Genomic DNA, 288358 nt, shown 5'->3' on the forward strand with positions numbered 1-288358 from the left:
GGACACGACAGGGAGAAGGGTTCATATGCTCCCAACACGCCTGTGTTCAGTAACCATCAGCACTCATTATTTGAGTCCTCCCTGCAGCAGGACTGGGTTCGATTGCATCCTGAAACGAGATTCACCCATTCCTGCTTCCTGTTCTTGTATCATCCACCGCATCACCCAAACCCTCAGAGGTCCACGATCCCTTGCACAGCCAAATCGCAATTGAATTAATAAAATATTGCACTTTATTAGTTGCAAGACTCCTTGTTATTTTTCCACACACAGTCTGTTTCCCATTAAAAAAAAGTGTTTTTTGTCATCTAGGGAGGAAATAATGTTGTTTCAAAATGCTGTTCAAAGGAAACCTATTCAGAAACATCTAATTTAACATATGAGAAGAGTGAATGCACAGGATATTAGGAAGATGCACATGCTCTGTATTTCTGATCTCCTATATGACAGTTAAAGCAAATGGTTAAAACTTTTATTGGAGTTGCAGTGAATATCTGGGGCACATATTTTGGTTACCTAAGCAACACAGGGTAGTTTCATGGCATGAAATGTAGGGGAAATGTGGTATGAAATACATGGTAGGAAATACAGGGGACAGCTGGTAGCGTAGTGGTTGGTGTTACTGCCTTTGGACAAGAAGGTTGCAGATTTCATCCCCACCTCTGGCTGTAGTACCCTTGAGCAAGGCACTTACCCTAAATTGCTCCAGTAAAATAACCCACCTGTATAAAGTAGTAAATAATTGTAACCTTAATGCTGTAAGTCACTTTGGAGAAAAGCATCAGCTAAATTAATAAATGTAAATATTTGCAGATGGGGGGTGCGGTGGCGCAGTGGGTTGGACCGCAGTCCTACTCTCCGGTGGGTCTGGGGTTCGAGTCCCGCTTGGGGTGCCTTGTGACGGACTGGCGTCCCGTCCTGGGTGCGTCCCCTTCCCCCTCCGGCCTTACGCCCTGTGTTGCCGGGTAGGCTCCGGTTCCCCGTGACCCCGTAAGGGACAAGCGGTTCTGAAAATGTGTGTGTGTGTGTGTATTTGCAGATGAGAGAAATCAAACACCTGTCAGTATTGTGAGATGGCCCATGCTGCTCCTTACCATATTTACTATGGCCAGGTGCTTTACCTTCTTTCAAAACATTTTTGTGTTTTTCAAATGCAATTAAAGACCAAAGCCTGCACTGTGTATTGCAGATATCCCCTAAAAGCCTTTAAATGACTTTTTTCCAGTTACCAAATTAACCACACCACAAGTTAACATACAAATTAACATAAATTTTATTGCCCTAGATAAAAGAATACAGGGTGCAAAACAGAGCAACACATAAGGCATCTTTTTAAAATCTTTTACCCACATTTTTTTCTTTTTTTTTTGTCGTATATCCCTATCCACATACCACTGATTGTTCAACAGTGAATGATTGAAAATTAACCCAATGCAGCTCTTATGGGACGTGATCAGTTCACTATTTTGGTTTATACTTGCTGTTTCTGCATTGCTTGACAGCTGTGCTGGAACTGAGTTCTGGCCAAAAGAATCCCTTACCAGCTGCGCCATACGAGTCCGGGTACTTCAACAGCTCCAACGTGTTGGACCTGCACTATCGAAGGTGAATGTTTTGCTGTCGAAAAGCAACAATTTTCTTCTTTTGATAAAATTTGCTGAAAACTCTCCTACTCTCCATGACCCCTTGACACCCCAGCTGTTGAAGCCCCCTTTGGCTACACTTGTTGCAGGTTCCAGCCATGTAGTTGGGTGCAGGACCGACCTCAGAGTCAACAAATCACTCAAGGTAAACTTCCACTGTGTATCTGACAGGTCTCCAGGTCAAGGCAAAGAGAAATATCAGTCTCCTCTCTTGCCTACTTTTCAAAATGTGCCCATGAGCCGGTGCTGCGCTTTTAAAAACCACATTTTATTTGACACTTTAAGGCAAACCAAGGTTTAAACAAAAATGAAGATTTGAAAAGAAATGAAAAAGAAATAAAAGCGATAAAAACAGAGAAAGTAATTGGATCCAGTCCTTCACAATCTGAGCAGGTCAACGCTCACGTCAGAATTGTCCCGTTTCCCCTATAATGCCCACCATTATATTCCAACTTTGGAATTTCAATGCACGTGTAGATGAAGGGGTTTGAAAGGACAGGAGAAGATGAGCTTCGACAAGTCTATTACACGAAGCCGTTCCACATGTAAAGACACCATATGTCTTGTCGAAGTGCCATCGAGGACCAGTGACATCAAAAAGGTCCCATTGCCACCTGCCATCCACCATAAGATCTTGAAAGGCAGTCTTGGGATTCGCTCAAGCGTCTCTGTTCACAGTCCTCCTGTTCAGCCCCTTACGTCCTTCCCTTGAATGTGTTCATGCAGGAATATATCCCTGAGAACTTGTAAATTTCTTCAAGTGCATATTGTGGCAAGATGCTAATGTAGAAAATGGGGAAAATAACATGAATGGGGTAAAATTAACAGAAAATATTGAGCATGATTATTTAACTGAACCAAAAATATTACGTTCTTATATAACAGTAGAAGATTCAGTCACTGTACCTCAGTGACAACACATCCCATCTCCTTTGTTTCTTTTACCCAGTCATACCTCTTTAGGATGACAAGCACACGCATGGTCCAGGGTAAGAAGACGAAGGCTGTGTTGGTCCGAACGGCATCCACAGTCCTCTGAGCCACCAGCTCTGGTTTCAGAGGAGGGAAGAGCTGGGGAAACCTGAAAGACGCATAACACATAGTCAAAGTTCACCACCATGGATCTGTCAAGCAACCACTCACCATTTAGTCTGAAACAAACCTTGAAGTTTTCTATATGTTTGTAATGTTGAGACTGGGGTCACAGCTTAATAAAACTGTCATCATCATTATCTATGGGCTCTAAGTTGCACCTTTTCTCAAAACCTAAAAGTCCAGCAGTAGGGTAAAAACTGGAGGCTCAGAACTGGAACACATTAACTTTCATATATGCATTACAAAACACTTTTCAATCTGAAATGAAGTTAATTGGTACCCAAGTTGACTGTGTTCCAGCACCAGTGTGATCCATCAATATCTTGTGAGGTGACGTGTATGTACAGGTGAGAGAACATGTCTCTGGCATTGGTGTGACACTCTGCATCTCCTCACCGCACTCTCATGCCCTGGAACATCTCTGTGTTGGTGTGGAAGGGTAGCACAGTTGTGCAGGAGACCCCAGGGCAGTCCAACAGTCCCAGTGTCAGGCTCTCCATAAAGGCCAGAGAAGATGCTTTGGAGGTGCAGTAGTCGATAGCCCCAGGGATGGAGGAGAGTGACAGGATGGAGTTGATGCAGACCACATGGCCCCAGCGTAGCTCCAGCATCCGAGGCAAGAAGGCTTTTGTTGTCTGAGGGCAGAATCCAGAGAGGGAATGCGATTAGGGGACGACCATGGCAAATTAGAGGTTTTCCCTTAATTTCACAGAAATTTCAATCTGGCCTTCTACACGCAAGCTCCAAGGTAAGTGTTTGATCTGGAAACAAACTTTAAAAGGCAAGACCCCAAGAATGTGAAAACCCCCATCTAGTTACTGAAATGTTCTAAATACTTCAGAATTAAAGTCATCATCTGGCATTCCTCCTGCTTTTTCATCAAATGAAGCTGAGAATCGTACAACCATTCCTAGGGCCAGCTGTGGATTAGAACGTTTGCCGAGTTTGAGTACTTTCTGTAATGGCGACGCCTCTCTTTCTGGCTGCAGATCATCACAATAAACAGGTTTGTCTGGGGTAGAACTGAGTTGGCTCTGTTCATTTTGGAGTCTGGGAACGCCCTTCAGCGCTGATGGCATTGCTCTTGACACAGTCACGTTGCTCAAAGCACAAATGTCATGTGACTCGCATACCACACACAACCTGTGTTGTTGAAGTTTTAAGGTGAGAAGTTTGCTGGCGGTGAAAGGTTTTCCTGTCTTTTGTGCAAACAAAAACTCACCCAGAATTGTCCAAGAGTATTAATATGCTGTGATTTCAGCAAGGCATCATCATCGCTGTCAATTAAGGTCCTCCCGTGCACCACAGCAGCGTTGTTCACAAGAATAGTAATATCTCCCACCTGCAAAAAAAAGTCAGCACTCAAAAACATGTATTTTTACAAAGTCCTTGTTCTAATTTTAATGAAGCTTCAGAGGTAAAAAAGAAAAAGGCAGCTGGTAGTATAGTGGCTTGAGCTGCTGCATTTAGACCCAAAGGTTGCTGGTTTGAATCTCACCTCCAGCTACAATGCTCTTAAGCAAGCTACTGACCCTAAATTGCTTGAGTAAAATTACCCAGCTGTACAAATGAGTAAATAATGGTCAATAGCTTGAAATTGTAAACTGCTTTGAAGAAAAGTGTCAGCTAAATGGCTACATGGAATGGTGGGGTTTCAGATTTATTAGGTTGTATAAGGTAGTTGTTCTGCACTTGAGGACACCAGGAATCTGATGAACTGTCTCTTCAAGTCAATATCGTTGACTCTGTTGATTTAGAATAAGCAGTGCCCTTTTGCCCTTCGTCTCAAATGGTGAACTAACCCCAGCCATGCTTCATACCTTCTCCCGCACCACCATAGCCTGTCTGTACACCTCCTCCCGGTTGGCCACATCACACAAGAAGTAGTGGCACTCAGTTCCCCCGAGGGAGATCTCCTCAGAGGTCTCCTTCAGGCACTTTTCAGTGCGGCCCCACAGGATCACCTGAATCAAAGAAGAGGAGTCGTTATTGGCAGTGTCATAGTCGCGGCGTCATAGTCATTGTGGGATACAAGTGGGATACAAGAGAGCACCGGTATTCATTTTTCTTGTTTAGTTTCACTCCCGTCCTACACCTCACTGTCATGTACATCATGAACTAGTTGTAATTCATGAGCTTGGCAATATTCTTTGCCTTCTCATTCAGGCGTATGCGTAAGAGCCACAGTATACGAGACGGTCTGTCCATTTCCATCCCTCAGCACAGCTCTGACACGATCCCTCGACTGAAAAATTGTCCAACCTTGCAGCAATTCAAGTGCCCGACACCGAGTACAGACACACGAAGGAGCAAGTGCGTGTGACAGCGGATCATTGTCTTATTAATATCCATCATGTTAGCTTGCTTTTCTTCCCGTAAACGCAACGTATACCTGTGCCACGTCTATGAAGTAAATATTATGCCATCATCAAACGTTCAAAGGCACGTCGCCGCTCTAGAGCTACGAACACTGTGATCAACAAATGATACTTTGGACAACAGAACGAGACTGCAGTGTGAAAGCAGATGCAAATACTCAAGTGACTGACATATGGTTTGAGGTATGTCTTTTCCTAGCCAAGTCAATGACAATGACAAAAAGCACATGGCTGTCCCACAGAATACATATCATGGAATTCATTTGAAAGCGCCATAAAACTTTTCGCTCCAACCCCCTATTTGTCAGCACCCCATGAGACACACTTATGGGTTCATCACAGAAAATGAATGTGACATGAAGCATACAGTGCATCCTATAAAATATATTTAAAACCTGCTGGGAGGACCTGGGGTGGGGCAAAGAACCTGTTAGTGTTAAACAACCCAGATTTTGTTCCGCCGCGCACACAACAGAAGAATAATGACCCCATAGACTGTGAGACGGGAGGTTCACATGCGAGGAGACTTGCCCAGAGGGGGGTGCAGAAGTGGGGGTGAAAAGGGCACGGCCCTGCTGGGTGGGCCAGAGGGGACAGGGCCAGCCACTGGACAAGCAGATCTGCCAGTGCTTGGGGTCAGAGAGAGGTAACGAAGACAGGAGCGGGCGGTCCCCTGGCAGTCTCTCTCAGACACATTCCCAAAGAGATTACACGGCTCGGTGGGCACATGAGGCCCACCATTGTGTGGTCAGCGAGTCCACTGCAGCGCATGTGAGAAGACCACTAGGGGGTAGAGGACTTGGGGGGGTACTCCCGAGCTTGGCCCGGGGCCAGTAGCATAAGGTTGTCTTCGGTCAGCAATACGCATGGAAAGTGATCCACCTTTCTTTCCTCTGTCCCGCTCTCACCTGTGGGTGTGCACGTTCACGCCCCAACATGAGTTCACAAGGGTGCAAGCAGAAGGTGAGTCTTGTACCTTTTTTAGTTACTCCTTTCCCGCCATTCCTTTGTCTTAATTCACACAGCTTTGTCTTAATTCACACAGACCTTCTTAATTGCTGCTAGATCCCATGAAATCAAACACACTATATTCATAGACACCGATCATATATAAGCACTGAGCCGATGACAGTTTTCCATCGTTATTTCAGCAAGTTTTTCCCTCCGGTTTGGAATTGACGTGCATTAGTATATCTTTAAACTTGACTTACCAGCTCTCCTATCTGAGGGCTAAGGTGTGAGGTTTCAATCCCAACCAGGTTCTGAACCACTCAATTCAGTGTTGACAGAATCCAATTAACTGCCTTTTGAGCACTTATTACATTATGGAACACTGGAAATCCTGCTGGACCAGACCCTCCATGTAAGTTGCTATGTAATCAAAAAACTTCTGTAAAAAAAATTATTTAACAATAATGTAGCATGTCCTTTTTAACAGGGAAACTGTATGAATGCTGAAACACCATATCTATGCTGTAGTGAAATATACATATATTTTTTTTCTTTTTTCTATATATATATATATATATATATATATATATGTATACAGTATATATATCAATTAAACATTACCATAAGACAGCAATTTGGTTCTCTGGCAACAATGTTTGATATTAAGTTAATCATTACACTCTACATTCATTTATTTAGCTGATGCTTTTCTCCAAATCAGCTTACAATTGTTTACCCATTTATACAGCAGGGTAATTTTACTGGAACAATTTAAGGTAAGTACCTTGTTCAAGGGTACTGCAATTGGAGGTGGGATTCAAACCCGGGGCCTTTGGGTCCATAGACAACAGCTCTAACCAGAGTACCAACCATCGTTACAGGCTTTCTGTTCTCATTCATGAAATAAAATTAATGTGCATCTGCAAGCTTGTATGCAGAACACCCTTAAGTCCTTCAAGGGGTAATATAATGAACTTAAATTATTTAGTTAGCATTTTGTCTCTGGAGAGAGCCAAGCCAACCTTATTAAGCAACACAAAACAGTGTAAACAGCATTACACAAAGCACTCAAACAAATCCGTCCCGCTCTATATAATCCAGTCCCACAAGCCTGTCGATACGGGGGCACTCCGAGTGCTGCACGTCCTATTAACGCACCGGCAGGGCACAGCGGACGAACCTACGTGTAAACAAGCCGTTTTCTACCGACCACTTCTCCAAACAGCCCCCTGTAGTGACAGACGACCAGTTGTTTCAACAGTGCAGTTAAACAGATAAATCAGCTGCCCATCAATTGCCCTTTCTCTTTCCTTGCTTTGCTCTTGCCATGTGCTTCAGTAGAAATGCAAGGGTTTTACCCGTTCAAATCTTGGGAGATGTATTTTCATTTAGGACAAGTGCTGCTTGAAAGTATATGAACTCCTTGGGTATTTAATGAGAATCAGTGTTTCTCGTGTGACATAATAAGTGTGTAATGACCAATTCCATATGTTACTTTAGAGGAAATCGTGTGTGTAGTTGAAACACACAAGCGGTGCAGGTGAAAAAATAAGTGAAGCCCAAGTTGCATTGGTTACACCAGGTAGGTAAGTAGAATCAGGGGCGTAAATCATAGTCATTCATTCCTTTTACAAGTTTATTTTAATTTTTTACACAGTAATAATGGCCACCCATATAGGGTTCATGCAGCACTGTACATAGGAGGTAAAGCCACGTCAATCATAAGAAAGCTGAGTGAAAATACTATACTTGTGTTTAGTTAAGCATGAGAATAATAAGAGGACTGAATGAGTTTCAGGTAGGGTGTCGCTGGTACCCTGTAGTGTCAGCACGACTCAGCGAGAGGTCGTATCCCCTCCTCCCTTTGCCCCCACCGAGGGGGGTCGGGGTGGGGGTGGGGGAGCAAGCCCGCTCTCAGAGAGAAAAAGAGAAATAAAGGGCACTGAGAGTTCACGAGGCAGTCGCTTGCCGCCTGTCCTGTTAGCGTGGAGACAATGGGGTCAGTCTCGGGTCAGTTCCCAGCTGGGAGCTGCAAGCCACCCCCCCCCAACTCCTCATCCTTCTCCCTCGTCCCACCCCTCCACCTACAGGAACCGGCATTTTTATACAAAGTTCACTTCCTTGTCAAATCACTATAAAGTTGAGCAGCGAAACCTGTTCTCAGCTTTAAATGACCGTGGGAAATGTTGGGCCACCTTTAAACGGTGCGTCTAGAAGGCATCAATATTAATTTTTCCTTTAATGAAGTCTTATCCTTTTTCATGTGAGTCTGCTCCATTTTTTCCAAATCGCCTCGCATGGGACCCTAAATGAGATGTAGCAAGGGTAAGAATTCTAAGAAAATGGATGCGGTCGTCAGGCAGCTGGGGCAACGGAGCGTTCCGGAAACTACGGCGTCAGCGTGAAAGGTCCTGAATCACCTCGTCCAGCAACCGAGCCTGGTCTTCATGAGACACAACCTAACTGACAGGCGTGTAAGAGTCAAGGAGAAAGACTATCCAGTGGAGAGCCTCGCTTGATTTCACGTCCCCCGACTCCTTCCGGCACCCGGGTCCTCTTGTCGCCCTGGCCGACCGCCGCTCTGCCTTGTGGCTCACCTCTGCGGGCTCCCCGTGTGTGAACTTCCTCTGCAATAACAATGATGACATCACCCCGGTCCCGGTGGCCGGCTGGCTGACCTGCCGGTGAACCCGAATGTGGTGAGCGATCCGTGCAGCGCCGCCCGCCCACCATGCCTCCAGCCAGCCATCCACACACAAGAAAAAGGAGGTGGGGCTGAGCAAGGCTGGAGTAACCTATTTCCTCCTATACGGACAGACCATGACGTGTGTGTGTTGTCTGTGTTTGTGTGCATTTCTCTCTTTTTACTGTTATTTACGCAGGAGTTCACCGAGGTCAGAAACATCACGGATCCAGTAAGACTTCAGTAGGTTGGCTGCAGTGATGAGAAACTCCTCAATTTCCTCAGCGTGATGCCTACATTAAATGTAATACGTTACAAAGTATTTCCCAAAAACATATCAAATAAACATTTCAGTCGGGACTCCACTAGCAACTAGAGAAACTGGTCGCACAGTAGTTAGAGCTGTTGCCTTTTGACCCAAAAGTTGCAGGTTTGAATCCCCTCTTTAATTGTTATACCCTTAGACAAATCAGTAAAACCGCCCAGCTGTATAAATGTATAAGTTGCTTTGGAGAAATGCATTAGCTAAGTGAACAAATGTAAAAAATTAATGAAAACAACCGTGCAGAGCTGAAACCACACACACAGTCAAAAACCACTTGACCCAAGCAGGGTCGCGGTGAACCGGAGCCTAACCCGGCAACACAGGGTGCAAGGCTGGAGGGGGAGGGGACACACCCAGGACAGGACACCAGTCTGTCGCAAGGCACCCCGAGCGGGACTTGAACCCATGACCCCCAGGAGACCAGGACCCACCGCACCACCACGCCCCCAAGCTGAAACCATCTATGGTACAAATGAATATTTTTCAAAAACACATGGCAGTAAAATACTCATCTGCACGATGCGATCGGGTCCCGTGTTTTGTCCCCTGTAACGGGACCGCCTTTCCCGATTTCCAAGTGAAACACTGCCTCCTCCCCTTCACCTTCCGCTGACCCCATGGGGGACAGAAGGAAACCTGATGCCAGGAGACCCTCTTATCTGTCTGCAGGCCCTTGTTAGCCTTTCACAGAGGTGTAAACTCTCGGGAAATTGTGACGCAGATGCAGCCCAGGCCTGTATGAGCATTTCCAAATGTAATTTGAATAATAGGCTTACTACAGTTATGCAACAGGTCATAATTAAATGCCAGTTTGGGGACTGTTTTGCCTTTGCATACAGAGATTAATCAATTGTATTTATTTATTTTCATTAATTCTCGCCATTCTGGTTCTGCCCTTTAGTGGCCAGCTGGTACTGTAGTGGTTTGAGCTGTTGCCTTCGGAACCAAAAGTTGAAGATTTAGACCCTATCTTCACCTATAGGACCCTTGAACAAGCTCCTTAGCTTCAGTTGCGCCAGTAAAATGACCCAGCTGCATAAACGGATAAATAATTGCAAGTTGCTTTGGAGAAAAGCATCAGCTCAATGAATAAATGCAAATATGCTCTTTGTCACATAAACATTGTTGCCACACATTTCACCAAGAGGTTTCACTTTGAACCAGCAACATGACCGAACTAAACACCCAAGATTCTCCGTCTTCCAAATATAGAACCGATGAGTATCGCACATCACGCAACCACGTTCGTTCAACAGACCTGTTCCTGCAGGTGTGCTTTTCACGTCTGAAAGAGCGGAGAACACGGAAATGTGCCAAATCTTTGTACCGTACCGACACTGCAAGGTGGCCGATCATATTCAAAAGAGTGAGTATCCTCCAGGGCTAAATGGCAAAGTACTACATCTTCTAAAATGGAACTGTTCACACTCCGCAAGAGGACACACACACACACATCCATGCGGTTGCAAAAGGAGTCTGGCGAAACTACTTCTTCATCTCGTAGAAAAACTATTTCAGATTTGAGCAAGAGTCCTGAAGGACCCAGTATCCGTCTTTCAGCAATAAGTGATACCAGATGTTTTTTTTTTTCCTTTTTGGTAACAGGCGCAGATCAATGTCCTTCAGCTGGATAAAATAAATTCATACAAGACGGGGGTTTTACTTCTCCCTTCTAAGAGCCAGCAGGTCCAAAGAACACATCCGGGCCTTCGGCTAGAGAGATTTGCACGGGGTTTGGTGGCGCGTGCCAGACCGGAGCAAAGGGCCGCGATGCTCGGCTCAGAGCACCACACTCACTCTTTGAGAGCGATGAACAAATGCTTTGTTACTGCAGTAGACCACGTCATCACACAGTTGGGAGACCATGGTGAAACGTGCCAAGATCTGGCAAACCTTTCGAGGCGTGTCAGACCTAGGTCATTTCGACAAGCTAATTTGCCCACTTTGTCAAGACTGTTTGCACGTGCCATGCTCATTCCTACTTTCTCCCAGAACAAAACCTTGTGACTAATACAGATGCTCCTCAATTTATGATGGTTCGACTTACGATTTTTCGACTTTACGATGGTGAGCTGGCGATAGACATTCAGTAGAAACCATACTTTGAATTTAGATTTTTTTTCCCGGGCAAGCGATATGCGGTGCGATACTCTCTCGTGATGCTGGGCAGTGGCAGCGATCTGCATCTCCCAGTCTGTCACATGGTCACTATACAGGTACCCCCCTGTATCTACATTGTTTTATGCATCCATCATGTCTATGAAACGCCCATCTGTGTCTCCTGCTACTGGTGGGAAGAAGAAGAGGAGGGCAATTACTCTTGAGGAGAAACTCAAGATAACTGCCCAGCATGAAGGCAGCAAGCCCATAATGGCCATCGCACGTATGACGTTCGGTAAGTTATGTGTATTAAATGCATTTTCGACTTACGATATTTTCGACTTACGATGGGTTTCGCGGAACATAACCCCATCGTAAGTCGGGGACCACCTGAACTCGACAACCCTGTTCCGGCACCAAGAAAAAAGTCTGAAAGAGCTTGTGTTCAAGGCTGACTCTGCACTAGAGTACACAACATATTTGAGAAAAAGTAGCTGTTTACTGGTAGTTATAAGAATTAGGTTACGTCTATATTATCCATATCCAGTTTACACTCACTTTTTCAGTTTAACAGAGACTTTAATTTTGTTAAACTGAGCGCAAGCTGAAACTCCTACAGCACTGCTGTATAAAGAGCGTACCAAACCTGTCTGGGTAAAAGCAGGCAACGACTTGAAGCTGTCACGTCCACGCCCACAACACAAGCAACAACACCCGACTCCGCACTAGCTCATGAGTAATCGCTCACCCTATAAAGACCCTCTTCAGCTCCCGTACCGTTGCGGAATCTCGTTTGGGACAACCGCCCTTCCTCGTGTTACTACACTCTTGCTCTGTCCACGATCTCCGGTTTTTTTTGACTCCTTGCTTCGTTCTCCGACCGCGTCCATGGATCCTCGTTCCTGTCCTGTTCGCCGATCGACCGACCCTTCGCCTGTCCCTGGTTTTGAGACCTTGCCTCTTCCCTCAACGTCTAACGAACAACGCTGCACTTGGGTTCAGCCATCTCGGCTCCCCTGTGTTCCGCGTGACAGAAGCGTTGATACTTCTCAAATGGAAAATGCTGATTACGACTACTGTATTTTATCTAATGAAAATGCTAAGTGGGGCAAACACCACAAACAACCCCTCTATGGCAACAGCTTATCTAAATACATAGGAAAGTTAGTTCTCCCTTTTAAACTGGTAGAACAGTAAACTTCAGAACCGGTAAAACAGCCTCGCGTCATAGTTTTCAGCACCCTTCTTCGCAGAGGATGACGTCAATGGGAGAATAAAAATAAAACGTGAATACTTGTCAGCATGTTTTGTCTTGTCAGCTGAATGCTCATTCACATTTGACTTTGCAAGACTCTCAGGCCTTTTCACAGGAGCTAGGCCAGAATGTAAGATAGTCGACTTTATCGCTTCGGCGATCAGACAACCAGAAAGGGCCCTTTCTTCGCCAAGACCTGCCCGCTGCTTGACCTGTTCCATCGTGCAACGTGAACTAGAAATAGGAGAAGCACACCACAACCTTATTAGCTCAACCCCTCACTGCCCCAAAAAGGTTACATCCCTATCACCCATATTCACAAAAGAGTGTATAAAAAGAAACAGGGTCGATTGAGAAGCCTAAAACGTGCCTTACCGTCTAGGGTCTTTCTGACTATATCAAAGGTATGAGTTGGTATGACAGAACACTGAGGGAAGAAAGTTTGAAGGATGGGACCGCAGGTTAGTACTAACTGAAGATGGCGCTCAGGTTAAGTACACAACTCGGTCATGCTGAGATCTGGTGTTAACCACAGTGAAGTGACAAGAGAAGGTAACATTGCTGTCCCAGCTGCTGCAAATGTGGGGGCCTTTCACAAAAGGACCGTATCCAGAAGTGAGTCGACCGCACACTGGGGATTTCATACTTCTTGCAGGTAGCGCCGCTCTTCTGCCCAGCAGTCGGTGCTCAGTGCACCCTGTGGAATTTTAATCCAAGTTCATACTCCAGAATATACAAAAAAAGTGGTGACTATCCAGGCACTCCTCCAACAATGAGGACGCAGCACTGCCGAGGTAAAACAGACGTAATCCCACATTGAGGCTGAGCTTCCCCAAGGTCTACAAGTAAAGCGCAACAGCTAGGATCCAAGTCAGCACCCTGGACACTTTAAAAGTGCTGCACATTGCAAAACCCCAAGTAAGTAAGCCTGGAAGTGCCTTATCGCTCTACTGAGTTAGCTTATTAGTACATTTTAAGAGGAGCCTGTACTGCATCGTACTGATGGCTACTAGCATAATTTTCTGTTAAATTTCTATGAGCTCCCTGCCCCTCATCTCTTGTGTTATTATTCAAGCAATGACATAGTGAAAACACATTGAAATGTTAAATAATAATAATAATAATAATAATAATAATAATAATAATAATAATAATAATAATAAAGGGACATCATTTGCACCTTGACAATGAAGGGATATAATTATTATTACAAAAATCCCTGCCTGTGTGTCCAGTGAGTGTGAAGGAAGAGAGTGAAGCGAGCGCTCGAGTACTTGGGGACCTGCTGCAGGGAATCAATCAGTGTGAGCCACTAACGGGAAAGGACGGCAATTCCCGCGGACTCGAAAAGTATAAAATGTTTGTTTGTTTGTTTGTTTGTTTGGTGGGCGTGTCTACCTTTTTTGCCCCTTGCTTCGCAAACTCTTTGGCCAGGTGGCGGCCGATGCCCCGTCCCCCGCCGGTGATGAGCACCACGTCGCCGCTCAGGTCCTTCCTGGCGCGGGGCAGCAGGCGGCGGACCGCCTCCCTCACGACGCTCACGGCCATGTGGAGGCAGAGCAGCAGCAGGGCGCTCAGCTGCTTCGCCAGCATGTCGTCGGGATCTCGCAGCGCCGTTTGTATCCCCTGGCAGCAGCACTTCTCGGTTCCGTCCAGGCACTCACTTGTGTTGCGACTTGGCACCTTGCGCGTCCCCCCCTCCCCTGCCCCCGCAGCCCACCGCAGCCCACCGCCCGGGCTCCTCCGACGAGTGAGTTCGCTCCTTGCAGCAGTGCGACGGTGCTGTTAGAGCGGGACTGCAGCTCTGCGCGCGCTGCTCGGACCGCCGACGCGAGCGGAGGGCGCGCGGACCGGTGCCATGAACTGGCGCGGGTCGGGTCGGGTCGGGACACGTTCACACGCGCCTCATGTACAGTATGTTGTGCGTTACGGCCGATGCGAAGCGCGCGGTGCAGCGCGGCGGGACGTTGCTCTCGAGCCGAACGCCACGCGCGTCGCCGCTCCTCACTTCGCTGCGCTGCGCTGCTATGCTATGCGATGCTATGCGATGCGATGCGGTGCGATGCGATGCGATCGAGTCCCCCTCGCTGTCTGCGAGACGCCGATCTCATTGGGAGCTTTTAAAGGCCATTAATCCTGATTGACAGCTTAAGTGTGTGTGTGTGTGTGGAGGGGGGGATGTTGCACTACCGTGTGGTGTGTGGGTGGCTGTTTTCGCCCCCCCGTTCCACCCTCCCACAGCAGCTCCGCAACAGGCAGCAGCATAAATAGTGACCTTCCTTCTGCTGAGATCATTTCCCCACTGTAGCTCCCCTGCAAAGTACCTGCCATACCCTAGTGTGCTCCCCCACCCCCCACGCTGTGTTCAAGCAATCCTCCCTCCCCTGTGTGGGTATAGCTGCACTAGTAACTGCTGATGATTATTTTTGGTACCCCCAGTAATGGAACTGCTTATTACCACGGTGTGAAGAGCAGTTTTCTTGACCCCTTTTACTGAATACACTCCTGTTAAGACTGCTGGATCTGATGCTCCACAAACACAAAGGCTCATAAGAGTTTATATGTCATTTACACTCAGTGAGAAAACGTCTCTTTTTAAGAACAAAGAAGACAGATGAGGACGGTGCTGTTTGACCTTGAGATGGTCTTTATAACCAATCGTGAGAAGACGTGTGACAAGGCACAGCTGTACCTGGCCTGTTGAAAGGGTATTGGTTCAAGTCCTAGGAAGAGCCCTGTGGATGCAATCTTGGAGAAGGTGCTTAAGATGAATTTTGCTCAAAAAAGTCATATCCATTAAAATTCTGGTCCCATGGTGTAAATCAAATAACATGACATGTGCTTTAACCTGGTGCATGAGTACACAAAAATATCTATATTATAAACATGCTGTGTCTTATGCCATCAAGTGACAGTTAAACCTGTGTCCAAATACATCCACACATCCACACAGTGAAGTCTTAAATCCAAAATTCCGTAAATTGTAATGCACGTTCAGACAGTTCAGTGCAGTGCCCTCCAGATTTCCATCTCAGATTAAAGGGGTTTATCACACTTTTATCACACTATCTCAGTTTTCCTGTGGATTGTCAATAATAATCTTTGACTGTACAAGGAAATGTTCCACCCTACAAACATGAAATTGATTAACTTATCATTCTACAGGTCAACTGGTAGTGTAGTAGTTAGAACTGCTGCCTTTAGACCGGAAGGCTGTAGGTTTAAATCCCACCTCCTGCTGTAGTACCCTTGAGTAAGGTACTTACCCTAAAGTGCTTCAGTGAAATTACCCAGCTGTATAAATGGGTAAAGACTGGACTGTAAGTCACTTTGGAGAAAAACATTGGATAAATGTGTGTCTCTCCTTAAGGTTGAAGTTCCAACCATTGTTTCAGGAAGGATTCATCTGAGTTGAGGTGTTTGGTTGTTCGCCGAGCTTGCAACCTAAATGCCAAGCTCGGTGAACAACCAAACACCTCAACCGGCTACCTGAGCTACGAAGACCAATATTCTCTATGATTCTCAATTCATCTTAGTGCCCCAATCCCAGAACTGAGGTGTGGAAACAATGATTTGCTGTTCCAGGTATCTGCTGCCTTATCACGTGCTTCACCCAGGTTCTCCAAGATGTGAGCACTATGTGGGGATTCCAACGGCTTAATTAAGACACAGAAACTGAGACAAAGGCAGCTGTGTGTGTGAATCGACAATATCTTTCACCACTAGAAAAATTAACCTCCACGTAAAATGACTCCTCTACACTTGAAGAATAAAAATAATATGTGGATGGAATTATGAACATCGACACACACGGCAAATTGATCAGACCTTCCATTTCATGCCTGAAATTGAGGGTCACGGTCAATCTATCTAAAGGGACCAAACTGAACAAATACTTCGACAGGCAGGTGCAGAGATGATGCTTATAACTGCCGAAGTGTCGAAGAAACATCCGGAAAAGAGAGGGTGGCTATAAAAACATTTCCACAATGATGGTTTTGTGGAGCCATCAGGTGCACAGCAGAGTTTGAAAGCCATCGGAGAGGAACTGCCGCCACTTAACCGTGAATAAATGTTGCTGTATGGCAGGTGCAATGTACCACGTTTCAGAGGGCGGAAGCCTGTAAATGGAGATTTTGCGATGCAATCAAATACTCATTTACCCTTCATAAGAAAAAAAAAAAAATAAAAAAAACAGGGTAAGACTATGTGCTCAATAGTTTTGGTGAATTTCAGTTCAACAAGACAAATCCGAAGAAAGTAAGGCATTTTGACAGTTTTGATAATCGAAACTGCACAGTTTTCAATAATCAAAGACGCACAGTATTTCATTTTGATGGAAATCATGTGCTGCATATTACAGTAACAAAATATATATGGATTCATGCTGTTGTAACGTACAGCACCAGCACCGAAGAGTCAGGGTGTTTTGTTTAAGCTGTCACTGCCATCTACAGATCATTAGTAAAAGTTCAGATGGCTCTAAAGCAAAGTATTTGCATGAGCATTTGTTCATTTAGCTGATGCTTTCCTTGCACTGATAATGTACCTTCAGTTATTTACCCATTTATAGCACTGGGTAGAGTGATTACATTTATATTTACTTTCATTCATTTAGCAGATGTTTCTTTCCAAGGCGATGCACTTCTCATAGAAAATACAGTGTTCATTACATTAGGAGGAAGAGACAGTTGCAGATGTGATTTTTAAGTACAGTTAGTTTCCTTCACCATATGCACCAACATTCATCACACGAGTTGCTGCATAAAACGTTACCAGAATATCGCCGATTCCTAATCATCTTCTTAATTTTTTTTTTGAGATACAAATAAACATTCACATTACAATTATTTATAATTAGAGGGTAAGTATCATGCTGAAGGGTAGTACAGCTGGATGTGGGATTCAACCCTGCAACCTTTGGGTTGAAAGGGAGGGGCTCTAACCACTACACTATCACCTGCCCTTACACCCTTAAACACAGAAGTGAGAATTTAACTTTTTTATTTATACAGAACATTACGCTCAGGGTATTATTTGTAATTCTTTTCAATCCGAGCTCTTTTTGTACTTTTTATGGTTGTAAGGACTCAACTAGGGGCAAAACAGCTTGTCACATATCTGTCTGGACCTAAAATATTAGCAATAGAAATTAGTTGAGTTCTATACAAAGACTGGGGGGGTCATTAAGGTGGTGTGAGGACTGGGAGACACTCCCTCTTGGCTACACCACTGGGTCGTAGTAATTCTCGCCGAATGGTTCACACACACGTCAGTCAAAGGAGGCTGAATGCAGAGTACTGTGTAACATGAATCTTTGGGAGGGGGGGTTACACAACAGCTCTATTTGGGTTTTGTACACAACACATCGTGCCGAGGACAAAATGGACATTGGTGTTGCAATTCTTATAATAGGTTTTGCTGCTATTTTTGCAGCCTTTCTCTTGTTGTTAAATGGACTTATTTACGCCGAGTTCACGAACTCCGAAATCCCTCCGGCAGTGAAAAATCGGGGAAAACTGCACGTAGTCCACATGGTGATGGTCGGTGCAGCAGTCATCGTGAGTACTAGTGCCACAAGTGTGTAAAGTGCATGAGTGTTTATGCATTGCTTGTTACAGATTCTGTATGATTTTTCATTGGAAAAAGGAAAATGCAAGAAACTTTGCTGGGTGCTGTGTGTAAAGATTTGCCCTTCCTTTGTCCCCTATAGGTTTGACTTAAAAGATAAGCACAAAGGCATTTACTTAACACACACCCTAGGCCGCTCTGATCTTTTCACACTTCTGTAAGCTCTACAAAGTCCAGCAGGCATTTTTTTAATCCATTAAAGGTAGTCAATGATTACCTCTGCACAAAGAACAGTGCTGTTTACATGCACAGTACAGGCTCTGTTCTGTTCAACTCACAGGCAACACTACCAAGGGCAATTTTTTACATTCATTTTTACATTCACATTTGTCCATTTAGCAGACGCTTTTCTCCAAAGCGAGGAACATCTCAGCAAAAATATAAATTTGTGCATTACATTAAGAGAAAGAGACATAGCTGCAGACATGTGATTCTTAAGTAAACCTAGTTTCTTTCCACTTGATGAACTTTTTACCCTGTTGCTATTATATTTTTAATTTTCCATAAACCAATACATACTATAGAGTTTATATATGCATATAAAATGTATATATATATGGGGAGAAGCTCTAACCACTACACTACCAGCTGCCCCTACACCCTTAAAGACAGTGGCATGGTGGCACTGCATGTAGTGCTGCTGTCTCACAGCACCTGGGTGGTGCAAGAGAATGTGGGTTTGATCCCTGCTCAATCTGCATGGAGTTTGCATGTTCTCCCCATGTCTGTGTGGGTTTCCTCTGGGTGCTCTGGTTTCCTCCACAGTCCAATGACATGCTGTTCAGGTTCACCCACAGTGTGTGAGTGACAGAGAGTGTGTGTTCCACTCATGTATGGATGAATGACCCATTGTAAGTAGTGTATCTAGCAGTGTAAGTCACCATGGTGAATAAGGTGTGTGGGCTGATAACACTACAGAATTCATTGGAAGTTGATTTGGACAAAAGCATCTGCTAAATATGTAAATGTACTATATATAGAGAGAATTTGTTTGATAGACTTCATTTTAATGTCTCTTGGTATAGGTTAGGAATCATTTATTATAATAAAGTGTACTAAAGATCATGAAAAGTAGCTCTGTGTGTGTCTATGTGTGAGGAACAAAGAGAGAAAGCAACAGTCTACCTAGAACTGGGACAAAACAAGCAAAGTCACAGCTTCATTTCTGGAGTTGGTTGCTCAGAGAGAGAGAAAAAACTGAATTCCATCAAATTTCTGAATCAGGTTATCCAACCTGGGTAACTAGTCCAGATTCAGTTCCAGGATGAGATGGCCGTCCTTCGCAGGACAATCTCACACAACTGAAACAGATGTCTTTGACTGCAGGAGGACACCAGAGCACCAGAAGAAAGCTAACATCAACGTGGGGAAAACTTGAAAATTCCACACAGACTGAGCCAGTTTCAAACCTAGGCCCTAACCCAAAGCTCAGGTAGTGGAAGCACTAGTGCTGCTTGCCATTTGCAGTGATAGGGTTTTGTTTTGTTGAATACCGAGGTTGGGAATCAGGACCGTGTCTCCTTCTTCTGCACCTTTGCCTTCCGCCTCTTGAGAACCTGAGTTTCTCTTCATTTACTTCTGCAAAGGCCTTGCAAAGAGCCTTAACTCAATTTCCCCTGTCTCAACAGGGCCGGATTTTGGAACGACTGGGTCTCTGCCATCAGGTCGTGTTCACCCGGGTGGTAATAAGCTGGTTCATGGTACGTAAAAGGCCAGCTCCCCCTGGGTTACGAATCAAAGACCTCATGTTTGGAGATGTGCCTGTTCGCACATACGAGCCTACAGCACCCTCCACTGGTAGGAGAAGAGGCCTAGTGTACTTCCACGGTGGAGGCTGGGTAATGGGAAGCATTGGTGAGAGACTCGTTTTGTCGGACATGCCTGCTCTCGAAGGAAAAGTTGGGTTTGCTGCAAGCTGTCGTATATTTACTCAACGTGTAACTCCTATCCTACAGGCACGTCAGATGAAATGTGCAGATACATTGCCAAAGAATCAGAAACCGTTGTTGTCTCGGTTGGGTAAGTCCTTCCCGTAAAAAAGGGTCCCACATTTGCCCACTATAGAGTGCACAGCAAGCTTAATTGCTGTGAAGTCCTACGACTATTAGAGCAGCTTTAGTTAGTTCACATGGACCTTATGTAAGTAGTGTATTCTTCACAGCATTTTTTTTTTTTTCAGTCAATCAGCTTGCAATACCACATGGCAGGCTTGGTAGACAAATTTAAAATTCAGCTTTTTTTCATAACACCTGTTATGATTAAAAACAGGCCGACATCACATTGAGTTGATATTTTTGTGTGTAGCTACCGGCTTGCTCCCGAGCACCGATACCCTGCCCAGCTGGACGACTGTGAGGCTGCCACCTGCCACTTTTTGTCTGTGGCTGAGGCCGAATTTGGAGTAAATCCGCACCGGGTGGCTGTGGGTGGGGACAGCGCCGGTGGGAACCTTGCAGCAGCCCTGTGCCTGCGACTAGTGCAGGGGGGTCGAGGCCACCTGCCTCTGCCGTGCGCGCAGATTCTCATCTATCCGGCTCTGCAGATGGCTGACTTCAACCTGCCTTCGTACCTGCAGAACCACGCCGTGCCCATTGTGTTCCGGCCCCGCGTGGCATTCTATTTCCTTCAGTACCTCAATGGGGACGCGTCCCTGTGCAAGGCTTTGCTGGAGGGGGCCCACGTCCCTGCAGACCTGAAGGTGCTTTATAGGCGTTGGCTCTCTCCAGATAACCTCCCACCTGAGTTTAGGGAGCCAAGCCGGAATGTTACGGATCCAGAGCCATCCTCCCACGACGGAGAGGTGTATCACCTCACTTGTGTGGGTTTGGAACCCTTTGTCTCCCCGTTGCTGGCAGAAGATGATGCACTGCGTCGCACACCACCCACCTTTATCCTCACCTGTGAGTACGACGTGCTAAGAGATGACGGGCTCCTGTTCCGCAAACGACTGTTGGATCTCGGTGTGGATGTCTCCTGGCACCATGTCCCTGATGGGTTCCACGGAATCATCAATTTCTTCAACGTGGGCTGGTTGACCTTCCCAAGCTCCAGGGGGGTCATGAACAGCATTGTGGACTATGTGAAGACACTTTAAATGGGAAGGGGGCAAGTTCCAGGAATCAAGCAGGTTGACACATGCTTTGATGTGGAATTTCTGCCATTTTAATGTTCCTTCTTCTGGCAGATTGGGGTATACTGGGGTTTTAATTATACCTAAACACTAACACACTCAAATAACTCAGTTATTTTCCTAACAGAGCTAACAGGAAGTCTTCTCTCTTGGCATGGAGGTTGTCAGTTTTCAAAAAAAGCTGGAAAAACAAATTGCCCACATACATACACTTCTCTCCTGTTAACCTGTCCTAATTCATTTCTTAAAGCCAATCAGTACTGAAAGACCAGATAGCCCATCCATTCAAGTTCAATAACTGCTTGTCCTGAGCAGGGTTGCAGTGATCTGGAGCCTATCCCTGAACAGGGCACCAGTCCATCACTGGAAGGCCAGAAGATGAAAATATTATTCCATTATTTTTATCTGGAAAGTTACAGCTTGTTCTAATTCACTTTTGAGTAATGTGTGTGTCAGCAAAGTTTTATCAAACCACGCAAATGTCCAAAAAATGTTTTTACATGGTGGGTGGGTGACTGAGTACACAGTTAGTCTAACATTCCCAAAATACAGCTGGTTTAACAGTCACTCTCACACAGCTTGCACCAGCTTTTAACACTGGTTTCAGCTTGTCCTGCTGGACCAAGTGTTGCAGTTCGGAACGAATGCAACATACCATATAACATTAATCTGGACCAATTAACAAGAATCGGTACTGGAAATCTCAGACTAGATAATAAGAAAAACCAGAAATTGGGAAACCGGATAATGAGGGGTGAGTGTACAAATTAAAAGGCTCCCAGGCTGTAATTGTGCTGCAAGAAAGACAGTGATTTATAGTGATTTGTTCTGGATATATTACCAGTCATTAATATTACTTCAGACTAGTAATCAGTTCTGCTGCGAGGTGGGTTTTACATGTATTCATTTAGCAGATGCTTTTTTCCAAAGCGACACACAACTCAGAGTGAACAAAAGTGCATTGCACCAACAGACATATGATGCAGAAAACAGTTAACTAACTCAACAACTCTTTTTCTTGGTTGCAGTATCAAGGTGCTTACAATTATTTACCCAGCTGTGTGATTTTGCAAGAGCAACTTAGGGTAAGTACCTTGCATAAGGGTACGACAGCTGACAGTGAGAATCAAACCTGTAACCTTTAGAGCCAAAGGCGGTAGCGCTAACCACTATGATACCACCTATTCCACAGCTTTCAGATATGGTTTGGATAAAATTTTGCTAACAAGAACTCTTCCTGTTTGTAAATAACCATCAAAGTAGCACAATGTGTATTTTGCATCCGGTGCTTAATTTCTACCTACTATATTACAGTTAAACATGTTTGGCCAAAGTGATGACTGTAGAGGTGTGTTCTGGCGCCCCCAGAGGACACTGAAATAAAGGCACATTGTCAGTACTCTACAGGAGAAGATGGATATTATAAAAAGATTTAAAAGAAATCAAACTGTCTAAACTGCTTTTATCATTATTATCACGTGCTTTCTCTTCAAACTTAGTTCTGAGTATGCCATGAGTTTCAGAAGGCTGCACCACAACCGTTTCCCCCAGCAAAAGCGCTATTTTCATTATGTGACCTGGTGTAACACGACACTCCATAGGAACAAAAGTGTTCCATTACGGTGGAACTGACTGTGTTATATTCCTCGATAACACTGTACGAAGCATAAGAAGGAGCACAGTAGTATCTATCTAGAATGTTTATGTTTGCTCTTCTGGGTTTCAGTATGTGCTGGTGGTATTACCTTCAGCTGAGACGTACGTCACTTTGGAGAAAAGCGTTTACTAAATGAATAAATGCAAATGTCAATTGAACTTCCTCCGCAAGTATCGAATGTTTGTTGTGCTCATGGCAACGAAACAGACCCATGTGCCAACCCCTCCCCCACAGTGTGTGTCTCAATGGCAACAGAGCTGCAGCACACAACCGTAGAAAATTCAGCATTACCAACACGTAGCAAGGGTCAGAAATGCCCAACCTAGTGGGACACAGCACTGGGAAAGCAGACAAGAAATATGATAAATGTATGAAACCTGGATGGAGGATAGAGCAAAAGTACAGTAATAAAGTTCTCATTGGTAACTGGGTGGAAGACAGACTTCAGGTATGCCTATAAATCTTCCTCACTCTTTAGTGACATAATAAAATATAACTTTTATTTTATTCTTAGTTTTCATGCACAGTGTATCTGACAGTGAGGAAATAATTTTAAACTGCTGTTCCGCTTTCATTCTACATATTCAATGACCACCTGAGACCATTGAACTTTTCCCCTCTTCTTTCCCTTTTCAGAAAGTCCGGCTTTCTGAAATGTGTCCTTTGCATATTCAATGTAATTGATTAGTTATTCTCATGTGGTCTGGAGCGGTTGTTTATGCTTGATATCACTGATCAGTCAATGATACATGACAATGAAAAGATGGAGGTGTATTAACTCCTTGTCAACGAACATGCTCTTTGGAACTTAAATAAAAACTAGTCTAAAAAAATATATTGTTGGTTCTCCATGCAATGCTTTGAAAATTCCCACATTCTTGGTTATATGCATTAACAAAATAATTATTTGGTTACCAAAGGAGAGGTTTTGTTTGTAAATTTTAATATGCTTTGTTCAGTGATTCCATTGCAAAACATTTAATATGACTTGTTTTCAGGAGTGTATTTGCAGTCTTCGTCAGCTTTTCCAGAACTATAGCAATGGTGCCATGCAGTTGCATATTCCATGAACATCATATTAAAATATTCATTGTAGAAAACAATTTCACAGTGGGAAATTTATACACACAGAAACTGCAAACAGTCCACAAACACTGAGGAAATTTTAAATTTTGAAGAGCACGACATATCAATGACATTGTTTTAACCCCGAAGGACAAGCTGATGTAAAAAAAAGACGTTTTGTATGACTGCTTTTTTGCAACATAGTCCCGGTTGAAGGCCGTGGCTTTGTGAGGCCTCCGGCTGCCATTTCCCCCAGTCTGCCCAGCATCACTGTCCCTTTGTTACTAACAGTTCAGCCGGGAGTGCGGGGCACCCAGGAGCATTCATCGGCAGGACTACCGTCCACACAAAGACCACCAGCCCAACGTCATCGTGCAAAGAGCCTCGCTGCGTCGAGCGGAGGTGGGACACCCTTCTTCTCCAAGAAGCGTGGACCTGTCATGCTAAGTGCTAATGCTATAGCGTTGTCTTGTCCCACACTCCACTGCGTAAAACACAGACACCTCCCCGGAGTCAGTCAATGGGGGACGAAGAGCTGTCATGGGGACAAACGTTCCAGAATCAAACAGTCTGCTCCTCAGAATGTGGTGCAGTTGAGGAAATTCACAGTATATCTTCTAGCCTGAGTGTGGCTCCCACCCAGGGCAGCAGAGACTGTATCTTGGACCATCGGTACTGATGCCAGCCACCTGTCTTAAAAGACACTTTTGGTACAACTGTGAAAAACAGGTGCCAGTCGATTGACTGGATAGCTCATGAGTAAATATCAACATTGCTGATTTGAGGGAGCTGATTTTTTGACATTTAATTAGAATTTTGAACAGTTCTGAGAAATATTAACATATGACAGTTGTGTGCTTAGTGTATATACACACACACATTTGCAGAACCGCTTGTCCCATACAGGGTCACAGGGAACCGGAGCCTATCCGGCAACACAGGGCGTAAGGCCGGAGGGGGAGGGGACACACCCAGGATGGGACACCAGTCTGTCACAAGGCACCCCAAGCGGGACTCGAACCCCAGACCCACTAGAGAGCAGGACTGTGGTCCAACCCACTGTGCCACCGCACCCCCTAGTGTATATATATTTACCTAAATCTTCTTTCCAATGACACGTAGAATAATTTACCCAGTTTGGCAGCGGGGAGGTTTCTTCTGGAACAAATCAATGAAAGTATCTTGCTCAAGGGTACTACAGGAGGAAATGGCTATTCAGTGTAGGACTTGTAAATCCAGAGGCAGCACGACACTGCCTGCTGGTCCGATACAATTTTAACATTTACTTTTTAACATTTTATCGGAGAAAGTCACCTAAAAGACATTTTTATTTGACTTAAGGATATGCCATTAGGATTCATTCAGGTTACAAGTGCAGGTCCTCACCCACGCTGCAGCACAGCCAACCCTAAGGCTGTGAATATATGCGTAAGCATACAAAGCACAAGCCGCCTGAGAGTGTATGTACCCTGCAGGGCCTGCCTGGCAAGCTGCTCCTGGGCCATCACGGTGCTCCTCACTCTCACTACCTGGTCAGTGTCTATGGTGAGACGTACGGGCGGCAGACCTGCGGCACCCTGCCCACCCTGCAGTCGTGGTACCCCATCCAGCCCGAGAAACGGGAGCGCCCTGCTCTGAGTACGTGAGAGTGCGCAGCCACGGAGACGCTACCTGTTGCGTGCCCGTGAAGTGACTGCGGAGTACAGGAGAAATGGGCTCCGTGACTGCACACTTTTCAGGCTCGATGACTCTTCCTGTTCTTTTTTAGCTCAGAGAAAAGCAGTGATTTAATGGTGATTCGATGGAAGTGTGAGGTGTTTGTTCCTCTGGTAATGAACTGAAGATCCTCTCATTGTCTGTCATTCACTAAACACGATCTTAGTTGTGTTTTGAATCCAGGGACAACAAAAGAATGCATGTCGGAAAACAAAAGCTAACAAGCTGCCTTTGATAAAAGCCGAATGCGTGATTGAGCCGCCCACTCCTGCAGCTCGGACATCTGTCACAGCGACGCTGAGTTGCTGCGCACGTGTGTGTGCAAGCGCCTCTGGCAAACCCAGCCAGTCCATGCTCTTGTCTCCTCAGCCCCTCCGATGACCTTCAGGCCGACGGCGTCGTGGTGCCCCCCATGGCCAAAGCGAAGAAGCGACGTGCCTGCGCTGACCACATACCGTGCTTCATACCCACTGTGGCACCCCCTGCCAACACCTGTCAGTCAGCCAAAGGTCTGCAGGGATGCTCCAGTAGTCCACCGCCCGCAATGTGAATGAGAGCAGAGACTGGGACCATAGTGCCGCCTGTGTCTGTCAGCGTGTGATGGACCACCTGGGCTGCCCCCCCATCCCCCATCCCTGCAGTGTAGGTGCACTGTTCTTCCTTCATGTAGCCCATGGTTTCCAAGAACCCCTGAGGAAAGTGTACCACTACAGGAGGCTGATGTGCTGCTATGACAGCAAGATGTAAATGAAGCAGTATATTATTAGGAAATTGACCGAACTGGGTATTAAATAGCATCCACCTGGAATTCCTCATGATGCCCCAGAAGTTCCCTTTGAGGAAGAGAAAGAGGAGCTGGAACCCCCATGCCTTTATTTTTACCCAAATGTAAGACAATAAAGGTGCAACACGAAGTTGTGGACAATGCTGTCTTGCTGTCACTGCTGTTCAGCTGCCTACTTAAGCATTCATGGAGTTTTGAGGGCTTTCAGGAGAAGTCTGAGGGCACTGGTGTGGCTCCCTTTCCATTAGGTGTTTAATTACAGGGATTCAAAGTGTTTAATTGCTGGGAAAAATGATCCTTCTGTTTGATGGTCAGTCATCTGTCTCTCCCTCCTCCTGCTGCTTCCCCATGCAACCGAACACCCGCATGTGTCCTCATAATCATTTCAGCATCTAAACTGCATTCATGAATGTCTGTACACATGTGTTTGTGTTCTCCTGCAACACTGCATGGGTGCATCAGTGCACATGTTGAGGTCATTAATACATCTTCCAGGAGCCATCAGGTGGCAGTACAGTCATGGTACAAAAGTTCCAAGACAACACTCTTCTTGCACTGTTCATTTATATTTTCTCTGAAACCCTTGTTTGTGCAATTAAAAAAGCAAGCTATTCTGCATTTCATTTGTACACCTATAAGCACTCAGTTTACAGATTTGTGTATTCATTGGAATCCAAGATATCAACTGGATTGAAATGTTATCATTTGTTACAAATACATCACATATAGTCAAATGTAACATTTACAGCTTTCTTCAGCCATTTCTTCAGCAAAAACTTAACAAATTACATATTTAGCATACAAAATAAAAATAATATAGAATAACCAAAAAAAACTATAAATTTATATGCATTACTTCTGACTGCAGCTAAATTGGGATTTTTACCATCAAATAATATTGAAAAAAAGAACTGTCCTCAATGCAATGAATTTGAAACTAACATAAATGTTTTACTAGAATAAAACAAATACATGTACTTATCCTTTCAGATTTAAAACTGGAGCAATAATAGTCACACAAAATACTTTTTCAGAAATTAATGGAGCATTGTACTCTACCTACAAGATTACATATTTTGGTGTTTATTTGTTGACTCTGCTTGCCTTTGGTAAGAAAGTACAAACAAATCACTGAAACAAAAGAAATGCTATAAAAAGCAAATGTTAAGAAATGTGAGTTAAATGTTCAGTGCAATAGAGAAAGGGGAAATTATAAACGGCAACATGCTTTGTTTACTGAACCCATAAACCACATACTACTATAAGCCATACAAGCCACAAATATTTGCATCTTGCTAAATTTGCAAGTTCAAAGTTAATAATTCTCTTGTACCCTATCTGCGCAAAATAGGTACCATCTTTGATTATCACATTATTCAAACCTTGTCTACAAAACATGTCACTGAATTACCTGTGATAAAGTCATAGTCACTTAGAATTTATGAAGTCCTCAGGATTTTAGCTCCACTGTTGGAAGAAACTAGAAGAGCTAGGCATTTTTTGGAAACATTCACTGGTGGCGAATAATTTCTGTATTCGGAGACATCAGCGTGTTCAGACTAAAATTAAAAAACAGTCTTTGCATCTTCACCCTTGCACTGCACATCTTGTATTACAATTCAGTGAACTTCCACTACTTACACTCTGGTCTGAAGAGTGTCCTTGTCAGGAAGTGCAAGGACAAAAGGAAACAGCATGCCTTTTGCCACTGAGAGAATGTTCAGATCTTCTGCCACAAACTGTGGTGAAACGTCATCAGCCAGAAACCTCATGTTGAACTGCCGGTTGATGCAGTAGATGATATTGTCCAGGGTGGTACACTGGAAGGCAAGACAGTCTGGGAGACGCCTGGAACAGCACTCGTACCACAGTCGAGCCACGGTGTGGTAGCGGTAAACAGATAAACCCAGTGAAGGGCTGATGTCGAAGCGGTACAGGAAGTTTCTTACGGATACCATATCTGTGGTCCTCTCCTTGCTGCCCACGATGAGGCTCTGCCGCCACGTGTTGGTCAAGGGGCTGTAGCGCAACAGTACGTACCTCAGAGTACCCCCGAGTACGAAAAGTTCTCCCTGGCATGCAGTGGCTCGATGAGCCACTGCAAAAGTGTCATTGGGTAGTGGTGCTACAAAGGCCCACTGGTCTACCCGTGGGTCATATCGCTCCACTGTGCTCAGGCACTCACCCCCAATTGCATAGATATAGCCTTGCAGGGCCACCAGCTTGCACTGAGGTCGAGCTTCGTTCATTGGGCAGATTTCCTTCCAGATGGATGTCATTGGATTGTAGCAGAACACTCTCCTGGATGGTTTGATATCTCTATCACTACCCTCACAGCCTATGGCTACAAAGAGGTAATTGTCCATTGTGCACATAGCACAGCCTTTGGAAACAACCTCTCTAGGGAGTTTGCTCAGCGTGTGCCAGGTATCCTTGTAGTCATTGTAATAGTACAGCCTACTAGATGTCTGGGAAGAATCCGAATTGGACGTCTGAGATCGAGTCCTTGCCCAGTCTTGGGGATCAATATCAGCCACAAGTAGGTATTGCTTGCCCCTCATTCGTAGCTTCTGGATGTGAGCCCTGTCACCAGCTCTCAGCTTCCCATACAGCTCTGGATCTCTGAGTACCTGAAGGTAGTTGTCTGACATGACTTTAAGAGAAGCTTCCTCAAGTGTGGCATGCCTGTACTTCCTGGCCAGACTAAGTGCTTGCATACAGTTGCCCAAATCTAGTTTTCCCTTGAGACTTTCCAGCTCAGAGATACCAATTCCTTCCAGAGGCATTTGCAAAAACTTTATTCCAGCAACTGTTTCTAAACTGGGCTCTGCTGATTCACTTGGAAGTCTGGACTCTGTGATGCAATTTGCCTGGTTGGAGAACGCATTCTCTGATGAAGAGGTTCTAGACCAGGACGTACCATTCGCAGGTGTTGAGGTTCCTGGGCTCCAGAAAGGAATCTGAAGGTCATCATTTTCTGTGATATGCATGTAACTGTCCTTCCGAAGGAGCCCTGGTTTGCTAAGAGGAGAAGGACTTCTGTTTGTGGGGGGTGAAAAATCCTCGTGGGAGTCAGATGGGAACACCAAGTCCTGTATGATGAGAGGTGAAGTAAAAGGGCTTGAAGCTGAGGCAGACTCATTGCCACTACTGCTCCTACTCCCATTTCTGCTCACCTGTGTCAGCTGCAAGTTCTGCGAATCCCTGCTGTCATGGGTCACTCTGTAGGGTCTTGGACTGGGGATCCTTTCGCTGGCTGAAATCGACTCTGATGAGGATTCCACAAAGTAGTCATAGATCTTCCCTCGAACCTCCACAAGCCTGTCCCCAGGACACTCTAGCAGAAGGTCTCCGTCTTCCACTATCACTGCTGCTTTGGACTGGAAACTGGAGAAGCCTAAGTCCTGCCTGAGTTCTCGACTCACTTCAGTGCTAGGTTCCAACTTCCTCAGCAAACACGGTGACCTGGGCCGTTCTGTTGGGCTTTGCTGACTGCAGTCAGGTGACAACAGAATGCAATCGGTTGCATGAGACGAAAGAGTAAATCCAATTTCACAGTTATCAATCCCTTCTTCAGCCGCCTCCTCAATCAAAGCCTTCTGCTCTTGCTGTTCCAAATTTGTTTCTTTGGAGAGTGTCAGCTCCTCCACAGCGGAATCTTGACATACGTCATTGTTCTCCATTTCTAGCTTTGCATGGAGGCCTAGGTATTCTGTAAGACGTTCTGTCTGTATCACATTCTTTGTACTTGGTCGCTTGTGCAACAGAACCTCCCCTTGTGTATTCTCAGGTGATGAATCATGCTCTCCTGGTAGCTTGTTCTCACTTATACCTTCAGGTGCGGCTTTACTCTGTGGCTGTACCTCTGCCAGGCGGCTCCTGCACAAGCCCGGCGATGTGGCACAGTTGCTCGGTTGGGAAGCCTGGCCAGCAGATCCACTCGGTGGACCCGTTTGAGCAGCACGACCCCGGGAGCTGTAGAAACGGTACACCCAGGACACAAACAGCACAGTGGCCACTGATAGGGTCAGTTTCCCTAGCATCTGCATGTCTAGCTGCACCCCTAGGAGGTCTGCTATGGGCATCTTGAGGTCCTGAGATTCCTCAGCACAAAGCTTGTCATCGGAGTTTCTCTGCATGTGACCTTCTCTCTACGTCTCATCCCGGTATCAGTCTATCCTTCATCTGGTTTATGTAACAACTCCTCCCTTGTGGATTCTTTAACCTGACACCTGACAGGTTGGCCTTTTCTTTCTTAATTTGCATCTCTCAGCCAGCTGGGTGGAGCCATGTTCAACTTCCACCTGCAAAAAGTCTTTCATATTTTACTTGAACCCCTTGGATGGAAAGCAACGGGGGAAAAAAGGAAAAAAAAAAAAAACCTTTTATAGCTAAGGTGGGGAGTTGCCCTTCTGATGTAATTGGTCAAGCTTGCTGTGTTTAATAACTTGAAATGAAATTAAATGAAGGCAGCCGTATAGCATTGCAGTTACTTTTGGCGTGTTGTGCTGTTTGACAGCAGGGAGGTGTGACTTTTTTCCTCATATTTATTTAATCTCTATGAAGACGATGGAGCAAACACATGACTTTTACATGGAAGCTGTAGTTTGTTTAAAGGGTGGAAAACATTACAGAGGCTGTTTAACAACAACCTAATGACCAGGATATAGCTGTTTGCTTAGGCACAGAATGTGTTTCATGGTTTAACTTGTTTAAGCTGTTTTCTTTGATTGCACCTTTATCTTAATATTTCTATGTCACCCGAAGTAAAGAGCAAGTCCAGCTTTTAGAATTTCTGTAAAAATCTTTGTATTTTTGTATCTTTACAAGCATGTAAAATCCACAATGTATTTCACATGTCATTGTAAGATTTTTTGTTTTGAAATTTGCCTGTAATAGAGGTTAAAATGCTGTTTAACAAGAATTCGAGGCATCGGAGTTTCCTTGACAACAAGGTTCTGACCCTTTGGAAGAGCGGTCACAATCAGACATCTGAGTAGAACCTTTTCACATGCAGGCACTACTTGGTCACCTGATAGCAGTGTCTTTATACCATATAAAAGGAATATGAACCTGAAGGCCAAATTCACTCTGAATTATTTACCAGTCCTGCAGTGAAAAGGTCCTTTGCTATGAAAAGGCTTTAGGAACATTCTGAACAATGGAGTTTATAATGTTTTGTTGCATACCAGGTGCATTTTTTCCTAAAATTAACTAAGCGCTTAAAAGGCTCTAGACATTGTTCTGTAACTGTCAGTCCTTTTCCTGAGCTGTAGAGGACCAGTTGTCCAGGAGCCACTGAAGTAAGAGCATTCAGATGGTGATACTATGGAGAAGAATCAAGAGAAGTCCATTTAGAGCTTTCGTAAGGCAAAAAAAAAAAAAAAAAAAAAAAAGATGTCTATATCAAACCAAGATCAGTGTATTACGGTAGAGATGGGCAGGTATGCTTACCTGGCCATGGGCTCATCAGGGGTAATTTAAATTCAGAAACACAGCAAGGATAAATGTCTCAACCAAGCCAGTGGAGAGATTGAGTGATTTAGTATTTTGCGTTGTAGTTGTTTAGCAGGTACACTCCTTAAAGCACCCCAGCTTTAAGGAGAGATTAGGCATGAGGCAGTAAGGGGTGGAATTTTTTATTAAAAGTTGCAGCTTTTATTACAACATGAAGCAAATAACAAAATCAAACACAAAAAGACACTTTCGTTTAGAGTGGTCCATTGAAATAGTATGGTTGAACCTGACCCTTGTGTCTCTTTGTCAGGTGCAATTGAGACAGGTAATCCGGGAGCTGGGGGTGGCTGCACTGCTGCGTGCCAAAGACTGTTTATAAATTAATACCTTTAATTTAAAGAAATCATGCCAGATCTGGTGTTCAAATGGGCAGCTTTTTGGTGAGGTGATTGGCCATTAATTGCAACTGCTCTGTGCCATTCTCAGGGATATAGTATCACCTTGACAGCACAGAAAGCATTTCTGATTTACTCAGTGTAGCTGCTGTTTTGATGGGAGCAGCTCTTTATGATGTTGATCAGCACCTGATTTGCAGATACCTATGGTCAGATTTCGTGAAAAGGCACTGATTTGAGAGTCCAGGTGTCTATACAGGACCTGGACATGCATAACCAAACTGTAATTTGAACTATGAAAGCATTTCCTTTTTTTAAGGTACCTTACAATTTCTCGGATTTGTGGGATTTTCGTGGTCTTTCATTCCTGTTCATTTCCGTGTGTTTGGTGGAGTATGCTGACACTGATGACTGTTTGACAGATGAGCTGTTGCACATACTTTAATTTCATTTTTTAAAAATGTCTTCTTTAGTTTTCTATCTCAGATCTTGCGAGTTGTGTGACAAGGTGTGACCTTGTGAGTTACTGTTTTTGACATTTCTACCCTGTAAAAGTGGTGTAGTGCAACATTAAAGAAATAAAGATGGCAGGACAGTACTGGTTATGAAAAATGATATTTTGACACCACTCCTGTTCCCTCCAGAGCCGGACATGTTCCAGTTGTAACAACATGTTTTTTTGTAAGGCATTGCAAGCAGATCCTTTGGGAAGGTGTACAAGTTAGATAAGAGCAGAAAACAAGCAAAGTCTGGGAAAGCAAAGTGAGATCAGAGCTGTCCCGTATATGACGGGGGCTAGGCACAATGGGCTGTTCATTGGCAGCAGCGCTGTGGAAATACGAGGAGTACGACTGAGAATCGGGCTTGGGGGTTCCCACAATATAGCCCGGCGCGGGTCCTGAGAGTGTCACCCCGAGCCATGTCAGGTCTCAACTGGGGTCCCATCCACCCAGAGATATAAGATAAATTTAGCACTGCAGAACCCCACACACAGGTTTATAATCGAGATTCTCCAGATGATGCACATTTAAAATCCAGATGTTGCACCTTTATGCTGAAAGCACTAAACCATGTGCACACACAATGAATGCCATGCACAAAAGGTCCCACATGCACTGATACCAGATTAAAAACGAGCACACACACTCTACACAGCAGATAACTGGAAGCTTCCTCAAACCCACACACACTGAAACCCTGACAGCTCATGCACATATTCATGCTGCAGTAGATTGAACACTACCCCATCCCCCACTCTCAAACACACTTTGTTGCATGGAGCCACACTTCCCACACAATAGCATTAAGATTTCACATCTAAGCCTGCCTGTTCTGAGAGCCAAAAGGGGGATGGATTAAAAAAAGAAATGGGACACTTGACCGGAGGGGACGTGTTGAAATCCGTGATGGTTTTATTTTCCATCATCACTATCCTCCAGCATTCCAGCGTGCTATCTAAGGACATCAGCAAATCCAGTAATCTTGCACCAAGCTGTGATTTGGCTTTATAGTTTCTGTTAAGTTATTGAAACTTAGGCATTTCTTAATTTGTAATAACTTTGTTATCTGCTCATACGCGCAAAGTTTTACACTATGAAGGCTGACAAATGCAAAAGAAGAAGTGAGTGTTCTATGGCAGTGCTAATGTCAACTTTTTTCCATGGGAAAAGTAAATAGAGACTTTGTTCTCGAACTTGTTCCCTTTATGTGTTTTACTGTTATAAAAGTGGTCATGTGATTTGGTTAAAGGTAGACACCTTAACTGAAATAAATAGCCTCTAAAATGTTTTTGAAGTCAATTGCAGTTGTGTTTCAGAATTCCTATTAGGTCCGGCGAACCCATTTGCTTGTGCAAGGGTGAGGCTCTTCTGCCTCGTATTTTTCTCAATTGCTAAAATAAGCATTTTAAGAAATAATGCCAGGGAAATGTAATTTCTTGTTGTTAACAGCTTCACACAGTTGGAAGCAGCTAACGAAGCAGTTAAAAAATTGAATCAAAGTATATACAAGTCACATCTCATAGACCTCTATGAGATTCATAAAATTAAACTGAGCAATGAAAAGGTTTATTCTAATTACAGAAACAGAAGAAGCACCACAAATAGATTTCACAATTATTTCTGCAAGTGTTTCGTCAGGCTCTCTTTCCCGAGCAGGATATTCGTGGTTCTTGTTTCTACACAGGCACAATTTTTGTGGAATATTTTTGGGCCTGACAGCTCAAATTTAGGCCCCATCCTCCCCCCTCCCCCACAGTGTATAATGACTTTTGCTCCAGCTGAGATGTACATTTAGTTGCCTTGATGGTGCTGTTAATTTAATAAATTGCACAAATCAAATCACATTGAACTCAACATGCTAGTGGAGGGATAGTGCAGAAATTGTTATAAGAAAAACCCATTATAGCAGAAAATATTATAAAACTGTTGTAGGTTCATTTATGTTAATAAAACATTTTTTTGACGATTTATTAAACTTTATTAAACTTTTAACATAATAAATTAGAATGAATCTTAAAAAGGCAGAGAATAATCAAATCAGGATTGATTAATCGTTATATAATTTTTCAAGGCCACAGAATTACGATACTCTTCATAATCACTGATTAATTTTAAATCACGGACAGTATTTTTTTGTAATTTTATTAACAAGGAAATGTCCTCTTTCATCACTGCAGGAACGTGGGTAGCCTATTTTACAACTATGCAAATTAGAGGTAGTTGTCCACTAAATGTTTGCCTAATATCAAATCCAGGTGAAAGTCTTCCTCTGGGGAGGGTAGAGCAAGGTGAGCATGAAGGTTTTGAAGGAAACTCAAGTGTACTGAACCAATGTCTTACCCATGAGAGGCAACAACGAAGGATAATATAGGTAAATCAAAATACGTATTGAACCGAAGCATATACTACATTTACTTGACGCTTTTATCCAAAGTAGCTTACAACGTTAAAGCTACTTACAATTATTTACCCATTTATAGAGTTGGGCAATTATTTTCTGGAGTAATGCAGGATAAGTACCTTGCTCAAAGGTACTACAGCTAGGATTCAAACCTGCAACCTTTGGGTTCAAAGGCAGCAGAGCTAAACACTACACTACCAGCAACCCTTCAACACCATTAACAGTGAAAAATGCTTTGAGTAGAGAAAAGACGAACCAGCAGGATCCCTTTAAGGCAGTATGGAGTGAAATGTAAAAGTATTAAATGTGTGTTTTTGAACGCAGGTATTTTTCTTGATTTAAAGTACGGCTGACATTTCACACAAAACACACAATTTCAAACAAAAGGAAATCTTTTTTTTATTTCAGGTAACTGAAAAATTATTTGATATACATATTGTTGGATACTGCAAATCCAGATCATAAGCTTAGCTTTCAAAAATTTTTAATAGTGAAATATAATGGTTTGCAGGTAGAGAGCTTGGGTGTGATTAATATTTCCAGCTGTACAGTATGTGCACGTTTGGCATAGTTTTCAAAGTACCAGCAGAGGGTTGGTCGGGGGGACGTTATGAACATGTTCACACGTTGTACGGCTCTTACTAAACACAAGTACTGAACAGAAACAGACCTGAATGTCAGTGCAACCAACAGACAGGTGTATAATTTACCTGCTTTGTCAATATTTGCAGTTTTACTCCACCTTTTGTTCTTTGTCTTGTGCCTGTTACACTTTATAAATAAAATGCATATTTATAAATGCATATTCAGTTATTGCTGCGCGACTGTCACCCTCTTCTAGTTAGGGATGTGTACGCGTCTGGGAGAGTGGCGGTGCTGTGTATGGTCATCTTGTCACATGCATGTCAAAGGTTCGAAGACAAATAATGTGCATCTGATAATTACAGAAGCACATTTGTGACAGAATTACTGGCAGCAATAAGCTGTGTGTTAGTTACAGAAATATTCATAAACAAACACTGAGAAACACTTGTTTTATGTGATTATAGGATAAATGGTGGTTGTTAAAACCCTGGATTGTAATTAGGGAATTACAGCATGAATATGACGTGAACCACTGAACATGTGTCATGTGTCATTGACAGCAGCCTTGGGAAGATAAACAAAAAACAATTCAAATTTTATTCAGCAATCACCTCATGGACAGAGAACCAACAGTAAGGTGAAGCAGCCTACAGCAGGACGTGTCCACAAATCTTCACTGCTGCCTACAGTTTCGGGCCTAATCCTTTAATACATGGTGTGTGTAGAACAGCTTTACTTGCAATTTTCTGTGAATACCAAAAAAGATGGAATGTGTCTGAATGGAATAAGTGACAGTGGGACTGGGAAAACATGCAGAGGATTATGGAACCAAGTATTCCTGAATTACTGGATATCGGTGCCGGATAAATGGCCAAAAGGGTGGATTTCTTCACATGTAATAAGTCTGAGAATCTGATTTGATTTAAAAAAAAAAAAAAAGAAGGAAGACTCCAAAGCCTTTTTCCAGGGATCATTCGGAACTTCCGCCTCTACCATGGAGAAAACACCCAACACATTCTGCCAGTGTTTGGCTGCTCCAGACAACTCTTAACCTTCTCTTCTTCATTCGTGTTTTTTTTTTTTTTTAACTTGTGTCTGTTCCCTCTTGAAGTAATACAGAATGAGACAGTTGAAATATGGTTAAGACTTTATTAGGGGCAAACCTACAAGGCACTTATGCAGTGTTACGAATTTAAACCCAATATGTACAGAATTTTTTTAAGCATCGATTACCATCTATAAGTTAATTTTTGAGGGTACTTATTAAAACAGGGATTGGCCTTAAATGTAATCCTCGAGTATGTCTGTGCTCCTTTACTTTGTAGTTGGAGAACAAGATGTGAGGAGAATAAGCCTTAACCAAAAAAAAACAACAATTTACTTTTTTGGTGATAGTATGCAATGAACTACATGACATTAGACATACAGAAAAATGGAATAACACAAAATTTAATAAATCATTTTCGTCAGCGTTATTTTCTAATAAGACATTCAAATAAATGTGAACAGTCACAAATGCTTGGTTGCATGATTGTGCATAACTTTACATACACTGCAATTAAATTTCTAGTCCTAAAAAAAAAAAGAGACTTTTCCTTTTGGGGTTTCCCTCATGATGTGACAGTTTGCTCAGAATATTTCATTCATCTCCAAGTGCTTTTTTTTTCATCTATTTTCCCCCCAGAACCACTAGTTTTAGAAGCAGACTCCAATCATGCCATCTGATTATCTCAGTTTTAATACAGGCGAAAAAAAAGTGTAAAGTCTCTTATATGCTCTGCGAATGTGGACCCCCTTTCAGGTACAAAATCTAATGTGAACCTACTGATGTTATCTTGCCGAAGGGTTATGTACTGTACACAGCAGTGGTCACATTAATATCAGATAAGAACAGGTAAAATATTAAGATTACAAGAGGGTGCTAATGAATTGCACCATGGAAATACATGAAAATAAGTATTTATCAAACACCTCATGCACCACCACCCCAAATCTGTTCAAAAACATTTTATTTTCTTCAGTTAAACCTGCCGTTACAGACATGACATGAGTCGAACACATGAAATTATAAGAATGACGTCTGTTTGAAGGGCTTTTTCTTCACCATTACTGGTTCTCTTCAAGATTATGGGGATGGTAAAGTTCAAGCAAAGCTGTCAGCTGTGACAAACACTCCATAATTCCTGTTTGCACCCCAACCGGAACTTTTAATTTAGATTATTTTTTTTTGTTTATTTACAGGGATGTACACAAAATACAGTTAAAAAGGGGAGAGTTCTGCGCCTCTATCTGGAAGATTACACCGATTCAAAGGACTTTGGAGCAAAGTCTTCTTGATCATTCCAACTTCAAGCGTAAATTTTTTTTAGAAAACCAAATGACAAGAGTATACGATCAGAACAATATTGTCAAAGTATGCCTACGATTTCTGCATAGAATACACAAGAGACAAGATGGGACTGTATTTTGGGGGGACAATATGGTGGGCCTGCCCACACTCCACTTCAGGTTTTCTTTAAGGATGACTGTACAAGACAAACGTCATTATGTCTGAATAAATTAAGCCGAGGTGAAGTCATTTTTTTCTTTTCCTTTTTATAAACAACTGATTGTTATTGATAGACAGGCAGAGGTGGGACAAGAAGACATGAACAAGGGGTGGGTCATTAACTGAAGTAATTTTTAGCTTTGTTCCATATGTCATTTCATATTCTGTTTTTTTTTTTCTCTTTTTTTTTTTTTTTTACAAAAAAGGAAGTGTAACGCCGTCTGGTGAAGGTGCTGCTTCCTGGCAGACGGATGGGCGGTCAGGTGATAAGGGCTGGCTGTGTTTACCGGAGGGGGATGGGCATCTGATGACGGCTGGAGGGGGTTGGGAAGTGGCCTTGGACTGGGGACTCACGTCAGCTCCACCGTCACTGTGAAGATCAGCGCCATCACTGTCAGTCCCAGCACGTCTGCACAAGAGGCTGCATCTGTGGAGGGTCAGGTGGGGTCACGGTCACGGTAACCACATATCACGAACGTGTCACATACAGCTATATATGTCAAACATTATTTGCAGAGATGCAGCTAAACAAGGGCTCAATGACGAGCTTTCTTACTCTGTATCTTATCACAAATTTAAGACATCCCAAAAACACACACACACACATTTTCTGAACCGCTTGTCCCATAGGGGGTCGCGGGGAACCGGAGCCTACCCGGCAACACAGGGCGTAAGGCCGGAGGGGGAAGGGACACACCCAGGACGGGACGCCAGTCCGCCACAATGCACCCCAAGCGGGACTCGAACCCCAGACCCACCAGAGAGGAGGACCCGGTATCCCAAAAACATCCAATGAAAAAATCTTAGCTACCTTGGTAATCAGTGCTGTGCAATTTGTGATGCAAATCAATTCAGTGATGTTTTTAATGAACCGATTGAAAACAATTTCTTTTGGAAGAAAATCATATTTTTCAGTTCGCATGTACTGCTGGTAATTTTAAACATCAGATTTTTTTAGCAAACTGGCGGTTCGCAAAAACTGATTTTGAAACAGAAAAATCAGCAGTGAAAAATCAAAGTATATAGCCATGATTTCTTCTTAGGACGCCGACCCCACGCACAGTTACTCAACAGCAAATTATTTAATGGCAAGTGTATTTATAAATGATTAATTTCCCCAGTCTACATCTTTCAAGAGAGGGATGACTTGAAATTGCAGGTTTTCATAAGAGCAACCACTGAGTGGCATTGATCACATGACTAGAAGTAAGGTGTGATATTTGAACGCATTTTGTCAGTAAATAAACTCAATATGGTGTTGTCATGAAACAAATTGATTTCAGCTGGAAAAAAAAAGTCTCACTAGCATGAACTAAATCAAAAAATTTTTTTATTTTTAAATTTAGCTGACTTGCTGATCACTAGTTAAAACCACCTGAGTTTATCAGACCCCGAATATATCAGTATCCTTATTTCTTTGACAGCATGTGAGGACATTCAATCATAGAATAAATCTACTTTCAATGATCACATTGGGCACTGAATTATTTTCAGTCAAGTTTGAGTTCCTTTTTTTTACTTGTTACTGTCACGTCCATGCCCACAACTCAATCGACAGCACCTGACTCCAGTTCAGCACCTACCCTTTAAAAGACACTCCAACGCCCAGACCGTTGTGGAATCTCATCAGGGACAACCGCCCCTTCTCATGACTCTTCGTTCACAAGCATCGCTAGCTCTTTGTTCACATCCTCTGGTTTCTGACTCTTTGCTTCGTTTCCCGACCACGTCCACAGATCCTCGGTCCTGTCCTGTTCGCCGTTCGACCGACCCTTCACTAAGTGCCCTGACCTCGCCCATGGATCTTCGCTCTGATCCTGACCGCCGATCAAATGACCCTTCACCTATCCCTGACACCGAGAACTTGCCTCATCCCTCGTCCCTGGACGAACGACTCTGCACTTGGGTCCAGTCGTCCCAGGCCCCTAAGTTTCGCGTGACAGATATGATGGAGAACAAGAATTTATGTTTACACTGGTAAGTCTGAAACCAGTATGCATGGATGTAGGAAGAAGTATCTCCCACCCGCTTGCAGAAAGCTGTCATTTAAAGCTCTCCCCAGGGGTTGTGAGCCCCCATTCCCCCAAGCCTATGAACAGAGATCGCCACAAGTGGCTCCAGAGGTGCTGCCGCATGACGAGAACCCTGTCCACACATCATCAGGAAGAAAAGTGGCCCACAGGTGGCAACTGTGGTTGCAAGAATTAACACCACAATAAAAAAAAAAAAATAAATAAATTACTATTTAGCAAGACATTGGTTACTGGGTATACAGTCTTCCGTCTCCAAAGGGTTCAGTGTGGCGGTGGATGGAGACATCAAAAGTCCAGCTCACAGCTGATGTGTGCTGAATGTGTGCATGAGCTGGGGATAGAAACGAATCTCAGAGGCCCTAACCCTCGGTTTGATTCACAAGGTACTGGGGAAAAGGGTCAGGGGGGAGGGGGGGCACCACTAATGTAGGCCTGGCAACGTGACCCCATTCTGTCCTCGTCCGTGCCACACCTGCTCTGAGGCACAGTGGGGGGATTTGCATATTCAAATTTACATCCGCTGACAGAGAGGACTGGGGGGGACAAGAGCTGCGCAGCACACCACAGATCTTCAACCCTGAATCTGAGAAACAGTGAGCACGCAATCCAAAAAAACAGACATATGTGCATGAGATAGACCAGCTTGCTGTTTTCCCTCAGCTGCTGGGGGCACATTGTCTATCTGTGCTCCACGTAACGCTGTCTGCACCCTTCCCACATCCAGGGAGATGGAAACCGCGATGCTCTTTGTCGCCGCAAACTGGAGCGGATGCTGGAGAGTAAATAAGTGGTCTCTTGTCTCCAGTGAGAAAAGAGCAGTGAATGCTCAACCTTGAATTGCCGGACTCAGAGTAAATGCTCTAATGTAACCTGAAGTGGGTAACGTGGTAATTAACAACTCTTCGATAAACATATCAAGCGAGCTTCCTTTTGGTCCAGCAGGCATGCAAAAATAACAAGTTTCCCAGTTCAATGCAGCTGAGACAGTCTTGCACTCCCCAGTACAGCTCCATGTTAAATTATTAAATCCCACGGTCATCGAGACCTATGAATCCGTGTTGGTTTTGCCTTGTTTGTTTTCGCGTGCTGTGTGCACTCCAGCTCAAAACACAGGAGATTCAAATCAATGAAGAATATGCAAACATGGAAAAGGCGAGGCTTCAGTGATCCCTTCCAACTCCCCTCCCAGATCACACCTTAGGCTGGGTGCGCCTTTCACGGCAATACTTACTGTTCTGGTTCTGAGTATTTTTCATCATGCTTGGGTTCTCTGTGGAAAGGAAGAACGAGAAAAGCAGTTGGTGGTCCGGTGTGGAACAGTTCACAATGCCTTAGTTCTGATGCCACAGCGAAGCCTACCAGTTTGAGGAATGTGTCTTTAACACTTTGAATGATGTGAGTCAGGAGAGGACAGGAGGATTGAAATTGCACTCTACATTCAGTGAATCAAGAACATAAAACGTATAAGTTAATCAAATGCGTATCGGATTATGTATTGGAACACCTACGAAAAGAGACGTATTCCCACATATTGTGTTGTATGAAAGAAACCAGAAATACAGTGTCAGTGCTGTGCTGTGGCACCCAGGAAAGAGAGAGTGCATTACTCTGTTACTGCTAGTGGCACTTTGCAAAAGGGCGAATGATTAAGGTGATCGGTGACACACTGTGTGCAGCATTCCATGCCCTGAGCAAAGCAGATGGAGAAGAAGGGCCTCCATCATGGCGATGGACTTTTCCAACCTGTCTGGGAAAGAGGCCATTTTCTCTGAGGACGAAGACAAATGGACTGCATTCCACTGTCAGTTCATTCTGGAAGCGCAGGGTCTTAAACGGACATTAAGATTTGACTTCTGAGATGTCTCCCCTAGGCAGCAACTCTTCCAAAGGGACACTTATATTACATGGTCATACTACAGCTCCTTGAGTCCCTCTGTCTCAGCCAGAACAGTTATGTAAATAATCAGCGAATTATGACATTGACGGGATTGAAACTGAGTGTGTATTATGGGTTTAGATCATCTGGGTGGATACAGAAAGTTTTTGTAATGTCTGATGAAAAATTCCACATGGTTGATTTGATAGCTATGGTGGTGTAACTGTTAGCACTGGAGCCTCAGACCTCACGGCCTGTTAGTTTGGATGTGGATTCAAATCTGGTCTATTCTCTTTGTTCATCGGGTTCCTCCGGGCTGCTTCAGCATCTTTCAACAGTCCAAAGACTCGTGTTTCAGGTGGATTGGAGACTATACTGTCTGCAGTGTGTGTGAGCGAATGAGTGTGTGCATGTGAGTCCCCTACAATGGATCGGTGTTCGGTTCAGGGCGTACCGTCTCGCAACATATGCTTCAGGAACAGGCTTCAGACAACCGTGACCCTGCACTGGACAAATGGTTATTGGTAACTGATGTATGGATGAGTGAATACCAAAGGCTAAAATCAAGGAATGTATGTAATAAACACAGAATATGTATGAGACTGGTCAGTTTATACCTTAAACTCTAAACTATAGCCCATCACAACCACATCTGCCTTCATTTGTGTTGCATTGTCCTCAAGAGTAAACAATAAAATCCAAGCTTTTCCTCATCTCCTAAAAGGCGTACTTGATTCGGATCTGTGCTAGAGTCCTCGTCGACCCTTCTCTCAAAATCGCCTGGGAGAATATTAAAGACAAGAGGACAGAGATATCGCCGAGAAATCAGTGAGCAATCTAGTGGCTGTGTCAACAACAAATAAGTAATGGCTCAGGGTTTCAGCGCTGGCCTCGATAACTTGAAGTGACCCCTAAGAAACGAGAATCCTTCATCGAAAAAATGTCCCTAACGTCCTGTAAAAGGTCCACATGCATTAACAGGCCCTCGTGTTTATTAAGAGTCATTATACATAAGCGTCGCGTCATGTCATCTCCCTCCAAAGCATCTCTATTGTACTGCTCCCACAAAGGCTCTGGGTACTTCTATTCATATAAATTACAAAGTCATTACTCACTTATATCTTTGTGAAGATGTATCAAAGAGTTTAATAATACTATAACTTATTAATCATGCATAAATAATTCACAGGCAAAATTAAAATCCATTAATTCTTACCTTGCACTGGAGGACAGTATTATTGTAGTGAAAGGGAAATCTGTGCCTACTCAACACCCTCTCTGAATTTGCAGAAGCGAAGCAGTGAACTGTGAGAAATTCCTCAGACATACAATACATATAGTGTTGAGGAGGAAGTTTTCTGGAAGGCATCTCCATCAGAAAGTTACACTCTGGGTCTTGCACTGCTCTACACCTCCCAAACACAAGTCAGGGAAGGGGTTTTCAAAAGTAAGCCGAGGGCCATGTCCTCCACTCACACCTGAGGTCAGAGGAGCGGTTTACTCACCAAAGACGATAAGACGGGTGTGGGTGTCCGTGGAGCCCAAAGGATTCTGGGCTGTGCAGCGGTACATGGAACCGTTGAGCTCAGCCGGCACCCGCTCCAGAATGAGCTCCTTCCCGTCTCGCTTGTCACTGCCGTCCAGCAGGCGGCCGCCCACACGTGTCCAGGTGAACAAGGGCTCAGGGAACACCTCGTTCTGTGTGGAAAGCACGGTGCCATGGAGGCAGTGTGGATGGGGGTGATAGTCTTTCTTGAGGGCAAAAACAGTCCAACGGGGAATAATCAGAGCTAAAAGGAATTTCAGCTCCTGAGCCATAAAAACGTCTACCCAGGCGCTGTCCCTGATAGCAAGTTACCAAATGCGGATTTACGTTAAAGGGATTGTAAATTTTCAACTACCTCTCAAGAACTGCACTTATTACGCAATTCTTATTCCGACAGAGCCATTTTGCTATTTGACTGCGTAGCTCGGGGAAAGATATTTTACCCTTTACCCTCCTGAGTCTCCTGTTACGCCACCTGCTAAGTCAACTTTTTTTTGAACACCAGCACTGCGGGAGCATTTTGCAGGCAAATGTTTCAGCAGTTGAGAGAGATGAGAGGTAATGACTTTCCAAAGGTTACTCGATTGAAGCCATGAGCACAAATGGACACTTCACACATGGACAAAAAATATCGGCCTATTCTTTTCTGAAGCCTGAGCAAGTTGGGCGGTGCGGTTCATACCCGCCATCAAATCTCTGGGAACCCACCAAGCCTCGGTGATGGATTGCACAGGATAGGGCACAGCAAGATGAGCGCAGCCGCATTGTGTTCTTGAGGAAACACATGATGCAACAGAATGAAACTAGTGGTAGCTGGAAGGAGACACACTCGTTTGGTTTTCGCCATTGTACACCAAACCGTGGAGTTTGTGTGTGTATGTCTGTGAATGCGTGTGCAAAAAAACCTCACTGAGCAACCAGCCCAACACTCGAGGCGGAAGAGTCGGGGACACCGCAGGCTGTCGTGATGTCAAGTGCGCAGCCGTAACCTCAGTGAGGTTCCTGATGTGGGGCACATTCATAGTGCGATGCTCGTGTGTGTACTGCTAAGGCACCTTGAGGCCAGCGGGTGACCTTCCAGACACATATCCCCATCGGTACCAGAGGATGTGATTTTAAAAGATTTTATTGGCATACACTTATTTGTTGCCGGAAAATCGTATTCATCAGCCGAATGCTTTCAGACCACATGACCTTTACAGAATGAAGACCCGAAGGGGATACTTTATACCGACTGACTGATGAGTAATAGTTCAGTTTTGTGTCTTAGGTGGAACAATTTTATGTAAAAGTGAAACACCAGAGGCCTAGTCCAGTAAAGGATAGGAGAGAATTGTCTTGGAACCTGTTCTTCTGCACTTTCAAATTGGGGTATGATTAAAATTTATATCACTTGGAGAGCAATAATACTTTGGTTTGGTATGGTACAGTCAAGCCTGTTTATAGTGACTGTTCTTAACACTATTCAAAGAAAGACTTCAAATATGCATGAAACTTGACTGAATTATATGTGACTGAATCTGCCAGTGGATCAGCATGATGGAAATGATTTTGGAGTCAAATCTGAACTTGTTTCATGAGACAGCTTCAGCAGCTGAATAGTCTTGGTCAAAGACAAGGAGCTTTTCTCACTTTTCTCCGAAAACATGCAAAAAAATAATGCTGGTAGTTAAACAAAGGCTATCTCACAGCTGGATGTCTCCTGCATGTGGGCGGAGCACCCCTGCAGGCAGGGAATCCACCCAGCTGACAGGAGAAAGCTTACGGATAGTACTGAGATACATATTTGCCTGGCTGGCAAGATCAACTTTGCATATCCAAAAAAAAAAAAAGCAAAACTGGAGAGAACATAAATAAACAAAAGCTTCCAGCACTAGGCGAATTTGCTTTTCAGTCAGATATCCTAATTGCTTATGGCAAGGAGGAAGAGAACAAAAAAACTACCTTCTGGAACCATGCAGAAAGTCATACTGTACAGTAAAGGTGGGAACAGACCTCAGTTTATTCCAGCTGGCATCTGTATCAAATATGTAATTTGTATCTCTGCTAACAGAGCTCCTTTTGTTTGTTCAGCTCTTTTAACTTGCTTTTTGGGTTACAAATGATCTGATTTGTTAAAGTGAACTTGTTTTTACTGTAAAGCTGTTTTAATTCCAGATTTCAAGTTGTTTTGTTGTTAATATCACAGTAATTATGGTGTTCATATTGTGTAAAATGTCAACGATAATAATAAAAATAATAATAATAATAATAATAATAAAGTTAATTAAGGATCGTTTTCTATTCATGCTGGTCACCAGTATAGCAGACATGCACAGTATATTCCAAGTTATGTAAGAATGGTCACTATAGAATCAAGACTCACAGGCTTGACTGCTCCTCTCCATCTCTCCATATCCTGAACTGAACAGTGCCCAGGTTTCACAACCGTCCCCCATGCACTTACCCCAGGAGATCCTACCTGGAATCCTTGGACGGTGATGCGAACCGTGTCCCCTACCTTTGCCCGAGCTGGGGTCATCAGCAGCTTGGGGCCCTTGGGGGCCGCTAGTAAGTAGTTGGGGGGACGGGGGGGATAGGAAGAAAAATGGAAAGAGATGTTAGCTTGTGAGATGTAAAAAGATGTCTTCTTGGCTAAAGGAACAAATGTACCATCAATTAAGGTCACAAGAAGGGAGCCCAGAGGCACGGAATCCTTTGATACAAAGGTCACCCGTGGATTTACTCCCTCGGGGAAGACCGGGAACTAAATCGGGCAGATACTCATTACCAAGGAGCAGATGGAGCATGTGAGGGCAGTATGGAAGAGAACTGATAAGGAGCGCTCTCAAAGCTAATTCCCTGCTCTTGTAAAGACGGGAGCCCCTCATGGATTAATTTGTTCCCTGGACAATGTTGGGAGTTTCAGCACTGGGATAGTAGGGGATGGGAAGGGATCACATCCCGACCTTCTGAAAGGCCCAATGCTCTCTCGTATGTCGGCGGAGGTGTTAACTTGTGATTGGTTTATTCCTGCATGTCAGACATAATAGTCCTTCAAAGGCTGAGATTGATTCCCCTTGCCGTGTCTAAACTGGGGACTGGAAGAATACTGAATGAGGGGAGAAGACATGCAGCAACAAGGTACTGTGTCTGTTGGTTCTGCATCGCTTCAGATAATAGCCACCTTGTGCTCCTAATAGTCTAGGGAATTATAATGTACAGTGCAGGGCATCTGCTTTTGCAGATGGTGTACAATGAGGATTTACTTTTAATAGCAACAACTAAACATGAACCGAGCCAAGCTACCACTGTGACGCATGTTTTTTTGTACTGTGAACCGCCCCTGACAGCCCAAGATTAGATCACTAAATAGCTAACCTCGTATGCAAATGTGCGCTTTCTACAGCAAATCATCTTCCAGCAGTTCAAGGAAGCTGTTGACCCACATGTACAAATGGTCAGGCTACATGAACCACTGCAGCGGTAACACGTGCCAACGCACTGTGTTGCCCATGATCAAAATCTCAATTTAATAGCTGGCGAAAAAAGTACATACTTCATTTGATGATGTCAGCTTAACCTGTATAAGAAAAAAGTAATAGAAAGTATGCTTTAAAGCCCATCAATCAAATCACAAGCTGTCTGGTACACCTAATGAAGCAAGCATTTTTTATTCAGTTAATGATTCTGCTGCTGCTGTCAGTTAATGGATTATGATTTCTGTTCTCACACCAGTAATGTGTATTGAACATTCTATTTTGCTCACTGCATAAATCAAAGGACACAGGACATCTTTTAAGATATCAGGTTGTATTTCTGAGACCTATTCTTTGGTAGAATTTGGGCAGTGACATGTTGCACCCACATTTATTCCTTTAGCAGACACTTTTCTCCAAAGCAGCTTCCAATGAACTCTGTGTAGTGTTATCAGCCTACACACCTTATTCACCGTGGTGACTTACACTGCTAGATACGCTACTTAGAATGTGTCACTCATCCATACATCAATGAAACAGACTCTCTCTTTCACTCACACATTATGGGTGATTTTAGAGTCACTAATATACCCGTGTAGCATGTCCTTGAACTGCGGGAAGAAACCAGAGCACCCAGTGGAAATCCACGCAAACACAGGGTAAACACTGAAACTCCACACAGCTTGAACAGGGGAGCAAACCCATGTTCACCACCTAGGTGCTGTGAGACAGCAACTCTACTCGCTGTGCCACTGTGCCCCCCCTGCATTAGCAAAGAGCAGGAGGAAAGATTCTGAAAGGGTTAAAAATGAGCTCTGCCAGGTACTACAACCTTGGACCCTTCTGAAGGCAACTGAAGCACCAAGGGACGGGTTCTCTCTCATGGTTGTGCACGGGGTGTGTGAGGTTCCTGTGAACTGGAACCAGGGGAGGGGCACTTATCGTTCCCCAGTTTATCTTCCCATCAGTTTGGTGCTGCAGGAATGAAATGTCCCTACCAGGCATCATCCATCCTCCTTACGACAGGACAGCGAGTGAAGGGAGATACTGTACCCTTTCATCGGTGAGTGTCCTGGAATACCCATTTCTTTGGGTTCGTATGAATAAGAAATGACCCCGGGGTATGTAAATGCAGGGTGCTGAGCGGAGGTTTAATTATTAAGGCACACTGAGCTCATGAGTTCCAAGCAGCAACGCTTGCTCTCAGAACGACGGGAAGACCTGCAGCAGAGCAGCACGGCGGAGAGAACGCTTTGCAAGGGCCCGATCCAAGTCCATTTGCACCGCGGGCACGACGCTGCTCATGAATATTCAGCAGCTGTAATACAACTTTGGACCATTGTCAGGCTGCCACTTGGGCTTGTGTGGCAATATTAAATCAATGAAAGATTTATTACTTAAGGTACCACTTAGGCTCCCCTCTCATTTTCCAGACCAAACACACATTAGTCTGCCACGTGAAGGGCGGGCTGTGTGTCCAAGACAGCCCAAAAACAAGGAGTACCCTGCAAAAGGCAATACCTGGAAAGCTGGGATGGAGAAAAGCTTAGGAATCATTTCCTCATGTTGTAATTTCCATTTCACTACTCGAAAGCATTTCTGAGACACAAATGGTCAGCAAGCTGTCTAATGAAAAAAAGAAAAACAAAAAACAACTACAGGCCGTTTTCCCTCCAAAACGAGGCAAATTTTGCTGATGGAAGGTTTGCAACCACAGCATAACTACCGCTGACTGGTGTCCTCATGCATTAAGCGCCCAATAATATTCTATATGCATTGAAATAATTATTACAATTAATCCAGATGTATTTTACTAATAATGAATGCTTAGTACGTGGTAAAATTAAACTGCAGCAAAGAGACTTTAATTCATTTGCACATTTCTTACCTAAGGTATTAAATATAAGAACATAATTATTATAATAACACATATTTGAGAGATAGAAAAAGATGCTTGGAGACTAAATGAAGCAGTGTGACCTAGATAAGGCTGCAGTTTCTTCAGGCACGATTCCTTTGGTGTGTTTATTGAACTTAGTTGACTTAAAGCCATTTCGGCAAAGAAAATTAAATTATAAATAGAATACCCGAATTGGTGCTCATTTCAGGCAGCTGTTTTGTTATCATTCCTACGACTGAATTCGGGCCCGTAATTAACTGAAGAGATTTGTTATGAATGCCCGTATATTCGTTTACCTGCATATTCCTGCTTCGCACAAGGCCTGACTTGTGCACATTGCTGACAAAGACGAATGTGGGAAAAGCCGTCTGATCTCAGGCCTGCTGCACACCACCTGGAGTTATATCTTACTCAAGACAGGTAAGGAAGGGCTTTGAATTCTGAGCGAGCTGCAATTAAAATCAACAAAAAGCACATTTTCGGGATTCTTGAATCTTATTTGTCTGCTCCGTATTCTCGGGGTAATAACAAAGGCTGTCGCAGGAGGCATTCTTCCGCTCTTCAAAGAGCACAGCTTCTGATAAATTGGTAGCTTGAATCGCAGCGGAGGCAAAATAAAAGCTTTGCCAAAACACAGAAGTTTCCAACAGACTGTAAGGAAGTCAATTTGTGGGGCTCTGTGTAGTTTTCTTTTTTTTTTTACACTGTGTGGTAATATAATAAAAATACCCTTCCTTAGGAAGCAGGAGAGAAACCCCCTCAACCCTTTCCCAGACCTAGAGGGAACGTTTTACTATGGTGCAGCTTTGGGTGAAGCAGAATCTCTTTCTATGTTTAAGAAGGGTCTCAAAACCCACCTCTTTCGGATTCCCTTCCCTCTGATTTTGTAAATGGATGATAAACGTGTAAATGTTAATGCTTCATAATTTTGTGAATAGGATTTGTTGAATAATGGACCTTTATGCAGCTACTCATGTAATGTTCACTGGTTCATACGGTGAAATGTGACACGGTGGTTGTACTCTAGAGTCACGTGTCTGCATCCAAATCTTTCCTTTAATTCGTTGTTGGTGTAGTTTTCCTCAAAGATGTACGTCGTTTTGGAGAAAAGCGTTTGCTAAATGAATAAACGTAAATGTGCTATAAGCACATCAGTTTCGTAGGACATTGGATTCATTGAGGGACTGGATGAAGGAGGAAGGTGGTAGACATGTGAGAGGTTTGGAAGGTCGGCCAGCGCCTCTGGATGGAAACATAAGCACTGGAGCACTAAAGCTCAGGCGTGGAACTCATGGCTGGGGCACAGTCCTTTGGCTGATACAATACAACTCAGGTCAATGGCCCATGGTTGGCTAATCCTCTCAAGGGTTTGACACGCTTGCTCTCGTCCTTTTAGTTCTTCATATCCACACTGTGGCCGTTTTTCCCTCTTTCTCCTACAGCTCGCTCTGCAAAGCCAATCTTGTGTGGAACTGGAGACCAAAGTGTCCCCAAGAGAGCACCTTGACAATGGGGTCCCTGTATTTCCAAAGCACTGTGCAAATGCCCAAAAGTGCCGTTTTCAAATGTTTTTGAAAGGCGTCTTATTCTGCACGTTACGACACAATGTCTTCTGGTAACATCTGAGCAACGGAGTTTGGTTTGCCTACTTTCCAAAAACAATTTGCCTTGGATTTTTTTATAATTGACGACAAATCAACCTTATGTTCACCAGTTTTACGGCAAGAAATGTTCAGTGCTACATCTTATTACATTCCCTGAACAGTGTGTTCTACTCATGTATGGATGAGTGACCCAGTGTAAGTAGTGTATCTAGCAGTGTAAGTTACCTTGGTGAATAAGGTGTGTGGGCTGTTAACACTCCATAGAGTTCATTGGAGGAAAGTGTCTGCTAAGTGAATAAATGTAAATACAATGAAGGAGCACTAAAGTTCAGAGTAAATCAAAATTGTAGATATGGTAAAAAAATAAAGTTTTGAATGGTAGAACCTATATATGGTTTCAAGTATAATATAAAAGTTATGATAACTAGCACCAACTCAGGTGTGATGTAGAGGCACAAGGTTAAACGTGTAGAATTATGGGATAGTAACACTTCTTGCCAGATGGTGGCGAGACTGAAGTCTTTTTTTTTTTTTTTAATGAATAATGGAATGATTATGCAGGCGTGTTTAAATTCTCATTTTAGTTCCCTAATTTACGTCGACTTTTTCAATAACTGCGCTGAGTTAACTCAATCTCATAGCAGCCAGCTCAATGAATTGCCCTGTCAGTCATTCGTGGTTGCGTTCCACATCCATTCCGCAATCTGCTCAACTGTAACACAATTAAGTATGAGGCGGAATGAACGTTTTAAAATATACATCAGTTATAGTTATGCAAAGGGGAGGAGCCCTGTTCTGGGGAAAAGGACTGCAGACTTACACCTCGACCCAGCACTCCATGACTGCCTCTGAAAATTGTTGCCAAAATCCTGCAAAATTAAACACAGCTGCCAAATCTTATGTGCCCCACTTAGGGATGATGGGTAATATATGTCACTGCTTTTTACTACTAAACTTTACATATATATATATATTTTTTGCTTTTTTCCAAAACACCTTACAATGTACAACTACCTACTCACTTACACAGCTGAGCACTTTAGAGTAAGTACTTTATTCAAGGCTACTACTGCTGGAGATGGGGTTCAAATCTGCAACCTTTGGATCCAAAGGTAGAAGCGCTAACGGCTAGACTACCAGCTGCCCTGCTTAATGCAATTGCAATTTAAATGTGAATTTGATGTAGACGAAAGAGCGCGAAAAGTATGGATAAGAAAAGTACCAGGGTGAGCCAGAGTGCAGTTCCACTGTGAGTTGCATTCATTTCCTCGGGGAGTTGTTGTTCAGCTAAGCCTGACTCTCGCGGAGGGCAAGGACTTAAAGTACGAATGTGGAGGTGGTGGAGTAGATGCAACGTTGGCACGAGTAACATTCTGCTTACCTAGCGTGACCTCCATGACCATGGGCATTGACAGCGCAGGATGTTTGACCTCGCAGCTGAACAAGGCGTCGTTGTCCATTTGGGGGTTGAGGGCCCACGTGATGCGGGCCTGTACCTCCACGGAGCCGTCGCTCTGGGGGACCTGCCTGGACGTGAAGTAGTACAGCGGGTCGGAGCTCTGGACCCAGCGCGGGAACTCGCGGCTCACCACTGTCTCCGGGATCACTTCCGTGGCCGGACTGGCCTCAAAGCCGGGCACGCCGGGGGTGTAGCTGCGCCCCGGGCTCTCCGTGTACAGCCGGGCCGGCTTGCCATTGTGGTCCAGGAGCGACAGCGATTTCTGGAGTTTAGTGTCGTCCAGATCCCGGCTGATCAGAGGTCGGGCACCCCGCATGCCTGCTGTGCCTCTCCCGTCGCTGCCGGCAGTGGGCTGGGTGTAGTGAAATATCTCAATTGGCTCTCCATCACGTTTGAAGTACACCTGGGGACAGGGAAAGTGCAACAAAGGTACTATGTAAGAGTAGCAATAACTGAGGTGGCTGATAATGCAGTGGTCAGAGGCTCTGCCTTTGGAGCAGAAGGATGTTGGTTTGCATCTTATGTACTGCTATAGTACCCTTGAACAAGGTACTTACCCAGAATTGCCCCAGTAAAATTACCCAGTTGTGTAAATGGGTAAATAATGGTAAATAGTGTAACACTGTCAGCTGCTGTGGAGAAAAACCTCAAACAAATGTAAGTGTTCTGATTTTACAGTGCAAACTACACTAACTGCGACTGTTCTGTGACGCACGCTTCCTTTACATTGGTAGTTTTCGGAATTTGTAAGCATTTAAATAAATGCTTTTGCAGTTTAACACACACAGCAACTGCTTGTCCTAAGGGGGGTTGTGGTGAACCAGAACCTAACCCGGTAACACGGAAGAGAACACACCCAGGACGGGATGCCAGTCCATTGCAAGGTACCCCAAGCAGGACTCGAACCCCACACTCACTGCAGCAGACCCCCTACCTTTTGCACTTTAACTGGGTATCCAAAACTTTTTAATACAACTGTGGTGTAACGCAGTAAAGTAAATATAAAAGTAAGAAAGGACACCATATGGCATGCCTATCAAGATATATCGTTGTCATAGAGACTTAGAGTTCTGTTTTTATACCATTGCTGCTATTGTGTTTAAAAAAAAAAATCTGAAAAAAAAGAAAATCTGAATTTTAGGTCTGGTTTGTGTTCACCTGTGTGTTTATACAATTTATTATATTGCTCTATGAGTGAGTAAAGGTTTCCAGGTGTTAAATCAGTTTACAGGAAATTATATCTACATACCCTCCAGTTATTTGTATTAACATCTGAATTCTGGAGATTGTGGATGTGGCAAAAACATTTCTTTGTCACTCTTCTGACTCTTTCAGACATCTCCTTTCTCCGAATGCCTGCAGCAATAATGAGGATAACCGTGACAGCAATAAAGAACGAATAAATAATAACGGACCCTAAACCGTTGAGGAACCGTTGGATTTGTGCATTCATTTTGCTCGGCATCAAAGCGTCGTTACAAAACATGGTGTATTTCATTCAGAGTTTCAGTTTATTATTTATTTAACGCATGCTCCCTTGTGGATTGCGAAGGCTTGCTTTCATTTTGCACACCACCTTACAGAGAATCGCTGAGCGTGGTAAAGTACCATGATGACTGGAAGCAAGTGTGACGTGGACCTGCCCTTGAGAGCCCTGTTTTGTTAATGTGCTCATGGCCAGAGGGGCTGAGGCTCACGGAGGGCCGAGACTCACGTGTGGACATGTAGCCCACCTCAGGGAAACTGGTGACTCCTTTCTTAAAGGCACCTTTTTTATTGGTCTTAGTGAGGTTGCCAATAAAAAGATTTATGACGTATGGTTCATAGCTCACCGTATTTCCAACTGGGAGTGTTGTGGTTAGAGCTGCTGTCTTTGCACCCAAAGGTTGCAGATTTGAACCCCCACCTCCAGCTGTAGTACCCCTTACAAAGATATTTTCCCTAGAAAATATTTCTGAGCTGTATAAATAACACTACATTTATCTGACACTCCCCCCCCCAAAGCAACTTAGAGAGACTTACCTGTTTCTGCAGCTGGGTAAGTTTACTGGAGCAATTTAGGGTAAGTATCTGGATCGAGGGTACTACAGCTGGAGGTGGGATTTCAACCTACAACCGTGAGATCCAAAGGCAGCAGTTCCAACCACTGTCTCCTATAATCCTAAATCGATCTGGAGGAAACCATCAGCTAAACAACCGTTAACTGTAAATGCATCTATTCATAGCATAACCCACACACACATATTGATTGAAGCCGCCTGTCCCAAGCGGGGTCGCGGTGGGCTGGAACCTAACCCGGCAGCATAGGGTGTAGGGCTGGTGGGGGAGGAGATAAACACACCCAGGATGGGATGCCAGACTGTCACAGGGCACCCCAAGCAGGACTCGAACCCCAGACTCACCGGAGAGCAGGACCTGGTCAAACCCACTGCACCACCGCACCCCCCTCTAGTATAACCTTATGTACTTTTTATTATATTCCCTTTCTTTAGATGTGAACTGTATTCAAGTAAAGGTTTCAAAAGGTTTCAAAAACAATACGATAGTGTATCCATTGATTCCACGGACCTGAAGATGAAATTTCATTGCTATTCAAACAGGGAGACCAATACCTACTTCCGCTCGGTAATAAAAAATGAAAAGATTCCTCGGTGGTAAAGACGTGCCAGCAGCCTCGTCTCTGATCTGCTCCAAACGGAGAGCCTCGCGAAAGTGCCAATTAGCCGCAATTGCGCGGCAGGCTTCGGCAAAGAAGACTTGAAGGAGATTTTGCGTGTAGATGGTACAGACAATCCTCAAGCTAGATGCACGTGTATTCTGATCCATGCAGAGCAGAGGCATATCTTGAAATATCTGCTGCTTTGTTGGGGGAAACGCTCCTGCAAGACTAACACATCCATCACACTGCACCCCTAATCCAGAGACACAGGGATTGTGTTGATCTTTGAAGAATATACATACTGCATGCGTTGGGCAGGAATACACTGACCACCTCCTCCAACTCTTGAGAAACACTGTATTGTACTAGTAAAAACAAGGAAAACAAGTAAATTCCATGCATTCAGTGTTTTCCCCCTCAAACTAACTCAAAATGTTAAGGCAAATACAGTTATTTACCCTTTTACACAGCTGGGTAATTTTACTGCAACAAGTTAGGGTAAGTATCTGGCTCAAGGTTACTATAGCTGGGATTTGAACCTGTGACCTTTGGAGTCCAAAGGTAGCACCTCAAACTGCTAAACTGCCAGTTGCCCCTACACAGCATAATTCCATTTCCATATTCTTCATATTTAGGCCTCAGCCACTATATTACAAAAAATCTTAACCAGAACAAAGTCATGCTGTTGCAGTACATGCTTCCCACCATAGGGTGGCGCTATACATCCTCCATTACAAATTGTGTCCATTCTACAGTGGAGGGCATCTGGTCTGATGCTGCACTCTCCCACCTTTATCACTTGTGTTCCATATTCCATTTCTCCCCGAGGTTATGATTACAGCATTTTTACAAAACAAGTATTGGCAGAATAAAACCAACAATAAATATCGAACAAACGGAGAATAAAACGCGACCAACATACGATGGTTAATTTCTTTCATGGATTTCTCTGACTCCGTTTCTCCTTGTATCGAAATCTGAGTGCTGCAATGAATAATAACGCAGTAAAATGTAGCGGCCTTTGGAAAACTCAAAGGCTTTTGAGCTTTTGAGGAAAGTGCGTGGCGTGTGCCCTTCCCAAATCAGAGCCAGCGATACCTTCACCGCGGTGAATTATGTGAGTGCGCTGCCCCAGAAATGTCACACTGGTGCAGGGTTTGACAATCCTATCTAAAAGATGGAGGGTTTCAACAAAGGGCAGTAATTGAATAAGTTGTATTGTGGTAAATCCCTCCGCCTTTACCGCTTTGTAACCGCAGAAGGGTTATCGCACTCTTCCGGAAAATTCCATTATTGCTATATAATGGCTGATAATGGATTAGTCCTTAACGAAGCATTTTCTTTTTGTCTTCCGCCAGCAAAAATACAGTGCAGGAAATTCCAGATGATTTATTTTTTGCCATGGAAGCCTGTGAGACGTGGGGCGCTGTGCTGCGACGCTGTGCTCGTGACGGAAGTGAATCGAGCGGCTGGGAATCGCGGGACTATTAGGCTCGCGGAGGCAGCTGGAGCTGAAGTGTGGCGTCGCGGGCGCTCGAAACGGCCGCGCAAAAACGGCGCTCAGCTGGAAACGGCAGGCGGGCGATGACACCATTGCGGGAGCACGGCGTCCTCTGCTTTGTGGAGGCGAGGCCTGCGGAAGTCGGGGAAAGTGCTCCCGTTCGGCTCGTGAATAGCTCTTAATGAAGGCACCTGCACTCCTGCACTCCTGCCCTCGTCTCCGGGTATGGAACGCCGGCGGTGACCCTTCCCTTACTGCCACCCCAAAAGCGCCTTGCCCACCATGCGAGCAGGATGACTGTTTTCCTTTGAGCTCCGTGCGGCTCGGGACCTGAGCTGCTCTGGGTTTCCATTTAAATGATACCTTTATTAGGTAAAATGTGGTACATTATTCCTCCATCTCTCACACACGTTGACTGAAGCCACTTGCCCCGAGCAGGGGGCAACAAACTAGAGCCTAGTCCAGCAGCACAGGGCTAAGGGAGGGGACACACCCTGGATGGGACCCCAGTGCATCACAAGGCACCCCAAGTGGGACTTGAACCCCAGGCCCACCAAACAGCAGAACCTGGTCAAACCCACTGTGCCACCGCACCCCCTCCTCATTCTCTCAGTCGCTGGTCATTTGTGTCGCGGGAGAGTTGAAATTTTTACACTACATAGTGTAGGGTGTGTGGTAACATGTACTTTTACATGTATTCATTTAGCAGACACTTTTCTCCAAAGCAACAAATATCTCATAGCAAATACAATGTGTTCATTACATTAGCAGGAAGAGACACTTAGATGCAGACGTGTGATTCTTAAGTACAGTTAGTTACTTTCCACCATATGAACCAAGAGCAGCTGCATAAAACTTCCTCACAATATCCACGATTCCAAATGAACGCTTTTTTTTTTTAATAAAGGATGCAGTAGAAAAGCAATCCAATCCTTAGCAGTGTGTCTGCACTGTCTTCCATTCAAACAACAAATGGATGCCATTAATCCCTTTTTACATTGCTGATAAAAGAAAGAAGTGTGTACGAAACATTCCATCCTGCGGCGCTTGTGTGTGTTTGTTTCCATTCACACCGCTTTCAATTCCCTTTCTTGTTGCGTGAGCTGCAGCTTTCCAACCTGCTTTTGAGACACTAGCCATTCCATCTACATTACATTTATTTATTTAGCAGATGCTTTTTCCCAAAGCGACTTCCAATGAACTCTATGGAGTGTTACCAGCCCACACACCTTCTTCACCAAGGTGACTTACACTGCTAGATACACTACTTACACTGGGTCACTCATCCGTACATCAGTGGAACACACACACACTCTCTGTCACTCACACACTATGGGTGAACCTCAACAGCATGTCTTTGGAGTGTGGGAGGAAACCAGAGCATCCAGAGGAAACCCACGCAGACACCACCTGGACTGAGTGGAAATCAAACCCACATCCTCTTACAGCACTCAGCACTGGGAGATACCAGTACTACTCACTGTACCAGTATGGCACCCCAGGAAATGGGGTTTGGGGGGGGGGGGGGGGTACACACTGGACAGGATACTGGTCTATCATAGGATAGCCCCACATACACACTACAGGCAATTTAGAGGCATCAGTTCTCCTAAAATATATTTCTTTCGACTGTGGGTGGGAACCAGAGCCCAGGGAGGAACCCATGCAACCTCGACAGACCGAGCAGGATTCAATCATAAGCCCAACAAACCAGGAGCTGTGAGGGAACAGCACTACCTGCTGCACCACTGTGCCGCTCCTACCACACTGCAAAGAAGTAATAAATACAACAGTGCAATTTTAACTACACCTTAGTTACACAGTAAAGCACTGATAATTAATTTTTTTACAAGTATCTCTCTCTGAATTAAAGTGCTCCTCGATTGTGCCCTCATTATTGTAACATACCTTTTACTTTAAGTTTCCTGACTACAGTATGTTTCTTAGTGTGTAAAATAAACACTTGATTTCACAGCTACTTTATTCCTCCAGTTCTGTCTGCACAGCATCAGGGACAATGGAGGTGAATGTCAGCTCTGCCAAGTTCAGAATTAGTTTCTGCTTCGTATTAATAAAGTGCTTCATAGCTGTTTTATGAATATATGGTCCGTTGTCTACTGATAGAGACCATATAATAGCAACACTAAAGCAGCCTGGGCCGTTTTTACTGCTGATGAAGCAACGCTGAGCAGTTCAACAGTAAAAAAAAAATTGGAGACACAAATAAAGTAGGAAATTCCGAAAGAAGCACTGATATTCGAACCACAGCAGAGGAAAATCCATTTTTACAGCCTACTGTGGTTACTTTCTTACTAAAATGTGCACTAACTAATCCATTAGACACTCAGATACAGGACTGGAGCCCAATAACAGCTGCTGATTTACTGGGCAATGAGAAGTATAGAGACAGATGGCATGGTGGCACAGTGAGTATTGCTGCTGTTCCACAGCACCGGAGTGGTGTGAGAGGATGTGGGTTCAATCCTGACTCAGTCTGTGTGGGGGTCCCCTTGGGTGCTCTGGTTTCCTCCCACAGTCTGAAGATATGCTGTTCAGATTCACCCATTGTGTGTGAGTGACAGAAAGAGTGTGTTTGACTGATGCAAGGATGAGTGACCCCTTGTAAGCAGTGTACGTCATCACGGTGAATAAGGTGTGTGGGCTGATAACACTACATGGAGTTCACTAGAAGTCTCTTTGGAGAAAAGTGCCTCCTACATAAATGTAGAGGATTAGCATTGCACCTTGTACTGGTGACATAGTTTCTAGATCACTGCAACAAGGAGTTAGATAAGTGGGTATTACAGGTGGTAACATAGTGGTTAGAGCTACTGCCTTTAGATCTGAAGGTTGTGGGTTTGTTCCCCACTTCTGGCTGCAGTACCCTTGAGCAAGGCACTTACCCTAAATTGCTTCAGTGAAATTACCCAACTATACGAAGGGTAAATAATTATAACCTTAAAAGTATAAGTTGCTTTTAAGAAAAGCATTGCTAAATGAATAAATAAAAATGGAATGATTGAGTTCCTACAAGGGAAACAGTTGGAATTCATATCCACATCAGACATCCTTCTCTGTTGATGAGAGATGGACATCAGTTCCTCAGTTCATCTCTATTGGCAACCTGATCATGAAAAAATCTTTCTGCACTGATCTGAGTGTGTCGAAGCTTTGCCTCTCCAGAATGTGACAGAACATCATGATGTCATGGGAAAGTGAGGAGGAGGTAAAATACAGCAAACATCGAGATGGCTCACAGTTCTGATCTGTGGCCTCACTTGTTTTTAATACAGGAATAGCATAAATAAGAGTAACCGTTTATTTTCGTTGGATGTGCTTTTCGAAGAGTGCCACTGACATTGCAATCCTCCTCGAACCTTGAACCTCCTCACCCCCAACGCAACCACTCTATAAAGGGAAAGAACCACACTGAAGCAGTCCAGGAGAACGTATGTCCAGCTCGTCCAGCTACACAGGGCCTGGTTTAACTCTGGGTACTTGAGACCAGCCTTGCACTTTGGCTTTTGTCAAGGATTAAAGGGAAAGATGGGGCCAGAGGGGCTGACGGCGACTTCTTCGCTGACGAAACATGCCACTGCGCCATGTCACATCACGTTTGCCTCTGCTTGCTCTGGCAGCCTGCCGCCACCTCGGCATCTTGGATCTACTCCCCTGTCCCGGCTTTGCACTTCTGGAGATCGCCTCTATTTCATATCCCGCTAGAGCTGGTTTGTTTGTTTGTTTCTTTATTTATTTATTGCGAGCTTTCTGCACAAACACACAAGAAGAGAGATTAACTCCAAAGCAAATATCTCATTGTCCTCTAAAAATGTTCAAACAGGGTGTGTGTGTTATTCCATTGGTCTTTTTTGTCTGTTATCTGAATATTGCAATCTCTCATTCTGTTTCCAGGTGAATTTTACCCTATTCACCCCATTCATTTATAAGACTATTTTTCGCATCCTACTTCATACCTGCTGTTTGCTGGATAAGGGTTTTTCTGACCAGCTGAGCCATTGGAGAGCCCCTTTACATACTTAGAAAAAGGCTTTAATAACTAATTAGACTGATTTTTAATGTTATTACCCAAATCAAATAATTTTAAAAAATTCTGTGTGCATGGGATTAACTGCAACAACCAACTTCATAGTCAAAAGTGCAGGCACAGATTTGTACTTTTCCGAAACTGTACGCGTACTGTCCCTACAATGTTTTTCTCGGACTTTAATGAGTATTTTACTGTTTGTGCTTTCTGACAACTAAGCAGCACAAGACATTTACCTTTACAGTTCATTTTTACATTCAGTGTATGCTTTAGATCAAATTGTAATACATTTCCATCCTTGAGCCTTAACCGCCTCAATGCAAAAACCCTTTCCCACTCTCAGATTAGAGGGCACTGCCTCGGATGCCCATTGACAGACTCCCTACCTTTGGTTCCGCAAACATGTGACCCGTCCCCCTCAGTACAAAGCATTGGCCTGCAGCAAAACACACCTCAACAGTGGCATTTGGACAGATGCTGCAGCTGTCAGACAAGGTTAAGGTGCACAACGACATGTCTATCTCGGGCTCAGAGTTGTGCGAAACTGAACTCCAGTAGGAACCCAGAAGCTACTGCATCTCCAGGAATGGAAAAGGAAAAGTATCTCCGGCTGTGTCTGTACTGCAGCTTGTGCAGCGGTTAACGATTGCCGTGGTAAATGGGTGTCGAGTCACCATGTCGAGGGTCCACAGGGCCTCGTGCAAAACGCCAAAGGCAAAGAGGCGGAAATCAGTTTCACCTTGTGCTCACCTCTCACTGGGCTCTTAATTGCTCAAGATGGGTTCACAGATAGATCCGGAATACATTATCATACACCTCTGGATAATGATTAATGGCCTGGCAGGGATTACCAGTGAGTGCCATAGCTCAAGCCGTGTTCATGGGAAATTGTTTGGTGACATAAGGTGTGTGGTGACAACTCAGCTGTATATACACATTTATCTGACATTCTTCTCCAAAATCACTCATAATCCCATTCTTAATTTGATGCTAATTTTACTGGAACAATTTAGAGTAAGGACTTTGCTTAAGGGTACTAAAAATGAAGGTGGGATTCGAACCTGCAGCGTTTGGGTCAAAAGGTAGTAGATCCAACCACTACAGTAGCGGCTGCCCCCCCTACACATACACACACATTTTCTGAACCGCTTGTCCCATATGGGGTTGCGGGGAACCGGAGCCTACCCGGCAACACAGGGCGTAAGGCCGGAGGGGGAGGGGACACACCCAGGACGGGCCTACACATACATATATATATATATATATATATTAGAGCGAGAGGATCATCCCAAAAAGACATCCATTCGAGTGACCAGTATTCTGCTTTATTCTAATACCCCTACTTTGATTTACAAGGTGTTTCTTTGACTTTAATGAGTACTTTATTATTTGTGCCTTATGACAACTGAGCAACACAAGACATTTACAGTTACAGTACATTTTTACATTTAGAGTACGCTCTGTATCAAAGTGTATGACATACAAAGATTATGTAGAATTTTGATGACACCTTTTCCCCAGGTAAATTACAGTGCTAGATACACTATGCTAAACAACAACCTATTTACACAGCAGAACAACCTAACACACATACAAACGCTTAGATACACACTACAGACAATTTAGACACACCAGTTCACCTGAAACTGGAATCTGAACTTGGGGGAAATGGGGGCACCCAGAGGAAACCCACATTTTGTTAAGCGTATTTGTTATTACCACTGAAACGTACGGTAATTAGGTTTACATCGCAAAAGGTTAAATTCTAAAGGTGGGGAAAGGGGGGAGGGGGTTGCATATGTTATACATACTCAAGTACACAAGCCTTAAAAATACAGTGCTGCTTGAAAGTAATGTGAACCCCTTGTGTCCCTTAGTTTTACCACGGAAGGGTTATTTAATGAAAATCAGTGTCTCTCATGTGACATAATAGGTGTGTAATGACCAATTCCATATGTTGCTTTAGAGAAAATTATGTGTGCAGTACAAACACACAAGTAGTGCAAGTGAAAAAATATATGAAGCCCAAGTTGCATTGGTTACACCAGGTAGGTAAGTAGAATCAGGGGTGTAAATCATAGTCATTTATTCATTTTATATGTTTAAGATTTAAGATTTACATTTTATGAGCTTATTTTAATTTTTATACAAAATAATGACTGTCCCTATAGAGTTCACATACACTCAAGCAGCGCTGTATTTATAATAGCTGTATCTTTGTGCTTTTACCAAAACAGCATGAGCAGAAACATAGTAAAGCTGTGTGTGCACTCACCACTGGAGCAGGTTTGCCTCCAGACACATTGCACACCAGGGTGAAGTTCTGGACCTGGTAGCGACTGAATGGTGCTGGGGTGTCCGCCGCCACCAAGGAGATGGAATGAGGAGGCGCTGTGGGAAAAAGAAAGACACAATAACTCAGTTGCACTGCAACAGGACTTTGCTGAAACCTGTCAGGTGCTCTGTGCAAAGCTTGCATAAAAACTCACTTAAAAGAGTAAAAAAAAGAAAAAAAAACAGAGACAGCAAAAAAGAAGAGCATTCCACAGCAGTTGTGTCAACAAAACAGTCAACGAAAATTATACTTCAGAAGCAGAAAAGGAAGCTCTGACTGACTCTGTGGCTCAAGCTTATTTACAATATTTTTCCACCAAAGCACCCAGGGCCAGCTGCTGAAGGACAGACATATTTGCATTTGGACTGTGAAAAGGCCCATTATGAGAAGCAGAGCTCATCCAAACCATCATATCTGGACGGGTCCACTGCATGGGGTACACAGCCTTGGCGGTGCTGCTTACTGCACAGAGTGAACCTTATAGTCAGCAGAGGTTGGGCTTCTATATCCAGTGCCCTGCGCCTGCAAAACGACTAGCACAGCAAACCCCCCATGTCTCCATGTACACCTAATGCAGCTATTGCACCCTTTAATAATTTATGTCTCTTAGAAACTTTTTTTAAAGTCATAAAACAGGGAGCAATATGAAGTTTATGAGTTTCCCTGGCAGTGGTCGAATACAACATATGAGGCCACAGGCCCCCCTCGGCTCCGATGCCTTTGTCAAAAGGAATAATGTCGGTCAGATACTGGGGAACGATGGGAAAAGTTCTTCAGCAGCCACAGAGACGGGAGAGAAAGCCGTGAACAGGAAGAACCTGTCTGGTCAACGGAAAGATGCCTTTCCATCTTCCATGTGCCTCTTTGTGCAGTGGGAATCCCACTCCAGACCCCCTTCTTCACCACTGGAAACCCCTATTTGTTTTGTTGTGTGATGAACAACTAAACCAATTAGGGACTATAGACATGAAATGAAAACTCTGCAACTGAACTTAGTGGGTCTAGCACTTGGCAGTTCACAAACCACTACCATCATTTGCTAGAGGGTGGGTGCTGGGTATTCCAGCAGGGCACTGGATATACATAAAACACTTCCGCTTGAGTTTGTGTTTACGCCCTGTGGTGCAGAAGAGAAATGCAAGCCTACACACGCCTTCTTCTGTTGGAGTCACAAGTGGATATGAAATTGCAAAAATTAAAAAGTCACAAAACAGTAATAAGCTACTCTGAAAATGCAAATTTTAGTTAAAAAAAGCAAATACGGAAATAAAAATTAAAATCATCACAGAAGAAGAGAAGGAATAAAAATGCTATTTATACCCTTTTATACCATTATAGATACACAATATGCAAATGCACACAATTTGGCATTATTAATTTAGCTTGTGACATACACTTGCTGGTCTCACTGACTTTATTAGGAACAGCTGTACACCTGCTCATTCATCCAATTAGCTAACCGTGTGGAAGCAGCTCTGTCATAAAGTCATGTACACATGGGTCAAGAGCTCCAGGTAAGCTTCATTTAATGTTCAAACCAAACATCAAAATGAGGAAAAATATGTGACTTTGATCACGGTGTAGTTGTTGGTGGCAGATAACATGGCTTTCAGAAACTTCTGTTCTCCTGGGATTTTTCATGTCTCTAGAGTTTACACAGAATGGTGCGAAAAACAAAAACATCCAGTGAGTGGCAGTTCTGTGGGCAGAAATGCCTTGTTGATGACAGAGGTCAGAAGAGAATGGCCTGAATGATTTGAGCTGACAGGAAGGCTACAGTAACTCAAATAAACATCCTTTACAACTGTGGTGAACAGAAAAGCATTTTTGAACATACAACATGTCGAACCCTGAGGTGGACGGGCTACAACAGCAGAAGACCGCATTGGGTTCCACTCCAGTCAGCAAAGAACAGGAATTTGAGGCTACAGTGGGCACAGGATCACTGAAACTGCAGAGCTGAAAACTGGAAAAACATTGTCTGGTCTGATGAATCTCAATTCATGCCGCGACATGCAGATGGTAGGGTCAGAATTCGGTGTAAACAGCATAAATCCATGGAACCAAACTGTCTTCTGGTAACAGTTCAGACTGGTGGTGGTGGTGTAATGTTGTGGGGAATATTTTTTGGTGCACACTGGGTGCCCTAATACTAATCGAGCATTGTTTGAATTCCAAAAATGAGTATTGTTGCTTGCCATGTGTTTCTCCTTATGGCCATCATTTACCCATCTTCTAATGGAAACTGCCAGCAAGACAACGCACAAGTCATCTCGATCTGGTTTAGTGAATACAGCAATGAGTTCAGTCTGCAGCCACCAGATCTTGAGCCTGTAAATCACCTTTGGGATGTGGTAGAACAAGAGATTTGTAGCATGAATGTGCAGCTGACAAATCTGCAACACTTATGTGGTGCAATCATGTCAACATGGAGCAGAATCTCAAGAGAATGATTCCAGCACCTTTTTGAATCCATGCCACAAAGAATTCAGGCTGTTCCTAACCAGTATTACAATGGTGTTCCCAATAAAGTGGCCAAGGAGTATACAGTATATACAAACAAGTACTGAATGCAAACAAGATGACTTGAAGGACACAACAATATGGTTGTTAGGTGGTATATGGAGCACACAAGAGCCTAGAAATTAGGAATGAACATGACTGTTCCTCACATAAAATTTCATACAAATACTGGGCTAACTTGCTGGAGACTGAAATTAGTGCCCTGGAAATGGTCTATGGGGTATAACAACTGGAGATGGGTTTGTTCAGGTGTATTGTTAATCATAATTTCAAATGTCTCAATCACAGAACCTCGGAAGCCGTTTCATACACTGATCGTGCCTGCTGGATGGTCTGTATTCTCCCACATTTTCACATGTGAAATACAAAGTACTGAAAAACTGTCCATATTTCAAATGAAATTTTACTGCAAGTAGAAGTTTGTCAAGTTATATACAAACATATTCAGTCTGTTCTTGTCTCCTTTTCAATAAAGGATTGTTGATGGAAAGAGATTAATATTAAGATACTTGGTGACCTGTGCAAGACACTTGACTCACGCTGCAACAAGCAACTGAATCCATGACAGCATATCATAATTAAACATGTCAACATCAGAACAATGCTTTTCCAAAGCTGCTGAATGAGACACTGTAGCACATTGGCTTTGATGGGCTCAGACCCCCTACGGCTCTTACAATGAGTGTGGATGGTCAAGTCTCATTAAGCAACAACTAGATCTGTCTTTTTTATTACAATCCCTCACTAGACGCCATTATATTTTAATTCATTATAATGTGCTGGTATCAGCACCAAGCATGCCGTAAGCTATCATAACAGAACAACCCTTGTCTGGATGGAATTGCCTGGGTTAACTTGTGACCATTGCTTTATCAAATTATGCAGCGAATTGTCAGAACAGCTTCTATCAGAAAGACCAAGGGAAAAATACAGTTTTTGATGACGTCTGGAACTCTTCTGTGAATAACATGGAGATATTATAAAAATATGAATAAACATCAGCATTGCACATTTCTCTAACAATAATTTTATATGTAGCATTCTGTAAACAAAGCTTTTCTCTTTGATAATTCCTAATTAGGCTGTTTTCCATAAACAGAACTAATAAAGCAATTAGATAACAATGGGGAAGGAAATGATACAGCAAGTAGTATGACAATAGATGTAGACATACAGCGCGGCAACATCGAGTCACGTAGTTGCCCTTGGTCACTTGATAAAGCCATGGATAATATGTAGACCAAATAAAAGTTTCAAAAGAAAACACTTCTATGTTTTGTAGACCTCAGAACAGGAAGGTAATGATGTGTTTTAACTCTTTGTCATGTACTTTTTGACTTTGTTTTGGAGTCGGCAGAATGGCTCTCATTTACCTAGGGAACGAGGCCCTTCAAACCTCATAAGGATATTATGGAAAAAAATAATAATAAATGGTGGTCAACTGAAGAGGAGGTAGGATTCAGATAAGAGGTTACATGAGGATTTAAATACTTTCAAAAATTTTTATTTAAAACTTCAGGAAGTCAAATGCAACCTGGAAAACCAATAAGCAAGTAATTACTGTACAGATTTTATGAGACTCCCACAATATATCCGCAACAATAAATGCGGCTCTCAGGTTGAGTTTATGAAGCTGCACTTGTGTCCTAAAAGCTTAAAGGTTGCAATCTTAGACGGGCAGTCCGGCAGGATCTTATGAGGCACTCAAATGAAAAATAATACTCTTTGCTGTCATTGTGGCATTAAAAGATTTATCCAAAAAGATTATGGGAAAGGGGTGAGCTCAGGTGGATACAGATTCTAATTCATTGTGCTCCAGTTAAAATTGCTCTATAAAATATTGAAGCTCATTTGGATTAACTTATGTGGCTGATTGCTGTGAATTTAGATCTACTAATCACCAAAGCCACTACAAAAATAATGCACCACTTATAACAAACAAAAAATTAGCACTTCGGGGCCCTCAGAATGACTATGCTGTGCATCTCCTGCCATTTTCGTTTAACCTTCAGTGAGTCTCTTTAGATTTTTTAAAGCTCAGGAGATCTCAATGTTTGAGGTCCTCAATTAGGGAATAAAAAATCATGCATAGTGAAATAGGCCTTATTAAATATTTACCATGATTAAGAGGTAGACCTGCCATGCTTGGAATAAAAGAGGCCGCTGTTAACAATATCTCCATTCATTTTAGGATTAACACCGTGGTTCAACATGATAGAATTTCACTTTCAGAGTCAATTTAATGGAACTTTACAAGTATCTTAGGTACCTCACTGGGGCATTGTGTATACGCTGTTCTCACTCTCCCTCCTTTCTTCTAAGGTGCTACCTACTGCAACATCCATGTTACCTTATTGTACCATATACTGAAGTAAGAACAATATTACATACTACATTCAAGAAGAGAAGGAACAATAAATACAGTATTATTACCACTAAAGGTATTGAAAGTACCACTATTAGTACTACAGTTCTTCTGCTATTACGATGTTGAGGTTGCATCATTCTCATCTTGAGTCAGAAGAGTTGTTTGCATAGGGATATGCCTTCTGATGAAGGTTTATTGAAAAAAGAAAACATCTAATGATATATATTATAATTCCTTCTGCCAGTCTCTTATTCTGAAAAACCTTATATTTCATAGGGTGATGTTCTGCCCCCCGTCCTGGGTGTGTCCCCTCCCCCTCCGGCCTTACGCCCTGCATTACCGGGTAGGCTCCGGTTCCCCGTGACCCCGTATGGGACAAGCGGTTCTGAAAATGTGTGTGTGTGTGTGTGATGTTCTGCCATCTTTGTCTGATTTTGCAGAGAGGTGCCAGTTTCACAGGGGGTGCGGTGGCGCAGTGGGTTGGACCGCAGTCCTACTCTCCGGCGGGTCTGGGGTTCGAGTCCCGCTTGGGGTGCCTTGTGACGGACTGGCGTCCCGTCCTGGGTACATCCCCTTCCCTCTCCGGCCTTACGCCCTGTGTTGCCGGGTAGGCTCCGGTTCCCCGTGACCCCGTAAGGGACGAGCGGTTCTGAAAATGTGTGCGTGTGTGTGTGATGTTCTGCCATCTTTGTCTGATTTTGCAGAGAGGTGCCAGTTTCAGATGAGCTCAATTTCAAATTCACCAAAGAACCTAAAAAAACCCCATGACATAAGGTTGGACTGGGTCCTGGATCTTGCAACAGTAAACATGCAACACCAAATCCACAGTAAAGGATGCACCAAAGGTGTAAAGACCTTAGTACCCTTTACAAAGGCATTTAACATAGTTAAATGAGTAAAACTGAGCTGTTCTAGAGAGAAGTGCCTGAGCAATGGAATTTTAGTGATGAAAGCAGTATATTAGTAGACTCTGCAACCTACAGACATGTTGGACTCTATGTGACAGGCCATTATTGAAAGATATATGACTGTGTGACAGTGTTGGGTGAGCTGAACTTTCAATTGATGGGAAGTATCAGCAGTGTCTGTCATAAAGTAAGAGTGAAATTCAAACATGGCCAGGACTCGAGTGACTTAGAGAGTGCACAAGCTCAAAAAGAAACTTAGATTGTGTCAAAGGAAACTTTCTCACCTCCGTGTCAAAGGAAACTGCCCCATCTCTCTGAAAGGCCATCAGTATTTCTGACAGTCTTGTCAAAAGTTTTAAGCGCAGATGTTCACAGTCAAGAGATCAATAATGTGCGACACGAAAAAGAAGTCTTAATGTTTTAACATTTAATTTCACTGGTTTTCTATTTCAAAGGTTGACTATAAAAAAGAAATCAGGGTCATACTGGATATATGGGAGAGGAACCGGTAACTTTCAACCTGAAATGTGAATGCCAGTAGGGAGGGCTGTCAAGGAGAATTAAACGCACTGCTGTTGAATTCTAAGGAGGTTTGCAAAATGCAAAGTTGTATGGCTAAAAGATCTTACAGACAACTGAGGGCAGCTATGTCTGACTGATAGCATAATGGTTGTAGGGAGTGTAACTGCAACTGACACCCAACCACCTTGGTACACATGCCGAAACCCAGCAGCCTCACAGGAAAGGCCGTGAAAAAGGCCTTTCTCTATTGATATGTGAGCGGCACCTCTTGCTCACCGGAGTTTCGCGCTCTCCGGTTACAAGCTATATTTGCGCATTCATGCATACGCTATACGCTCCATATTTGGAACCTTGTCGCTGTGCATATGTGCCCTACCAGAATGAATGGACCCTGACGCTCCCAGAACAGAGGTCATATATCAACCACTTGTGCCTTTTTGTGAGCATCTCAAAGTGATTCATGCCAATGGTGGGAGTTTGGGGGGGGATGGCAGTAGCCAGAAGCATCATTACCCTGCTTTCTATAAAAATAACTGCAAATGGGATTTTCACCTCTGAGGACTACACTCCGCAGGACTCTTGAGATGGATGTCCTGGCTCTAGCAATTAAGGAATCTGGTGCATTTGTAGAGCCTGGGTAGGGAAACAGGCGTCCGTCTCTCCTTTAAGAGAGCATGGCAGGCCACAGTGGTCCCTTGGGTTTAGGAAGAGCGATAACGTTGAAGGTCGTCACTTGCTCCTTTTCATAGGACATAATTTACTGGCCAGGCTATTAATGAAATATTCAAATTGTACTCGTTTAATTATAAGTTCAGGCTGCTTTCTGTCGTTTTTCTGGGGGAATACCCACAAAGCAATCAACTTGTGTCGACCAGTGTAAGGGCATCCTTTGAACATGGACTTTAAGCCCCAAACAAATTTCAAATTTCTAATGTCGAACTGAGCTGGCAAACATTTGTAGAGAAGTAAATGTTGCACAACCACTGTGCTATTGCACACACAACGGTAAATTAAAACATTTGTGTTATGTACATACTAAAAGTTAACACAGGAAAGTAATTACAAACAACAAAAAGGATATGTGGATATGTTGGCTGTTCAACTGTATTTCAGTTAACAGTTTTGCCTCTAACTTTTCTATGTAGTCAACATTAAAAGTCGACTCAAGGGCAGCTTTTACCGAGAAGTTTTCAACTGGAGAAGACAGCACACATTGCTAGCGAACAACATCAAACATCAAAATACAATTGCTTATGTTAAATTTACACTGAATAGACTGAGAGAATGAGGCCAGAGGCCATTGGAGGTAGCATCTCAAGGTAAAGCAGACTTGAAAAAATGCTAAGAAACAAATTAAGATGGCCATGAACTTTTCAAATGACTGGCTTGCAGGAATGAAAATCCATTTTGGTCTCCTGACAACAACAAATGACAGGTTAAATGCAAAGGTTTCAGCTTTCTGCACTGGGAAGAATTGGACAGGTTAGCCATGCAACATAGGAACTGTCAGCCTAAATCGATATATAAATGACCCCTTGATGAGGTTGCTGTGATGTCTACTATAGTACGTAGAGTTCACTAGTGTCAACAGTGCTTTTGTTAGGAGCTGTCAACAAATTGAGGAGAAAATGCAATAATCAGGCTGAACATTGTAAGGTCATCACCGAAAGGGATCGGCATATTGTATCGTGAGGAAGCAACAAGCATAGCTTCACACGTATGTTTGTAGAAGCGGAAAAAACATGTTCTGTGATCTTGGGGTGCGTACTTAATCTCTCCTACCAATCTCCTTTTCCTTACACTGTCATCATAATCCGTGACCACAGTAAAGTCAGCGTCTGGTTTACTAGTGTGCCAAAGGGAACTGAACTACCTGGCAACATGGTTGCTATGGATTTGCAGAGGTGTACACAAACTGTTGCTATCAGAGACCATCAGGAATTGAAAATATAGATCCCAGCTAGGTAGTGAAGCGTTCAGAATCTCTGCCTAAAACAGCATATACTTTGTTGCTGGAAACACAAATGGTCTCCAGCGGAGGTCTCCATCACCTTGTGTTGTACCTCACTATGTGGTCACCACAGAGCAGCTAGAACATCCACAGAGCAGTGCTGACAGTCCCAAAGAATGCAAGCCCCATTTCATGGATTGCCCGACTCTGAATATACAAAGAAAGAGGGGGTGGTGTTCAGTGTTGGTCCTGACTGGCTATAAGGTGCCATGCAAAAAACATAGCATTACCTTGCAGATTCTCAGGGAGTTGGTGGTCAGAAGCAAAGTAATCAGATAATGCGCTCAGCCCATGTGGGATATGGTGGTGATGACACAGTGGAACATTTACCATTTGGAATGAAAGGAATGTCAGCATGCATAACGATGTAAGAGGTCTTTCTTTACATAAAATAAGCCTTACATTCCGGGAGGGTAAAGTCCCAGTGAGGGCAGGAGAACTGGTTGGTGAATCTCAGCCACATGGACTGTATAAGGATCTCAGCCGTGGCCTTCTGTGCCAACACGAGTCAGAATGCCATCAAAGGACTTCTATAACTTTTAAAGGTTGCAGGAAGTGTTGAAGGCAGGGCTTCATGCAGGGGTGCCTATATTCAGAGCCTTCTAGAAAAAGATTCATTGAGTGAAGTCTTAAAATTTAGGTTGCGGCATTTTAGTCACCTTGGCTACAGAATTTCTCCATACACAGGAGCAATAAGAGAAAAAACAGGTTGGCTGTAATTAAACTGTTTCCACTGAAAGCACTGATCATCTATCCAAGGGAAAAAGCAAATAATTAAGAAAAATTGGTGGAATCAAGAGGAAAAAAAATTCTTTCCGGAATCACGCAGGTAAAGAACACAGCAGGTAACTTTCTTATGATGCTTTGCCACGGAAACACAAATGTTTGGATCGAAGGACTCAAGTTTGCCTGTTTTCATGCTACAAAAAGCAAGGGAAGTGGCAAACTTTGAGGGAATCTGGCAGCCAGGATAGACAGCTACAGTGGAAAGGAGATTTAAAAAAAAAAAGGAAAACAATCAAAGCAAGGAAGTCGGAGGAGAAAACGCATTCGAAATGAGCGTTGGCGCGGGGCTCCGAGGCCTAAACCGGCCCTTTGAAATCCCACTCCCGGGACGAGCCGTGCCACCAGATAAAAGGCACTGAAGTGCGTTTTAATCACTTCGCCATTGTGCTCTTAACATTTGCATTTGCCCCGCCCCCTTCATTTGCATTCGTCATTACAGCGCTGTCAGCTCTTATCGAGGTCCCCGGGGAGCGCCAGCTGAGAGGCGAGGAAGAGGAGGGGCTGAAGAGCACATGAGAGACAGCCTGGCCTGCAACTGCCAACTGTCACGAGGAGAAAGGAGGCAGGACATGTGGAGACAAAAGCCAGAGTGACATTTTTACAGGTTCCTCGGTGATGGAGCCATTAATCATGCCCTGGTTTTCTAACATCTCTCTGCAGGTGTGTGTCCACGTACAGTATGAGCGCATGTGTTTCGGTACGTGTGTGTGTACATGTAGCTTTGACTTACAGCTCTGCTCCCCAGAGAGACAACTCAAAAATGTCAACAAAGTTCACCCCGCAGGCATTCTGTTCCAGAACCGGTGCTCGACTTTGACTGGACTTGTCAGAAAATCCTCGGCCACTCGAGTGCCACAACTGGTCAGCGTTTTCCAGCACTTTCCCTGTCTCTGCAGTGCTTTCGCTAAAACATTGTTGGAGCTCACATTGCAGGCTGATGCTTGTTTCCATTAATAACTCCTCATGTGCGGAGTGGACTAGTGATACTTCTTCAAAGATGCAAACACTTTCCCAAATATTTATTTGCGCCCAAATTTTGTCTTCTCTTATACCAAATTTCTATAATTTATGTCATTAACAGAACAAAAGTGTCCTGCGTTTACCTGCCGAGCCAAGGTGGCTGCCTTTATCGATAGTCACAGTGAAAGCAAGTTCAATTCAGGTGGTCCCACAACCCTGTTCTGTTTACCTACTGGGACGATACACGGCAGTAAAGAGCACCTACACTGAATGGGAATGAGACCTTAATTCCACCCGCTTAATTCAACTTCCTTCCAGAGTTTCTATCCAGTGATTCTGCTATTTGTGCCTTTCTGAGAAATGCTATGAAACTTTAATCAAGTGTAACAATGCTGCTGATGCTAAAAAGCAACACAAGAGGTGTAATATTACAACGGAGGCAAAAGTGAATTATGTTGTACGTAATTACCGGATAAATAGAACAAGAGTTAGCATTAAACAGGAGTTTGAGATGACATGATTTTATTTTCAATTACTGTGAGTTTCAATGTAAATGTACACTCAAGTCCTCACTGGCATGTGTCCGCTTCGCCTTATGCTTCTGGGATAAGTTCTGGACCAACAAAACCCTTCCTTTGGAGATGGCTATTGATAGTGAGCTGAAGTTCGTAGACGTATAAACTAAAAGAGTCTTAAACAGCATTCTTTATTTATTACTGCAGAACCCAGACTCTGAGGAAGGAAAGTCGTAACTTAGACTTGGACTGGAACACTAGAAAGGGGTTTGTGGCAGACACTTGGGTGGGGGGCTAAGATACCTTTTTTGACAGCCATAGTTTTTCTCCTTCACAAAGACATAAGCCTTTCTTGGAGTGTGGCACCCACCCTCTGGTATAAAGCCATGAGGTTTTGCCTTTCCCCTACCCTTCTCAAGGTCCGTTGGATAATTTATAGATCCAGAGGATGCCAGCAATTTTAATAGTCCCCAGCACCGGAGATGTCACTGACAAATTGGTTGATCAGTGTGGTCATAAGGCCTGCTTCGTACTTACTTTGTATGACAGCTAATTTATTGAGTACAAGAGGGAGGGGGTAGATGGTGGTGGCTGTAAAGTTATATGAGGCCAAAAAGAGTCCGGTGAAGGTGGCTCAGGTATCCATCATTATATCCCCAGTCCAGTCCAGGATCTGCTCAGTTGGTGGAGAGAAGGCCCATCTCCTGCACCCATGACCAGATGGTCAGTGGCATCCAGCAGTCAGCACAGCCTTTGGGGATGGACGATGGGGTGGGGGTAATGCTGGGGGACATGTCCATTTTTGTCAAGGTTAGCGTACATTCAGACATAGCACATTCCATTCTACACTGATTTACGCTTTGAATCGGGTCGAACATTGAGTTCACTTTATTTTTCCAAGTAAATTAAAGTAGGGGAAACTAGCTGAGAACTGGAGAATTCATTCTGAGAGACTGAAAAGCAGAAGAGTTGCCGAGTGCCACCATTTATGTCAGCAATGTAAAGCAGAATTTGAATGTCATTAAGTGAACATGCAGTAAATTAAGTAATAAATTGTTTCTCAGAATAATAACTATATGTCCCTCCCTTAATATGGGATAGATCAAATTATTTATGCACTTGTATTGAGTCAGTTCTTATTTAGTACTGGGTTTTCAGTAGGTTTTGAATGCTGAACTAAATAATACTGCAGACCAAGGAAAAGAAAACATTGGTTTGTGCTCATGTATCATAATAAAACAAAACAAAGTAAAATAAATGGAAGACTCAAGGTTAAAGCAACACAAGTTTAGAAACATACCATAGGTTTTTGTGTAGGCAAAAAAAGAAAAAAGTACTTTTACTGGCAGACAGCCGAAGATGTAGAGTTTGGCGTATGTCATATTTTCATGGCTATTGACATAACTGCATGGGGCAAAACTGCTGTATGCCACCAAGCAGTAGGGAGTGGGGATGGACATGGGGGGGACCTTCTGTGAGGGTCTGTGTGCTTTGCGCTAGGAGAAAGACTCCTTGCAGTGCTGCTGGTAGCTCTCCCCCTATGGGAGGCTCCCCAACACGGCCTGGAGCTTTGTGCCCAGTAACAAACCAGTAGGGTAGTGGAATTTGAAAAATGAAGCTTATCAAATATTTACAAGTGTGGAGCATGTAAGTGCAAACCTCTGACGTGTCTCTGGCCTTCCACTGACCCACTACCTTCTCAACACTCCTGGCAGATGTAGCTGTAGACAATATTCAGGCTTCGCCTCGTCTTCTTGCCCCCTCTGTCTGGTGAAAACCCCATCCAAAGCCTTGCATTCTCTGTGCATGGCTGGATAACCTAAATTATAATGACCAGAGCTTGGGTCCCTCATGACCACAAGAAAACAAGCTTCAGGATTTTTAAGCACTGTTAAAGCAGTGCATTTATTCGCCTACATTGGAGCGAGGAGCTATGGAATCTCCGTTCCCATAGGATCGTCTCCGTAAATGCCAAATTATCTGTCATTAATAACAATCTCGGTTGTAAAACTCACAATATATTGTTAAGCACTGTAAATTATAACCAAAAAAGAGTGCAACTATTGTCACTGTGACATTAAAAGAGATTTACATAACAGTAATTGCTGTGTGAGGCAAATATTTATAACTTCCTTCACTGAAATGCAATTGCCATTTAAAAAAAAAAAAAAAAAAAAACTACTGAGATCCTTTGAATAAAGAGGATTGCCTAATTTGATTTATTATATATGTCTTTGCAGTGCATCAATTCAGCTTCGGCTCTAAAACACAAATTGACTTTAAAAATTACACTGCCAGCTGTAGAAAGCCACAGAGCCAGAAGCGCCATTCATATCCCGTTTTTTCTCTAATTGACTGAAAAGGTCAAGAACACAATCTGCTTACTCCTGACTTGTCATCAAAGAACATGCAAAGAACTGCCAGAAGAGCAACAAGGAAGGCTGCTGGGAAGAACAGAAAAAGTATGTGATGAACATAATGTGTCTTGAGTTCAGTGCCTACCAGGTGAGAACAACTCTTGGGAAGGGTTGGGTGTGGTGGGGAGGTTCTCCACTGGTGGGAAAGTGAGTGAAAAATCCTTTAGGGGATTGAGGTCATTCATAGTAAAATGAGACCAGTGATAACTGTCCTCCTGCAAGAAGGTTTCACAATTGATAAAGATGACCTAGATCAGGAGGCCTTAAACTTTTTTTATGCCACAGACCCCGTGTAAGGTAAGACCTGTGGACCCGTTCTTAGAATATTGCATTTAAATGCATGGTTAAAAACCCCTGACCTAAATTAACTTACCCTAAAATTCACCATTCATTGGGCTGTCAGTACACACATAACTGTTTTCATTGCATTTAATGAGTTGACTATGTTCTGTAACCCATTTTTATTCAACAGCTAGAACTTCCAGCTGTCAGATGTTTCAAATCCAGGTTCTGAGGGATGCAGTCTGGGCACATTTGCTTTGCTTTCTTTACATTTGCATTATATTTAATTTTATTCATTTAGCAGATGCTTTTCACCAAAGTGATGTACATCTCAGAGAACAAATGCATTACATCAAGAGAAGGAGAGATTTGGATGCAGACGTGATTCTACAGTTCAGTCAATTTGGCACAATCCACCATGTGATTCATTGTACATGACATGAGTAGCTACATATACACTTCTTCATTTATTAAACAAATTGTTATTAAAAATTATTAAACCAGTAAAAAAACATTTATCAGGCACTTAGGAGATCAGGGAGAAGTTATGAGAAGAGTATCTTTATTTTACATTTATTCATTTAGCTGATACTTTCTCTAAAGCAACTTACAATTAGTACAGTTACAAGCTAACAATTACTCACCCATTTACACAGCAGGGTAATTTTTACTGGAGCAATGAAGGGTACGTACCTTGCTCAAGGGCACAATAGGCAGAGGCAGGGATCAAATCTGCAACCTTTGAAGGCAAAGGCAGTAGCTCTAACCACTACGCTACCAGCTGTCCCTTATTTTACAGGACCTTTCATACATACTGTGGTGTGTTTTTTTCCACTGGCTGTTTTTTTAATTTTCTATAAAAAGGCGGACTTTATATCTTAGTATAAAGAACCTGATTTGACATTTTCATCTCAGAGTGTTTAAATCCCTGTTTTTCTAAATTACTTTTTATTGTATTGTGGATTAAGGCTTTGTTTAAACCCATGTACTGTACCTTTGCATATTAACTGCTAGGCTGTTTTTAATAATGTTCTATTTTGAATCCTAGCAAAAGCCCCAGAAAGTCTTTAGGGACACATTTCAATACAGAAATGCAATTTTTATAATCATGCTCATCCTTTGTCAAGACTTCTAGTGTGAATGAATAATGAATCTTTCTTTCTCACCAGTGGTTATGAACAGTATAAGATGTTTTTTTTTTTTTTTAAAAAAAAAAAAAAAAACAGACATTGTTTTTTCAGACAAATTATTTATGAAAACAAAATAATTAGGAATTAATTGTCAAGTAACAAATGTGGTAATATATACTTGCATGTTTTCAAAGAAACTTGAAGGGACAGTTTATGGTGCATAAAGTGTTTTATCATTAATTGCAAAGTCTATTTGAAAAGGAGGGTGAAGCAGTTTGGGTATCTGCACATATACAATATATGTAGCTTTGTACACTTTAAAAATGGAAAAAAATGGAACAATGTACAAAAAATATCTAACCCTTGACACACCAAATGCAAAGCAAAAAAAAAAAAAAAGAAGGCATGGTGATGAAACAAACAAACAAAAAAACTATTTCAGAAGAAGGTCATTACGAACCAGAATTCCCTCTTTCCACTTGAGGTGTCTCACTTTCAGCAGATTGTATAAAAAGCCCTAAATTGAATCTGAAAACGTTGCTTCCAGACATGAGCCCTTTTTGGTCAAGGCCACATTTCATTACCCAACTCATTCACAATCTTCTTTCTTTTCTTCCAGAGCATTAAAAATTTTCAAAAGCCTTTATTGTAGTTACTCTGTTATTATTATGGACTCCTGACATACGTACATAAAACCCCTGGCTTGCAATATGAGAGAAGAATAAATCAAGTAAGGCACAAATGCTACATTGAGAAGGATAAAGATCACAATTACAACGTCTACTTACATAAATGCACCAAAGGGCCATGCTATATTTCAGCTCAAATTTTAGCTTAATCGCCTTCTTGATGTTAGAATAGCCTCAGGCGAAGGAATAATCAAAGAGGTAAAGTAACTCCAAAAGTTCTTCTGGGCTCCTTAGAGTAAACGTGGGTTCCCAGTCTCCTTCACAACAGAGTAATACACTGTGTCACTCTTTATAAAGGACGGAAATGTTCAGTCAGGGGTCAAGACAGCTGGTCCATTTGCCGGAGCGGCTGCACCAGTGTGAAGCCATACCTCATGCTTCCTGTTCTTCAAGGAGGGACAATGACTAAAATTAATGATCTTGTCCCCTTCGTTAGCCTCGCAACCCTCAAAACCAACAAGTGAGGTGTGGAAGCTGTCGCCAGTTGCCATTACTAGAGTGACATTTGCTACTGATGAATGAATTCTATGTGGACATAGACAAATGCACTTGAGTGGACCTCTCTGCATTGTGCCTTGGGGGTGCGGAAAGAAGTCAGCTGGTGGTAAAACCTTGTAACTGAGTCTAGAGTGGAAATAAGAATGACAATAAAAATATTAAAAAAAAAAAATGTATGACAATCACCTTGATTTTACTACAAAGTGATTATTGTCATCAATACGGAAAAAAAAAGTGTCATTGTAAAAAGAAGACCTTTAAAAAGTTTATACACATCTTTAGCTTGTCACCTGTGTTCCTCCAGGCTGGGCAATTAGAGTAGAGATTCAAAATTGTGAAACATAAAAAAATAAAACATGCCAGATACATATGCATGTGCTGGTTTTGAACCCAATCCTTCACAAACAGGTGGTACTTTTCCCAGTGGTATCAATAGTTGCACAGTCTCTCTGTGAGGTGGCGCATGATTTTTTTCTCAGAAATTAATCTCTGCATTTCCTGGAGAGAGGCATGCTGTTCAGCAGGTGTCAGGTGTCAATTAGCAGCAACAGTAATAATAAGCGTTGATTTGATGTTGATGAAGCAAAAGGTCCCGCTGAACTGAAGGTATGGCTGACATGAAAGCCACCCTTGGCCATCGGCTCCTGCCAAACTGTACTGCTCAACTTTCCTCGCTGCTTTCGCTCCATCTGTGCTTTGATTATAATTGCTGTGACTGACATAAACTTGGGTATAAAGCTCTGGCTTTTGATCTTGTACAACTCAAGGTCAAACCTAAACACAGACCAACACCAGTTGTCCATGAGGTTGTGAAGTATCTTATATTAAGTGCAACAATATCCAATCACTTTTTTGTAATTTACTTCTTATTTACATTTCTTGTATTCACACTACTATTTATACTCTTGTGATTGTATACTCTGTAAATATGTTATTTATTATGTAATTCTGTGTCAGCTGTTTGTTGTCTATAAATACTGGAAGCATCTAGAACCACAGCAAATTCCTTGCGTGCATCAGCACACTTGACCAATAAAACTCATTCTGATTCTGATTATATTTCAGCATCAATTTTGACTGTATACCTATGAAATAAACTGAAAAATATTAGTTTTAGAGTTTCAGCATCAAATGCATTACTAGATTCTACATTGCACTAACACATTCAATCTCTAAGAATATTTATGTGTGTCAAAAACATTTTATGACTGTACATTTTTTTGCCTAAGAAACAAAATAAATAATATCATACCCAAGCCATGCTGGACTATAGAAATGACTTTTAATGTTACTAAGGGGGTGTTGGGTTTACTGTATATTTGCATTTAGGACAGCGGACTACTGAAGGATGTCCTACTGGGAACAGTGCGGCTATAACTGTACAGTCTATCCCTCTCCCCGGTCATTCAGTTCCAAAGGGTTAGGACTGAGAATGTGCTCCCGGGCAATGTCATATCCAGCCTTCTCTGTCACGAACCATGGCCTTCATTATATAGGACAAGGTGTCATTTACTGAGCCAAGTCACTCTCTTTGGGGGCAATCTATAAAATGCATTGACTTAAATGGCTACATTTTATCTATGGACCCCGAATCAGATGACACCTTATACCACAATATCCTGTATCCTAATACCAGGGATCCTCTGGAAGACTCTTCCCCCTACAAACAACTCCCATCACCCTTACACTGTTTCCATTGATTTGTATTCTGTTTTGGACAATGAACATGAGAAGAGCAAATGCATTTGCTGCATCCCTAAAGGCTGTGCTGAAGAGAGTTTGAGTTTTTTCTTCCATAGCAATTCCCGAGTACCCCCACTGGCCCTCCACCAGCCAACACAGCAAGAAGTGATGGTTGAAAACACTGGCCAGAGACCAGCAGACTTGAGCTTGTAGTCTATTGGTCTGGGGTTTGGCACCATTTTACCACCACTCCTGAAGGCTGACCTTTTTCATAAATGGCAGAATAAATAAACAAAAGGTCTTGGTAATTCTAACAATTTAACTGTATTGCACTTGAAGGCTTTCTACTTGGGCTCTCACCGCAGTTAAAATGTTGAGGTTGTTCAAAAATACTAGAAGTTGTTCATCCAGAAAGTCTATTGTTCACGGCACCTGACTTGGCTGAAACAGTCAGTTTTTTGGTCCTCCATTCAATTAAAACAAGTGAGAGATTGCAAATCTGTTCTGTTATAACGCCCAACACTTTGGGTTCTTTCTCCAGTTCAAATATCCAACAAGTTGTTGGACTGATCTTTAGGGCAAGTACTAACTATCGAAAACTTCAAAAGTTCTAATATGGTAGGTTTATCACTCATGCCAGCTATGAAGGGTGGTAAAAAGCAAGACTGAACTGAAAACGTTAGACTTTAATCTTGGAAAACTTCCCTGGCTTGCCACTGATTACTGATTCCAGATTATAAGCCTCAGATGATATTCAGTTGGATTTTCAGCAACTTTTGGAAAAAGGAGTTTAAAAAAGTAGCACTTAAGGTCAATGGATACTGCAGAGCACCATCTCCAGCCACAATGACATTTCTTTTTTTTACTGGAGAGGTCCACCAGCTTATTCAAATATTTTTTCCACTGGGTAAACCACAGTACGTCTCCAAAGAAGAAACCATTGTTTTGAGAAAAAAAGCATACCCATCAGTTGTGGGGGTAAGGACACAGGGCAGGGAACAAAGCTCATGGTAACATGGGAAAGAGAGAGGACAGTTCCAGTGGAAGAGAGTTTGGCACATCTCACACATGGCCAGTGATGAAAGTGTGAAGCACAGCTGGAATTGACTGCAGCAGGGCAAAATAAACAAAGGATGGAAACTGAAAAAACAGCACTGCATCATGCTGAGGTCAGCCGCACTCTTTTAGTAACATTAACTTGGTAATGCGTATTTCTACATGATCACTGAGACAAAAGAGATATTTGCAAAATAAAATAACGTATTAGATTTTCACTCACACATCTAGAAGCTGTTAGCTGAGAAGCAAGAAAAACATACAAGAGTTCATTCTATATTGTGGGTTCTTCAAACTATTATCGGTTTGCAAAAAATCAAGCACAAGAAAGGACGCCACTTGGGGACGAATGTGCCAAACATCAAAAGGTGTAAAATGTTGAAAAACCCAACACTCATGGATCTCGGCAAGCTTCTGTACTTTAAAATGAAGAAGAGCATTGAAAGTCACTGCGATTCCTAAGTGTGCAAAAGCTTTTAACTTCAGTCTACATATTCTTGTCAAAGCAAAATTGAATGAGACTTGTAGAGAAGCAGGCAACTGTGTGTCAGCCAAAAGATGGAAAGCAAGCTCACATTGGGACGGGACAAGGAACAGCCAAGCAGAATAAGTGAAAGTGAGTGAAAGTGTTGGTTTATGGGTGCAGCGGAGATGCTTTTGTTGTCTGGCTGGTACCCCGATACTCCTCTGTTGTTAAGGATGAGTGTGATGACACCACCAAAGGTGCTGGATGTGTGCCATTTTCTGTGGTGCTTTCACTTCCTTCCACTTCAGAGCTTCCAGTTTAATGATGGAGGGCTGAACTTTGGTGGCCACGTAGGGTGGAGTGAGGTAGCTGGGGGAGGAAGGTACTGATGGAGGGAGAGCACTCGAAGCTGAATTTAATCCATTAAAATCCATTTCAGTAGTTTATGTCATAAGCCTTAGGTTTCATATCAACTGTGTGTAAAATGCTACAGTGTTCAGTATAGGATACTTCAGCACTCAGTGGAAAAAAAGAAGCTAAATATGCTTTTGTTGATACTACTGACACTTATTGTCTTTCTCACATCTTCACATACTATAAAATAAACAAAATCCTCAGTAGTTTTTTTCATGTGATAAAGTAAGTTTGTAATTTTTCTCAGTCATTAGACAGTTTCTCAGCTGGAAGCTAAATATATTTTCAGCAGTTAAAGTATATATATTTTCATTACCCATGTTATATAAGGGGTGCGGTGGCGCAGTGGGTTGGACCGCAGTCCTGCTCTCCCGTGGGTCTGGGGTTCGAGTCCCGCTTGGGGTGCCTTGCGACGGACTGGCGTCCCGTCCTGGGTGTGTCCCCTCCCCCTCTGGCCTTACGCCCTGTGTTACCGGGTAGGCTCCGGTTCCCCGTGACCCTGTATGGGACAAGCGGTTCTGAAAATGTGTGTGTGTGTGTGTGTGTGTGTGTGTGTGTGTGTGTGTGTGTGTACCCATGTTATTTGCCAGCCCACCCTTAGTTGTTCTACATGACCCAGTGAGACCACAGAAGTCATGCAACAAGCAGGCATTATACTGCATGCAGCCAGTACTTGTGTTAGAAAAAAAAAAAGATATCTTCAGGAGAGGTTATATTTTGAAAATGCACAAAAACAGCTGGGAGTTTTATCTATGAGAGCGACAGAATGTCAGTAGCGGGTACTACACTCTAAGTGACACATCACATGGAGAGTGACAGTGGGGATCATCATGCATCCTTTTTTCCAAGAGCAATAAAGTGGACTGGGCCAACTGAGTCATTGTCCTCTCTTAAAAGAGGTCCAGCAAGAAGGATTAAAGGATCAGAAAAAGCAGTATTTGGTGACAGTGATACTTGTGGGAAAGGGAGAATTTTGTACATAAATACAGAAAGATCAGTAGGGCACTTGAGAAGAGATCCTCTGAAACCATCGTTTTCCTCTCAAGTTGATGTCCTTTAGATTTACTTCAGGTGAAACCTGTTTAGATCTGTACTCTCTCCTAACAAGCTTTGGAGAAGTAACAACTAAAAGAGGTGCCCTTTGGTTTTCTACCAGCTCCACATTGTAAACTCAGAGTGATAAACCATATATTTAGGCTTGTAGATCCTACAGTGTATGCTGCTTCAGTAACAGTAGTCACTTAGAGACAGAGCGTTAAATATACTACATATATTATGGTGTTTGTTATTGAAGTGAATCCAGGTTTCAAGGTACGAGAGAATAATTGCTCCTGGAACACCTCATCTCCTCATCTCATCATGAAGATGCTCATCTCCTCCTGTATCTAAACACAAGCCTAGCTGTCTTACAATAACAATTCTCTCAATTACCACCTCATTTTTCACCAAAGCTAAAACAAAGGGTTCTGAGGACTATGTGCCATAGCATAGAAGCATTGCAAAGCTGCCGGCAGGCTGACATCAGGATTTGCTTTCTAACCTTATTATGACCTGCAATATGGACAAGGTCATGGGAAGTCACTGGTACTGCCGACTAGAAGACGCCTTTAGGTAATCCTTTGTTACCTGTGTGAATTAGTGCTGCGTCACACAATTAATCAGCGATTAGAAGTGAACAAATGGATTCTTGTAATATGATTAGGCAGAAGTGTCACTGGCGCAGACCTCCGGGGCCTCAGGGACCCCTGATTTTCATTGCAAACGAGGCTCTCAGTTAATGTAATTGATCTAATCATTCGCTTAGCTGAACTAATTTAGCATTGTTTGAAGGTCGTCCACAGTGCCTAACTAAAAAAAAGAAAAAAACCAAAAGAAAAAACATGACTGAAGGTACAATGGCACCGTGGAAGTCTGACGCCTTGAGAGATGTCTGAAATTCGTATAATTAATCAAGAGATTAGAGGAAACGAGTGACTGGAAACTTCTCTGGATGAAAAAAATACGGAGAGAAGATGTGAACATCCCGGAGGAACTGGCTGACAGACATAATTGTAATACATGAGATACAATATGGCTCTTGGTTTGCTAACAAAAGGTGTCCATAAAGATTCTTCAGATATTCTAACTTCTGAAGCAAAATTTTACTGTGTCTTTTTCTAACTAAAGTGTGATCTGAAATAAGTTCATAAAATTCATTCTCTTTGTGAGCAATTGTGCAAAACCAATTGCTGTATGTTTCTTACCTCCGAATGAGTGCACAGAAAAATACAACTGACAATGAATTTTAAGACTTAAACATGAATATGGAGAGAGTTAACTGTGAAGGATCTCCTTCATGTTCCTTCCCTATTTATTCACCTTATAAGTTCAAGGTAACTTATAAAATAAGGACTGAATACTCATACATTTACAATTACCCATGTTTACAGCTAGGTAAGTTTTGCTATATCAGTTCAGGGCACGTTCCTCATCAAGGGTATTGAAGCAAAAAGTGGGAAAGGAATCAGGACGATTTAACTGAAACACTACCTGCTGCACCTGAGTTACAGAACTAGTCATCTGCATGATTTCTTTGTCATAGGAACCTAAAATGATCAGTTTGCACCCAAGTTTGCGGTTTGTAAATAGCCAGTCTTTATGAAAATGTTTGTGTGTCATACCTGTGATCAACTGTTAACTTTTGACCCAAAGCCCTTGCTCTACGTATGTGGACATATTTGCATTTTCTCACTGTACTGTCTCTATCTGTATGCTGCTCTGACCCTGTGCTGTTTTTAAAATCAATAAAAAATAAAATGTGTGCATCTGTGTGTGTTCCTATTTTATATGCCCACCCTGGTCAAACACTCCAGTTCACATCCAGCCTTCGCAAGATGTGGAAGCTCCCTGAAGATGCTTCCAACATGGGAAGCGAAACGTCGGTACCAGTTTCCTACACGATGCGGTCTCATCCAGAAGACTTAAAACCCCAGTCAGTTGGCACCAGCCGCAGAAGCCTACGAGTTTTGATGTGTTCCTATTTTGTGTGTTTCCTGGAACTTATGGCGCTCGTGGTAAATTCGTACCCTTTGCTTTCTTTTATTGTCCTGCATTAGCTAGGCGATTGCATTGCGCTCTGATTACTTTTCATATTTTATTTTTGAGTTATTTATTTTTGTGTGTGTGTATGTGTGTCTGTTTGGTCATGACATTTTCTTTTCTTCCCATCAGTCTGAACCCTCTCAAAATTTTCCTTTTCCTTGCATGCTGGTTTGTAATGGTGGTCTCCCATAGCTTTACATAATGGTTCTCTGGCGAGAAATTTTCCATAACTTAAATGCCAATAATATCCAATAAGTAAGCAAGAACTTTTTCATAAGAACAGAAAAGTAATGAATTTGAGTTTTTTTTCTATAGAAATGAAATGAAATCCTTGGCAGGGTTTTATCAAAATTAAAATTCTTATTTGTAAAAGCCTTGAAAAAATTGCAACAGTCTGCATGTAAAGTCATTTCTATTAATTAGTTATCATCAATTCTTTTTCTTTCTTTCTTTCTTTCTTTCTTTCTTTCTTTCTTTCTTTCTTTCTTTCTTTCTTTTCCTTTTTGTTCCCCTCTACCCAGTGAACTTGGCACACTAATACTTCATGAATAATTCTGTTTCAGCTTACACAGCAATTAGCTGCAATGCCAGGGGCCATTCTTATTCTTTACCATGGGATTTCATTGCTCAGCTGGGCGAAACACGACACACCTCTGCAGCTCCCCTCTGATGCTTTGAGTTCCTGCAGACTCAGGGGTTAAGCCACGAGTTCCCTGCCGTGGGGAAGCTGCACAACTTCAAATTGAAAGACAAACACCGCATCCCCCCACCTCTTCCACAACCAAGCCGTAGCTTCAGCTGACAACTGGAACAGTTGCTAATAGAACAAATATATAAAAAGAGGGAATTAGTGAAGTTCCAGTCCCTCTGACACCTGAAAGCTCTGGCCTTTCCCAGTATTTTTTTTAATCTCATACTTCGAAATATCCTCTTTTTGCACTGATATGGGTGATGTCTGAAAATATTGTAATACCCACTACGGACTAAAGTAGTAATGCTCTACTTATTAAATATTAACATTTATTCTTATCTGAACACCATGTCATTTGGTCACACCAGTTACCAAAATATACCCTTCAAATGTTTATTTCATCAAGAACGCACTTGAAACATAAGTCCATGCGTACATGGTTTACTGTTGAATAGAAAACACCAGCTGCATCTTGCTGAAAGTGCAGAGTGAGCGAACACTAAGTGAAATCATTCACGTTCCACCCACTCTGTCTCTCTTCCCCTCTCTCCTTGGCTGTTTGTATGCAAAACAGATTATGCTGGAATTATGTAGAAACGGTTGCCGTGGCTGTTGTGCCAAACCGGTAAAAGGGAAATGTTTAACAGCAATGTCTTTTCCAGCAGAAGATTAACAGCTCCAGCTCTGCCTTATTCACACAATTACAATAGTGTTGAATTAAAGTGATTAAAACAAGCAGCTCACAATAGTTTACTGGGGATGGCGGTTGTGGTACATTTGTTGATTGTTTTAAATGTACCAGGTAATGGTAACGATAGAGAGCATTCATAGCACCCTGTATTAACGGTGTGTTTCCAGAAAGTTCTGGCAGAAGAACAATGCTTCCCGAGAGGGAGGATAGAAACGGTACTCCGCTGTGCTGAGATAGCCCTCCCATCGAGGCTTCCGCCAACATGACAGTGCCATTGCCCATGCGCTCAGGCAGTGTCACAGTGCAAGGCGACACTCCACTTCACCTCCTTTTGGAGGAATTGATCTCACCCCCTGAGGCAGCACTGAAACAATGGATTCCACTGTTTCACTCCTCAGTCGAAATGTATAAAGCAGTAAGTTCCACCCAATATCTTAAGCAGTAAATACAGATGAACCCTGTATGAAGGCATGCTTCTACCCAGATCACCAAAAAAAAAATTATTATTCCCTCTGGCATAATTTTTTCAAGAGATTTAGAGTCAAAACATAGCTTGGGTTCTCTATTTTTCCTTCACGAGGCCCTTTCTTAAAATAACATCCAGTCGTGCAGGTGAAAGTGGGAAAGTCTTATGTACTTTAATAACCCGCAAAGCTTGTAATGAAGAACTAGAAGGTACATTGCACCACAGTCCGTCTAATAAATATACATATGCTCTGCATTGTCTGTATACATAAAACAACAAATGCTGTATATTAGACTTTTTTTTATTTCTCCCATCCATATTGTTCTATTCTCATTTCAGTTCTGGAACACACTTGACATGTCAGTGCTTGTAGGAAGACAAGTGGCTCACCTCTACCTCCAATTCATGTCCCAGCAGTGCTTAAATGGATCACATGCTGTTGAGCACCAGTGGATGGGCTTGTGGTGAACCCAGGTTGAATGATTGGGGGCTGAAGCAGCCCACCAAGGTGTTGGCAGCACTCACCGTACACAGTGAGATAAGTGTTCCCCGACGCCAGGACCACCTTCTCCCTAGTGGCCCGGTCGTAGATGCCCACATGGCATTCGTACAGCCCATTGTCTGTAATCCGCACCTCCGGGAGCCTGCGAGGACAGGGTGATCACAGAGAAAAGCCATGATGACTGGAATCCATCAAGAACCCATAAATAAATCCATGTGGAATTTTCACATGTAAGAAGACTATATGCAGTCGTACATAATATTTAACAAGCTTCATCCAGATTTCACTAGAATCAAGAACATCCGGAGAAAGAACGAAAAAAAAAACTGAAGTTATTTGAACCTGAAGGTAAGTAAATAATGAATAAACACACACACACACACACACACACACATTTTCAGAACCGCTTGTCCCATACGGGGTCACGGGGAACCGGAGCCTACCCGGCAACACAGGGCGTAAGGCTGGAGAGAGGGAGGGGACACACCCAGGACGGGACGCCAGTCCGTCGCAAGGCACTCCAAGCGGGACTTGAACCCCAGACCCACCAGAGAGCAGAACTGCGGTCCAACCCACTGCGCCACCGCGCCCCTCATAATGAATAAACATCCATTGCAAACAACTGCTTGTCCTGAGCGGGGTCACGGTGAGCTGGAGCCTAACCCGGCAACATAGGGCCCAAGGCTGAAGGTACACACGCAGGACTGGACACCAGTTTGTTGCAAATCACCCCAAGCAGGGCCTGAACCTCAGATCCACCATATGACGGCACCGGCTGAACCCACCATGCCGCCACGCCCCCCCAATGAATGAACAGTCCATTCTAAATTTAAACCTAAACGTAAAGTTTTTAATGTTTATGATTTGTGCTGGCTGATGCAGAATTATGTGATTTACATTGTTTTTTGAGGAAGGAAGGGATTACATGGTTAGGGTGTGTAGGCTGGCTGAGGTTTAAATGCCACACAGGGAGGTGCGAATCACTGGCAAATTAATGGAGAAATGGCTTAAATTAAATGTAATTTTTCCAGTGTGGAAATAGCTCAGAGTTCATCACATAACAGCTTGCTGACAGAAGTATGCGTCTGATATGTACAATCTGCCATTAATACAATAATGTGAAACAACCGATAATGTCAAAAATTTAAGATCAGACACAGAATTTAAGTAAATTTATGTCTGGAGTCTCAGTAAAGTGAGTGCACTTAAATATGCTAACCTAGTTGAGTGAAATACATTAACAAAGAAATTTCCAAGAAAAAGGTTTTGACCGCTCGTATGATTTCAGAAATGGAGTTAAAACACAAAATCCATCTCCTGAAAGCTGAGGCAGCTGCTGTCTGAAAAATGGGCAGGAAGAAGTGACATGTAAGACAGCAGCGGTGGTATATTAGTCAAACTTGCCCAAAGTAATTTGCAACAACCAGAGAGAGGCATTTATAGACACTGAACCAAAACGATATATTCTAAGAAACCAACTCAGAACTGTCTGAAGTGGAACTTTTTTAATTTATTTATTAATATTTTTTGGTAGTATTGTAAATTTTTTTTTTTTTTTTTTAATGGGAGGGGCATGGTAGCGCAATGGACTTGGCTGGGTCCCGCTGTGGGGCAGGTCTGGGATTCGAGTCTGGCTTGGGGTGCCTTGCGATGGACTGGCGTCCCGTCCCGAGTGTGTCCCCTCCCCCTCCAGCCTTATGCCCTGTGTTGCCCGGTTAGGCTCAGGCTTGTCGGTCAATGTGTGTGTATTGTAATTTTTGTATTTAGTAAACTTCTTTATTAAAAAAAAAAAAAAAATCTCTTGCTTTACAGATGACGATGATGATAAAAACAACTACAAAAACGATGACGATGATGACTATTATTATTAGTATTGTTGTTATTGGTTATTGTAGGCCTTTTCCCTTGTTCTTTCACCCAACACAACTTACAAGAATATCAAACTGCAAGCCTTATAGTATCCTCCCAGTGTTCACTTACTGCACAAACCTTTAAGGTGTGATCCAAATTCTGCTCCAAAACTTAAGTTTACTGGTGTCACAAATAAGACCCCACAAATAAAACGGAGTCTTCGGGATTTATTACAGGCTGGAACGAATGTCCTCCTCACGACTAGATGTTTCAGGCAGTACAGCCTCTGCAAACACAAGCAGGCCAAGAGTGTCACAATTTCTGAATAATAATGGGTTCAGAGATGTGGGTGTGGGGTGGGAAAAGAGGTAATCTTTCATTTGTGCAAGAGTTGCTCGTGTGAGGGCAGCGTTTGTTCCTCCTCAGCCCTCCTTGCCCTCTCCCCCACCTGGAAACCTGCGGAAACGGGGAAGCGGAGACACAAACTGCTGACGCGAGCTAAGAGACAATCGACTGCCTCAGTCACACGAGAAAACGCTGCACCTCCTTAGCTCAGTGGTGTCGTTCTCCAGCTGTTCGCGAACACCCCTTTATCCGCTCGTTCATGCATTGCGGCAAATACACAAAGTTCACCTGAGGTCAAAATGATGGGCGCTACGACGAGCACAGCAGCGGCTTCTCCATCTCAAGGCGTTGCATCCTTGGGTTTAAGGCGTTCCACTTTAAGATGGAACACATTTTATACAATGCGAGATCCCGTACCATGATGGCGTGTCTGTAACGATGGATTAGTACGAAGGCACATCTGGGTTTTGCGTCTGTTTGCGGATACCTGCAATTCCACGATGATGATTATGGCTTTCTGGGCCGGCTGACAAGCCTTGATTATGATGATGTGGTGAACACCTGTGGTGTTTCTAGCGACGCACATTGGCACTGGGCTGCCTCTGGTCCGCCTGGGAAACGCGTTGACTAGGCAAAGCTCGGTCAACTGATGCCCTCTGACTCGCCAGACTAAAGGCAGGACGGCTGAAGTCCTCACCCCTGGAGGTGCTCAGGAGGTACTGATAAATGGACCTCCTCTTCCTTTCACCCTCTGGCTGTTCGTCTGAGCGTGATGTAGAGGTAATTAGCACTAAGCGGCATATAGGGCAGAGGCACAATGATGCAATGGACACCATCAGCAGGCCTCTGGAAACCATCCATGTGTGACAGGCATGTAAAGCAGTGGAGAAGTGTGTACGCGCTAAGGCTTTCACACACCGCTGCCAACACACACGTGCTGGGGGGCGGGGTCGATACGGGAGTGGGGGATCGGCGATCGATGTGGATGGCCACGCTCCGAGGATCGGCAACAGCAGCGCGAACCCAAGTGGGATCAATACACCATTTAGTGCTCCCTTTAAGACTTTAACTCCTGCCCCCCCATCCCGAAACTACACAGACTTCCTGAGGAGAGCGGGAGTGAACCTGACAGACCACTGCGGACAGCCGCTTGTATTAGCACGGCTGGACAATCTCTGCAGTGCAGTAACAAGTGTGCCAGCACCGCGGTGCGGTACCTAGCTGTTAAACAGAGCTGTATAAAAGAGCCGGAGTGTATCGCTTTACAGCTCGCTCATACAAGGGGCGGAAAAAATCATAAAAGATCCCACTGGCTAGCAGGACACGGATATGAACAAAGGACATGAGACACAGGAGTGTTTTATCACTACCTGCACCATTGCCTGTTTGGACAGTAAAAACAGAAAAGGCGACTTTAACTTGTCTCGTTTCTGTATTTAGGGGTGATTTTAATGCTTTGTGCTTTAATGCTCTGAAGGGGCTGATCTACAAGCCATCTATCCTCAGCCACGTTCTCTACCAGATGACCTGTGTTCCGCTCATAGGTGTGTGAATATGTTCACTCTGAGCTTGAGCACAAAGGTCACAGAAAGCCCTGGGAACAAACGTGCACGGAGATGGGCCATTCCAGAAGAAATAGATGAGAGGTTCTCACAAAACCCCCCGGACATTTAGCTTTCTCTGTCTCACAGGTTCGAGCTCCGCTGCTTTTACGCAGTCTGGAAAAATCGTGACCGAGAGCCGGGCCATCAAGTTCGAGAGAAGGTCAGACTACAAAAATGACTTCAATCAAAAATTCAGACTGATTGCATTAATTTTTCAAGTGCCTTCGACAACTTCATTCCCTTCATAAGCGCCAAAGTGCAACAGGGCAACAAGGACAAGACACTGAATTTCAATTAACGATGTCATTATCTATAAATGCAGCATGGGAAATGTCAGCGTTGAGCATTTTGTATTTTAAAAATATTCAGATCACAGAAGCCCAAAGAAACAGCAACATTATAGTCAAAAGGCTGCTTTTGGAGGGATTTACAGGCATGATTCAGGGTACACCCTGGGTAGTACACCTTCCTGTGCAGGAAAAAAATTCATTAGACACACACACACACACACACACACACACACACACACATACACACACACTGTCTACAACCGCTTATCCTGAGTGGGGTCACAGCGAACTGGAGCCTAGAGACTAACCCAGCAACACAGGGTACAACACAGGGGAGGGGACACACCCAGGATGGGAAAAATTAATTACTATATTCATAATCATAAATTGATTTAAAAAAATGTATATATTCATATGCATCGTTTAGCTCATTAGCATTAAGCCAGGGGTTAAAATAAAGAGAATAACATTTTACAAATATTTAATGGTCAGGTCATGAATTAAATAATTAATTAAAGCTCAGGATTAAATAAAATTAATTAGAGATCAAGATTAAACCGGGGGGGCGTGGTGGCACAACGGGTTTGGCTGGGTACTGCTCCCTGGTGGGTCAGGGGTTCGAGTCCTGTTTGGGGTGCTTTGTGACGGACTGGCATCCAGTCCTGGGTGTGTCCCCTCCCCCTCCGGCCTTGCACCCTGCATTGCCAGTGTATGTGTAAGACTAAATCCCTCTGGGTGACACAGTGGAGGAGTGAGTAGTGCTGCCGCCTCATTGGCCCTGAGCTAGTTTGATGTAGGTTTGAGTCTGGCTCAGTCTGCGTGGAGTTTGCATGTTCTCCTTGTGTCTGCATTGCTTACCGCCCAAAACCAAGAGGTTCAGGGGGCTAGTAAGTCGAAATCGCCTATTGTGTCTCTGTGACTATGATGCGATAGGGGTAGGCTCTGGGCCCCAGAAACCCTTAACAGGTCAAGGAGTTAATGAAAATGTATGGATGAATTCCTTCATTTACACATCTATTATGTTTTTGTATTTCATGCATTCTTTTTAAGGATACATTTTCATCTTTATTTTTATGCCAATACGATAGATTGTGTCCTCAGGTTATTGTCTGCTCCACCCTTGAGGAGGACAGTGTGCGGTACAGCGGGACTCTGGAAACAGAGTGCTTCCGCCCTGATCTCAGCACACAGACGGATCATCTCTATGAGGCTGTCTGCAGACCTTCCCATGAATCCCCCGACTTCCCTCCCCTATCTCATTTCTCTGCCTTTCATTTCCGGTCAGATTGCCGATTTTCCCAAAGTCAAAATGCCACGGCTTTACAGTCAAGATTTGGAGCTTTAAAGTGGAAATGGGAAGATTATGCCCTGGAAAGATCAAGGCACTCTCTCTGTGGTTGCTGCCCGGGCCGTGGCAGTGCGCAGCTGGGGAGGAAGGGAGTGTTTGGGGAGGAAGCCCTCTGACACACACTGCGAGGCTCTGCGAGCAGCACTGCTGTCTCTCCGCTTCACTTAAACAGGCTAAATGCTGCTCAAGACAGACATGTTATTGCAGCAGTTGTTTTTTTTTTTTCTTTTTTTTTTGGTTTTTCTTTCTTTCTCTTTTGCTGGATTCGCATCACTTGCCCTGTGCATATTTGTGAGTGGCTGTCCGTCTCCGTCGATCCGATCCCCTCCATTAGGCAAAGTGCTGGAACTGTGAAAGCCTCAGTTTCAATGATTTCTACTCTCCCTAAAGCTACGGCACGGCTGTTTGCATAGATCACCCTCACTGGGATGGATTGAACAGCTGAGGATAGAAGCATGGAGGGGGGAAAGATAGCAGTGATGAGACAAACAGATTGGTGGAAACAGAGACTGGGGTTGCGGGGGGTGTGGTTTAGGAGAAAATGAAGGACGGGACAGAGTAGAAATGGGGAAAGGGAGAGTCTATCCAGAAGGAAATGATACCCTACCCTTCCACTCGCACTTGCTCTCTTTCTCTCTCTTTACCCCATACCAAGTGTTGTGCACACATCAGGAACAGGCACTGCGGGCACAATAGCAGGGAAGCTGCCATGGTAGCAGTGCCTGAAGGAGAGCCTGGGGCTCATGACGCCTCCACGAAATACCGTCCAACGGGCCAAATCCCTTAGATCCCAACCAGCACTTGGAAAGAGCCCTGATCTCTGCTCCCCATGCACAACAAAACATTTATTTCACGTCTACAAAGGAAGAAAACAGGTACTGATTTAATTCATCACTTAATACCTAAAATAGTTTTGCTTATATTCTGTGTACAAGTATGGTATATTTTCTGTTTGTTAAGTCTGTCTTGAAAACTGTAGAACATGACAAATTTAATTTATTTCCCTTCAGACACACATCTACCCAAAATGACCTCCACACCTCCAGCGTGATGCATTTTTTTCCATTGTATATCTACTTGAACCACTGAGGTACATCAGTTAAACTATCATTCTGAAGGTCTCTATGTGCTGCCTGAGTTGGAGACCATGTGTATAACATTAAAAACGGCTAAAGCACAGGGGTATTAGCGTGGGGCCTCGGGTGTTGCACCAGACAATTCCTTTGGCTTGAGAAGCCCCACTAACACCAGCAAGGGTGTGGTTCACTGTGGAGCACACTTGTCAGTAGGGCTGCGTGGGCTGGGGCTGAAGGTTAAATCATCCCTTCGCCATCCAGCATGTAAACGTGACTGTAATTGAAGAGGAAACTTACCGGACCGTTGACTGGTACACAAGATCCTCGCGCCGCCGGTAGTCCTCCATATGAGAGTAATTGGTATTAAACATAGCATCATATGTGAAGATTTTTTGCTTATTTGTGCCTCCTTCCATAACCTGTAAGACAGAAGACAAGAAGAAAATAATTCAGAGGAACCCTGTACAATGGGTACAACTACGACAGGTTGCGTACAGCACATGCATGAAAATACATATCTCTGGAGCAAAATGGATGGCGAATGTATTATTCCTCTTCACCCTGAGACAAAGTTCTTTCTGAAGCTTTCAATTACCTCACCGATTCACTGAGCGATAAAATGAGTAAATTATTTAAAAGGAGAGTGGGATTAAGCAGGCGTATTAAAGACAGCAAAAGTGATACTATCAGACAATTGTTTACTTAAATGTATGAGCACATGTACCATGTATATATATATATATACATACACAACCGCTGCTCACTTAATGAAGACTGACGGATCGCTCCCTCTGCTGGGTGACAAGCTAGCCTCGGCGTCTTCGATGAAGAGATGCTCTGATTGTGAGGAATATTCAAAAGCCCTGCATTACGAAGGGAGCGTAAATGATGGACTAGCGTGGCCGCCTCTAATATTCACCAGGGGAAGTTGTTTAGCATTTGAATGGCTGCGATTTCTCCTTTCTTCCGAGAGGCAGACACACGTAAAAGGGGTGACAGGACTCTAATGGAAGTGTTAATGCCCCTTTGAAGGAGGAAATTGTTCATGGGATGGATCTTTCTCCTCTTGGCCGCCAAAAGATTTTATCTTTTTCTGCACCCTAATCCGATTCCCCCATCCCTCCCGAGTGGTAAATACATCCTGTGAATATTATCATTATTTTTCTGTGGTGCACATAGTGGACAAAAATGAAGGTAAATGGCTGTGATTTATACGAACAATTCGTACAGGCTCTATAATGAGGGCGTGACAGTGCAAAGAACCTACAGGCCACTTGGGAGACAACGCCTCTGGACCGAAAAAGTGGTGGGAAAAAAACAATTCATAATCCCAGAAAGAATTCACAATTGCAAATTGAGAACTCAAAAATGGATCTGAAGGAACGGAGCAGAGAGCGGTCATAGATCAAATAATCTAGCTTGCTTGCAAATTCTTTTTTTTTCCAAAGTGACCTACATAGCTGTGTTATAAGTTAACTGTTCAAATAACTGGCTATATTTTAGTAGTTAGCGGTTTAAGTAAAGGTTATGTGCTGCATCCATTTGCAAGGTCAGCCCTGGAACCTGCAACTTTGTGGTTACAAATCCATTTCCTTAACCAGCCGGCAAAATCGCGTAGCTTTTTTTTCCTCGTAAATATCCGTAGGCTACCAGCAATGGAAGGCTCAAGGACCACAGAGGTTTGGGCCATCTCTATATGCAGTCCAGCAAACGCTTTGCCTGAGGGTTTGGTGCGATGAGGGGCATTAGACATTTCCTTAAATGACATGACTTTGCTGGAGGAATATTCCAGTAGAGCACTTGGGGCACAAAGATTACCGCAGCCATCTGTCTCTCCTTTGAGGATCAGTTGTGGAGTTTAGACACATCCTTGCAAGACGGTATCGCTGCTGGGTTTACAGGAAGAGGAGACACCAGAAGGTCAGCTGCTAAAAGCAAACCCTTGTTCAAAAACTGTGTTTTTCTACCAGCTTAATCCTTGCTGCTATTGTAGCTCCTTGTAATAGACCTTTCAGAAATTCTTTAAAAGGCAGGCAAGTGTAAGTAACTGTATCTGTACGACATCACTTTATAACACTGCAGACAAAAGCTCACCGGCTCGATGCTTTTGAATTACAGTCCACCTTAAAGCTCCATTCTCATTAGAGAGGAAGAAAACATCCAGACAGAAGGGATGTACGGACACAGCATCGGGAAAGAAGAACTGTGATTGGGATAAGAGCAGGGAAGGAAGCAAAAAGCACTCCACACTGCTGACTCTGTGACCGTGGCTGATGTTAAATTCACCCTTTTTTGCTTTCGGAGCCCGTGGCAAAGCTCCTCTTTATTTTCTGTGATCTTCAATGCAATGGACAAAAAGCAAAACAGAATTACACGCAATTACAAAAAAAATGCAGCGATGCGCCCCACAGCCGGCTCCTAGGAATGATTCGCGGCTGTGTCACAATAGCTGTCTGGGACTGCGGGTGGAACTGGAAATGGGCTCTCAACCAAACAGCGGCATCACCTGCTGAAGCCAGCACTTCGTGGAAGGATAAGAAGCGAGTGCGCGGCAGAGGTGTGTGGATTTTGAAGGCAAGGCAAAAGAGATGAGCGAGTGTTACACGGGCCCGCTGATAGTGTAGTGGTTAGAGGTGCTGCTGCCTTTGGATCTCTAGGTTGCTGGTTTGAATCTTACCAACTGCTGCAGTACCCCTGAGCAAAGTAGAAATGATTTTGAGAAAAGCATCAGTAGTGGAAAATCATGAGTAAGCAGAGCAGATCTACAACACTATGTACATATACTGTCAGAAATCGATAAGCATATTACCTAAACATGTTGTTGGGATTACTCTGTTATCAATTACAAGCAACAACTTTTAAATAAAATCACCATTTCATTAAGATTCGAGCAGAACAACGTCCAGTTTTCCACTGAGTAGGCACAATAATTTAAGGGGTCTTTGGGAGCATTTTTGTAGCTCATTATGTACCAAGATCATTCATATTACAACTGGACTCAAAGGTCATGTGCTTTTTCTCTTTTGCAGCCCTTGAGGCACCAACACAGAGTGTATAGCCTCAAACTCCCAGCAAGAACAGACTGCTGGTAGTGTAATGAAGACAAAGATGATGGCAGCTTTAGATGCCACAATGTCAGTTCCTCTTCACAGCTTGCTGTTTTCCTAAGCACCCTGCCTCCCTTAATAAATTCAATGCTTAATCAAGACAGACTTGAATCCCCAGCTGAAGAGACATCCGTCTTGGAGGGATATACCTCAGTGGACAATACTGGCTGCTCCAACAATGAGGCACGTTGTTTTTTAGGAGGTGAGGAGAAGATCAAGTCTTTTTAATAAAGACTGAGAGTCTCTTTGGGAAGCCACACTCCACTCGAGCAGCTTTTTAGAACATGGGCCACATGCTGAAAGAATGAAGCCTCAGCGCCCTGAGCCGTCAGGACGCACTGAGCCATCAGGACCTACTGAGTCAGGCTTCAGCTGTGCTGGTCTGACGGCAAAGCCATGCATATGTGCAGTAGTGTTGACACCAAGTAGAAGTTTATCAGTTGACTTTTTCGAGTTCTTTGGGGAAAGCTGACAAAATCACTAACAAGGGGGTAGGGCATGATCCAGAAGCTACGCCTTGTATATTGTTACCATTTTTTCTGTTGATATGACAAGATAGGTAAAGGGCATTGATTTTTTTTTTTTTTTTAATTTACGGATCAGAATGAATCAGTAACCCACCCAAGGGTGTCTAGCTCTGCACACTGTCTTTCTCAACAGGAATAAATTTCACCATACATTATTTCCGATAATTAAAATCTTAATTCAATAAATAAATTAATCCTAAAAACTGCCATGCAAACAATAAAATTTAAAATGAAACAATCAAATCAATAAGACCAACTAATATAAACATCGCATGGCAAAACCTTTAAAACACTAAAAGACATACCCCAAGGCTTAAAACCATACTTAATAAATAATCTAAGAAAAACTTACCCAGTAACATTCACCTCTCAAGATGGGCTGTCCCCTGGCCTGTTCCCAGTAAAGAGCACTGATAACTCACAAAATGTGGTGTGCCAAAATTACTGTTACTAAGTATAGTTTCCTGTAAGTTAAATTGGCTTAAGGTTTTAATCATGCATGTGTCAGTAACAGTGGCGCACGTACCTGACCAGTTTTCATGGTTTGTTCGATGAAACTCATTCACAAAATATGACTCACGATCATCTCGTTTTTTCACTACCAAGAATGTGTACAGGATGCGGTAGAGCTTCAGTATTCAGGGCAATGGCACATTCATAAGTGCATTCATTAATATAATGATCTTCCATGACGTAAAGTATCTAATTCAGATACATATAATGAATGCATATGATTAAGCTGCTGGACATGGAGGATGAAAACATACAGCTTACCATTTATCTGAACGTTCTTCATTATCAAGTAGTTCATTATTGAGTTGATTCTGTACAAACAGCTGTTTTTACTCGGGCAAAAGGCCCAATTAAAATATTCGCTGCATAGTCTGATCAAATTTTTGTCCTTTATTGTCAGTCCAATTATGATATGGTTAATAATAGTACAAATCACAGAACACGACAAAACCCAAAATAGTTCTGTGTCTGTGCAACATCTAGTCTTCATCACAATCAGTAGTAATGAATATAATGTGCATAGAACTGCCAAAAATAAAGCAGAAGATGGGGTTAAAGACTCACAGAGTAGGTTTTAGTGAAATAATGTTCTGGAAAAAAGAAAAAAAGCTCACTGGTATCACTTTTTTCATAAAGTAAGATGCATTTAAAAAATTACTTAAATGTCAATTATGGTTTCAGTTTGTATTTTATCAACTTTATTTCCTCTTCGGTTGACTAAATGTTGGTTCCAAGCAAAGACTCATATCACACAGATCTTGTGTCCATGTAAATTAAGTGAAGATCATTTATTAAGGACCAAAAGGTTGCTGTTTCAAATTCCAACAGAGCTTCTGTTACTGTACCATCGTGGGATACGTTTTGTTTTAATCATTCAATTAAAAATTATTCCTAGAAAAAAGTAATTACATTTATTTATTTATATGACACAATTCTCCTAAACAACTTGCAATTGTTTACCCATTTACTGAGCTGGGTAATTTTACCGGTGCATTTACGGGTAAGTACCTTGCTCAAGGGACAGCTGGAGGTGGGAATCAAACCTGAAAGCTTTGGGTCTGAAGGCAACAGCTGTAATCAGTGCACCAGCAGAAAAAGAGAAAATGTATTATTGAAATTAGTAATTCAGGACGAATATCTCAGTCCATTCATGAGTTTATTTCATTGACAAAGCTGTTTATACGAAAATTGGGAAGCTGTGTCAAAAATAAACACACACACACTTTCAGAACCGCTTGTCCCTCACGGGGTCACGGGAAACCGGAGCCTACCCGGCAACACAGGGCGTAAGGCCGGAGGGGACACACCCAGGACGGGACGCCAGTCCGTCGCAAGGCACCCCAAGCGGGACTCGAACCCCAGACCCACCAAAGAGCAGGACTGCGGTCCAACCCACTGCGCCACCGCATCCCCTCAAAAATAAACAATCAAATAAATAAATAAATAAATAAATAAACAAACATGATCTTGCTGACAGTTACATCAATAAAGATGAGGCAAAACTAAGTGATGCAAGTCATGATTAACAATGACTGCTTGCTGATCCACGAATGCCACGTAACGAACGGAAGCTTGTTAGATCGGCACTCCACTGTCAGTGTGGCGTCTTGCATTTGTCCACAAAACAACTGAAACCCCAAAATATCCATGAGTTCCAGGAAGAGGACCAACAAATCACAGGGAAAATTCTGTGAACCTGTTAGAATCTCCATCATGCTACAGCCACCTGCAGAGCTCTGTACGTCAGGGCACCTGTTTAATAGATTTCATGCTGGTTCCTCCCTAACCCCCCACCCCCAACCCCTCAGGCTGTCTGTGTGAGTGCCATTCTAATTCTTCTAGAGGTTGTTTTTTCCTTTTTTGGTCTTCACAGATAACAAATGTTGCAGCCATTCATGCACAAACCTGCTGCTCACCCCCTCTGCCTCACCACACCCCACCAAACCAGCCCTGTTGCACTGACTGAGCTCATCCAGTCATCGCTGATAAAGTATCCTTGGTGTCGACGGGAAATCGATCATGTCATGCGTAAAGTAAACTGGAGAGGGAATATTTCCAAAAGAAGAACAAATAAAGTAAAAGAAACAATTAAACAAATGTAATGGTTAGAGCTGCTCCCTTTGGACCTCAGGGCTGCAGCTTTGGATCCCACCTCCAGCTGTAGTATCCCTGAGCGAGGTATTTACCTTGAACTGCTCCAGTAAAACTACCCAGCTGTATAAATGGGTAAATAATTTCCAGTCAATTTGGAGAAAAGCGCCAGCTAAATGAAAAAACCAAATACGAACGTATCTAAGTAATGCCGCGTGCAATGACACAAAATGACAAGGGAGAGAACCGAACATTCTACCTGCACTATCCATGTGTTAGGCTCTCTTTCAATTTATCCCAATGCTGCATAAGAAACGTTGGCTCTGGCTGCTGGCTGAGACTTCACTGAGCAGGGGAGGGGGCTGGAGCGTGTCCAGCCTACCCCGAGACATGCTCCAACTCTTCCGTGGACCTCCCCTGTGAATGGGATGGTCAAATAGTGCCAGTGGCGCAAACAGCCGCATCGGTCGGGTGGGCGTTAGGAAGCGGTAACGTTCGCTGACACGGGGCTTTGACACGGCCGAGAAATCACTGGCAGACCCCGGAACGCCCAACTCACACCCACCGCCCCGAACAAGGAAACAAGCCACACAGTCCCAGCAGCGGGAATCCAATACCATTTTCCTCCTTCCAAATGCAACTGGAACCACTCGGAGGGCCACCTGCAAGCCACTCTTTGTTCTGCTTGGACAGCTCACGCGGTGCAAGGAAAGTGGACAGCCACGTCTCCCGCCAGTGGGTTTTCGTTAGCTATTCAAAGTCATTCTTCAGTAGCTGTCAAATGCAATAGAATCCTGCTGAAAATGACACGGGTTGCTGCGTAATGCAGAAATACATTGCATTTGACAGAAGCGTATTTGTACTCGTTGACGGAACAGGAAGCAAAGGAGTCGTAGTTAAAGTGTGACGAGGAGTCAGCTTGAAGGGGGTTACGGTAAACCTATCAACCATATTCAATTTGATCACACGACGTTGATGGTGATCGCAAAAACACTCCTGTTCTCTTGACACCGCTGACTTGAGCTGGATCCCAGAGGAGGATCTAAGAAGAAGCCGCCGGGGGACACGGGAGGGATCGGAACAGCTGACGGCACTGGCGCAACAGTTGCTGAGACAACAATACAGATTAATGTTTGTTTTCGTTTGTCCTCTATGCGCAAGGCATCTCGCAAGTTTGCCCACGCACTGCAGACGGACGCCTGCATAGGCAAGCCGAGGCAAGGGATCCAAAAGACAGATGGTCCAAAAGGCGTTGAGGGCACGGTGGGCATATGTTTGGATCTTATCCCCCAAGCCCCCCCACCCCCCTCAAATTCCTTTCCTAAAGTGGCAATATCCATCTGCTACTGGTAGCTCCACAGTACAAAGATGATGCCATGAATCCCTTCAGATTGCATGGTTTAAATACATCTGGGATGCCAAAAACCATAAACAGAAAAATGTGTCATGACAGACAGAAAAATTACACAAAAAATGTGCGCAGATCATCAGAAGGTATTTTAAAGTAATATCTTTTTCCTGCTTTTATTCACGCACATTGCAGCATTTTAATACACATAATTATGTGAGCATTTATCGTTGATGATGTACTGTCTACTAGTCAGACCATGTCATGCCAGGTTTAATGTATTCAGCTTAAATTTCAGATGCATTTTTATAAGAAGTATAGATTTAATATTTTTATATTTAAATCTCTGAAGGTTGCTGGGATACATGGAAGCATTTCCATGGCAATAGCATGTGCTAGTAAGTAGCAGGTCTACAACTGACTATACTCAATATTTCAATATCAGGAAGATATACAGTGCTTCATTTTAAGTGGAAAAATTGAAACATTTTGTGTCATAGTCTTTTATTTGTTAGACCTATTCAAACCAATTTAGCAACTGAGTTTAATCTGTACTCAAGTGAAAAGACTTTGCTTTAATTTTTTGAGTTGCAAGACATGATATTGGGAAGCATCTCCTCATTTTATACTATGATTTTTTACAATAATTTTATAGAAGATCTTTAATCATTTTTAAATAAGAACTTTTAGAAGATTTGTTATAATAATTTTATAACATGATATGCTTGTATTAAATTGAAGGAAAATTGGCATATGTCATTTGCTACTAATGTATGTTTTGGGGCCCACTTTGTCTTCCTGCTGCACTTTATCTACACAGTTAATTATGAAACAAAATCCTCATCCAATATTAAATTGTTCAATTTTTCTCATTTTCTATCCATCTAATCTGATTTTCCAGTGTTTTTTATCAGTTTGTCAGACAGTATTGACTGGAGCGCTTTGGCTGTCTCATAACATTGTGTGGTGGCGAAAAGGACTTTTTATACAAGTCCCACTTAAAATAAGATCTTGCTGTCTATCAAGATAAACAAAATGGTTATCTTCATTTAGGCTTCTTTAAAGTAAAATACTGGTAACGATGGACAACTATTTCAAATGTTCTTAGAGATTTTATGAATTATGATTTTTTTCCCTACTAGATTCCCTCAAAGCAAACATCAATCATAATTGCCATTAATTGTTTTTGTGTTATAATAAAAAAAGAAAAACCCTTCAGCTACTTTTATATATTATATGTAACCGGTCACATCCTGCTTCCTTGTTCTGAATAATTTGTTAGAACAGAAAGCAAATTCCTGTGAAGTTTTTTTTTCATTATATGATTTTTTTAATCACAACTAGTTCCTGAATTAAAGCTTAGATTTTGTTTTGTGTATTTTTACAATGTAATTCTAAATTACATTAATAAAGATCTGGAAAGGGCAGCATAGTAATGTAGTGGGGGCTGCTGCTGCCCCGTCACTCCAATGTCCTGGATTTCACTCAGACCTTGACAGCATAGCTGTCATGTTCTTTCCATATCTGTAACACTTTCCTCACACGGTTCACACCCAAAAATTAACAAGTGTCTGACTGCTAGTGTGTGTTTGTGAGCCACCCAAGTGACTAAAATTCAGGGAAAATTAATTTATGTAAGATACATACATATATCCTTGTACATCATTAATGCAATACAATCATTTTACGTTGTAAATGACACCCCCCCATCCCCTTGCTTTTTTGGGCTGGATGTGTTGTGTGCCAGAAAGGAGACAACGAATGGATCAAACAAACAGAAAAGCTTTGATCGAACCACTGGGAGCCTTGGGAAGGCCTTGCTTTGGGCTGTGCACCACGAGAACCTCATCTAGGACAACATCTTGCCTTCCAATTCTGCCCACTGACCCACTGAGGATAAATGATGACTCAACAGCATGGACTGATAAATTGGATTTGTTTGTTAGACTTTGGCACCGTGTCTCTGATATGGCGGTAAGAACACAGGTGAGCCCTGGGGGACAATATTGTTTTCTTGTTCACCCTCTACACCCCACCATCTTCCCATATTGTAAAGATATGCTGGGTTACTTGTGGATGTTCTCTGACTGTTCTGCAATAGTGGGACGATGATGAAATGGAGCAAAGGTGTCTAAATAGAGGCTTCACTTCTTTGGAGACAGTTGGCACTCTTCCATTTAGACCGAGAGGTTGTAGGTTCAACTCTCACCTTTGGCTGTATTACCCTAATCAAGGTATTTACCCTCAAATGCTTGAGTAAAAAAGACAAAAAAAAAAACATACACACATTGGCTGAAGCTGCTCATCCCAAACAGGGTTGTGGTGAACCGGAGCCTAACCCAGTACCACAGGGCATAAGGGGACACACCCAGGATGGGATGCCAGTCTGTCACAATGCATCCCAAGCAGGACTTGATCCCCAGACCCACCAGAGATCAGGACCTGGCCAAACCCACTGTGCCCTTGTGCCCCCATGACAGCTTTAAAGTGAGTAACAAAATTCTTCCCATGTTCTTCCACACTGTAGTTGCCAGTGATATCTTTCTTGTTGGAGGGAGACCCATAAAGCTGAAAATAATTTGAGTTCTGTCATGGGCCTGACCCCCAACTCAGTGGGAGAGAGCAGTATGCGGAGGAACACGGTGTCCATTATACACAATGGCTCATACATCCTCCAGAAAGTGATTAGTGTGAACTCCTTCAGCCACTGGCAATGCTTTTAGGGGGGTCCTCCTCTCCCTCGATGGAGGGGGCCTCACCCCATAATGCCACTTAAGTGTCTATTAGCTTCTCAGCACAGAAGCAGGGAAGTGAATTGAGACCTTAGAGCTCTTACACTTGTTTAATTGCTTAATTTTCTGGTGTAACTGTGATTTGCTGTGTTTTGTTTTTTATTTGTTGTTTAGTATTGTTTGTTATTTATTTATTTTTGTTGGTTGTAATTGTGCACCTTGAGATAAACTGTTGTGCAAATTAATTTCCCCTCTAAAAACAGTACCTATCCTATCCTATCCGATCCTATCCTGTGATGTCCCATCCATTCTGCCCTATCTCACCCTACCTTTCCATTGTATCCTAGGATTGCTCCCGAATCTGAAATAATTAGTACACAGTTTGTCATATTAGAAAAAGAGTGACAGTCTAACTTTATCTTTCTCACTGGAAATTAATTGTTTATGGCAGTCATAAAAAAGAAAAAAAAAAAAAAACATGCTGAACATTCAAATGATTAGGAATGAAATCAATATCATGTTAGCAAAAGGACATTGAACAACATCCTTCTGTTCCAGGGTCAGAGACCTTGATCACTAGGTTCAAAATCCAATTTACATTTAATCTGAGTTTTACTGTTCATGGAGGCCAGAGTGTCCTTTACCTCTGCTGAGAAAGAAGACATTTTCATTCCCCTCTGGTGTTTGACTTCTTTTTCCAGAGACCAATGTCACAACTGCTCTTTCTTTATTGTTGACTGCATTATTTGTTCTGCAAACACCTTTAGTGAGGGTGACTTACTAATGTGAAAAGTTTGCATTTCATACGTTCAACACAACTGAATGAATTCTCTGCCCAGTCTGGCTGAGTGTAGCATCTTGGTCAAAGGAACAACAGTAACATCTGCCCTGGGTATTCGTGAATTTCATTGTGTCCAAGGAGGTGGAAGCTGCAGTTTACATTGTTTTTTTGTTGGTCTAAAATATGTGGTGTATTGTAACAGCACTGAAATACACAAACACCTTGACTGAAATTGCTTGTCCCAAGTGGGGTTGCGGTGAACCAGAGCCTAACCCAGCAACACAGGGCTAGAGGGGACACACTCAGGATGGGACACCAGTCCATCACAAGGCAACCTAAGCAGGACTTGAACCGCAGACCTGCCAGAGAGTAGGACCCGCTCAAACCTGCTGTGCCACTGCACCCTCAGAGCTGAAACAGCTCCATCTAAATAGTTATTATTAGTATTCATGTCTGTACATAATGTGGTGTTCCGTTATTGGTTCTTTTATTGTTTACGTGTATTTTGTTAAGGGGGAATTCTGGGTACTTCTAGGGGTGGTCCCCTAACTGTTGTGTGCAGTAGGTGGGGGGGTGGGACTGACCTAGGGGAACTCCACACTGTTCTGCATGATTCGGTACTGTCTGGTGTGTCTTTGTTAAGACAGCTGCAAAGACATGTATGCCGTTATCGAACATTGCGTTCCTTTTACCGTGACTCCAGAGCCTGTTTCCTGTAGCTCTATGGGGGATGCAACAATATATATACACCTGATACTTCTGAAGGGTATATCAGGTTACTTATGCTAATGCAGGTAAAGCAGGGTTGTGGTGGTCTGGAGCCTATCCCGAAAGCAGAGGATACCAGGCAGTGTGCACCAGGGACAGGACCCCAGTCTATTGCTGGGCAATCACACACTCTCATTCAATCACACATTCACACTCCACGGGCTATTTACAGTCATTATTTCACTTGAAACGCATGTCTGCGGACTGTGAGAGGACACCAAGGCCCCTGGAGGTAAGACCACACAAAAGTAGGGAGAACATCCCTACTCCATGCAGACTGAGCTGGGTTCAAGCTCAGATTCAAACCCACACTGCAGGGCCTATGAAGCGCTGCCATTACCCATCACACCATAGCGCCAATTTAAAAAGGTATAATCTCTGTATTTTCAAGTAATCAAAAGCTTTTTGGTTCCACTTATCCTCAAAAGTTTAGGTATTCTGTACTTAGAGTACTTGCTCCAGGAAAAGGATGTTCTTCATGAAAACAAGAATGAAAACACTGAAATGTGGAGCTGTATTTTTTTTTTTTAAATATCCTAGTTTATTAAGACAGCTAAATCAAAGTATTATTCTTTCAGCAATTCTGTGTTCATTTCCATTTGGTCTCCCTGTTGCAGTTATTATTTGTATGTTTTAATCTTAATACGTACCTAACAAATAAGGATGCAGTTTGCCATCTGCCTACCAAGGGTACTTATCCATTACAGTTTTTGCCACTTTTTAGTTAGTGACTTTGACTCTTTCTAACTTGCTAAAGTCCAGTATGGAAGGTTATACTGTAACTCCTCTGAGTGTACAGCACTTCATTATTACATTCATTTTAAGGTAATACTTTCAGCACGGTGCCGCTAACAATGCAGTGCCACAGTCTACTGTTGCACTTGTGCATTCTGACAGCTCTGGCCTTATGCTGTGCACTACACCCAGCTCATAAGTATCCGTGGCACATGACGGAAGACAGAACTTGGCAATTTGTAAGACACACGGCGAGTCGAAGTAGACATATTGCTTGTATCTGACCTGAGGCTTGGAAGACCCCGGCTTTGTTGTCATTAAAGGTCTACTGGAGACAGCTGCTGTCGCTAAGAAGGAGGGAACACAAGAAAAGCTACGTAAGCTTTGGGAAGGACATGGAAGGCAGCATTCAGGCTACAAACGTGGCCTGTTGGCCCATGCTTGGCCTCCCATCTGGGCCTGGCAACTAATGTGACAAGACAGCAGTGAATCTGTAATCTTCTGACTATCGACCCACCCATGGCGTACCAGGGGTTTTATTGCACCCCGAAGTGACATTAACTGGTGTGATGATGGGGCCAGTCCCATATTCCCTTGTCCGAATTTATACCTACAGGGGGATCTGTCTTTTTGTATGCGCTCTCCCTCAACCCGTTGCCTGTACTCAAAATTTGTCAATGTCAACTGACATTGCAATCCTCTTAAAAGTGATCAGGAAACAAATAACGTGTAAAAAGCAAAAAACAAAAAAAAAAGGGAAGGTTAACAACTGAATGTTTACTTTGATGTGCCCATGGTTACAGAGGTAAAACCTTAACATTGTCTGCATGCGTCATTAGGAGAACTGAGCTGAAGCTCCAGAACCGTGGGATTCCTTGTTAAGAGCTGGGGGATCAGGGCAACAGGAACATGTTCGAGAGGCACTTTGCACTCTTGGACCGGGGGTTTCAAGGACTCATGATCAAACCGAAGCGGCTAATGAACCTGTAGACGGCAGCGACAGGCAGCTGGCCTGGGGGGGGAGCGAGGGTACACGGTGAGCACAAACTGGAGGAAGTGAGTCGTGTGTTTAAACCTCCCCCGCCCCCCCCCCCCCACCAACTAACCGCTCCACCAAAGAGCTCCTCTCATTAGCCAGCTTCCTACGGATGTGTACGTCGCTTTGAGTCCGCTGTGAGCAAGGGCTGTCAAATAAAAGTGCGAAAAAAGGCCCTATTGTTTCACGGCTGATGGAGACCTTGGGAATAAAATTCAGAGTGTGCATGGAATCACAGAGACGGCGCCAAAACCCACATGATGCAGAGAAAAAGTTTCTTATGTACGAAAAAAAAAAAAGAAACAAAACTGTTTGTAAGTACTAAGAGACATCTGGCCTATATACCTTGGCAGTGTGTAGGATTTTTGTTTGCAATTTTTCAAAACTGGTCTTTCCACTGACATTTATTTATTCATTCATTTATTTATTTATGGCAACAACCTTCCTTCTACTCTGTGGAGAAATGTCTCATGTCTTATTGGTTGCTGCTTTTCAAAACTAAGGAAGGTTGTGCAATATCGAACCCACGGACATCTACAGATACTTCAGAGAATACCGAGAAGTTGGCTCATATAAGTCCAAGCAGGCCAGCGATATAATGCAAGCCTAGGATGTATGTCTTACTCTGACACTAAATAAATAAATCTCACACCCTCGGATACAGCTGTGCCCCAGACCAGGGGAGCTCTACATGCATTATTTACCAGTAGACAATGCAGAGTCGACTTTTTTTGGAGGTTATGATTCAGCTACTCCAGCCTGGGGTCACGAAGAAGGCGAGAGTGTGTGTACCGGTGGGCCAGGCAGAGGAAGCAAAACAGCAAGGAAACATGCATTTGAGCATGACACTTGAGAACATGGTGAAGCACATAATAAACCTCATGTAATGTATATTTCCTTAGTAAAGCAGTAAGCTACAGCAACCAAATGCCAAGATGGGCAATTCCAGAGCTCACGAGCCACAGTGTTGGAGGTCCTGGAGTTCACTTTCAAATGAAGACTGAATTATAGTTTGAAAGCGATTTGAGCGCTGTCACACCATAGTTGTCACACCCCCGACCACGTGCCCAGCCGCACCTGCGATGAATCACAGAGGCTGGGGTATTAAGAGGCTGCCCGGACACCGCAGACTGCGGAACCTCGTCTGAGCAACCGCAACTCTGTGCTATCACTCCGTGTTCTCCCTTGTGCTTCTCCTAGCTCTCTCCTCCTCTGTTCCTGGATACGACTCCCCTGGCTCCTCAACCTATTGCTCATGTCCTCTTGACTCCGGCTCCCGCGCTCTCCCTCTGACGATGAACGACAATCGACCAACCCTTGCCTGCCCACAACTATTCTCTTGCCTGTCCCTCAATAAAATCGCACCTGCGCTTGAGTCCCGCCTGTCAGCTAATTGTTGGGATCATGACAACAGTATTAAAAAAAGGCCTGCACACCCCACAGTTCTCAAGGACTAAAAGTTCCCACCCTTCTTTATGTTCTAATGTGAAATTGAAGCTGTTTGACCTTGTCATGTACAGCAAAAACAGTTATTTTCTGTTACTACAAATGTCAGCCACAAAGGAGATCAATACCTAAAGAAGTAGACAGTCTAATGCTGTACAGGCAAAAAAACTGAACATTTTGTTCACGATGGAAAGAAAAACCAATTTGGTTAATAGGGATGAGCCGATAAAAGGAAACTGTATCGGCTGGCTACTTCTATCCAGAAGGGTTTGCTGATCATGATCAGAAGCCAGTCCTTCCAGAAATCATGTGGAGATCCAACAACCCTTCACTGTAGGGCTGTTTTTGGAGAACTTACAGCCGTTGGTTAAAATATACTTACACCCTACTGAGGGACTTTGACTCACACAGGTTTTACTTTAAATAATTGACCAAGCAGCACTGAAAGACCAAAGCTGGGTCTAAGCCATCTGTGGGACCCCAAAAGCCGATGATATGCGGTCAAGACCCTTAAAAGGGGAACACAGACAGACTCCTGGTGACACAGGCAGGGAACTTTTACTGCTTAATCATTAGTAGAGATGCATGGTGTGCAAGGCTATACATTTCCCCAAAGCTTACCCTCCAGTCATGCTATCATCATCATGTTTAAACTTTATTCTCTTTGGTATAGCGCTCATCTATTTTTAGCAACCCTTAACCCATTCAGACATCTGGATATCTTTTTCTAATTTAGGTGAACTATAATGCTCAGATGTAGAAGAACAGCTACCCCACAATGTGATCAAACCACATTCTGATCGCAAGCGCGGGTCTTAACCACAACGCTACCTGGTTCCCTTAACCGCACTTAACATTTAAAAATCAATCTTCTGTAGTGTCACATAATCAGCATTGCATCGACCAACTGGCTTTTGTGCTACTGTGCATCTTACATTTCTCCAGTTTCCCGGTGAGGTCGGGGGCTTGGTGTTACTGAAGCATGGGAGGTATATTCTGGGAAGCCCAGGGGGCTGTTTCAAATTCCTCTGGTGTTTGAGATTGTGAAATCAATGGCTAAAGAAGACCTCCTAATTGCAACACGTTTCGTTGTGGTGGGGAGTTTCACACAATGTGACTTCCTTTGTAACTGACAGAAATGAAATACTGGCGAAATGAATTGGAATGAATAGTACAGTACGTCTGTGAAGCAGAACTGTTGTTGGAAACACCCACGATTATTTACATTTTCCTTTTGTTCTCTGGTTAGAAACAATAAGTTCAAATAGCTACAGTGCTGTTTGAGAGTACTGCATTTGAAGCCCTTGTGTCCCTTAGTTTTACCACAAAATGGATATTTAATGAGAATCAGTGTTTCTCATGTGACATAGGTGTGTAATGACCAATTCCATATATTGCTTTAGAGGAAATCATGTGTGTAGCAGAAACACACAAGCAGTGCAGGTGTCACGGGGATGAAGGCGGGAGATAGAGGAGTTGGTGTGGACCCAGTCATGGGTTCGTTTATTGCGGCACAGACAAGGAGCAATCTGGGATTGTAGTTGACGGCAGGTGGGGGTCGTTCGAGGCGCAGACGTTGTTCTTGGGACAAGACAGGAATCTAAGTTGATCAGGCAAGTCAGAAGATCTGAAAATGGGAAGGTAGCAAACAGGGAACGAAGGACAAAGGGCGAAGAGGGACTGGAAGGACCAGGAGGTAAACGGGTTCTTTTGGCTATTGCAGGAGAAGCGGTTTTACTCAATGAGGTTCCGCAACCAGGTGAACCGGGACGGCGTCTTATACTCTTCGGCTCTGATTCGGGACAGGTGCGGTCGATGGGCTTGAGGGCTTGGGTGTGACAGCAGGTGTAAAAATAAGTGAAGCCCAAGTTACATTGGTTACACCAAGTAGGTAAGTAGAATCAGGGGTATAAATCACAGTCATTTATTCATTCTATACATTTATTTTAAAATTTAATATTTAGATTATACAACTTTATCTTAATATACGAGAAGAATGACCATCTCTATAGGGTTCACATACTTTCAAGCAGCCAAACACACACCTTAAAAGCTACTTCCACAGCTGTCTGCATGAAGTGGCTGAAGCTCCAAAGAATGTGTCCTGTGAGTCAGAGTTTTGCTCAGGTTTCCAGCTCACGTAGCTAAATTTCAGCATACAGTATTTCGAGCAGAGTTTTAACAACAGAGCGTGAGATGAAGTGCTTTTTCACATACCCTGTAATCTCACAGGGGCTCTCAATAAAGGATCAAAAGAGGGGAAAAAGAATCATAAAGACATGAAAGGCGCAAGAAATATCCCTCCTTTAGGCACTGGCGAACACTGCGTGTGTCGAGGGGCTTCGCTTCGAAACAGAGAGGACCTGCTTGCCTTCAGAAGGCCACTGCTGACAAGACGGACAGTTTGTCTTAAGTGCATATGAGGCAGGTTCAAGACAGTCCACTGCATGCTTTCGTTCTTACGGTCCACTTTGAAAGCCGGACTCGAAGCAGAAGACAAGACACACGGTTCTTAGCCGGAAGGCAGGGTACACAGGAAAAAGGTCACGCTGAAGCGGCGAACACATCTGTCAAGTTCTGTCGCGGCACATGGTCGGCTCTTCCGCTCATACAGCTGACCCCAAGTTGCTGGCCCAAACAGAGCGAAGAGAGCCGGCTGTGGTTTGATCTTTGTCCAAGATGCCTAACAGAACCAGAGCTGGGACGGGGAGTGTGCGTTTGGTGGTGACGTTGCTGATTGGCCCCCCTGTGTGGCCTGTGGTTGCGATGGCACTAACTGGCGCACGTGAGGAAAAAGAAGAGTAGGGTTCCGGAACTTCACAAGCTGCATCAATAAATGCAGTCGGGCCTCTGCACTTGGGTTCAGAGCTAAAAGTCACGCGATGTTAAATCTATCTGTTAGTGCGTCACAGCTGCTATGCAAGCGGCCCGGCTTTCTGTCACTGCTGATTATTGTGTCCTTCAGTGGTTGCGTTGCAGCTGCATATTTATGGCTTTTTTCACGCTGAAAGAGAAGAAAGTGCCTCGATCTCGCGTTACCTAATCAGCCTTTTAAAAACTGCATAAAGAAGTTTTTTAGTCAGATTTATTATGCACGCTGAATTATTGCTTATGTTTATAAATATGCGATTTCAAAGTGATTATTTAGATAGGGATAATGGAACTGTTAATTGTTCGTCTCTCTCCCATTGAAGATAACCCCTGTTTCTAGAAGCTGAATCCTGATCAGGCCACTTCATGTAGGTTTTTGCTGTGTGCTCCAAGCCGGTAAGACATGTATTGAACAGAGGTACCCATGAAATGAAGGAATGAAAACCACTGGGGTTGAAAATATACCATTTCCTGCTAGTGCTTATTAAGGCGTTGAAAAATAAGTTTTTAAACTTTTCAGTGCACCTAGGTGGTGCAGGAGGACCTGGGTTCAATCCTCGTTCAGCCTGTGTGGAGTTTGCATGTTCTCCCCACGTACGCGTGGGTTTCCTCCAGGTGCTCTGGTTCCCCACCACTGTCTCACAGTGCCTGGCTGATGTGAGAGAACATGGGTTTGATCCCTGCTCGGTCTCTGTAGAGTTTGCATGTTCTCCCTGTGTCTATGTAGGTTTCCTCTGGGTGCTCTGGTTTCCTCCCACAGTCCAAAGACATGCTGTTCAGGTTCCTCTATAGTGTGTAAGTGACAGAGTGTGTTCCACTGATGTATGGATGAGTGACCCATTGTAAGTAGTGTATCTAGCAGTGTAAGTCACCACGGTGAATAAGGTATGTGGGCTGATAACACTACATAGAGTTCATTGGAAGTCGCTTTGGATAAAAGCATCTGCTAAATGAAGTAACGTGAAGAAATTCTGACAGGTTAATTTAAGAGGTAAAGGATTTTATTTTGTGTGTGTGAGTGTGTGTGTGTGTGTTTGTGTGCGCGTGTATCTTTTAAACCTTAAGTCTGAGTTTTATGTAAAATAATTAGGGAACACCTGAAATAGATGCGGTTGTCCCTATCTGCTCCATGCCACCTGAGGAGTTAATACGACTCCTTCTGCTTCGGTAAATGGATGCAAGCAGTGAATGACAAGGTATTACAAAAACCAAACCAGCTCTAGCTATCCAGCATTTGTGTAATTACTTCTGTTACTTGATCATGTGAGACAGAGGAGGCAGCAGACCCCTGTCAGGACCTTGGACAGTTCCCCAGTGGGAGGGACATCCTATCCGTCCCATCCATACAGGGCCAGGAGCTGTCCTGCACCGCCACACTGGATACCATTAACCTCATTAGGGAATCCACATGAATGAAGCCGTGGGAAGAAATGGGTCAGGTGACACTTGAGTACAGCAGCGGGACAGACATGGTCTTGTCCCACATTCAGATGAGGTTACCAACAGCCGGACTCGAAAGCAGACTCTGACTCTGATGGCAACCCAAGGAACCCCCATGTGCAAAACGAAAGCAAAGACACAAAAAAGCGAGAGCAACAATCTGAGACTCTGTTGAACCGATTCCTCACAGCCAGACATTGGGGACAGGAAGAATTTGACTGCTTGTTTTTTTTCCTGGAGTCCACACAACTGGAGGTGAACGTTTGAGCCTTTTCCCCTTTTTTGAGAAGAGTATTTTGTCATAAAATGAGACTGACAATAAAGGAAAACATCTTGTCGATCTCTCATACCTTTTTCGTTCTTTCCTTTACCACAGCTTACAGTTGTTTAGTCAAAACACACACACACACACACACACACCCATTTTCTGAACCGCTTGTCCCATACGGGTCACGGGGAACCAGAGCCTACGCGGCAACACAGGGCGTAAGACCGGAGGGGACACACCCAGGACGGGACGCCAGTCCATCGCAAGGCACCCCAAGCGGGACTTGAACCCCAGACCCACCGGAGAGCAGGACCTGGTCCAACCCACCGCGCCGCTGCGCCACCGCACCCCTTTCTTAGCCAAAACATTTTTCCAAAATGAATTTTATTTTATCTGTTTATAAAGCAGGATATTTCTTTGGATTTGCCCATATCTCACAATGCACTCTACACAGCTTCTGTTCCAGGCCATGGTTATATTCCCCCTGGACTATTGCTGGTCTGTCCTATGTGGCCTTGCAAACTCAACCATGAAGCCTCTTCAGCTGATCCAGAATATTGCTGTACAAGCTGTGTTTAACCTGCTGAAGCCTTCCCATGTACCTCCCTTCCTTGTCTCTCTCCATTTTCTTCCAGTAGCTGACTATTTCAAGATCAGGACTTGGGTGATGGCCTACAAGACCAACAACAGTTGCAGGACCAGCCGGACTACTACACATCTCCATCTCTGGCTGCTTGGTGATTCCATGTACAAGAGGTCCAAAATCAAAAGCCCAAAAGGTCCTCGGTTCTGGCTCCATTGTGGGAGAATGTGCTCTCCCTCTCACTCAGAAATGCTAAATCACTTCCATCCCATTCAAGAAGACTCTTAGAACACATCTGTTTTTGACCCACTTCTCTCATGGAGACCCTATCTGCTCCTTAAACTTTCACTACTTATGGTTTAAACATAAAGAAATAAGTTTTAAAAATCACTCCATATCATTTCTGTACTCATGTAATGTATGCAACCAGGGATGATGGTATTGGACTAACTGACTGTACTTTGTGAATTGAAAGTCTGCATCTCTCTGTCTGCTGGTGGAATGTACTTTTATTTTCTCTGAGTCGCTTTGGAGAAAAGACTCCATTAAATGAATACATGTAAAAATGGATATAAGGCCAATAAAGAAGAGCCTCTTGTGGCGCTGGGATCAGTATTCAAACTACAAGTCTGTGTTGGTAACTACAGCATGCCCTGTTGTATTTGATGACATGACCTGTTGCAGGTTTCATAGCATAATTGTGAACTTTTGAACCAATGACAAGCTCCACATGACACAATGGTTAGTCTTCGGGTCCCCCAACTTCAGAAAAGTGGCCACCCAGTGGTCAACATTTTTTTTTTTCTCACCCCTCCCGCTTCCCTCTCCATACTCTGGCGACACTGTCTCTATTTGTAACTAAATGTTTGGAATAAAAATGTGGAGCTTGGCATTCATATCATCAAACTAATCATGCGGACTACCAGCTTTCTCTTTCAGTTCTAATATCTGAAGAACTACTCCTCCAAATGACTGCAACACTTCGGCTATGCCAAGGACACCTGAGTAGGAACGTCAGGTGAAGGAGGTGGGCAACTTTTTTGATTGTGCAATCTTCAGCAACAATGACACTGCAGATGACTGCGATCAAAAGACTTAATTCTCATTTGCTAACTGCTGAGAGGTCCCCGAGGAATACCTAATTCAGATTTCACCGATCAAAATCGATATGAAGACGACGCGGACTGAACATGAGACAGCTCATTCTTCTACTTTAATTGTGCTTTTCGGCTGGATCAGTGGACAGTCAGCAGCCGTTTATCGCGCAAAGCGTGGCCAATTATTGGTCTACCGACCTGGAGCCAAAACTGAGGACGGCATAGTAAAAAAGTCGCATGGTACTGGGAGAGGCTGATAAGAGAACTTTGCTTCTTTGTGAACCTAGATGTTAATTGCTGCTTTTCCTCTCATCCTGGTTTCCTCTGAAGTAGCTTCAAATGCATTGATTTTTGGAGGCTAGATAGGCCTCCTTAAATTGCTCAGTTAATAAATGCAATAAATGAGTGATTGAATAAATAAATATGGAATCAGATAAAGACATTGATTCTCTGACTAATCTGTCAGCGTAGACCTTGTACAGCGATGGCATGCACTTTCTCCTGAAACCCGCGAAGGCTCTTTCTCACACATGCTCTATGAAGGCTGCTTTATATTCAAATCATGCTGTGTATATGGATTTAATTATTCTCACTAACAATTTGCCTGTGTTTTATGAATCAGTCTGAGACGAACTCTCGAATGAAGCACTCACGAGACCCTCAAAGTTACACATCGCTGAGGTGCCTCTGCCTTGGAGTACAGCTCTATTAATAGCAATCTTGAATCAGACGGAGTGCAGCGACCTGCGGAGGGTATCATCCGCTTTGTGTTTTGACAAAGCGAGTGTGTGAACATTCAGGAGGGAAATGAATGCAGATTGGGAGGAAAGGTGACTGTTTCTACAATCTTTCATTTAGCAGAGGAGGAAAGGACTTTAGAACGAAAAACAATTTCAGCAACGGGGACACCTTTGAAAATGCACACAAATGAGCTGACATGACGTGTCAGCCCCCGCACGACTTCTTGTTAACAGCTGAGGATATTTTTGAACGGAATTTGAATAACCTGTATGTGCTGGCAGACAGTAAGGGGTGGGGATGCGGGGGGTCGAACAGGAAGGAATTCATTTTCTCGGATGCCACTTGGCTTCAGCAGTCTCAATCATTGGCTTGGCGAGGAAAAGGGTTTAACCAGACCATAGATAATCCAGGCTGGAATATAAGTTTGAAAAGGCATTCTAGAATAGCAGCTTTCAATGTAATTACGATTGCAAACGAGAGCAGAGGGTTATGAGTTCTCCTTCATTCAAAGTGGCATACCTTTGAAAAATATATGTGAAAGAGAGATATCAAAGGTTTAGGGTTTTCTCATCACTGCTGGACAGCTTCACAACTGCAGTCCGACAATAAATACACTATTCTCTCTTGTCTTCAGCAAACCCATGAACTCTGAAATTAAATTAAAACACACACAATTAATTATTGAGAAATCATTAAAACATGAGAGAGAGAAGTAATTTCCTAATTGTACACTATAAATGGCTTTGGTTTCCCCATCATGAGGTTCGCACAAAGAACTTTGCACAGGTTTGTGCTGAAGGCTGGTTACTCTTGACAAGGCTGTTCTCAAGTCAGTCTCTGACTTAAGGATTTTTCCAGTCAAAAGGCTAAACCTCAAGCACTTCTATAGTCACCCATATCAAAGACACCACATGAAACTGGCAGCATCACAAAAAAAAATGGTTATTCCGTGTAAGCAAAACTGAAGAGACTGAATTTCACAGTTGATTGAGCCCACAAATTTGTGAAAAATAAGAAAATAAATAAGCTTCTGTGTGCGGGGGCGGGGCAGTATCACGTTGCTCCTTTAGGAGAAGGGAAACTCCACTGTGGATATTCTTCCCAGATCATACAGATTTGAATTCTCTTTGGGACTCTATGAGACCTCATTGCTGGACCTGAAACGTAATCCAAGGCCCTCTTCCAGAGCACTGTGCTCTGTCCTTTACATTTAATTTCCCATTTGACAAGCCACGCATGCTGCCAAGGCTTGCAAACATCACATTAGAGTGTCATAACCTTCAATACAATTAGGAGTAGGACTATGGGTTTGTTACTGCTTAATTTCAAAGCCAAGCAGTCAGAATGCAGCAGAATTCTGGGTACCCCTGGACCACTGCAGCATGATGGAAGTGTTAATTAAGCAAATCATTAACTCAATAAGCAATTAAGGGCTTAGATGTAATGAAAACTACCAGCCCCCTTGGTTCCCGAGAAACCCGATTCAGACAAAATCAAGGCTAAAAGCCTGCTTTCATCTTAACTGGGACACTTTCCTTTATTTCCCCCCTCTTAATTAACTAAATGTTACCAGCAGGAAGGTTGTTTAAATACACGTCAATTTGTTCGCACCTTCATTGAATCATTTTCTATCCAGCACTTTGCTGTTTGGGAGGAATCTGTATGGTAAGCTACGCAAGAATTAATATTGTTCGCCTTGATTAAAATGTTGTCTGATTTCAGCCCAGTTTCAGTCCAGTAATTAAAACGATGTGTCACACATGAACTGTCCACAATGAACCACAGTAAGGTGCAGTCCTCTGTCAAGACAGCTGCTTGGTGGCTGGAGCAGTAGATCCCTGTTGGGTTTCCGTGAGCGAAATCAGCCGGGACATTTACACATGAATGACAGGCCAGAAGGGTACCACTGCAAAGGCCTCCCAGAACTCCTTTGCTGACTGGGCCACTGGGGAGTCCAGCGGATTGTCTTTTTATGTCCTAATTAACACACCCAAAAAGCAGCATGGTCACCAAGCCATTACCTCTTTATTGTTATCAGGTTCATCATGCTTCCTTTCATTTCCGCAAACATAACTGCAAGCTGTATAACTATAAATTGAAAACCTACGGAGCAGAAAATAGTGAGAAGGCAGTACATTTGAGATAGTGGCGTGAGTGGTATCGGTGACTGTGACTGGAGAAAATAGCCGAAAGCATCCATAGCCTCTGACTATACCATTTTGGATTTGTACTCATTGAATGTAATGAAACATGACGTCTGTCAACCAAAAAACTGTGCTAAATTGCAATGAAATAATGTTTGAGCTTGCATTTGGAATTATTATATTATTATTATTATAAGGGGGCATGGTGGGTTGGACTGGGTCCTGCTCTCCCGTGGGTCTGGGGTTCGAGTCCCGCTTGGGGTGCCTTGCGGCAGACTGGCGTCCCGTCCTGGGTGTGTCCCCTCCCCCTCTGGCCTTACGCCCTGTGTTGCTGGGTAGGCTCCGGTTCCCCGCGACCCCGTATGGGACAAGCGGTTCAGAAAATGTGTGTGTATGTGTATTATTATTATTATTATTATTATTATTATTTATTTAAAAAGCAGTGCATTGCATTAAGAAAAAAAGTGATGTGGAACTGCAACATGTGACATGTTAGGTAATACGACTGCAAAGTCACTCACACATATTATATTAAATATACTAAGGTTGAAATGACAAAGTGGTGGAGCTGCTTGTCAATACCACCACAGTACTGTAATGGGAGAGACAACAAACCATGCTGCGGCTGCACACAATCGATCGGGAGCTGGCTAACACGACTAGCATCAGCAGGGGAGAGTGGCCAGGCACGCTAAAAATCTTTGTTTCTGTGCAAGGGTAATCTCCTGGATCATGTTGGGGCACAGAGTAGACTTAACACTCAAACCTCAGGGGGAGGGGTGGGGGGGGGCTGCACTTCACCTCCTTTTAATTTAGCTTCACTTCCACTCACACACCTCCACATCCATCAGCCGCGCCCAGCATTGTTCTGCTGTTGAGCGCAAGCAGTGATTTTGCATTTAGACCAGGAGGCAGCTGGTCGCATGGTTGACAAAGACACTTGATGGAGAAGTCCAGGTGTTGTACCTTCAAGAGATCTTCTCTTTGTGTTTGAGTTGTCTTCAAATGCAAACGCCATGCAATGATGCATGGAAGTATGGAAAGAAATGATTAATTCCATAAGTCAAGAAAGCCACTTCTCCACCCAAATAGGACTTCTTTCTTTTGCCTTATTCATTTATCTGATGCTTTTCTCCAAAGTGACTTTTACAAAGTTACAATTATTTACCCATTTACAGAGCTAGGTAATTTTACTGGAGCAATTTTAGGGAAAATGCCTTGCTCAAGGGTATTACAGCTGGAGGTGCGATTCAAACCTGCAACCTTTGAGTCCAAAACCTGAAGAGCGAACCACTAAACTACCTGTTACCCCTTTTATTGATTTATTTCTGAATGATGAAGGAGGAATTAGCTCTTTCAAGTTGATGGTCACTTCACACTCAAGGAGGAATTTACTTCTTCATTATAAATCCTTACCGATAAACCTTCCCCACCCCCAGCCCCCGCTGGGTTCTCCAAAAACAGAAGTGTTTTTGCAATCTGGAACCCAAACTGATAACTGATGTTGGCTCAGGTCTGCAATGGATCAATTTGACCCTCGCAATATTACTCTGGTCGGTTCCAGTATATGGTAGCGAATGAGATATTTATCTCTGTCATTCATCATGCTGAAACACACATGGACATGCTGCCGACAGAGAGACATCACTGGAGGACTGCATCGCATGTGATGAACAAGTTTTTTTTTCCAATTAATTTCTACAACATTTGTCATTGCACTTACGTCCTGATCAGAACTGATCAATTTAGCCTAAAGGCCCAACTAGGGACCGTCGAATATTACAGTGTACTCCAGGGGCATTTTGTTTTTGTGTAAACACATTCATTGGCTGAACCCGCTTGTCTCGAACGGGGGTCACGGCAAACCAGAGCCTAACCCGGCAACACAGGACATAAGGCTGGAGGAGGAGAGGACACACCCACCCAGTCCACCACAAGGCACCCCAAGCGGGACTCAAACCCCAGACTCAAAGCGGTCTGGAGTCTATCCCGGAAGCATGGGGCATGAGGCAGGGTACATCACAGGAGGCCACACACACTCATTCACTCGGACATACACACACTGTGAGCAGTTTGGGTAACTGTGGGTGATTCACCCGAAACACATGTCTGAACTATGCGGAGAAACCAAAGAACCAGGAAGAAACCTAAATGCCGATAGGAGGACATGCAGACTCAACACACGGTGAATTGGATCCACACCCATGTCTTAAACCACAGCTCAGGAGCTATGAGGCACCAGCGCTACTTGCTGTGCCACCGTTCCACCCTTCATTTTTTTCCCAAATGAGCATAATTGCAAAAGTTCCTCAAAAAGAAATTCTTTAATAACAGCGGTGGAGGGCATTCATCTAAAAAACAGAGCAACAAAGGGTTTTTCACTGTGCCTCTAATGCAAAATGAAAACAACAGATCTAAGGGCTCAGCAAAGTCTTCCAGACGCCCCTTTGTGCTCAGTGTGAGCTGTCCTCACTCGCTGTACCTACCCACCAAGCTCACGGCAGCCGTTTCTGCACTAAGTGACTGCGGCCTTTATGTGCAGAAAGGATGGATTGTCTTTGAATTCTACAGAGGATTTTCACTGACTGAAATTTTCTGAAAGAATGTAAGCAGTGAGCTTCAGCTAAACGTCCTTCAATTTACCCCGGTAAAAATGTTCGCATGTGGAATTTAAGAATGCAGTTTGTCTGCGGTATACCAACAGTCTGCCGTTTCTCACAATCTCTACCGTACAGCGGGACGGAACCGTATGTTCAGGATGTCCCCAAACCCCAAACATGTTAGTCTGTTAAATACATGAATAATGCATTCGCTCTAAATATTGCAGTTGTTCGCTGGTAGCAGCAACAGGCACTTTTGACGTGTTCCTGCATTTGTATGAGAAAACAGCCCCAGAGTTAGTAAATCATCTTGTGATTCCTTCAATCCACTCCTCCTCTCTTGCAGCGAAACGTGTTTGCCTGTTCATTCACTTGTTAGCATTCATTTATTTTTTTTCTACTGATTTCCCTTGCTAATTTTTTTTTTCTGTTTATTTGTATGTGTGGTTACTTTACCTGTGCATGTATTTACTTATACCGTATGTACAGTTCTTGAAAGCTGGTGAACCCTATAGGGATGGTCATTATTCTTGTATAAGAAATAAAAAAAAAAAAATCTAAATCTAAATCTTAAATATTAAAACAAGCATAGAACATAAAAATAAACAGAGCACTATGATTGACACGCGTGATCCTTTGTATTAATTCATTTAGTTGACGCTTTTCTCCAAAGCAATTTATAATGTTAAGGCTACAATTATTACAAGCTTACAATTGTTTAGGCATTTATACACACACACACACACACACACACACACACACACACAGACTAAAACTGCTTGTCCCAAGCAGGGTCGCAGTGAACTAGAGCCTAACCCAGCAACACAAGATGTGGAGCTGGAAGGGTGACACCCAGGACAGGACACCAGTCTGTCACAAGGCACCCCAAGCAGGACTCAAACCCTAGACCCAACAAAGAGTGGGACCCGGTCAAACCCACTGTGCCACCACGCCCCCCTGCCATTTATACAGCTGGGTAATTTTACTGGAGCAATTTCAGGTAAGTACCTTGCTCAAGGGTACTACAACCAGAAGTGGGGACCCAACCTGGAAGCTTTCGATCCAAAGGTAGCAGCACTAACCACTACACTACCAGCTGTCCCAACTTACCTAGTTAGTTTATCAAATGTAACTTGTCACACATTGTCTGAGCCGCTTGTCCCAGTCGGGGTCACGGGGAGCCGGAGCCTAGCCCGGCAACACAGGGCATAAGGCTGGAGGGGGAGGGGACACACCCAGGACAGGACACCAGTCTGTTGCAAGGCACCCTAAGCAGGACTTGTACCCCAGACCCACCGGAGAGCAAGACTCAGTCCAACCCACTGCACCACCGCACCCCCCAGTGTAACTTGTGATTCACTTATTTTTACACCTGCACTACTTGTGTGTTTCTACTACACACATGATTTCCTCTAAAGCAACATATGGAATTGCTCATTACACCCCTTTATGTCACATGAGAAACACTGGATCTCATTAAATAACCATTCTGTGGTGAAACTAAGGCTCTTAAGGGGTTCACCGAGTGTATGTATGTATGTATGTATGTGTGTACTATATACAAGTGAATTTCACTCTGGGATTGATAACATTTAATTAAGAATGCTTCCTGGAGATGAGTGCACCAGCTGCATCATTTCCAGAGGCAGTTTAAGAAAACTGGGTGCAGATCTCTGGACTCTGGACCCTGCTCTCTTTCCCACGCTCCGATCAAGGCTGGACTTACCACGGTGCTTTTTCCACTTAAATCACACTCAAAATTCATATCAGATGCGTGGTTTAATAGAAACAAACTTCTGGTTTCATAAACTGTGTTCAGAATAGGACTCAGGATAGGAAATTGGATCTTATACACTCCTCTGTTATATACCGTAAATGTGCGTGATGATAGACTGAAGAGTTTATCAGCTAAACAGACGATGTGATTTAGCATTTTTTACATCTCAAGTCAACTTATGCAATGTGTTCCATCAGATGAACTCAGAAAATGAAGAAAGTAGACAGAACTGGTCTGTGACCAGCCGTGTCCAGAGAGACAACGGGGGACAGATAGGAATGGAACCATGGGACGAGGGTCCAAAACCGGTCCTCCTTCAGAATATTGTGTTGATCATACTCTACATGAGCATTTACACAATAAATAAGTGAATCTGTGGGGAGACTGGCATCAGTGGGATAAAATGATGGGATTAGTTTTGGGCTAGCTGCCAGAGACCAGGTGCTCAAGGGGGAAGGACACAGCAAGGTTGGTGACAGATTAGAGGAGAAAGGACCAGGCCCCGACGTCCCATGAGGCGAATGCCCTGGTGGTGTGGCGAGGAGAACAGGGAATGGATGAGCCTGTCATTCGGCCTCTATCTCGTCTGCTGGAGATAAGGCAGCCAGGGACTGAGGGGAGTCTGGGGAAGGACTCTGAGGAGGCGAGTAGACTGGTACTCCACACAGGAATGTGTCACGATCCTATCGCTTTCCTCTCAGATCAGAGGCAGACTTCATGTTCATAAATATTACATTTATTAATTTAGTTGACACTTTTCTCCAAAGCAACTTAAAATGTTAAGCTATTTACAATTACTCACCCATTTACACAGCTGGGTAATTTTACTTGAGCACTTGCGCAAGGACAACTAGTAGAGTAGTGGTCAGCGCTGCTGTTGTTGGACCCAACAGTTGCAGGTTTGAATCCCATGTCCAGCTGTAATACTCTTGCAAGGTACTTACCCTAAGTTGCTCCAGCAAAAATCACCTAGCTGTATAAATGGGTAAATAATTATAGGTAGATAAACATTTTAAGTTGCTTTGGAGAAAAGTGTCAGTTAAATGAATAAATGTAAATTCAGGGTAAGTAACTTGCTCAAGGGTATTATAGCAGTAGATGAGATTTGAATGTGCAACCTTAGCATTTAAAGGCAGTAGAAGTAAACAAACAGGCAACAGGTGGTGTAGTCACTAAGGCCCAGAGTTGTAACCTGGAGGATGCCATTGCTACGCCCTCAACCAGCGGATGATCAGTGACACCTGTAGCCGATCTGGGGCGCACTGCATAAAAGGGCGCCCTGGAAGCCCCTCTTAGGGGAACCTGTGATGAGAAACTGCAGTGCTCAGTCTGCCTGATTGTGGCTTTCTGGGTCTTGTCCTTGGCTTGTTTCTTGACCATGAGTATTGCCTCTTCTGTTGAACGTTGTCTGCCGATTGACCCTTGAATGACGCTTGGCCCCCACACTCGTGTCCGTTGGCCATTCTGGACCCTGGGCATGACAGCCATAGAGTATTTTGAGGGGTTGTCCTGTTGTACCCTTCAAAAGTACTTAATTGGCACAAATATTAACAAGGGGTGAAATTGCATTTAAATTTCTATTTTAAATGAAAGCATCAGCCAAGCAAGGAAATGATAATCCCATGGGCTTTGTATGATTCTTTTCTACACAGTAAAACAAATTTTCCCAGTGTAGTTCTTGTGTAATGCAGTCCAAAAACAACTGACACTTCTAAACCTCCACCTGCAACCAAAATCGTGCACCTTCTACTGGTAGCTTGTTAAGTTGTAAAAAAAGAGAAAAGCCAGGTTTTCACCTGGTCAGAGCACCCATCCACTAGTGCCACATGCAACAGGGCAGTGTCCATGATTAATTTTCTCGAAGTCCCAAAAGAGCATGGGAACATCTCTTTCCAGCAGTCTTTGTGCTCGATAGATTCAGAGGTCCATGTCTCATTTTGCACTGACAGAAATCTATTACAGAAGCTATCTTTCTCTGCAAAGCACTATCCCCATTGGCGCAGAGGGGGCTTTCTTTAATTGTTTCCCTTCCAACTACAGCACCAACCCAGTTATCAGCTGTTCTTGTTGAACATGGCAGCACTGAATGATAAGAAGCAGTAACTCCCGTTGATCGAGGATGATCTGGGCAGAGGGGGTTGGGGAGATAGGCACTGATAGACCTGAGAAATAAATTATTGGAACATTTAATAACCATACAAAATAATTACTGTTTCAATCAAAATATTATTGGCAGAATGGGAATAGTGCAAAGGTTTATGGGAGCTGACATCTTGGTAATCCTGCCATATAGATGAAGTTATATGGTTGGGCTTTTGTGACAAAGGCATTTTTGACACAGCCTCCCTTAGGGATCTGTGTAGCGTCTTCCCTAAAGGCGAGCACAACCGAACTCCAAACGTGACCGCTTCCTAGTTCCCTGAATTTCCCAAATGTTAAGTTTAAAAAGCTTTATTTTTTCACGTGAAACTGCCTACAGTTTATTTCCTTTGGGTAGTGATGTGGAACCTGCACAACAGGGCTTCAACGGGTACCTACTGGGAACTGCACGTTCACATGTACATAATGAATGCTCACAGTTACAGTGCTGCTTGAAAGTACGAGAACCCCTTGTGTCCCTTAGTTTTACCACGAAACGGTTATTTAATGTGAATCAGTGTTTCTCATGTGACAAAATAGGTGTGTGATGATCAGTTCCATATGTTGCTTTAGAGGAAATCATGTGTGTAGCAGAAACACGCAAGTAGTGCAGGTGTAAAAATAAGTGAAGCCCAAGTTGCATTGGTTACACCAGGTAGGTAAGTAGAATCAAATATGTAAATCATCATCATTTATTCATTGCATAAGTTCATTTTAATATTTTTTACAGGAATTCCTATAAGGTTCATATACTTTCCCAATAGGGAAATCCCATATCCAATGTAATATACATTATCCTATACATCCTACATCCAATCCTGTATCCTTTACATCTCTGTAGGGTTCAGATTCTTTCAACCTATACTGTATGTGCTTTATGGGTATGGCACAATTCTGCCTTCATCTGGTCTGAAACACCAGGAAGTTATATTTCACTCAGCATGTTTCTGGTTCCTCTTATTCACTGGGTCGAAGAAATAAAAACAGCTCTAGCAGAATTTTCTGTTGATGAATGTTCATGATCAAAAAGAGATTATTAATACATGACATAATCTCTCTTCGCAATGTTCGTAAATCAGTAGACTTTTGACACACGGTGTGGTACCCAGTGTAAAATTTCATGACTGTGTGCTGAATTGAGCATGCCATTCAAGGTAGACTGAAAGGATTTACGCATGTTTATTACATGTTTGTTCCGTGTGTATTACATATAATCGTAAAAATAGTTTATTACATATAATCGTTTAATACATATCGATCAAACTGGACAACTCGGATCAAATTCAAGACCCTGGTTATTGTCTACAAATCCATCAATAGAACTGCTCCCAGCTATATACAGGTCTTGATCAACTGCTACACCCCAGCTAGACCCCTTCGCTCACACACTTCTGCTCGCTTGGTGGTCCCACGCACGAAAGGTAAAGCACGGAAGTTCTCAGTTCTGACTCCGTTGTGGTGGAATGACCTTCCACTCTCACTCAGAACTGCGGAAACTCTGTCTACATTCAAGGAGGGTCTGAAAACTCACCTTTTCTAGACCCATTTCGCCCAAGATCTCTCCAGCTCATGTACGGTGTAAATGTTCATGCACCGTAACTTCATGAGCATCACCAGATAAAGCCTTTATTCAGCCACTACTCTGGCACTGTATTTGTTTGCTTGTGTATCTTTATTTTTTTTAAAAAATAATAAAATAAATGGTAGGAGGGTATCAGGATTTGTCTATCCTGTGTTTTATGCACCTAATTGAACGATGAACCTCAGTGCAGCAAGTGGTAGGTAACAAACTAGATTTATCTGAGTCACATGTCTACAGCTATGTCTCTTTCTCTTAATGTAATGCATAAATTGTACTTTTGCTGAGATGTAAGTCGCTTTGGACAAAAGCGTCTGCTAAATGAATAAATGTTAATGTAAATATAAATATAACTCATTCAAAGACCTAAGATCAGATTTAAAAAGACACACTATCATTTAACAGGATATGCCAAGAATATAATATAACCACAATGAATGTGTATTTGTGTGTGTTTATATATATATACACTGTGTGTATATTTAGTGTATATACAAACACACACACACTGGGCCCAGTGATTCCGGGAAAAGTTAGCAAAAGTGACAATGTGTGTGTATATATATTCTACATTAATGTCTCAAAGTGCAGTACTCGGCAGACACACACACACACACACACACACACACACACATTGACTAAAGCTGCTTGTCCCAAACAGGGTCATGGCAAACCAGAGCCTAACCCAGCAACACAGGGTGCAAGGCTAGAGGGAAAGGGGACACACCCAGGACTGGACACCAGTCCATCGCAAGGCACCCCAAGCGGGACTCAAACCCTAGACCTGCCAGAGAGCAGGTACAGGGCAAACCCGCTGTGCCACCACACCCCCCACTCAGCAGACGCTACTTCAGTTATTTTTATTCTTTTAAAATGTAATTATTTATTTATGTATTCACTTATTTTGTTTTTAATGCCACGTCCTAACGGGATAAGAATTATTTTTTCCACATGCTTTCTAGATGAATTACTTGGTCTTACTTCATTACGAAGTCTAGACTCAATCTATTATTTATTCATCTAGCTGATCCTTTCGGTCAAAGTAGCCTACGATTATTTACCCATTTATACAGCTGGGTAATTCTTACTGGAGCAATTCAGGGTAAGTACCTTGCTCAGGGGTACTAGAGGAGGAGCAGAAATTTGTACCCAGGACCTTCCCATTCCCAAAGCACCATGCAACCAGCTGTCTGTTTTGGTTCTGCCCTTTTTTTTTTTTTTACCTTAACAATTTTCTCAAAAAGCAACAGACACATTTGAAGCGGCACTCGGCCCACCTCCAGTCCCCAGCCAACATACCCACTCAAAATGAGAAACACACACTTTCACCTGGCAATGCAAATGTCAGATCCAACAGATAATCCCCTCATCACTTAGTAATGACTTTTTTTGTTAGATTGTACAGCGATAGCAAAAAGGATTTAGCAATCTGAGTAGGTTTTCCTTTAATATCAGTAGCTGTGGTACTGAAACTTGGATGTGAGCTGCTATAGTACAGCGCCAGCCGGGATGAATGAACACAGAATTTATGGAAAAACGTTATATTACATAAGCAACCTTTACCTTCTGGTGTTATTAAAGGTGCTTGCCCTGACAGTGCTTCATCTATTCATGTGTGTGACACAACTGGCAACACCGATGGCTCAGAGTCCCTTGGCTCAGGCTTTGGAACATGGGCACGAATCCAGTTTAGTCTCGGTAGAATTTTCATGTCGTTTGGGTGACACAGCAAGTAGTGCTGCAGTCTCACAGCATACCTGGATGGTGCAAGAGGATGTGGGTTCGATCCCTGCTCAGTCTGTGTGGAGTTTGCATGTTCTCCCTGTGTCTGTGTGGGCTTCCTCCAGGTGCTCTGGTTTCCTCCCACAGTCCAAAGACATGCTGTTCAGGTCCCCCATAGTGTGTGAATGACAGAGAGAGAGAGAGGGAGAGAGAGTGTGTGTGTGTGTGTGTTCCACTGATATATGGATGAGTGACCCAGAGTAAGTAGTGTATCTAGCAGTGTAAGTCACCTTGGTGAATAAGGTGTGTAAGCTGATAATACTACATAGAGCTCACTGGAAGTTGCTTTGGAGAAAAAGTGTCTGCTAAATAAATAAATGTAAATGTTTGCTTCTGGCACTCCAGCTTCCTCACAAAGTCTAAAGATAGACATGTGACACTGAATTATCTAAAGTGTTTGTAAGAGTGAGTGAGTAGGTGGGTGTATGTGAGTGCCCTATGATGGACTGGCATTCCATCCAGGGTGTATATACCCAGTGTCATGCTGTATGTGTCCAGAATAGTCTCTGAACCACCATAAGATCCCTTCAGAGGCTCAAGACCCTGCTCAACTGGATCAATAAACAACAACAAAAAGCAGTATTATGTGGTCCATAATATCAATGCCTGCATGCATACCATGCTGCACTTAGGGGGAAAAAAAATTATAAATGACGTGTCTAACTTCTGCAGTACCCCATCTCTCCGAGTAAGTGTGGTAAAAGCCAAAGCGTGCAACTAGCTATGAATAAACCCAAAAACATTTCACTGCTGGGACACTACACAGATATTTTAATGCTCCAAGTTCAGCGCAGATGTTGCAAGGCATGATGGGAAATTACGGAGCATTACGGCACTGAAAGGCTTTTAGAAAACCGCAAGAAAGGTTTTATTCATGAGTTTCTACTTTACTCATTCCTTTTTGTCACATGACTAAATCCGCTAGCAAGATTAGGCTTCATTAGACAGGTGTAACACGCAGGGTACAACTGATCTTGTGCAGATTAGGGCTGAAAGTGGCTTTAGACGGTCAAATATCAGAGGACAATGACTCTATTACAATTGTAATGGACCATCATTGCACCCGAGTCTATTGTGCTAATGCTTAATAGCGTATAAATATCCAAGCGTATGAAACAATTACCCGGATCACAAATTTGCCAGATTCTTTGCTGTTTTTGTGCCTCTGCTGGGCCGCTTGGCACATTTATTGAACACCAAACAAAGTCTTGTGCACACGCAAACACACACGCCCACACAGACACACGAAAAGAAAATGCCAATGACAATTTCACCCCAAATTTCTGAATATTGTACTGGTGGCAAGAGGACTTTCATTGTGCAACCATTTCAATGGAAAGCTTTATTCATCATGAAAGCCCTTTAGTGACAGATCAATCAATACCTTCATTTCCCTCATTTTAATGTTATTTGATTCGATAGCCAAATAATATCTGGGCACGGATATGCATTGGTCCTCTACAAAGATGCCCTTCAGTTCGCTGCCATCAATACAAATGTCTTTGATTGTTTGCCTTTCATAAAGGTTCTTAGGAATTTTCAATTTATAGACATTTTCAGCAACATGTTAATTAACACCGCTGTGTCTGATGTGGACAAGTAAATGGTAGCATTAATACCTACCAAACCAACTGGCTGCCTTTCAGTCAATGGGAGGAAGAACACATAAGTAGACAGATAAATACATATATACTGTAGGTGGATCGATACAGATGGAAACACATAGCACGTATGTACACACAGATAAATGCCAAACCCAGAAAACAAGGTTCCGAATCACCGTAAAATTGCCATTCAAAAAACTCCAACATTTTTGGTATTTTGAATCCAACCACAAAGGGGTAAATTATTGCTGTAACTGGCCATGCTGTTTCTTTCAGAAACATTCAAACAACCAAATTCATCAGCGAAATGGCGAAGATCCTCGTGCCATCTCTCTGAATCCTTTTGTAATCGAGAGTTTCTTTCACCAAACAGTTGAGGCTTTTCCAGACATCTGCCACACTCGCCTATCGAAGCCTTAACACTCAATTTTTCAGGCTCATCCACCCTAATTTTTGATTCTTTCTGCATTTCAAAGCTGATAAAAGTACACATGCATTTGAATGGATGTATCTTTCAGGTGAATTTAATGACATAAAATTCTCATTATTATTATTATTATTATTATTATTATTATTACTACTCCTACTAGAACTACTATGCACACAAAATTTTTCCAAAATCCTTCAGAAGCAGAGCCCTGGTGTAGTGGATGTCATGGTTTTTGTGTCAACTAATCAGCTGCCAAAGGAACATCTAGGAAGTTTGCTGTTACCTTAAGCAAAGTTGCACTGCCTTGTTTCATTTTTTTTTTTTTTACCAGTAATGATAATATGTATCTCTGTAGGGTTTTTTTTTTTTTTTTTCCTTTTCTGTTTATGTGGCACTCCCAAATTTAACCCTGGTCATTCTACAGATACAGTGTTTTGCTCTCTTACACTATAATGTACTTACATTTATATTTATTCATTTAGCAGATGCTTTTCTCCGAAGCGACGTACATCTCAGCAAAAATACAATTTGTGTATTACATTAAGAGAAAGAGATGTGGCTGTAGACATGTGAATCTTAAGTAAACCTAGTTTGTTACTTTCCACTTGATGCACTGATGTTCAATCTAGTAGGTGCATAAAACTCAGGATAGATGAATCCTGATCACCTTCCTACAATTTCATTTATTAATTAATTAATTATTTATTTTATTTTTTTATTTTTTTTTAAAAAAGGGACACAAACATTTACATGCAATACAGGAGTAGCAGCTGTGTAAAGGCTTATCTGGGAATGATCATGAACTTGCGGTGTATGAACATTTACACCATACATAAGCTGGGGAGATCTTGGGCGAAATGGGTCCGGAATAGGTGAGTTTCAAAATGAACAAGCCTGCAGTAAACCTTTGAATGTGAGAATAGGTGTTTGTGTTTGATTTATCCAAAGAAAGCGATAAACTGGACTGAAAACAAAGATCACACGATGGTACTTGGGACTCGACCCAGTAGATTGCGCCGAGAACACCCCGGAGGATTGCGCTGTGCACACAGTGGAAGTGCTCTGCACACACCAAGAACCCAGTTTCCAAGGTAACACTGTCTGGGCTTTTTCTGTGCTATTTTTGTTTTTGTCAAATCTAAATGAAAGCCTCAGTCCTTCCAGTCAGGAACCATACCCACCCTACAGAAAGAAAACTTTTGGTCTGTGCAGTGCATCTCTAGAGCACATGACCCACAGTGTGAACTTCCTGCATTACACTGTTGAGAGCCACTCCATTTGCATACCCCCTTAGTGGATACACGAGAGACACCGCAGATTTGGACCCGGCACTCGGCTCACATGGATCGTTGGACCATTGCAAGCATTTTGGTCATGGGTGAAAGCAGAACTATAATAGGAGCCCCACAAAGCACTGGATAAAGCTGTTCTGTACCTGTTTTACACAGCAGGAAGGTGAAATCCAGCTCCCTACTCACACTTAACCATCACTTTACTTTAATATTAAGAGGAGTTTTCTTACAGTAGAAATCCATCCTACATGAAATGTGGAGAATATTTAAGATTCTTTTAGAGCAGCGTTGTGTGAGTTTTAATAAATTGCAACAATGCATGACTTTGGGGCAATTTTCCATGATTCTGGGGACAGCTGGTAGGGTGGTAGTTAGAGGCTGCTTTTGGACCTAAAGGATGCAAGTTTAATTCCTGCTGTCAGCTGTAGTACCCTTGAGCAAGGTACTTACCCTGAATTGTTCTAGTAAAAATTACCCAGCTGTGTAAATAGGTAAATAATTGTAAGCTGCATCAGAGAAAAGTGTCAGGAAAATATATATATAATGCTCGTTACGTTCAGTGGTGATGCAGTAATGCTGTTGTCTCGCAGCACCTGGATGGTGTGAAAAAACATGGGTTAGTGTTTGTGCGGCTTTCCTCCCACAGTCCAAAGATGTGTTTCAAGTGAACTGGTGACACTGAAATACCCATAATGTTTGTGTGTGTGAGATACAATATGTTGCTTTACTGTATAAATGTGTGAACAATTTTAGGGAGATTATTGTAGGGTAACTAGCACTGTAAATCACCTTGAGTAAAAAGATTAAACTACCTAAACTAGTAAAAACTGCTTGGAAGAAAAGTGTCAGCTGAAATAATAAATGTAAACATAAATACCTTTGTTTAGCATTTACATACATACAAAGAAGAGACATGAAATCCATGTTCACCTTTAAGTGTTTCCAGTGAAAAAGACTGGAAGATGAACTTTGATACACTTGAATATTTCATGACCTTGTCTCTGAAAATCACTTGTTGAAACGCTGTTTAAAACGCGTCAAATCAAGCACGTCTGCTGAAATACTGTTTAAAATATGTGAAATATAAGTCGCGTATGCCTGAAGGGTACGCCTAGGGGAGTGTTCCAGTCATATTACTGTTTGTCATAATTTTAGAGCACAACTCTGCATTTAGTATGTGCTCAAATCAGGGCAACAACTAACTAAATGAGAGTAGTGGCAAAAAAGAAAGTGAAACATAAGGTTATTACAAAAACATCACACTATTCAGCAGTTCGGTTTTATTTACACTAATTATTTAAAAGATTTTTATAACGTGTTGAAATAGTTTAGAAGGATCAGAACATGTATTCTGATTGGCAGCCAGGATGTTGATGGGAAGGGGAAGCTCTTTCTAGACTGTGCACCTTATAACTCCTCTATAGCTCTTGCCACCACAATGGCAAGGCTGGCTGTCAAAAGTAGGGTTCCTGATGGGTTATGATATGAGCTTCTGACACAAAGCTGGATCCATCCCATCCGGCCACCAAATTACTACTGCAGCAGCTGGACTTTGCTCTGAACGCTAAGTCTGCTTACAGACCCGAAAATCCACCTCACATCCCGACCCTGCGATCTGTTTCTGTTTGTGGTGGAAAAGGTCCTGCCCATATTACCGGAGTCCATGGAAGATCACGGTATGACCGCAGTAAATCAGAGGCTTTTCAAAGGAAGCCTGCTAATAAATTCTTCCTAAATGGCCAGTCTCTTACAGTCTTTAAATCCTCAATGTTATGCTCCCCAGACTCCAAGACTAGGCTCTGCGGAAGGAGAAGAAAAAGGACAAAGTAAAAAGATTGAATTCTCTAAATCCCTTAGAAAATGATCCCTGACAACGGCAAAACACTGGGAGGAAACATGCTGAAAAGTGCGATATTGCTTAAAAACAACCCAGCATGTCAAAACTATTAAAAGTTTATTTTGATACCGCAATACTGAAGCATTAATCTCTAAAGCTTCTTTCCTAGCTAATGTACTTGTCAAAAAGAAGAGGATTCCAGCTGTTCTTTTTTTTTCCCCTTTCCTTTCATGTTCTTCCCATCACGAGGGAGCGAACATAAGTACAACCAAACTGTCGAAACCTTGAGCACTGCTCTTTCACACACACTGAGCTGTTCATAACTGATACAATCACTCTGATTCCAACATTCTTTCACAAATCAGCCAGTACTGACATCACTTTCTTAGGGAACCTCATCGCCTACGTACTAATTATAACAACCTGTACAGTTTTTACTATACAACCAAGACAATAATTCATTGTAATCACCTACAAAGCATTTATTCATATAGTCAGCTTTTTTAATAGAAATCAGATCACAATATGTGTAAGCTAAGCCACTCAGAATGCTTTACCCAGCTGGCTTATTTTTAATGTTTTAATTCACGGTAAGTGCCTTGCTGAAGGGTACTACAGCAAAAACGAGGACTCCAACCTAAGTCCCTGGAGACAGCAGCCGTAAACCATAACTTTTCCTGCGCTCCAACGTAATAAGAAATAGGCAATTGATGGCCAGCTTTCACAAACAGAGATCTCCTGTACGAAAAGCCTGTACGAATCTCCCTGTGGCATCTCTTTAGTTGCCATTAAAAACTGTTATGGTGAGGCTAATAAGTTATTTCTCAAAATGCTTTTCAAAAATGGGTATGGGGTTATATCTCAATAGCCACGGTTTTTTGTTTTGACCAGAAGTAAAACAGCTGATTCAGTGCAGTTTCTTGAATGAAGAAAATACAACTGTCTTTCCAATCTGTTAGGGAATAAAAGCTTGAAAATGTATAGTCTACAATGACAGAAAGAAGACTAGGTGCTGCCCGATATCTGAAAAGGAAATGAATGATCTTAGCATTTATTTAGAGACTCCCTTTAGAGTCCCTGAGAAAAGTCAACAATGAACTCATTTGTAATTTTGTCTGTTACATATTAACCAATTATGAATCCCAGATGTCAGTCATCTGAATGGAAGGGATGGAAATTAATAAACTGCTGTGTGGATTTCGAAAACTGAATGTAAACACAATTCCGCAATGCTGCATAGAGCAGCAGCCTAAGAAGCTATTGCTGGCACCTATTTTTTCATTCAAAAATATCAAGAAAAATTGCCTGGGATGAGCTCCAGCATATATACCTTACTGAGAACAATAGGAAATGTTTTTCGATTGAAATAGAAACTTTGGCACAATATTCTAAGTACCAGGACAGATGCTGCAGCAGCAGGGATAGCATTCATTGGCATTAAACACACGTCTGATTAATGTCAAACAATCAGAAGAACAGCTGGCAGCTGTGAGCTACTATTTCAGTACAATAATACTTGATTGACAGTTATCTCCAATCCTAGTCTTGTATATGTCAAAAGGTGTTGATGTATGCTATAATAATATATCTGGTGATGTTTTAGTTTGAAATGTTTTGAGCATGGGAGGAAGTGGTGGTGCAGTGGGTTTGGCCAGGGCCTCCTCTGTGGTGGGTCTGGGGTTTGAGTCCTGCTTGGGGTGCCTTGCAGTGGACTGGCATCCTACCCGGGGTGTGTCCCCTTGCGCCCTGTATTAGGCTCTGGTTTGCCGAGACCCTGCTCGGGACTAGTGGTCGTAGATAGTGTGTGTGTGTATCGAGTGTCACAGTTTGACATTGAAAACACAGTAGAGCAAAGGCCTGACTGTGCAAGATCACAGTATTTAAGCAAAGGACTATTCTGAAAACTTCACCAACATATAACTCAATTTAATATGAGGCAGGTGGTAGAGTGCTTCGAGTTGCTCCCCTTGGATGGTTGTAGGTTAAAATCCCACCTTGAGTTGTCATAGTTTGAGTAAAGTACTAACCCTAAAATTCCTTTAGTAAAATCACCCACCTGTTTACAAGGGTAAATAATTTTAGGTAGCTTAACATTTTAAGTCTCTTCGGTGAAGTGTTAGCTAAAAGTAATATTGAATATCCATACCCAAACACAAAGGAAAAAAAATGTAAAAGTTATTTGCAATTGTGTTGCATGCAAATCATTTATTCAGTAATTATTACTCAATTACAAATGTATCAGTGGAAAAGGATAATTACAGCCCTGCTTGGTTTTATAATAAACAAAATTTAACAGTTCAAAGATAATTGCATTAAGCGGACTATGCCTCACACATTAAGCAATTATTTAAGACCAGACATCCAAAGGCAGAAAGCTGCCAACTATATAAAGCATTTTTGTCATCTTGTGCAATAAATGTTTTCTTTTTATCACACTGCAGGCAATAATACTAATTGAGCATTAATAAAGGAATTAAATATCTCCACCAATTACTATGGTATTGGCACACCATACAAGAGTAAATTGGATCTAATAATTATGGATTCTAATTACAAATAGGTACTAGCTAATTAACTGAACTTTTTAAAAACCAAAGTATGTTTAACAGAAACAAAAATAATTAAAAAAAGAAATAACTGACATACAGTTATTAAAGCAGTGTACTTATGGTAAACGAAGTAGGAAATGCAATAACGATTGTGGGTTAGGCTCACTTTTAGGTTACGTGTAGAAGATCGAACATTTAAACATTTTTACTGGTTCCTGTCCTAGGAGGGACACCTGTATCACTGAGAAAGGTCCTCTGCTATAGCACTCCTACTGTGCAGGCACTTGTCACTTGAAAAAGCCTCATGTCAGAAGGATGGCACAGCAGGCAAAAATCAACAATATTTATTCAGTTCCTCTAGATAAATAGGGTTAAACTCAGTACTGAGAAATAATCACTGCAAGATACTGTAGCATCAAGATACTGTAATAGAAATATCATAGGGGCAGAGGAAAAGAACCAGGGAGTAAAGACAAATCAAGGTCATGTGGAAGCAAAAGATGTGTTCAACCAGGTTTGACAATACAACCCTTTATGAAGAGCAATACACCACTCTGGGCTACAGTTTCTTGTCCGGAGTGACGCAAGGGAGCATTTATATATAGAAAAGGCTGATTTCAGGCAGTTACCAGTGAGTTGTCTCATGTCATCTAGGGTCGTATGATGTAAAGCTGAGTAAAAGCCCAAAGCAATAAGTGGAAATATGTAAAATGATTAATTACATGGGAGTTACGATAACCATATTTCACAAAAGCTGGCTGTACCCTAGCGTGGCACAGTGTACTGGCCTGATAGGGACAGCATCGGTTTACCTATTTGCATCCTATTTCCATCCCCTGGAGTGATGAAAATAGTCAGATTTCGGGTGACAGAGATTGTCGCTTCGGAACCATTCAAGAAGCCAAAAAATGCATATTAAGTGCAAGAAATCTTTTGACTATTCTATGATAAGCCTTTTTCTAACTGAAGGGCACAAAAAGCAGTGATTGTAACTTTTTTTCCCAAAATGAGTTTTGATTCAATATAATTTCATGCAATCAAAGGTTGCAAAATGTTCTAATTTTACGTTTGTGTTCACCTTTACTTTACGAGTAACGTGTTAAATCGGAAATGATTGCAATCAAACTATTGTTGTTAAAGGATCAATAGGTAACCAAGACAAACACATAAACACAAGGAAAAAAAAAAACCTGGAAATGCAAACTTATTCAGTAATGTAAATGAAGGGATCGCGGAATGAGGGCATGGCCTTCCACTGATCAGTTTTAATTCCTGGAAGCTCACGGCAACGCCTACCTCTCTGGTACCATACTCCATTAAAGGCAACTAAATTAGTCTTACATAAGGAGGTTAAACAAAGAGCTTTAAAGAGGATAAAGGGCCTCTTTCAGCATTCACTTTAAACAGTACATCCATACAACCTGTTTCAACCATTACAACATTTACTTTTTTCACTTGGTCCAATTGGCAACTATGTATTTTCTTAACAGCCATTCAGCAATGTGTGCTCACCTGTACCCAACTGGAAAAGAAGGACATGCATGTAATATTTAACCTTAGAAGAGGAAAGTGCATAGTCACAATCTGCCAAGAACTTATTCTGAAACCCCGATCTACGTTAAGTGTTGTCAGGGAGTATGGCACAAGAAAAGGATCTTAACCAGACAACTCAAAAGATGGTCCAGCTGCAATGCTCCCGCAAAGACGGGAATTGGTTTCGGAGCTCGAAAAGGATGCTGATAGAGCAGCATGGCTGACCTGGAAAAGTAACAATTCATCATTCATACAGAGTCATTCACAGCTGCCAGTGAGGCAGAGGTGTGGAAACCAGAAGCAGGAGCGGGGTGGGATATGTCTTCACTAACGTGACATAAGCAGAAGAGGCACAGGGTGTAGTGAATGCGTGTGCAGCTCACTGATGGGATCTTCACGGACCCTCTCCAGATTCAGGCCTTTAACGTCCCTCACACTCGCTATTCAAATTGCTTGTGTCAGTTTCAAAGTGAGAAGAAGGATTTGTGCTCCCGTTTTTATCCAACCAATGTCATCTTCATCTCTAGTGCTGATGGCATTCAAATAGGACCACGCATTTAATGATATCTGTCATTTCTTATGAGTGAAAATAAAAAGATAATCAAACAATATATAAATATCACCGAGAAACCTAATTTGAGTAATTTATGCTGAAATTCTGCAAGAACTTGTGAACCATCTGACAAAGGATGGGAGGACAAAAATGAAAAAAGCTAAAGTCGATCTGGTCTCCCGGAAACATATAAGACATATTTTAACAGGTTTTAAATGCATTCAGAGGATATTACATAGCATCCACCTCAATTTTTTCCTCCATGACATTTTGCATTAACTTGAGCACTGAAGACCTACATTTTGGAACAGATACTTCCCATGCGTTGTATGCCAAACAGACTATCATTTCAACTCTGTGAGTCAATTTCAAATAAAAGCCCCCCCACACAAACAGACAAAAAGAAAACTAAAGAAAATTCTATTTCCACTGTTTACTCTATAAATCGTACTCTGCCATAGGGTTTAGTGATCAACCAGAATGTTTTCCCAACATTTAAAACCGAAAATAAATGCTTATTATTACAATATCGTGACTCCAGTAAATGATGTGAGGATTTTATTATGGCAGTATGACAGGCTTTCAATAGCAATCTACATTATTTTCAGCGGTTATGACTCGGCCAGGAACACACGCATGCAATGGAGGTCATCACGCTTGGGTGTGCCTTACAGAATCATCAGACTGAATCCATCATGATAGCGGCATCTCTGCAAATGAGCAACTGGAGCGCGAGATCTTTAATTCACACAACTTCTGTCTCACACACATGGCTTTCATATAGTTGCTGTAATTCCCTAGGTGAGTATCAACCTCTACTGTGTCTGAGCGAAGAGAGAAGGGAAAAAAAAGTTGACAGTTTAGTCAAATAAAACGATTGAAGAAATGTTGGCACCAGACCATGGTAAATTGATTTATAATGTATCAGTAACCGCCGTGAGCAGTATTCAGCAGGGACTTAGGGCTGTTGCCTGTTAACACGTCTGTTTTTCCTTGGAAACTGGTTCTTGACGACAGGCCGGGGTACTCAAGGGTTATTCCTTAAAACGTAAGCCATTTGCCATGAGAACTGTTAATGTACTTTACTGGGAAACAGACTGCTGGGTTTCCTTTGCTTCCTACTTTAGATTCAAGACCTTTCACTTCCTATCTATTATTCCTGGTTGTAAAAATCGTTACTCTTTTCCCTTCTCTCATCCCTTTGTTTCTCTTCTTTAAAAATATAATCCATACATTTAAAAATTCAAGAGCAAGACTTTCTATTTGATTGTCTACTCTTCCTCTAATCCCCATTTTCATTTCCTCACAGAATAATTATTATTTAGTGACTTGTTTCACTAGGAGGCAAATTACATGAAAATGACAAGTGCAAAACAAAGACAAAATTCTTACTAAAGCTAATTTTAAAACAGGAAATTCAGTAAAGAACACATATTGATGAACTCTTCATATTTTTATAGTTTTAAATCTATGGCAACTTATCCTTTGAACAGAGGTAACAAATGGGGAGCAAAGCAACATATATGTTCTATTAATATAGGAAAAAAAGGTGACTATTTGAAAAGATAATGAATTTTATCACAAAAGGATATTTGTATGTTGCCAGCCAGAGACTGAGAAAGGACACTTGCCATTCAACATTGCCCAGTGCAATGGAGAGTTCAGAACCTTGGACAGCAACAGTCTGGCAGGTAGTGGTGGGGAGCCAAGCACAAGAAGCGCCTGAACAAATCTTGCTGGGTGCGTGTATGAGTTTGGAAACATTTACTCGTAAACCAGAAGAACCACCTGACCAGTTGGCCAAGGACTTCTGGTTCTGGCTCTGCAGCAAATAGATGCTGGTTTTGTAAAGTGTCCCTTTAAAAGTTCAAGTTTTTTTTTTTTTTTTTTTTAATGAAACATTATGAGTGTCACATGGAACCAAGGATGCTGGGTTGCTGGACCCAAGTGCAGGATCATTTGTCAGGAACCAAAGAGTCAGGCGAGTTCTTGTTGTCGGGGATGGGCGGACTGAGTGAGAGTGAGAATCCATGAACGTGGTCAGGGGACGATGCGAAGGGTCGAAAGCCGGAGAATGGAAACATGAAGTAAGGGATGAGGAAAAGCAGGACATAGCGCAGAGGGACGGCAGGCAGTCTCAGCAAGATTCCGCAAGGGAACGGGAGCAGAGGAGGGTCTTTTAAGGGTGCGTGTACTGATTGGTGTCCGGTGATTGATCGGTGTCAGGTGCTGCTGATGGTGATGCTGGCGTGGACATGACAGTGAGGGGGAACGGTGGTGCGGCAGGTTTGGCTGGGTCCTGCTCTCTGGTTAGTCTGGGGTTCAAGTCCCACTTGGGGTGCCTTGTGACAGACTGGCATTCCATCCTGGGTGTGTCCCCTCCACCTCCAGCCTTGCGCCCTGTGTTGCCGGGTTAGGCTCCGGCTAACCACGACCCTGCTCAGGACAAGTGGCTTCAGCCAGTGTGTGTATTTACTGAAACATTTTAAAAAATTCTGTGACAAATGCTCCAATAATCTCTTCTGTTTTGGTCCTGGCAGCACCTAACCAGTTTTCAAAATTACATTATGCATATAGCTCAAGCTATACATAAAATTGGCCTTTATCAATGTTGTCCCTTTTTAAAGGTTAAGATTTATACAAACAAGTCTAGGTCACAGCAAATAGTTAAAACAGGTTATAACCGGTGCAAATACACCTTTCCTTTGCATGTCATGTCTCTTCATCCTAACCTGCATCCTTAGTCTCATGGATGTTTTATATCTTCGCACAACTCCTTCCTGACTGCTTATTTCACTTTCCTCAGGATGCAATAAGGAATATCCACCTTTTAGAGTGCAGCTTTATTTCCAGTGAAGAGTTGCTAAAGCAACTGTTACATCAAATGTCCTTCAAAATGTTTCAGATGTGCCTGGTTACCATACAAATACAAAGCGATGGTGTTGCCACCACTGAAAAAAATAATGGAGCACAGTGCAGACTTTTCTAAAGAGCAGATTTCCACATGTGACTCCAAGAGTGCTTACATGTCAAGTCTTCCGAATATATTTCTTGGAAAAGCGAGCACGCCTTATTTTTTATTCGGTTAATTATACAATTTTCGACATTTCTGTGGTTTTGATTTATTGCGGATTTCATCTCCATACCCATAGATAACACAGGAATGTTGGATACAAAGACAGCTTTTATTACAGAATGTAGAAATATGTTGAAAATTTGTGTCTGAGATAAAAAAGGGAATTTAGAGATTTATGAGAGCCCAGCTGTGAGCAGGTTGAGCAATTCAGTGACCAGCCGAAAGCAATTCCCTGTCGGGATCCATTACAGACTCATGTTGTTTCTTCTCTATTTCTCGATCAGTTCAGCATCTAGCTGTACCAGGAAAAGTTTTATAAAATTTGAGATATATTGTAAAACATTCAATGAGATGTGTCCTATAGACACCGATAGCATCCAGTTGAACTCAAACAAATACGAAGAGGTCAATGGTAATTTCGGATAGAGAAGCACGTCCCAAACGGCCATGACAAATGCAAATCATGTCGGACGCTGTAGAAACGCCATTGGTGTTGTTTCCTTAAGCTTACAGCAATATTTCAATGAGATCTCCCAATCCATAAGGATATTTTCCAAGTGGTGTTTTGCAACACGTGTTTTTGGAGGACAATCCAGTTTTTGTATTAATTTCATCATAAGGCTCTGGCTGATACCTTCTAACAGATTTTCATGATCTCTAAAATTATTTTACAATGTGTCTGTTATTTATTTAGTATTTATCCAGACTGGTACTAATACTAATAAAGTGCTGATCGAGATATAGTGAATTTGTTTGCATCAATAAAGCTGTGTTTAGACGTTGTGTCTAGGTGGTTCCGTTCACAAGCATCTTATAAACTCGAAGGGATCACAGAAAAAAAATGTTTAAAAAGTGTTTAAGTAAAGGTAATTGTGACTTTTTTCAGAAAACACAGACGTAAGATTTTGGGGTTAAATATGCAGAATGGGTCATTGAACCACGATCGGGAACAGCTGCTCACCCGAAACCAGACGATTTCTCGCAGCCGGCCGTCAGTCTTGAAGTTGCACTTGAGTGTTGCTGTCTCTCCCACAACCACAGGGGGGTGCTGCTCAATGGTCACTGTCAAATAACCTGTTAAAAGACGGAAAAAAACGGAGGGAAATTGTATGATCACGTTTTGGATTGGGGAAAATGCTAAATATTTAGTGTTGATTTCCAAAAAGCATGTAATACGCTCATTTCTGCCAGTTTGTCAGTTATTGACACACAATGGCCTTTTGCTGCTCTAATAACAACTCATGTGAAATGAATACATGAAGATAAGCCTTTCACTGAGCATTGAATAAAATGAGAGCTTCTCACTGGTGCTCGGGGGGTCCAGGGTGCTGTGGGATGTGTTACATAATATATGTGACAATACAGCAGTGCGCACCCCATTGTCGATTATCTGCAATCTATTGCACAGTGTGGTCTCTACTTGTCGGCCGTTTCGGCGCTTATTGTACCTCCGTTGGATTCAGAAACAAACATCACATTGAGTAGTTAAAATGCCAAAACAGATGTTCAATTAACACTACACAATAACTTCAATATTTCAGCCGAGGCTTTTTACACATCAACAAAAAAGCCATTAGCGCTGGCTGCTACCCGTTGTTTGTTAGAGGAGGAAATTGCGTGTCATGGATACGCCTAACGGATCATCACGAACTTCGCTTTTCAACAGTTTGACGACGGGCCCCCGGAGGGAACGTAAACACGCTGGCCAGATTTACCCTCTCCGTCCAAGAACCTGCTTCAGTGGTTCTGAAGGTCATAAAATCTTAGACCCAGGGCAGGGCTTTGCAAATTTAATCATGTTTATATGAGCCTCCAGATGCACTTTAATATTTTTACAGCATTTAAAGGTAAGTTTTTCACTCGTCGTTATCATCATAATATTGAGAAATGTAGAAATTTTCAAGATACAATCCACATAACTTTCTCACCACATTGAAAAAACTGATTTTTTCTAATTTGTAACAGGATACCTGATGGTTTATTATTATTAACGTGTGCTAATTGAACAAGGCAAGGGGGACGGAGGACAGGGAGGACAAGTGAATTTCAAAGTTTATACCACCACTTTTCAGATACATATCCAATAAAAGAGAACAGTGTGTTTATTGTAAGGTTTGAAAACCTTTATATTCCATAATATATAGCATATGTGACATATGCACAAAATACAGTATATACAAAACCATATATACCATATACTACATATACAATGGAGGAGTGCAGCAGGTTTGGCTGGGGCCTGCTATGTGGTGGGTCTGGGGTTCGAGTCCTGTTTGGGGTGCCCTGTGGCGGACTGGCATCCCGTTCTGAGTGTGCCCCTTCCCCCTCCAGCCTTGCGCCCTGTGTTGCCAGGTTAGGCTCCGGTTCACCGCGGGACAAGCGGTTTCATATGGTGTATATATAGAAGGTATAGAAAATCTTATATTAGACACACACGCACACATACACTGGTCACAAGTGCCAGATGTCACACAACACAAGCTCTCTTTTCCTGCTAAGGACTGGCCATTTTAAAAAAAAATGGCTTCTACTCCTCTGTCTGGTCCAATCTGGTCTTCATTCAGATCTCTTTCAATGGTCTCCACAGTGAGCTGAGCACCATCCCTTGGTGTCTAATTCCAAGCTTGATTTTTTCTTCAGAAGTTAAGTATTTAGCATGCCCACTGTTGTTCCATCCTATAATTCAGGCCAATACATTAATCTCTTTCGACACCATAAGGAACTAGAGAAATTAGGTCTGGGAGTTCAACATTAATTCAACTACTTTTCCTTAAATAAATTTAAAAGGGAGACTTACAGCAGTCTAGGAGCTACATGTATTATTCAGTGTTTAAAATAAATATGAATTATAATGCGGCCTACATCAAACATCAATATCCTTTGATTTCTGAATGGATGTTGAACATGATTAATTCAATTTGGTCGGTACAAGTCAAGGCCCTGACGCCTGAGAGGAAGAATAACTAAAATAAAACGTGGATGTTCTGAATCTGCAAACGATCAGGAGGCAGAAAATTCGGATGTCAAAGCATTTCAACATTATTTTTTATTATTCCTACATCTTAATTAAAAAAAATCCAGAACACTGTTTGGAATATTCAGTCTTGAATCAGATTTAGAAAGAAATGGTTCATTATGCTCTATTATTCAGTATGTTTGAAAAGTTGGCCTATTAATGTTATTATGCTATTCTACCCAAAATTTCACCATCCATCCAATTTTCAAATCCAGTTCTTCTGAGGAGTGTTGCAGTGAGTCGGAGCCTATCCCGGAATCACTGGGGGCACGTCTTGGGGGGGTTCACCCCGGACAGGACAAAATGTAATTGTGAAAAGTCCCCAAAATGTCCATCATTAATCTAAGGTCATAAGAAGAAATACTTTCCTCTTACTAGATATTGATAAATTAATTAATTTATTAATTTTGCTTAAATCAATCAACTCAACATAACAAAAATATTAAAATATGATATCTAGGGTAAGAATTTTTTTTTTTTTTCTGGGAAAAGGAGTATTTTACATTTTAGCACAACACATTAGATGTGAGGGGGATGTGATAGTGCAGCAGGTTTGGCCTGGGCCTGCTGTCTGGTGGGTCCTGCTTGGGGGGTCTGGCGATGGACTGATGTCCTGCCCTGGGTGTGTCACCTCCTCCCCAAGCCCTGCACCCCATGTTGCTGGGTTAGGCTCTGGTATGCTGTGACCCCACTCGGGATAAGGATTGTAGACATTGTGTGTGTGTGTGTGTGTGTGTAAGACATTAGAGATGTTCCATTTTTCAGTTCTATACTGTCACTTTCTCAGCAGCGGCACTGAAGAGTCCATCCAGCAGGTCTGCCAAGTACATCCATTTAATTTTTCTCAGATTAACGCCAACATTCCTCATTTCAGGAAACTTCTTTCAATGGCTCTAAGCCTGATGCTTTCTAACGCCATCTTACTGAGTTAATGCAATAATTATTGAACTTGGTGAAATCCGCAGTACCGAAAATGAATGAATGAATGAATGAATGAATGAATGAATGAATGAATGCAACAACTGTGGCAAGGAACGAGAGCTGTGAACTCTTATGAAGTGCTAACGCCAATGATGAATGCCCTCTCTCCTGTCAAAAATGTGCAGCATTCACACCAAAAAAGGTGTTTCCATCTCAATCTCACTTGAAAAACTGATGCTTTAATGGGTTAGTATTTACTGCCGGTGAGGCGAAACCGGCATCGGCTTTTCATTACTTAGCAAACCGAATTATAACGTGAACCTCAGTGTGGGTCCAAGAGTTAATTTCCTCCAGCGGTGCTTGTCGGGATGGTATCAGGACAGCTGCAAAGCGCTGTCGGCCAGGCCCAGCCATCCAGGCTGAATAGCACGATCAAAGAAATAACATAAATACACTTTCATGTCACAAAGTTAGAGCAATGCTGTTGTTTGGCCCACAGCACAGGTGCTGTTTGAACGGCAATTGGAATAAACCTACGTGCTTAAAAATTCGGATTTCTGGCAAATAAAAGTGTTAATTATAGTAGCGCGGGGGTTAGAGCCGCTGCCTTGCCCTGAAATCCCCGCCCCCCGTGAGCAATGCAATTACCCCAGCTGTATAAATGGGCAAATCGCGGTAAGCAGCTTAGTATCCAAACCTAACATTGTAAGTCACTTTGGTCAAAGACATCGGATAAATGCACAAATAATAATAAAAGCAGCCGTCATAGTTAAATTAGAGCCGGGAAGGAAAATTTCAGTTCATTAGTTCATAAGAGGCAAAGGCTGCGACGGTTGTCATTTAATTTCAGTACTTTAATGCCTTTATTGCCTTAATTATTCGAGAAAAAGCCATCTCGTGCGGTGCGCCATATGCAAATCTGGTGCTAATTGACAGGTAACTTAAAAACCTTCAGGACCGCAGGCCCTCAGGAGCCCCCGAGGACTAGAATTGGCCACCCATGAACTCTGATTGCCAAATTTTATATTAGCGCAAGTATTTTCTCAAACATTAATGAGCCAGTTCAAATCAATTTAACAGATGCATGACAGGTTGTCATATGCATGTGAATGAAGATCTAAATAATGTTTAGAAGCGTTAACACCTGCAGTCATCTTCCTATCAGCCCGTTTGTTTGCCTTAAAGACATAAATTTCACATTTGGGTGAAAAAATTAAGCCAGCTGTTCAATGGATACTGAAAACAACCAAATAGCCAGAAGGAAAAAGAAAAAGAATTAATAATTAATTTTCTATTTATTTTAAAACCTGATTTGATTGCTATCATAACAAATTCCCAGTCTCTCACAGCCAAACAACATAGTGCATTCCAACATAAAAAGTACTAATTGAGGTTTTATTATATTTTCTGTCACTGAAACGTACAATCAATTTGTGTGAATTCCCAATGAAAAAAAAACGGCAATACCTCGTCACTTTGCATTTGTCCATTTGGAAAGCGCCTAAAAACAATAGACAGCAAAGCAGTCGAGCGTTACGAGCCTACTTGCAAAGGCCTTGCTGTGGAGTGCTGGAGGACTTCGCACAACAACTATTTACTGAGCTCCAGTTGGTTGGAATCTCACTTCAACACCTGTCTGTAAGCACTGTACTTTAACACCTGTGGAAAATCAGAGCTCCGTGTGATGTCCCAGCTCTTTTCTATTGCCATCAAGCCCATCTCGCAAGGCAGCTCGCTCACTTTGAATAACTCTCTATGGGGAGACTGCATGATGATGAATGCACAGTGATGTATCAAATTATACGCCCCACACATCTTCCCTCTTCAAAATGGTAAATACACGTCTCAAAGCTTCTCTAGTAAAATCACAATATATGGCACATAAAAAATTTCTCAACTCGGTGATAAGATGTGCTTGTAATTCATCAAGAGGAACATAGGAATTCATTCTCCGGAGAGCGTTCAGCATTCAGATTCCGCTTCAGCTTCTCCGGGCACTTCAGCGTTGGTATTCACAGCAGCCTCCAGCTTTGTGAGCTGTTTTTGTGTTCCTCCTGCATCACCTCGGTCACTTGTGGTGGATCTCAAAGGGTGTGTGCGACCAGCGTTTGGGACACTTTAACACTCGTGCACCGGAGTAAGGGCAGCACTAGAGGCTCTGAGGCTTTTGACGCAAGCAGTGATTCAGACTTAAGGAAAGGAAATAGACACACAAATATTGAGGGAACACAACACTAATTGCTTAAAACTAGTTACATATCGTCTTGTCTAAACTAAGACTAATACCAGCTACGGTTTGATTGCAGTTTTACTCTAAAAACTGTAAGTGCTGGTGTGCTGTGGCTTAAAAGTTGGCGGATCATACTGTATATACTATGTGTAAAAGTGCAATTATTTCTTTATTTATTTATTTATAAACAAACAAACTGTATATACTATGTGCAAAAATGCTAAATACGGTATTTTAGTTCAGGAGGCTTTACAAGACAGAACTGACTATGAAGACATAGCAAACCAATTATGTGCTCATGCTGGAGAGTCGGTGAAAACCAAACGTGTTGCAAATGGGAGCCAGTCATTGTCACTAAGAGGCTTTTGGTCCTCAAGGACTTGTGGTGAACGGGAGCATATAAGCAGGACAAAAATCCTGAGGAAAAGGGACAACATGGGTGGGACATTAGGCCTTTACAGTGCCTACAAACACATACAACATTGAACACACCCAGGGCAGATTTAGAAAGTTCACATAGATCAGTGTATTCAAGACCTTGAGAACATAGCATGCAAACTCCTCTTGAGATACAGCTAGAACCTGTGAGGTGACAGAACCGCCACGACACACTTGCGCCGCCCATACGTGCAGAACACTCTTTTCCAGCAAGTCCTCTGAGGTGTTTTTTCAAAGCCAATGTGTGAATAAATCCTTTCATTTGCTTCCCCTCAGTTTAAAAGAGAAGACAAGAACAAGATCTCTTGTTAGAGACTACTAGGTGCACTACGCATCACATGAATTAGCCGTTTCCACTAGTGTCACCGTTCCGCGATCACACTAACCACCTCCTCCTGGTAGTGGAATTCAGTCCTTCCATAAAAGTGTGATTCTGCAATCTCATGAACCACAATGAAGATGATCTCATCATCATCATCAACAACAACAACAACAACAACAACAACAAATAATAATATGCTCCAGAGCACCATACTGCAATGTGAGGCTTTGTCACTAGCTGAGATTCTGTATTAATCTTTTAGGAGATATAGAGAAGAACAAGAAAATCTCTTGGGAAATAAAAGTTCTTCTGAACTAATAGACCAAAACCTAGATTGGGAAATGAACTATTTCTCTGAAGCAGAACTTTGATACAGAAGAATTAGAAATAAGAAGGTTTCAATAAGACTGGATATATATTTTCATATGCACCTCATTCATTCAGCATAATGTCTCTTTTAGAATATGCATAGCACATATAGTACTCTTCCAAGGCTTTTTTTTTTTTTTTTCCATTAAACGACTTTTGAGTGGGGGAAAAAAGCTCAGTATCTCGGAGCTGTATTATTGGTTTCACCGTTTCAATTTGTTTTGCATATATGTGTGCTTGTATGAATGTCTGATTTGTGTGATCTTGTGCAACTCAGAGAGGTGGAGAGAAAAGGGTGTTTATTAACAACAATATCTACAGAATCTTCAATAAGATTCGTCTTTTGCATATGAGAAGCAGTTATAACATGGAGCAGTCAATTTCCTCACGCCTCTCCGGACCTTTGATTTCCCACGGTACATGGCCTATGGCTCCGTTCACCATGGACTACAGATAACTGACGAATCTCATTTGCTTACATCACCCACAATGGTGTCGTTTACCCCTCAGCCATGTTCGGGGAGCAGTCAGAAGTTATTGGAAAAAAAAACCCCACTGCATTCACAACTGCATTGCAGGTAAAACATGAAGCGTGAAATTCCTGCCACTTTCTGTGTCCAGGACTGATGTGCTGAAAGTGGTGGGGATTTACTCTGAGAGCTCCAGCTTCTGCTAATGATTTGCAATCTTCAGTGGAGCTTATCCTCTCTCGTGAAAACATCCCTCGAGTGCAATTATTAAATTAAGATGCTTTAATAAGCATACCTGGCAACAGTGGGATTGCATCTATGTGAAGCTGGCTGATAGCAGACATCTCTTGTATGCCATTTGATGTCTGTTCTATGTATGACAGTTGGGTCGGCGTCACACAGTGGCGGTGATTTCCCAGAAACAATGAATGTTGCCTCTCTCATACTTCTTTCAGTTCAAAATCCATCAGTGAGGCCTATATTATATATAAACTCATAGCCACAATCGTAATTTTAGTGGTCACTCCAGTAGAACCCCGAATAGCTAGGAGAGTCATATATTCCTACATCCTGTAATTGTGAAAAAACCTACAAGCTCAAAGCAGAGGAGGATGTTAAAAGTGCAAACAACAGATTTCCCCCCCTTGATTTATTAGGAGATATTTGCACACGCTCTAGCAAGTGCTGAATGGACAACAGCTAAAGTAAACAAACATTCTTTGTCGTAATAATAAGGGAATTACCGCTAGGATCGCCTCCTGTAATTTCTAAATTGATACAAATCAGTTAATTTTACAGATATCCAAACCCTAGTATGACTAACGCTCAAAAAAATTATTTCTGGACTTCAAAATATACTTATGATAAACATGCAGCCATTTCAAAGAAAACGCTTTCGAAAGACTATTTTTTGCTCTATGCGGAGCGAGATATGCGCTGATGCAATTCGGAAAACCTTGTTCAAGGATACAGTGACGTCCCCTTTGGTGGGATTCTAAGTTGCGGTCCGTTAGCCGTACCACCTGCTCTACTGAATGTAGCACTGAAGAACACACTGATGCTCTGCTTCCATTAGAATAAAGGGTAAATCAAGTGTGGCACACTTGAGACTTGAACACTGATCACATGGAGGCTCCAAACTAATTCTTTAGACTCAAAGTTTCTTATCTTGAGTACAGAATGAGTGTTATACTGTAGAAGGTGTTTTAATGCTAAGGAACAGCGGTTTGTGACTTGGCAGAACATGCAGTCGGGGGTGTGACTGGTAGGCAAGGTATCTCCTACAGATCTAACAGGCTTGTGACTAAAGACGTGCTGCCCCACCAAATGGAAAAAGCTTGGAGTGTGTGAGGGAAGATTTAGAGCCCTTGCCAATCTACAGAAAACTCTTTACGTCACTCTTTGTGAGGGAATCGTGCCATGAGGTGAGTTGTGAGATGGAAAGAGAACGTAGGATGCAGTCAATCCTCCAGCTGTGTTTCTGCTTGTCCTCGGCCTTTTCCCAGCCCAAACACTCGCTGTCAAAAAGTCACTGCTGCAGCCTGTGGGCACAGTTTTAACTGTCAGCAAGATGAGGCGATTAAACCGTAAGCAGGCATGACTAATCGGCCCGGAGATAAATAAAAAATAAACAAGCAAATAAATAAACGAATGAAATTACAACATGTAATTGGTTGAAATAATACAAAATGCAAGGTTTACAAGAACATCACGATTAATTTGATTCTCCAAAAATGTCCCTTGATAATTCTTCGAACACCAGGTGGTCAGCATGGCATCGTATCAGGGTGTCAGCTTATCTTGACTTGGTGGAACGGTTTTGATTAAACGTAAGTTCCAGAATACCGATGAACATCATATCTTAGAAACTTTGAAATTGCTTGGTAATCTGTAACGTGAAAAACAGAAAGCTCCTCGGCAGACACGATTATATGATATCTGAGCCAAAGTTTTTTATTTTTAAATTTTTTTTTGTTTGGCTGAGGCATAGAGAAGGTGGCTTTGGCAGGACGTTTCCTGTAAGCACAGAAGACATTGTGAGTCTTGCTGTAGGAACACTTGAGGTTTACAAAAGCTTACATTCCACGCAAAGGCTTACATCTCCCGTGTTCCAGTGCTCTTTGGCACAATATCATCCCTCTTCCAGCAACAAACCCAGTGCTACAAAAAGGATAACAAGGTATATTTCCTCAACGCTCAATGTTTACTCTCCGTTCCCTTCCTTGCTATTTGAAGTGGACGTTCCTGCGGAATGTTGAGTCACCTGACCACATTCATTCAAAACCCAGCACGTCAACATCTTACCGTGGAGGCACATCCTCAGACTTTGAAGTTGAACATTGAAAACCCTGAGGTTCCAACTGGCAAATCCACCACTGCAGCCAACAAATTAAAGGCTCGTAATTAGCTCACGTTAACTGGCTTTACATACAAAGGTTGCCTTCTTCTGTCATAAATGGCATTAAAACGGAACTTAATGATGACAGCAAAACAAGCTTTCTTCTCCTAATAATGAGTCATTTGCCAAATTGTTCAGACCAAACACTCCCCATATTAGACCTCGGTTAACAGTGCGACTGGCTTGTCATGAAATGAATCCTATTTTGTGGGCGAAATGAAGACGCAGTTGATTTTAAACATCTGAGGCTTGTTCTAAGCGCTATCAGGCAACCTTTGAAGACTACGGGGGGGAAGAGAAGAACAGAAGACATTGTTACAGGAGAAGGAATTGCTAGTGCTGTATTTACACAAAGACTAAGCTTGAGAACAAAGGCAAAGCAGACATCAAGGCATTCTGGGAAGACACAAGCAATTTGTATCATGCTAATTGGGGCTACTCTAAACTTCCATAGTTTGGAGGCATTTACCCATTACGTGGTTTGCACATGTGGGGATGTCTACCTCGGACGGCAGAAGCATATCGTGGGCAACAACTTTGGAGGTACATGGCAAACTTGCACGACTCCTTGGTGCCTTTCGTATTTTCAGAGCAACTGGTAGGGAGCAATCGAGCCTTGGGACGTCTGGTTTCTGAGCAGAGTCACTGTTCTGTGGTATCCACCTAACATCCAGGCTTCAGAGACCTCTGGCTGAACTGTTACTGTGTTGAACCTTATTTTAAAAGATACTCATGTACTGAAATCAACGTTTTGCACATACCGTTTAGCATCAGTACCTTCTGATCATGATTCTTTGCGATTCTTTAACATATTTAATGTGTCTGTCCACCAGGTCTGTACAGTTGGTCCCTGACTTAAGAACTGATCTGGACAGAGAGGTGGTTTGCTACTTGAAAAGTTTAAGCTGAATGTAGCACAGAGTGGTAAGGACTCCTCATCAATTCTATGTTCACAGCTTTATTAGAACAAGTGACTGTATTTTGACAGTCATGTGTCTGTATCCATATTTTTTCTGTCTGTTGGTGAAGGACACTTTGAGTTGCACATCAGCTAAATGAATAAACGCAAAGAGAATGTTTCCAATCAAACAGGGAGACTGAAAGTAGGGGTTTTGCAAATGGGAAGAGTGGCACAGTGGACTGGCACTTTCTGTTCCAGGCCCTGTTCTCTGATGAGTAGGGATGCAGTCCTGGGACAGCTGGTAGTGTAGTGGTTAGCAGTGTTGCCTTTGGACCCAAAGCTCCCAGGTTTGATTCCCACCTCCAATTGTAGTACCCTGCAGTAAAGTACTTACTCTAAAGTACTGCAGTAAAATTACCCAGCCATATAAATGGGTAAATAATTGTAAGCATCTTAACATTGTAAGTTGCTTTGGAGAAAAAGCATCAGCTAAATGAATAAATGGCTAATGCACCTGGGTATCCTGAGTCCTCTCTCAGCTTTATCTACAAGAAAAGGAATAATAAGAAGGGCCCTTGTGTAACACTAGACATGGGGGTTTGGGCTCATCTGCAGCCCTATACATTGTATGAAATTCATCAATGGAATAATGAGATTTAAAACATAATAATAATAAACTGCATGTTCTTTCAGTCTGCTACCTTGAACCACAGACAAAAACTGTACATCAGCTGAGAACTGAAGGTATTACTTGGAGGTGGAGGACAATGGAGAGCTTCTTCACTGAGAGCTCTGAGCTGGTAGATGTAGCAGCCACAGGATCATCTACAGCTTTTTCACCAGCTGTTTGCTTCTACACTTGTCATCACTATCTGCTGGCGCATCTAGCGGAGATTTAGTGCACAATTCAATTTGGTATGCACGCTCTCTTTATGAAAAATAAATGGTAAATACTTCTCAGAAAAGTCAGTTTCTTGGAAGTTTGAAATTGGAGGAGCCACTAATAACGTTGTCTTGTGATTATCCACATTATAGAGTGTGATGGCGCTGATTTAGTGAATGTACCGTGAAACAGTGAGACACTAACTCTGCCTGGCAGTGACTCAGGGCCTCCTTGTCTTGCGGATGAGATAATTCCACTTGCGAGCAGCAATTAAAACCTCCAGACGAGGGCCAGCTGATCGAGTTCTTCCTGATTGCCTCTTGTCTTTAAGCACTTCCTGTACACTGAGGGGATCAGATGAAAGTAAACACATGCTTATTAAAGATTTTGTCTTTTAGTGACACGGAAAAAGGAATATAGCGTGCGTGTGTGTGAGATTTAGGTATATACACACAGAACAGTATTTAAAAACCAATGTTTTTTGAGATTACAAAGCTAATTTGTCTTATTTGTATTATTATTCAAAGAATCATTACCACATTTAAGTCTGGGAAAGCAGCACTGCATGAATGTAATCTTTCTTGTGAAGGTGGTAGCAGAAGGTGTTACAGCAACAATGATCAAAATATGACATTCACTAAACAATTTTGCTGCTGAACCCTTCAGATAAACCATAATTATTGTTTTTTCCTGCATAAAATTTTGATTTAAATTTTGAATATGAGCTTGAATACTGAATATATAAGATTTTTGTTAGCGTAAGAGTTTGGTAAGTGGTTTTTAGATTAAAGATTTCTAACAATCGATGAGTGTGTGTGCATTTGTTTCATTCAGTAAACATAAGGGGCACTTTTTTTTAAGCTTTGCATTTGTGAAATATCTGATTTCTTTCGAAAGGATTAAAGACATGTAATGCAGGGAAAATGTAATGCAGGGAGGCCCATTTGCCAACATTTCCCTTTATGCAATAATTCTGTAATTTTCTTTTCAATTTTTAATTGCTAAAAAGAGATTAAATTAATGCTTTTAATTCTGAGAGCAAAAAAACCACAAAGTCTGTTTGAAAAAGTTTGTCATCTGCAGTGTGGACTTCCAGATCAGTCTTGGATCCCATGCAAACTCAACATCTGGCTTGTTTTTGTGAACCGATGTTCTTCCGAAGAGTGTTCAGACCCACTAAGCCCACAACCACAAGTGGGAATGACACAGTGACAGTGGATTGGCGAGAACGGGACATCCCATCTTTCCCGAACATACAGTGAGCAACGGAGACATCACTACACACCCCCCTCACGCACACAATTACTGTTTATTGTTGCCCTTGAGAGCTGAATGGCATTGCTGATCGCCAATTAGAACCACAAGCACAACGAATGCAATCACAGCAAGTGTCACTTCACACACAGTTGCACGTTAAGTACGTTGTATCTAACGAAGAAGCAATAACAACAACGAAAAAAGATACGCTTCATGAAGCTATGAGTTTATTTCCTTTTCCTGAGATAGAAAAGAGATATGAATTATCCATTCTAATTACTGCTGAAATTTTTTACAGTATCGTTACGTTGATGATTGGGGATGGATTTGGGGAGGTGCCTAAATGAAAACAAACACGGCACATACATGGTTCAATGCATACGTGATGAATGAATGGCAGCGGCATTAAAGGAGTAAGAGCCTGTTGTGTCGCACAAAAGGAAGCCAATATGCTTGTGGCGATGCTACACAGTGCTTCTCATCCACACAGACATTGGCCTTTTTGTTACTATGGCACCCTGATTACTGGACTGTGGAAAGGTAAGAAAAATAACAACAGAAACAACAACCTACCATTCTTTTTACCAGAGTGTTTCAAACTTCCCTTCTGAAATTTCTCTCGGTGATATGGATTTAATGTAGCAGAAATGAAGGATGACGCGAGTGCCCAATTTGGCACCTCTTTAGGGGCCATTTCTGGAATGGAGATGGATTTAGATAATAGAAGGATGTTATTCCGTTTTGGAAGGCTGCCGTGACAGCAGAGTGCACTTTGCATGAACTAAGCGACAATTAAACTTGAATTTATGTCAGATCCAGAATGCCATGAAATTGGGCCTGTTAGGATAAGATAGTCAAGTCCTTTTAGACTGCGTTGCACTCATAATGACGGGGGCCTTTACTGGCAGGGATCCTTTTTCTTACATGGAACGGCATTAGTAACACCACAACGCTCCTTGTTCACCGGTGACTCCCACACATTAAACCAAGACCGATCCCATGCGCTTAACAGAACGCAAGGACCCCAAAGACTGTCTTTGTTTGTATTTAAGCCATCAGCCCCAATACAGTGTTTTGAGCAAAAAGCAGGCGAAGTGATGAGATGGGGAAAAAAATTATTCTAAAAAGAAAAACAAAAAAAAAGATGGCATAAATAAAGACTACAACTATAATAAATAAATTGCACGTTATTTTATGTTGATGGTGCTACGACCTGGTGGCTTAAAGCAAACACTGTAAGTTACATTCAGCAATTTTCATGTTTCATTTGTTTTAGAGCAAAGCCAGGAAAATAAACCTTCTTCAAACAGGTAAAGAAAGAGGACTGAGGGAAGATTAAATGCCACCGAGCCCAGCAAATAGAAATTCCAATCTATTTTAATAAGGTAAACATGGCCCGGCTTCCAGTCAAATCCAGGCTGTCGCGATGTGACACCAGGCCACAGTCGCCAGGAGCATGCGTCACCGCGGTGACCTGTAGACGGTACATCACGGAGGAGATCAATCACAGTCTGTGCTCTCAGGACCTGTGTCTCCTTACAAGAAATGACAAACAACAGGAAATGTTGATGGGGGAAAGGGAGAGCATGGCGGACGGGCCTCCCTGCATTTCAGAGTGACTGGAAGGATGTGAAGAATGCTCATCAAAGCAAAGAGAATAAACAGAGGAGACGATTCATATAAGTCAAGAGGAAGGTGCTACCAAGGTGGCACTTTTGAGGAAATAGAAACCTCCTTTCCACGTAACTCTTGCACTCCTGGCCTTGAACCCAACACCAGTTCTTCCATCAACTATTTTGTTTTTAATATTTTCAAAATCCACCGGGAACTCAGGTCCACAAACACAGGGAACCTCAAACCGTGCCGCGAAAACGTATTTGTCACCAGTTTCCTCCTTTTGTAGCTTTTGACAATGTATTTGGACAGATCTTTTTTCTTCATAATGACTACCTTACTATTTCGTTCACTTTTTCATGGAAATGTGCAATCATCAGGTCTGCAAGGTTGTTGAAGCCTTTCAGTCTGGGAAGGATTCCACGGCCATTTCTAAGGCTCTGAACCTCAACCGTACCACAGCCAGAGCCATAATCATTAAATGAAGACAGTGATGAATCTACCCGTGGCACTCAAGCACACAGTGGTAATGTGATGGTCGAGGAATGTTTTGCTGTCTCAGAACCTGTACAGGTTTCAATCACAGAACAATTCTGCTCTGTATCAGAAAATTATAAGCAAAGTGATCAGATCTTCGCGATGAATTTAAGAGTATAAGGTCACGAGTCTGAATTCAAGATGAAATGCAGCTTTGTTATACAGGAATGTCAAAAATCTGAAACATTTAAAAAAGTCAACATGAAAATCACTGAAAAAATTAAAGTTATGGAATAACCTAGTTTTTGTGCTGTTTGTTCAGTCAGGGTGCCGTTAGGGTGTGACTGAAGATATGACCAAATTCATTGTAAAACTATGTAATAATGCAGGAAAGACCGAGGGCAAAAACTGACATCAGAGGCACTCAGTAAAAGGTGAACAGCTGTTTTGTCGTAAAACGGTAGACCTCTTCATTGCAGTGCTCTAGAAAAAAAACCCTCCGTAAAGAGGAATCTTTATCAAGTCTAAGAGTCAACAGAAGTCCAACCTAGTTTCTATTAGTTCAAGAACATTTTGTGTGGTTTACAATAGTTTTGAAGAACTTGAATATTAAACATGGAATAATATTATATATGTTTGCGTTCATCAACATGTAATTTCAATTAGGAGATAGACGTTCACGGCAAAGTGGAACTGTGCAACGAACATGACGAAAGCACTCAAGCAGGGCATTGCATTGCTGCTCCATAGCGAGGCCTTGGGTAATAAGCGAGTCCAGCACCTCATCTCCTCTCCTCTGCTGTATGGAATTGTAGTGCCGCACCTTCCAGCTCTTCAGGAGCATTCTCCCAAAACTCGGTTATTTGTTCTGCAGCGCCTTCCTGCAAAACGATCGGCGCTCCCTCTGCCACCAACCGAAGGCCGATCAGAATCCGCTGACTCGAGCAAACATTGACCACAGAGACAGTAGAATCAGGTCAGCAGCTGTGTCATTTTTAATCCCTTTTCCAAGAGAAAAAGCTAAATTTTATACGTCAAGGCAGGATACATATCGGTGGCGTATTTACCATGCACAGCAACTGATTCACAGTAAAATGAGTACAACTGTCTACGAGAAGCACTGTTTGGGCACAATTTAGTAATAATTTTTGCAAAACTTGTTTCCACTCTAACTAGCCACAGGGGGTTACAGATTAATCGTTCCTCTGTGGCAGTTTACAGTAAAGTGTAATAAACTACGCATTTATTGTATTAATGTCTTATAGTCCCAGAGCAGCAGAGAGATGACGACGGAGTGTGTATTGTGCACCAGACAGCACACTCTCCTAATGAATGAGGTTTCCTCTAAATTACCAGATTACGACTTGGACCCCTTGAGATCCTCTGTATATTCTCAACCAAATGTGTCATTTTCGCTTAGTCTACGTATTACTTCTCGCAGAAGCACTTGTTATGCTGTGCTTAAAATTTCATTGCAGGTGATTTAACTCCATGCCCGGTTTCATAGGCCTCGGAGCATATTAGTATTTAAGATTAATCAGTCTTAATTATTATTTTTATACTTTTATTGTATAAATAGATTTGTCAATGTAATGAACCCATGAATAGGCAGATACTGTACCTTCTTCCTGAATTACTAATTTTAATAAAACCTTTAGTTTTATTTTATTGCAAATTGCTCCGGGAAAATTACCCAGCTGTGTAAATAGGTGAAAAACTGCAAGTGGCTTAACACTCTAAGTTGCTTCGGAGAAAACTGTCAGCTAACACAAATAAATCTCTTCCTTAAAACAAGACAATTAATGTCAAGGAACTAGTCCAAACAGAATTCCTACAAGCTTTTACTTGCTTTTAATAATCAAAAAACTAATTTCAAAAAACTTTGTGCATGCAGGTTTGTCCCTATAAAGATAGTGTCTTTTTTTTCTTCAATAAAATGTCAATGTCACTTTGCAATAGATACATTAAGTATCTTCACTTCCGGTGTGATTTTCTAGCCAGGAATAAGGTTTTTAAACTGGCATAAAAAAATGTACCAAAGTTGAAATGATGGAAAAACAAAAGCCAAAAAGAGCGAGATCACATATAATTTATCTGACGAAATATCTAAACGCCTTCTCACCAAATTTTCCAAAATCAATGTGTAAGAGAAAACGAACAAAACCCATTAACGCTGATAATATGAGCCCTGGCTGGAACAATGAGCTGTAACAGGCGGATTTAGTGTTGAACACGATGTACCATGGAGACACGTGGGAAAGAGGAGAGGGGGGGAAAAAAAGAGAGCAGAGGCTGTGAATGGCAGAAACATAAGCAGCAGGACGTTTACATCACCCTCACATTAAGGTAAAGGTTACTGAATCGCTGGGCCAGGGAGATCCACCACACTCCACTGTGAATTGGGCGAGGATGAGTTCAGGTACCGCACGAGACGGTCTGTACTCAACACCAGCGAGGTGGGACATCCCAGAGCGAGACAGCGAGAGGGACAGGCAGAGAGACAGAGTTGCTGGGTTCTTCTTGCTTCTGCAGCTGGTCAGGTGAGGCGACAGCAGGAAGTCCTCTCTGTATCTCGCACCCTCTCGGCATCTTTGGTCTGGCAGCGCCGGGGCCGGATCCCCACGCAGCCCACCCCTCTCCTGCCGGGATGCCGCCAGGAAAACGCCACCCTGCCTCGAATCCCTCCCACAATCTGCTACGGGGAAGAGGCAATAATCCCAGGTTGGAGAGCACATCAAAGGGGGCTGAGCGCGGCTCCGGGGTGGTTCATTACTCAGGGGCCCGGCGACCGGTGAGGCTGCGGATAAAGATGGAGCCCGTGCACAGATTTATCTGCGAAGCGGCATGGATTAAAGGGCTGCCAGCCCCCTGCTTGGCCTGCCAACCTGCAGCCTGCATACTTTGTTTCAGGGGCTTTAAAGCTCACTCTGTCTCTCAAGGTGCGCTTCATCACCCGGCAGGAACTGCACGGAGCCCCTCGTGTGCTGGGCAAGAACAGCCGTGGGCCTTGTGGGAAGGCGCTTCTTCACTCATACAATTAGCGCCCAACAGGAGCTGGAAGCTCTTTCATAAGCTGGGACAGTTGATTATTTATAGCTCAGCCGTCACTAATATGTGATGAACGTCATATGCCTCCAGCCTCTGCCCCAGGAGGCATGATAGTAAACAGCGCCCCCTAGCTGCACTGTAATGTAGCACCCAGTGCCACTAGCTCCTTGCCCGACTTTTTCAGATTAATCCCACATACCACAGCAGTCAGAGGACCTGTGCAAAAAAAAAAAAAAAAAAAAAACCTTCCGGAAGCAGAGACAGCTGTCCCTGCCCACGTCCATGTGTGATCGCAGCTTAGGGAGCAGGCTGGTATTTCCAAAGCCTGATCTGAAAACAAATTAAAGAGGATTACAGCTCCCCAGCGTGCCCTGCCTCCCCCCCCACCACCGGTGCCTCTGTTCCAGGAGCAGGACAGTGAGCCCGGTGGCCAAAACGATGACCTTTCCCTTCTCTATCTGAGCTGGGTAAACTTTGCAGAACCAGCTGCTCCCTTACCGGAAAGCTCCTGCTATATGGGATGATGAGTACATCCTGGCACACGTTATTATTATTTTTTTACGGCTTTAAAGCTTTTTACACCTATGCGATAGGTGTACTGTTGTCCCTTCCTGCCACCGGCCCCTTTAATTACAGATGTGCTCATAGTGCAGTTTCATTATCGTTCAAGGGATGCTAAACTACTTGATTGAGAAAACGGCGTTTTTAGAGTGTAACTGAGAAAATCTTACAATTAGTCACCATTGCCGTACAATTTTGCGGCTGAAATGTGGTGCCTGCAGAGATTTTTGTTTCCTCCCCCATTTCCTTGCTGAGGAGTTGTTCTGATCTGCTGAGAACTGCTGAAAAGGGTCTTCCTCAGCAGAAAGTCAATCATGTGACCGCAATACAAATTGCACATTGGTTTTTAATACGAAATGACAACGCGGGCGACGCCAACAAATGAATGACTTTGGATTGCAATTTCCATACACTGCACTTTTATCTCCTGCAACTTATTGAAGGCAGGCACTTCGCAGAGAGAAGAACGACGGCTACAAATCTTCCAAAAAAGTCATTTCTGAATACAACATATTTCATATAATTAATTACGCGACATATCTTCAATCATGCAACTGAAGCTAAACTAGTGAGTTTCAATCCGAACGGAGACATCCGCTCTATCATTCTGTCATTTGATTTTTCTTTTTAACTTTAAATTCACTAAACATGTCAAAATAAGACTCCCATAATTTCATTCTATAACTGTATGCAAATTTTAAAGATGTTTTCTGCATTAAATCACCTTTCTGACCAACTGCCTTAATAATAGGACTGGCACAAAATAAAAGTTGTTCATTTCCAAGGATGCAAAAGCAGCGCCCCTCCATGCCTTAACCACTTGGCCCCTTATGTTTCACAGCCTTTCATTAACAATCATGCTGTGCTGTCCTACACCGAAATACGTTGATTAACTGTGCGTTTTTCACTGACCAAAAAGGGCTCTCTCAGACTGCTGGCATACATCAACATCATCCACCCAGCTCCAGCAATCTCTGCACCGCAGCAAACTAGAGGATCCATCCCAATTAGACCAGTGATGTGTAATCATCCCGGTACAAATTCCACCAAAGCATCTACATCAATCAGGACCCTTTTGTCTGCTACCATATGGGGGCCCGTTGCGCCTGTCACCTCTCCAATTTATCGTGCTGACCTTTCCGGACTACTGCGCTCGTCGCCTCTTGGTTATACTTCGACGCGGAGGGGATAGCAGCAACCGGATTTTTTTTTCGCCGTGAACCTCCGGGGTCGCCTGTATGCAGCAAACGATACAAGCCCATCTAGACTGCAGCGTTTTCCAGAACTGGCAGAAAATTGCGGGAAATTTTTAGACCCAAGTGTGTAGGTCTGCGCTGGACGGAGAACAACCCGACAGCTGCCGCATGAGATTGCTATCATGCCACCGTATTACCCATAGTGCAATTCATTAAGATATAGTGGAGAAACTTAGTGGCTGACAGTTCTATTTATTGTTAGTTCTGATAGCACTCAGAGCTGTATTGCAGGCCCTTTTTTATTTTGTCACTTCCATTTTCCTAATCTTTTTTTCTTTCCCCAGCCTCAATTATTTTTCTCCTGACGCTGCTCCACCCTGTTGCTTTACTGAATTCAAAGCCTGTTTGTTGGCTACAATCAGGGAACCGAGAATGACGGCCCTCTGCATGTGGGTTTGCATAGGCCTGGATCTTTGTAAACCAGTGAGCCCCTCTGGCCTGTCAAAAAGCTCTGACGCAGCATCCCAATCTTACTGTGCCTGTCAGTGAAGCACAGATGTATTATGGCAAAAGGTGCAAGAGCCTGTGTAGCCTGGGGTTTCTAGCAATGAGTAGAAATGCAATGAGTCACACTTATATCACTCTGCAGTTCATAAAGTTACACAAAACAACAAGTGCACTATAAGTTACTGTGTTGTTTCGTTTCCCTGAGTGATATAACAGAGCCTGAACACCTACCATCATTCTCAAGAGGATTCACTGGACAGTGTTTCACAAAACAAGTGGACAAAACAGACATATACAAATTGTTATGCAATGTTACAGGCATGGGGGGGGGGGTGGTGGAGCAGCAGGTTTGACCGGGTCCTGCTCTCCGGCGGGTCTGGGGCTTGAGTCCTGCTTGGGGTGCCTTGCAGTGGACTGGCGCCCCGTCCTGGGTGTGTCCTCTCCCCCCCCAGCCTTGTGCCCTATGTTGCCGGGTTAGGCTCTGGTTTGTCGCAACCCCACTTGGGACAAGCAATTTTACATAGTGTGTGTGTGCGCGTGTTATTGGCATTGTTCTATATCTCTTTCAAGTGGGAACTTGTAGGTCACGTATGCTCTTGATGGACCTTTGTGCCAATGACCCTTGTAAGGACATTCTGCTTGATACAATGCGTGAATGATGTTAAGGCAGAGTTCCCTAACACACTTCCCTTTCTAGGGGTCATAGTTCATTGTGGAGAGCCAGGCAAGACACCAACTTGTTTAAACCAGCATTTACATTTCTATTATAAATATTACACACACATTTTCAGAACCGCTTGTCCCATATGGGGTTGCGGGGAACCGGAGCCTACCCAGTAACACAGGGCATAAGGCCGGAGGGGGAGGGGACACACCCAGGACGGGACGCCAGTCCATCGCAAGGCACCCCAAGCGGGACTCGAACCCCAGACCCACCAGAGAGCAAGACTGTGGTCCAACCCACTGCGCCACCACACCCCGGTATAAATATTACATTTAATATATTAAATAATCTATTTAATAACTTAGTAACTATTAAACCCCAGCAAAGAGCATCCTCTCAGTGTTGACAGTTATTCACAGTTAACAGCCAATTATTCCAGAATGTGGATTTTTTTTTTTTTGTGTGTGTGAAAAGATTAAAAAACTACAGATGTGTACCTTCGATAAAAAGACCTCACAGCAAAATATCTACAAATATAATTTAGCGTCATCTAAATGTGTTCATTCATACAAATGTAATACTATTGTTACCATTCTGAATTGTCATCTATCCGTAAAACTGACCATCACTGATTGACCAAAATCACATTTTAAAAACAGAGTAAGAAAACACGAGCTTTCACAGTCACAAACGCATAAGAAGCATTTCTAAATAGAACAAAACTATATTTCCTTTTCTTCACAGACTGTGTGCATGATAAACATCCCATGAGGTCCTCCCCTGACACTCCAGGAAGTTTAATGTGACCACACTCAAGTGCAGAAAAGATTCAGCAAACAAGATGAATCACATTGAGTGCATCTCAGTGTTTTCAGCTAGTACTTCTTACATTAATAATTTAGTTACTTATATTCAGCTAATTTAATGTAAATCAACCTGCAGTACTTATACTTACATTTATTTAGCAGACACTTTTCTCCAAAGTGACTTCCAATGAACTCTGTGTAGTGTTTCAGCCCACACACCTTATTCACCAAGGTGACTTACACTGGGTCACTAATCAATACATCAGTAGAACACACTCTCTCTGTCACTCACACACCATGGGTGACCCTGAACAGCACGTCTTTGGAGTGTGGGAGGAAACCAGAGCACCCAGATGAAACTTACATAGACAGAGGGAGAATATGCAAACTCTACACAGACTGAGCAGGGATCAAACCCATGTTCTCTCACATCAGCCAGGCACTGTGAGACAGCAGTGCTACTCACTGAGCCACCATGTCACCCATGCCACTCTTTAATTGTTTAGTTTAGTGTACTTGGTTGTACAGCTGTGTGTTATCAATGAAGCAACGCAGTTTATTGACTGCTCAAAAGCATTGCGAGAAGAGCCACACACAGGACATGGGCTCTTACAGAAATTTCAATATACAGTATTGCAGAAATATAGTAAATGCATAGACATCAAGGTAAAGACATCACAAAGGCTGAAGGTTAGAATATTTAGCTAAAGTCTCATGTAGCACTATTTAAGAAATTACAACAACTTTACCAAGTTTTCCAACATGTGAACCTTTTACTTTAAAACTAGGTCTATAACCAGTAAGCCAACCACTTCATTTAGGTTTGGTATTCAGACTAAAACTGCCCTACGTGTTTTCCATACCATCTCTGAGCTGGACGCATGCAGCAATTCTTGGTGTATCGTTAATTTCAAGAATTAGATCAATTTCAACAAATAGGGAGCAAAATTTTGAGTTCATCTTGGCAACCAGACTAATACACGCATGGGACAAATTGGACAGAAGACTGAAAGAAGAGCTACCATGAAGTATCATACATCTGTGGGAACTGCTGCAGAAAAGCTGGGAAGACAAGTCGGGAGATTTCCTGGTCTTGTTATCGGAATGAGTTGGGGGGAGGAAAAAAAAAGTTCTAGGAAGTGTACTTAAACGTCTGAGTGACGCTGCATACTTTTGCCATGCATAACTACTATGGAAACAGAAAAGCAAGCAGATGAGCAGGCATTTAGTTAACCTTGAAAACATGATGTGGAGCAACAGGAACCCAACTCCTGTGCAGTCTCCAGGCTGAAAAGGAGAGGAAAAAATGAACGTCTGTACAACTGATACGGAGAAATGTTCTGATCAATGACATGGACACATTTTGTGGGTTCTGCCCTCTCCACTGGCAATGTGTGAAACGGCTGTTCTTCCTGTCTAAGTGATGTCTCCCTAAAGGGTGATCTGCAATCGCTTGTGCTGTCAAGATGGAAAATTAATAATATTAAAGGATCATATAAGTTATTTTACGTGGTGCTGTCTTCCTCTCCTATACGGATATTGCTTTGGCGGAATAAAACTCCAGATTACTCTTTCTTTTCATTAATTAACAGGCATGCAAATCCTGATAGAAGTCCTGCAGTGACTTCATAGGCAAATATTGAATTTCATCCCAAGTAATGGGGACATTTGTCACAATCTGACTCTTGGTCTAGCCTACAGGATTATGCTCTAGTGCAACAGGCTTTGGCTGGTGTTTGTTGCATTAACCCAGAAAAAAGGGATAATTTATGATTGAACCTTTTTTTTTTTTTTTTAATTCTGGCAAAGTAATTTAATGCATCATCAAAATTATGTTTGAACCGTCAGCTTGAAAGATGAGCAAGCAATTTCATTATTCTCTAAAAACATAACTGTCGGACTGTAATGACAGGTATGTGAGAAGTAAAATGTGGAAAAACTCATTTTAATCATTCCAATATCCATTAAAATTACACAAATTCCATTCAGAGAAAAGAAATCATAAATGATGAGCAGTGATTAGGCCAGTTGTATACTGATGAGCAACCTCAAAGAAACGAAAAACAAACAGTTCTACCGATGTCAGGGGTGAATCATTAAGCTTTCGAGCTCCTGCAAACCTGCACAACTCCTATAATAACATAACGGACAGGTAAAAAGCTAGACAGCAATTGCCCCTACGGATTATCTGTTACCGTTATATATGGGGGCTGGGTTAGCCTGTTTAAAAAAAAAAAAAAAAAACCTTAAAAGTTTTCTTTACGATTACATCAACATTGATATTGTATTTGACAGCTTCCTTCATGCTTTCAAGAATGCAATAATTGTGTGTTTTCAGGCGCAATGGAAGGATTTTAGCTGCAAAGGACAGGTACATGTGTCACAAAGATAGGAGCCGTTAAATGCTTGAGCACTCATTGTTGTCTTGCCACCGTTTTTGTTTTTCTCCTTTTTTTGTCAAAAATAATGGAGTTTGCTATTTGCTTCAAACAGCGCGGGGCTGTCAGGACTGCTGTCACCTCTGAATAACCTCATACGGAATATGAAAGCAATTTCAGGTTGGAAAACATTTAATTACAGGGGTGGGTCAGTCTTGCAGCTGTCTCTGGCAGTTTGTCCAACAGCGCTCTGGGCTGGTGACTTGTCAATCACACACTTTATCCAGGACAACAAACCCTCCAGTATGTTCTCCTCAGGCTTTCTTTCACTGGTGGTCCACCACTCCTCGTTCCCCCTCGGAATTTCATGGCCTGGGACTGTGAGATAGACATTTACAGTCCTTATATAACAAGAACTGGAGGGTCTATTGGAGAAAGTAGCAAGAGCATAAACTTTTTTTTTTTAAATTATCAACAAATTATCATCAAAAATCTCAAGTTCTACAATTAAGAGCAGACCAGACAAGAGTTTTGGGTGACTCACGTGCATTTAAAGGTCTATTTTTCATGCTGCTAAATATAGCATTTGCATGGGTAAAACAATGTGCTGTGTCTAAATGACAGAACTAAGTGTCCCAGGGCCAGTCATTGAGTGCAGATCTACCTTTTGCCCCTCAACTATTTATTGCATAGGTGTCTCTTTCATCCGGTGAGAAGGAAATAGCTCCGTGCCCCCCTCCTGACCCCAGGAATGGTGGACAGCTGACAGCTGAGGTATGATTAAAAAAGCCTTTCCCACTGTGCTGTGTAAGCGGACAGACTGAGTGAGGATGAGAATATGAACGTGTACAGGGATTGTGGGGGATAGCGGGTGGGTGGGTCAGTGGAAATGCTCGTTTGTCTCCTGCTTCACCCACCGCTGCCGCCAACACTGCTGACACCTAAATAAAGGAGTGTAAGGTGGCGATAGGTGCCATTGTACAAGGTCGTCTATCCCAAGGGGACCATGGTGTACAGTCTGGAACCATCAGGTGCGAACATCTGCTCACAGTGCCTTTTTTTTTTTTTTTACAGCGTAGCCAAGGAGCTCTGGGGAAAGAGTGCAGGCAGAGGGTAGCTCACACCTGGATATTTGGGGAGATTCAGGGATGCACCCCTTCCTTTTCCTTCCAACTCCCTCCAAGGACTGCCTTGGTCCCTCACGGAACTGGTGGAAAAACCAAAGCTGATGTTCTTGTCTTGCCAAAAAGCAGCCCAGTGCCCCCTAAGTCCATTCTCATTTTTACAGTACAGTACAGGCATGGGCTTTCCAACAACTGGCTAGCCTGTGGCACCGCTACAACCATATGATAATCGGTTGCAGCTGAAACATCAAAGAACCAGTTGGATCAGCATTTCAGTTCATCGTTTTATTCTGCCGATGCATCGGAGGGCCACTGTTCATCTCCTTCTTGACCACAGAGAAAATGACGTTTCAGTATGTGGCTCTGCTTTCCACTGTGATATCCGGTTAGGCAATGAAGGGCACGAACGAAGATGGTGGGCATGATATCTGATGCACGCTGTGGCATGATGGATGATTCCGATGGGAGGAAGACAGGCAGTGTGAAACTCCATGAAACATCAGGGATCTTAGCGAAATAGAGAGAGACAGAGAGGATCTGTCCTATTTTGTGCTCCCTTGTTTCAAACATGACTCCGAAAGAGGCAAATAATGACGCTGAGAACTCCAGTCACTCATTGGTTTGTTATCTTCTCAATTTAAACTGATAAGTCCCGCAAAGACACACTGCTTCCCTGAGCCCAGACATCTGTATCAGACCTGCTCCAAACATATAAGAGAATCGGATTTTGACAGACTACTTTACTAGCCGTCGCATGCCAGTAACAGCCAAAGGACACCTCTTTGACTTTTAATAGGATAGAACTGGAGCTAAAATTCTGCACTTTGAGTCGTGCATTAATGATAAAGGTCCACTGTTCCTCTTCACTGCTGATGCCAGCTCATTGGATAGTCTCCAATACACACCAGAAGCAACCAACGAGAAGGACCAAGTAAGAAAGTGAGCAGTCGGGAGCACAGTAAGGTCTGGCTTGCCATACGAACAGCTCCGGACTCATATAGCGCATGAGAGTACTGCCACTCTCACCTAAAGACAGATGGCTAGATGTCTGGAATGCCTTCTGAGCATGATGCATGTTCCTAGGGTTTGCGAATACTGGGGTCCTCAAATAGTACACACGTGCTCAGCCATTGAATTTTTAGGGAAAAGGTCATATGAAGATACATGATGGATTGGTGAACCATAAGGGTTTCTGCCCTGTGGAAGGCAATGAGCAGTAACAGGCAACGAATGGCCATGTCTCCATGGTGTTTCCCAACATTCAGCAAGACATAAAGGACGTGGCCAGACCGACCCACCCTCCTGCAGTTTTACTGCAAACTCTGAGGCTGTGCAATCTGGAAGTATCCCTGCACCGCCACTTGAAACCTATCCTGTGTGACCTCTGCTGATGCACATTACTCATGGGAGAGGCCACCCTCCCTCCCCCAGGTCAATGTGCTCTCAGCTCTGGCATCACCGACGCCATAGAGTGCACAGCTAGCCGAAATTTTCAAATAACTCAGATACACAGAAGGGCCACTTTGCCTGTCCCCATCCCTCATTAGTAAATAAATGCAGCTCTAAAGAGGAAGAAAACTAGAACTGTTTTGTTGTGAATTATATATCAGGAAGTACATCCATGCTTCCCCACATCAGTGTTGTACTTTGAGGCCTAAAGAGCTTATGCAGGCCAGACGAACCTCTCGGTGCACAACTACATATTAAGCTAATCAATCAAAAAGCCATAACTGGCCCTGAAGTACATATGTTGGAATACTGTGGATCATAGGTGGGAAACAAGAAAACTTCTGGGATGTGGTGAGATAAGAGTGACATTGAACATGCTTTGTTGTTGGGTTCCTCACCTTGTAACTCCCTTGGCCTCACCTTGAAAGCACGCTACAGGCAGTTTTGGCAATGGCCATTATTTACTCGTATGCTACGGATGTTGATGCTGAGGCACAAAAAAGTGAGAGAAGGTGAATTACCTCGTCTTTTCTCTTGTTTGCAAGACACTTCGGGAAAATCGCAACCAATCTGAATTGAGAATTTAAAATTCTCAGTACTGTACAAGGGCCACTTTAATGAGACTGGATGATGTTTAAAATATAAACACAAGCTTAATAAAGTGTACAGGTAAGTAGAAACGCATGCTTGATATTGTTTACCAATGTAATTTGCAAATACATATGCACTGAAACAAAACTTTATCATGGCTTCAAATCCTGACAGTATTTTCTAAGGGAATCTCAGAAAGATACCTTTTGCATAATTCGAAGGCACCATCCTGTTATATCTGAGATTTAGCAGCCTAAAGTATACATGGCAGAGAATAGCTTATGAGATTCCCTTTGCCAGCAGGTCACAACCTACAATATATTCATATTTTGTACCTGCCAAATTGAAGGCAGGTTGTGGAAAGAGCACTTTATGATAGTATGTTGGTAAAACCACATCAGCGAATATTTCATTGAAAATGACTGGCCTCTGAAGAGTTGAATGCATTCTAGGGTGGAACGCCTGTGGCTTAGCACTCAGCTGTGTGTCTCTGGAGTGGTTTAAACACTTTCAGACAGAGGGTTTACATAACGCCCCAACGGATAAATGAAAGTCCTGCTGATTTCTGTTTGCTCTATTGTACTGAGGTCACATTTCAAACTTTTTTTTTTCTCCCTTCCTTACTGAAAAGGAAGAAGAGAAGTCCACTGTCTCGGACAGGTGTCAGATCAGCACAAACATGTCCCATCAGGCTGACATCAAGGAGAAACAAGGAGGTGGCAAAATGAATATGAATTCAGGATTTTCAAGAAAGTATAAGAAAGCAGGGTACTTACCCTGAATTACACCACAAAAAATTACCCAGCTGTAATAAATGGGTAAATCATTGTAAGATGCTTTGGAGAAAAGCATCAGATAAATATAAATTTATTTCCAACAATGTCACTTCTGTTTTATTTGTTGTTAATTTTCTGAGCCCAACTCATTCTGGTATTACACTCTCAAATCACAGTTTTACTGAAAAATGCACTTCACAAAATTCCATTCACTGAGCATGGCCAAATGAGAACTCAACCTAACTTGCCCAGACAATGTTGAGTCTTACCAAACTTAGACAGCTAAAAAGGATGAATGACTGAGGCCTCATGAAGCTTTGGGATAGTTTATACAATAAATGCCTTCTTTCTTGCCATAGCAAACACTTCATCGTCAGACTACTTTTTGACTTTTATAATCAAGGACTTGACCAGGAAAACTGGATTTGAACTGTATTTCCAGGTAAATTCCGTTATAAGAAAACTGCAGGCAGAAACAGAATGAGTCTGAGCAGGTAAACTTTACAAAATACTTCCAGTTCAAATTGTAAGAAAAAACGCTGTTTAGTGATATCAAAAATTTGTTTTTCCTAAAAAAAAAGTCTGTTCTCTTTTTAAGGTGCCTAAAACACAGCTCCCCTTGTGATACATGGATCAAAATTAATGTAACTTTTACATTTAATTCCCCTTTGAAGCATCATGCTCACGAAATAGTCCTGAATCAGAGTGTTTAGCTACTGCATTTAATTTTCAGTACATCTGAGTTAATTCATTTACCAATCCACGGCATCTTACCACTTCAGGAGTTTTCTTCTCTAGGCTTATGACCATAGAATTTACAAGCTCGCTGACTATTCGAGTTCATATGAATGAGTGTCCGAGTTCTTATGGCAGAAAATGTGTTTGGACAAATAGGTCTGGCATTTCCCTTAAATAACCTAGCCAGATCTCCAGTGGACAGATCCTTACGGCACAGGTTGCATTGCAGATGTATATATGTGCTGACCTTTGTAAGACATATTGTGTCCAGCTGGATTATACCTCTCTGGCTTGGTGCACACAAAAGAGATCATTGACTGCAGTCTTTGTTTATCAGCTGGGGCCTCGGCTTATTTTCTGCACAGTCACGTGGCCAGATCTTCTGAGGGGAACGTTTACCATTAAAATAGACAAATGAACATAATGGTGGCTTAATGGATCATTGAAACTCTGCTCGGAGGGGTGTGTTGAAAGAGACTGGAGTGAAACCATTTAAGTAGTCTGCTGGAAATGCTGTAGCGATGCATTAACGCTCAATTCGGATTTCATAGAAAAACCCTTTGTCCAAAAGGGATAATACATTAAACTATCCAGTTGGAAATGGGCATGTTATTAAACCAGAATCTTAAGAAAATATGCAGTTCAGAGCAATATCTGAATTATTCTGGATTACAAGGTAATACATTGGGAAAGTGTATTACAGTTTTTTTGATGTGCATGTCCAATCCTGAATCGGATGTGCACTGAACGCAAATGATGTTTCCTGGTTATTGAAATTCAGGGAGCATTAGAAACAGGTACAACAAAAAAAAAAAGTAATGTAATGATGCTCAGCAGGACAGCAACAGAACAACATCTTTTTAAATGCCTCTGGTTTGGCACTGGTATAAATTAATTGAGTCATTTCATTTGTGTGCTCACTTGGCAAAACCCTTTGTTGCAAGAATGAATAAATAAAAAATAAAAGTCACAGGGGAAATCTTACCTGACTCGCACCATTAGGTTCACATTGTTAGGAAGTCAGTGGAGTGAAACCACACATAAACATCTCCTGATCAATCCCTTCTTCTACACTATCTACCAGTCTATTGCCACGGAAGCCTGGAAATTCAGGGCAGAAATAAACATGTCAACATATCCTGGCCTGACAGACCATGTGCAGGAAAAGGTATGATTTCTCTTAAGTTTCAGCCAGACACCCCTGTCTTCTTTTGACCTTCCAAATGGGTGACATTTAGGCTCTAGAAGCAGAAACAACACATATCAAAATTAACTGACGGACTGAAAATCCATCCACCAAGCAGCCATACCATTTATATAACGTACAAGAAAAGTCTTAGGGCAGGGTGGAAAAAACAAGAATTACAGCAGTAATAATACATTTATATTTTCAATAAAATACTAAAACATTGTAAATGGATTTTATAAGCTGACATCTGCAGCCTTTTGTTACTGCTGGAGGGAAATCTATATCTTGGATTATCTTTATACTACAGTAATGCTTATGGAAAATGCAACCCTGTGGCTATACTATGTGCTTTCTGAAAAAGTCAACTATAGTTTCTATTCCATTTCACTAACAGCTGTACTATATTGATTCCTTAGGATAATTACAAAGAAAAAAAAACTAAAACAATTCTTCAAATAGCAGGAGTTAAGGCCGTGTTGAGTTTACTGTTGCATAACCATGTGGTCTATGGATAAGCAAAGCTGTACTGGATTTTTTTTTTTTTTTGCATTCATGCTTCTCTGTCTCTGATAAGAAACTGATCCCATTTCCCCAAAAAGAGAAATGAAGTGTGCTGGGCGCAGCAATCCCCGGCCTCGAGCCCCAGGTTTGCTTGACAATGTGTGAAATTTATTGATCAGTTACACTATGGAAGGAAATTCAGTCCGCACAAACAGAATATTTGCAACGCTCAAAATTGGTGAACTGAATGAAAGGAGAATCAATTTCCATAGCTCTCCACAGAAGGACAAAGAGACAGTAAATTTCATCAGAGGCTAAACTTTAAAACATAACTCTCCGTTTCACTGATGATGGGCGTTAATGAATGGCACAACCTTAAGACATCCTGATTTAAATGGTCACAAATGACCGTAGGGGTTTCTTGAATCTCAAATCATATTAATACTGGGTGTCACAGATAAACTGTGCAAGCCACCAAACTAGTTCTTCCTTGAATCACGGGAGAAATGCAGTGCAAAACCATTCCAGCATTTTTTAGGCTTTGCCTCTAATTTCCCCACACAGACAACATTATTGCCTTGAGATAAGGATGTAGCTGCAGGATGTAGCAAATGTATTTGCCAAGGACATGCCGCATGTACCATGTTTTTTTTTTTTTTTTCTCCTCTTAAAGAGGTGAATTATTATGATAAATCAAAGAACCTAGTGTCAGTGAAAGGAAGGCCATCAAGGATACAGACTGGCCTGTACCTGTGTTTTGGGTTTAGGTGATAATTCTGGATAAGGTTTCTTGGCAGTCAAGGTTCTCAATGAGATGCCCAATGGCACTTAGCAAATTAATGAAGTAAAGTAGCATCTATAGAGGATCGGGGGGGGGGGCTATACTGTGAAGAAAAGCCACTTTGCTCAACCAGCCAACACCACTTTATTTTCATGCCAGCTAACAGCTGTCACAAATTGGTTTTGATTTTCTGACAATTACCTACCATCAATTTGGTATGACTAAGAACCCTGAATTTAATGAGTGTTAAGTTGCACCGTGACAGATTAGTTCAGAGGCTTACCAATTACCAATCAACAGCTGACTGTTGCTAATAGGTTTATTTCAATATTTCTATCAACAACGATACCAAACTGATGTTCCTACTGTACACATTTTGAGCAGACCTATTCACAGTGTACTGTGGCCACAGTTAATGACACCAAATTGGCTTAATTTACAATCAAGGAAAATCCATTTTATTAATTGAATATACTTTGCAATTTTGAGGAGCCATGAAAATATCAGTCAGTCATATCTTGGGGCTATCTAATAGCCCCCGGCTAACTATTAGCCTCTTAATTACGATATAGAAGAAACCACATTTTGGAAGATGTGTTTAAAATTATACATTTTTATTTTTAGCTGGTAAAACTGGCACCCTGCATACTAAATTCAAGTCTTTTCAACAATGAAGTGTTAGCATTTTGGATTGGGTGCAAGAGTTATGTTTGAACAATCCATCCTTTCACGCTGTAACTGGGTTTCACAGCTTGCTCAAACAGTTGGAGCATTCATGCCTTTCCAGTCTGAAATGCCACCCTACAAGTTAAAGGCGACGAGAAGAGAAGGGAACTGAATCCATGAGGCTAGCTGTGCTCCTACTAACGTTCTCACGTGTTGCGATAAACCTCGGGTCCAATATAAGAATCCACATAAAAGACGGCCAGTAACAAGTGGGGACTTTAGAAGTCAGCTGGAGGTCAGCCTGTCATTCATTCACAGTATACTTTCTTTAAGAGGCTCTTGTTTATTATGACTCACTCCTTGTACACAATGGCTGAACAGCAATTTGTACTGCACTTAATCAGAATCTAGTGGTTTTATGGAGCCGGCTGCTTTACCAGTGAAGCTTGCGGCTGGACTCTATAGTAAAGGCGCCACAATGGAAGTTCTTCAACTAACCAGGTATCCGTATGTTCTGAAATGGAGATGTGGACATTATTTACTAGGGAAGGCAACTTAAAATTTAAAGTTTGTATACTAAGCTACTGTACTGTACTGTACTGTACATTTATACAGCTGGGTATTTTTTTTTTTTTTTTAGGAACAATTAAAGCAAGATCCTCTCTCAATGGTACAACAGCAGGAGGGATGATTCAAACCCCAGTGGCTTTTTGCAATGGCAGCATAAGAGCTGAAGTTCTCAAAATGCATTACATTGTTCCTTTGATTTCCGGCAGCTCTTAAGCTTTATTTGGAGTAATATGTGCAAACTCAAAACAACAGCAGAAACCTTTATGTATTCCTAACTTGTATGTCTCCCATGATGTGATGCGTATTTGATATGATCATTTCTGTGGTTACAGAGTGAAGATCCTGGGAATGGTAGAAATGGTTGAAATAGTTCATTGATGATAAATTAAAATCTGACCCGGATTGTACCTTAAGCTTTTCTTTTTTTTTAACCTTACTTTTTTCAACAGAAAAGTGTTTCACATTTTGCACAACTGTCACTTTAGCAGATTTCGAGTAAATGTAAATGATATTACTGACGTTCATTAATGGTTGGGGGGGAAAAATAGCTGAGATGTATCAAGAAAATGCACATATTTTTATTTTTTTAATTTAAAAAAAAAAAAAACATGTTTCTTGTAAGGTGGTGTAATTGATGCAGACAACAAAGATGGCAGGTGTGTACAAATGGAAAAAATTTGATTTGTTTGTCATGCCTTTCATACGACTGAATAGCCACGCTAAATGAAAGCAAATTAATTTTTAAATGATGCTTTCCACCAAAGCAACTTATATTGTTAAGCTATTTACAATTATTCACCCATTAAGACACACACACACACTTTCTGAACCGCTTGTCCCATACGGGGTCACAGGGAACCAGAGCCTACCCGGCAACACAGGGCATAAGGCGAGAGGGGGAGGGGACACACCCAGGACAGGACGCCAGTCCATCGCAAGGCACCCCAAGCGGGACTCAAACCCCAGACCCACTAGAGAGCAAGACCCGGTCCCACCTACTGTACCACCGCACCACCTTGCATTAAGACACCTAGATGATTATTTACAAGAGCAGTTTAAAGTACCTTGTTCGAGGGTACAACAGCTGGAGGTGGGATTTGAACCACTGACCTATAAGCTCAAGGGTACCAGCTCTGCCCCAGAATTTATGCTTATTCTTTGTCCTTCAGCTCCTTGGTACACCAGCCAGGTCATGTGCAATTCATGGGCACCCAGGCAAGGTGAAGGGCAAGGTAATGGACGGTAACATTTAAGCGTGCTGCTATATTGAAAAAACAGATGCACTGTTAGTCTGCTAAGCAATGAAGGCAAGAGCAGGACACCATGGTTGACGCTACACATGTTGCCTGGCATTTAGTGTCTCAGCAACAATGCAGTAAAACACAGCAGTGAGAAATGCGAGTTCTTGAAGGAACACGTGCTTCTCCATGTGTCAGCTAGCACAGTGACTCAAAACGGCATCTCCCGACGTCAGAGCCCTTGACATGTTCCTAAGAGCCTTTCATGAGCCTTTCGTGTCATCACTCAGAAAGCTGAAGAAGTGTAAACACCCATAAAAAAAATTTCAGCATCCTCAGCGTAGCGTTAATATACATGTGTAACATTTCCCCTCTCTTTCAAATCACTGTACATACATACACACACATCTACTGCAGTACTTGCATATATACTGTATATATATATATATATATATTTTGTTAATGCCATTTTTGCATCATCTTTGCAAATATATCATAATCATAATTGTACACAGTACTGCAGTGATGTTATGACATTTATTGCAATTAATTTGCTTAAAAATACAATGCTTCAGGCCAGGATAGGTTTTTACAGGATAGGCTATGATTGGGACAAGAGGTTAATGAAGATGGATGGATGGATGGATGGATGGATGGATGGATGGATGGAAAATATTATCAAAACATGCAGCCCTAAGAACATGACATGTGACATGATCCATAACAACGCTGTTTGTCAACGTAAAAACAGAAGTGGCAAAGCGCAAAAGTCATCTTTCTCATAAAATATTGAAAACAATGTTGTCTGTCACTGCAAGTGCAACTGAAAGGTGGTGACATTTCGAACATGAAAAAAAACACGCACAAACGCACACAGAGACAGAGGCAAAACAAAAACCTGTAAAAACAAAGACGGGAGACACAAAATTGAGCCCTTTTCATGCTGAGGGATGTAGGTGGCAGTTATAGCTCTCAAAAAGTAGAATCCAAAATGACTTTTAGCACTTTTCTTTGCTCCTGCAGCAGGCAAAAGCATTAAGTGACTCTCCATAAAGTAACTTCAGCTCCCAAGCAATCGTGTTGTCGAAGTCTGCTTGGAAATCATGTCATGTCACTGCGTAAGGTGTGATGAATAGTCAAGAAATATAAGTGGAATGACAATGAACAGCTGAATAAAGGATCAGGCACACATTATTTCCCCAGCAGCTCATAATGCAGTAGAAATATGTTACAGGCTGTCATGAGGACATTCAAAATGCATTTAACTGAAATAATCTATGTTTCCAGAAAATGGGAGTTCTTCGACACAACCCTCTACATTCAAAGCGTACTTTGCTGTCAGTCAGCATCTTTGGCGTTCGTTTGTCCTAGACAGCTTCGCTAAGTTGGTGTACAGCAGCGGGCAGAACACTGGCTAAGAGTAACGGATAGACCTCTCTTATTCTAACGACCACCATCAATTTTGATGGATTATGGTATGCGATATTGAACCAGCAAGGTGGAAACCACAGCACACTGGCATGCCGGGGGAAAATTGACTTTGGTTTATAGGCAAACACATCAGTAGTGTTAATCAGGATAAAACGTCCATTGCTAACTGCTAAAATGGGTCACAGACATGGTGTTCGGCAGAAATCTATCGCCACCGGTCCAAAATAGTTTGGTGTTTTCCATGTTGAGCCTATCCACCAAGGCCAGTCTCTGTTAAATGTAAACCAGCATCTGGATTTACTCTTGGCAGGAGGAAAACTATACTTGGTTCAGTGAAGATATTTATATTCTTTCGTATGGCCACCACACCTTAACAATGGTCTTGTCTTTGCTTAGAAGACCCTTCTATTGACTATTTCTGTAAGAGATGAACTACATTGGGAAGTTTGCTTTCACAGTTACTATGAACCAGTGAGAAAAATATGCTTTATCCCCTTTAATATCCCATTTAGAGGTTTATCCTCCTCTCTTGTTTGCTTCCGTTAAGTACTTTTTACTCTATGTGACTTCAAAGGAATAATACATTTCTCAGATCCATGATGGAATACAGAACTGTCAGCGTGTAGAAATAAAAACTGAATTCTTTACCCTTTGTTGTGCCTCACAACATTATGAAGGAAAACGTCCATATGTGAAATGAATATCTCCCGGTAAATGTAACGAAATCAGAAAAATTAATAATAATATATTAATAAATATATTAATTTTTATTAATTATATTTCTTAATTTCTTATATTAATTAATAATATACAAATAATAATGAGTACGTTTAATTCATAAGTTACCACTTAGCTTACAGTTTGAGCAACTGATAGCTGTGAAATTCACATTTACATTGCTTGAACCGACAACCATCGGATTACAAGTCCATGTGTTACAAATCAAACTGTTATAACCTCAGGAGTTATTCTATATTTGATTATTTGTTATAAAAGGTTAGCTGCAGAAGAGCAAAAATGTCTCACGTTTACAAAGTCCACAAGCACAGTTATATTATTTATGAAAAGTGATGTTCCCTGGACAACACTCCACTTTATTGAAATGTCATTGCTTTTTGGCAAATTTATGGATACATTCTAATTTTATGTGGCACCTGAAAATATTTATTGCTAAAGCTGTGCACTGTAAAACAGCCTAAGGTTTTTTTTTTTTTTTTTGCCTGACAATGTCATGAAAACCATTACTTAAGATATTTAAGTATGTTATTTAACTTTACATTTAAGAAATGCTTTAGCGACAGTTTTGGATATATAGCTTAAAACGTCCCCTTTTCATCAACATTTACTATGTTTATTTCTTATTTATTCCTTTGTTCATAGTTCTATTTTTTTTTTTTTTAATGATGGAATTTTTGTTGTTTTATTCTGCCTTTATTCTATTTATACAGTTTTTTCCATTTTCAGTGATTTCCAGTTCGGTATCAGACTTGGCTTTCTGCAAGGTCCCTCGTGACGGGCCATATGCGAGGAAGGCAGGGTGTGTGCCTTTTCAATGCACTCCCTGCCAAGCGGATCGCTTTCTTTACACACCTACGTCACGGAGCCAGCGCCGACTGGAGGACCATCAAATCTGTGACTGCCGGCCACCAGATACCTGCTGACACCACAAAGGTCCCAAGCACCCACAGTGAAGCACTAATATACACGTGTAACATTTCCCCTTTCTTTCAAATCACTGTACATATATACACACGTCAACTTTACTACCTGCATATATACATTTTGTAAACTTCATTTTTGCATCATTGCATGCAAGATAGGTTCTGACGCACCATCCAACAGAAACGTCCCGACTGACTTAGTCTTCTCCGTCATGGGGCTCAGTGCCAGCTACGTTCCACCGATCTGGAACTCCCATAATATATGACGTAGGAGCGGACCTGCACGGTCCTTTGAGCTTAGGATCTCAGCATGCACTCTGGCAAAGCACCTCTACTGATGGACTCTCTCAGGAGCTCCACCACCTGTGATTTTACTAGGGGTGCCAGAAGCAGGAATAACTTTTGTACATGTTTACAGTAAGTAATTTAGATATTTAGGTACCCCGCTATTACAAAGAAAACTAGGTTACACCATGGTGGATTGTAACCCTTAAGCATGTACAGAAAAACTGCTCATATTCCAGTGTCTAGTGAGCCAGTGGGAAGAACTGAACTCCTGTTTTTAAGTGCTTAAATCAATAAACTTCAAATACCCACACAAACACACACGTTTACCGAAACTGCTTGTCCCAAGCGGGGTTGCGGTGAGCCAGAGCCTAACCCGGCAACACAGGGCGCAGGGCTGGAAGGGGAGAGGAAACACCCAGGGTGGGACACCAGTCCATCACAAGGCACCCCAAGCAGGACTCGAACCCCAGACCCCCTAGAGAGCAGGCACAGGCCAAACCCACTGCGCCAATGTGCCCCTACACCCCCCTACTTCATATACCAATATGCCATAAAGTAAGACTTATTACAAACAATCACCAATGAGTTTTAACTGGTAATAGAAATTGTACCAGCCCATTAAATAAAACTACTAGTTGACAAGCTAAGCAGTAATAACACTAGGCTTAAAATAAACATGATAATATGTCATCTAGAATCAGTAAATAGAGTCATACATTTCAGAAAAGGACCATGCAAACGACAGAATCCATTTAGCACTTTATGTTCTTTTATGCTCTTGTGATGCCGTACTGTGCAATAACACAGGACTTTACTTTAAGAAGAAAAACACATGAATGCTGCGATAACTGATCAAGACAGCGGACTGCTGTGGTAGAAAAAGTGTCAGAATATAAACTATATGTATTTATTTAAGCTTTATGTATGATATCCTGATGCCGAACTTCTTACAAACACTGCAATAATAATAAAATACTCTTGATGCTGGAATTGCATAAAATTAATAAGTCCATTACAGTTTTTGAACAGAAAAGAATTTTGCACTAGTTCACTTCTGACAATCATTAATTCATACCAGGCTCTGAAATTAAGAAAAATATGCAATAAACTGTTATCGCACAGAAATACCTATTATACCAAATACTGTATAATTAATACAAATCTAGGCAAACACCTGCCGATCATGTCTGTTTTTTTGTTTTTTTTTTTTTTTTTGCCCCCCATAGCCATTCCATTTATGACTAATAATTAAAATATAAAAGTGCGTCTTTTCCACTTGCAAAAAAGATATTACAGTCAGGCTACATTTCAATTTATTTAGATAAAAAGTCAATTAAATGGAGGAATGAAGCCACAAGGCAGTATTTCATGTTAATGAATTCCATTAGTTTATTAATCATTGTAAGGGCACTCTGCCCGTGAACAATATGCAGCATATCCAACGTGTCGTATACATGTCACAAGAGAAAAGATGTTTCCGTGGCTGCTACGGAAACAAATAGTGGCAAAAAACAGCCTTCTTAGAATAAAACTGTACTTTACGAAATCTTATTTATATTTGTTATTTATTTATATGTATCATGTTTTTGTTAAGAAAAGAAAAAAGAAATGTTTAAATATATATGTTCATTTCTTGAAAAAGTTACTTTTTATACCAGTGATGTAAGTTATATTGTTATATTTAAATTAAGTACTTCTTGTCTACTTTGTTTACAACAATTTTGTAGTTTATTTGAAAAAGTTTTTTCGAGTTAATCTGGGGGGAAAAAAAACTCATCAGTGGCTGCACCGATATGATCAGTTCAGGCTTCAGTTATTCCATTCTTTTCTTTTTTTTTAAAGAAGATTTAGAAGATTTATTTAGTACTCAGTTCAACATTACTGACAGCTAAACATAAAATCAATGTGGGCCTTGTGATGGGAATTGATCTAGAAATCGAGGGCTCTCTTTTTCAAAGAACATTTTGAGAACATTTTGAGACATTAAAATTGCATCTGTCAGTTGAGAAGTTTGCAAAACAACATTAACTGTGTTGCAGACAATACAGGCTGTAGTTCAAAGGTCAACGAAACACTGGAAGAAAACGCTGTTCAGTGGGGAGGACATAAAAGAGAAAATGTGTCAGAAGCACTGTTAAATACACTGTATTCCCACTAAAACACTGTATTTAAAAACAAACAAACTTTGCATTAAAGTGTATTCATTTGTCAATACTTCACACTTCTCTAAAGTAACTTACAGGTATTTACCCATTTTTACAGCTGGGTAACTTTAGCTGAGCAACTTAGGATAAGTACCTTGTTCAGAAAAGCTACAGCTAGAGGTGGGATTCAAACCTGTGACCTTTGGGTCCAAGGACAGTGGCTCAAACCATTACACTACCACCCCCCCCGCCCCACTAGTACCAGTCCCTCCAGTGTGTTACAAACTAGTTCTTGCTTGTGCCTGAAAGTATTGGGTTCAAATTGCTTGAAACTATTGGGTTCAAATCCCTGCTCTTGCTGTTATGCCCTTGATCAAGGTAAGATGCCTGAATTACAACAATATTATTCAGCTGCGCAAACAGGATGAATCATTACAAAGTTCGTAATTTAAAACCGTACTCCGAACATAGGTATCAGCTGAATACTGAATAATAGTTAAAGGAGCAGTTCTTTTCAGAAAACATGGTGTCAGTTCCAGCAGGAATGCTCCCTCCTCATCACCGGAATGTACACTGTAGCCGACAACAGAGGGAAGCTGTGCTCATGACATGCCCGACGTGCTCTGCACTCTGTCACATTGCATTACTTTGGGTTTTGCCAGCCAGTCGCCCCCCCCTCCCCCCTGGCTGTCAGCATGTGCCTCCCAATTCCCAAACCCGTCACCAGTCCAAAAAAGTCCAGCCGATGTACAAGAGTGAGACACACAATACACACAAGTAGCTACATTCTACTCATATAAATAACAAACTTCAGAGTATATCAATTGTCAAGAGCACTGTACTTACTGTAGTTTGGTTCTTTTTTTACAAACCATGTCCAGCACTAGTAGGTGGTGTGGTAGTCAGAGCTGTTGCTTTCCAATCAAAGGACATCTGCTTTTACCTCACAACTGACTCTGCCCAACTACATGTCCAGGCCATGGTGACATCCCATCTGGAAACTACAACTCTCTTGTGTGGCCTTCCCACTACTGCCATCAATCTACAGCTGTTATAGAATACTGCTGCACAAGTTGTGTTTGACTTGCCGAAGCATTCCCACGTATCTCTTCTACTCGTTTATCTGCACTGGCTTCCCATAGCTGCCCGGATCAAATTTAAGACCCTGGTTACGGCCTACAAATGCATCAATAGAACTGCTCCCTGATATCGACAAGACTTGATCATCCGCTACACCCCGACCAGACTGCTACGCTCTTCCACATCTGCCCGCCTGGTGGTCCCACGTACGAAAGGTAAAGCACGGAGGTTCTCAGTTCTGGCTCCGTTGTGGTGGAATGACCTTCCCCTCTCGCTCAGAACTGCTGAAACTCTGTCTGCATTCAAGGATGGTCTGAAAACTCACCTTTTCCAGACTCACTTTGCCAAAGATCTCTCCAGCTCATGTATGGTGTAAATGTTCATGCACCGTAACTTTATGATCGTGCCCAGATAAGCCTTCACACAGCCACTACTCCAGCATTGTATGTAAATATTTTTGTACTTTACAAAAAAAAAAAAATTGTAGGAAGGTGATCAGGATTCGTATATCCCAAGTTTTATGCACCTACTCGAGCGATGAACAACAGTGTTTCAAGTGGAAAGAAAGAAACAAAATTTACTTAAGAATCACATGTCCGTAACTCTGTCTCTTTCTCCTACTGTAATGCACAAACTGTATTTTTGCTGAGATGTACGTTTCTTTGGAGAAAAGCATCTGCTAAATGAATAAATGTAAACGTAAATGTAAATGTATATGTAAGACACGGGTATGAATTTGTGTTCCTGCTGTAGTACCGTTGAGCTTTTGCCAAACTGTTCCAGTATAGGTTACCAAGCAGTATAAAGGGGTACAACACTGTAAGCAGTTTAATATGTACAATCAGCCAAAATTGACAGTAGAGTAGCAGTTAATAACCTCATATTTCTTTCTTTTAGGATAAGAAAGAAATTCAAACAGCACATCACTTTGCCTTCACCTGGCTGACAGTTGGCACCAGTCAAGCCTAAGGTTAGGGTTAGTAGTTAGGGGCTGGGTTTGGGGTTAGGGTTAGGAGTTACTATATGGGTTAGGGTTAGAAGTTAGGGTTAGCCAATTTAACGGCCTAAACTAGCTGAAACAAGCTTTAAATTCACCAGTGTAAAACTAAAGTATACACTTCTTTCAATGAACCCAAAACACAGTTTGGTCTTTATAAACAGGACCGGTAAAAGCTTTATCAAAAGCTATCCAGATGTGCTTCAGCAATCGTCGAGGAAAACGGGGTGCAGAGTTGTTACAGTCTGAAGGCTCTTCCTTCACGAATGGCTGTTGAGCTCACAAGCAACTGCCTGTAACTCTACTGGCCATGTTGACTTTCCTCCTTAATCTGATTTCTTCTGTAAACCAAAGAGAGCTCCTCTATGAGACGACGTGCAGAAAATCAATGGCTCTCCACGGAGAGCCACAGCTGAGCAATCACGTAACTGTCCGCTCCACTGTGCAGCCCGAAACTATTTGTGCTTTTAGTTGTGCAACTTGTTTATGATGCTGCCAAGATATTCTATTCTTTATTACATCGTTGGTCCCATCACTTCTTGTAGCCACTGGTTTTTTGGAGTACAGCGACAGTTAATTATAGAAATTCAGAGGTGTAGAGGACAGCTGGTAGCGTAGTGGTCAGCGCCCCTGCCTTGGATCCACAGGTTTGATCCCCACCTCTGGCTGTAGTACCCTTGAGCAAGGTATCTAAATTGCTCCAGTAAAATTACCTCTCTGTATAAATGGGTAAATAATAGTAACCTTAACATGGTAAGCTGCTTTGGAGGAAAGTGTGAGTTAAATGTATGTTTGCATCGGGACTTTATTCAAAGACCAGTTATCCAAACTTTCTAATATTACACAGAAAGCTGGAATCTTGGAATTAACATGAACCTGCAAGTTTGCAGTAAATAGCCTTGACAGCAGAGGGCTTCACACCTTGGAGCAAAAAAGCTGAGAACTGGGTGGCAGGTGGGACTGAGGAGGAGCAGGGGCTGGGGAGCAGCCACAGATGCTGGGCTGGCTGCACCTCGCTTGGCGGGAAGGGGACGAGCCGCAGCCTATACGGCTGGGTCCTGCGGCGGTTCTCCGTCCATTCAGTGAACCATGTTATTGCCACAGTGAAACCTGCTTACCACCCCCTTTCAACCTGCTGTCCTAGGCTGGCAGCTTGGGCAAAATGAGATTTGTCCTCTGAAACCGATGTTGTTGCAATGTGTGTTTCAGTCGCATAACAATAAAACTCTAAACTGATTTCCTGGTTTATGTAGTCAGCTGTTATAGGTTAGGTAATTATTAGAATATAATAATTTAATATAATAACAAAACTATTTCCTATTACCTATAAATGCAATAGTTTGATTATATATATGTATATACTTTTACTGATCCCTATAAGTGTAGCGCATCACATTATTGCATTATTAGCTGGAAGTGTTATCTACAATGAATAGCTTAATTAGCTACAAATTCCATTAAAACTCATTTACACAACTCAGCATGAACTGAAGCAATTAAAGTTAAGTACCAGAGTCAAGGTACAACAAGCACTGGCATTCAAGAGCTTTGAACTTCACACACTTTGGCCAAAAGTCCAGCACCAGAAGCTCTGCATATATCTAACAATTTATGTATTCTGTGTATGTCAGTTTCCCCGCAGGAAATAACAAAATATTGCCCTATCCTATTTATTAAAATGCACACAGAAATCAGAACATTTTCCCACATGCCATATTGATATATAGGAAAATCAATGGGAGTCTCACAATTTTTACTTGCAAACAGGGATAAATATTTCATTCAGAAATCACACACACGGAAACCGCTTGCCCCAAGCAGGGTCACGGCAAGCCGGAGCCTAACCCGGCAACACAGGGGGCAGGGCTGGAGGGGGAGGGGCCACACACCCAGGACAGGATGCCAGTCCATCACAAGGCATCCCAAGCAGGACTCGAACCCCAGACCCACTAGAGAGCAGGGCCCGGCCAAACCCGCTGCTCCACCACACCCCCTTGTATGGGAATTCCTGATAGAAAAGTGGACACAATCACCTGGCAGAATGCTACACCGACAATGCTGGGTAGAGCACGCTGTTCAGGCACAAGGGTGGAACTTCTGTAAAAGTCACTTCGAGGACAAAGCTTACGAGGTCTCTGTGTGCCTTAGTCTAATGCGATGAGTTGTGACGGGCTGCTTCCTGTTGACAGGCCACAATCAGATGGGTTTCTGGGTAATATCCTTCCTGTGGCATCTGAATGGAAATGAATTGAAGCGACTGTTACTTGGCAACAAGAAACAAAGTCTTGAACTGTGTGGTATGGGACACCAGTGTAGCCTTTGCTCAAGGCTGGTAGCATTGGTAGCGTACCTCTGTACTTAGACAGTGAAGAAGGTGGAAAGGCCTGTACTGTTGGGAAACAATCCTGATTTTATATATATTCATGCCTTAAGGAGCATACAAAAGGTCGTCTGGTAGTTTTGGTTAGAGGTGCTGCTTTTGGACCCAAAAGTTGCAGGTTTGATTCCCACCTCCAGCTACAGTACCCTTGACCAAGGTATTTACCCAAAATTGCCCACCTGTATAAATGGGTAATGAATATGAATGGGTAAGCAGCTTAACATTGTACTTCGCTTTGGAGAAAAGTGTCAGCTAAGTGAATGAATGTAAACGTAGAATTCAACACTTGGAAGAACTGTGCGAGAGCCCCCGGCGAGCGTTCTAGACTATGGCCATAACAAATGTAGAACTGTGAGGTGTGTGTTCAAGTCCTGCAAATACTAATCTTTTTCAACACGCTCTCCCAAGCCTCCTACGGAGTCCCCCCTAGGGAGTGCGGGGAACACGCAGAGGGAGTCATCTACATGGTCACACAATTTGCACAATCCTTTAAATAGCCCTAGCTGACTGTAAGTATTTAATTCAATTAAAAATATACACATATGTCGAGCACCCCCACACCACCTTCCCAAATGACCCTTGTCTTTTTCCACCTGTCTCATGCAGATAACCCGCTGTGGTCAGGTTTTCTCCAAAGGTCAAACATTTTCCACCTGCAAGATGCGGACAACCAGCACAAGAGCCCCCCTGAAAGTGGATTTTTGGTCGAACGCACAGCCAGATGATTTTGACAACAAAACACAGATGTTCAGATGGGGCTACAAACAGCTGGACTTCAGCAATCAATCATCCCGACCATCAGTGACCGCAATGCATTTCATCATGAGCCAGCAGGTCAGCTACAGCGAGTGCCTGCTGAATTAGGAGTGTTCCAGTGCAGGCAAACAGCACACGTGGGCGTTGTTCCCAAGTAACATCGAACACGAGGAGGTCGCAAAGTTGTCAGAAGACCAGCGAGAAATAGATGAGTAGATAATCCATTTATTGCTGTTTACTTTCCTGCTGTCGGTTCGATCAGCAAACTGGCTGCAGACCAGAGGCAGGAGGGCGAGAGAGAAAAAGAAAGGGATGAAACAAGTATTCCATGTGTGGTAAAAGAATAATCCCATGCGAGATTCACTTTTCTAAAGCTCTCTAAAGCTCTTCACCCCCTACATGCAGATGACCCTTTAACCCACCACCAGCGGAGCTGCAAAAAGAAGGGCTATGGACGTTGTGCACCAAGAGCCAAGAGGAGCTGTTGCATCTCAACACTGAAAAAAAAACAGTACAGTTTAAGACATTAAATCTCATCAAATAAACGTTGTCACGGGGCGGGGGGAGATGTTTATAAGACTAAGCAAGACTTTCATATACTTTGGCTGGATGTTTGCGAGCACCAAGAGGCACAAACGCATAAGAAGTCCTTTGAGCTGCATTCCTGGCTTGATTGTCCAGGGCAAACCCACTGCCATGGAAGTTGGCAGGAGGCTGATTTGATCTCCAAGGACATGGACCACCCACAGATGGAGAGTGCAGGAACTTCCCAACTGTGGCGACATTTCAGACTCATGATGATGATGATGGTGGTGATTGAGGGTGGGTGGTGGCAAAGGGACTGTCCCGACATCATTACTGGGAGGGCTCTACAGCTTTGCTGAATGCTGTCAAGCACGAAAGAGATCTCCACAGAAATGGTACCCCCTGGAGGTGCTGTGGTCTACAAGAAGCACACTGAAGCTTCTCCAGTGTCCTCAGATGAACATGGCTTTTAACTAAACTGTAGCCCAGGCAGAATGGTGTGAATGTACTGAGAGGAACAACGGCCAGACACGACTGCAAGAAAAAGGTAACCTCTCATCATACTTGTTCTTATCCCTTTACTCGAACACTATTGAAATGTGCCTTATTAAACAGATTTGGAGTCAATAAATCCCCAAATAAACATATTTAATTCCATTTAACACTATGTCGAAGGGGTTTCGACCCTGTTCTTCTGGGGAACCCTAGCACATGCTGTGTTATCAATTACTAATGAGGTCCAGAGTTGTTGCATAACAACAACAACAACAACAACAATAATAATAATAATAATAATAATAATAATAATAATAATGGAGGCGTAGTGGCGAGGCTCACCGCAACCCCCACTTGGGACAGGCGGCTTCAGACAATGTGTGTGTGTAATAATAATAAACAAATAGATAAATAAATAAAGAAAAAATCTAGCCCTGCACCAGAAGAGCAGGAGAAAGCTGAGTTAAAACTGAAACTAGCTGAACGCAAAAACATAATTCAGTGTAACAGCTGGATGGCTGGCCATTATAACAGACCGTACAGCGCATGCACGCTTTTATATTCTTTACACACAACCAACACACCGGCCTGCCAATCAACATCCGCAGTCTCTGCCACTCCATCTCAATCTGCTGTGAAAGATAATGGAATCCTTCCCTGCTTCATTAGGTGTCCTTATTGCCAGCGACTGCAAATATCTGACATTTCGCTTTGGCGTACATGCCACATCAGTTACATTAAAACCTATAATTAAAAAAAAAAGTTATAGAGGTTTAATTTTTTTTTCTCTGATTTCGCTATTTGTAGTCCCTAGGCCTGGTAGCTCATCAGCATCACTCGCTCAGAAAAAGAAAGAAAAAAAACTGCATCTAAGTCCTATTCTTTTTTTTTGTCACCTGCTATAATTCCTCTTTAATAGTGGACATATTTTTCATACCACAAAAACAGGTGGCGTTGAACTAAAAGGGCTTCTCAATATTATTACTATTCTTTATTATGATATATATCGTGGGGGTGTGGTGGCGCAGCAAGTTTGGCATCTGCCCACTTTCTGGTGGGTCTAGGGTTCGAGTCCTGCTTGGGGTGCTTTGGGACAGACTGGCGTCCCATCCTGGGTGTATCCCCTCCCCCTCCACCCTTGCACCCTGGGTTGCCAGGTTAGGCTCTGGCTCAGGACAAGCAGCTTCAGACAGCATGTGTGTGATATATATGAATAATAAAAAATTTGAGATAATGTATATATATATATATATATATATTTTTTAATCCTGACATGGTGCGGTCCCAAGCTGCAAACAGTACGCCAGGCAATTTCAGCACTGACATACAAACCAACTCTGCTTCGTTGAACGTCGCTCACCTCGGTTGTTTACATTTCATCACCTTAAGGTAGAAGTTTTGCTGTTACATATTAACTTAATGATGCTGTTTGCAAAGTATGTTACTTTAGTTTGGACTGTACTCATAATGAGGATCGTGCTGAATCTTTGTCATCTCACATCATTAGCTAATTGGTGTGTGCCCCCCCCCCCTTTCTTGCAGCCTGATACATTGCAAGGGGAATGTCAGGAACTAATTACACAGTATCTGCATTTTGGAAGTTAATGATCACAGGAGTCATTCTGTTGGGTGGCATAAATACCTATAACCCTTCCTCACCTTACATCTTCCCAGTACGAATAATAGACGCAGAAATGCTTGCTGGGAAGTTTGTGCAGACATGTTGGATATGTGCAAGTGTGTTATATTTGGACGTTAACTAACTTAGAAGACATCATAAGCAATCAACCCTTTTTTGAGATATTAGTTGTGTTATTCAGTGCTCGTCATCCTTTTTTCTCTTTTTCTTAGAAGTGAGCGTGGAAAATAACCTAGGAAAAATGCTGGAATCTGTTATTCAGACACCATGTCTAGGTCATTAAATTTAATAGAAGGAGGTATAATTTATTTAGCACGCTGTGTCCCCGTATTTCTCAGTTGGTTTATTTCACTAGAAAATATGACTCTCTAAATTGGATGATGCTCATCGCACAGGGCGTCCGTGGTTATGCTGTTTATGAACACCAGTAATTAGTTCTTCATCAGAGATTCGTACTGCCCCTAAGTTTGGATTTTAAAATTTGATATTTCTACCTTTTACTTTGCTTCAAAAAGGCTAGAAACGTCAGGTTTCCTTACAGAACCAGTATAAGGACCGTCTGCTTCATGATTGCATTAAACACAAGCTATATTAATATTCTCTTCTGTCATCTCAGATTTTTGTCTTCTTGTCACACAATCTATTTGGCCCTTAGGTATTTCGAGTGACAAGAACGTGCAATTCCAGACCTGAAGCTGGAATTCTTCTTGGATACTATTCACTGTGCCACTTTTGCTGGAACGGCTTCACAGACAGAGTGTCCTTTTTATCTCGAAGAGAAATATCCAAATTGTCAAGATCACTGCTTGGAGGTGTAATGAGAGTTGACAATTTAGCGAATCTTCTTGATTATTAACATGGTCCTCTCTGCTTCCCATCTGTGCCGGTCTCAATCTACAGAGCAACCTAAAATCCATGCTCATTCTCCCACACCTGGGTGTTACCCAGTTTTAATGCATATCTGCAATAAAGAATGCATTTTGTGAAACATAAAGCTCCTCACGTTTTGCACTCACATTGTAAAATTCACCTTTTGGGTTTAGAAAAATGGATTAAGATTCATGGGAAGATGTTTCCACGTTGAGCTTCCATAGAGGTCACGAATATGGTCCAGTTCCATGTGAAATTTACTCTGTGCTACTATTGATTTGTGAAATAACTCACATTTTTCAAACCAAGGAACTGGTATATGTTGTAAGTGTGCTGAGGAAAAAGTGATTCAGAAGATCCAGGGTAAAATGTGGTCATAAATGGGGTTGAATATTTAGCATCTGGGAAAGTTTAAGGGAAAACGAAGGGTGTGCCAAACAAAAGCATGTATAAATAAAAATAAGCTCATTCTTGTGAGGTTTTGAGAAGACTCAGAAATGATAATTATGTCAGAGCTGTATTAAGGGTAGGAATAACAAAGTGATCTCCAGATATGGCAGCCAGCCTTCAGCGCTCTCCCTCATTAGCCCCACACGATGCTTCATCTCAGCCAAACGTCTTCCTAACAATCCACAGGTTCTGTTTTAATCAGCCCCTGTCAGGCCTTCGCTTCATGCATGTATTCAGCCATTCCTTTGTCCATCTGCACCACAGTGCTTCGGAAAAAAGTGAAAATGCAAACTTTACCAGAACAGACCCTGGAAATGAAGGCAGTACATTTTCTACTTAAACAAGGGAAAAATTGCTTACAAAGTCAGCTATTTTTTTTTCCTCACAGTGTTAGATAAAACCCATACCCTGGATTATATATAAATTTAAGTCTTATATTGTCATGCGAAACACAGGGAGCCGAGACAGCTGAACCCAAGTGCAGCGTTGTTCGTTAGACGTTGAGGGAAGAGGCAAGGTCTCAAAACCAGGGACAGGCGAGGGGTCGGTCGATCGGCGAACAGAGCAGGAACGAGGATCCATGGACGTGTTCAGAAAACAAAGCAAGAAGTCAAAAAACGGAGATCGTGGACAGAGCACCAGTGTAGTAACACGAGGAAGGGCGGTTGTCCCAAACGAGATTCCGCAACGGTACGAGAGCTGAAGAGGGTCTTTATAGGGTGAGCGATTACTCATGAGCTAGTGCGGAGTCGGGTGTTGTTGCTTGTGTTGTGGGCGTGGACGTGACATACATGATGCATATTGGTATACTGGTTCATGTGGTGGAATGTGACAAATTGACTGCTCCAGAATCATATGTCTGCATCCAAATCTTTCCTTCTTTTGATATAATGCACTCTTTGTACTTTTCTCTGAGATGTACGTCGCTTTGGAGAGAAGCATCTGCTAAATGAATACATGTAAATGTAATGCAAGTGTACATAATATTGAACTTGAATCAGACTCCCTCATGATGCAGAGTAATACAGAAAGACTGAGCCAAATGTGAGCCTCAACGTGAGCTTCTTTCTATTATCTTATTCCTTGAGTTGTTCCCAAAAACATGCAAAAGCTTCACTCATATTTGGTTTATTTTGTGTGTTTTTCTTATTATAATGTATTGGATTTGTTGGGGCAACATCAGGGGCTATGTGAAGAAGGAAGACCATGGCCAAGAAATTATTGGTTCTGAACAGCCAAGCAATTTGATTGTTCACATGATGAAGTGTAATCAATTTGCAACTTCATCACAGGAAGAGTCAGAAGGACAACATGAGAAGAAGGGGAGGTGGTTCATAAATGTATTGATGCTGAAGGTTGTGTGTGTGTGTGTCCATGTGTTCTAATTTATCATATTCCCTAATGCACATTTCTTTTGGTTCTGTTTAAGCTCAATGTGAGAAGTTTCCATTTTTGGTAACATTTAATTGTGTTGGAAATCTCCAAGATAATTTGCTTATATCTGCAAGACAACAACACCATTTTTTTCCACTTTAATTATAAATCTGTGCCCAGTGTCCATCTGCCCCCAGCAAAATATCTGACTTGTTAGAATTATACTTGAAGAAACATCTCAGCAACAACAGGTTAGACACCTCATCTGCGTACTTAAATTAAGAGAACAGCCCAACAGCCTTCAGTGCTTCTTTTACAATAATCAGTGCAGTAAGTTGTTTATAAAATGATAGTTACACTAATTCAGTATTAAACGGGTGTTTTTTTTTTTTTTTTTTTGCAGTCAGGACTGGACTAGTATTGTTTTTCCCTTATAAATCAACATTAACATACACATACACACTGTCTGAAGCCACTTGTCCCGAGCGGGGTCGCGGCGAACCGGAGCCTAACCCGGCAACAAAAGGTGTAAGGCCGGAAGGGGAGGAGACACACCCAGGATGGGACGCCAGTCCGTCGCAAGGCACCCCAAGCGGGACTCAAACCCCAAACCCACTGGAAAGCAGGACCCAGTCAAACCCACTGTGCCACCACGTCCCCTAATGTTAACATATGTTCTGAATTTATGACAATTCAATTCACAAGCAGTTTTTTAAATGCTTTGCACTCAGAAACCAGGGTATGGGTGTGTTTATGGAGATGTTTGAACAGCAATACCCCACTTAATGCTGCGCTGTTGAGAGCTGTTTCATTGTAGCACACTGCACATGCAACCCAGAAATGGTGCGTTCTTTCTTTCTCTCTCGACAACAAGGACAATACCACATGAAACATTAGTTATCTGGTGTTGGTGGACTCCGTTCCATGTGTGAGTGTGAACCTGGTGGTTGCAGTGCTGTAAAGTGGCACTGGGAACCCATTATTCACAGTCCAGCCGTGTGACGTGCCTTGTGCTCCCCGTGTCCGTTCAGCTAAGCGACACTAAAGGGTTGAATGTGACGCCGCGTCACTAATAAACAAGAGTGCTAGCCACCATGGCATACGCAAGGACGGGCACAGCCGGGTGTGTGCAGCTAGTGCGTCCGTTTCTCATACAAGTTGGACAAGCAGCTCGGTGCATTCCAGCAAACGTTACTTGTCGTTACTTGACTGCTTTGCGTTTGCTCTTCTTTCCATTTGTCCCATATAAGTTCAGTCCAGAATGCCCAAGCGTACTCATACTTTTGAATGATACATTAAATACATTATTACAGGCGCAATACATTAAATTACAGGAAATTCATCATTAATAATTCAGGTGTATGTATTTCTCATTTGTACAATTTATTACTGGGCAAAAAAATCTGATTTATGCCCAGGATTTTTCCTTCCCACTTTCCTCACCATAAATGTAAAAGCGGGTCACTGGGCTATAAGCACATGACCAAGACTTATCGCCACTTACTAACTTGTTCCAAACATGATCCATCTATCTTACGGAGAGGGCAACTATGCCATCATCCAACTATCTCATGCTGTGTTGGATGTCAAAAACCAAACCAGTTTATGTTAGTGTGAATGCCACCATTTCCAAAACAGCTGCATCATGCACCCATCACACCTGCAGGTAATTTACAGAGGGGAATGAAAGAAACCAATTACTTCAGTAAGGTGTGGAATCTCTTATAGGCATCATGCGTTCCGTTGCGACTTGGTAATCTTCTCCTTCCTGACCTCACTTGTACCCAGAACTCGACCTTGACCTGGCCCTCGACTCGGATCTCAAACCCCCTTGGCTTTGTTCCTGATCACGGTTTCAACCCTGGTCTTGAACCTTGGATCACGATTAAGCCCTGCGGCTTGGACACCCACAACCTTGTTCCTGATTACGGCTCTGACCCTCGATTTGAACACTGGACCACGACTCTGCTCTGCAGCTCTGATACAGACCTCATGGAACAATCCCTGAGTCAACCGCTTACCTCATCGATCCCTCTCTCACTCCAATTTCCTTCCAATAAACTCCACGCCTGGTTCCAACAGAATTCCGTCTCAGTGTCATTTTATGAAAACCTGGCCATTCAGTTTACAAAGAAACGAGCCATCTTTTCTGCAAAACACTTGGCATCAATCACTGCATTTCATTAATGACGATGGCATTTGGTAAAGAGATGACTACTCAGCCACCTTGCGTACTGAAAAGCAGACCCAGAATGTTCAGAGTAAGCACACAAATATAACAACAATCAAAGGTTTATCTTGATACATTGCATTTTTTTTCCCCATAAATAAATAGCAAAGTCCCTCGGAGGATAAAAGGATTAATATCATATTTGTCTGAAAAACATTTAACAGCAAGTGATGACAGTGCCATGGTGTGTAGGGTGAGATAGATTTTGAGATCATCCTACCTTGAACACTAAGGCCTTTCTAAATACACACCTCAGAGGAACTCTGACAGCACATTAAAAATAAAGTTGAGTTTCCATCAGATTTTGGCTCCTGGTAATGGCAGATGTCTGCCTGTGCCCTCCACCGGCTGTTCAATAACTTTAAATTAAAAAAAGGCAGTGCCACTTAAACTGGTGACTGTCAGAAGGCATTTGGGTTACTTCCAATAGGGAATTATCTCTGTATGGGGCTGATAAGATTAAAATAGTGTTCATAGTTCTATTTGAATATGGCTGAGTGTGCGCGCGTGTGTGTGTGCATATGTGTGTGCGTATGCGTGTGTATGCGTGCTGCGACATACAAAATTGCTTTTTCTCTTATTTTTCTGTCCCAAAGGGTTTGTCTATTTAAAAATAAGGGTCAAATCTCTGCACCTTTTTTGGGTTTAACACCAAAAGTACCAGTTCAAATTCAGCTATATATTTTCTCAACGCTCACCTTTTCAAATGGATTGCACATTCATGTTTGTATTGGAGATTGGTATGAAAAGTAATTTTTGCCTTAATTTGCGATTATGGCAGGGTCAGATGCGCTACTGGCAACCGATAACTACATCAGAATTAAATAATAACATCGATATACCATCAGAGAAATTATGTGAGGCACAGAGAAAGACACCCCATTAGAGATGACTCTGTAATGGACAAAGCGGCCCCTGGCCAGTCCAAAAGTGTTGCTGGCCTCTCTTTTCCACACTGAGAATAGCGGGAATGCAGCCATAATCCTCTTATTAGTGGGACAAAAACATAACCCACTTTCTAAACTGCACCCACAATTCTGTGGGCTGCGTTTTCCTCACAATTTCTTTTAGCGCATCTACGAGCATTCTACAAGTTATTGATCTTCCAATTAATTAACCCCTGTTGGACTGGTTCTTAATGTGCATTTGTAAATCTGTGCAACACGTTGTTTAATGTTTGTGCAGCTGCACATAAAAATAGCAAACCTGAAAATCCTTGAGAAGGGGGTGTGGTGGCGCAGCAGGTTTAGCCTGTGCTTGTTCTCTGGTAGGTCTGGGGTTTGAGTCCTGCTTGGGGTGCCCTGCAATGGACTAGCATCCTATGGGTGTGTCTGCCTGGGTGTGTCCCCTCCCCCCTAGCCTTGTGTCCTGTGTTGCCAGGTTCGGCTCTGGCTCGCCACAACCCCACTTGGGACAAGCGGTTTCTGTGTGTGTGTGTGTGTGTGTGTGTGTGTGTGTGTGTGTGTGTGTGTGTGTAAACTCTTGGGGCGGTGTGCTGTTTTAGAACTGAACACAACATTAATCTCATTCACATACTAACAATAACCCATAATCCACTGAACGGTGTTGTGACCTGATGCCTATCCCAGAAACACAGGATACTACAGTAGTCATACACCCTGGATGGGATGCTAGTCTATCACTGTGTAGTCACACATTTACACACTTTTTTTTTTACATTTAGGCCAATAGATTAATTCAATGGCAATTCAGTTTGTCGAATTCTCCAAAAATGCATGTGTTCGGATGATGGGAGCAACCCATGCAAACTCTACACAGACTGAGCTGGATTCAGATCTACGGCCAAACAGCACAGCTACTTTCACACAGCAGCGCATCCCACTGTTGCCCACGTTAACTTCTGAACAGAATATTTAGCTAACAGATGAATACGAACCTATACAAATTACAGTAGAAAAATGTATCTCAAGTACTGAATTCTTTGAAAAAATCACAAAAAAATCACATCATGATAAAAACGAAAATTACTGTTGTTTTGAAGATGCAGCATACGTTGCACTTTTGGTTTCCAACAAGATTTTAAACTTGCATACATTTCACACTATGGACCACATACACTATAATGTGTTTTCTTACATAAGGAAGCTGTTTTTCATGGAACACATCCCAAAAGACCAAGTTGCCCTGCTTACATTTTAAATTCCCCCCGGTGAAAATAAAGCATGCAGCTTCAGCATCGGACTTCCTTACGCTCGGATGAGGCCAGGTCAACAAACAATGCCAAGGCTAATCACACAGCACAAGAGAAAGGTCAGGGGGACAAGGACTTCAGAAGAACAAAAGCAAATAGCTATCCTAATAAAGTCTCAGATGCACAAGTCATGGGGAAGCATGTTTGTCCCACAGCCTTCATAAACTGAAGAAAAGAGCAAGGTAATAGTGAAGATGAAGAGACTGACCAGGGAAAAATGAAAGGATTTTGTCGCAATGACTGTAGATGCATTTCCTCTCTACTCTAAAGATGCAAGTAGAGGAGAAAACATTCTGGAAGAAACTCTATGTGTGTGGTCACCAAGAGGTGACATCGATTCAGTGACATTCAGGTTGACTATCTCTACAGAAAATTAGGAACCATCTAAACAAGCATATGTACAAAATCATGTGGAAATCATGCAACATTAGACTGGGCAACCAACAAGAAGAAATGGAGGCCACAATCTCTATCTAGACCTCTGAAGTAGCTTTGAATGGAGGTTTAGGCAATGATCCCTACTTTCAAAATCCCGTCAAGAGCCTCCGTCTATAAATGTGTCTATATTTTAATGCTTTAAAGATAATGGAAGAAAACTATGTTAAGCAACATAATAAAAGCCGTACCTTCTGCCAGCTCCTCAACCGCCCAGCCATCCTCCATGGCATAAAATCTCCTAATGTTTGTCACATTTTCATTAGTGCTGGCAATTGTGCAAGCTGATTGAACATTCCCCTATTTTCCTAATCAGCTCTTTTGTTTGTCCCTGGAGCTTGACAGACTTTACAACCAGCTTTCAAACTGAACGGATGTTAATTTTGTGCATTAGGTTAATCATATCTGCTTTAGCATATGCCAGCTATTTGAGCCACTGACCTGGGGAGCAAACTCAAAAACCAATCTGTTTTCTGACCCAAACTTGTAGAACTAAAACTAAAGTGCTAAAATATGAAGATGCCAGGTGTAGTTACAAGTCATTTGCATTTTTGCCTATCTCACTTCGGATCCCATTTTAATCTATCAACCATTTTTCATTTATGTATTAAAATCAAATCTCAATGTTCTGGCGTATTATTTTCCAATATCTATTCTAGTTACACAGTAATTTTCAATTTTCAGTGATAGAACACCAAATAGCATTGTTGTCTCAAAGGACATGGATGGTTTGAGGGGATGTGGGTTTGATCCCTACACACTGTGAGGAGTTTGCATGTTCTCTTTCTGATCGTGGAGGGTGTCTCAAGGTGTTCTGGTTTCCTCCCACTGAGTACTATACAGTACCTAGTATTACAGTATAAGCCACCGTAGATGAAAAAGATGTCCGCTAAATACTATGCAGTATTTGATGTAAGTAGGGGTACGGTGGCGCAGTGGGTTGGGCCGCAGTCCTGCTCTCCGGTGGGTCTGGGGTTCAAGTCCCGCTTGGGGTGCCTTGCGGCGGACTGGCGTCCCGTCCTGGGTGTGTCCCCTTCCCCCTCCGGCCTTACGCCCTGTGTTGCCGGGTAGGCTCCGGTTCCTTGTGACCCCGTAAGGGACAAGTGGTTCTGAAAATGTGTGTGTGTGTGTATTTGATGTAAGTCAAAAAAAACGAATAAAAAAGCATCTGCTAAATGAATATATTTAAGACTTAAAGGTACTTAGAAATGGAGGTCTTTTCACATTTGTCCATACCGCCGAACATTTTCATCTCTGTAGTTGGCATAAAAAGATATACTTTTAAATAAATGTAGCCCCATTACCTGTGGAAATCCAAATGTCAAAGACCATTTTGCATACCCTGTAAAGACACCCTGGCACTTCCCAAGACTAAAACAGTCATTATCATGGAAAGTGTGGGAAACATTTTTGATATTTTAATTTTGAAACTCAGGGAGGAATTCTATATCAGTGTATGACAATGTTTCAGTAAAAAAAGAGCTGACAAAAAAGGAAAACTGCATAATGCAGCGAAACTTTTGAATTGACCGTTTGCAACTTGTATGATATTTTGACAGAAATGCACCGATTCTTAGCTTTACTTCTTATACTCTGAAATGAATACTTATGGTACAGGATCTACATTAGTAATATGACACTGTCACACTGCCTCCCCTCCTGCAAGTATAAATCAACATTAGCTATAAGATATGGAAAGCTTGAGCTGCAAATAAAGCATGTAGACAATTGAAACAAGGACAAGAAATATTACATACATACATACATACATACATACATACAGATGGGGTTACGTTCCAATAAACCCACCGTAAGAAGAAAAATCACAAGTCGAAAAAGAATACGCTACTGCACCTACTGAACATCATAGCCTATCCTAGTCTACCTTAAAATGCTCAGAACACTTAACATAGCCTACAGATGGGCAAGTTTAAGCAGGAAACACATGGGCGTTCAGTAGACTTGATGGGATGCAAAAACACAAAAAAACACTTTCAACACAACGTTGGTCGATTACACTTTTGGTTGTTTACACTTCTTCACATGATCGCTACAGAAACTGCGAGTGCGGTTGAGCGGATGCTGCGGCTCGCTGCCATCGCCCAGCACCAGGAAAGAGTATTGTACCGCATATCGCAAGCATAGAAATAGATCGAAATTCAAAATTTGAAGCAGGGATTCTACCAAATGCGTATCGCTATCATACCATCGTAACTACAAAAAATTTTGAGTCAAACCATCGTAAGTAGAGGAGCATCTATATATAATTGTTTAGACTTTAAACAAAGTTAATTGCACTATAAACGTATGCCATTACTAGCACATTTTAATCAAATGAGCCAAGTATTAAAAATAAAACAATTAACTAAAAACAGAAATGACTGATGTACAAAATATGTCAAAACATCCACAGTTACATATTTTAAAAGCACAGATGTGCAAAGAGCTTAACTTCTCCTTTAACCCAACCACTTTCATGAAATAAATGAAATAATGCATAGAATTTTAATGTACAATTGCTCAACCTTGACGGTACAATTTTAATTGTCCATTTACAAACCTGACAAAATCCGAATCATGGCGGAAAAATGGTGGAGCTTGACTTTTTGTAACACAGCCTTGAACATAACAAATGCACAAAATACAGCTTTCAGAACAACTCTCAAAGCCTTAATTTAAAACAATTAGGAGATATATAGCAGAAAGAATGGTACATGAAAACTTATTTCTGCTAAGAAATTTTGAGGCCGATTTTCTTCCCGCCGCAGTCAAGCAAAAAACATCTATTCAGCTGTTGAAGAAAAACTAACCTGTGGGTGTTACCAGCAGAAGCACTGCTCATTTTACCCTTTTTTAACCTATTTTTACCTTTTCTTCATCCAGCAATTGATCAGTGAACGCCTTTCTCACCTCAGTGCTCAAGAATGATTTGATGGTAACGTGCACATATTTAGTGATGAGCATAATCTGAGGATTTACTCTGTTCACAGCCGATCACCAGTCTGACAATCAACATTGATCCGGTGCAAAAACCCAGTCCTCATTAATTTGTACACTCACTTTTAATGTTTTATAGCAACAACAGCCAAGTACTGCAGAGTTGTTCAGCTTTGAAGATTTGATTTGCGCTGACCTTTTTTTCTATTAACTTTCAAAGAGTCTGCCGGCTTCAACTGAGGAATTCATACACTGCAGTAATTGTCCAGTGTCTTATGTAAAGCCATTTCTATTATTACAACAGCCATACCTAGCATATATAAAACAATCTCCTCAGTTAATGAGGCAGTTTCTCTGTGTTTGGTGCTAAAGTATCAACTTGATGAAAGTTAAAAATTATTGAAAAAATGTGTATGTGCATTATATATATATTATATACACTAACATTGTCACATTTAATATCATATTTACTGTTCCATTCTATCTGTTAGTTCATTAGTACTTTTTAGTGATCAATGAACAGTGAATGCTTTCCCAAGACACATCAGCCTTCAATAGCAGCTTTGTGTATTGGGTTCAGCTTATTTTAGCAGACCTCATGAAGCACAGATAAATGATGAATTAGAAAAATGGCACGTTGGCTCTATGCATGTTAGAATTGTTCTTTTTTCCCCTTGCAAACCTAGGAATAACCATTAAACCATTCCCAGCAACTTTTTTTGAAGTATTTATTGCAGTAGAGTAAAGGAGTACAACAAAATCTCAAAAGTTCCATTATCAAAATGTCAACGGCCAGTGATGAAGCATCTGCAGATGACAAAGTTCATAAGCAGACTTGTGTTCCATATCTACCAAATGTAGTACCCCACACTTTCCTTACATGTACGTAATGAACCATGACCTAAATCCCAAAACTCAACCTCCCTTATCAATTCACACATTCTCTTAAAAATTAATCCTTCATAGAATGGAAGATGACAACATTGCCTGTTGAGAATGGTCTCCAGACACATGGAGAATGTGTTGTCAAAACAGATGATCTGCAGTGGCAATTATGTTTACTTTGTACCATGATATAGCATTATATTCACCTCCACTACAGTTCCTTCATATAAACTAAGCTTTTCAATACACAGGCTTTGTGTAGGAGGAGATTTATCTTGCATGATGGCGTAAATTACAAATTTATTTATTTGTTTGGTTGTTTGTCTCTTTGAGACCCACAACTTCACAGACGTGCCTCGAGAGCACATTCCCGAAGGAGTTAAGCTGCTGTGTGGCTCATTGGTGAGAAGGCGGTGCATGATGGGAAATAATCTCCTGTCATAAAACAGGCTGCCCACACAATCCCCTGCCTCCACAGTGCTCGTCCATCATCTGACGTCAAATCTTAGATTATGTTTTTTTTTTTTTTTTTTGGCTGCTTATTTTTCTCCTCTCTAATTTATGGAATGCTCCACTATAAACTAAACCGTAAAAAGCCTTCAGGTTGTAGAGGGTATAACTGGACTTTCTCTACATTCTCCATATTTATTAGCCCAGTGGTGGAATCCTCAGTCTCTGCTGAAGCAGTTTAAAAGGCTTTAATCCATTGGTAACATCAGCTTCTGCACGCCCACTGCTCAGAAGTGGGCACTATTCTACTGTTGATTTTGAGTTCATTCATGATGGGTGGCAAGCATAAGTCTGTTGGGTTGCTGGGAGATAACAGCTGGTGGAATGTACTAATAAGTACTAATGAACTGGTCAATGGATCGAACAGGGCTAACAAACTGAACATATATCTATGATGGTGTAGCCTAGACGAATAGAAAGGGATATTTTGAAAAAAAAAATAACATTTTAAAAAAATGTATTAAAAAAACCCACTTTAAGGATCCATAAAGTTTAAAAATGGCAAATACTGTCAGGATAAACAGGTCAATACAAAGAAGAGAGGAAAGTGACAGCTAATAGTCCAACAATCACTGTCCAGAATTTAAAAATTAAAAAAAAAAAAAATCTCATGCTGTTGTGCACAAGCTGCCACTTGCCACGGTGACCAAGAAATCACTGCACCAGATGCCTGAATTAATCTCGCATTGCCTATAAATCTGATCGCGCTGCAGCATATGTAATTCACATTTACAGTTTTCATTTTTAGAACCAACACCACAGGGAAGAATATCTCCCTGATCTTATCTGTACAAATTTGACATACTTTATACGTGGTAATGGAATCTGTGCTGGTTGTTATGATGTGTCCTAACCACAGGGATATGCAAGGACACGCATGGGCGCTCGCTGTTAAGATGGAGGTCATCGTGACACAGAATGAATTCACTCCTAGTCAACGTTTCTCTCCCCAGCTTAAAGATACTACTCTTCATGTGGGGAGAGCAGGTCAAAAGGAAACGAATAGTTTGGGGGAGGGTTATGGAGTGGGTTGCGTAAACATGAAAGTCCTCTCAGTGTTCTTGAGTGCTATTCTTGGAGCGTTAAGCCTCCAGTGGTCGATCACAAAGGCCTGCAGAAGTGACACTCATCGTCGGGAGGAAGGCGTCTTTTCCCTGCCTTTTTAATAAGACTCTTAATTCCATGCCACAGTGGCAGAGCGATTGTTATTACCCACTAACCGTGTGTAAACACGATAAGCAAATCGCATAATCCACAGCGGATGGAGCATGCGGAAACAGTGGGACGCGATTTTTGGGCAAAACTGCTGATTGAAGCTGCAGGGCTATGCCTGGCTGTCAGTGCCACTAATCCCCCAAGAAGGCAGCCGGTGGTGGGAGGTCACAGCTCGACGGAGGCAGTCGTTCAGCACAGAACTGTCAAGGGGATGCCTCGGAGACATGTTTTTAAAAATCCCTTTATTTAACATGCTTTCCACTCGGATAATTCTCGTGAGCACAAACCGACGTGGCAAAGCTGACCGAGCCAGAATACCTTGACCGTACAACTTGACACAAATGTAAGCCCTTCAACTCTACCAGTGAAATAACTGTTCTCAGTGATCACTGGGAAAAGAAACAACAGTGACTGATTACAAACTAATGTTGGGTCCAGTTTTTGGAACTTTGTTTATATCTAAGCAAAGTCGTGCTTTATGAAGTCCTGCCTTTTTTTTATGAACTTCTCTAACAACCTCAAGACTGAAAGATGGAGTGTGAAATTGATAGTAATAGTACCCAACCTTAACAGGCCAAGTTTATACTCAGACATTACCCTTTTGACCTGAGATTAATTTGGGCCAATATAATGTCTCCTTAATGATATGGCTGGCATGAAAATCTTAAGAAAGGTACAGAGAGGTTCACAGTTAAATTATAAAATATCCGTCGTACAGTTAAGGGGGTGTGGTTGTGCAGCGGGTTTCGCCGGGTCCCGTTCTCTGGTGGGTCTAGGGTTTGAGTCCTCCTTGGGGTGCCTTGCGACGGACTGGCATCCCGTCTTGGGTGTGTCCCCTCCCCCTCCTTCCTTGCGCCCTGTGTTGCCGGGTTAGGCTCCGGTTCACCGCGACTCCACTCAGGACAAGCAGTTTCAGAAACTGTGTGTGTGTGTGAGTTGTACAATTATCTGGCTGATCTGTGTGCCATAAGTGAAAACGGCCCCTTGGTGGGCTGCATCAAAAGTGTGTATCGCAGGGTGGTATAAGTGATTTGTCACTGGCTGAAAAGAAGCTTGGTTCTCTAGTAAAAGCTGTCATACAAAGCTGTCAAAAAAAACAAACAAAAAAAAAAAAACAAAAACATTGCGGTGTTTTGGAAACCAGAAAACATTACTCCTTCCAAGTTCTGCCAAGCATCTCAAGAGCTCTCTCTCAACATGGTGGGCTCTCAGTGTGGCTTGCTGTACCACCAGTGATAGTCTGTCTCACTGGAACAAGAAGCATGTGAATGAGGGTTTTATGAATAAACTGAGATTCATCACTTTTATTTGAGCCTTTGTAAGGGGCTCATGGTCCTCTCGAAAAATTCCTCCAAGTTTCACCCCAGCTTTTTTAGTGAAAGTACTACATAGAGAAATAGTCCTCAAGATTTTTTTTTTTAAATTTAATAGGGTAAACCACCTGCTGAACTTTAATAGCAGAAATAGATCATACACTAATAGCAGAAACAGAGAGTGCAAAAAATAAGCCTTGTTCCATCAGACCTTGTGGTGACAGCATTGTGTGGGTTTGAGAACATTCAGCAGAGAATTGGTAAAGTGCATTTCATCTGCTCTTTGAAAACATTGTGGTTGATGGTGACTTGTCAAACCTACTCAACTGCTCAGAAGTCCATTGCTTCTCACCATTGCACCCCCAGAGGTCCAGTGTTATAGGAGGTACTGTGTGCATATAGAACAGATTCCAGGCCTGAGTGTAGAGGGACTCAAGTTCATTTCTATCATGGTAATGCTGAGGTTTCCACAAACTGTCTTCTCTAAGCACAGATGGACTTAGCCTGCTTATTCGTGGAGGACAGACTGTTTTACTAAAAAGCAGGGTGTATGTGATTATTTCCCAAGTTAAGAAGATTCAGAGTGAGACTTAAGCCAGATTTCTCCCCTCAAAAGTTGAACACTTAAAGACATGGAACAACTGTGTGTTACTATCCCAAATATTACTTCAACAACTTCCATTGTTCTTAACAGAGCTGATACAATACTGATAGTGTGTGACATGTGGGCTACTTTAAATTACTCTAATTAAAGGCCTGAACAAGATTTTTTTTTTTTTTTTTTTTTACTTTTCATCATGTATATTTCACTGAATAGTGACAATTTCAACCAATGAATCAAATTTTGTAAATGCTTTGCCTTGAAATAACTCTTATGTGATAATTCCTTTATTTACATTAAGTTCTATTTACTTGTTGATTCTGCATTGTGGTTGTGCTTCCACTAATACTATAATGATTCCCAAGTTTTACAGCTATGGTTTCCTTTCTCTTCCCCATGTTGGCATCACATTTGAGACAGTCCCTTATGAAGCATATGCAATTTCCGCCGGTTCTGTCACCAATTACACTCCACGCAGAGTCGCTGAAGTAGCCTGTCCCTGCTTTCCCGGCTCATCATATCGGACTCTGCACTCAGCCTGCTTAAGAATTAATGAGTACTACTGAGAAGGGATTTGCATAACTTCAAGACCATTTTTAGGCACATGTGAAGACAACAGTGGGTCTGTGTAGAGCACTTCTAGCATGGCCTGCAATGAAATTCAGTGCACTAGCTGTACATTTCCAATTCATAAATATTGCTTAAATCACCTTAAAAGGAAGGAAATATTGAGTTTCCTTCTGAAAAGGTCCAACAGAGAGATTCAGCAAAGACAGCCGGTGCAAAAGCTAGTGTAAAAGCTAGTGTTTATTTCTGAATAACCAATTATTGTCTTTTTCTCTTTTTTCGTATTACAGAAAAGCAAGCTTGTTTTACTCACCCGAGTTGTTATTATGATGTGTAGAGCTGTTAGCTAGTCCTATCTGCATTTTTTAAATGCCTCTTTTCTGGCAATAGAGGCCCAGTACACATGATTGTTGGTGAACAACAGCAACAGAACCAAACCAAGGTGTATTTTATTTATTTATTGCAAATAGGGCTTTGTTTCAACAAAGTCTTTAAAACCATACTCTGAGATATTGTTTATAGTATTTGAGCAAAAGTATTGGTGACAGCGCAAAGAGGAAAGCCATCCAAGTTCCTTGCAGCCTAAATCGGACCACAGGGAGGGAAAGTTAAGTTTGTGCCCTACAGTCACAAGGCTCTACGAGCAATGCTTTCCTGCTTCTGACAGCCACCGCACCCGCGGAGGCTCGGGGTATCGAAGATGCTTAAAAATGCATACAGACTGCTTTAAATGCAGCTGGCAGCTTCACTCCCTTGGTGATACACAGGACCTCAGCTACAGGGGAAGAAAGTACAGTACAATACTGCCCAGGCCCATGTAGCCTGTAACTGGCTCTTCGTAAGAAAAACGATATAATTTACAGCTACATCGCATGGAATAACAAGATTGTTAGGTACCCATGTAGAACTGGTAGAGTTCATCTGCCGCTGTTTTTATTTTTCACTATGTCTGCTGGGAAAGCTGTTCAAACTATGCCAAAATTTAAGAGGTTATGCTGGCGGTAATCACACTGATGCCATGAGAAACTGGATTGAAAACTGATTTCCTTCGCATTATTTACAGGGTGTTGCCCTTCAACAGCAGAATCACTTTTTAATTTATTTTTCATGTAATTTGGTTCTAGGCTGATTTTCTTTGAAAAGATCTTGCTGTTGATGGACAGTTACAGAGATTAAGAAGCTGAATACTATAGTGTTTTGCTGAACTGAAAAAAACGTGTAACTGTTGTAAAATTATTATTTAATGTGTGCGTATACTATTCTGTTCTGGCTTATAGAGCTGTATATATAATGCAAACACATTTTTTTAACTGTATTCCTACGTAACTTTTAGTTCCTGCACAAATGCACTCTACAACTAACTGGTGTAATATGTATCCTGCATGGAAAGTAAGCCAGACTAATAAAAAAAAATGTGTGTGTGAAAATAGGATATGTCATTTAACAGCGTTATGTCATGTAAGACAAATGGAGACATGAATGAGTGAATGACTACCTGAACAACATTCTGGACTATTACAGACCTGTACAACTCAACCTTTCTAAAATCGAGAAAAAAGATCTCAAAACACACCTCTTTCAGACTTACTTTGCTTCTGGATCACCTATTTAAATAAATTTACATTACGAAATTTGTCACAAATGTCTTTGTATTTCCTATGAACTCTATATGCTGCTACTCATGTTATGCAATTAATGTTACCCGTTTTAAACATTTCTACTGTCTAGTAATTCTTAATTAAAATTATCATCATAATGATGATTATTATTCTTATAACAACAAGAACAACATTGAATCTGCTATTTCAGTTCTCTTTACCTTAATTGATGCAAGTCACTTGGGACACTGTCAGTGTAATAGTTTAGTACATTACATTTCTCTAGCAGACACTTTTCTCCAAAGCAGCTTTCAATGAGGGGGCATGGTGGTGCAGCAGGTTTGGCCAGGTCCTGCTCTCTGGCAGGTCTGGGGTTCAAGCCCCACTTGGGGTGCCTTATGACAGACTGGCGTCCCGTTCTGGGTGTGTCCCCTCCAGCCTTACGCCCTGCGTTGTCAGGTTAGGCTCTGCTTGGGATAAGTGGTTTCAGACAATGTGTGTGTGTGTAATTTCCAATGAACTCTATGTAGTGTTATCAGCCCACACACCTTATTCACCATGGTGACTTACAATGGGTCACTCATCCATACAGTAGAACACACTCTCTCTCTGTCACTCACACACTATGGGGGAACCTGAACAACATGTCTTTGGACTATGAGAGGAAACCCACACAAACATGCGGACTGAGCGGGGATCAAACATGTGTCTTCTTGCACCACCCAAATCCTGTGAAACAGCAGCACTACTTGCTGTGCCACCATGCCACCCAAGTACAAACTAGTTCTCCCATGTTGCCTTGCACTATGCGTAATTCAATTTCTGTACATTTTGGTAAATTAATTTAATATGTTTTCTTATTTTCTTAAATGTTCCGATGAATGTTTATTGACTGTCTACTTTGTTGTGTTGAAAGCTTTGGACCAACAGCCATGGAACGGAGCTGTATTAGTAGAAATTACCTTTTCAGGGTCAGCTGCATACATGTATGGTTGTATTACCTGCTGCATCTTTGTTTAAACTGTTTGAAGGACAGTAACAACGTAACAAGCAAAATACCATTATGCTAAATAGCAAGTGTGTTGTATGAAAGAAGGCTACGTATTTACCAGTTTTTTTTTTTTTTTTATAACCTGTAAAGGACCAGTTATACGAAGGCTGAGTGTATCGTTCAAAATCAATAAATTTAATAATTAAAAAAAGTTTCTATCTTCATAAATTTGCAAGTTAAATGTTTGTCATACAAGGACATTTTATACAGCTTACAAAGTTCACCTTCTCTCTGCAACATCAAGCTATCCTAGCAGATCTTTTTCTAACAAAGTAACGCAAAGCCAAAGGACTTTGTATTTTAGCACTTTAAAGCCACCAGGCTCTTCCACAGCACTACTCACTCATACTAAGCTTTCCTGCGCTAATGCTTCTTTGCGGGTCTGTATGAAATCATAATGCTTGTAGACTAAACCTCACTCAGTGAAGCAAGTTTGCCTGCTGATTGGCTGAGCCTTGATCAACCAAGCAAGTCAGCCAGCTGGTTGGCATGTTCTGTCTTAGTCCATCATGTTTGCCTGTTGGGTAACTTGGACCTGCTCTCTCAAGTGAGCTTGCCTGCTGGTGTTTTCATCAATAACTGCAACAGGGATTTGCTCTGGAGCTTGGACAGATCTGGAGGAGTCACAGTCATACTCTCAGTCTCCAAAAGATCAATACAAATCTGAGTACACATGCAAGTTGTATTGGGTCAATACGCTAAACTATTTGCATTGTCCGTGTCAAGAACATCAAACAAAGACTCAGTTATGTAAATTCCATCCTTGTGTTTGCTCTGGAGAACCTGTTAGACAGGAGACTTAGAGTGAAGGCTATAAGGTGTTGGGGTCAGGCAAGAAAGTGTCTTTTCAGGTGAACTTTGAAGGGTCACACTATAAACAGTTTCGTTCTTGAGGGCTCCAAAAAACAAAGTGGAATAATATTCCAGGCCTTTTCCATGGGGAACACGGTTTTCCACTCCAGTGGGTTTTTCGTATTCAGCCAATGTCTCTCACATGTACCCTTATACACACAAAAAAATGGGCTCTGTGAACATCTACCTGAGTCACCTTCTTAATTTATATGTGCATATAAATGTGGCACAAAAACATGCAGCTGAAAGAGAGAAAATTATATTTCCTGCACTTCACAGGGGTGAATAACCCTTCGACCTTTGGCTCTCCCCAAGCTCCAGACCAGACATGATTTTACCATAAACACTAAAAGCGCTACAAGACTTTATTGAGTTATCAGTTTCCACAGCTCAAAGTGGTCACTCACTATTAAGACCACAGGGCTGATGGATACAGGCCGTCACACATGCCTGCACAAAGAGGTATGGACAAAAAGGTGACGGAAAACAAAAACAATTCAAGTTCAGTAATCAGGCTTGGGTTTGTTGAAATGCATAGGCACTCTACCTTCTAGACCTGAGGCATAGTGTGGAAACATGCTGACAACTTGAGAGTTAAAGGGAATTAACAGATCTGAGAAGGAAGCGGAGGCTGTCACCATGCATCCTCTTCCATCATTAAAGAACATATAATTAATTGTTGACATAGACCAGACAAATACCACTTGGTTTCCACCCCCTTGTGTAATTTAAGCATGCATTCCTACTACAGACCGGTTAACATCATGACATGTGAACTGTAAAAATCCCATGTGCATTTCAGTGCTTCCAGGATCACAGGAAATGTACAGCAACAATAGTGAGACTTGAGCTCCACAAAGGGACAGCCATTCTTTGACATGTATGTTGGAGGAGGGGGTCAAAGTAGCTAACACTACTGCTTCTCGTGGGCATCTGTTCACTTATTCTCTCTCTAAACCTGCATAAAATGTTTGCAAAAATGAAGAGATTATAGACTTTTCAGCGAGCTGGCTCAGACTAGCAGTAGCATTTAAGCACTTTGAACTACTGAACAAGGGTAAGGGATCAGATTTTATCGCAATGGAAATAAAACCATCAAACAACATAAATAGAGCATAATATGGAGGCACATAACATAACCAGAGAAAGGAAAACATACACCAATCAGCCACAACATTAAAACTACTTCCCTAATATTGTGTCGGTCCCCCTCATGCCGCCGAAACAGCTCTGACCCATCGAAGCATGGACTCTACAAGATGTCCGGTTGTATCTGGCACCAAGACGGTAGCAGCAGATCCTCTAAGTCCTGTAAGTTGCGAGGTGGGGTCTCCATGGATCGGACTTGTTTTTCCCGAAAACAAGTTGGAGGTCAAGTCAACACCTTGAACTCATTGACATGTTACTCAAACATTCCTGAACATTTTTTGCAGTGTGGAAGAGGCCACTGCCATTAGGGAATACCGTTGCCATGAAGGGGTGTACGTGGTCTGCAACAATCTTTAGTTAGATAGTACAGTACATGTCAAAGTAACATCCACATGAATGCCAGGACCCAAGGTTTCCCAGCAGAACCTTGGCCAGAGAATCACACTGCCTCCGCCGGCTTGCCTTCTTCCCATAGTTCATCCTGCTGCCATCTCTTCCCCAGAAACGACGCACAAGCACTCGTCCGTCCATATGATCTAAAAGAAAATGTGATCCATCAAACCAGGCCACCTTCTTCCATTGCTCCAGGGTCCAGCTATGACGCTCACGTGCCCATTGTAGGCACTTTCAATAGTGGACCGGGGTCAGCATGGGTGTTCTGTCCAGTCTGTGGCTACGCAGCTCCATAAGCAGCAAGCCGCGGTGCACTGTGTGTTCTGACACCTTTCTATCATGGCCAGCATTAGGGTTCTCAGCAATTTGTGATACAGTAGCTCTTCTGTGGGATCGGGCCAGCCTTCGCTCCCCCTGAGGATCAATGAGCCTTGGGCGTCCATGACCATCTCGCCGGTTCACCGGTTGTGCTTGCTTGGACCACTTGTGGTAGGTACTAACCACTGCATACTGGAAACACCCCACAAGACCTGCTGTTTTGGAAATACTCTGACCCAGTCGTCTGGCCATCACAATTTGGCCCTTGTCAAAGTCGCTCAGAGCCATACGCTTACCCATTTTTCCTGCTTCCAACACATCAAATTCAAGAACTGACTGTTCACTTGCTGCCTAATATATCCCACACCTTGACAGGTGCCATTGTAACAAGATAATCGGTGTTATTCACTTCACCTGTCAGTGGTTCTAATGTTGTGACCGATTGGTGTACATATATATTTAACATCTCCTTTAATATGAACATAACTCATGGTAAATGGTAAATCACATGAGAGGGAGGCTAAAAAACTACCCAAAGAGAACTTTGCATGTCAGTGTTACTGTGGACCCTTTTAATCACTCCATACATATAGAAGCTGTTCCACCAAAGGATGTTAAATATTAGTAGGTGTCAAAATGAAAATGACAGCTACAATGCAATATTCAATATTTCAATCCCTGAATAGGATGTTAGGATGTTTAAAGGCAGCCGTGAACATCAAAAGCCTTGTGTGGGGTGGCAGAAATCAACCATCTGTAACAAAAAAAAAAAAAAGCCCAGTTCCATATACCCTTGTTAGCAGATGTCCATTTACTTATTTATTTAGTGCATATGTTAGGACTACCATAAAAATGCAAAAGAAGAGGCTTGTCTAAAAATTGCTCTTTTTTTCCTGCTCTCAAGACCAATTTTTTTTTTAAATGCACAGATCACTCCATTGCAATCTGAAATGCTAATGAACACAAACAGGAAATGCACTGGACTTCTTTTTGAAATGGTTTTATGTAACGACTGAAAGCAGTGCCCAGTCAAAGAACGCCACTGAAGGATGGGAGTGTTGCCACGCCACGTCTCCTGCCAGTGAATATTCTTACTTCCTGTGACTCAACCCCAGCTGTCGCCGGCAGAAGGGGACAGAATGCAGGGAACCCTGAGATCATCACCAAATTGTGCCTTTTTCCATTTCCATACCAAAACTATTAATGTTCTCAACGTTCTTCTGATGCAAGTGCCGACACCAACGTTTTCATCAGCAGAGAATGAACTAACCAGTTTTTCAAGTATGTTACAAACCCCATCTAGATACACAGCATCAGAGCACATTAAAACAATATGTAAGCATATATTTATGTATCTCCCAATATGGAAGTACTGCAAAATCAATTAAAGCTGTACTAGAACACTGTTACAGTAATTGTCCTGGAGAGCTTCATTGTGTGAAGGCTGTTGTTCCAGTAAGTCATTCAAGTACTTGACTGCATTCACTGCTGCCTCTGCTCTACCAGCCTCTCTAAATCAATGGTTTTCTAAAAGCTGTCAAGCAAACACAACTATGTTTCTTCATAACCAGATTTATATTACTGTGGTAATAAGGTACACCACACTTCTAAAGGTATGGTGGAGGGAACTGGTAGAAATTTATTGTGCACATAGTTTATGCACAACCTGGATTTATATGACATTCTCCACATATGTATATTTTACCATGCTTATTATATTGTATTGCCTGTATGAAATTTCCTCTGAAAAAGCTACCAAGCAGCACTTCGATATACCACCATCTCTATGTGAATTACAAAGAATGTTCACTTGCACAATAGTGCATGACCTAACCTTAAGAAATGAGTAATTTACATATGAAATTGTATGGGCCAGAACTAAAATGTCAAAGTATGCCAAAGACAGTTAATGGTTTGAAAAAGACAAGCATGAAGACATTGCAATCATAGTATATTGAAGTACACTGATCTTCTCTTTTTGTTACAATTTCACAGTAACGAAAAGAGATCAGTGGATGTGACTAATATTCAATATGGGCTGGAACAACTAATATCAAGATATATTGTGAATAACACATATCGAATATTCCAGTACTGGAGCAGTGAGCTGTGAAAGTCTGCATTTTTGTATAAAACACTACATTTTCATTAAAAAAAATAAATAACAGAAATACACCAAAAGTCAGTATAGATTTCTCATCAGAATATTAGCAAAGCCTCTTGAAAGATGGTCTCTTAAAATTAGATATTTATCATTTGTTTTTCAAGCCACTGCATTTTACAATTCATCTAGAGAGCTCTGCAGTCTATAAACATGACTCTTGATTCTCTGGGTACCAGTGACCTCAGTGTTTTGATTCAGAATGCATTTCCCCTTTCCCTTTGATCGCATCATTTCAGATTGTTAAACTGCGACTTGGCATTTGTATTTCCTTATCCTGCTGCCATTTGAACTTGGTCAACTTTCTCAATACATCATGTGCGCATGCTTAAAGGGGGGAAAAAAAAAAAAAAACTTAATAATATGAAACAAGGAAAAATACGGAATATATCAAAGAATATCTTTGACAATGAGGTGATAACAAAAACCTCAACCCATGCCAAATTAAATATTTGTGCAGATGTAACAGCAGAATTATACCTTGGTATTTCTCTTATACATCTGCATCTTTCTTTCTCTGTACTGAACCATTCTTCATAATCTGAAATTTTATGCATAACTTGTACTCTTATCTCCTGTGAAACTTTATTTTTTTCTGCATTTAGACACAATTATTTTTTCATCAACACTACTCAACGAACATACTGCTACTTTACCCGGATAACCTTGACAGCATCTGATATTTCCAAGAAAGTGTTACACGACTGAAGTTTGTTCTGCCAAAAGTACTTCCATTTAACATGCTCCCTGTAATGCTATTGTGAGGATGTCATGAAAATAAAATAAATGAACAATAAAACAGAACATCAACAAATAAAATACGGACTGAAAGCACGACTTTGTGCATGTCTGTGTATTCTTCAAAGGGAAAAAACTGCAATATTTTCTGGTTTACTAAAATGTAAGTGCTTAAAAAGAGAGGGACCTGAGACATATGGAAAAATAACACAAAATTTCCAATACAACTACAGCTAGTGAAGTACCATGTAACCTGGTGTTGGTTGGTGGGATAAGAAGCTGAATTTGAAGGTAAAGCACTTCAAAATTTTGAGATATTACACAGAAAAGACAAGAAAGGGATATGCTGACTAAGCAAAAAACTGTTTTGAAATTTGCCTACCACATTAGCTTCATGCTCAGTGATTCGAAAATGAGACATCTGGCCTTCTCTCCAGATTACAATGCATTTCGAACCACATCTGCACTTCCATGGAGACACGGTGGGATATGCAGTGCTTAGAACTCAAATAATTGAAAGTGCCTGCAAAATGACCATGGTGGCCCTACTCCCCGTAAGTACTGTTGACGCTGGACGTTTTTCCAATCTGATGAACTGTACCAAAGTTAAAAGGCCTATCAAATATTCCATTAAAACAGACAATTATATCTTCCATGACAGTAAATTAAGGACAAAAAGGTCCAGCAAACCAAGGAGCACACTGAAAAGTGTCAAGCAAAGGGCTAAAACATACTAGGTGTATGTATCATGACCTTTAACATGGTAAAAGCACCAATGACAAACTTTTACCTGTTAATGTACAGTATAAGTACCATCAGGCTGCAATAATACATTTCAATTAAGGATGTATAAAAAAAACCCGTTTTTCTTAACAGGCCTGCATATTCTCAATATTTCAATACATTATTTAGAAGACAGCACAAGACTAGAAGCTGATGGTTGAAAATAGGGAGGCAACAGGTCTCCAGTAAGAATCACAGAGACGTCTGTGAGGCCAGACATTGTCCTACTGACTACCCCTCTAAACAAGTCATATTATTATAGTCACTTGGAAGAATGCATGAGGGAGGTTCATGAAATGAAGACGGTGAGATGTGAGGAAATGAAAGAGCAGTGACGCTCCGAAGGACGGCGGACAAGGTGTGTGCCCAATGCACAGGGTGCAGAGATGTTATTGGAGAATTGCTGGGTAAGTAGGGTTTATTGTACACTGGGTAACCCTACTTAGACTTGAGACCTTTCTTCTGATGATAGCAAAAAATTTATTCATGAAGCAGACACTTTTATTCCAAAGTGACTTACAGTGTTAGACACACTACAGTAAAATCCCTGCAATCATTCAAACATTTATGTATCAGAGAAATGAAACAGACTCTCTCTCTCTCTCTCTCTCTCACACACACACACACGCACAAAAAGGCCAATTTAAAGTCACCAATCCACCCGAAACACAGGAAGAAAAAGCCACACTTTAAGTGTTCAGTACATAATAGCTATGAAAGAGCCATACAGACACAGGTAGGCAGAGTTATTAATGAAGGTATTAATATGATAGTTATTAATGGAGGTAAACTGCTTTGCTGTGTTGTGTTATAACTAATGTTACTGTTACTGTACTACTATCAAAGTAACTGTTCATTTTAACGGTTTTTTTAAGAGAGACTGTACAAGAAATCAAAACAACACTCTGAATACTTCAGCATCTTCTGTTTCATACTCGACACAACACCCCACCCCAGCTGCTTCTACAAACCTATTTGTATTTTAAAGAATATCTTGTACATGGATTTAACGTCGACTGTGTTTCCCTTTTATAGTGATTAATGTTTAAAATTTCAAAGTGAGGAATTTAAAATTTGAATTCTAAGCAAAGTTGAGCGGTCAGTTAAGAGTTATTGCATTTTTTGCTCTGAGTACCTCTGTAACATACTCAACCAAGTGTTGTGGAAATGAAACCAGAGGCCTAAAATACCAAATTGTGTGATATGCACACAAAATCTCTGGAGTAACATATAGCATCATCAGCAGCTGGAACACATTGTCTTTCATTTTGTCTTTACAGTGAAACATTGGACAAGACAGAATAAAACATCAGTAACAGTGACTAAAACAACAGTAACATTGTGCACTATAGTGCATCATCATCATAGTGTTAACTCAATAGTTTTTGTAGACAAATGTTTAAACAGATATTTATTCGCATTAGATACCAGCATACACATTTGAAATGTTGCATTCCCAAGGGGTCTGAAACAATACTGTTAACTGTGTTGTTTGTATTTAAAACCTTAAGAGAACTGCATTTTATGGCAGCATGCTGCACCACTGCTTTAATAGTGCACAGTAATACATTCATTAAAGTCATCGTTTGGAGAAAAATTCATGTCAGCCCGCTTCTTCGACTATGAATAATTTGTTATTGGGCCGCATTCCGCTCTCCAGACTTCCAATTCCCTGCCTTTTTGTAACTTAAAAAACCTAGACAGTGTACTTTTCTATCTGAGCAATGCCTTCATTGGACAACTCTGATGTGCAGTGTGGTATAATTTCATGTTCTCAAAGAACATGCAATACCCTACAAATTAGGAGTTTCATTAAAGCCATGATCCTAGTATGCGCAAATACCTAGCATCCCGAAACATGCATCGGGGATCTTTTTAACCCTAACCCAAAGCACCCATGCTCTTACTGTAGCTCATAATATTGCCACGAAATAGATTCTGACTGAGGAACAGGACGAACAGTTAAGAAAATGTTTACTTTTCACTAGAAAAAGATTCAGATTTGTATTTCAGATGTTTTTATTTTTTTTAAAATAGATTGATATGTTCCATAATTTCAATTTCAAAGAAAAACACATATTTACTTCATAGAATGACCAAGACTGGTCAAAATGACTCATGGATGCTTTATAGACTGTTCTATTCTAAGAAAAGAATTGTCCATTTCTGAGGTTGTATGTGGCATTGATTTTCTGAGTAACATGAAAACAATTTTACATTATGGTCATTTTCACCCATTGTAAGAATTTGCATATATATGGGTCTTTTTTTCTAAAAAGTATAGAATTCTCTATATTTCAGTGTTGTAAAACATGGCATTTTACCATTTTTACTGTGCCCCAGTAAACAATGAGGGAAAGGAGTTTTCTAGGTAGCACATGACAAGTTGATCATTCTGACTCCTCTTACATTTTATCATTCTAAGAGCCACTTCTTCTACAAGACATCACTAGTATATTCTGAAGGGAAAGCCTTGTAAAAATATAAGTTCTCTGCATGTCTGGGCTGCAAAACAATACACACACACACACACACACACATTTTCAGAACCGCTTGTCCCATACAGGGTCGCAGGGAACCGGAGCCTACCCAGGAACTCAGGGCGTAAGGCCGGAGGGGGAGGGGACACACCCAGGACGGGACGCCAGTCCGCCGCAAGGCACCCCAAGCGGGACTCGAACCCCAGACCCACCGGAAAGCAGGACCGTGGTCCAACCCACTGTACCACCGCACACCCCCCAAAACAATACATTTTGCAATTTTTACTGAGGCTGAGTAAACAAGAAAAGTACTGTAGCTAGCACATCAAAACAAAGTGCAGTCATTTCGACTTCTTGTCATAGTTCTATTTTCTATTTTGCAGGAAAATTGTAAATCCAATCCAGGACTAACAAATTCACTCAAACGTGACTATTAATTTCATAAAGAAGGACCTCCTTAGCTGCCCCTATTATTAAGTATTTATGTTGCTACTGTCAGCACCTGATGTAATTGAAGTGGTGCTTTTTTTGTGTTCCACAAGTAAAATGCAAGTTTCAAGAAAATTTTTAGCAAAAAAATACACTTCTCCCCCATCATTCAGGCCCAGTTCATTCCTGAAAAGGTATCAAGCATCAAAAAACGCATAATGAAATAAATCATTCCATTATTTCATATGGAGAAAATTCTGTTCCAAGCTCATCCAAAGTTTGCCCCAGAATCATCCTCAATGATACCTAATATCATAAGGAAAACACTGAGTAAAATGCTAAAATAGAATGTATAAAAATAATATTATATATAAAATTATGAATAAAACAATTTATTGAAAATACATTTTACAAACTAATAAATTATTAAAAATTAATGATTTGATAGAGTAAACAATGAGATAGTGTGTGTGGACTGGTATGAAAAAGACAAATGCTATGTCACATTTGTATAACTGGATCATTTGAAAATTAAAGCAAAATGGTGTAAGAGAGGGGGTGCGGTGGCGCAGTGGGTTGGACCGCAGTCCTACTCTCCGGTGGGTCTGGGGTTCGAGTCCCGCTTGGGGTGCCTTGTGACGGACTGGCGTCCCGTCCTGGGTGCGTCCCCTTCCCCCTCCGGCCTTACGCCCTGTGTTGCCGGGTAGGCTCCGGTTCCCCGTGACCCCGTAAGGGTCAAGCGGTTCTGAAAATGTGTGTGTGTGTGTGGTGTAAAAGAGAGACAGCAGAGTGCCAGATTACCCCTGATAGCATGGGCATGCAGTTCACACAGTGCAGTGTATTTCCACTTGGAATAATTTTCAAATTTTGTCTGAGTTTACTGGGTTACGGCACCAACGAAAATCCAAACTGATAAATAATTAGTGGTATTAATAACTGCAGATTGGATAAGTGAAAAAACTGGATATTATTAAGACTAAATGATGGAGGCTGAGTATAATTTTTAAATTCTTATATCTGATCTGTTCAATGAATGAATGTATGTTGTGAACATATAACCAAAATGTCAACACAGAAAAAGAAAACGCAGCAAAGGAAGAATGAAAATAGGGATGTGCACACAACTCAGTTAAACACAACCGAGTTGTTTGCATAAACACAAACTGAGATGGTGTCTATTCCCAGCATCCTCAGATGGGACTAGAACAAATCTAAGAGGACAGCTCAATCTGTTCGTATGGTTTGGGATATTTCGCCCTCGATTTGGTGCACTGGTGGGCCACGGAGTACAGATAACTGGTGACAGAGGTCTTATACTACGATGAGTGACACAAATTGTTCAAATCTAAATAAGGGAATATCCACAAAAAAGTGTCTGTATGACAGGGGAAGGGGTACTAATATTTCCTTCACTGGATGAGTTTTAGCTACTAAAATAATTTTAAATTAGACAGTGAAGTCAATAGATCATCATGAAACTATTAATATTTCACAAGCTTAAACCCTCATGACTTTCACATTAATGTGATGGCATTTCAATCAAGCTACCAACTATTTTAACACTGATTATATGACAGGATTGTAGGAAATATTTTATTTTACATAACCTCTTTCCTTAATCAAATGTTGTAAAATTCAGTTGTGAAAGGGCTTGAACTGTAAATTGTAAATTAAAGTCAGAACAGTGGTTACTTTGAACAGGGCTTGGGCATCAAGCCCATTCTTGTTCTGCAGTCTTGTACTGCAGTACTGCTGGAGAACTCAATGTTAGATGCTCACAAAAGCAATTTTTAGACAGAATTCATTGAATCTAATTTTCCACACCACACAACCACTTCACATTCCTGAAATAAAACAAAACAAAAATACATTAAATTTAAAGAGCTATGGTAAATTAAAGTAAAATACACACTGTGCAAATTATCTAAATCGTATTAATCGCAATGTAAATATATAATCTAATCACTATTAAGTAAATACAAAAAAGCTAAAAAACTGGAAAAAAAAATTATGTTGAACAAGCACAATTTCTTGGAGTAATAATTACAGTTAATAGTCCATATTATTTTTATTCCACTAAAAATCTATTAATAGACATGCAGATGTCTTTAATTATTAATCTGGACTGCTTATGTGTAATGGGGGGCACAGTGGTGCAGCGGGTTGGACCAGATCCTGCTCTCCGGGGGGTCTGGGGTTCGAGTCCTGCTTGGGGTGCCTTGTGACAGTCTGGCGTCCTGTCCTGGGTATGTCCCCTCCTCCTCCAGCCTTACGCCCTGTGTTGCCAGGTTAGGCTCTGGCTCCCTGCAACCCTGAATGGGACAAGCAGTTCAGAAAATGGGTGTGTGTGTTCTTGTGTAGAGTATGAATGTCTGCTTTTTTGTTTTAATTTCAGTGAATAGTTATTGAACGAACTCATCAAATTCTCAGAGTTTCAGTAACATGAAACACGTTACCTTTTAAACTGCCTTTCAAATGAACAACCATTCACCTTTTATATTAATGCACTGACATAATAAGGTATTTCTCAACATTTTGCCTCATAAAATTCATTCAATTGCATTTTTTTTTTGTTCCTGTAACACAAATATAGATAGGTAGCATGCTGACATAGTGAGTAGTGTTGCTGCTTTATAGTGCCTGACTGGTATGCTCTGTCTGTGTGGAGTTTGTGTTCTTCCTGTGTCTGTGTGGGTTTTCTCTGGGTGTTCTGGTTTCCTCCGACAGACACACAATTTAGGTAAATTGGTGAGTCTAAATTGCCCTTAATGTGTGAATGGGTGAGTGACTATATGTGTATGGTTACCCTGTGATGAACTGGAGGTCTGGGTATATCTACCCTCGGCCTTACAGCCACTACTTCTGCGATATGCTCCAGGTCCCCACATCTTCTCAGGTCAAGTGGTTATTGAAATTGGACGGACAAATATACACTCTAAAATTTTAAAATTAATAATGTACAGTCAGTCCCTGATTTACAAATTTAACTGGGACAGAGTTGGCTTGTTATTCGAGAAGTGTGTGACACAAACTTAAAATGGAGTGGGCTTGTCATTGAATATGCAGCAACTAATGTCATGTACAGTGGCACAAAGGGTGGTATTGCACTAACTGAACTTTGAAAATTTTGTTTTTGCATCTGTCTTAATCTGTAGGTGAAATGCACTTTTGTTTACTTCTTCTAGGCTGATAAGGAAAAAAGCATGTGCTAAAAGTAAATGTCAGCAACTAAGACAGCTGTGCAGGATGGGAGGCAACAGCAGGGTTTTGGATGTTGGTGCTCACCTGTGGCTTGTCAATCCCTTGTATTAGCCCAAATATCAAGCAAAATTCACTAATACCCAATACAAGGACAATGATAAGACATAACAGCTGAATTATAAGAAAACATTAACAATGTAAACTGTATGTTATTGACCTTGACACGCAGGCAGCAAATGCTCAACTCAGAGCAGGATGGAGGATGACAGAGAAGGCACTTCACTGACATGCTCAAAATGTTTCATACTATTTTTTACTTAAAAGTACATTTATGCGTTCAGTAAGTTTGTGGCAGGGGATGTGGTGGCGCCTGCACTCTGGTGGGTCTGGGGGTTCAAGTCCTGCTCGGGGTGCTGGGCACCCCATCCTGGCCGTGTCCCCTCCAGCTTTATACCGTGTGTTGCTGGGTTAGCCTCTGGTTAGCCACAACCCTGCTGGGGACAAGCAGTTGTTCACTCTGTGTGTAAGTTTATGGCAGTGCTTAATCCTTTATGCATTTATTCCTACTGGTTTTTACCATGTTTTTCTTAGTATTTTCCCATTCCTAAACAAGCAAAACTTCTTTTTCATGGATTTTTTTAGGCCGTTAACCTTGAACTTTATCAAGCCTAACACAGTTTGTCAGCACCACAATTTTTTGTACATAATGCATACCCTCCTAAGCAGTGGGTCTTCATCAGAGTACTGTCAGGTCTAGCCAGAGCAGCAATACAAACATTACACCTGAAGTACATGATCCACCACCACCCTTGTGTGGTGAACCGAAAAACAGAAAAAAAAACCATGCTGGTATTTAGGGTGGCACAATGAATTGCACTGCTGCCTCACAGCACACGGGTGGTTTGAAACAATGCGGGATTAATCCCTGCTCACTGCGTGTGGAGTTTGCATGTTCTCCCCGTGTCTGCGTCGGTGTCTTCCCATAGTCCAAAGACATGCATTTAAGGTGGATTGGTCATGCTAAATTCCCAGCAGTGTGTTAGTGTGCGCATGTGTGGCTACTCTGTGATGGACTGGCCTCCCGCCCAGGGTGTACCTCTGCCTTACGCCAGATGCTTCCGGGACAGGCTCTGGTTTACAGCAACTCTGCTGAAGACAAGCGGTTTTTGAAATTGGATGGATGGATGTTGGTATTTACTTGTTGAAAGGCTATTCATATCTGACAGTCCACACAGTCTCAGGAGTGACATAACAATTAAATATGTTGTGCATGACAAGCCCCTGAAAATGTGGTTAACAAAACAAATCAGATGCGGTTAATTATTCATCTGGTAGTGGAGGTAAGCCGAGTCACTGCCTTTGTTATGGAGCCACACACGATTTCGCTTCCAGCTCTAATGCTGGGCAGCGACTCCATCAAGGCTGTGCCTGAGCAATAGGAGATATATAATTTCCGTTGTTCATTTAAAATGTCAGTTTAAAGATAGCCATTAGTGAGGTAAAGGGTTCTGCCTTCTGTGGCATTCCTCCAGATGAACTACAACCTACAGCATGTTGTCACGGCTTGTCTTCGAAGATCACTCTGGGTTTTCCTTTTACCTGAGCAATTAAGCACTTCATTGAACCAATTCAGGCTTCTCTGTGTGCTGAGAAATCTGCACAGACCCTCCAGGGCCAAGAAGGATCTGCTCAGTGCATCAACAAAGTAAAGGACATTCATGAAAATTTAAATAAATTAGTGACAAACATTCAAAATCCAACGGTACCTCGCAATTTCAAATTTACTGAGTAGCTTAAAATGTAACCAGTTGTGTTGGTGTTCCGCTTTCTAGCATTCAGAATGGATGCTGAATCAACAAATGCAGGGGTCACAAGGTTTTTCTGTTTTTCAAAGCCTTTTTAAATTAAAGGTCAGCACTTTCTGGGAGAGGCCTCTTACATAAAATTGTTCCATTTCAACAAAACAAACAATGAAGTGTACAGTGGTAAGAGACAATATTTTTACTTCACTTTTACGTAAACACCTTCGAGAAAGTTAAATTATTGCGTCAGTTCCTCACACAATACCTATAATGCATAGAAGGTAAATGGGTGTGAAGGGACCAAAATCAGGATTAAATTTAAAACAGGTGAATTCAGATGACTAATTATGTAGTCCTTCGTTTCCTGGAAACTGGCACTGAATGTATATAAAGACATAAATCAATAACCAACATCCCTAGGCTTACAAATTCTTTGCTGGATGGTAAAAATAAATAAAAATCACATCTTGTGCTGAAAGACTAAGATATTTTACTCTTTCAGAGTAATGAGTTTTACCAGTCATGCAGTAGCTCATTTTTTTTTTCTTTTCTGCTATGGATGAAAACTTACATTTTAGCCATTTTATGTGAATATTCTTTTGAAATATTCTGAAAAAATGCAAAGCTTGCACTCACATTTAAGTCACAATATAAACATGGCAGAGTGGTCAGAGGAACAACTGCCTTCCGTAAAATCATTATTTCAGTTTTAAATTGATCTATCAAAATTCTTACATGGGGTAGGTGTGCCCTTTGCAGTATTAATACAGTCCCAAAACAAGAGGAAAGAAGAAAAAAAGGTAACCTCTGAAAACCAGGAACTAAAATCAGGGAATAAAAAAAAAGGGAGAAAGCACTCTGGGCCTTTTAGAGTCCTACAAAAACCTCTGTTCTCAACAGCGCACATGAAAAGCAGAAAGGGGAGATAAGGAGATGGCTGTCTGACTGATCCTCTGTCACAGGACAGGCAGGATGGCCACAGATTGCTGAGGAATTCCACCTGGGCCACACATAGGGGTCCCATAAAGCACTTTCTGAATGCTGTTAAAGGCTTTAAACCCCAAGACCTCCAGGAACACTGCAACTCATTGCTCAAGGAAATAAGTGTGCCAAAGGAGACAATTGCAACCAAAGCCCCTGGCAAAGTTTTTGACTCTTTGTGTCTAAGGCAACAAGACAGGTCAGAATCAATCTAGCCATCTGCAGACTAGACTCAATTTATCCTTGTAGTGAGACAAAGACAGATATTGAACACAAGAAATTAATCTGATTTGTATCCATCAATCCATTAATCTATCATCAATCAATCTACCTACCTACCTCCATACAGTATTTTATAATTTGAGGACTGGGTATTTGCATAACAGTTGATCTCAGTGATAACTCCGAGACTACCCAGAGTACTTCTGAATGGTCTTGACAACCATGAGACCCATCAGAGATAATGACATATGCTCCTGCCTGTGATCTATGGAGGCTATTAATGATTAAAACCCAGTCACTTCCACTAGAAATACCCCACCCAAAGCATGGGTAAAGCAGAGGTCCATAGATAAGATGGCACATATGGGTGAGAAGTAACGAGTTCCATCTCAGTGACACAGTGTATTGCCAGAGCTAAATGCAAGGTTGCTGTGCAATATCATGGTTATAGTTGATCTGACGGAACTTTTTCTGCCTGTGACATTCTTCTGCAGATGTATGGCATTGTTGCCCACATCAACAGGCAGCTCTAATGATTCAAACTGAGTTGTAAACATACTGTTTTAAGGGGAGATCTGAAATCCAGCAAACATGGACTTCCTATCATCTCAGTCTGCTCCATGTGGTTAGTCTGTGTACAGAATTCAAAATGGTACAAAATAAAAAAAAAAAAAAAAATGTGTGGTGTTGATGCAAAACACTTAAATTCAACATATCCAGACTGATTTTCAAATTAGCATTATTCATATTCTCATGCTGTCAGGCAACATGTTTCGGGAAAATATAAAATTTATGTACTATGCAAACAATTAGGTATAATTAAATCTTACCAAATTTAATCGAAGTAATACACAGTGTTACAGATCAAACATGATTTTAAGCATGTGAATTAAGAAAAAGCAACTGCTGTGCAAATTATATTAATTAACAGAAGATGACTGCTCTAATCCACAAATTTGCATCCTTTCTATTGAACATCAGAAACACAATCAAGTTTTCATTTTTAAGCTTAACATTGTTAGGGCAACTGAGTGCACAGAAATGTAAAAGCCTGTATATGTCAGACCACTTAGAAAATGTAGAGTTGATGTGTTGGCAAAGGTCTGAAGAAGAGCTACTCGCTGGGAAATCCCTGAAGGTAATTATATCTTAACATCCACATAGCACAAGCTAGTACTGGCTGGGAATCTTGCATTCGGCAGTGCATCTACAGTCGCACGGCAAAGTAAATAGCGTACGGTGCATCATCTTGTGCGCTTTAGCAGATATCTTCCCTATTTTAATTATCACACTAACTTCTCAGGCACTTATAATCACGTTTCCGGCCCATTCACTGAGAACCACGGAGCCTTTTCAAGGCTCCCAAATCCATTCAAGCAATTTGTAGACCCTCCTTGTTCAGCAATTTGCACAGCTCCTCAAAGACAACATAATAGAAGACCGGTAATCCCATCCAAAAAAGGAAAGGCAGAAGGAACAGTACTTCTCATTTTGCGGTAGAATCTGGACGGGAATTTTGGTACATGTGGAGCAGAAACATCTAGCTCTATGCACCTTCTGGAAGGCATGTTCCTCCTTGTGCAGGGATAAGGGCAACAGATGCAGGCCAAGCTGAGGACTATAAAAGCTCTGAAAAAAAAACTGGCATAGGACACTGCCACTGCACCATGAGGGATGATGCATGACTCTTTTTAGTCCCTTTTTAGAAGGCTCCATGAGCATGAATGCTCATGTACAGGTTGTTGACCTTTACAATGAATGTCAGGCTAATGAAAGTGGATGAGAAGACCTCATTCGAAGCATCTATATGACATAAGCTGTAGATAAATAAATAAAAGCAAGCCTAACCATGTTTTGGATTTTGTTCCTTTTGAGCTCACCAGAAGCCAGGGTTCAGCTGGAGTAAAGGAATGGAGGTTTATTAAACTGCAGGAGGCAAAACCACAGAGGAGTGCCAGCAGAGATCACTTGCCCTGGAGGTTAAGAAGAACCAGACCAGCTGAGGAGAACTGATGGGTCCAGCAGGGTTCTGCAACATTATACAGGCACCCAGCTGGAGAGTTAAATCGAAATACAAAATGACCAGGGAGGGAATACTTTCAGATGAGCGAAAATACTGCGGTTTCTTCTCAGGTAAATTGGACCCTCACAATTTTTACATACAACATCTCCCCACGAACCTACGAACAATCAAGCAGCTGTAAACTCAGCCAATGACATTAACAGTTGATGGATCCCTATACTAGACTCAAAACTTGATTTCAAGAAATATTCAGAAGAAAAATTTTAGCTGTGTTAACTCAGAAACAATTCACTTTCCCCTGTAAACAAATATGGTCTTTTTCCACTGAACCTGTGATTGCAACATAGGAAGAGGGGTGATGAAAGAACTTCATAAATGTACTGCCAGGTTAAAAGAAGTGGGAGGAACATTCCCTATCTTTCTCTATCAATTACAGCTACAGTCTCTTCCCACCTTCTTATATATGACACAAAAGACCAAGCTCTGGCTGTAAATATCAGCAAATATTAAGCAACATCAAGTCATATTCTGTTACTCAGCTTTAACTTTGATTAATATGAAACCAAAATTATATATGGATTTCACTTTAAACTGTGATTTAAGTCACTTTCGTATCTCTATCCAGTAATATCCAGTTATGGCTTTATACTTTATTCGACAATACCTTAAATAAACACAAAATGAATATCCATTTGACTTAATGTAATGGCGTTTTCTTCCTCCTATTCACCTTTGGCAGTAGACATCCACTAGAGGGGTTCTAACTTGGCATAAGAAACAACCAAATATGCTGTCGGAAAATGCCAATCCTTTAACAGTCTGCATCAGTGCACTGTGACACCCCCTGGATTAACAGTGGCTCTTGTCCCACTCTGCGTCTGAGGCTTTCAGAGTGTTCAGCAGATGAGAATCTCTGTGAAGAACCCAGGAATACAGTGTTCTCTGCTTCCTCTGGTGCCACGATACCTTTGAGAACTTGCTGACACCTCTTTTTACAAACATTAAAAAAATATAAAAAGTTAAAACAAAAAATGTTTACTTTTCAGTACTGGCTGTCATGTTTATTAATGTTTATACTATGAGTGTGCTAGGCATGAGGAATGTATAACTTTCAAAGCTGAACATATTTAATGACAGCCAGATCTGCACGCGATCCATATACAAATGGTCAATCATTGTGTTGGGTTTTTAAAAGCAGTGTTCTCAGCCCAGCTGTCAAAACATTTTGGCAAACCACAACTTTTCTCTACCCACTCCCTCTGTCAGTGTGAGACCAGTTTCAAGGTTTTCAAAAGATGTGAAATTACAAACAGTTTTGGTATCTGAAAATGACAAAAAGGTTAAAAAATGTTAAACAGAGCATTTACTATTCATAATTTATGTGCAGCTTTGGAATTTCACTGCCTCTCTGTTAGCATGTGATCCAAAACAGCAGAGAGAGGCAGGCTATTCCTGTGCCAGCCACAGTTTGCCAATGAAAGCTGATCAGAAGCACTTCAAGGCTGCTGCACATACGTGTTTCAATGTCACAGCTGCATGAAAGAAATCCATTTTTCAGCCACTCTCTCTAAATGCCCACCAATTCCCAGATGCCAGCTGTGTGTGCAAAAGCATGCGGAAACACAGTTTCCTTAAAAAAAATCCCCTAATAACAGGAGAACTCCTTGAGGTATGACAATTGAAATGTTTTATTTTTGGAAAATAAAATGCAAAATAAATTGCATATGTGACATGTGTTTCAAGGCATCCAATTTAACTAAATTTAGGGAGAAATACTTTATCAGAGCTGAACTGCCAGCCGATTTTGGTACTGCAGCAGAGAGTGATGTTTTAAATAAATTCAAACCTGGGATGAACTAACAGCTTCTATGTGTTTCCAGTTGCATACCTGGAAACACTGAACACCTCACTCCAAAAAGGCTTGACATATTGTTGTGCTGATGTAGTTGCATACTTGTCTTGATTAGGAAAAGAAAAACTGGCTCATTAAGCAAAGGCTATGTTAGCTCCAATTGGGGAAAAAAAATGTAAGTAACCTTAAGTGATTTGAAACACAGAAAAATTGTATGTACACATACAAAGCTCAACCTGCCACCAGTCTGATAAAGATATTTCAGTTTGACTTTTTGTGAGGGGAAATTGCCCGTGGTAGTATGTATAACATGTAGGAAAATTCTAGTAAAATTTTGAAAACAACTAAAAGGGTTATAGCTATGTATTTGATGTTTTTTTCTTTCAATTGCTTCATAAGTTAATAGGTCTATAAGCACCTGTTCTCTTTCCTAATAAAACCTTACCTGCCAGCTTCAATATGACCAGCAACGCAACATTACTATATATCAGATAGTTCATTTAATTCTGGCAGAGTGTTGCAGTATAAATAATTCCCCATCTGGTCGAATCAGGCTTGAGTGCAAGAATGGCTTCTGAACTCTCGAGAGAAGGCGGGTAAACTCAGCCAACTGCTAATCACATTGGATATACCCAGCGATGCATCATCGGCCTGCCTGTAAGACACATCACAAGGCATTATTGGGTGCCTCAGCACGACGGACTGAATTAAGTCCTGCGCCTGCCGGCAAAGCTCACAGGAGCTGTACCTGAGGCGACACCGGCAGACCGTCAATTAAACCCAGCGGCATGGACAAACTCAGAGGAGTAACCGCCTTCCAAGATGTCACCTGCCTGCCATGCACAGAGGTTTTAATTATGCACAGAGCAGCAAGTAGTTAGGCCACGACACAGCCTGAGTGGACTGTTAATGAGACGGGGGCCACAGTACATACTGGGCACAATTAGGTACCTTAAGCACAAAATGTACTTGTTGTTGTGACCCTACCAGTCTTGTTTGTTGGAACTATAAAAGCTTATGCATTTGAGCGGAACTGATTTTGTAAATTGGTTTAATAAATTATTACGGCAACCATTATTTCATTGTTCAGTTGATGAATTTATGTGAAGGGGCATACGGTTTAACTCATGAATACCTCTGGAAGTTTTGCTGGAGTAAATTTAGTTAAGAACCATTATCAAGAGAACAACAGCAAGGGCCACTTATGGGACTTGAGCCAATTATCTTTGCTTTTTAAATCTATGTACTTTGCAAATATGCTACATGCTGTTGTAATGGACTCAAAATCTCATTAAACGGAATCTGATATTATTTCACAGTAACAGTCACAACCTATACATCCACAGAAGAACCATGTGCAGTGGAATGTGTCCCTTCCAAGTGACTTCTATCATTCTGTTCAATGCGGCATTACCCAGCAAAGGCATGGGAGGAAGGGCCTCAACATGAACTGTTAACTTAAAACATTCTCTAAAATAATGCTGCATTGTGCACCTAATATAAAACGGGCACAATCAAAGTTGTAGAATCCCTGAATCATGCTGGGCTTAAATGTTATCTGGAGGTTGCAGGTTGAAAAAATTTAGAAACCCGAAGATGTTAAAACAGGCTTTCATTCCAGTTCTACCTAAAGTTTAGGCTAAAGCTCGAACAGTTTTAGCTGACAGGTGAGATCATCAGTTGCCCAGAGGTTCGAGAGGTGACCGACTCTCACAGTGGCACAAATCCCGCTTTCTGCGGTGGGTTACAACACAGTGAGGGTGGCCGAGCACTCTGCCATTCCTGGACAATTAACTCACCATAGCATATGTTTCCTTATTCTAAACTTAGTCTTATCCAAAAAATAGCCAACGTGCCAGTTATTGAGTAAATTTACCTCAGGTAAGCACGGTATTGACTCACCTGGAATGGACCAATTCAGCACAACTAAAAAGACCTGGACTGTGAATTCCTTGAAATACTTTCTGTTTCAGCTGTAAGGTCATATTAATACTCCACATGAGCAGATTTTACGTGAAAATGTCACGTTAAAAGTGTTTTACTACCAGACAACATCAGGTGGTGCAGGACTTAGCGCGCGGATATTAACCGTCGACTTTGTTTTGGCGATTCCTGAGGCAACAATGGCATTTACTGAAAGAAATAACTTTTAATGAAATCGCTCATAAGTAGAAATTCCACTGTACAAGGTAACTCAAGGTTACCGAAGGGAAGGCTGAAAGCAACAGATTCGTCCTTTTCCGAGAACTCACCGTGTCATAGCTTTCGAGCCCACCGACCGGAGAAGCGAATTCGCACACAAAAGAATTCATTCACGTGCGATTAATGATTTTAAAAGTGGGTACTGCTTCGCAGAGGAGCCAGACTGCGAAATACCTTACATGAATATATCCATATGCATCTATATAAGCTATCCATATATATGATATGGATAAGGAATTAAATTAAATATTATGATGGTTTCGAGCTGTGGCGGGCGGCGGTTCTGTCATGTAAACTGGGAGCTCGTGCCGATTCTGGAATTCGGCGGTTCCATAGTCACAGAGCAGCGCTTCGAATCGCCGCGCACCACTGCCACCCAGTCGACAGCAGCAGCGCGAAAAAACGGCGCCCACGAAGAACACGAGCGACAGTGGGCCAACGGGGACGACACCTCTCGTGCGCGGAGGAAAGTTGGTGTGTCCACACACACGCGCACACACACTACATACGCCAGCTCCCACAGCTAACAGAGACTCGGAGGGAGCCGCGCGCTGAGGTGTCTCCTCGCGACAGCCCTCTCCCGGGGTGTTGGACAACCTTGCTGTGCACTTCTGGCGTCCGTGAAATCCGTTTTCGCCTCCGTGAGACACAGCCTCTCGCCCTCCACTCCCACGGTCTTCGCTGTGCCACTAAACTCCGACAGAAAAGCCACGGAGCGTTATAGAAGTGTCCGACTTACCCACGGCTAAGTCCAGCAGGTCGGCGCACAAGAGGAAACACAAAGAGAAGACGGTCATCTTTCCCGTATTTTGCAATAAATCCCAAACTCCATCTGCGTTTAGCTGCTGTCCATGGCTCGGCTGCGCAACCCCCACCATTTCGAAGGCGCGGAGCCGCGCGCTCCCCGCGAGCCGCTCATGCTGGAATTCACACGCGAGGGCGAGCGCAAGGAGAGCACGAAAAACGATTAAACACTCAGACGGTGCGAGAACAGCATGAACTTCCACCGAAGACAAGACAGGAAAAATGTATATATTTACACATATATATACGAACTGCAAAAAACCACGCGTTTGGAAAGGTTTTCCCACGCGCGCACAATCTGCGGGTTGCAGAGCTGCGTCTGAGGATTAAAACGGCACAGATACAGATTTGGATGAAAATCTATGCTCTCCACTCAGTGCTCGTCCTCTCTCTCTCTCGCTCTCTCCTTCTCTCTCCCTCGATCGCTGTCTGTTCCTCTCTCTCTCTCTCTCTCTCTGTCTCTCTCTCTCTCTCTCTCAATTTTCAGTTTTCAATTTAGTGTGCTTTATTATTTGGTATGACGAATTACATGCAGTCAGTTGTACTGCCGAAATGGTAGAGCAATCTTATGAAAAACATTATTTTGTAATAAAAGAAACAATAATCATAAATTGTATATATGTAATGTATGCATAGTACACAGTGGAGAACTAGATAAACAGATAGCAGACAGCAGTCTAACATGCTGATACCTTAACTAGTAACAATAACGTAGGGGTGAGTGCAGTCACTCCTCTTCCTGCTTGTTTCAGCTGTGTACAAACTGCTTTTTTTTCCCTATTTTCTTCCTTTTCCTAATAAGTAAGGTACCAGGTCATTGTCTCTCTCATTCCCCATCTCTCTCTCGTCCCCCATCTCTTCCTCTCTGTTCCTCTCTCTGTCTCTCTAACCCACACACACACCCTCTCTCCATGCCTCTTTTTTCACCCTCCCCTGCACAAACACACACATACACGTTCACTCAATTTTTATTTCACACAATTTTCCTTAATCCTACCCTGGCTTCCAAACCCTTCCACTCTAATTCTGTCTGCTAATCCGATTTATTTCTGCTGGATTTTGTCTTTCCCCAGTAAAAAGGTTTTTAAGATCATTATAACCTCCTACGTACTGCCGTGCAATGTCCCACACTAACTGAAGGCAGCCTGCAGACGGGAACTGGCGACTACCACGACACCATGTCGTCCAGTGCACCATCGAGGTCTCTCCAGATGAACCCCGAATCGCCTGCTGCTGGGCTGCAGCCCATCTGTCGGCTGCGAGATTGGAACTCAGAGTTTAACTGAAGTGGACAAAGGGCTGTGGCCAGTTGTTGGCTTCGTTCCAGGTCAGCTGTTGGCTAATAGCTGAAATTGTAGGCAGAGGTCATGAAGCATACTGTTTCTTTTTTTGGCTCTTGCAATAAAATTGTGCGTAACATAAAACCTATTGATTCTTAATATGACAATTAAGGCATGTAAGACCTACCCCCCCCCCCCCCCCCCCACATCATGTTGTTGCAGCATAATGGATCCTTCAGATACCGTACTTGGCTAGATCTGATCATGTTAGCATTTAGGCCCCCAAAATTTGTTATTCCAAGATACAAAGGCTTTTATAATTTTGTATTTGAGCTTTAATTTTCAAATATATTAAACATGGTTTAACAAATTACCTAGTATTGGCAGTTTAGTGTATATTACATCATACTTTAAACCCACTTATCCAAAAGAGAGTCACAGTGACCTGGAGGCTACCCAGCACTGGGTCCATGGCTGGAGGTGACCCTGAACTGAGAAGTAGGCTGTCTCAGGGCTCACTGTCTCTCACACACACACACACACACACACACACACACACACACACACACTTACACAGTATGAGTAATGTCCACTTATGAGCATAGTCTACTTCATTATGTGTCAATGGAGTGTAGGAAGGCACCAGAGTACTCAGAGTAAACCCACATGAACAGAGAGAAACATGCAAACTCCACACAAATCCCACTTAGGAATAAGACAATGTTCTAAGTGCAAAGCTATTCTATAGCCTAAATACATTGTATTTATTTATTTTATTTTATACATAGACTTGCATGTCTGTCTGTTAGGCTGGAGAGATACACTAGAGAAGTAGAGGCCAGGAAAATAAATGGCCTGTTCTCCAAAGAACCATCTAGCGTGTACTTCCAGCTGCAAGGGAACAACGACACAAGACCAGATCCACACAAGGCTGAGACTTAGCAATACTGGAAGGATATATGGGAGAAGGAGCATCACACAACATCAATGCCCAGTGGCTGGTGGACCTAAGAGCAGACCACAGCAACCTCCCAGAGCAAGAATCAGTCATCGTTATGAAGACAGACATCCAACAGCAAGTCTCATGTATGAAGAGCTGGACATCACCAGAACCTGACACCTGAAGAAGCTAGCTGCACTCCATGAGCACCTGGCAGCACAAATGAATGAGCTGCTAACATTAGGGACTCACCCAGACTGGCTAACACAGGGCAAGACATGGGTACAGCATCTTCAAACTGCCGGCCAATAACCTGCCTCTCCACAACATGGAAGCTCCTCTCAGGCATCATAGTGGCTAAGCTGAACAGACACATAAGTCAGTACATGGGCAAAGCTCAGAAGGACATTGGAAACAACAGTAGAGGGTCAAAGCACCAGCTACTGATCAATAGAGCAATCACCCAAGACTCTAAGACCAAACAGATCAACCTGAGCACCGCCTGAATTGATTACAAGAAAGCGTACGACTAAATGCCCCACACATGGATACCGGAGTGCTTGACACTATACAAGGCCAACAGGACACTGATAGCTGTCCTCAAGAACTCAGTGCAGCTCTGGAAAACCACACTAGAAGTCAACTCCAAAGCCATTGCACCAGTGACCATCAAGTGTGGCATATTGTATACCAAGGTGATGCATTGCCCCTGCTGCTGTTCTGCATAGGCTTGAACCCCCTCAGTCAAATCATTGCAAAGAGTGGATATGGATACAAGTTCAGAAGTGGAGTAACCATAACCTGCTATACATGGTTCACATGAAGCTGTATGCCAGGAGTGAACAAGACATCAATTCACTGATCCACCTCACCAGAATATACAGCGATGATATCAGGATATCGTTTGGACTGGTTAAGTGTGGTCGAATGGTAGCAAGAAGAGGGAAGATGATCAGGACTGAAGGAGTGGAGTTACCAGAAGGCATAAGTGCAGACATATAGGACAGGTACAAGTACCTGGGTATCCCACGGTCAATGGAAACCATGACGAGGCAGCAAGGAGGGCAACCACAACCAAATACCTCCAGAGATTAAGACAGGTCCTGAGAAGCCAGCTCAGTGGAAGGAATAAGATCCAAGCCATTAACATGTACACCCTATCAATCATCAAATACCCAGCTGGAATAATAAATTGGCCACAGGAGGAGATAGATGCCATAGATGTCAAGACACAAAAATTCCTCACGATGCACGGAGGGTTCCACCTGAAGTCCAGCACCCTGAGACTGTATGATAAGTGAAAAGAGGGTTGCTGAGGGTTAGTGAGTGTCAGAGCCACTATTCAGGATAAAACAAGGAGCATCCAAGAGTACATCAGGAAGATGCCCCCCCAGGACAAACCGCTAAGTGAGTACCTCAGGCAGCAGAAGTCAGAGGGTGATGAGGAAAAAGAGGAGATATCGTGGAAGACCAAGCCCCTCCACGGGCTCGACTGTCAACAGATAGAGGGAGTGGCTGACATCAAGAAATCCTACCACTGGCTGGAAAAAGCCAACCTCCAGGACAGCACAGAGGCTCTGATCATGGCAGCACAAGAACAAGCTCTAAGTACCAGATCCATAGAGGCCGAGGTCTACCAGAGCAGACAGGACCCACAGTGCAGGCTGTTCAAAGATACCCCTGAAACAGTCCAGCACATAGTAGCAGGGTATAAGATACAAGCTGGGACAGCGTACACTGAGAGGCATAATCAAGAGGCTGGGATAGGGTACAGGAACATCTGAGCAGAATACGGACTGGAAGTCCCCAAGTCCAAATGGGAGACACCACCAAAGGTGGTTGAAAACAGTAAAGATAAGGTCCTCTGGGACTTCAAGTTCCAGACTGATAAGCAGTTGCTGGCCAACCAACCAGATATCATGGTGGTCGACAAGGAGGAGAAGAGGGCAATTGTGATAGATGTGAAATCTCAAGTGATGGCAATATCAGAAAGAAGGAGCATGAGAAGATTGAGAAGTACCAAGGGCTGAAGGAAGAATTGGAACGGATATGGAAGGTGACGTCCATAGTGGTCCAAGTGGTAATACGGGCACTTGGGGCTGTGTCCCCCGTAACTGGGAGAGTGGTTCTAGCAGATTCCAGAAACAACATCTGAAGTCTCTGTCCAGAACAGTGCAGTCCTAGGAGCAGATAAGATACTGTGCAGAACCCTCAAACTCCAAGGCCTCTGGTAGAGAACCCAAGCTTGAGGAAGACACAGACACTACCCCATGTGGGGGTGAGAGAGAGACTTTTTAATAATATGTATAATATATATATATATATATATATATTTTAAAACTTTCCCTGATTGGGTATATATAGAGTATGTATATTCTTTTAGAATCAGACAGGTTTGTCCTTTAATATTTATTTAACAGACGCTTTTATCCAAAGCAACTTCCAATGAACTGTATGCAGTGTTATCAGCCCCCACACCTTATTCACTGCAGTGACTTAGGCTGCTAGATACACTACTTATGCTGGGTCACTCATCCATACATCAGCAGAACGCACTCCCTCTGTCACTCACACACCATGGGTGAACCTGAACAGCATGTCTTTGGAGTGTGGGAGGAAACCAGAGCAACCAGAGGAAGCCTACATAGACACAGGGAGAACATGCAAACTCTACACAGCCCGAGCAGGGTTCAAACCCATGTTCTCTCACATCAGCCAGGCATTGTGAGACAGTGGAGCTACTCATGGTGCCACCGTGCTGCTATGTACATGAACCCATGGTGGGCTTCCCTGTGTAACAGAACAGAGTCAGGATGTAGGACTCAACTGCAGTGTCGTTTAATGAGCAGAGAGGGGCTAAGCAGGTTTCATAGTCAGGGGGAGGCGAAGGTCCAGGTCGATCGGCAAACTTCTTAGCAAGGAGGATCCGGAGATGTGGTCAGAAGGACGAAGGGAGAGGTCATAGCCATGGGAAACGAGGAGTTGGGCAGGGAAGCGAAGATGAGAGAAGCAAGGAAGAGGACAGGTAAGGTTACGAGGATGATTTGAGAGCATTGAGAGGAGAGTTGTATGTTATGAGATTCCACAGCCTGGAAACCGTGGTGAGGTGCCCTTTATACCTCACTGTGCTGATTGCCGCCAGGTGCTCGCATCTGGCATGCGATCATGAGTGTGACAGGCTGTTTAAATTAATCAGTCAGTTAGTACGACTCACAGACTGATTTTTTTATTCCAGGTGAGACCTCTGCTGTGTCCCAGTTAGTTAAGCTAGTGCCTCACAGCTCCTTAGCTGTATGGTGGGTGTAGGGTTTGAGTGTGGCACAAGGTGTGTTTCTTTCGGTGTTTGCCTCCCCAGATATGCATGGAAGAAGGCAGTGGCAAAATTACTTCCGCTCAACCCTTGCCACGGAAACCATGTGAGTGATCGCTATAAGTTGGGCTCAATCGGATGACAAAATCCATCATCAGCTTCTGATGCCTGCATTTCCAAACTCCTTATGAATCTGTTACAATGTGGATCAAGTAAATGAATCATTGCTGCAGAAAAAAAATCCAAATTTGACTTTTTTTTTTTTTTTCCTGTAGCAAAGCAGCCCATATAATTTTGAAATGCAAATTCTGTTTCAAGCAGAACAACTCTGAAAGTTTGTCTTTATACAAAGGAAGAACTAGGACAGTAGATGCTTGCAACCCTCCTGGGTCATGATCCCACTGCAGGTGTGTGAATAAAGTGTGCTTAATTTAATTACATACTAAACAAGAAGAAATTAGAATGCACACCCTGGACTCTAAAGAATGTGTTGCAATAAACACTAATTAAGTTGAGCTGAGGAGGTCTGTAACCACAGACTGCTAGTGTTGACATGTACTACTGCTTTTGGTGTTAAATTAATTAAATTCTTTTTTGTGTTTATTCACTTTTACAAAGAAGATGACTTGAATATAAACTCAGGGACTGTAAAACTGAATATTTTCCTTTTTGTCTGCAAGAACACCTTTGCAAATAACCAAACCACCTTCTCTACCATCTTACTATTCAAATATCTATCCAATTTTAATAACCACTTGTCTTGAGCAGGATTGCAGTGATTCGGAGGCCATACCAGAAGCTTTGGGCACAAGTTTAGTTGGGGGGAACACCCTGGACAGGATATCACCACATTACTGGATAGCCACTCATTCATTCACCCATTTACATACTATGGGCAATTTTAAGACACCAATCCATCTGAACCACACATGGAAACAAATGCAGACACAGACAGAACATGCAAACTCCACACAGACTGAGTGGCGAAGAAACCCATATTCTCTCACACCACCCAGGTGCTAGGAGGCAGCAGTGCTACTCGCTGCACCACCATACCACCCCCTTTCAAGTTTCATCAAGGAAGTTACCTTGTTTGCATTTTGCATTTGTCTGTCCCTACAGCTGTCATTCTTGAACTTCACACAGTGGCCAAATACCTTTTTGACATTATTCCCATCACAGTCCAACAAGAACATTACATGCACAGAATAAATGGAATTTTGAAGTTGGGGTTATCCTACAATAAAATAGGCATGGGCACAGTGTTAGGGTTACGGCTAGGTTTAATAAAGTTTCTTCTCGGTTGAATCCTTTTACTAGCTACTGCAGCCTGGTGGGTTAAATTCTGGTATCTAATTGTATAGTATCCCATCAGGTCTACCAACAGTGAACGCACCGATTTGTTATCTCTGCATCATTTCCATTCATCCATCCATCTTCAGTAACCATTTATCTAATCCAGGTCTCAGTGATCTAGTGCATACCCAGGGTACAGTCTGAACAAGGTATTTGTATACCACCGGGCCTTCACAGTCACACAATAGAGGAAGCTCAGAGTAACCAGTCAACCTGAACAGTGCATGTTTGCTTTAAAGAATGAACTCAAGCACACACACACAAATGCAGGGAGAACTTCACAGACAGAGCTGGGACTCAATTTGAAATCAACAGCTGTAGTTATTTATTCTTTTAGATTATGCTTTTTGGCCAAGCAACTTATAACATCAAGCTGTTTACAATGATTAACTGTTTTATACCGTTTGGTAATTTGTTACTGGAGCAAATCTGGGTAAGTGTCTTGCTAAAGGGCACGACAGCAGAATGTGGGATTCAAACGTGTATCCATAATGCAAGTAAAAGGCGGCAGCTCTAAACACTGTATTACCTGTTCCTCCCCTCACCACACCTAGAGCTCATACATACATAGTATCATATGTTTTCAAAGTGTTTCAGAGTGCTTTGCAATTACTGTTGAATATAATTCAAAAATAAGTTTTAGCCTTTTTATCTGATGTAACAGCAAGAACAATGTAGCACGAAGTCCTCCTCTTTCTCTTCTGCTGTGAATAGGGTGACGTCTTCTCACCAGCAATTACATTTAGAAATAATATTGAACTTTCTTTTTTTAGTATAGTGCATGAAAAGCTGATCAAATGAGACATATTGACAACAGGGGCTATATTATACAGTTCAACTAATGTCTTTGATTCTACATTGTAGCAACACTGTAGCAGTGATTTTTGACCCTGTTTATTGGGATGCCAGGGACTGAGTGTCATGCCCACACCATTGTGCCAATCGACTGCACCTGCCCTGAATTAGAGCAGCAGGGTATAAAGGAAGCCGTGCCGGCTCACCTGGTTGCGGAACCTCATTGAGTCAACCTGCTTCTCCTGGGATAATGAAAGAACTCACTTACCTCCTCATCCTTCCAGTCCCTCCTCGTCCTTTGCCCTTCGTTCCCTGTTTGCTGCCTTCCCAGTTTCAGATCTCCTGCCTTGCCTGATCGACTTAGATTCCCGTCTTCTTCCAAGAGTCTGCGCCTCGAATGATCCACACTTGTCCCCAGCTACATTCCCTGCTTACTCCTTGTTTCGGTTTCCACAATAATCGAACCTGAACTTGGGTCAACACCAACTCCTCGGTATCCCACCCTCGTACCTGACACTGAGATTATTTTTTTTTACAATAATAGAGGGGGTTTAACAGCACACCTGGGGAGGGTGAATAGTCTACTGGATGAAACTGGCACATTTCATTAATTTTTATGCTTAAAGCTGGCAGATTGTAAAGGATGGTCAAGATATCAGTCTTCTAACTTGTAGAACAACTCTTTAAGGTTGGTGCCTTTGAGCAATGTGCTTAACTCATATTGCTCCAGTAAAATATACGCTGTAGAAATAAAGTAAAAATCATGCTTTGGATGAAAGCTTCAGTCAAGCAAATGAAAAATAACAATGAAAAAGATAAAGTTTTCATGCACCTTACTGCACAACACAGACTCTGTTTGCAATACCCTGAACGGTCATGGAATCATTTTCTCCTCTTGTGCACTTTAGAGTTTTAAAAAGTGCAGACAAACTATTTGCACATTAATTGTCAAATTAGATTGAAAACGTTTTAGTAGGAAGCTTGGAGCATTCCTTCATTTCATCCGCAGTGCTCAGAAAGGGCTGCACATGGCTTCCTGGGTGAACTGATTCATGCAGGACGTAACAAAGACATCTGATAGAGCCACATTAACTGGTCTTTTACATTTTTGTAAATGGAGTGTAAATTGCATTGCAAGTCATCATCAATTTACTATTGACATGTGAGCAGTATCCGACAGAGAATTTGGCTCATTCTCTCTTTCGTTTCATAAACGTTAACACCATTTATGCATCAGTCTAAAAGGATTAGGTGTGCGTGTAATACAACCGCCTGTTCAGTGGCAGGCATATTGCTACAGCTGTCTGGGATGTCTTGTATTTATATATCTGGGATTATATTAATTTTAGTGTTCTTGATGTCTTGATTTCCACTGACTCTTTAATCTGTGGTGAAGTCAAAATCTGTCATATTTTCAAGGTTTTAATTAGCACTCTTTTTTATAGTATATATGTACCATTAATATAGTGAATAAGCAATGCTAATACATTTACACCATTTAATAAGGCCTGTTTTGAATTATTTGAAACTGACTGAACTGCCTTTATGAATGGATTTTGTTGACTGAATGCCAACAATGTACATCATTTGGTTTTTATTATTGGACTTATGATTTTATTAAAGCCATATATTTAAAATTATAGGCAAAAGGAATGATTTTATACAAATATGGTGATGCCAATTTGACATTAGTAAAGCCACTTATGTGAAAGAGAATTTACACACAGCATGGGCTTAATCATGTTCAATGTATTCGTGTTTACAGTTGTATATCTGGTTTATTTTTACATAGCAAAATCAGAACTAACTCAAAGAGTGATCATTTTGTCTATGGGTCCTTAGTTTAACTCTTCTTAGAGTTTATTTAATGCTGCTGGCGTTTATATGAGAATGAGCGCTTGTACGTTATTATGCATAAATAATTTTGTGAGGCTTAGCCCACAAAACCTCGATTTTGTGAACATTAGCCCAAGCGGCCTTTGTGTTATGACTTCACGTAATTCCGTGATTCCTATGACAGCGTGTGCCATGCTTGCATTTTGTCACAATCAATTTTCAACTTTAGTACGCTTTATTGACGTGACAATTTTTATACACTCGTATTGCCAAAGCAATGGTTGAACAATTCAGGGCCTGACTTTTGGAAGAGCCCCACTTTGGTTCATTACTGGCTGAAAAGGGGTCTCCAGTGAAGCTTACCGTCATGATGAGTGTTCTGCAGGGGTCTCCAAATGATTTATAGCGAGGTATAGCTCTGATGAAAATAACAAAGGGAAGGGAAAAAAAGGAAAATTCATGCTTCATAAATGGCTGAAGACAGTGGCAGTCCCTGGAGCATGCAATTCTATGGCTGGAGATGAACCTAGGCTGCTGCTGGGGATCAGCCTCACTTTGCTAATGCACTATATCACATCTCTAGAGGGCAGTGTCAACAACAATTTATCGAAGCAATGGAGGCAAACATGTTTCTGTCCATGTGGCTCCTGCTCCAAGAACACAGAGTGGTCTCCATTCCCAAGGGATGCCACACAGCCTCCTGTCCCGCTGCCCCCAATTCTCGAAAACGTCCTCAAACACCTCCGCAATGAACTTGTTCAGACATGTGACGTTTGTGTCCTGGTCCATTGTAAAACAAAACTGGAGACTGGGATAAAATCTTTGAGCTGTAAGTCTTTGCAAGATGTTCCCTGCTGTAAATGTGTACAGACTAGTGGTGAAACAACTGAAGAACTGGGCATCTTTGGTGTGGTGAGGAGAGAAAGCATGATCGTGACAGAAACATAGACATGGACCTAAGTAATCTTTTAGTTACATCCGGACAGCAAGTATCGTAGTGGGTAGCGAGATCACATTGCAATTGAAGGGCCTGGGTTCAAATGCCTGCTCTTGCTCTTGTACCTTTGAGCAAAATACTTACTTTCAATTGCTACAGGGAGTAATTACACATTGTAATTTGCTTGGTATGCAAGTCTAATACTGAAAGCTGCCTTTGACAAATGTGCCATAAATCAAAAAACACAAATAAAGTTGTAAGAAGGACTGCACTGTTCTGCTCTTGAGAATGTTGCTTAAGAAAGTGAATATTAATAGGTGAATTGGAACTGTATGATATTTCCGCAAAACGAGATATTATAAATCCAAGATTATACTGGCCACCCAAGTTCAGACAGGCCAGCTGTAGCTCTAGCAGTCAGAGCTGCTGCCTTTGGACCCAAAGGTTGAAATCCCACCTCAAGCTGTAGTACCCTTGAGCAATGTACTTACCCTAAAATTGCTCCATTAAAACAAAAACAAAAAAAAAGCCAGCTGTATAAATGAGTAAACAACTGTTAGTACTATGCTTTAGAGAAAAGTGTCACCTAAATTAGTAAAGGTAAGATGCATGTGGGATATACTATTTATTGAGTCTGCAGGTGCTGACACCCTGCTACTCAGATGTCTACTTTGTAGTCTGAGTCATGATGTAAGGGACAATTAGTGGCACAGTGGCCAGAGCAGCTGCCTTTGGAATGCAGGTTGTATGATTGAAGCCCTCTTACAGGATATGGGTGGTTCCTTGGTAGAACTCCCACTTTTCACATGTGAGATTTGTGATCGATTCCTGGCCGATGCTAGACAACACAGGCACACTTCGGACTCCTTTGTTTTGGTGGGGGGTGGATGGTTGCGTAGTGGTTAGCGTGTTGCCTTTGCACCATAGGGTTGCAGGTTTGAATCCTAGCTCTAGTGCCCTTAAGCAATTTACTTACCCTAAACTGATCCAGTAAAATTACTCAGCTCTAAAAAGAGGTAAATGCTTCAAGGTAGCTTTGAAGAAAAATATTTGATGCACTTTTGCCTGTTACTTACAGAAATAAACTCAAGGACAGATGGTTGTGAGTTCAAATTCTAGAGCACTGCATTGCTTTTTGTTTTTTTTTTTACCCATCAGCAAGGTGATTAACTTACACTGCAATAATCAGAGCTATGAACAACTAAAACCGTACACTTTTGTAAGTTCCTCTGGAGAAGGAAGTCCGCAAACCAAATAAATAATGCATTGTCTTGAATCCCAGTCCCAAGCCTCTGCGGATTTCTGCTTGCAGTACATTTTAGTTCAACCACTGGCAGCCAAAAGTGCTTTGGACAGAAGAAATTTCCTGTTTTCACTGATACCGGCAGATATTGCTGTTGTTTACCTAAGGCACACCCGTCATCTGTCACCTGCCATTCTTAATATCTTTAATCAGACTTCCGTTCAGCAAGGAAACAAGAAAAAAGAAAAAGGTAGAAAAGAGGCGGATGGAAAAAAATTTAATCTGAAGTCTGTCACATGGCCATGAAATCAGCGATGGCCTAAATAACCTTTTTCAATTCAGGACCCTCCAGAAGTACATGTAGGTACCAGCTGATACTGTGGTCAGAAGTAATGAGGGGTGCTGCAAATCTTCCTGGCAGGGGTGTTTTTATTTATTCCTACGACCCAGCCACCAAACATACACACACACTGCCTGAACTGCTTGTCCCATACAGGGCTGTGGGGAGCCAGGGGGCCTAGCCCAGCAGCACAGGGTGTGGGGACACACCCAGGACATGACACCAGTCCCTCGCAAGGCACCCCAAGTGGGACTTGAACCCCAGACCCACCAGAGAGAAGGACCTGGTCCAACCCACTGCACCACCAAACACATTGAGGAGAAAGAATCCAGTCCAGCTAATATTGCCTAATGTGTTGTTCACAAGTACGCATAGCTGTGTTCAGTGATTTCATTTTGCTTGTCTTCAGTGTTTACTTTTTTCTATGAGACACCCCAGGAAACGGTACATTGATTAATAGCAGGGTGTAGAAAGAGCATTAGTTATAAAAAAGTAGCAGCAGCACTTTATTTCCTATCGTTATTAAACGTGCGTGTAAGTGAAAAGCAGGCTTGCCAAAGGTCAAAAAGTCAGCATCAACAAAATTAGCACAAGCATACAGGGCTAGTAGGTTTACATCTCTAAGGTATGTGAGACACTAAAATTGTGCCTCTGTGTGTATATTTTTAAAAAATATTAAATATGTATGCTTTCGTGCCTTACAGTTTCTGTAAAGCTGCAGACTGGCAGACTTTTTCCATCTGAAGGATTTTCTGTGTAGCTGTTACAGTAATACCAAGTCCCCCCTACCCCAACCCAGTTTATTTAGAAATACCCATTAATTTGGAAATACTTAGAAATGAATTATAGGTGCCCTTGGACAGGTTACAACCCCTATAACCCTTGTACCCAATTACCAGTTGAACTGGAAATCTGCTGGAGAGCACAGTCGCCTTCCACTCCTCAAGGTCAGAGTAGGAGGTGGGAAGGAGGCGGGAAGGAGGCTTTGGGGACAGAAAAGAATAATATGGTAACTCGTGTGCTTTGAGGGAAAGTCCTGAACTGGAAAATCACTCAGATCATTCAAAAATCATTCAGAAGGCTTTTCTGAATGTGACCACTAAAAGAAGTTTAGGTTCAAGTAGATCTCCTAGAACCCCAGAGTTCTGAGCAGAACCAAGTCAAGGGTGTTAGAGATCTTCTTGTAAAATCCTTACAAGTTTATATCAATTTACTGTGCATTGACAAATGGACTGGCTGTACATTGTGTGTTGGCTCCACACGCTAGATCTCAAACTGTATTTTGTAGGATCAACGCCAATTCATCCATTATTAAACTATTGACTCATTTAACAGATGCTTTTATGTAATAATGGTTCAGCAGTACAGAGTTTAGAGTTTCATGCTTATAAAACAGAAGAGGGTTCATTTCTCAAAAAGCAATTAGGCCTTGTTCAGGTTTTGAACCCAAAACCACCTTAACCTCAGCTGTTCATTAAGCAAAACCAGATTACAGCTGTGCACAGTAGGTCAGTGTTTACTTTGAGGATCATAAGAGAAGCAAATTTGGGAACAGGGATGCTCGCAGGGTTTGACTATCCTTCACTTAAACATGAGAAAGTCGTGGCTTTCAGGTTGTTACGGTGAGCAAACTTTCATTTTCTTCCAGATTACAGGACGCATCTGTTGGATGCTGAACTGTGCAGCTCTTGCGGATGCAGAAGAAAGAGGAAAAGTGGGGGTGGGGGTCTCGGATCCATGCCAGCAGGCGACACATTGAGATGCTCTTCTGCCATCACTAGTGATTAGGAGTGGCTCCGAAAAATAGGATGTGTCTTTTGGCCAACGGGGATCAGCCAGGTTACAGGCAGCTGTGGAGTTACTCTGCTGGAAGTGTTCCTCTCATTTCCTCCCTTTGGACATTGTTTTTTTAATGTATTTATTTATTTATTTATTTATTGTGGCAATGGTGTCACAATTACTGCAGCCGCTTAAGGTACTTCTATGGGCAGCATGCAGCTGCTGACCTACATTGCACGGTGATTACGTTCTTATAACTGTGCAGTGCTTTACTGTGTTGGCAGGGGTCCAGGAACTCTAGGAACAGCCTAATAAAATGCAATGATAGATAGACATCGACGAAAGATGTTGTTGCTCTAGGTGCACCCAAGAGCAACAATAACATCCCATTTGTGGTATTTATAGGTGCTTGTATGTCATTGTGTCTTCAGTGTTATTCTATATTCTGAGCAATATTTGTATGAGGAATCATGTCAACACAGAAATGTATCAAATAAATTCAGCATTACAACAAGATTCAAAATGCAAAAAGATTTTTAAGTGAGACATAACAGTGATGAATGATGATGAGTCTGTGGAGTCTTGTGTTACTGGAATAATGTGCATTGTAGTTATTGGCTCTAGACCTATTGCTGTTGACCATTTTTTTGTAATCAATGATTTTGTCAATTCAAAGGCCAAATGCATAGTGCATTCAGAAAGTATTCAGACCCCTTCACTTTTGCACATTTTTTTTTCTGTGTTGCATTCTGACGCTAAAATTGTTTACACTCATTTTCCTGACATCAATCTACACCCAATACCCCATAATGACAAAAGGAAAATAGGATTTTAGACATTTTTCCATATTTATGAATAGTAAAAATCTGAAATATCACACTGACATAAGTATTCAGATCTTTTGCTATGACACTTGAAATTCAGCTTAGGTGCATCCCATTTCTATTGACCATCTCTAAGATGTTTCTACACCTTGTTTGGAGTCCACCTGTTTTAAATTCAATTGATTGGACGTGATTTGGAAAGGCACACTGTCACAGATTGAGCTGTGACAGGCAAGTTGGTAGGAAGGTATCAGTAAGATGCCGGCAAAATACCATCAATGAAGTGGTGAACCTTGTTGCTGTTGTTGCCTGTTCACATGCATTTCACTTTGTATTGCTGCACTATTTGTTTTGGTCCAGTATTCCACTTGACACTTTCTCTGTTTGAACTGGATTGGGTGCCGGGAAAGACCTACCGGTATCTGTCTGTTTGTTATTAACATTTCTTTTATAGGTATGACAAGTACATGTAATTGGCTGTGAAAAGTAAATGCATTTTTTTTAAAAAAAAAAAAAAAAAATCATTTCTGTAAACTTTTTGCTTAGCATTCAGCTATCTGGTATTCTGTGGTGTTTGGTACCTTGTATTGCAAACCGGATGGAATGAACCATCTCGGGTATTTCTAGGTGGGATTCCTTGGACACAACCAACTTGACAGGGGTGTTTTACTGTGTAATGTGAGAAATGTTTTTATAAGTTGTAAAGTAAGGATATTTTTAGTAGAAGAATGTTTTGTCTGGCTTGTATGTCTCTGTATTTATGTTGGATGTAATTTTTGGGGAAATGCACTTTGGAATAGTTGAGGCTGTTATGGTGTAGCCAGAAGGGTGGAGTTACTACTATATAAGCTTGTATTAGGTTACTAGTGGAGGTTGCTAACTGATGCAAACTTATGCAGATAAATTCTCATGCAGTAAACAGGAGAGCTATGCATTGTTGTTGATGCAAGGGGTTAAGCCCATGGCTCATAGGCCTCATGTTCTTTGTGACTTAATGTTTGTTTTGTATTTGGTTGGAGTTAATGTGTTTTGAAGAACACTGTTTAGTAAAGAAAAATAAATCTTTTTTGGTTCAAATACTTCAATTCTCCACTGCTGTCTCCATCTGTAGTCCATACCATCACATGTGGTGTCAGAGTGGGACTTTAGACTGACTGAGTGAAGAATTGATAGAGTAGTGACCATTGAAGAAAATGGCCACTAGGAGCAGGAAGAAGATGGAGCAGGAAATTAAAGTGCTGCAGAAGTTGTGCTCCCTCCTGCTGGTGATCGTGCCATGGTGCAACTTGCAAAGATGTTTGAAACTTTTATGGTGTTTCAGAGAGCCAGAGATGAATGGATGGAGAGACAGACTACCCATCAGGTCCAACAGTTTAAAGTTCTGTCTCAACAGGTGCACCAGTTACAGCTTGATGTGGAACAACAGAGAGTGCAAGGAAGCACTCCTTTATCAGCTCCGGTCCCAGGCCCTTCATCATCCACAGCAGTGAGGTGTTATGAACCCAACATTGTAAAGCTGGAGGACTCTGATACTATTGAACTTTTTTTTTTTACTACATTTGAAAGGCTGGCAGTAGTCTATGGCTGGTCAAAGGTAGACTGGCCCACTCGTTTAATTCCATTATTAACGGGTAAGGCCCGAAGTGCTTTTGTAGCTGTGGCGTTAGAGAGTAGTATGGATTATGACAAAATAAAAGAAGCAGTGCTCAAGAAGTATGAAATCGACCCAGAGACCTATTGACAGCAGTTTAGGTCTATGGAAACCAGCATTGAGGAGACCCCCCCCGAAGAACTCTATGTATGGCTGAAGGATCTCTTATGTAAGTGGGTCAAGTTTGAACAAAGCAGCAAAGAAGATATCATGGAGATAGTGGTGTTAGAACAATATTTGCGAGTTCTCTACCCTGAAGTGAAGATCTGGGTTAAAGAACATATTCCTGCAATGGCAGCAGAAGCAGCTGAACTGGTGGAGAACTACGTAACAGCCCACAAGAGCTCCAAGACTCATCGCTATGCTGGGCAACTTGACTGTCAAGCCAGGGGTAAGTCTGATGGTCTGTGTAAAGGAGATGGATCTGATGTTAAACATAGTTATCCTAAGAACACCTTCCCCCCTGGTCTTGATAGTGTTAAGTCTGAGCCCAGAGATAAAGCTTTGGTGTCATGCTTTAATTGTGGTGCCCCAGCTCATAAAAGTCCATTCTGTCCCCTTAAAAAGACTAAATATACTCATTTGTGCTATGTTCCCAGGCCCACCTCCTCTATAGGAGCTATACAGAATAGGGAACCTGTAGTTATGGCTGAGCTCAATGGGAAGCCTGTTGTAGGCCTTGTAGATACTGGCTGTTCACAGACATGGGTGCAGGCAGCTTTAGTTCCCCCAGAATTTTGGAATGAGGAGGATTGGCCTACTGTATGCCGTGTTCATGGTGACCAAAGTGAGCATACCACTGCTGATGTGTATATTTGGGTTTGTGACCAGACCTTCTTCTGTACGAAGGTAAAGGGGAAAAAACAAACCATCACAAAACACAGAATCATAGATCAAACATTAATAATAGTGGCATAGATGCAGCTCTATATTTGAGTAATGCCTTGTGTGGTCACCGTGCAAAAACACCTGCAGGCAAACACTGCTCAGGCAGCCTGGACCACAGTCAGTCGTGGGTAGTATAGGAGAACACTTTAGCTATTAGTACTCGGGATGAGGTGTCAATGCTATTTTTTGTCAAAGTACACCTTCAAACAGAGTGGCCCACATTAGTCACATAGTAACATTATCTTTCTTTGCACAGTCATGGAACATCACTGGCCCCTCTGCAGTTGGGCCAGTATATAGCTTTCAGCTGCAAAATGCCAGCAGTGTCCATGGTTATTAAAGTACTAAAAAACAAGTGACAGTTACAGTTCTTGGGGACTTGATGGATTAAGACAGTATCACATTTTAAAAGATACGACTTATGATATTTCCAAGTGAAGATGCCGAAGGACAGAGGGATGGGGAAGTCTCTTGATTCCCACTATTCTAAAGAGTCTGGAGTGCAGGTCATTTTTTATTAATAAAACCCAGAACAGAAACCAGAACAAAAGAAAATGATTATATCACCCATGTGATGATATTGCCTCTGGATGTCATTACACTGAGGCACCCGTCACTTGACTCATGGCTGAGAACATGCATGTGGAAGACATCTGAGACAGCAATAAAGAAGGAAGCTCTATTCATGGGGACTAGTACATGTGCACCTGAAGCAGCAGAAGACCCATCATGTCTCCCAGGATTAGCCTGGTATCAGGGGAACGATGAACCACCAATGAAATGATTGTTCTGGCCATCATTTCATATGAAAACCTGTTTTCCAGGACCAGTTTTGCTGGAAACATTTTGTAGTCCTTGTGTAAAAACAGTTCTGTCTAACAACTCATTCATCCACAAAATCAGAAACGCATTTTCTCTCTTTAATCCCAACTACCATAAATAAAACTCTTTTGTCGTAGGTGTAGGAAATACAGCACAAATCCATGAACCGGATGTTCCTTTTGATGCGTGTTTCCTCCACAGTACAACCTTTGCTAATTATGTATAAATATGGTCCAATTTGGCACTGTGCTCAAAAGCATGAATATAGAAAATGGTAATGCCTCTGTGATTGCTGTTGACAGTACTGCAGTTTGGAGCGGCTCCTCTGGACACAGCTGAAGATAAATAGGCTCATGTTTGTGTGTCCAGTGATGACACACACATGTACACCCAAGCATATTCAGATGGAACCATGGACACTATTTTAATCTTATCAGCCCTAAACAGCAATAACTTCTCATACAACAGCAGTCACGAAGGAAGTGTACAGACCCTTTAACTTCACGTTTCTAATGTCAGTGTCTGGTTGTAAATCCCCATTGAAAAAATTCTGCACAGAAATTGTCAACAATCACTTAGTTTCATTCTGATTGAAATACGTATACCATTTTCCCCACATCTACTGTATATCATTTAACATACACAGGACAAGATGTTACACCCCCTGTGTATATTACAATGGCTCTACACAAAGACCCAGTCCAACCAACAACAACATGAAGCCACAGAGAACATCATTCAGTGTTGCCAACATATATCTCCATGACTTGAGACCAAGAAGGTTAACTACCTTCTCTAGCCAACCAACCAACCAACTAACACAACCACAGGGTTCCAACATGAGTATTTCATTTAGGTTGTCAAGTAGGCACCTCCCTTCATCAATTTTTCATTGAATTAGTCCCACTACACCTCCAGAAGGCTCAACAGTGCAGTCTGGCATCCCAGTCCCACCCCCTCCACACACGTTAGATGCCTCTCACCCTCAACGAATACAACAACTCTACACACCCAGCTACTCCAGTTAAACCTCGGTTCCATACATACCTGCAAATGCACCACCTTCACAAACTCAAACCATCATGGAATGCCTCCATACCTGCCAGCAAAAAAAAAAAAAAAAAAAAAATATATATATATATATATATATATATATATATATATATAAAGAATATATATACCCAAAGCCCAACAGATTAGTCCTTTGTACTACAAGTGGTTTGTTTAGTTTGATTTAGTTTGTGCAAATCTTTTGTTGTATCACTTTGTGATCTATGCAAATAAAATACAGTTCATTCATTCAACCATTAATCATCAGTCATTAATAATGAATCATCCAATACTGGGTTGTGATGGTTAGAAGCCTATCCTGAAAGCAGAAGGCACAAGAGAAGGCAGGGTACACCCAGTAAAGGATGCCAGCCCATCATAACATATACTTTTCAGGCAGAAAATACAGTTGCAGTGTCACTTTAATTATTACATAAGCCACATTCCTTAAATTGATTATGACATCATTGCAGTAATTATGCGGCGCACTATGTTACCAAAAGGTGAAATAACTCCATTTTGTTGTATAAGTGCTTAGTCATATCCTGTTACAAAAAAAAAGCTATAATAATATCTTCGCTTTAACACAGGCAGCTAACCTTCTGGAGTGTGATACATTCAGGGGTGTGAAACCACTTTTTGAGGAGCTTTTTAATGTGCAAAAAAAAAGAGACGCAAAGCTGGTTACTCTGAAACGTGCAGCCTGAGAATGGGTTAGTTTGTCAGAGGAAGCTTTCATTTAAAAAAAAAAAAAAAAAAACTTCCCTTTTCTCTCTGCACAATACTATGATACTACCATTTTGGCAGGTAGATGGGCATTTTTGAGGGAAAGGACATCACTGTGATGTTTTTATATAGATTTTTCCCTGTAATGTAATGCAGTATGAAACGAAAAGGTAGGCTGTCTTTCCTTCATAGATTTTCTGGGCCACATAATTTAATTTGATATCAGATTCTAAAAGGATATCAATATCAAATTCAGTTGTATTTTTCCCTTTTCCTATATATCATTTATATGATTCTACACTAGAAAATAATTTTCTTAATTTAACCAGTACAAATTATAAGGAAAAAAGAAAACCGCTACAAGATACTACAGAAACTTAATATTTGACTGGAGGTGCTGACGAATAATAATCTCTCATGTTCAGAAAATCCTCAAAACAGAATATTCCAGATTTCAAGGTAGTCTTCTAGGGAGTAGTATTAGCCTGACTTTCATTTCTTGGAAATATACCATAGATATGAACTAATCTTGAAAGGGCTGAGAGGGTGCAAATAAATACTAAGTAAATAAGACCTAAATCTTTCAATACGGATTTGAATCTTGAACTTGCTAGTGATTGATGGCATTCCTAATGATAGAGACACAGTCTAAAATCATATTTCAGCATCTTGACAAATCTTCCGTTTCGCATCTTCAACGTCGTAAACACTCCCACACACTTGACTTACTACAGGATGAAAATATATAACAGACACGCACACTATGCTTTTTCAGACCTATGCCGCAGAAAATCCGACTGTTGAACAAATTCATCATTGTCTTCCAGGGTGATTTTTAATGTTTTAAATTGGTATTTTTTATTTATTGTTTTACATACACATTTCTTTTTTATTCAGTGCAATTCCACGCACAGCTCTGGTACCTTCACAAATAATGCTGGAAATCAAAACAAATTGTTTGTGTTTCTCATGAATGCGAACGTCTTGTGTCCCAACGCCCCCTTATTATCTTTGATCGTATTTCAGATCTCTTAACACCGTCTAGCGAACTTTTGGCTGGAACCATATCAAACAGATTGCTGTATTCGGCAATGGTTTCTATCTGCCTTAGTCAATTACTGTAGGTACCATGGCAAAGAGATAAGTGTTTACCTAACTAATGCTGCATGTAGATCACTGGGTAATAGTAAAATAATCCTTTCAACTCTGCTTTTACATTGTGGTCTTCTATTTAAAAGGACAGATTAAATAAAATGTTAAAAAAGAAAAACATTCTGGAGGAGAATGAAGACGTAATGCCAAAGCAAGTCCCAGCCTGATGGTTAACATTTAACACCAATTACTTCCCATAAGGTCAGACAAATACATCTGTTTTCAAATGCTTCAGAGAGTCAAAAACACTATTTTGTGGTTTAATCGAATGTTGATTAAATGGACTGAGAACTGAAACAGCGCTCTTGTCTCCAGGATGGGTTTTGGCACAGAACAGAGCAGTGGCCGTATAGATCAGCGACAGTGCTGTTGAGACTGCGTGCGAACTGCAGCCGACGAGAAAAATGACAATATTCTTTGACAGTTTGTTTAAATTTCCCAGAAGCTTCACCAGGTTTAAGTACCATTAAGTCTGCTTTCTTATTTTGTCCTCATGCACTACATTTTCCACTGAGGGAATCCACCAAGTTTATTCTTTCCACCCCAGTTTCATTTTAATAAGCACTTGCATTATTGTGGCTGTTTACTGTTGCCGCTTATTACTCTTACTGTTATTGTGAGCACCCGATTTAAACAGTTGTGGTAACTGAATTTGAAGAGTACAATGGTAGAGCACCTTTAGGGACTTTAAATAAAAACCCAACAGTGGATCGTTTATAATAAAATAAATGAATGAACATTGTACTCAAAATAATGCCTGATATTTCAATCACGATTCAGGAAGAAATAAACCTACAACAAAGGATTTAAGTTTCAGGGTTATGAAAATTAAGTTACGAAGCAAGTAATCAGGAAGGGCACTATCGTATTATGTTACCATACCTTTTTTAATGTGCATTTTCTCACTATCTTGGTGGCTTTCTGGGTTTTCAATTCCCAGCTGGCTTTCATCTCAGTCTGCTCCTTCTGTCACCACTGCGGTATCAATAGCCCTGTCATTTTCTCTGGTGTGTTTTATCAGTCTGACTGCACAGCGGGAAACGGGCCTGCTCGCTCCGCTCGCCCCGTGCAGTGCCACTTTACATCCACATTGAGCAATAAGCGCACATTGGACATGTGCACTGGACTGCAGCTCCATTTATCCAAACAAAGTTCTGCAAATTCTGCATGCTTCTCTAATTCCCCACTACTGACAAACTGAGATAATAGCAATCTGTATATAATGGGCCCCAGGCCTATTCTCACATTAAATGGGCACACACTGTGCAGTGTTTGTCTTGCAATAGAATAAATTCCAAGATTGATAAAAGAAAGGCAGCAAAATGTCAGAAACTGTATTCCACAAAATATCTAATGTTCTTCTATTTTGTCCTTATACTGTTTTATTTGTGAAGCTATGCTCCTGGTGGGGGAAAAAAAAATAAATATATAGATATACATATACATGTATATATATACAGATATATGTGTAATTTTTTTTTTCTTTTTTCCCCATCAGGAGCATAGCTTCACAAGTAAAACAGCATAAAGAGAAAATAAAAGAACATTTGATATTTTATGGACTCAAGTTTGTGATATTTTGCTGCCTTTCTTTTATCAATCTTTTATCAAAGGAGAGAGTGATGTGGAAGTCTCTTGACTCCCTCTACCCTATAGAGTCCAGAGTGCAGATCCTTTTTGATTAATAAAACCCAGAACAGAAACCAGAACAAAAGAAAATGATTATATCACCCATGTGATGATAATGCCCCTGGATGTCATTACAGTGAGGCACCTGTCACTTGACACATGGCCTAACAACATACGTGTGGAAGACAACTGAGACGGCAATAAAGAAGGAAGCTCTATTCATGGGGACCAGCACATGTGCTCTTGAAGCAGGATTAATTTCCATTTATCCAATTTCATCATCCACTTACTGAAAATGAGCCTATCTCAGAATCCTCTGGCCATCACAGTGTATCCACAAACACGCAGTCACTCACCCATTCACACACACTAAGCTCAATTTAGAGCTGCTAGTCCACCTGAACTGCCTGTCTTTGAGCTGTGGGGGGAAACCAGAGCACCTGCAGGAAATCCACACAGACACAAGGAAGACAAACTATAGAGACTGATCTAAAATCGAACCCACATTCTCTTGCACCACCCGTGGGCAAGCCTGTTTCATTGGAACAATATGTTCATCTAACTGTTCTTGAGGAAGTGCAGCACTTGCTAGTATGTTAACCCTGACATATAATTTGCACATCTTGCAACGCTTCTCACCCTTGTCCCTACTACTTGCTGCTCTGCAGTTGGCAAGGAGATACAGTGGAATTAATTTCCCAACTGCTGCCAACTCCACGGATAACCTGAGGGACTGAGTGAAACGTGAAAGGAAAGAGAGCCAGAGGGATTTTGGAAGGCTCCTGTCATTGTATTCTGGGGTGCCCCTCTCACCTGTAACTGCTCTCTGAGCCAGGCGACCGGGGCCCTGTAGGGAAAATAACCTCGGGATGTGACCAGCAGTCTAAGCGGCCTTGTCCTCCCTCCCTGGAGCTGGAGCAGCACAAGAATGGGTGAGCCAGCAAATGGGGAGGCAGGGAGGTGGAAGCTCCGCTAAGGAAGATGGATTGTGCCTTCCTTTGGAACTAATTAGCCAATGTCTTTCAGGGGTCACACTTAAAACACAGGGTCCAAGCTGAATAGTGAGGAGTGGGGGTTGGGGGACCAAATTCAAACCACTTTGACTATTCCTCACTAGGTTAATATTATTATTTTTTTCATTACCCACCAGACTGCTAAATAAGATGCTCATCATTAACGTTGCTTCGGGCAAGACTGGGCTAACGTCCCGTTTTAAAATGGAACTGTGCTTTCAGGAAATTTACAAGGCCTGCTGTTGTCACTACACATTTATAGTTTATGTTTGTTGTTGTACAGTAAGGCAGGCATATGCAAAAAACCAGTGAGAGAGAGGATGTAGATGCACAAATCTTCTTTTCAGCGTTAACGTCATTTAAGCTTTTAAATCCACAATACACAAATGCACTCTTACAGCAGCTACCAAATAGTATTAATTGCACTTGACCCATGAAAATCTAATTAAAGTTAATCTATTATACCCTGGGGGCCTGAGCAGATGCATAATATATGTGTTTCAAAGCAATAAACAAAATTATTAAAGATTTTAAATGACCGTTGGAGTAATATCTTTGTTAAACATAAGAAACTTGGTAAAGTAATGTATTTCACATTTATGATAGTTATAGCCATTACAAAGGCTTTCATGTTGCACAATAGACTGCCACAAAAGTAAATACACACACACACACATTTTCAGAACCGCTTGTCCCTTACGGGGTCACGGGGAACCGGAGCCTACCCGGCAACACAGGGCATAAGGCCGGAGGGGGAAGGGGACACACCCAGGACGGGACGCCAGTCCGCCGCAAGGCACCCCAAGCGGGACTTGAACCCCAGACCCACCGGAGAGCAGGACTGCGGTCCAACCCACTGCGCCACCGCACCCCACAAAAGTAAATATTATCATTAAAAAACATTTTCAATTACAACCCACAAAATTAAGTGATCATTTTGTTCTGCAGCTAAGAAAATGGCACTTTTCTTAGTGGTATTTCCTTAGTTAGCTAATCCTATAACTGTAATAGTGTAATGGGGTGTGGTGCAGCAGTTATTCCTGAAGTGACTGCTTCTGTAATTGTACTGACTTTCTCCTTAATAAATAAATGCAGCTAATAAATCAAGAACTTAAAAAGCCAACCTGCCTAATTTGAATTGATTGGGGATATTACTCTTAAATTACAAACAGATCTCATTTTCAAAATTTCTTGATGGAAACACATTTTGTGGTTTATTTCTCTTCATTTGCACGTATGAAGAAAGCAAACACAACCCTCTTTTGTCTTTGCTGTTGGGCAGTATTGCGGCTTTCTGTGACACATATCCAAGTATTTCTTCACTTCTGTCTTCTCATTTGTCTAGGGTATGTATCTTTATATATGAAAGACTTGAATACTAATGCACCCACTCCAAAAAAAAAAAAAAAAAAACTGCAAAGACTCCATGAAGTTGATGGTAATCAAGTCGAAAATGGGTATAACATTGCTAGCTATAATTAAATTCGGCTGATGTTAATCAAAGTAGCAACAAAGCACCTAAATGCTCTTTTCATTAGCAAGATGGCTTTTGCTTTCCTTATTTACATGAGTGAGTCTCTCCTAACTTATTTCAGACTGTCTTTTACTGTTTTCAACATTAAAATCTATTCATATGAAAATGATCCCATTTTCTTTTTCTCGGTCATTGAGTACCTGAAATGAAGCATTACAAACGATTGAGGAGATGGTAAGCATCCAAGAAAATGTCTTTATGATCTCAAGGTGTTCACAATTAGCCATTCTGTCCCACTCTATTCATTGGCAGCAGAGCACTGCCGAAATTGGGTGTTTGAGAAAATACTGGAGTTTAATTGCTGTTTCATTACAACAGGCTCACATCTTTATTTTTAATCTGCATATATTTCCTGACTTTAAAAGCTTTGGGAACCTGTCTTCAATTAGTATCTTTCACGAATATTTGACAATTCTATTTTTTCTAATGAACAGTGGTCACCAACTCTAATCTCAGAGAGCCTCTATCCAATTTGTTTCTGATATTGCCGCTGATCACATAATATCTGAGAATTAGGGACAGCTGTCAGCTATGGTGATGTTAGTTTTCATTTAGCATTTTGGGGGTCAGACATCCTCAGGTCATCAAAAAAATTCACTCAAGCCTACTTCCACAACTGAATTATGTGAAAACATTAATCACCAAGTAGGTTTAATTGTCAGTGATCAAGAGGCATCTCTTATGCTCCCAAAAGAGATAATTAGGGACGGAATGCAAACCCAACTGGAGAGAAGCTCTTCAAAATCAGGGCTGGTGCAAAATGTGCAAGAATATGATAATACAGTAATAGGCAGCACAGAAGACCACACCTCCTCACTCACTCCAGGTGGCCACACCTCAATGTGAGCTTATTAGCCAAATTAGGCCCAGATGAAGCCAATTATAAACTATTTAAAGGGGCTCTACTGGTAACAGGGAGGAAAGTGCTACAAAGCACTTGTACTGTATGGATCCTGCTTTTGAGTTCATATATCTAAATTTGTTAATTTTGTGTACCAAGACTTCTCTACACATGTTCTTCTCACCACTTTCTTGCCTAACACAAAGAAGGGCTTAAGGTTTCTTTACATTAGTTTATTTAGCAGGTGCTTTTCTCAAAACCAATGAACTCTATGTTGTCTCATCAGCCCATACCTTATTTACCCAAAGTGACTTATGTTGCTCGATATACGATTTACAATTAATCAGTTATCCATACAGCAGTGAAATACTTTGTCTAAGAAAAAAAAAAAAAAATCACCTCCACTCCCCACTGTTAGAAGCTTTGAATGAATTCAAATATTTGTGCTCCAAATGTCAACATCAGTGGTGAAGAGGCTTCCTCTAAAGATATAAATGTATTAGAAAAAAATCAAATACTGTATGATCTCTGAAGTTAACCTTTAATTTCAGTTCCTATTATTCATATTCTTTTGCTGTTATTTTTCTAAGGCTGAGATGCCTGGACCTGATAGAAAGTAATAGGTTATTAGGTTAATAATAGTGTTACTGGGTTTTGTTTATCAGTGGTCTTGCAGGGTTATTGTCATTTGCTAAAGGACTTTGAGACTGGCCTACCTCAGCTTAAGAACAGTGTCTTAGTTTGGGGTTAAAGTGTTCATCTTGGAGCCTAACAGTGTAGTAGCACAAAACTGGCTAATTTCCCATGTATGTAACTGTCAGTTAACAAGAATAAAGATAAAAGTTAATGGTTAATGTCTACTAAAAAATGAAATAGAAGAAAGGAGTTGTTTCTCATCTATCTCAATTTTGTGGGAGTTGAATTGATTAACATAAAAAAGATTCCAAAATGGGTATTTGAGACCTTTTATATACCCTTTTATTAGAGTAACAAAAAAATGTAAAAACATGTTTAACAGTTTCTCTTACTTTAAGATGATAAAAATTCTGCATAATTCAAACCAGTTTTCTTTTGCAATTTTTTTTTCTCTCTTTGACTTGCAAAGAATCACATTTAAATATATATATCTGTAGCAAGAGAGCGAGAGAGAGAGAGTGCAGGCCCCAACCAAAGCCACCGCACCCCCCTCTATATATATATATAAAATTTCCCCACTCGCCCCCTTTTTGCGGGCAGTCTTACTCCTTCAAGCTCGGGTCCTCTACCGGAGGCCTGGGAGCTTGAGGGTTCTGCGCAGTATCTTAGCTGTTCCTAGGACCGCGCTCTTCTGGACAGAGATCTCGGATGTTGTTCCCGGGATCTGCTGGAGCCACTCTCCCGGCTTAGGGGTCACAGCCCCAAGTGTTCCGATTACCACGGGGACCACTGTTGCCTTTACCTTCCACATCTTTTCTAGCTCCTCTCTCAGTCCTTGATATTTCTCAAGCTTCTCATGTTCTTTCTTCCTGATGTTGCCATCACTTGTATATGTATATGTATGTAATGATATAAAGATTATATATAAAATCAGATTTCATTATACATATATATGAAATCATGTTTCTATATGTATATTCCAAACACTACAGTTATGACAATAATGCAGTGTTCTTCTAAAAAGATATTGACTCCAGCCAACATTAAGACATGAAATGATATATATGAACCATAGCATTATGTCATTATATTACATTTTTGTATGTGACTCTTCTCAAAATTTTTACATTCTGTATGCTCTGCTTTCTGTGCTTGTTAACAGATTTTCACAATAATTATCAGAGACTTTTTGTTAACTTTGCTCATCCAAAAACTGTTTGCTCATCCAAAAACAGTAGTCATGCAATCAATATTTGTCTGAGCAGGCTCTCGCTGTGTCACTTCTACTTCAGTTTCATAGAGTTTGACAGATGCCGAGCGGTTATGAACTGCAGGATCTTACTGGGGACTAGAGATGAATCATTGCTGCTATTAGGTAAATTTGTTGAACCCCACTGGGCTGTCATAGTGCCCATCTTTGCACACGTGTAGGTAAGATGATGCAGCAAACACCAACCAGTCGCCTCAAGAAGAGAATGGAGGTAATCGGAAGTATATTTTGGAGACTTTTTTCCCCCTTTTACCCTAAAGAACTAATAGCTTTATTTGTTCTGTCCTTCACCCCCACCCACTCTTACAGATAAGTATCCTCTCTTCTGATCTCAGCAGCTTCCCTGAGTCATTCAGGGAGACAAAAATAGACACGGCCCTTCAGTGCCTCCTCCCTCCCCTTCTGGGAGTTTGTGAAACCGTTTGACGAAGCGGCGCCATGCCAATGACACTGAGACAGTTCAGCAATTTACCTCCATGTCACCATGGTATGATTTTCAACGTGCCATTACCTTGGCATATCCTGATGATGTTCAGTTTTTCAGTTTGCAAGCTTCTCAAGTCTGACCGATTATGTTCACGGGCCTACAGAAAAAAAGCATCATGTTATTTCAAGATGCCATTCGTTCTTGGTGATCAATACTAACAAAATAATTTCAACCTTGCTTACCTACCAGGAATCATTCGGATTGCACTGCGCCTTTCCACTGGATCTCTTTCATTTATTCTGTGTCCCAAGTGAGACCTGGAGGAGAACCAGCTATAATTTTAGAGTCATTTCAGTGCTGCTACATGCGGCACAGAATCTGCTTTCAGAAATCTACTATGTTGGGCATCTACTCATTGTTTTGAGTTTAATACCACGTTTTGTAAGCCCCACAACTGTTTAAGGTCCAGAATCCCTTTAGTGAGTGTGTATACTATGTGTGTGGACAGAGGGCTGCCTTGCTGCTTCTCTTCAGGCAATGGCACATAGGACAATTCCCCTGATACACATCAACATGGTGTCAAGAGGCAGAGCAGTGCATACAAAGGGCAAGGGTTAACCCTGTGTCATCTGATTTTAGGACAAGAGGAAAAAAACACCTACACTAAGTCTGCATAAGTGCCTAATTAAATATGCATTGTATTTTTTTTTTTTTTTTTTTTGTGGCAGCAGTAAACATAGTCAAAGATTAGTCTCCACATCTTATCAAAGACAGTTAACATTCTACCTCTGAAATTAGTTCTGACAGTTTCAGAAAATGCAACCAGCCATAACAACCTCATTCCTGTTTTCATTTCAAAACATAAGCTTTAGATATTGTTTTTCCTCTCACTGAAATATCTGCATAAAAACAGTTTTGCTTGAATTGTTTGCATTGTTTTTTAACAATAACTATATCTGGCACAATCTGTAAATTATAGATAGCATGCTTTAACAATTCCTGTTACCTGTCTCTTGCCTTGCCATATTAGTGCTGTGGATATGCCCCCATTCCAAACATTGCTCCTGCAAGAGTCAGATAATAGAGACATGGTAGATACATGCAAACCAGCCCCAGTTGTAATGGATTGCATATTAAGTCGGAAGGATCTGGCCTAGTCAGAGGTCATACACCCTGATGTTTGCTTAAGTCAGTTAGAAAGTGGATTCTCCATGCCAGCTGGCAAGTCATCCCCCACCTTTCATCATGCAACCTGTTAAAGTATAATGCATTTAGTACATCCCGAGCCAACAAGATATCTTATCAATGACAAGCGCTCTGAGGTATTAATTGTCATGTGCTGCAAATCTTCTAATCAATCATGATGATACTCCAACAATGGCCCCTCACACTTGTCATGATGGGTTTCCTGCCTAGCTGAATCATGCTGAGCAATTAAAATCGTTCAGAGATAATTTAGTACCTATGCCATGAGCCCAGGCAGCAGAAGTTTAATGCGTTCCGTTTTAGACTTTTGGCTTTTGCACAACATGTGTGGGTGGTTTGTGCTTTTCCATTCCTCCTGAAGAAATTCTTTTGCCAACCCGTGATCAACCCTGGAACGCTCTGTGCCTTCCCGGATCATGAAGAATGGTCAGGAGTCATAATTTGTGAACACCAGGCTGAGACCTCCACAGGACAGAGACCCTTTGTTCATCATAGAAGCTTCTCCACTTTCGGCACTTGTATTGATAAGGTTGTGATGGGGATTTGAAAGAGATCAGGAGACACAGAATGAGTGAAGCAGGTCCCCCGGCTCTGGACTAGATTTCCTATTTAACTCCCTGGGGTCTGCTTTGGAAAACTTTCTGAAAGTCTGCAATTCTCTGAGGAAGACAAAGCCAAAGCAATAGAAAAACACAAGGATTCTTTCCCAAGCCCATGAGGTTACGGTCTTGGTTTGGCTCCGATTTTGATTGGGTAACCAGATAGGCAGGGAGTTGTCCTCGTCTTTCGCTCCCTGCTTCCTTTGAGCCAGTTCTGCTGCTGCTGCTCTGTTGGCTCTGGGGGCTGCACTCATCGTGTGCTGTGAGAGGGAAAGAATTATCGCTCTTTGCTCTCTGGCCACTCTGTGCCGACTGCCCTGCTCTGTCCTCTCTTGTACCTTTTATCCCCCTGAGTGATGAGGGCAACTGCTATAGGTGTGTAGGGATGGGACAGCTCCTGCTGCTGCTGGGGCTGGTGCTGGGTAGCTGTCCAAAGGTCGTCCGTTTTTGTTCCATGTTACAAGGTACAGAAATATTTTACACATTTGGAAAAACAACTCAAGTTGGTTCAGATTAATTTATTGGAAACAGAGTTATAATCCTGTTTTTGTACTGGAGAATTATATGCAAAGGTTACTACAGTGTATTGTATATACAAGATGAAGTATGTACATGATTGCTGTGGTGAATGATCTCAAACCTTTTCACCAGTGTTGCTATAAGGCAGGAGCATAAAACATAATGGAAACACAATGGTGACTGCACCGAACAGTATTTTCCATTCAGCTGTAGCCATTGCTACAAATAGAGCTTTTTTGAAACAGCTAAAATCGATATGATAGGAAGAGTGTTAGAGTAAAACTTTCTTGAAAAGCATATTGGTTAACCATTCACTAGTCTGTCAATCTTCAAACACACACACACACACACACATTTCCAGAACCGCTTGTCCTATACAGGGTCGCGGGGAACCGGAGCCTACCCAGTAACACAGGGCGTAAGGCCGGAGGGGGGGGGGGAACACACCCAGGACGGGACGCCAGTCCATCGCAAGGCACCCCAAGTGGGACTCAAACCCCAGACCCACCGGAAAGCACGACTGTGGTCCAACCCACTGCGCCACCGCACCCCCCGATCTTCAAACAGCTTACCGAAAAGAACTTCAGACTTCAGAATTCACTCTTGAAATTCATGAAAAAAAGCTAGAGAGAAAGGCACTGTGTTTTTTTTCCCCCATTAAATTCATACCCGAAGACGAAAGAACCATTTTTGTCTCTTTTTCAAGACAAGATGAGACAGTTCCACTCAGCAAAATGGACATGTCCAATGAGGCCTTAAATGGTCATTTTACAAAGCATAAGAGTGGAATGCAATAGCTGTATAATGGAAGGGAAATAACAGGCCTTTTCTGAGATTTGCATTAGTGGAACATTCCACTGTGCTCTTTGACATGCAAGGGATTTCAAGAAAAAAGCTTTTTTTTCTCCTAATTGAATGATAACATTTTCAAAAACATTGCTCGGTAGAATGACTTGTATGAAGCCTTTTGGAAAAGGTCAGTACATTTTTCTTTCATTTGTATGTATGTACAGTATGCATGCATGTATTTATGTTCCTTCAAAGTTGTAATTTTCAAAGAAATACTCTAACTGAAAATCATGAAATCACTTTGCTGAGACTTTCAGTTGCTTTATCCAAACTTGTCATCTACTGCCCCTATTCTGTGTCCTTTTCAATACCACTATCATGCCTTTGGAGCCAAACACCGTACAACAGATACATTTTGTCAGTGTTTTTTCATGCTTGAACCTGAGTGACACCAATTTACATTACAATATGTGTCTTTACTCCGAAAGCCTTTTCTAGTCACTTATCCAACCAACTGCAGCCACTGAAAAATCCATTGAGACACTCAAAGCTGCTAAATTCAATATATTTGGAGGTTCTAGTATATGTCATCCAAGTCATTGCATAGTGGTTACACTGCTAATAGCTGCTTCATAGTGGTACAGCATTGAGTCCAGGCATTGTAGATAAATGAGGAATGATGCGGTAAATACACACTGTCTTTCACTGCCTTAATTTTCGTTTTGCATCGTTCATTATTTCTCAGCCACCACGTCTAAATCTTTTTCTTCCATTTCTGGCCTGCTTCTAAATGGCTAAGGCTTAAGCAAGAAAATCTAATATGCGAAATCCCAGACACTTAAAAAGAATTTACAAATGGTGACTAAATTGTGAGCAGACCATTAAACACAAAAATAATTGCTTCAGAATTTAAAAACGGCAGATAGTAATATTACAGATATATTAAGGGCCTTTATAAACAATTTTAGCAGCTGTTTTTATGTACATTAATATTGTAATCTAATCTTACTTATGGAGTAGTGTTTTTGTGGAAAGCATAAGGACTAATGACTAAAATGACATATGAAAACTATAAAAGCAGGATAAACATAGAAAATGCACCGCCACATGCATTTTTGGGGGTAATAAGAACAAATATAAAATGTTACTGTAATAGAATAACTTCTAAAAAAATAACCTCTGCATATAGAACACATCTGGTATCATTGGTTACCTTCACCTTCCTATGAAACTGTGCTCACAGTTTGCAACTGCAACTGAAATGTGTTCCTTGGTAGTTTTTACTGTTTGTATACCACTGTTCCGCATTATATTAAAATTTTTTTTTGCATTATTATTAAAATAAATCAGTATAATTCTATTTATCTACCTTATTTTTTTTTGCAGTTATGATGACATTCAGCATCTTGAGTCTTCAGTTCAAAGTTCAAGAGCAAAAACAGATATAGTAGTGATACCCATGTTTTAGACAGTATTCTTGCTTGCTCTTTGATCATAGATTAAATCAAATAGCGTTTAGCATTTTGGTTAAAATGGTATCGACGAGCCATTGCCACGGTGCCTTAGATGCTCAGGTTTGTTTAGCTGGCAAAACAAAAAATCAGACATTTCCATTCAATTGCGTCATGTCTTCATCACTTTAAATGGTATGTATACAGGTATACTCAGAGATAATTCTCAGTATCCGTGTCATCCATATCCCAACCTTAAGATATAATAGTAACCTCAAAAACGACTTTGACGCTAATCTGCACTGTCTGAACTTAGTGAGCTTACATCCACTAAAAAGAAAATGAAGATCAATAAAACATGTGGTGCTGTTATGGTGTGTCTTTTAAAATGTTGTTACGGCGTGGATGTAGTGTCACTGTGTTTTGCATCTAACAGCCCGTGGGATCCAAATGCATCACATCATACTTCCAGTGCATTTGTCACTGCAAAAGTTCAACCCTACCTCCTTAATATTGCTTTAGCAGAATCTTTAGGTGTCCTTAAATTGCTCCCAAAAAGTCTGGGCTTCATTGTGGGAATGAGTGATTCCAATGCCGATTGGTCACTGTTAAATTATGTAACGAAAACCACCGTGTTCCTTCCTAAATTTAAACTGGCCTTTCTTTTTCTTTTTCTTTTTCTTCCAAGCACCCTTTCTTCTGTCTGCACTTGATTGATCAGTTCATGTAAAAACGGGAGTATTTTGTGGTCAACTGAGAAATCACCTCACGTTTTGTAGGGCAAGTTTAACATTACCAGTTTGGGGGCATCAATATTTGACCAACAATAACCTTAAAATCTGGAAGCATTTGATTTTATATTATATATTTCTAATCTGTCTTTGATAATGGCCTAGCAATGTGTTTCTGACACAATGGACATTTCTGAAGATGGGCTGGGAGTACTTTCTGTTTCAGTGCCATTTAAGTCTTCGCTTCTACAGACTCTCTTCATGGTAAAATTTCATTCTGTATTTCAAACCTGTTTATTAATTAAAAAAAAATGCAGTTACTTTGGGAAATGTAATTATGGTTTTATGTTTGTTTTTTAAATGTGCTAAATGACAGCTTAATAACATTATTATTATTTTTACTTGGCAGACACTTTTCTTCAAGGCAACTTCCAGTGAACGCTGTGTTGTAAATGTTCAGCCCACATCTTTTCCACTTAAATACACACCATGGACAAAATAAAATCACTAGTTCAACACAAGTTTTGGAAGTGTGGGAGGGAACCCACAAAACTCCGGGAGAGTGGGGAATCGAACCCACGTCTGCTTCAACCACCCAGATGTTGTGAGAAAACGGTGCCGCTTGCTACACCATCATGTATTATTATTATTATTATTATCATTATGATTTCTAAATTTTTTTTTTCTATTTATCTAATTATTGCATAAAAAAGAAATAGCTAACTACTAAACTCACAAGTAAGTCTCCAAAAATCATCTTTTAGAGTAATATAAAACACTAACAATATGATTTTGTGGTGCATACGAACAAAAACCGACTTGAACGGAAATGTATGCTTATTTAGGGGGTGCGGTGGCGCAGTGGGTTGGACCGGGTCCTGCTCTCCAGTGGGTCTGGGGTTCGAGTCCTGCTTGGGGTGCCTTGCGATGGACTGGCGTCCCGTCCTGGGTGTGTCCCCTCCCCCTCTGGCCTTACGCCCTGTGTTGCCGGGTAGGCTCCGGTTCCCCGCGACCCCGTATGGGACAAGCGGTTCTGAAAATGTGTGTGTGTATGCTTATTTATGCCAAAATCTTTAAAGCTGGCATTTCCACATACATGTAACTGTAAAACTTAATATGTATGCTAATGTTTACTGAGCAGGATTATGAATTGAAAAGCTTTACATGTACCAAGGTCTGTTTTTAATGGGTTTTACAATACCAAACAATAAATCTGATTCAGTATTAAAATTCCCCCAGGCTTATTCTAGTCTGCTCTGATATATTGTAATTAAAGTAAAATTAATGACTTTGTTCTGTCATATGAATTACCTAGTTTTTATTACATTTAGTAGTTTATCTAGGAAGTATGTAGCAAAGTAGAGTGTTACAGAACTTAAAGATGTGACGCGGTAAACAGATCCCAAGAAACTAACTAACTTGTGACTGAGAGGCTTGTAAAGTCTCACCACAGAGCCCTCCCTCTTCTTCATTATGTGTAATGTGAATTTCTCAAGTGAAATATCTGGATTTATAAACGAGTACACTTTCATTAAAAATGTCTGCTGTGCAACTCAGTATTACAACTAATTAATAATCCATCCATTCATTTTCAGTAACCGCTTATCCAGCTAATAAATGATGCCTCTGGTAATAACTTGTTTCATTTGTTCATATGGCAACTATGCTTTGTGCAGAGTGCTGGAAAATATGAGTGTAGTCATTTCCATTCATTTGGGCTCTGCAGCTGTACAAATGAACCTTCAGTGGGTGGGACATAAAGCAGGTGGCACCCATAAAGCAGAAGCCAGAGCAGCACTGGTGGTCAAAGTCAACGTGAAAGCCAGCTCTGCAGGTGAAATTGATTCCGAGTTGAGCTGTACCAGCTCAGTGACAAGTGAGACATCCATTACCTCATCGTACTTACATTGTTTCTGATACACCATACAGCTTTTGTAATATTGAATCTTTACTCAATTGGACCCAAAGGTTGCAGGTTTCAATCCCACCTCCAACTATAGTACCCTTGAGAAAGGTACTTCTCCTAAATTCATCTTCTAAAAATTACCCAGCTGTATAAATCAGTGAAAAATTATAAGAAGCTTAGTACTGTATGCTGCACTGGAGATAAGTGTCAGCTAAATGTATGAAGCAAAATTGGTTTCTGAAAACAAAAAAGAAAAATCAAGTTAGATACTTAGTGACTAAAAAAAAATCTAGTTACTACAGTTGAAATACTGATCCATTTTGAGAGGAATTTCAAACAATGTTGGATAGGTCTAATGCCGTTTATACTGTGAATGAATGGTCTAATCAGCATCCAGATAGGACCATACCGGTATTTCATATATTGCATGCACAAAATTTATACCTAATCATACTGATTTCACCCACCTTCGAGTTGCAAAAGCACCTGAACAAATAAACTAGGAAAATAATTATTCCAGCCCCATTGAGAATACTCATAAATATTCATAGCCTGGTGGAAGACTGTGTGTTCCTCCTGGGGGCAACATGGGTAGCTAAGTATCTGTACCTGAGACACAATGGAGGAAATGGGAGAACTGCGATCATCTCTCAGAGGCAGTGCTAGCGCAGGCAGTGGACCGGTAGAGAACGGTGCTGTGAACATAAGCTGACCCCTTTCCCCTTCCCCACTGGGCCTTGTGGTGGCATTGTTAATGCCTTTCCATCTGGCTCAAGAGAGCGGCACCGTGAAGTGGGGGTGAGCGGGGCTATGCTGATTTGACCCTGAAATAATAAATATTGTTAAACTATACACTATGTGGGGGTGCGGTGGCGCAGTGGGTTGGACCGCAGTCCTGCTCTCCGGTGGGTCTGCGGTTCAAGTCCCGCTTGGGGTGCCTTGCGGCGGACTGGCGTCCTGTCCTGGGTGTGTCCCCTCCCCCTCCAGCCTTATACCCTGTGTTGTTGGGCCAGGCTCTGGCTTGTTGCGACCCTGCTTGGGACAAGTGGTTTCAGACAGTGTGTGTGTGTATGCACTATGTCCCATCTGGGGTGTGTCCCCTCCCTCTCCAGCCTTGTGCCTTGTGTTGCTGAGTTGAGCTTTTGTTCGCTGCGGCCCCGCTCGGGACAAGCAGTTGTAGACTGAGTGCAATGCATGTGTGTGGAGGTAACTGCGAGAATCGTGGTTGAACTTCCTGCCTTTCGGTCGGAAGCTAACGGGTTCAAATCTCGTGGATTGCTGCAGTACCCTTGAGCGAGGTATTTACAATTATTCATTTAGAAGACGCTTTTCTCCAAAGCAACGCACATCTCATAAAAAATACAATTTGTGCATTACTTCAAATTTACTCTAAATTGTTTCAGAAAAAATGACCCTGCTCTATGAATGAATCAATCATTGCAGGTAGCTTGTCCCTGTATGTTGGAGAAAAGTGTCAATTAAATGTAAATATAAATACACCACTGCTGATTTTTACACTTGTAATAAATGCAACAAAGTACCTTCACTCAAGGGTACGACAGCAGGGCTCTTTAAGAAAGAAGAACTAAGTTGCCAGTCTATTTTTCCTCATCCATCACACGACCAGCTGCCCTGGTAAGAAATATATAGGTAAAACAGGGAATGTCGAATCTCAAACATCTGCAGGAGATGTTGAAAATGCGGAAACACAAGCAATTTCGTTTACGGGGGACATTAAATCCCAAGGATTTTACATGACAAATCTTGCTTAAAGAAATGAAGGAGGTTTGTATGTGTTGTGCTTCGGGTTTCATTTTGTTTGCAGTGATAGTGGTGTCATGTATTGAAAGGACAAATTCTCAGAGCTGGAATGAGGATTGCTGGCAGTATGTAAAAGTGCAGAACTGATGTGAGTCTTGTGCTGGATGTGAAGCACAGGCAGAGTCCAGAGCCAATGCATGCAGCAGCAGCTGTCTCTTGGCAGAGCCGAGACTCAGAAGGGTGTGTGCTACTTGTTTGTTAAAATTTATATGTACAATATATGGTAATAAAGTATGTAATGCATAATTGATATGTGGAAATAGAACACCTTACTCTGCAGATCCTTACAAGTCTAATGACCACAAAACATGACCAGCCCTAGGCATAAGTAACACATGCAAGGCACTGTGGGCCCTACAGCCAGCATAGAGTGCTGTCAGCATGTCAAGATTTATTGATTTATGGACTTCTACTGTGAAGGACAGAATGGGGGGAAAAAAAAAAATGAATAAATCTAATGAAATTCAAAGTATTTTGTGATTACTTATGGGGTTTTGCATGGATTTTTCTGAGGTATAATGTTAGATTAGCCTCACAGCACCTCCCAACTTCTCTAGTCCCACTACAAAAAACGATGCCTTCTTTCTAAAGGGTACCTACCCATGGTCCTTGCTACTATCACTCAGCAATTTCATCAATATGTACATTTTCACTGTCAAACTCAAGCTTCAATTTTCTAATAACTAAGTAAAACACCAATAATGAATCATTAACTACTATCATGTGGGGATAGCTGGTACCTTTGGACCCAAAAAGGTCGCAGGTTCGAGCCTCACCTCTGGCTGTAGTGCCCTTGAGCAAGGTACGTACTCTGAATTGCTCTCGTAAAATTACCCAGCTGTATAAATGGGTAAATAATTGTAACCTCAACACTCTAAGTTGCTTTGGAGAAAAGCATCAGCTAAATGAATAAATGTAATGCTGAATGCAGCCATTTTAGGAACTGATGATAGATTTATCACCAGTAATGATCCATTTCTTCTGGCTGTTTCTGCACAGATTAACACTATCTCTCTAAGCGAGTCCATAAAGCCATCACGGACGTCATTTGCCCACTGCTTTCCCCCTGAAACGACAAGGGAAGATGGACAGAAAAGCCAGAGATGGCTCATTCACCGTGGATGACAACCGCTCTGAGGGGGTGACCTTTCATGGTGGGGCTTCAGATACTCTGCCTGACTTACCTAGTTCAGCCAAAGTCCTAGGGCCAGCATCCTGGCCCACCATGCCCAGCAGGTGAGCTTTTTCAGCCCCTGCCGAGCTGTCATCCCTTTTCTGTTCTTATCATGGAGCCTCGCTCTGCCATTCTGGACACCACTGTGATGGAAGCTTGAGCGTTATGTTTAGCTCAGCCAATGACCTTTCCCAGGACAGCTGACTTAATGTAGTTCAACGTCTGTCTCTACCGTCCCTCTGGATATTCACCAAGCAGCTAAGGTTCAGAACTTCTCTTAGTAGTGATTTCACTTTCTTTTATTTGCTGGCAACTCATACATTTCTTGGTAGGTGACCAGCTAACAACAACTGTTCCAAATAGAGGAGGTCACATTCCACAAAGGTTGTCAACTGAGTGCAAACCTTCAAAATACATTTGCCAGCATTCTGTTGAGGCTGAAACAAATTGAAGGCTTCATAAATGTATTGCGAAGACCTTTCCAAACACTGAATTTATTAGTGTCCTTACATTCCAAGTAAAGTGCTATGACAGTGTTCTAGCAGCATTGTGTGAAACATTCCTACATGGGATATTAAAGATGAGAAAAGCAGTGTCCAAAGAATCTTGTTTGAATTTAAATAACTTGAAACATGCTGAACTCATGTAGAAATCTCCCTGAAACTGAAATACACAACAGTGCATCAGAGAGGCTGGCCTTTCATGGGAAAATTGAAGACGTTACAAATTCAGGTACAGTTTCACAATATTCGACACATTCCCATTGCATTAACTGGGAAAAACCGTAACAAGACTGAGCTACCATATTACTATGTTATTGGGGTGTTTTTGAGTAGTGTTCTGGTTAGAGTTGTCACCTTCTAATCTAAGAACATTTCTGAAGCCCTGTTCCCCAGATGACCTATTTTGCCTGAATCGATGCAATATTCTACAACTGGATAAATAATAGTAGGTAGCTTGGTATACAAATCTCAACACAAGTCTCCTTGGAAAATGGCATTGGTGAAACATTAATAACAGTATGTTTTTCTTCTCCCAGATAATTTCCCTGATTTCAGTACAAAAAAAAAAAAAGAAACTTTGTATGCAGTGACTTTAGCTCTGATTAAATGATTTGTACAACAATGTGGCTATAAGTATTGCAATTACTGGACTGGACTTGACACTGAAACTTCTCAGGTTCAAGTGTTGAAAAAATATTTCTTCAGCAACTGAACCTAACTTCAACAGTTCAATGCAATTTCAGAAGGGAAGTATAAGTCCCAACCCCTGGCCACACCCAGCTATCAACCTTTACATACAATGTGTATAAAGAGACAGGTAACCCTCACATCGGCATATACGCCGCTTTCCAGAAACCTACCACCAACCCACTTCCACAAATCCTTTATCCAAAAGTGACAGCTGGCGCTAACCCTCCAGTGGACTCCAAGTGATGGAAAGTATGCTCAGCATTCTCCCAAACTTAAAATCACAGTTGAACACTTCAAACTCTGGAACTGTAAGTTATGGAAGTCGCTTTGAATGAAACCATGTATGCAGAAACTAAATAATCGAAATCAGCCATTTGAAGGCTCATGTTTTACATGAAAATGGGATCTCTTTTAGCCCATTTATTTAGGAAAGCGTGTTGTCCTGGTGTTTGCACACAAAACACTCACTATTATTATTTTCATTATGTGTTATGATGAAATTAATTTGCTTGTCCTGTTTCAGTGTAACTCTGATTTCTGATTTTGTTTGACATTGATTTGACAGCTGCTTGAGTGTTCTGTGGACTGTATTGACTGCTTCAGCACATATTTACCCAGTGCAGCTTATTTGTGCAAACAGAGGTAAGGTGAAAGAACAAAAGTGAGAGAATGAGATGCAATTAAAATATAGGAGCAGTGGACCTGTCAGGGTTCGTTTAAGGTGTTAAACACAACTGGTTCCTTTGATCATGCTTTGGGCCATTTATTCACAATTTTTTTTGGTCTTTTTTCTTTCAGTTTTTCTCATGTTTTGAACTGGTGGAAGACTTACCTTATGTATTGATTTTTATTAGTCATTTTGGAGAAAAAAGAAACATCTTGGTGATTTCTTTCTCATTTTCTTTCTTTTTCTGACTTTCACAGATTGCCCATTTCTGTGCAGGAAGCCTCTGCATGAAGGCAATTGCCTACAATATGTAGCTTTTAAGGACAGAAAAAATGTTGGTCTTAAAAGCTCACGGCATTGATCAATGCGCTGGGGTGTGCTGCACCAATGCAAATTGGAAGAATTTTTTATAGAGCACTGTGTTTTTCAGGTTTAACTGGCACCACTGTGAGTCGACCCATCCGCACAGACACCATACCCCTTCCGCACCCCATGCCAATTTTCTTTGCGATGTTGAACTTGAACCCTCTTTATGGAAGCTGTACTCTTTTGGCGTTGAACAGCTGCCATTTGTCTATCATTTGAAAGCCTCCAATGGGGTCTGCAGTTTGCCGGGCCTGCAAGAGACGCCGTGTTCCCTTTAATGGGACATGTTTTTACGGTGTCAGCGACAGCCGCCGTGCTCCATCTCTATTAAAACAATCTGTCACGGTACATCAGCCAGCTCCTGGCATATAAATTATAGAGATAATTAATGGAATGTGTTTGTTAAAGTCCAGCATACCTCAAGGGCCTTTAGTTTTTTTTTTTTTTTTTTTTAATTTTATTTATTTTTTGTATGGCAGCACTTCAGGAAGGGTGTTGAGCAGAAGAACTTCTCACACTTTTAATTTCTGGCCTGGCTTGTTCTATCTGATGGTTGCTTAGCCAAAAGGGTCAATGCACTGAATCCAAATCAGACACAGTGCTTGTTTGCATATATCGTTTGGAGTTGTTTTCTGATCAGCCATCCATATCTGCTTCAAAGTAAACCATGTTTAGAGTGACTGGTTTTAGTCACTCCATAGAGTACAGTGACAGAAGCTGGAACATTATGAACAGCCCATTAAGACAGAGTATCTCAGAATCTACATCTGAAGATCTGCTTTGCTATGTCTTTAAGATCATCAGACCTGCTTTTAGCCAATAGCTTAACTGTTATATGCTTATTCTGTGTGTATTTAACTGTGTCCCCCTACCTCGGTTGCAGGGCCTTAGTAAGTATTGCATATAGGAGTGATTATTATGATTGTTGAATTGCCAAGGGATTTAGGGTCAAATAGTAATGTACGAGTTGAAGGTATGCGAATGACTTATTTATGATTCTTTGAATAACCTGTATCCTGAATATGACCCTATCTCCATGCCAGAGATAATGGGTGACCCCTCTATTAGCTCCACTGGCCCTGAGGCACCTGGGGACTCCAGGCTGTGATGAGTATGAAAAGGTTTTGAACTCGGTCAAATGGGGTCTCCAAGTATAGTAAAGTGGGTTGGGTTCACATTAATGTCACAGCCCTTATGATCATCAGACTTGCTTTCAGCTAATAGCTTCACTGCTATATGCTTCTTCTATGTGTCTAATTGTCAGTCCATATCTCCGAGTTGCACGGCCCAAGGGTGGCAAGTAAATCTAGTTGTCCTCTGCTCAGCTCAGTCCTACAGTAATGTTTCAAAATGTAAATCTTTTTGAATCCATCATCATTGATATCTAAGCATTTTTTGATGATTATAACATACACATATAACTTGTGTAAATCATACATTTCCAGATATAGTAATAAGAAACTTTCCTCTGGATATAAGTGTACTTAGAAAGCAGTTAAACAGTTATTAGGCATGTCAGTTTGATCAAGGAGTTCTCATATAATTACTCAGTTAAGAGTGTATTTAGTACCTACTTAATGTACACCACACTGCGATCATACCCTGTTGCTGATAGGTTCTTTCTATCCCCTTAATCATCTCTAATAGGCTCATTTATTAATAGTATCTAATGTCCTTTGGTACTGTATGCATGGTTGTCAACAAATATAAATACTTGATGTGTATGTCCTGCGGCTAACACTTCATGGGTATGTCCTGCAGCTATTATTGGATTGTTGCAATGTGTTTCTCACAGCAACACAGCCATTGTTTCATTACATACCAGGAGGGGATAAGAAACATGATGGACAGCAACGAGAAAATTTTGGTGAAAGTGAATGGCAACCAGAAGCTAGCACCGCTTTGCATCAGGGCAACATGTAGCAACAGTAGCAAGTGCCATTTGGATAGACTCAGCTGTGTGATTCACAGTCAAGTTGTCCTTGTCCTAACTGAAGACATAATTTTGAAGACACCATAGCAGGTGGGAAAGAATCTCAGTGCTTTGCATTGCGATCCACACTTCTACGCACCAACCTACTCTACCCTTGAGAGGCTTGCTTTGCTGCACGAATGACTCACAGGGCAAAGGTTGCTGTTCGCAAGGGAGATGTTCAAAGGGTGGAAAGCCACCTCTCTGTTTCCATACAAAACACTCTAGTCTATAGGCCCTCCCATTAGTAAAGGCTTTTACAGCAAAGAAAATGTGGGACCCCTGAACTAGAAACACCACTTCCACTCGGTGAACAGAGGTCTGTCGATGCAGCAGTTCTAGTAAACAGTGGGCACCTGAAAAATCTACCAGCAAGCTTAATTACAACACTTGCCAAAGCTAAATTAGTGGTGACTGTCATTAACAGAACCAAGTGGAGCTTCAGAAAGCATTGAAAGTGACAAGTTTATTAGATCTCGCTAACACACTGGGATCAAAACTGCTTCCTGGTATTTGCTAAATACTTCTTTAAGCTCTCCTTACCCATGTAATATACTGTGTAATTGGACTCCTGGGCTTTCCATCACCCCCAATGCTCTCATTTATTCGCAGTATCTAATGGCTTATAGTATGGTATTCATGGTTACAAACAAATGTAAATGCATTAATGTTTACCATTTTGTACATATTTATATACTACATATATACATTTCCTTCAGTGGGCTCACCACCTGCCGGAGGAACCATAAGGGGCCGGTGCATTGTGATTTGGGCGGTGGTCGGGGCCGAGTGCCTGGCCGACCCAAACCTTGGGCGCCAACTCTGGTTTTTGGGACTTGGAATGTCACCTCACTGGCGGGGAAGGAGCCTGAGCTGGTGCGGGAAGTTGAGAGATACCGTCTAGATATAGTCGGGCTCACTTCCACTCACAGCTTGGGTTCTGGAACCACTCTTCTTGATCAAGGGTGGACTCTCCACTATTCTGGCGTTGCCCAGGGTGAGAGGCGGCGGGCGGGTGTGGGCTTATTAATAGCCCCCTAGTTCAGCCGCCATGTGTTGGAGTCTACCCTGGTGAATGAGAGGGTCGTCTCCCTACGCCTTCGGGTCAGGGAACGGTCTCTCATTGTCGTTTGTGCTTATGCGCCTAGCGGCAGTGTAGAGTACCCGGCCTTTTTAGAGTCCCTGGGGGGCGTGCTGGAAAGCGCTCCCACTGGGGACTCTGTCGTTCTACTGGGGGACTTTAACGCCCATGTGGGCAGCGACAGTGATACCTGGAGGGGCGTGATTGGGAGGAACGGCCTCCCTGATCTGAACCCGAGCGGTGAGTTGTTATTGGATTTCTGTGCTAGTCGCGGTTTATCCATAACGAACACCATGTTCGTGCATAAGGGTGTCCATCAGTGCACTTGGCACCAGGACACCCTAGGTCGGAGGTCGATGATCGACTTTGTAGTCGTTTCTTCTGACCTTCGGCCATATGTTTTGGACACTCGGGTGAAGAGAGGGGCTGAGCTGTCAACTGATCACCACCTGGTGGTGAGTTGGATTCGATGACGGGGGAAAAAGCTGGACAGACGTGGCAGGCCCAAACGCATAGTGAGGGTCTGTTGGGAACGTTTGGCGGAGGCCCCTGTCAGAGAGGTCTTCAACTCCCACCTCCGACAGAGCTTCAACCAAGTCCCGAGGGAGGTGGGGGACATCGAGTCTGAATGGACTATGCTCCGCACCTCCATTGTCGGGGCGGCGGTTCGGAGCTGCGGCCATAAGGTCTCCGGCGCCTGTCGCGGCGGCAATCCCCGAACACAGTGGTGGACACCGGAAGTAAGGGATGCCGTCAAGCTGAAGAAGGAGTTCTATCGGGCCTGGCTGGCTCATGGGACTCCTGAAGCAGCTGACGGGTACCGACGGGCCAAACGGAGCGCGGCTCTGGCAGTCGCCGCGACAAAAACTCGGGCTTGGGAGGAGTTCGGTGAGGCCATGGAGGAAGACTTTCGGTCGGCCTCAAAGAGATTCTGGCAAACCGTCCGGCGACTCAGGGGGGAAGCGGTGTTCCACGAACACTGTTTACAGTGGAAGTGGTGCGCTGCTGACCTTAGCTGAGGATGTCCTCGGGCGGTGGAAGGAGTACTTTGAGGATCTCCTCAATCCCTCCGACACGCCTTCCGTAGAGGAAGCTGAGGCTGGGGACTTGGAGGGGGACTCGTCCATTACCCTGGCTGAAGTTGCTGAGGTAGTCAAAAAACTCCTCGGTGGCAAGGCTCCGGGGGTGGATGAGATCCGCCCCAAGTTTCTCAAGTCTCTGGATGTTGTGGGGCTGTCTTGGCTGACACGCCTCTGCAGCATCGCGTGGAGTTCGGGAACGGTGCCTCTGGACTGGCAGACCGGGGTGGTGGTCCCTCTTTTTAAGAAGGGGGACCGGAGATTGTGTTCCAACTACAGGGGGATCACACTCCTTAGCCTCCCTGGGAAAGTCTATGCCGGGGTACTGGAAAGGAGAATCCGACCGATAGTCGAACCTCGGATTCAGGAGGAGCAATGCGGTTTTCGCCCTGGCCGTGGAACACTGGACCAGCTCTATACCCTCACTAGGGTGCTGGAGGGTTCGTGGGAGTTTGCCCAACCAGTCCATCTGTGTTTTGTGGACCTGGAGAAGGCATTCGACCGTGTCCCTCGTGGCATCCTATGGGGGGTACTTCGGGATTATGGGGTTCGGGGCTCGTTGCTATGGGCTGTTCGTTCCCTGTATGACCGGAGCAGGAGCTTGGTTCGCATTGCCGGCAGTAAGTCAGACCTGTTCCCGGTGCATGTTGGACTCCACCAGGGCTGCCCTTTGTCACCGATTCTGTTCATTATCTTCATGGACAGAATTTCTAGGCGCAGCCAGGGAACGGAGGGTGTCTGTTTTGGTGGCCGCGAGATCTCGTCTCTGCTTTTTGCAGACGATGTGGTCCTATTGGCTTCATCAAGTCAAGACTTGCAGCGTGCACTGGGGAGGTTTGCAGCCGAGTGCGAAGCGGCGGGGATGAGAATCAGCACCTCCAAATCCGAGGCCATGGTTCTCAGTCGGAAAAAGGTGGATTGCCCCCTCCGGGTTAGGGGGGAGTTGCTCCCTCAAGTGGAGGAGTTTAAGTATCTCGGGGTCTTGTTCACGAGTGAGGGAAAAATGGAGCGGCAGGTTGACAGACGGATTGGTGCGGCGTCCGCAGTAATGCGCTCATTGTACCGCTCTGTTGTGGTGAAGAGGGAGCTGAGTCGTAAGGCGAAGCTCTCAATTTACCGGTCGATCTACGTTCCTACCCTCACCTATGGTCATGAACTCTGGATCATGACCGAAAGAATGAGATCGCGGATACAAGCGGCAGAAATGAGTTTCCTCCGCAGAGTGGCTGGGCGCACCCTTAGGGATAGGGTGAGGAGCTCAGCCACCCGGGAGGAGCTCGGAGTAGAGCCGCTGCTCCTCCGCATCGAGAGGAGCCAGTTGAGGTGGCTCGGGCATCTGTTCCGGATGCCTCCTGGACACCTCCCTGGGGAGGTGTTCCGGGCTTGTCCCACTGGGAGGAGGCCTCGGGGCAGACCCAGGACACGTTGGAGAGACTATGTCTCCCGGCTGGCCTGGGAACGCCTTGGGGTTTCCCCAGAGGAACTGGAGGAGGTGTGCGGGGGAGAGGGAAGTCTGGAGGACTCTGCTCGGACTGCTGCCCCCGCGACCCGGCCCAGGATAAAAGCGGAAGAAGATGGATGGATGGATGGATATATACATTTCTTGTCTGTATAGGGTAGCATGGTGGCACAGCATGTAGCGCTGCTGCCTCACAGAGCCTGGGTGGTGCGAGATGACATCGGTTTGATCCTCACTCAGTCTGTGTGGAGTTTGCATGTTCTCCCCGTGTCTGCGTGGGTTTCCTCTGGGTGCTCTGGTTTCCTCCCACAGTCAAAAGGTAGGCTGTTCAGGTGGATCTCAGCCATAGTGTGTGAGTGGCAGAGAAAAAGTGTATTTCACAGGTGTATGGATGAGTGATATATTGTAAGTAATGTATCTAGCAGTGTAAGTCACCTTGGTGAATAAGGTGTGTCGGCTCATAACGCTACACAGAGTTCATTGGAAGGTGCTTTGGAGAAAAGCGTCTGATAAATGTATTTAGGTAAACCATTTCATGTGTATCAGAAATGTTATACTGCATATATGAGATTAATAGTTTGGTGTTTTAACCCTTGAAACTACAAAAAAGGTAACATTTTAAACTTAAGTACTGTACATTTAACAAAACAAAGGATAAATAGTTTACAGTTTTGTCATGCAATCAGGTTAGTAACATCTATCCCATGACACTTTAAAACACAGCTGTTCCCATCATTATGAGGTCTAAATTGTGAAACACACAGCTTATTTCTCTAATGAACAATTTCCAATGGCAAAAGCCTCATATTCTTCCAGTAGTGCATTGCCTATGTGTTTTTCTGTATTTCTTTCCAAAGTTCATGATGGATATCAGCTAAATCAATCCCAAAAAGACAGTAAATTCCTTTGTTTCATAGGAATGTATTTAATTAAGCCCTAACAGAGACTGATAACAAGACCAGACTGATGAAGGCTGATACAGAGATGTAATTAAGATTTTCAAATGAGCCAAAATGCAGAATGCAGGTGTCATCCCTGCATAGATTGGCAGTAACACTGGGGGCCTATTTGAACGCTGAGTAGTATAACACACTGTAATCCGTTTGCGAAACACTGGGAGTCCGAACCCTTAGTCTTCATTATGGCTGCCCGTCTAGAGACTCCTGCGAGACAAGTAGGAATGCTGAATGTGTATAAAAAGAAAAGAAAAAAGAACAATGGATTTTTTGACTGGCACAATTGCTCCTCATCATCAATAAGATAGAAGTGTTCCAAGATTTAACATTTATTGGCTATTGACAGATATTTAACTTTAAAACCTCTGGCTGTTGTCCTGTTTTATTTCTGTTAGTGCTTTTAGGCTTATTAGCGCTGTTGCCTCGTAGGGTCTTGACTCTGGGTTCAGGGTTCAGATATGGTTCGAAATGAGCTCAGTCTGTGTGGAGTTTGCCTCTTCTCCCTGAGTTTATTTGGCATTTCTACTTTAGTCATACCGGTTTTTGTTTCATTAAAATGAAAAAAAAGTTTAGTGTAATAAAATATATAACACTGAATGACAAACAAGAAGCAAACGTTTTCACTGTACATCCTTTGGGATGACAGAGTACTTCAAAAGATTTCTGTGATCTTTCATAAAGATCCCTTATGAAAAACATACTGCATTCTAAGTGTAATAAAGTGGGGCGATTTAGGACAAAACAAAAACTTAAAAGACATTTCATTATTAAGAATATTCTTTCCATGTACTTTTGCACATTATACTTTCATTACTGATCTTGAAGCACAAAATATGTACTTTAAATTCACATTGTACAAACAAATACATACAAATACTGTATTTGTGAGTAATATATTAAAAAAAAAAACACTGCTTCCTCACAAGGGATTGGAATTACATTTTGTGAACAATAAGCACCTTATTTGTCCCTGCATACAATCCAGATAATAAATAATCTCTGATTTCATGATAGGTGTGTTTCACAATATAGGGATGAAAATGTTTCTTTAGCTTATATTAATAACCTTTTCTCCAGAGAGTGCAGTAATTTTAAATAGTAGATACTTTTGAAATGTCTCCCAATTCCATCAGAAAAGCATATAAATTACATATTAGATGTTGCTTTTTCAAATTTTTACAAAATAAGTAAATGTTTCATAAATCTTTCAAGTTTCAGTGTCACTCATTATGATAATTTTCATCAGGAGGTATTTAAAATATGTTTCTGCAGCTGATTTCTAAAAGTCAAGCTATTTATTTATTAATTTAAACCATATAAAGTTTTAATGTAATTTTTCAATCTTTAGAAATAATTTATTACAGAAAAATGAACAACCTTATAGAAACATAGCACATTAATATGGTTACTTATTAATAAGTTCAGCAAATATGAAAGCCTCTCAGATGTATAAAAGCCTTCTTACATTTTTCAGTATTTCTAGTCATGCACTTTGTAACACATTTGTTCCTTATGCTTTAATTATACTGCAGCATCATACTGTATGTTGATATGGAATATATACTAGAACATTGATACTGAGTATATTCAAAAGCAGTCATTGTATGGAAAAGATTTCTGTCCGCTAAATCATAACGATTCCCTGGAATATAAATATTCAACAAGGAACAATAGCCAAGGGCATACAAAACTGCATGTTATGGTGAATATAATCATTCTCAAAACAGTAGACATATCCATTATCTCAGATCCCTTCGATAATCCATCCCAGCTGTTAGGGAAGTCAATCATGGAGTGTTAGAAGGTATACAGACCATCTGCACACCAGTAAGTGAACCTGGCCTCTGAAACCAGAACTGAATTATAGTAGTTTAGACTCTTTTCTTCACGGCAACTGAGCAAAGAAAAAAAAACAGCATTCCAGTCTTACTCTAAATACAGCTAGTCCTTCTCAAACTCTGGAGCACTTAAGAATAAAACAGACTTAGTTCTACTGAGTAATCTGTGTGTCAAAACAAGGTATTACTGTAGGCCAGAAAAGAAGCATTTTAATGTTAAAATGGCTTCCTGTTTTCTCAATGTCTTCGGGGAAAAAAAAAAAATAGGAAGAAAACGATGTTAGGTGAAAAGTGTAAAATATATGGTTTTGGCTGGATGTAAGTATGGAGTGTACAACGACAGTTTTTGTGTACAGCTACACCCCCTCCACCACCCCCCATGTATGTTCAATGCCAGAGGTGTATCTGATTTTCCATTAGTCTTTGTCTCTGAGTGCCGGTGCTGAATAAATGTATTATGAAAGTGCATCGCATCTACAAGGTGTCTGCGATGACTCACTTGCATTTTCTACTTTTCCATGACAAGGAAAATGATTTACGGAGCAGCAGCTGCGCTTCATCTCAAGCGCCCTTGCGCCTTTGTGTAAACAGATGAAGAGCTGGAAGCTGTTCTCTAGTGCCAATTCATTTGAGGGGAAAAACTTTAAGCTCCACCAAAAGCACTAGTGCAATTATTTGCCACTAATTGTCCTGTCATTTGTTGTGTATTAGAAATAAACGCAAAGTTTTTTAAGTACTTGTGGTGGAGATGCTTCTCGATATTTTCATTTTACAGTCTAATGTTTAGACTGAAGTTTGTAAAAATGATTTTTTTGCAACAGAAGTATGAGATCAAACCTCTGGCAAGGCCCAGCTGTCAACCGTGCACAATGCATGTAAAAGCCCACTAGCCTCCATGCTCCAAATCCTCTGTTTTCCACAAACCCTCAACTAACCCACCTTCACCTCTCTTTTTCTCGACCTCGCTTGTCGGACGGTTTGAGCCCCCCCGCGGACTCGGAACCCATACGGAGCACACACCAAGAATCCGCTCGATACCACAGCCAGACCTGAGCTGTGGAAATCACAATGAACTTGTGGTCTTGCCAAGGGTAAATTTCCCCTATGTACCATGCATCCCTACAGCGTACTGAATGCTGTTATTTTACCATTGCAAATAGGTATTTCACTAATTTCACTAATTGCCGTTTAGAACGTTTCTAAAAAGAGACGACGGCAAAGTGCTAAACACTTGTATTCTCATGGTTAACTTGTAAAGAAATCAGATGCCTCCTGTGTGCTGTGACTTTGAACGACTCCACTGCCGTCTCGCTCTCCTCAGCTAACAGATTAAAATGCATATTTTTTTTTCCCTTTAAACATTTCTGCTCTTAAAGGAAAACATTTACAGGCAAACGCACACCAACAGGCACACGAACCTCCGACCACCGTAGAACTCCACATGGTCAGACTGCCTGGCGGTGAGAGATAGCAGATCAAGGAAATATCGCACACAAGGTGTTTCTCCAGGTGCTCTTTATTTGCTACCTGCCTGTCTGACAGCCTTTCCTGTGAACCTCAGTGCTCTGGGGGAACTCAGAATATGATACTGGGCAAACAAACACATCATTTCTATGCTAGTGAAAGCACAACAGTCTAACACTATGTTCTCTGTAGTCTCGTTTTAATTTCTCTGTCTTGGTCTTTTTAGACACACCTTTTTTTTTCTTTCTTACTGGTCCATCATGGTACATCAAACATATGAATTTGCTGAAAATTTGTAGTTTTATGAGATTTCATCAGTATATTTCTAAGTATGTAGCAGTGTCAAGGAAAATTGAAGTGAGGCATTTAACCATGTGAAAGAGGTGCGAACAATACGGAAGTGTGCTGTAGTTTCCATGTTTAAAGTATTACTATATATACCATGATGCGTGAAAATATGTTAACTCTATAGAGACGGTCATTGCTCTTGTAAAAAATTTAAAATTAAGCATAAAATTAAAATGTTAAATCTTAAATGTATAGAATTAATAAATACCATGATTTACACTTCTGATTCTATGTACTTGATGTTACCGATGGAACTTGGGTTTCACTTATTTTTACACCTGCGCTACTTGTGTGTTTCTACTACACATATGATTTCCTCTGATGCAACATATGGAATTGGTCATTACATTCCTATTATGTCACATGAGAAACACTGATTCTTATTAAATAACCATTAAGTTGAGGGACGCAGGGGTTCACATACTTTGAAGCATCACTGTACGATAAAGTATACAAATACAGTGTATATACGTATATATGCACACACTGTATAAACACACTATATATGTATATAAGCGATGAACCTCTCAGGAACAGAGAAAACTTCAGTCCGTGAGAGGTGAAAACTCCCAAAAGGTCCAACTTCCTTGAAGTCAGAGGCTCTCTTGATTAACATCTCCACCTGAGAAGCTGACATGGTTTGTGGTTTTCATGCATCGTATGCACTTGGGGACGATGGGTGTGCTGTGTAAGAGATGCGGTGTGGAGTGAACCTCTCAGTGCTGCTGTCTACCTGTAGAGCAGGGCCTGAGTGCAGCTTTGCCGGGGCTGAAAACTACTTCAGTGTCATTGCAGATGTTCCAATACATCCTTTCCACTGTGATCTATTTGCTGGATTTCAGGATGATCAGGGGTAGGATTCATCGTGGCTTTCTGACCTGATATGCTCCACTGCCCAGAGCCTAAAGCCTCGTTCTTGGCAACATCTGTTCTCAGTGCTTCAGGTTTTATCAGGTTGGCCAGTTTAATAAATAACTGTACAGCTATGAGAATTCCTCTTATTTCTGCATGTTGCATACACTTTTGGGCCTATATTTTGGAAAGAGGCCTTTAACCCATTAGCACCCAGTACTTTATTTATAGGACAGGGCATTTAAAATTGTATGAATGAATTTGAGGAGGGGAGATGATGAAAACATCTGCTGAACATGTCATATTGGAGCATGTTGTGATTTTGGGAGCAAAGCAGTTTTTTCTTACATTTCAGTGTTTATAGGTGAGTAAGTCTCAATGTCTTCCTCCTGTTTTCCACAGCATTTAAAAATAATTTTTTTTTTTATTTCTTAGAATTTTATCCACAGTAATTAATGCAGTTTTTATTTATATGATGTCAGTTGTATTATAAATAATACGTTCTCTCAATAGAAACACCTGAATTACCATGAGACTTTTTTTTTCTTTTAAGTTTTGCATCTGCTGTACAGACAGTGACTTCAGTCTCCTCAAAAAAAAAAAAGAAAGAAAAACATAACAAACATTATCATTACTTTCATCACAATACAGTATATTGCCTGGCATCCACTGTTCTATATATGACATTAATTTTTACTAAATGTTTAGTTTCCTTTGAAATATTCTTACTGTATTTCTTATAAACACACAAAAAAAATCACAGATATGAGTGTAACCAAAAAACGAGGAAAATAGAGCACTAATGCGATAACATTTATCAATGCTCCGACAGGGCACAGTTTTCATACAGAACGTATCCCGTGAATTCGCTTTGCAAGTGTATGTTAATCTTGGGCATCTTCTGGGCAGGCAGGGATGGAGCAACTTGGGGGGGGGGTGTTTCAGGCCGTCCTATTTTCATACATCCAGCTGTCCAGTTCTGTTTGGGATTTAAATATGTTATCCTAGTATATTTGAGTCCAATCAAGTATCAGACCCCCTGAGATCATTTGCAGCACCTCTGAAATATCCATACAAAAGTGTCATATTGCAATTTTTTTAACCTCCAGGAAGCACAAAGGTTTCACACCTGTCGAAGTAAACCATTTCAAGAGAAATAATGAATCTGGAGGGATTATTCTGAAGAGCTCACCCACCACTGAGCAGCAGTAATTGTGGATCTGAAAGACATTAAAAAAAATTTAGATGTACTTCACTGAGATTTAATCATAGACAGACAGAAAAAGGCTTTTGAGCAATTGCTACCCCTGAGGGGAACGATTAAGATGTACCTCATTCAAGATGTACCTCGGTCTCATTCAGGCACTGTCGCTTTAGTTAGTCACGTTACGTAATATGCCTTTTCATTCATTTCACCAGCAATGTTACATTACTATTGATGATATTATGCTATCAATAACATCTTGAGAAGCACATAGTTGGACAACCCCCCCCCCCCCTTGAAGGTATTGATCTTTTATAACCAGGTAGAAAGGTAGAGATCTGTCTAACAGACAGGAAAAGCTCTCATTGTTTGTGTTACAGACTTTTGTTTCTGTGTCGAGTTTTTTTCTTCTGATATTTTTCCAAAGATCCATATTTCCAGCAATTCAATTTTGCATCCTACCTTTATTCTTTTCTCTTCTAAATTAAATAAATATATAATTGCTTCATAAGTCTGAAGATAATGTACTTTTGATAGACAACACTGAATTATAAGTGAACAAGTGCTATGTAATAAACAACCCCCCTCCCTTATCTTATCCGGAGCATAAGATGTGGTTTTGATCACGTAGTGTGATGTTCACAGGACTGATAATGATGTTGCTGGCATTCTTCATGTAATTAAGTGTGTTAAATGGGTGCCAAAGTCAAGGAAGTCAGAGCTACAGTGGCCTCTTCTGTTACACTTAATGGGTATATTGGCTTGGTTCGATATATGTGAGTTTAAAAAGAAGGACTTTTTTTTTTTTTAAACCAGAGGAAATATGAATGACATGTCACAATGAAAAATCTCGCTTTCTTCGTGATCACACATTCATGATCTGTTTAAAAACTTTTTAAAGAATGATAGACAATCAGATCGTAACTTGGATAAAGGCGTTATTTGGACCCACCTCATGAAATCACTTCAAAATCCAAAAAGATATCACACTGCATCATATTATGTATGGCCATTGGAAGGAGCATACCATACAGTATGTTGAGGCAAGTTACACACACACACACACACACACACACACACACACACACACACACATACACACAATCAAATGTAAAAGCCACTGAGCAATACAAGTTGGATAGTGTTACTGCTTACAAGAAAACTGGATGAATAGTCCAGTTTTTATCCATCCTGATACTAGTGACACATATGAAGACATTTTCAGTTCCCTTCATATCTTTACTGGCCATACAATGACTTTGTAATTTCAGGTTTCGCACAATTTACAATAACCTTCGCAGTCGGAAAATCACAAAAAAAAGTTTTTCTAGTTCTCCAGCCTAGGCCCATGATCATCCAGCATGCTGAACGACATTTGAAGGTCCTGTTTACGCAACGTTAAAGCACAGGATATACTTTTTTTCTTCCAACTGAATGAGACCTTAACTATTGTACAATATAAATATAGAAATGTGCTAGGAAACCTTTGGTTCCACTTCAAACTGTGTGAATGATTAGTTGAGTATCTCAGATTATTATTTGGTCTGCAGCTAAAGATGAAGACCTGGCTACACCTGTTTTCTCTACAGGCATGTTAGAAAAGGTACTCTAAAATGTACTCTAAAATAAAGGTGGTACTCTATAATGAACAATTTTAACACAGAGAAGAATGAAAGTCCAGTGCAGGCAACAATTCCATAAATTCATTTTTACATTATACTAGATAATATACTCTTTTTTGATCATGCTTTTGGCCTTGTTAATTCGGTTGGTTTAAGTTTGTGGAGTGGTGCATTTTCAGTTTTTGCTGGCAGGTATAGAGGCAATCCATGATGGTTTGAGTTTGTGAAGGTGGTGCGTTTGCAGGTATGTATGGAACGGAGGTTTAACTGGGGTAGCTGAGTGTGTGGAGCTGTGGTATTCGTTGAGGGTGAAGGGCATCTAACGTGTGTGGAGGGGGTGGGACTGGAATGCCAAACTGCACTGTTGAGGCTTCTGGAGGTGTAGTGGGACTAATTGAACAAAACACCGATGAAGGGAGGTGCCTGCAATGACATACCCATGTTGGTACACTGTGGTTGTGTTGGGTAGGGAAGGAAGTTAAGCTTCTTTGTCTTGAGTTCTGGAGATACATTTGTTGGCAAGGCTGAATGTTGTTCTCTGTGGATTCATGGTAAGGTTGGTTTGACTGGGTCCTTGCGTAGAGCCATTGTAATATACGCATGGGGTGTAACATCTTGTCCTCTGCATCTTGAATGCACATGATCCTCAAAGCAACAAAACCAACTTTAATTTTACAAAGCTTTCACTGTTTTTGGATCTTTATCATACTTGTATAACAACTAACAATGCATGAAGCATATAATTTATTTTTTATTTCACATTTACATTTCTTCATTTCTCAGACGCTCTTCTCCGTACATCTCAGTACATCTCATTTTATATTCTTAAAGATAGAAAACAGTTAAAAAAAACTGAAGTGTACATAACAGCACCAGATAGGAGCTGTTAATGGACAAAAAATAGAAAAAATTAAAAATCATTTAACCAATTTATAATTTGGGTTTCAGTAGTTTATCACGGACTGCAATTCAAGTAAAATATATACCCACACCTATTGAATGTCAAATGAAATGTGGGGCCTTCTGTCTTATTTGGAGGTTTTAATGTAACAACAACACGGGGAAGATAACTTGGATATTTTTGTTGATATAAAATATACATGTTTTCCCACTGTTTTATCTCTCACTCAGTAGTGCTTTAAGGCTGAGTGCTTCTCCAAATGGCAACACTCTTCTCACCCTTGCCATCAGCAGGCAACCAGAAACCTGACAGATCAACTTTTTCTTACATTCAGAGTCGCTCACCAGAATGATGCCATTTCGATTCGGCGTTAATTAAAAAAGAGCACTGTTTGGACTGAAAGCATAATTCGAGGAGCACAGCTCAGCCTGGACTCCATGAGGGCCTCTTAACTGATGGAGGCACAGTCGTGACTCATGTTTGCATGATTGCTTCTGACATGCAAAATGTGTTGGACACTGATGTTGTGTATTTCTCACTGCAGAGCCAGGACAGCATGTAAAACTAATACCCCACACAAGCCCACTGCACCATTGCCCGCAGACAGAATGTGTCTCCAAGACTCTTGCATCCAACTCGTACCTATTTCACAGAACGGTTGCTGTCAAGAGCTGAGGAGCGGAAAGAGCGTCACAAATGGAGTACAGCACAATTATAACCTGGGACCAAAGTAGAATATTTACAGAACTTCTAAACATGAACTTAAACTTGGGTTTGCATGTGTAAATATTTATTGGGTTGTTCATAACGCCTTGTGTAATGTTTTTGGTATTACGACTTCTGATTTTTTTTTTTTTATTTGCTGCAGTAACCTCACAAAATTAACTGTTGAAAAAATGACTAGTATGGCCGTGTTATCGGTCTTTTGTGGTAATAATCATGTAGGAACTAGAGTTGCATTTGAACACTGTGACATTTGCTCTCCAAGCGTGGCCCATTAAAAGGGCGTATGGTTAAATATTCAAGGCACGTCGTAAAACGCTCATGCTGATGAGCTGACGCAAAGCTGATACCAGGACATTCTCTGGACCCTTCCAAAGATTTAAAATCCAGGTTTCTTTCTGAATTGGTGGCCATTTCCACATACTGGCTCTTACCTTTCTCAGTGCAACTGAAATTCAAATCAAATCTCTCATCTATATTTACAAAATAATACAAATGCAAACCATGTCAATAAAAACAACAGTGCTGACTCGTTCATTTGAAAGAATTATATCAAGAGTTTCTTTACACCTTTTGTTTTGGCCTTTTGGTGATGGGAACGAACAACCATGTGTTGGATACTGAAATGAAAAATGCTTTCCATCATGTCAGATTTTATGTATTTCAACTAACAGTATTTTTTAGATTGATGGGTCTTTCTACCAACTTATGAATTTAAGTGTTTGTGTAGGCACGACTTGTAGCAGAATCAAAAGAGTTTATTTGTAGGCAATAAATAAATAAATAAACTTGAGAACTAACATTACCAGAATGTGAGACACTGTGAAATTAATGTATTGTTCTGAAATTAATGTATTGTTGGCTGCTTTTTTGAAGCTGTCTGATTCGAAAGGTGGTATGAGGAAAAACAAACAAAATCGATGCTTAGTTCATTTCTGTCCTTGTGGTTTTCATACAAGAGAAGGCAATTAACTTCTCTGATTATGCACAGCCTGTTTGCTGTTTTGGTATCATTCCTTTTGGAGCATATGCCGCACAAAAACTGTGAGAAGGAAATTCTAACTTATTTTTATTATGCTTCCCTGGGTCTGGCTCCAGACCACGGTAAACCAGATAAGTTGTTTCTTCGATGGATGGATTTATCGATTGATCGATCAACGGTAGCATGCTAATGACGAATATCCCCGAGGAGAGGTTTTGAACACCTCCTATAAGCTCTAATTATACTGTATTTAAAATGTTTTGTTTTCACCTTGGGGGTGCGGTGGCGCGGTGGGTTTGACTGTGTCTTGCTCTCTGGTGGGTCTGGAGTTTGAGTCCTGCTTGGGGTGCCTTGTGATGGCCTGGTGTCCCATCCTGGGTGTCTTCCCTGCCCCTCCAGCCTTACGCCCTGTGCTGCTGGATTAGACTCCAACTCCTTGTGACCCTGCATGTGACAAGTGGTTTCATATGGTGTGTGTGTGTGTGTGTGTGTGTGTGTGTGTGTGTGTGTGTGTGTGTGTGTGTGTGTGTGTGTTTTCACCTTCTACAGCCTTGGTTTTATGGGCAGTAGATGACTTGTGTTCACTCTTAAATTTTGGAAAATTAGCATTTCCCAGTGCCTAAAGACATTTCTCTAGGAGTCTAGTCTAGATCACATTTTTGTCTCTTTTTCACTATTTGGTGCATTTGGATTGTTTGTGCACTTTATTTTTACCCTTCAGGTCAATTCATTGGTACCCAGAACTTATTTGTATTCTGAGCTGAGAAGGTTTTCCTTAGTTATTTGGAGAGTGCTAATTTGGGTTTTAGTAGTTTTTCGTGGACTGTAATTCAAGTGAAAACCACAAGTCTATTAATTGATGTTCTTGGTCTGGACACACCCTGGTAGTTCACCATTCACCAGAGATGATAACCATAGTGTCCAATGCATAAATAATAGTCACGTAATTCTTTTTAGGCAGTAAAAGGAAAGGATTAAAAAGTGAGTAACAAATTCCTTAAATATGTAAGAAACAGTAACAGCAGTGGTTTTTCTTTTTAGTGTTTAATTTTAAAACATTGCAAATGTGTCTTCTTGGTCTTTGCAGTCAAGAAACAGACATAAAACAAGAAGACTTATTTATTTATTTTTTACTTTTGCAGCTGAACAATACTGCTATATATTTCTGATGTAGACTGAAGAAAAACTGCCTGATGTCCAAGTTCAGGATTTAAGATATTCGACCTCTGGTGTCATTTAACATTCATATACATATATACTTGATATACAGCTAGATGTTCTTGCAGTCCACTTCCTTTGCCAACTGCTAGTCATCTAGATGGGCGGTCATGGTATTATTATAGTTGGTGTTATTATTACAGTTCTACTGTATATGACTTTTTGGAGCTTTTAAAAAGAAAACAATTTCTGAAAATTCAGAAGCTGCTAAACTAGCAAGTAGTCTTGCATTTTGTCTGTTTCAAGAGCTAATTCACGAAATCTACTGGAATGAAACCTGAAATTATTTTGACAGAAAATAACAATTTCAATTTTTTTTTTTTTTTAATAGCCAGTGCCAATGTATTACTAGTTAAAATTTTGTTTCCTAGCCAACAGCACCTCAGTGATATTGCTAGAAGAAAAAAGAAGTGCAATGTTAAAGTGCTCATCTGTCATCATTCATTTATTTTTATTTTTCATGCCAACATCAAGATGACTGACCTATAAGAGATAGACACACATGGGATATGCTTGGAGTGACAATAAATATAAAAATTTAAAAATGGGTCTTCCTCTGTAATTTTCTTTCAGTTGAAGGCTACAGCCCAAAGAATTCTGATTAAATTAAGATTTCTTAATCGACCATTACAACCTGAAGCCATTAATTTACACCAGAGATACACTGCCATAAACTGACAGGTCATTGAAGATGCAGTAATCGTGTGAATGATCATTAGGAATAGGGGGTGTGGTGGCACAGCAAGTTTAGCTGGGTCCTGCTCTATGGGGGGTCTGGGGTTCGAGTCCTGCTTGAAGTGCCTTGTGAGGAACTGGCATCCTGTCCTGGGTATGTCCCCTCCCCCCTCCAGCCTTGAGCCCTGTGTTGCTGGGAAAGGCTCCTGTTTGCCACAAGCGGTTGTAGATATTGTGTGTGTGTGCCATTTGTAGTGGCCATGTATTGATTACATGATGCAGCAGACAAAACACTAGAAAATC

At 41.9% G+C, this 288358-nt stretch overlaps 5 protein-coding genes across 7 annotated transcripts; 2 read left to right on the forward strand and 3 right to left on the reverse strand.

Moving 5' to 3' along the window:
* Nucleotides 1-1282: 1282 nt before the first annotated feature.
* On the reverse strand, nt 1283-14513 carry dhrs3b (dehydrogenase/reductase (SDR family) member 3b). The gene is made up of 6 exons (XM_018725383.2): nt 13829-14513; nt 4559-4702; nt 3961-4080; nt 3135-3373; nt 2599-2724; nt 1283-2423 (listed from the first exon to the last, which is right to left on the reverse strand). Exons 1-6 carry the CDS (start codon nt 14021-14023, stop codon nt 2339-2341), a joined length of 909 nt encoding a protein of 302 aa, XP_018580899.2. The 5' UTR covers nt 14024-14513; the 3' UTR covers nt 1283-2338.
* Nucleotides 14514-14973: 460 nt separating this feature from the next.
* On the forward strand, nt 14974-22261 carry aadacl4 (arylacetamide deacetylase-like 4). Of its 2 annotated transcripts, XM_018725985.2 has the most exons (5): nt 14974-15188; nt 17867-17991; nt 19690-19915; nt 20017-20080; nt 20366-22261. In XM_018725985.2, the coding sequence occupies exons 2-5, from the start codon at nt 17965-17967 to the stop codon at nt 21153-21155; spliced, it is 1107 nt and encodes a 368-aa protein (XP_018581501.1). In that variant the 5' UTR covers nt 14974-15188; nt 17867-17964; the 3' UTR covers nt 21156-22261. The 2 variants fall into 2 exon arrangements, with proteins under 2 accessions (XP_018581501.1, XP_018581500.1); XM_018725984.2 differs by lacking the exon at nt 14974-15188 and having other exon boundaries at nt 17748-17991.
* Nucleotides 22262-22317: 56 nt separating this feature from the next.
* Nucleotides 22318-26489, forward strand: cfap107 (cilia and flagella associated protein 107). Its single transcript, XM_018725384.2, has 4 exons — nt 22318-23296; nt 24205-24315; nt 25389-25555; nt 25904-26489. Exons 1-4 carry the CDS (start codon nt 23162-23164, stop codon nt 26181-26183), a joined length of 693 nt encoding a protein of 230 aa, XP_018580900.1. The 5' UTR covers nt 22318-23161; the 3' UTR covers nt 26184-26489.
* Nucleotides 26490-27597: 1108 nt separating this feature from the next.
* Nucleotides 27598-30616, reverse strand: klhdc7a (kelch domain containing 7A). The gene is made up of 2 exons (XM_018725498.2): nt 29590-30616; nt 27598-29505 (listed from the first exon to the last, which is right to left on the reverse strand). Exons 1-2 carry the CDS (start codon nt 30550-30552, stop codon nt 28051-28053), a joined length of 2418 nt encoding a protein of 805 aa, XP_018581014.2. The 5' UTR covers nt 30553-30616; the 3' UTR covers nt 27598-28050.
* Nucleotides 30617-38459: 7843 nt separating this feature from the next.
* Nucleotides 38460-229374, reverse strand: igsf21a (immunoglobin superfamily, member 21a). Of its 2 annotated transcripts, none has more exons than XM_018725717.2 (10): nt 228916-229374; nt 141829-141941; nt 94186-94307; nt 87398-87516; nt 62656-62771; nt 52098-52578; nt 46216-46301; nt 43714-43906; nt 41564-41602; nt 38460-38726 (listed from the first exon to the last, which is right to left on the reverse strand). In XM_018725717.2, exons 1-10 carry the CDS (start codon nt 229052-229054, stop codon nt 38650-38652), a joined length of 1485 nt encoding a protein of 494 aa, XP_018581233.1. In that variant the 5' UTR covers nt 229055-229374; the 3' UTR covers nt 38460-38649. The 2 variants fall into 2 exon arrangements, with proteins under 2 accessions (XP_018581233.1, XP_018581232.1); XM_018725716.2 differs by having other exon boundaries at nt 46201-46301.
* Between the last annotated feature and the right edge of the window lie 58984 nt (nt 229375-288358).

Source organism: Scleropages formosus, chromosome 22 (genome assembly GCF_900964775.1).
Source record: "Scleropages formosus chromosome 22, fSclFor1.1, whole genome shotgun sequence".
Lineage (NCBI taxonomy): Eukaryota > Metazoa > Chordata > Actinopteri > Osteoglossiformes > Osteoglossidae > Scleropages > Scleropages formosus.

Coding starts and splice junctions, on each gene's coding strand:
- aadacl4 (XM_018725984.2), top strand. CDS start 17,815: ATGGACATTGGTGTTGCAATTCTTATAATAGGTTTTGCTGCTATTTTT. Junction 19,916..20,016: donor CTGGGTAATGGGAAGCATTG/GTGAGAGACTCG, acceptor CCTATCCTACAG/GCACGTCAGATGAAATGTGC. Junction 20,081..20,365: donor ACCGTTGTTGTCTCGGTTGG/GTAAGTCCTTCC, acceptor TTTTGTGTGTAG/CTACCGGCTTGCTCCCGAGC.
- igsf21a (XM_018725716.2), bottom strand. CDS start 229,054: ATGGTGGGGGTTGCGCAGCCGAGCCATGGACAGCAGCTAAACGCAGAT. Junction 141,942..228,915: donor CCTGCTGGACTTAGCCGTGG/GTAAGTCGGACA, acceptor GTCTTTTAACAG/GTTATTTGACAGTGACCATT. Junction 41,603..43,713: donor CACCCGTCTTATCGTCTTTG/GTGAGTAAACCG, acceptor TCCTTTCCACAG/AGAACCCAAGCATGATGAAA.
- dhrs3b (XM_018725383.2), bottom strand. CDS start 14,023: ATGCTGGCGAAGCAGCTGAGCGCCCTGCTGCTGCTCTGCCTCCACATG. Junction 4,081..4,558: donor CTATGGTGGTGCGGGAGAAG/GTATGAAGCATG, acceptor TTTTTTTTGCAG/GTGGGAGATATTACTATTCT. Junction 2,725..3,134: donor TTCCAGGGCATGAGAGTGCG/GTGAGGAGATGC, acceptor TGCGTCTTTCAG/GTTTCCCCAGCTCTTCCCTC.
- cfap107 (XM_018725384.2), top strand. CDS start 23,162: ATGCCCAACCTAGTGGGACACAGCACTGGGAAAGCAGACAAGAAATAT. Junction 23,297..24,204: donor GGGTGGAAGACAGACTTCAG/GTATGCCTATAA, acceptor TGTTACTAACAG/TTCAGCCGGGAGTGCGGGGC. Junction 24,316..25,388: donor CCTCGCTGCGTCGAGCGGAG/GTGGGACACCCT, acceptor TGTACCCTGCAG/GGCCTGCCTGGCAAGCTGCT.
- klhdc7a (XM_018725498.2), bottom strand. CDS start 30,552: ATGCAGAGAAACTCCGATGACAAGCTTTGTGCTGAGGAATCTCAGGAC. Junction 29,506..29,589: donor AGAACTTGCAGCTGACACAG/GTGAGCAGAAAT, acceptor CTCATCATACAG/GACTTGGTGTTCCCATCTGA.